We start from the raw sequence: 288,358 nt of genomic DNA, 5'->3' as shown, positions 1-288,358 counted from the left end.
TTTTTTAACTGACTTCCAAAAAGGAGGAGGTTTTATGTTCAGCTGTGGATATTTTTTTAACTACATTGGGAAACATCTCTGGGGCGCAGTGGGAACTTATCGGGAGCAATTCGAAAAATAAGTATCTGTCTGGTATGGCCATTCTTGCGCCCCCCAGAGTCTTCGCCCTGTGCCTGGGCACCGGTGGCACCGCCCTATTTACGGCACTGGTTAGAGTGAGCCGTGAGGCCACACTGCTCCGCTGCAACGCGGTATGCTACGTTGTCCTTGGAATAACGCATTGTCTTTGTTTCGGCGATGCATGTCAACATTTATTATTATTGTTTGTTGAAAAGATGTGCAAGTTGAAGACAGTGCAAATAGAAAAAAAATAATTAAAACAGTTGAAATATTTACAAAATTTCATAAAAATACTTTAATTATTGTTGTTATCAAAAAAAAAAAGATTAATTATTCTACATTATTGTTGCGTAACATTAAGTTAGAAAAAAGTCAAAAGCAAATTTGTAAAAAACGAAAAATGCCAATAATTATGTTCAAAAAAGTTTTTCTACAATTCCCCTCGAGACCACATAAGGCTTAGTGAAATTTGGCTGGACCCTCTCCTCTCTAAATACCTCACGTAATTTGTAACACTAACCGAACACATTTGACGTGGGAGAGCTATGCTCCAGCACGAATGGGCCGGCTCGACCGAAGAAATACTACGGGCTCACAGAAAACCGGCGTGAAACAGCGCGTGCCGGTGTATTTCGCCGAGTGAGTGAGTTTACCGGAGGCCCGATCCCCGACCCTTTTCCCTTCCCTACCTTCCCGTATTACCCTATTCTCTCTTAAAAGGCCGGCAATGCACCTGCAGCTCTTCTGATGCTGTAAGTGTCCATGGGCGACGGAAGTTGCTTTCCATCAGTGATCCGTTTGCTCGTTTGCCCCCTTATTTCATATAAAAAACACATGAGTCACTAAATCACTATTTCGAACAGTTTGGAATACTAGCTTCCGCTAAGTTTTATTTTATTAGTTTACAGTTACTTCACGCCGCGCGGGCTCGCCTCGATCTCATGATTTAGGTTTTGTTTATTTTTAGTTAAGCTAATGATTTAGTGTTCTTATTTCTAGTGGGCCACGCACAGCACGACTTCGGTAGCGAAACAGTTAGCCGACCACAGATAATCGAAATCTAATATAGAAAATAACTCTCCGTAAATCATTTTATTTTGCATAACAATGTCTGCGACCGTTAAACTGTATGTTTATTTAGTTCATAGGTCATGCGAGTCACATCTTTAATATCTCGAGAGCTATTTTCCTGGACATTAACACGGATTTAATTCGCGTTAAAAGTTAATGATATATAATAAACTAGCTGTTGCCCGCGACTTCGTCCGCGTCAGTAAAATGTGATAACAAAGATCCTAAAAAAGAGAAAAATTGTCCCCTTTTTAATGTTCCTTACCTAAATAGCAGAAATGGGAACTCATAACAAAGACTTTGTAGCCTGTCTGTCTGTCCGTCTCCAGGCTGTATCTTAAGAACTGCGCTAGCTAGATAGTTGGAACAAATAACGTTTTCTATCGCCGCTATAGCAATAAATACTAAAAACAAAATAAAGAAAGTATTTGGAGGAGGCTCCCATACAACAATTGCCTTAATTTGGCCTTTTGCCGTCAATGTAACCACAAAATACTCAATTGTATTTAAAGGGGTATGAAGATTTTTGTATGGAACCTGGCCGACCTACTGTCCGCTAAATGTGTTTTGAAAAATGGATAGCTAAGGCAATCATCAATACAAACAAAAAATAATCTTGGAGAAAACCGCGTAAAGTGTCACATTTTGAAGATTTGAGCTGCCAAAGTTGCAATATCTTAAATTGGTAAAACTTTAGCAGCTCATATCTTCGAAATGTGACTCTTTACGTGGTTTTATCTAAAATTATTTTTTGTTTATACTGATGTTAGGTATCCATTTTTGAAAAAAATATTCGTGAACGCGAAAAAACACATTTAGCGAAAGTAGGTCGGCCAAAATCTTCATACCCCTTTTATTAATCACTATTCACTACATGTTATAAAACAAAGTCCTTAGTTCTGTCTGTCTGTAAGTCTGATCGTGGTAAAATCAAAAACCACTGTACGGATTTTCATGCGCTTTTCAATCGAAATAATGATTTTCGGGAGGTTTAGGTCTATTTAATTTGTTTATTTTCGCGTCTATGTGTGTCCCAAAAAAATCCAGAAGTTTCCTCTAAGTATATCTCATTAGCATATCACCATAATTGTAAGCATTGTACCAAATTTAGGTTATTGCACCTCTACAGTGTATTTAAAACACTATACAGCTACAAAACAGTTTACAAAAATCAGTCAATAAACGGTGGAACAATAATATAAGTAATCAAAGGGAAGAGTTTTGATAATAATATGATGATACATGGCCTAATTATAGTGATGATGATGATCAGTATTTAAATTGACACATTGACATTTAAATATGCTTTTAGTTATTGAAATAACGCCAAAATTGCCGAACACGTATGCCGTATCTATAAGGATTCAAGAGTTCTATACAGCACCTTTGGAACCAGGGTATTACTTAGGCGCAAATTCTTATTTTTTGGTAGTTGAAATCCTTCAGAAAAACGTAAAATAACTATGTGTTTTAATATAAATTTCAAGAGGTCCATCGATTTCTCATGGATTGCATCATCAGATCACCACTTTTATGATCATATTACTAAATTCGGGCTACATCTCATTCAACAACAAAAGGATTTTGGAAATCGGCCCACAAATGGCGGAGTTGTCCGCGAACCATTATAAAAAAGTGAAATACATCCTCCTCCTTTTCGGAAGTCGGTTAAAAAGTAGCCTAAGTTATTCCTCACTACATCAGCTATCTGCCAAAAAAACTCCCGTCAAAATCGCTCAAGCCATTTCAGAGATTAGCCGGAACAAACAGACCGACAGACAGACAGACATACAGACAAAAATTAAAAAAATGTTGTTTTGGTGTATGTAGCATATATACATTCATATGCATGTAGTAAAAAACAGTTCTTTCAATATTACAAACAGACACTCCAATTTTATTTATATGTATGTATGTATAGATTTAGCTTATATCCTTTGTTAAGTCTACTCTGTATGTGTGCTCAATAATATGAAAATGGAGCTATAGTAGTTTCGGAGCTTCTAGGACGTAAAAAACTTCTCTCTATTATATTATTATAGTAGAGTATAGACTACATAAATTATATAGGTCAGACTCAATAATTATTCTATGTAATTTAGTGAGAAAAGTGTTACCACAAATTACGTAAACATCTCAGTCCGAACTTCAAGTAGAAACTGCTGAGAAAATATTCTAAAAAGTATGTACTACATGCACGTATAATGCACAAGCTATTCGATAAGCATGCAGTTTAACTAATTAAAAACTTTAACTCATATCAGCATAAATTTTTCACATTTCGAATTAACTGTTTGAGTTTTAATTACCGAGCTATCATTGGAAGCTTTATGGTCGAGAGAGGCAGGACTACATTCAAGTGGGCTTTTAATTATTCACTTCATACATTGTTCGCGCTTCATTAATTAATGGACTCCTCATAAATCCTGGCTGACAGTTACCTTTGAGCTATAATGGACTTAAGCGCGCCTATTAATTATGGAATTAATTAAAATATACGTTTATAAGATGGATGGCACCACGACTTTAGATGACTAAATTATAATATAATTTAGCCTAGTTTAAGAATATTTTAAATCTGGCGTGTGTCGCGCAAAATTATCTTTGTAATTTTATAAATTCCTGTATGTATACAGTGTGTAACAAAAATAAGTGATAACTTTAGGGTGTGTACGTGTTCCTTGTAGAGAGTTCACTATGAAAGTAGCAGCTCTGAAAGACGACTAAAGTATTATCACTTATTTTTGCTACACCCTGTATTGATAGGGTTAGTAAAATAATGCTTATTCAAATTAATATTAGACGTATGAAATTATAAAAGGTTATTTATGATTGAACTAAAAACGATTAGCGGAATTGCGTCTTATAATTAGTAGAATCTTAATATTCAGAATCATATTAATATTATACCTACGTTAAATAAAAACAACGGTCCTTCCAGAAATTGTGGAAATTTTTTGCATTAATAATTGATTATTATTAAAAGGAAACTGATTTTATATTAAGTTAAAACGTACGCAATAGCAAATTTTTGGGATATTTCATTTAATGACAGGGAGTATCACCAAAGGAACATTAAATCATATTTTACATAACTCTTCTAAGTTATTGTACCTATTGTAAGATTGTTTATATAAAATCAGGATGTTTATATTGCTAATGTGTGTTAATATTTACTGAATATATCTAAATCAATGCTGCCGTCTTCTAAGGAGTTCACGGTCAGACAAAATATACATCACAATTTTGTTAATTGATTTTACCTCTATGTTATAATATTATGTTTGTATGAGCTGTAGTGGCCAGCCATTCATGCCTTAGTCATGCATTGCGTTGCATTAAATAATATATTTTAATAATATCATAATTCATATTTTCATTCAACTTAAAAGAGCAATTAATAATTTAATAAAGAAATAATCTTTAGTATTTTTTATCAATTACACTGCTAAGTGGCTATATTCTTATATATAATATATAGGTGCTTTATATTTATGTCCTTTAGTCAAGTCTAAATAAAACTTAATGTTAAAGTAATAAAGTTGTGTGTATCGACTGTCGACACTCATTTTTCAGATCATACCAAATGACGCACATGTAATTAACAACCTGCAGTCTTGTTTTTGAGAAATTAGATACATAACATGTTTGTGTGACAGAGTAATTAGTATCAAACAACGTAAAGCGTCGCATCGGGCTTTTCTACGAAGCATCAACAGGAAAGTTCGTCAGAAATGCGCATGTAGCATGTTTTATTTGTTTAGGCTGTGCGTCAATCTGTCCAGATGTGAAACTGTTAAAACCATGTTAAGGTTATAAATATGTCACATGTCAATACTTCCCTTTTTGACCGACTTCCAAAAAGGAGGAGGTATGAAGAATAAGAATAATTTCATACTTTTTAGATCATTTATTTAAGAATATTGTTTTTATTTTGGAAGTCAGCTTAAATATTTTGTTAAAAATAATAATATTATAAACCATTTTTAAAGCAACCTTTATAAATATTGTGTTTTTGTGATTTGTCCAATGACTGGTACTCTCCAATCACTAGTCCTTACCTTAATATGTCTTTTTTGTGTTTCTTGTATAATTGATGACATGGTTTGCTTAAAAAAAATGATACGGGTAAATGCACCGTATATGTGGAATTTTAATTTTGCGTACGAAGTCGCGGGGAAGAACTAGAATTATTATAAAAGCGGTAAGAAAGAATATTATAAGGTAACTGCATATTCTGACCTCCTAATTTACATAGAGTTCGAGTGTTCAAAAATGACGCAGCATTCGATACTGCGTGTTAGCTTCGAGAAGTTAATTTAATTATTCGATTTTATAACAGTTAATTAATCATGATTCGGAAACGTTTCTATTATTATGATATTGTTGATTATATCTTGCTAATATTGCTCGATACTTGTTTTACTATAAAAATGACAGCATATAATATTAAATAATAGATAAAGCGAAGCCTGAAAATCTTTAATATATAGTAACATAAAATCTGTTGGTATTATAAAATACTACATGAAATGGGTAAGGAATTTCATCGGCAACAGAAATAATCACAAAAGTGTGGTCAAAATTTTCCATTACGATTAATTTCAGAAAGAACTATAATAATAATATGCACAAATATAAATGATTGGAAATAAATATGCGTGAAATTTAGTGCGCATACAGATGTAAGTACTTAAACTTGTCGTAATTTCACGGCCACTCCGTTAAAAAGACATACAGAAGCACTCTTGACCTTTCCCGAATAAAAACATTCTGACCAACTCTGAGTGGTATCATTATTATAAATAACACGTGACCAAAAATTCACCCGGTTTGGGATAAGTGGTGAAAATTTAATAATAATATTGTTATGATTTGGCTCCAATACTAAGATATTATTGAGTAGTTATTAACCAAAGGGTAGTATTTTTTTTTTTTATGAAATAAGGGGGCAAACGAGCAAACGGGTCACCTGATGGAAAGCAACTTCCGTCGCCCATGGACACTCGCAGCATCAGAAGATCTGCAGGTGCGTTGCCGGCCTTTTAAGAGGGAATAGGGTAATAGGGGAGGGTAGGGATGGGAAGGGAATTGGGGAGGGTAGGGAAGGGAATAGGGTAGGGGATTGGGCCTCCGGTAAACTCACTCACTCGGCGAAACACAGCGCTAGCGCTGTTTCGCGCCGGTTTTCTGTGAGAACGTGGTATTTCTCCGGTCGAGCCGACCTATTCGTGCCGAAGCATGGCTCTCCCACGTATTAAACGAGTGACTGTAAATTACAGTTTTAAGTGTCAAAATTAATTAATTTGGGTTATAGAATATTTTACTAAGTGAGCGACTGACTGTGAGCGACGAGAAATTAACAGAACAGCAACTTACAAACATTAATTTAAGCTTTGTTTTAGCTCCGTGAATTTTAGTTACTAATACAAAATGAGCAGCTTCATAATATTTGAGCGATCTAATATCAATTCTGTTTGAGTGTCAACGTTACGTCCTGCATTTTTTTTCAATATTTAGCAAATGTATTTTTTATACTGATCGGCATTTTATCTTAAATGAAGTGTTTCGAATACAAAAACCACTTTGAAAAATACATTAATGAGCTTTATACTATACAATAGCTTCAATATAATTATATAATATAAATATAATTAAGTTAAGTTTCGATATAGCTTATAACTATATAGATTTTTTAAAATTAAGTAATATAAAATAACTATTTATAGAAAACTTAAAAAAAATAATAATATAGAATAACTATTTGAAAAAAAACACTATTCTATTAGCTAAGAAATTTTAGTATTGAAATTTAAGGATACTTAAATAAAACAATATACCTACTCTTTAAAAATAAAGTAGGTACTTAATATGCATTTACCTAAATCAAATGTTAATATCATAAAATCAAAATCATAATATCAAATGTAAACAAAAACTACCTTTATTTACATGTAAACATTTTGATGTTTGTGCTGTGTGTGTTTTTAGCATTTTCCTTTTCGTTATCTTGATCAGCACTAATATAATTAAGGTTTACTACCCTCTATAAACTGTAAAAGTACCAAATGTAAAATGTCAAAATATACGGCTCTGATCATCTAATTATGAGTGTTATTTATAATGTTATACTTAATTCGTTTTAAAAATCATAATTTCTATTTAGTCTAGAACATTAAATCGTTATAAGCACCGTTACATACAATAAATTTGTATAAATTGAGGGGTTTTGCCTAATTTACTAGGTCTTTCACCGAAATGATTTTAGCTACAACAACTTTTTTGGGTTCCGTAAAATATATTACTAACATAACATTATAATATCTGTAACATAATAATTAACAGAATTAAGAAAGTCAGTTTTGACTTCAATGCACCAACATTGGAAAGCCAATGCAAAAAAAAAAAAAAGTTACTCTTTCAGCGCTGCTCTTTCTCAGTGAACTGTAAATAAGGGACACATGCACACCCTGAAGTTTTATAAATTCTTTATGTTACACCCTGCATACCACAACTAGCAGGTTCCTTTACGAATAAAGACGAGACCGTACAAAAAGCGAAACGACACGATGCGACACTTCACGTTCCATAGAACTGCTTTAGATATAACTATGGAAAGTGAAGTGTTGCGTCGTGTCGTGTCGCGTAGTGCGGTCTTGCCTTCAAGTTTGTTTCCATAAAGTCAGAAACCCTTTATTGAGCGTCGTTTAGCTTACACTTGACCGATTCTATGTTTAAATTATTTATGTGAACCACAGAGCTTTTTGCATATATCATCGTAATAAAATGTCACATAAATTGTGTTATTCGGCCATTTAATCGGGCTTCGTTTTGTACAAAACTATCGGTGTGAAGAACTATACTCAACTCTAATACGATATCTATACATATAAATAAAATTGGAGTGTCTGTTTGTAATATTGAAAGAACCGTTTTCAACTAAATGCTGAATGTATATAGGGTACAGACACCAAAATAACATTTTTTACAATTTTTGTCTGTATGTCTGTCTGTCTGTCTGTCTGTCTGTCTGTCTGTTTGTTCCGGCTAATCTCTGAAATGGCTGGAGCTATTTTTACGGGACTTTTTAGGCACATAGCTGATGTAGTAAGGAATAACTTAGGCTACTTTTTAACCGACATCCGACAAGCGTTTGTGGGCTCCATCAAAAAAGTACTTTATCGTGAAAAAATAGACATGATCGAGGATAAAAACACCCTTTCTCGGATCAAGGCTTCATCACAAACAAATCGGCAGGCTTTAGCAATAGAGGCTTTTTTGAGGGAACCATCTACACAAACACCGGCAAATAAAAACAAAAGATATAGGGCCGATCTCGGGCAAGTACTACCGCCAAAACTCAGACTGGCCCAGAACCCCGAAGATCATATGATAAATGCCTTCCTCGAGTTCCAGGCGATAATACACACACACACAGGAGCCCTATGGATGTGGCATACGCCTTAAGCATGGTCTATAATAACATCTATTCATCGAAGGAAATTGTGCGGTCCCTAAAGCTAATGAAGTATACAGGAGCGAGAATACCTAAAACCGATCTAAATACCCTGTATCTTGTCCACACACAAGAGGAGAAAGCAGCCCTCACTAATACAGGCTATGGATCGGGAACGGACTCTCGCGTCCTCACAATCCATGAAGCTCAGGGATTAACGAGTCCTTCGGTGATCATCATACAGACCAAGTCCCGAAAGCTGGCAATCCATGATAGCGTTCCTCATGCAGTTGTAGCTATATCCCGGCACACTAACACCTGTGTCTATTACACTGACACTGATGGAGACGCTGTAGCAAGCTTCATAAAAAGAGCCACGGAGGTGTCAACCGAACGCCTAAAAGACTACAACATAAAAATGGCTATAAAAGACAGGAACGATAAAGTCCTAAGCCACATAGCGGGTAGATTCGACACAGAACGATATCTTTTTAACACCCTAGAAACTCCACCCAGCTTGAGTGACCCCTCTCCACCAAGCCAATGTCACAACATCTAAAGGCAAAGGGTGGAGCAGCATAAAATCTAAGGAAATCGGAAAATGTCGGATCTACTGGCCGCCACAGTGACCACACCGTTCAAAACATTAAATATTATTAGTAATTTATAAAACAATAAATATTTATTTATTATATGTATAAATTATAGTCTATCCTATTAAGTAATAAGTATATATATATATATATATATATATATATATATATATATATATATATATATATATATATATATATATATATATATATACACATACATATATATATTATATAAAAAAAAATGTCCATGGCGTGATGGAGTACAATTAATTAAAATTTATAATATTAATTCAATTATCCTTGGTGCGAAAAATGTAAATAATAAAATAACAAAAAAAGGATATGGACGAACATCAACATCCATAGACGGCCCCAATTTTATAAAAAAAAAAAACCGACATCCGAAAAGGAGGAGGATATATTATTTCACTTTTTTTTATAAATGAACCATAAAAAGGGTTTTTTTTTCTCTTTTTTATTATCTTTGTTATCAGTTATCACATTTTGCTGACGCGGACGAAGTCGCGGGCAACAGCTAGTTTTTAATAAAGATATTTCATAAATTAAATAAATTTCACTCGACCGAGGTACTCATTTGGAAATTGGAATCGTTTTAAAGAATAAAATATCAGATTTCATTAGACGACTTGGAAATTGAGCTTTTTGTATCTAAACAGGTTACAGACTACTTTTTATATTATGAACCTATTGTACTATCAGAGAAGTTGATTCCTATGCAAATCGGGGACCTAAGTAGTTTGGTTGCGTTACGTCCGACAGATCACAATTAACATTCAATTGACATATTCGACCAAATAACGTTGGTCTGTCAATTGCACAGGAATCAACTTCCTCGATGGTACATGGCTAATGTAAATGAAGGTGCGAATATCTTATCAAATTCTCGTGTCACAATGTTAGGCCGCGTACTCCTCCGAAACGGCTTCACTGATTTTAACCAAATTTTATATTCAATATGCATATTCAGTGGGTCTGAGAATCGGCTACTGGCTACTTTTTTTATTGATAAGTGCATTTGTTGAATAAATAATAGTAAATTATTACAACTAGACTGACGGCGACCATTGTTTGCGTTGCGCGACGGGATAGCGGTGGACGTTGCCATGGTGACATACTTATTTGGTCACTTCAATAAAATAATACGGCCGAAATAGTTTATATGGCAAAGAAACGTTTGCCGGGACATCTAGTCTTCTTTTATATGAAATTCTCGTAGCACAATGTTAGTTACCGTACTCCTCCGAAATGGCTTTACTAATTTTTACCAAATTTTATATGCATAAGTGTACAGTAGGTCTGAGAATCGGCTACTTGGTACTTTTTAAATTGATAAGTGCATTTGTTGTATAAATAATAGTAAATTATTACAAGGTCAGTTCAGTACGAAACGAAACGATATGCGACGATACATTATGAATTATTTTGAATCGGCTACTTGACCAATATTAAATTTCATTGAACAAATGCATATTTCTAGTAGAACCTGGCCAATTATATTTCACCCTTATCATCAAACATATAAATAAAATTGGAGTGTCTGTTTGTAATATTAAAAGAACCGTTTTTTACTACATGCATATTAAAATTAAAAGAACCGTTTTTTTACTACATGTATATGCGCTACATACACCAAAACAACATTTTTTACTATTTTTGTCTGTATGTCTGTCTGTCGGTCTGTCTGTCTGTCTGTCTGTTTGTTCCGGCTAATCTCCGAAATGGCTGGAGCGATTTTGACGGGACTTTTTTGGCAGATAGCTGATGTAGTAAGGAATAACTTAGGCTACTTTTTAACCGACTTCCGAAAAGGAGGATAAAACATTTTACTTTTTTGTAAAGTCGCGGTGCTTTAGAGTCGCGGGCAACAGCTAGTCAAATAAAAGCTTATGATTGATAAATAAATTCGATTTGAAAATATGATTTTATGAAAATATGATTTGTACTGACGAAAACGCTTTTGCGGTACTTCCGATTTGGATGTGACGTCATCAGACTCGTAATTTAATATCTTTTATTTATCGCGCTCGTTATAATATGTAAGTTTATTTGTACATAAAAAATAAGAATAAGCCTATAACATATATTTCCTTGAATAATTAAAATAAAACATCAGTTTTATATATTTTGTCCATTTATTGTAGACGGGAAATGAAATGGCCAAAACTTTTCTTCAAAAGTTTTCAACATTAGAAATGACTTCTAATTTCTTATTTAATTATTTTATAATTTTTGGCCACGTTTAGACTTGTACATTTAGCACATAAAATTTTTTTCAATACCTACATAAAGTACAAAATTCAAAAAATATGACGTCACACTATGGCGGACAGTGTTGTGGACAGTGTTTTCGGCCAGTTAAAAGGCATATTTTTCAGTCAAGATTTTTGTGGGTTTCTACTGTTTAAAATATCAAAATATTAGTTTTTTTGTTGAAAATTAATGATTAAGAAGCGATTAGCATGAAGAAAAAAAAAACAGGTCAAGTAGCCTATTGCGACGGGAGTTCATAAACAAACGAATTGACAAGAATGTCAATTCGGTTGTTATGTTTATGAACCGACCCTATACAGCATACTGTTTGCTTTTGGAAATGCACGTCGTAAAATATGTAAACAGAGGACAGGGCAATACACTCTGGACTGGTTTGTAAAATACACTGGGAGCTGCAGCTTTTTTAAACTTTTTAGTCAAGTCAAACATTTGTCACGGACACTAGAAGCTCAGGTCATAAAGCTCAGGTTTCTCATGAATAAGATTAACATAAAGATCACCAGCCTTTGGTGCTAAAGGGCTATTAAGCCCACGCCGAGTCAGTTAAGCCCTACGCAAATAGATATATTATACGACCTACTATTTCGATACAGTCGGATACTTTCTGGTTTTATAATTTTTTTATATGCGGGTTGGCATGCAAATCTGGAAAGATTAAAAAATGGTGAACGAAGTTTCATGATTTTAATAAAAACTAAATTGCATCAGCGTTTTTTAGGGTTCCGTACCCAAAGGGTAAAAATGGGACTCCATTACTGAGACTTCGATGTCTGTCCATCTATCTGTCCGTCTGTCTAGCCGTCTGTCTGTCTGTCTCCAGGCTGTATCTCAAGAACCGCTAAAGCTAAACTTCTGAAATTTTCACAGATTGTGTACATGTGTTGCCGCAAAAACAAAACAAAGTTAATATTTTAGGGGGGCTCCCATACAACAAACGTGATTTTTTTTACCTTTTTGACTCGCAATTGATAATGATAACATGTTGACATTTGAAATGTTTAAAAACCCCCAATTATGTGTGTACTTTAATATTTAATAATAAAATAAAAATAAAATAAATAATTAATAGGGCTCCCATACAATAAACATATTTTTTCCAGTACTTTTGCTCTATATTAATATCTAATGGTACGGAACCATTCGTGCGCGAGTCCAACTCGCACTTGGCAGATTTTATTTCTGTATATCTTTTATTTTAAAATGCGCACTATCTACTTAATATTATGAGGTGTAAATATTTAGTATCATTATCATGGTAAAATTAAGTAAGGAAATTAAAGAAAAAGTAAGAAAATTAAACTAGGCTTACATGTATTTCTCTTATTTTCGTAACGGAGTGTTACGAAAAAAAGAAAAAAGCTGGTAAGCAGGCATGCACAATAATAATTGTAGGGCTAATATAGTTCATGGTTATAGAGCAATAGAGACTGATGTTGATAACAATAGATAGACCGCCAGACAGTTTTTGCAGCATGCTTTCAGTCTGGGTACAAAACCCTTAAAACATTTTTTTCGTAATTAATAAATTTTGTAAAAATATTGTGTGCTTCATTTGCATTGGTCACTTGGTCACACTCTACAGTCTACACTATTATGCTTTAAGCCCGTTCCTAATAACATTTAAAAAATATTTATCTTAAAATTAACATTTAACAGTATTTTCGCAATTTATAGTTATTGTAAGTGCTAGATTTATAGAATACAATAAAATTAGTTTAATGATCTCCAATCATTTCTCTATTTTTGATATTTATGACATTAGCATTGTGTTGAGAAAATCATAAATTAGTTTGGTTTAATAGTATAGTAAGTTGAGGCTTAGCGCTCATAAACGACAAAACAGAGGTTACTTTTCAATACGAAGAGCTTTATAAAGCTCTGCTCACTCGAAAAAATCCTTTGGGACGAGTTGTATAGCTTCTACTTCATAGCGTAACAATACTATACTGTACTTGGCAAAACATGGCGGTAGCGGTCATTGACTCTCTGCAAAAACTTGTCATTTTCTATACAAAGCCGCGATTAACAATATCTGACACTTCATTGTCAATCACGGTTTATATAGAAAATGAGAAGTTTTTGACAAAGCCGCGATTGACAACATCTGACACTTCATTATCAATCACGGTTTATACAGTGTGTAACAAAAATAAGTGATAATACTTTAGGGTGTGTATGTGTTCCTTGTAGAGAGTTCACTGTGAAAGTAGCAGATCTGAAAGACGAATTTTTTTTTTCACTTTTGTATGGGCAAGGCCCCGAGCGTCACGAGTTTCCCCATACAAAAGTGAAAAAAAATTTTGGTCTTTCAGCGCTGCTACTTTCACAGTGAACTCTCTATAAGGAACACGTACACACCCTAAAGTATTATCACTTATTTTTGTTACACCCTGTATAGAAAACTAGCTGTTACCCGCGACTTCGTCCGCGTCAACAAAATGTAAAATACATAGGTAAAAAATAAAAAAGTAAAAAAATGTCCTCCTCCTTCTTGGAAGTCAGTTAAAAAGTAGCCTAAGTTACTCCTTATTACATCAACTATCTGGCAATAAAAGTCCCGTCAAAGCCAGCCATTTCGGAGATTAGCCGGAACAAACAGACAGACATACAGACAGACAAAAATTCTAAAAATTGTTATTTTGGTGTAAGTACCGTCTAAATATTCATATGCATGTAGTAAAAAACGGTTATTTTAATATTACAAACAGACACTCCAATTTTATTTATATGTATGTATGTGTGTATAGATGAGAAGTTTTTGACAGGAAGTCAATGACCGCTAACGCCATGTTTAAATAAGATTTTATACGTGGGAGAGCCATGCTTCGGCACGAATGGGCCGGCTCGACCGGAGGAATACCACGTTCTCACAGAAAACCGGCGTGAAACAGCGCTTGCGCTGTGTTTCGCCGAGTGAGTGAGTTTTACCGGAGGTCTAATCCCCTACCCTATTCCCTTTCCTACCCTCCCCTATTCCCCTCCCTTCCCTACCTTCCCTATTACCCTATACCCTCCTAAAAGGCCGGCAACGCACCTGCAGCTCTTCTGATGCTGCGAGTGTCCATGGGCGACGGAAGTTGCTTTCCATCAGGTGACCCGTTTGCTCGTTTGCCCCCTTATTTTCATAAAAAAAAAAAAAAACATTTATTTTGTACATCACTCAACACAATATTTGCAAACAGACGTAAGAACAAAGACAAAGTATAATTAATTTAACATTATATTGTGTGATGCCAAAAATGGACCCCAGCTCAGCATTAGCAGCAAGTCTGCTGCACTGTTTCGCCGAGTACAGTATAGATTCAGCATTAATTACTACGCAAGGACAAGACAGTTCCAGGACAGTTTTAGACAGCTGTTATGACTGATAATTTGTCAAGTTATAACTGATAGTCAAGACTAACTAAATACTGTCGTGTCTTAGGTGAGCAGAAAGCCTTATTTAAAATCATTTTCATATTTTACTGTGTTTTTAGGGTTCCGTACCCAAAGGGTAAAAACGGGACCCTATTACTAAGACTTCGATGTCTGTCCGTCTGTCTGTCTGTCTCCAGGCTGTAACTCAAGAACGGTAATAGCTAGAGAGTTGAAATTTTCACAGATTATGTATATCTTTTGCCGCTATAGCAACAAACACTAAAAACAAAATAAAATCAATATTTGAGGGGGGGCTCCCATACAACAAACATGATTTTTTTGGCCTTTTTTGCTCTATATCAATAATGGCAACAGGTAGGTACTCGATTTTTTCTCAAAGTCCTTAGTTATAATATGTTACTTTAATATTTAATAATAATATTAAAATAAAATAAAACTAATCGGGGCTCCCATACAAAAAATACAATTTTTGGCCTAATTTTGCTCTATAATGGTACGAAACCCTTCGTGCGCGAGTCCGACTCGCACTTCGCCGATTTTTTTATCTTTCGCTTAATTGCGATGACCTAAGTTGTGTTTAACGACTTTTAAAATCAAAGTCTGATTGGATTATCTCTTGAATTTTTATGTAATAGTACCTACTTGTGTTTAACTCATGCCCATAAAATTATTTTACCTACATAATAATAATAGTCATGGTCAGAAATAGCTTACAAATTACATTTCATTTATTCTTATGGACCTTTCAAGTTAAATCATATTTTTTTTGCTTCTTCTAAGATAATTGTTTATTTTTTCTAAGCTAACCTAAATCGACTGTTTTATCAATGTGTGGTTGGCTGGATTGACCGTTGATAAAGAGTATGCAAGTTCAGTGTATGCATACTTAGGCCATATCATCCACTCAGGGCAACTTACGCAGTGCGTTAGTGGCAATTATTTCTAACCTTTCAAAATATTTCCCGTCAAATAATTTTTTCCTTCACAAAATTTGTAAAGATAAATTTAATAATATTTAACCCACGATTACTTAACCCGGATTGGCGCAAGTGGGCCTCAAATATTACTCAAATATTATAACTTTAATCTCGCGCGCGACACACGCCCAAGCCGGTTCCGACAGAGGACATCTGCCTTTGTTTCTAGAAACAATCTAACAAGTTAAATTATTACTTACAAGTACTTAAAAAAGTATTTTTGTTTTCGAATTTTATTTTACTTTATACCCTTTATGTACTAACAATGTCTGCATTATATAATATAAAAGAAAGTGGTGTTAGTTACACTACTTATAACTCAAGAACGGATGAACCGATTTGTCAAAAAATTGGCAGGGAGGTAGCTTAAAACCAGGAGATGGACATAGGATACTTTTATCCTGTTCGACCGCGTTTCTGTGAAGTCAATATAGGTAAGTCAAGGTCAGTAGGGGTCAATTCAGATCGCAACGCGACGAGGCGCGGCGAAGCGCGGCGCGGCATAAATTTGTATGGATTTGACAGATTTCGTGAGCGTGAGACGTCTTGCGAATCTGTCAAATCCATATAAACTTAGAATTAATGCATCTACGTATCGCGTTGCGGTCTGAATCAACTATTTAACGTGGTATAATAAAAACGCATCTGACATGGAAATAATAAAACAAAAAATGACAGCTAAACGTAATTTTGTCTATGTTGTCTATGGTTTATTATTGTTTAAAAAGATTGACATGAAGCTAAACGTAATTAATATGGGCGAAATACAGGACAGCTAGTAATATAATGTAAATTTAATAGATCAAAAAACAAAAATAAAATCAAAAATATATATTTCCAAATAGGTTAACGTAGTTAACACTTTTAGAACGTCGTGTCTACATGAGGCCTACCACCGGTTCGGGAACTATCCCGCCGAGAAGAACCGGCGTAAGAAACTCGCACGGGGCCACCTTTTACCAAAAAAGTGGAAAATAACAATGACAGTTTAAACTTATTTACGCTAAGTATGTAAGTAATGTAAATAAAATATGCCTTATACTTATACTCAAGAAAAAGGTTTTTGGTATTTATTCAAATCTCTACTACAATAATAATTTATCTTTAGACATAGAAAATATATGACAACATTCTTATTAGTATTTCCAACTTTTGCCGAGTTATTGCAATAAATATTCACTTATCACAGATTATTTTTACTCGCGTGCGACGTGCATTTCTTTATTAATTAGAGCTAGGTACTTGAAATTACACTGAGCGTTTATTATGATTAAGCTAATAAAAGCAAGTTTAGATGTGGCAAAATATTGCCATAGATCTGATATAGCAACTAGTAAAAATTTATTAAGATGCAATTACTAGAGTGCAAACGGTAGGGTAGGGCAAAGCATCTTAAGTTATGATGATGATGATGAAATCACTCGATTGATGATCGTTTAAGCCAATCACGTATAGATGAAATGACATTTTATAATGGCGTCACTGGGTTACAGCTATAAGTTTAACGCACTCTACAATACTGGTATAGGCAAACGAATAAATTTTAGAGATTAAGTTAATGGATAAATGAAGAGAAGAAGTTTTTGGATATAGCTGGAATATTCTGGTTTATTTCTATTCTACTTTTTTATTCCGCCTACAGACGGGTTAAAAAATATTTAATTTTTTGCATATTTTTAAGGGGATGCCTTAAAAGCGTGTACCTGAGCCCACCCAAATTCTTAAAATAATTTATTTAGGTATATAATTAATTATTATTTATTTTAGATATAAGTGGAGCGAAAAACTTGACTGCGTTATGATTATAATATGATCGAATCGTCCGATTCTCAAACTCAGACGGCCGTTGGCGTCTCTGAGTCTTCGGACGGTTCGAACTTTTACTTTCATGTTTGCCTTACTTATAATATTCGTATATAAAGATTGTTGACCTCTCGACGAATGTGTGTAATAAATGAATAGTACCTAGGCTACTGAGGTGTCTTAAAAAACTCTTGTGTCACGCTTTTAGTTGCCAAACCCCTAGGAAACGGCCGGACCGACTGTGTTTGTGATTGTTGAAATTATGTGTGTACTTGTCCTTTTTCTTAATTTTTTTTATTTGCAAAAACACGGTATTGACAATAAGATGATACAATGTGAAATAGCGCTCATGTTTTGTCGAATATTTCAATAAAACTGAAATTTAATTTTGTTCGTTCTCTACATACAAATTTTTGTCTGAGAATCGGCCACCATGTATTTTTAATTTTCGAAAAAACGTTACAGCATGACTAAACGGCACACAGTCTTGAATTGTGCCAATCACGGTATCCAAAATCGGCGTGACATAAAAATCTTGTCTGAACAATGTCTGAAATGATAACAGTGAGCTGAAGTATAATATCACTGGCAAAACAACGTTGCCGGCTCAGCTAGTAATAAAATAAAAGCCTTTAATATAGTGTCTGTATATTATCTAGAGCTCGTGGTTTATAATGGTCAGGTGTTCGGAGTGTATCTTCTTTTTCTACGTCATTGATAATTTACGATTCATTTTATTCTTGTAGGTATGTATGGGTTGGTCACGTTGCGTTCTCGTGTATGCTAATTTGAATACCGAGTGTCCAGACAGAGTGGCATCGTCCTGAGGTCTGAGGTGCTTTGATTTTTAAATTTTATTTTAAAGGACACCATTTACATAATTATTATATGCATGTGTCATTATAATTAATTGTTTACTGGTAAGGCAAGTATTGCCACATTAAATTCAGAAGATTCCACTATCATTTTAGAGATAATACTTAAAAAGATTTTTTGAGCCATATAGTAATTAACACAAAAATATTTTGACAAAGTCAAATCAACTATTTCTACTTTAATATATTAGAGCCTTACTAAACTTTTCTTGTTCGATTAATTGGCTCATCACATTTTTGAAGAAAGAACATAGGAACACTCCTTTAATGGAAATAAAATTCAATATTTTATTAAAACTCTAGAAGTCTAGAACATCATTAACTGTTTTTTAATGACATGCAAACAACGTTTGCCGGCCCACCTCATACTACATAATACTATACACTTCAAAAATAACCTTTTAAATATTGTACTTTACTAGTTTTTTAATCAACAAATGACATTAGCTTTCAAGGCAATATATAAATAAGATACACTTTATCTTCGGCTGGGAATAAAAACAAACCAAAATATCATAGACATTTATTAGCACCGTTGACAGACGGGGCCAATAAATTGACCTCCTAATAAGAGCCTTAAGCTACAAGCTTATGCTACTTCCGGTGAATCGTATGTTAATAATATTTATTTGGACGATGTTGAGCATATTATTTTGTGCATTAAGTCCTACGAATAATAAAAACTAAGGAAAAGTAACTCTGTCAAAAAACATGCTCCACAATACTTGTCAAAAAAGTGTACCTAGGTACACATTTCAATACATTTGCAATATTTAGGTGACCTTGGGCGGTATAAAGGCTGACATTACATGACAGTTCGAAAGGTACCAAATTTAAAACGCTAATAATATGGGAGTTACGTTTCCTTAGTTTTTATTATTCGTAGATTAAGTCACAAAAAATTACATATTGAGTTATGAATGCAGTTATTTTCTTTAGATCATTTAGAGTAAGACTGCATTCATAATAATTATTCAACAAAAAACATTGTGGGTTAGGACACAAATGTTTAAGCGTGATTGCACACGGCGCCGCAGCGGCAGCGTTTTACGCCGCCGCGGCGGCACCGTGTGACAAGTGTACAAGGATGATTATGCAGTGGCGCCACCGCGGTTATTTAATAAGATAAGGGGGCAAACGAGCAAACAGGTCACCTGATGGATAGCAACTACGTCGCCCATGGATACTGGCCTTTTTAGGTTAGAGTTAAACAAAGTTAATAAGGGCATTTTCCAATAAATCAGAACAACATAGTATATTACACAGGTAGTTTATGTTAAAACTTAAGTTACAATGTAATTCATTATACAAACTAACGATCTACACTATTAATATATTAAAATAATTTGGATAGGCATTATAGGCCTTTAGATGGAAATAAATTTGATTGCTTTCGAAAACTTTACGGATACTCATTAAAATTTACAAATGCAAAACCTACAAAAATTTAAAAGAGCGTATTCCCTCTTAAAAGGCCGGCAACGCACCTGCAGCTCTTTTGATGTTGCGAGTGTCCTAAACGACGGTAGTTACTTTCCATCAGGCGACCCGTTTGCTCGTTTGCCCCCTTATTTCATAAAATTTTTTTAAGGTGGTAATCATATTGGATAGGTCAGAAAAATAATAGAATTACTACTTAATTATTATCACAGTCTAATCTAATATACTCGTAGTGCTATAAATTGTTAAACACGCGATCTCGTTTAAGTCTAATGTATGGAACTGTCAAAGCCCTCGCTAACTTTATAACTCGTAGCGGCGTGTAAAATATTATGCTACGGATGTAAAGTTATTAAATAATATAAGTCAATAGTGGTTTATATCAATGATTTTATACTTTATATCGTATAAAAATACTACATTTTTTTTTCATTTCTAACCTCTGAGAAAAAATTACTTTGTATTACAATATGATTAAGGGTACGTTTAACTCCAAAATTTGTATGTGTTCTAAATAAACTTATTTGACTGCTAGTTTTCATTTGTAGAATTTCGTCCAAGTAGGATAAATACGATCTTATGATTCCGTCTTCTTCCGTCTGTCTGTTCAGAGTTAACTCCTACACAACAAAAACGTTTTTGCAGCAACAAACTTCTTGGCGCGTAAATCTGTCTCGAACTTGGCCGGTTTTTTTCCTTTTTATTACCAGACGATACAAACTTTTTCGAAGACACTTGTTAACAAGGTGGATTGTGCTATAACAGCTGTCAGTATTGTAATTCAAATTCATTTCAACTTTTAAGGATTCACTCGACCCACATACGAGTCACGGCTTTAAATCTTGAGGTGGACGATTGATTTGATGTAAAGTGTATACCTGATGTGTCACTTATATCTTCATACTAGATGTCCCGCGCGGCTTCGCCCGCGTAAATTAGGAATTTTACAGAAACCGTACATTTTCTCCTAAAAAATATTTCCCCCGTTTTTCCCACATTTTCCTGAGTTTCTTCGGTCGTATTAGTCTTAGCGTGATAATATAATATAGCCTATAGTCTTACTCGATAAATGATCTGTCTAACACTGACATAAGTTTTTAAATCGGACCTGTAGTTCCTGAGATTGACGCGTTCAAGCAAACATACTCTTCAGGTTTATATTATTAGGTAGGTATAGATTTTTTAATTATCGCTTGACACACTCGAGTCTCGATCTAAAAGACTATGAAATGGTATAATATGGTCATGATAATGATGATGATGAATTTAATTTGCATAGCAGCATATGCTTTCTGTTCTTAAAACAACGCCGAAACTCCCAAAGTCGTATCTTTAAAGAATCAGGAGTTCTCTCAGCACCTTCCGAACCACGGTATACCAGGTATATCTCGGTGCAAAATCTTACTTGTTGGTAGCATATGCTTAGAATACTTCTCACGAAACCGAAGTCACCACATGTTTCCCTATAAGTTTTGAGGAGTTCCCTCGATTACTTATGGAGTCTTCATCAGATCACCACTTTTGTGAATATAATACCAAAAGAAAAATTTTGAAAATCGATTAACAAACGGCGGAGTAATCGTTGAATATAAGAAAACGAACATAACACCTCTCCCGTTTTGAAAATCGGTTAAAATTGTAGTCTATGTGTTATTCTGATGTATGAGCTATATTATTGTAAAGTTTCATTAAAATCCTTTCAGTAGTTTTTGCGTGAAAGAGTAACAAACATCCATACATCCATACATCCAAACAAACTTTCGCCTTTATAATATTAGTAGGATATCAAGTGACTCACAAAGTATTAAATTTTTACACATTGGTAAAAGGCGCGGCTATCGTGGCTAATTTTAGTGGCTCATAATCTGTTATTCACATCTAAACAACTAATATTCAAAACCCGGGAAAAAACTAATCTATTTAATGACAGCAAAATGTACGGTTTCTGAATTTCTGCGCAACGAATTTGCGGGCGACGTCTACTCGGACATATTTATCAATACTGCATTGATTGTAGGAAACGGGGCATATTATATCTTATAACTTATAATAAAGCGTAATACGACATTTACGGGTATATTACCAGGCAAATTATTATCGGTCTTACAATGTAATTCTTGTTGAGCTGATGTCGTCACTCGTTTCTGATGATGTCTTCAGATATTTACTGTTTTGGTGCATGTAATGTAACGTTACAGAGTCGAGCATTACATCTTTTTTTTTTATATAATTCTGGTTCCTGCTGCTATAAAATTGCAGCACCATTTTTACTTTATATTATATAAGAGCATTACATCAGTGAGGGAGGAGAGCCGAGCATTACAATGTGCATCTTGTAATGATACAAAACTGAGCAATACAATGCGCACCTTATAATGATACTATGTGTAATATCTTGATACAACTTGTAACATCTATCTGACATTATCGAATCAACTAGCTATGGAATGCTCAAAGTCGAATGTTACATTACACGTGAATGCTCGTCAGAATTGTAATGTAATGCTTAAAGTCGAATCTTTAATGTTACATTACAAGCGAATGCTCGTCGGTATTGTAATTACCTTTCAAAGTTGAATCTTTATGTTACATTACAGTACTTGAATGCTTCCGGTGAGGGGAGCACCTTTAAATAATCATGTTTTACTTTAGTTATAATAGTAATGATACAAACATTTAAATTTATCACTTTTGTATAACACATTGCTCATTTCATCTTTTCAGTGTGAATAACTAAGTAATTTTTATACTAAGAACCAAAGAAGATAAATAGTGTTTTATTGTTTTATCTGAGTTGAAATAGCAATCCACTTTCTAATCAAGGAACTCTTCAAGTATTTTGAGTTTTTTTTTTGAAATAAGGGGCAAACCAGCAAACGGGTCACCTGATGGAAAGCAACTTCCGTCGCCCATGGACACTCGCAGCATCGGAAGAGCTGCAGGTGCGTTGCTGGCCTTTTAAGAGGGAATAGGGTAATAGGAGAGGGTAGGGAAGGGAATAGGGTAGGATCGGGCCTCCGGTAAACGAGTTTGCTAGAGCATCCCTCTGAGATATCGATCGTCAATTTTTATGGCTTTTCGTATTAAGGTTTACTTTAGCACCTTGTTAACCTTCACTGGTACACGACCAACGCTACCTACCGCAGGACTCGCCACTTTTCCATTTAAATAATAAATTTTAAAAATATAGCATGTCTCAACCTCCGCAACTTTTCATAAAGTAATCAATCAATATTTAATAACGCCTCGTTATATTCAAAGTTATGTTTTAATTGCGATTCCCATGAATTATTTAAAAGGGCTTCATGTTAATTATTTTCAGGTATCACGTAAAGAAACGTAATAGGAGTGCACTAAAATCTGAATCGTAATAATATATAACTTTAAAAAAAATCTTGTAACTCTTAAAACACTAGTGTTAATAGTTACAAGATTTTTTAAAACGGACCTGCCGGCCTGCAACAAAATAAACATCAAATTATCATAATTTAATAATATTTAATAATAATATAAATTATTCACCACTGCAATATTTCGTCTTATATCAGACCAAAGATTATAATTATTATTACGTTTCGCCCGTGAGTACTTTCATAAAAGCTCTAACGGTCGCATTTAGAGAGATTTAATGATAATTTTACTGAAGATTATGACAACTTCATACATTTACGCTAAAAGTCTTTGTTAAATTAAACTTAAGTAATGATTAATTGTCTCTAAATAAGTCCGTATTAACTGATCATGCAAATTACCTTTCAGTGTCATTACATAAAATAAACCCTTGACCTATCAATCCCCAAGTGGCACCCAGATGTCGCATAACAATTAAAAATATATTGTGTCTGCAATTCCCACAATCGAGGTATTAATATACTAAATAATAAATAAGTATACTTAATCTGAAATTCAATCTTGTTTTTATCAAAATACAGAATTGATGTATCAACCCGATGGTTGTATCAACCTGTTCTTCTGTTGTTGATGGTTGATACATGTCTTGGCTGTGTTGATACATGTGATGGTTGATACATGTGTTAGCTGTGTTGATACATGTGATGGTTGATACATGTGTTGGCTGTGTTGATACATGTGATGGTTGCTACATGTGTTGGCTGTGTTCGATATCGATATATCAAAGCTACGTTAGTAGAGTTCATAGCGATCAGCTTGAATTAGGTTAAATTATTGTGGGACAGGACGATCAGCGAAGGTCAAAACTTTTAAATATCAAAAACAGCAATGCAAGCAAAGTTACAAGGAGAAGTAATTTTTGTTGCGACATACCTCTTCCATTTTAAATCTTATGTTATGTTAATATATTATTTAAGATTATAAAACAAGAGAATGAAACCTAATGAGCACAATTGAGTCTCTAATATTTTGTCGTTTATTTATTTGCCGTCCAATAAATTTGTCACCTTCCTGATGTTTCTAATTTTGCACGTCTCTATTATAAGTGACTCATTTTAATCTGAGTCATTTTACTATATTTTAATAAATTATCGACGACAAGAGGCTTATATATACGTTTATCGCGTGTAATCTGCCGGAGAGATCATAAAATGGAAACTTATTCAAATCATAAATGTACAAAACATCATTAAATTGATGTAAATGTCATCATAACATTATTACATAATACATTGTCATAACTCTTTGGTTATTGCTCATCGTCGTACAATTTTGAATGAATCCATGAGGACTCAGGAGACACGAGGGCAAGTCGATAAAATGGTGACAACACCATTGTGTCACCATTTTGTACCGTTTTTACGTTTTTACCGGGGTATTGTACTTTACGTTTAAAGTATAGTGACGTGAAGCGTTACAATTACCCCGGTGAAAACGTAAAAAATACGGTAATTATCGGTAAAATACGTTTTACCGAAACTATAAGCAAAACATTATATTGAATTCCTACCTACTGTTAAAATTTATACTTCGAGCGTTTTCAGTAAAATTATGTAATTTTGCAACTCTAGCTGTTATAATTCAAAAAATCAGCTCGTGTTAAGGTTGATCCAGACCGCAACGCGACGCGTAGATGCATTTCTAAATTTATATGGATTTGACAGATTCGTAAGAAGTCTGACGCAATTGAAATCTGTCAAATCCATACAAATTTCGCCTCGCCTCATCGCGTTGCGGTCTGAATTGACCCTTAAAGACGTGCTACTACTGCTGTGATTTTTGTAGTAAAAATTCTTTGATGAAAAAAAAGTTTAATGTCATTTTTTCTACATAGAAACAAATTGAAAATCATGCAACATATTTTATTATCTTTTTTTAATACCTTATACCAGTTCTTTTGTTTAAGTAAGGTGATATATTTTCATTGTAACCTGATATTAGAATAACATAATTAATTTGCAAAAATGTTGTAACTAATATGACTTTATTATTATAGACATAAAATATTTTATGTTGGAGGCATTATTTAATAATAAATATGCATGATTCAGTAGATTTTTTTTATTTTAAAAGGCTTGTAAAACAGTCAAGAGAATAATTCCCTGAACTAACTTTATCAACTTATCAAAGTTTATATAAATTATTGTTCAAAATAATAGTTAAAATGAGGTTTAATATCCTATGTGTCCTATGACTAATTATTAAATGAAATAAACCAATTATAAGGATAAAATTTGGTCATTCGAAAGTAAATTATTTTATTATTTCATTTACTTATAAAGAGGTTTTTCGCACGACTTCGTCCATTTGAAGCATCCTGACATGCAAATTATTGCTTACGATTCTAACTAAAATTAAAATTATGCATTTTATTGTTATATAATATTTTCCTACTTGACACGGGAACCCTAGAAGCCAAAAAAATTGTATTAAAGATAGTGTTTCCACTTAAATAATGATATCCATCAAAAGTGTTTTTGACGTAAGTATGACGTCATAGTAATTAATTTTTTTTAGAAAAAATATCTCATGCAAATAAATAAAAAATGATACCATTATTATACAGGTAAAGCGTAAAATGTAATAAAATTTGACGCAGCGTCAACCACAACACTAGATATAAATAGCAGTTGTAACTAAAGGAAAATGTATAGCTAAATATAGATTTGTTTATTATGGAAATTCATAATAATTTCCATAATAATTTATTGTTATGGCAATTATTATAATTATATAATATATACTTGAAAAATTGGACAAATAATATTACAATATTCTACGATATTATTATGACATGTTTAAAACGGTTAACACTGGAAATAACGACATTACACAGTTTTTATTCAGAATATATTGTGTAGAAACTAAAAGGATTTGTATTTTTTTTTCAAAATGATGTTTTTTTTTAAATAGTAACATCAACAATGTTACATTACATTAAAATGACTATAGAAGCTAGATATTACTTATAATAGATTTGCTTACGACTAGCGCTGCGCCTTAACGTTTGTTATGTCCAGGTCAATAGTTCAAGAAACATTTATGAAGGTTCTTAAATAAAATAGTAATAAAAAATGATGTCACATGTATGACTCATCTTTTAAAAAACTTGTCGCATCTACGCTATTTTTTAAAAGCATCTCGGAAAAGACCCACAAACGTCGGTACAGCAGTTTTAATATTTTGTAAATATGATATTATATCATACATATTTACCATACATACATAATATATATTATATACATAATATATGTATGATAAATAACATTAAAGTAGAGGTGGAAACCTATAAGTTGCTAAATGTATAAATCGAAAAGTCACTGCATCCAATTATAATAATTATAATAATCATAGTAATGACAGCCTAAAATGAAAAACTTCAATCGCTGTAGGTAAGTATTATTCCACTCAATTAAATTTGAATGATATTTAATGGCAAACAGCCTTCAGGTTTAAGGAAATAAAGTTTGAATAGATAACAAGTGTTTTTGCAAAAAATTATATTGATTGATCGTATAAAAATGTACATTACGAGCTTTTTTGTTTTGGTGCAAAACATTTCGCACAAAGCACGTATTCCGTCAAAACACGAGCTTGTCGGAAGCCTGTGAGGCTTTTAGTAAATAATAAGTGTCAGTTATGTAGCTGTTTTCAAAATGGTACAGATAACGGTTTTTAAGTTGATTACTTATTGTCTTTTAAGATTTCCTATGTGTAAAGTACTTACGTTTTCTTTTTTTTATGAAATAAGGGGGCAAACGAGCAAACGGGTCACCTGATGGAAAGCAACTTCCGTCGCCCATGGACACTCGCAGCATCAGAAGAGCTGCAGGTGCGTTGCCGGCCTTTTAAGAGGGAATAGGATAATAGGGGAGGGTAGGGATGGGAAGGGAAGGGAAAAGGGGAGGATAGGGAAGGGAATTGGGCCTCCGGTAAACTCACTCACTCGGCGAAATACAGCGCAAGCGCTGTTTCACGCCGGTACTCTGTGAGAACGTGGTATTTCTCCGGTCGAGCCGACCCATTCGTGCCGAAGCATGGCTCTCCCACGTATAAGTCATTTCAGAATGGGAAATAATAAAACGAACGAATAAAAAAATACTTTGCGACTGATGATGAACATACTGTTTTAATAACATGAGCGGTATTTATTTGACTAAGCGAAAAATAAACTAAACTAACGACTAATATTGATTTATAATAAAATCCAGAAAGAGCTTACAAAATGTAGATTGCAATTAATCTATTCCAGATATTAAAGTTCTATCCGAGCGACTGTATTACTAAGTGAGCGACTGGAAATACATAGCGGGCAACTTCAATATTAAATATAGATTCAATTTTTCTAAGTGAGGTTATTTATTACGAGCTACTAAAAAGTTCATTTTGAGAAAACTTTTGTGAGCTGCTTTATTAATGATAATCGGTTACTGATATTCTATTTGAGGCTTTATATTTTATATTTTGATGCGTGTTTTAATGAAAACTACATATTGTTAAATGCGTGCGAATTCGAATGGGGGCGGGGCGACAAATCGTTGCAGTCAGGTGAGTTGGGCTGCGGATCAATACGACTTTTTTGGGTTAGGTTAGCCTTAGCCATCGTGGTTATTTTTTTGTAAACCACCCAGAAGTAGGAGCCCCGCGTAGCGGGGCTCCGTCGAATTATAATTGAAGCCAGTTGTTTTTTTTTTGTATAGGTCGCCATTAAAATTTTACCCATTTCTTTGACGTTCCGTTAAGGATTATAATTTGTGTAATTTATTAATGATTTTATATATAAACTGGGTTTACCCCCTCCCCCCTCCCCCCTCCTCCTATGCCCCTCTAAATCGTTGGGTATGATTCTAAACTTTTACCGTTATATAATTTAAGTTACTACAAATAGAACAATATATGTTTTGGGATCATCAAATCAAAGTATGAAATCCCTTCTATCTCTGTTAGCTACCACTTTTTTTCACATATAAAATTGTTGTTCCTCTTATCCAAATGAAGCTACTCACAAAAAATTTGCTTGATGGTAATAAAAAAAAAATTGTTCTGTCCCTGTCCGTAGTAGTCCCTGAATAAAAGTGTTTCATCAAATAGTTATTTCATATTCATTTTTTTGTTTTAATGTGTGCTCATTATACTCTGCTCATTGGTGTATTTTTCAAAGTGGTTCTTGGTATTCGAAACACTTCATTTAAGATAAAATGCCGCTCAGTATAAAAATTACATTTGCCAAATATTGAAAAAAATGCAGGACGTAACGTTGACACTCAAACAGATATTAGGTCGCTCAAAAATTATAAAGCTGCTCATTTTGTATTTTAAGTAATTCAAATAAATAATTTCTAAGTAGCTGTTTTGTTAATTTCTCGTCACTCACTCTTAGTCGCTCAAATAGTAATTCTGTAACCCAAATTTAGTAATTTTGACACCTAAAACTGCAATTTACAGTCACTCGATTAAATACTACCCTTTCAGAATTAGGGGATGCGGTAGATTTGTAAGTAGATACTGATGTAGATTAGGTGCTATTTATCATAATTGGGAGTACTTTAACGTTTGTTACCTTGTCTTAAGTTTTAGATAAAATTAAACTGATTAATTATTATAATTAAATCAAACGCCATAGCTTGCATGTAAAATGTTAACACATACACCCCTTAAAGCCAAAAGCTTCAAATGTTTTGATAACAGTTGATCATAATATTTTTAGTAGGTAAAATTTCTAAAATTTGATTGAATGTAATATTTAATTTTATTAGATGTACCCATAAACACAATATATCCCACTCGACGATGACTTTTATTTGAGCTAATAAATATTATGTTAGATATAAATCACGCGTAACCTTTGTATACGCCGTACTCTATAACTCCACAGATTGCCGTATTATATTTCACACATGAGCTAGTTGTAATAATTATTATCATGCTGTTCATGCATGTGAATTAAGTCCACGCTTAAAGGTTGAGGCGAAATTATGTCACGAATGGTGTCGAGATCTCGCCACCGTCGACATGCAAATTACCGCGACTTTGTCTCCGTAATTGTCAATTTTATTTGCTCCAGTTAGATGGTGATATTTAGTTAACGTAAATGATTGCAATTTAATCTTGACTAGTTGACGCCAAAATTCGTTTATCGCGTGGAAACCGTTTTGGAGATAAAAACTATCTTTTGTTCTTTCGTGAGAATCAAGGTATCTCCATAATGAATTTCATTATAATGGGTTCAGCGATTTAAGCCTGAAAAGGTAACAGATAGATAGACACATTTTGGCGTTCATAATATTAGTATAGATTTATCGTGAAATAAGCCTTGTTGTGTTAGGTAGTTTAATTTATCTTAAGCTGGACCTAACTTTTTTTTTTTAATGGCCCCTTATATGGGACCTCTCGTTCCCCCTTCAATAAGAAGGGAAAATTGCTTGCATTTATTTACTTTTTACATTCGTATTAATTTTTAGCTGGACCTTACTTTATATCCTTAGCAAATAGTATCGAAAACTATAAAACTATCTGATAAAGAAATAGACGTACTACCAAGTGCTACGTATTTACTCGGGTCAATTGACTACTACTATTATTTATTACAATGTACTACTATTATTATGTATTACAATGTACTACTATTACGTATTAACTAGTACTTATTACGTAAGTGTGGTAAGTGATCGAATCCTCAAGAACAAGAAACTACACGATCTTTGTAAACTCATAGAATCTACGCTTTTAAAAAAATTAAGGTCTACGGCGTAGACTTTTTAATAGCTGTTACTAGCAAATTAACAGTGCACATTTCATGTAATTATGTCATTGTTATACTTTTTATAATGTATTTTATATTTATATGTTTATAAAAACATACGCACATCACAACTTTAATTGTATGTCAAGATTGAAGAGGTCGCGCTTATTATAAAACTAAAATAAAATTATTATGAGAGTGTCAAATGCCAACAGGGTTATTAAATATTAATAATTTAAGAATAATTAATTATATATCATAATATTATATTAGGCATACCTCCATAGGTAGGTTTCTCTGGGTCTAGTTACTATAAGAACTAATTGACAAGTCTTTAAGTCCATCTTTTCCATTTATTTTACACGTAAGATAAAGTAGTAAGTAGATCAACAAAGTACGTCATATTGGCAATAAACTTGCCTGTATGTCAGGTTTATGCTTTCGGCGTGACACAACCGTCTGTGACGTCACTGGGTTCAAAGTGAAACATCAAAACAAGCCGCGCCGCGCCGCCGCGTCGTGCCGTGCAAAATACTTTAATTTATAGTGTTTGTTTTAAAGGCCTAATCTTCCTTGTTAATTAATTATTTCATCCAGTAGGTATTCAGTATTCTGCGTTTTCGCCGTCGCAAAAATACTAGTGTACCTAGTTTGCTAAAAATGTATGACATTTTATTTTCGATTGACTTAAAGTTTTAATAATCTGAGCCAATTTTCAAGACTTCTTAAGGCTCCTCCCTCGATTGTGAAAAACCAGACACAATAGCAGTATCTATTGTTATCGCGGTCGCATGTGACCGCTTGGGAGTTGAAGCATTGTAATTTATAAGTGAAATTTCATGGTCGCGTTATGAAAAACTGGATCGGAATAATAATATTAATTATAATGCGTCACAAAGGCGTCACAATTTTGGATAGAAGTTCAATTTCTGACACGTGTTCTCTGGACACGCTCTTTTTTTAGGGTTCCGTAGTAAACAGTTACGTCCCTTATAGTTTCGGTCTGTCCGTCCGTCTGACTGTCTGTACGCGGTTTTACTCAAAGACTATAGGACCTACAAAGCTGTAATTCGGCATGAATGTACATATTATTATTGATGCCGACAAAATGGTAGTACTTATATAAAATCTTAAGAATTTTTTATGGTACCTACCTACCTACCTACCTACGGCCTACTTACCTACATATCAAGCGGGGATGATTATTTTTTTCGCGTCCACCCCACTGTGTGGGGTGTCGTTGGATAGGTTTTTTTTTAAATATTATGAGTATTGGAAAATGATCTATGGATCATTTTCCAATTTAGGGATTCAATTGTGAAATATGACGTTTCAAAACGGAAAAAATCGTTATAGTCCAGTGTCCCCCCCTTCTACCAGCTAAACGGTTGCTTCTAGAATTAATGTGAAAAAATTCACGGGAGTAGGAAATTATTAAAAGGAAAATATCACGGCTAAGAAGACTTCATAAGTTATTGAGTAATAGTTGATCAACTAAAAAAAATTTCGGCGAAGTATAAAGGAACTTTTCGTTCAAATTACTTTGAACAATAATGTCGTTAGTAGTGTAAAACACGTTATATGGTCAATGAATGTACATTACATTCATTGACCATACAAAAATTATTAAAAACTAGAGTCTGCCGTCTAGCGGTACTACGGAACGCTTTATTGCGCGTGGCCCGACACGCACTTGGCCGGTTTTTTATTGATATATTATGTTTGATCTTTTAAGTTTCTTTCTGTAACAAAAACGAGAACCTATAATCTAAATCAGGTACATCATCAAATTATCATAATTTAGAATCAATAAATGGATGATATTCACGTGTTCAAGCATGTTTATTATTAAAATAATAATAAAAAAAACAATTGCACATTACACGCGCTGAAAATAAAATATTTTAAAAGCACTATTCGAGCTTAGTGGTATGTATCAATGAGTTTTTACGAGTGACTTGAATGTGTGAGTGAATCTTTGTTTCAAAGTACTTATACTATTACATAATATTACGTTTGTGCTTACTTATTTATATTACTTAACTGTAATTAAATGAAGTTTTCACGAAGGCCCCTTTAAATAATTGTCTGCCAAACTCTTCATTAAAAAAGTTAAATCATTAAATGTCTCTGTGAGTGAGGCCGAAAGTAAGTTCTTGTGTTTATTTTGGTTATATTTTAAAGCTGAAGTGTTTCTTTGTTTGTTTGTTTGAGCGCGCTAATCTCAGGAACCACTGGTCCGATTTGAAAAATTCTTTCAGTGTTAGATATCTTATTTATCGAGGAAGGCTAAAGGTTAATATCATTATCACGCTAAGACTAATAGGAGCGAAGAAACAGAGAATAATGAGGAAAAAAGGGGAAAATTATTTGAAAGGGTTTATCTAACGAGCTTCTGGAGCAATTTTTATGTTATTTGGCACTGATAAAAAATAGAACACGTGAAGGATCATAGGCTACTTTTTTGGGATAATTCATTTGGGAAATCTTAATTTACGCTGGTGTAGCCGCGTCGAACGTCTAGTAGGTAATATTCAAGAAAAGAATATTTGCAAAAGACTTTACCAAATTCTTATAAGAAAACATAACAAAAAAAAAAGACAAAAAATATCATTCCTCTTTTTAATATTAGTATAGATCAATAAGATGACATAAGCTTTTATTTATGTAGGTACCATTAAATTAATGGTTCGTAATAATTTAAGCAATTAGCAGGAATGTGACACTGTTTGATTAATCTGCTAATGGATATTATGTAGCAAGATATAATATTTATTTATAGAAAATTTTAATTTAATACATAGCGCCAAATATATTATATTTAACTAATGCTTTAATGTGTCGGTAGTCATAAGTAGGTAGTGTATAAATATTATTTTAAACTATATTTATAACCGTTTCTTGATATTAACATAATTAATTTGGTTTTGCGATAAAATTGATTAAGCATTTGACAGTTTAAACACGTGTTAACATTCGACATTTGAAAGCTCTATGCTATTTTTGGTTATTTTTCCTCTTTTGTATAATTGGGTAATGGGTATCTTTTACTTCATGTATGCGTCGTGTACACCAGCCTGTCTAGCATACGCCAACGAGATATCTCACTCTACATGTTTTCTCGATGTTTGATGGTTTGTCTCTTCATCTCTACTGACCCTAGCATGACAAACATTTTTTAAATAAACATCCATACTTCAAAAATAATATACTAATATTATAAATGCGAAAGTGTGACTGTCTGTCTGTTACCTCTTCACGCCCAAACCGCCGAACCGATATTGCTAAAATTTGGCATGGAGATACTTTAAGACCCGGGAAAGGACATAGGATACTTTTTGTCCTGGAAAAATGTACGGTTCCGCCGCGTTAAACTAATTTTGGCGCAACGGAGTTGCGGGCGTCATCTAGTATGAAATACTTAACACATTTTATAGAATTTTGTCAAGATAATGTCGAGATTTTGCAGTTTGAGACGAGTAGTTTTTAATTATCTGGAGAGTGAGATATATCGTTGGCGTATGCTAGGCAGGCTGAACACAAAACAGTTTAGGTCAGAATGAGATAAATCATTTAAATTTTACTAAATAATGTGCGTGTGTTTTTATTAATAAAAGTTATTGATTACCCTTTGTAGGTTACAAGGTATGATAAAAGTTATTGATTAGGTACCCTTAGTCTCTAGGTAAGATAAAAAATGAGTTTTCTAACAAAGTGATATTATTAATCTAATTTCATTTCTACGTACGGTAAGGTAAGGTACGCGGTGGTAGCCCGAAGTAGGTACCTACCCATATTATACGTCTCTATAACAACATTCCCGTACTACCCAATACCCATAGGTAGTACAGGTAGCATAAGAATACGTCATAACGTATCTACTAATATTATTTCAATAATCTTTGGTGCGAAAAATCTAAATAATAAAATAACAAAAAAAGGATATGGACGAACAGGCCATAGACGGCCACAATTTTATAATAATAAAAAAAAACGTATCTACACATTTAACCCATATGTAGTATAGGTAGCTTAAGAATACGTCATAACGTATCTATACAATTTAATATTGTATATCTTAACCTGTAGCAGTTAGTAAAAACGTTATGACGATGATTAATGAACTAAATCTTTCGAAGTCTACAAAGGAAAGAAAATTAAACGCGTCAGTATTAACCAGTTCCAAGAATATCTCGATCAAAAAGTACAATATAGAAAAATATTGTAAATGTTGAAATTATGTAATAGTCTAATTTTAGAATTACGTTTACAATAAACAGGTCTTAAGACTAATATTTTTGTTGTTGTGTTAAGTAAAACCGAAGTGAAGTCGTTTGACACAATATAACAACCGTCCAGAATAAAACACTTTTAAAAAACTTCATTGACGTCAGGTAGAAACTAATTTACAATTTCACGCCAACATCTCGGAGCTCAGTATTCGGCACTCCTTCATCTAGCCCAATCACAATAGACCACAAAGGAATACGTTATCGAAACTTAATTGGCGCTATATTTCTACAAAAGTTATACGAGAATCAACAATAATTATTAAGGAAACACTTCTAGAACTTAAAATTTCCTGTCTTTCATTTTTTTTTGCTCCAAATTCTTTTGAACGAGGTGTCGCTACTTGAGTGTCTATACAGGGTATAAAAAAAATAAGTGATAATACTTTAGGGTGTGTACGTGTTCCTTGTAGAGAGTTCACCGTGAAAGTAGCAGCATGGGGAGACTCGTGACGCTAGGACCACTGCCCATACAAAAGTGAAAAAAAAATTCGTCTTTCAGCGCTGCTACTTTCACAGTGAACTCTCTACAAGGAACACGTACACACCCTAAAGCATTATCACTTATTTTTGTTACACACTGTATATTGTATCTCAATTTTCAACACAAAGTCAGTCTATGCTTAGATTAACTTTGTGTTACCAGTAGATGACTCTACCCAAAAGGGGTATCGTTATCTCCTGGTAACACAAAGACAGTCTAAGTAAGTTGCCGTGCATTATACAAACCTTACCTTAATATCCACACCTCCTCCTTTTTTTTGGAAGTCAGCTTAAAATACAGAAATGTACTGTTAAAAGTTACAATTTCACATTTAGTTTCAAGATCATATTATTTAGATTGTTTACAAATACTAGGCCAGGCCAATATTGTAATTAAGAGGGTATTTGAAATGTAATTATTAGAGTTTAAACGAGCTGTACTTTTAAAATATATTTTTAAGAATAACTTATTATATTTAAGTCAAAACACTATAAGAATACTTTTGTGACGATAATGTACATGTTATGATAATAATAATAATAATATGTGATGTATTAATAATTGTTCTAAGGAATAAAGTGCCTGGTTAAAATATTTTATCTTAGGGTCAATTCAGACCGCAACGCGACGTGTAGTCTATGCATTTCTAAATTTATACTAAATTGACAGATTTTGTGAGCGTGAAACGTCTCACGAATCTATCAAATCTATACAAATTAAGGGTCAATTCAGACCGCAACGTGACGCGTAGATAAATTTCTTTTGTACTGAATTGACAGATTTGCAAGACGTCTCACGCAGTTGAAATTTGTCAAATCCATACAAATTTAGAAATGCATCTACCCGTCGCATTGCGGTCTGATTTAACCCTTAGAACTGCATCTTAGATGCATCGCGTTGAGATCTCAATTGACCCTTACAGTATATTTACAAATAATTAAAACAATAGCGTCATTTTTCTTGGAAAAGGCCTTTGCATCCAGACCATGCAAACGAATGAACAGGGTAAATACGTCTGGTACTAACCATGTGCGGGTTTCCCCACGATGTTTTCCTTTACCGCACGAGCTTGAGACTTGTACTTGAGATCTGAAAATGTCTGAGATGCTCTAAGCGACAAAAACAATTAAATAATAATTATATTTGGCATAATGTACTAGAGATCTGAAAATGCCTCATCGGTACACGCAACCACCCGGGATCGAACCAGCATCCTCTCTGGTGCGAACCGAAGGTCTACCTACTAGGCCACGGATGCTTTAAGCCAGGGGCTCCCAAAGTGTGCGCCGCGGCGCCCTGGTGCGGCGTGAAAAGGCAAGGGGGGCGCCGCGCCGTGGGTCGATCCTCCATCATTATCCGAAGCCACAAATATTATAAAATAAAATTATTATAATTATGTAAGGCAGTAGATGATTAAATATTTGTTTGTCACTAATTACCAATTAACTGCTTTATCGTGCTTAACCTAACTATTATTATTTATTTTATATAATCATGTGTTTATATTTTATGTTTCTTTTTCTAATAGCTGGGTAGAGTATGGCGCCATGACAAAATATTATTGTCACGTATAACTGCACCGCAGGCTAAAAAGATTAGGAACCCTTGCTCTAAGCGACAAAAACAATTAAATAATAATTAATTTGACATTTAAAACATGATACCTACTTATGGAGCTCCTAGGCGAAGCACAGCAGTAGATTTATAGATTTATGTCATTACCGTGTTTGTATTATTGTACATTATTATATTATTATGCAAATATTTGAATGTTCCTAAATCTAGTAATTAAAAACCTGTCCGAACTTATTGTGTTTTTTATTTATTTTAATTTTCTAGAAAGAGTGACTTACATGTCGTCCTAATAATATCAAATGACGAGTGTTAAACCAAGCAGGATTCAGTTAAAATGTTTATAGTTTCTAACGACAGTAATTTGTAACGGATGTGAAGTCAGTCAGCATTTCCTGCCGCCATAATTGCCATTTCCTCCACCCCCCAAGCCAGCAATCAGCCACCGCCGGTGGGGATGGAGCTATATAAGTGCCAGCCATGCCAGAATTGATTCATTCTTGTACATTGAGTGTTTAAGTGGAAACTCTGTCCAATTTTGATTTCATTGTTAAATGTTGTAAAAATAAATACTGTGTGAAAACTCTGCATAACTTTTATTTGAGCTGTTTCAAATTATTGTTATAGTTTCACACCCTTGATACAGTACCCATCTATTGTTATATTTATTTATTTATTTAAACACTTCATGCAAGTATTTACATAGGCGGGCGGCCTAGTGGCATTCTCTACCAGCCAACCTTAGGGTGATGATGAGAATGGAGAATAGGCGCATTCAAAAACAATATTACTTATTTAAAATATGATGTTATATTACACGTTAGTTTATTAGAAGCTTGGAAATAACTTATTGTATTTCATTTTATGGTAGTTAATAAAGTGTTTTATTGTTTGCCTAGTGCATTCATTTAATATAATATTTTCTATCCATCCTAATATTATAATTAATGCGAAAGTGTGCCTATCTGTTGACTCTTCACGCTTGAAGCGATTTTAATGAAATTTAGTATGGATATACTAAAAGTCCCGCGAGAGGACAAAATTGTTACTTTTATCCCGGTTTAACGTTGTTAGTTGTGAGTGTTGATGATGATTGATGTCCAGAAGGATGCGTGTTCTTGTCGGTGGTCACCAATTTAACGTTGTTCGTGGCGGCCGAAAAGGAAGATCTTCCGACCGAGCGAGATAGCATATTCGGTCAGGCCGAAGCCCACTGACGTCATTTCAGACGTTGTATATATCTTGCCGTTCTCCGAAACTTCGATAGCGCGATGCAGGAATGTTAGGCGAATTGTGGGTACCGCCACACCGGAAAATTTTAAGGTTCCCGCGCGACAAAATGGTGCAATGAAATTGCGGGCGTCATCTAGTTATATATTATAACGAGGTTTTGCCCGCGGCTTCACTCGCGTTAAGAAGTATTATTATATACAAACTTTCATCCCCTATTTGAACCCCTTGGGGTTGGAATTTATCAAAATCCTTTCTTAGCGGATGCCTACGTTATAACATCTACCTGCATGCCAAATTTCAGCCCGATCCATCCAGTGGTTTTGGCTGTGCATTGATAGATCACTATGTCAATCAGTCAGTCACCTTTGAGTTTTATATATATAGATAAATAGTTATATATTGTAATAATAGAGATGTGTCGCCGACTAGTCGTTAAAGCATAGTCGGCAAAAAGCGCCGACTATCTAGCTTTTTGTTATTTTACTATTATTGATATAACATTTGAGAAAAACCTTGATTATTTTGATATTAACTAGTTTCGGTCTCCGCGCTCAAAGCCTGCGATAAAAGCTATGCAATAGCTTAAAATCTATTCTTATTTAAATAAAATACTCTGATTTTGTATTAAAACATTAGGTGAATATGTTATATATCATACTTACACTAAAAAAAATATCCTAAAAACCATCAACTGTCAATAACCAAAACACGATCCGATATGTTCGCAGACGGCGTATAATATGACTTACTCGCGAATCAGGGGTAAACGAAGCGTAACGGAAACATCCGAAACCATGATTGCCTTGGTTAACTAGTCGGCCGATTAGTCGGCTTCCTTGTAACCGACTAATCGGCTAGTCGGCTAGTCGGCCAGAGTCATGATTGGAATTCGGAACATCTCTAATAAATAGTAAAACCTTTTGTGCTATTTAACAGGTGTTAGGGTCAAATCAGACCACAACGCGTTGCGACGCGCAGATGCATTTCTAAATTTGTATTGAATTGACAGATTTCAGTTGCCGTGTGTGTGTGGACTGGCTGTTACTGTTTGTACAGGTATGTTGCGCTTGCGACCCTTCTTCACGTTGGCATATTTTCGTTGGCATAGGTTCGTTATCGCTTGAATACGAGCGAGCGAAGCATGTACGTTCTCTTATGATTGCCCAATGTGTGATAGTATTAATTGGCGATAGTGGTTAAAATGAACCAGCGTGGATAAGGACCTTTACGAAGCATCAATGATCAATTCATTTAAAGACAATACGTAATAATTATAATGATAAAATCTTTACGATTTACAATGCGTAATTTCCTATTAATCTGATCAACTTGCACTTGTACAGTCAGCCGGTGTTTGTGAAAGGTCATGGTAGCTCCGACCGTACAGTAATTAAAGGTTATTTCTGGCGATAACAATCAGTAAAACAGTTACCTACACGGTTGATGCAAAAAGCCGATGGTTCGCTCGTCGGACCTTGGTGTGAAGGACCATACGCAAAAAGTCAACCGATACTGTACATCACCGCACAATGTTACCCGGCAAATTTACTTCCCCCTTTTCCAATGTCCTATACAATATTTACGTTACGTCTTTTAATAATATTATACACATTACACCTACTACTCCTACTAGCACTAACTTCATATCATTATAATACACCTACTAGCACGACTACAAGCACTTACTTCAAATTATTTAGACCCCTTGGAATTACGCCACGATGTAGCTTCACTCCATCATCCTCTATCGGTTGTATCACGGGGAGTGCTCTGAGGAATTGTTCGGAATCATACCACCTGCAACTTTTCGTTATCGTCCCACGCGAAAAACATACCATCCTCATCACCTTGATGAGTGGCAGTCTTCCACAGTGCGTTTTTCGCGTAACTTTCTGCCGCGCACTGTAAAACTCTGGAACGAACTGCCACCAGCAGTATTTCCGGACCAATACGACCTGCAAACCTTCAAGAAAAGAGCGTATTCCCTCTTATAAGGCCGGCAACGCACCTGCAGCTCTTCTGATGTTGCGAGTGTCCATGGGCGACGGTAGTTGCTTAACATCATGTGACCCGTTTGATTGTTTGTCCCCTTATTTAATTAAAAAAAAACACGCTTACGTACATAATCGTAACTGAAAATAGCTTTTCAGTACAGTGTTATTAACTTGTTCTATAAAATTCTGTAACGATCGCAATGCCATGCCACTGTTGATATTCGTAGATTACACATTAGTCATTACAGATACCTACCATAATTTATAGGGAAGTAAAACGTGTATCGTATTTGCTTATTTCGAATATTACTGTTTGTGATGTGCTCAAGATCAAAAGCAAATAAGGCGCACAAACTGTGACGAGACTATGTAAGTTACAATGAAAATAAATATGAAGATGAACTTATAAACTAAGCTAATGCTCATAAAACATACAGCTACATACTTACTCATAAAATATACAAACACTGCGTTATCGACATCTTTTGTTTTAAAGTTTTTCCTTTGAAACTCAGCAATAATAATAATTGGAAAGTATTGGCATAAAAGTCGCTAGCATCCCCTCAACAAATGAGTTTTTATTATTATATTAAAAATACGATTAGATATAGTCCATTGTGTCTACGCATTCCTTTGTAAATTAATATTAAACACAATTTTAATGACCTTATTTAGCCGATATGCGTCTGTCTACCTTTAGTAAAATTATTACTTGTGGAAGTTATAAATCATTTAATTAAAAATAAATTAACTATTTCTAGTTCAGCTTTAAAAAATATAAACATCTGTTGATAAACTCGTTGTGCAAATAATATTAATAAAAGGAGTCGGACTACTTTTTTGTTGCCGTACAATTTATTGCGGGGTTCGCAAATATAAATGCCATTAATTAACAGTTTTATTATGTTCCCCGCAGACATTATAATATCGAGTCCTTATCTATGCATTCATCTTCGATTACAAATCACACGAAAATAAAATGTTAGCTTATCCTCTTAATGACACAATAATTTGGTTGCAATATAAAATGAAATGCGAATGCGAATAAATTAATTACTAATTAGGTGTAAGTTTTGAAAACATTCTTACAGATATCTTTGTAAGTTCTCCCAGGACGGTGATTAGTTTGCTGATGTCCTTATGAGGAGATATAACTTTAATGTTATGACTGTATGTCCTACTATGAAGTTAATTTTTGACCCCCTGACGTCATTATAATGATATAAATTAAGGGCAAATTTAAAAAAATCTGTAAAAAATCGTTTTCTATTACCACCTAATATCATTTCGCTACTGATCTCGTCAATAAATGTTTTATAATTAATACTCCTAGATAAATAATTATTTAAATTTTCTATCAAATGGCCCTAATTTTACTTTAATGGTAATCTTGACAACCAGTTTAACCAGTATTAAAAATTATCTTGACATAATTTACAGATCCAGTAACATACAGATTTGGTAATGGAAATGGTGCGGTCGAGTTTTCCCTGGAGACAGTAGGTACAAGGTAACTATTAACTATAGGTACGAGGTTCGCGCTAACTTCAAAAAGAAAAAAAAGTCGCGGCAAGGTTTTTTTTGTAGTGATTAATATAGTCAGATGTTGATTTAATCTTTTTGTATTATACTTTTTTGTTACGACCTTTTTTTCCTAAAAAATGTACTGACATTTAAAAAATTAATTACTTATTTAATGCGAAATATCTACATTATTAACATTTAATATCTACACATCCTTAATTAATTAGCTTTTAAGTGATTATGAGTCATAATATCTTAAAAATATATAATCAACATTTTATTTTGTGCACAAGGTATTTAGTATTTATGCATATAAAACAAAATAGCTGAAACACTTGTACTTATTGTTAAAACAGAGTAAAACTCTGCCTCCAAATATAAGATTTATGTGGTGATACCAAAAATTGCCGTATCATTCGGACTTCGGAGCTCCGAGAAAATAAACTTTGCATGTGCGAAGGTAATAAATACGTGAGCTGTCAAAACTGTCCCGTTTGCTGCTAGCTTTAAAATACACCGGTCGGGGCAAATTAAAAGAACCGAATTAAATTGTGATTTACGAGGTAACTCGAACAATGTAAGTACTCGCTCGGATTCTATATTACTATCTTCATCGGAGAACTACCAAAGTGACAGCAGTTGAGTAGTTTTCTACTTATACAGTTGACTGACAAGTCAATTACGGTTCAAATCATTAGCTAGCCTCAAAATAACACAGATTTTGATACTTGATAAGAAGCTTGTGACGTGCCTCGTGGCCTGAATTGTAATAAATAATAATAGCGGGTTTACTTTATTCCAATCCAGCGTTGGTAATTACTTCTAGCATAATGTAAAGGGGCATGAAATTCATTCATTCCCTGCAATGCACTGGAATGAAATTCATTCATTCCTTGGAATGCACTGGAATGAAATTCATTCATTCCCTGGAATGCACTTTTAAATGAAATTCATTCATTCCAGTGCGAAGTGTCCGTTCACATTACCTATCCCAAGTAGCAATCATTAAAATCCCACTAAGTGCCAGCATGTAGCAAATTCGAATGTGGCAGTAATTTTAATTTTCGTGTGAACTTTAACAATATTTATATCTTTCTCGAGTGGATATGTAAGAGTGGCTATAAAACGTACACGGATTACATCATCTTTTAATATTATTCGGTTCTCATAAATATTTATTTGAATTCAAACATGTGACACGACCAGACGATCTGGCGTCGACTGCTTCGATCGGATTTTTAGATCATTTGCTTAATCTTTTTAAATATCGTCTCTTGGAATTATTACTAATTCGGTACGTTATTTAATTAACACACAAAATGATAAGAATTGATTTTAGCTATTAGTTAAAGTATTCATTGAATAAAATTTCATGTAGATTTGACAATAATATTAGTCAAGACTCAAGCCATATCCGGGCAAATTTTTTTAAACTTATAAAAACTGTTTGACATAAGCGAACAGAAAATAATTTTTCAAAAGTAGACCATAAAAAGTATAAGAATATCTTCAAAAATAATCCGAAACAGAAACCTACGCCAACGCCGTAAAATAACTCCGAATCCGTCCCTAATATAATAATAATAATATTATGTTTTCCGTTATTAAACTAGGCAAACTGCTGAACAACAATAACTGACCTACTGGTACCAGCCATCAGGCCAAAGGCCAAGTGAATTAAAAACAAATCCAGGCAAGGCTCATAAATAATATCAACGAAAATGATTGCGACCTAGATGTGTCAAGATGACAAAGCAGAGCCTCGAATTCACCGGTGATGTTATTGACATAAGTACCTTGTATATAAAAGCTCTTTTACACGTTGAGCCATGGCTCAACGTGTAAAAGAGCTTAAATTATATACAAGGTACTCATCATGATGATTAACCATGATTGTCATATTATCATCGTGATTCGTGAAGCTGCAGTTGAAAACAACGAAGCAAAAGATACGTTAAATAATCCTTTCCAAAAGTGAATCAGGTTTTGTTTACGGGAAAAACTCCTGGGGATCCACGTCAGCAGAAGGATAATTAATATTATGATCTATAAAATAATGTATAAAATAAATGTTTTGTTGCAGGTGATCGATATTGTTCATAAATATTGTCTTTCAGCCCCTGGAGTTTTGCAACCAAAGGGAAAAAATAGGACCCTACAAAGACTTTTGCCTTATTTATGTCCAGTCTTCTGTCACGAAAGGGTTTTACGTTAGTAGCAATAAAAATTGAGAATAAGAATATCAACTTTACAATCTCCCGGCAAGGATGAAAAGGAATAGCGCAGGATTAAATTTAATTGGTTTCTTTTAAAGAGCATAGTTCAGTCAGTTCATTGAAGCAGGTCTTAGCCGGCCCCTGGACGAGCAATTTTATTGTCAATATCACGTATTGCGTGTTATTACCTATTGATCATCTAGTGTTGATATTGAACATATTGCGCCTTCAATCTAAATATCAATTAAAATGTTCAATAAAATTGAAGCGTGATATTGACAGTAAAGTAGCTCGCCTAGGGGCTGGCTTCTAGGTACGATTATGATAGATCAGAGATCAGGCTGGTCGATGTTCGTATCGTAAAGTTGTGTGCGGGTCTTTTTAAAGTTAGTTGACACAATAAAATACAAAATGTATTGATGTCATGATTCTGTGAATTCGTAATACGCTAGAACAAATTCGTGGAAAATAGAATTAAAATTTGGCTTATAGCGTGTTTTGGAAAACCCTGTATCGAATTTCTGTCTATGATCAAATTACCTTCTAGGTGGTGCCTATAGATTCGTTACCGCGTAGACATTAATTGGGAACCTGACATACTTTTAGTGCTTAAAAACTTGAGAGGTGTCAAGGGACACTCGAATGGAACGAAGTTACTTCAGATTATGTTCAAAAAACCTGTATACATAAAAAAATGCCATCTATTGACGCCCAGGAATACTAACAACGCGTCTATGTTTATTCTCAAAAACGCCATCTAGTTGACGCATAGGAATACTATTAACGCCCTATGCCGGTACTATGCAGGTACTAATAAAAAAGTGTCGAGGTCAAATATCGTTCTATCTAGCCTCCTTGAGCAATGCCGAACTCGCCATAAAGAACTTCGTTCCAAAACTATCCTTTAAATCTCAGGACTCCACGTATCTCCGTTTCCCATACAAACATTTTAATAACAATCAAAAGACACACAAAACTAGATAAATTACACTAGTCAACACTATTTTTGTCACACGATTTTGTGTTTTTTTTTTTGTATATTATATTGGAGTGTCCTCACAACAATTTATGATGATTTTGTTTCAGTTGGCCCCAGTTTTTTTTTGTGACAGCTAGGACTCATTTTTGACTCCATAGAACTGCTTGTTTTTGGTAGTTTTTTGTTTAGACGACTGTTTAACTATTGCATTAAACCAACATTATAACATAAACATATTTTGTTACATACAATTCGGTGTACTAGGACTACCAAACAAATTTAAATAAATAAATATTAACTCGTCAGCTTACGGCATAAAGGCGGTAGCTGTCACAAAAAAACTGGGGCTGACTGAAGCAAAATAATTATCATAAATTGTTGATGAAGATACTCCAACTTAAACAAAAATCATCACAAATTTCGTGTGGCAAAAAAGTTATAATTTTGTTGACCAGTGTTATTATTTAACTGTCGTCATAACAATAAAATGTAATACAGTGAAATACATTTTTTATAAAGAAGATGTCCTTTTTTAAGAAAAAAGTACTCCTAGATAGATATTTTCCTCTCATTTGTATGATTTGTATTATTCGTACCCACTTGATTTTAATAAATTGGCATATCTATCAGTAACTTACTGATATATTAAAATCATAAAAGTACATAATTTTATTATTCGTTCTCGTTCATTATGCTTTTTATTATGTTAAGTAAAGCATGACTCACATGATACTGCAATAAATTAAATCTTGAGGTTAGCATAATATTTCACCAGTGGATTTAAAGTAACGTTCTGTTGACCTAAATATAAGGAAGTAGGTTAAATATTTAATCTTTATTTTGAATTACACGTTTTTTTTTCAGTATCCTGATGTCTGTAGGCAAAATAGTTTTAAGCCTACCTACGTTTTAATTATGTTTTAAGAAAAATTACAGTACGAACATAGTATGAACATTTTGCTCCAATTTTTAGTTACTTGTATTAATATCATGTAAATCGTAGAGCTCATCGAAAATAAAAAATAAAAACAGTTTATAAATAATATCTACAGATATTCATAAATCTTTAGCCGACTTAGTCCATCGTAAAGCGTCTTATATCTGTGATTCTTACGCCATCTAGCAGATACTTAGATAAACGTAAGAATTTATTTAGAAGGCTGTCTTAGCTTAGTATAATAAAATTGAATCTACAGTCATTAGGTTACCATAAATGATTGAAGTAAAATGTCATGTAAAACATAACATTAAAATGTTAAATAAAATTTGAAAGGAAAATGAATAAGTATGGCGAAAAATTAGATTTTTGTATAATAAGACAATTATCCTTATATGTCTTTATTAAAAAGATAATATTATAATTTATATCATTTTCATGCACATACTTTAATAATGTATTCTTATTGTTAACTCTTAAATCAGTTAAATGTTTATATTATTTTTAAACAGAGTTTATCCTATCTAATAATTATGGTCAAACATACCTACTTGAATTTATATAGAAAAAAAAAGGTACTTATGGCTTTATATTGAGTGTGTTTTGTCCTAGCCTACTTGTTAGAAATTGCTCGATAGACAGACCCAAAACCACTTTATCACATAATATTATCTCTAAACACATTATAACTACTATTTATTTATATTATACTACGCATTTATTATTATTAATATAATTAATACAGGTATAATTTTATTGACAAACAGACAGGTAACTACGGTTTGTTTCCTCTGTCCTTACGTAGGTCCTCACACAATATTCAAACCTTTCGTTTGTAATAAAATGTCTATAGATGGAGTTAAACACAGGGAGGTCACTGGGCACCCAAATATTTTTAGAAAGCCGGGTAGATGGCATTGCTGTCTAGATGTGAGGAACTTTAACAAGTTGCTTCACTCAATATTTTTCATATCTTTAGTCTTTCATCATATTATATTATCTATCTACAGTTACATGTAATACCACTGTTCTATAAGAAAATTATAATAGTTATAACTGCTGAAGTTGTAACTTTTATAATTTTCTTTAAGATTATAATCTCTCTTTTAGATTATATCTCTAAGGGTCAAATAAGACCACAACGCCACGCGTAGATTAATTTCTAAAATTGTATAGATTTGACAGATTAGCAAGACGTCTCACGAAATCTGTCAATTCAGTACTTTAGAAATGCATCTACTTACTCGTCGCGTTGCGGTCTGAATTGATCCTACATAGTGAAAAATGCTACGAATATGCTACGATTGTATAATATTTAGGTATTTAAACATAAAAAGGGCAAATTAAAAACTTAAATCAACCTTAATCTTGATCTTCTTATTTATTATTTTTATAAACACTCCAAAAATAATGGATAACAGTTTTCTTTCACTTCATTTACTGGTTTAGCGATTGGTAGGTGAGTATTTCTCAGTTTAACACTGGTCTTATCGTTGAGAGTTATTTCGGAGAAGTCGTCCAATATGACATTGTTGTATGGATACGGCCTTAAATTATCTGAAACCGTCAATTGTTTGCTGTGCCCACTCACAAAGCCCAACTCGCGGCAAATATTTTCAAGTTCTGATTTAGTATGATTTTGGGTCTGGTAACATTTTGAGTGCCAAATTCCATGCGATCTTACGACTACTTCTCCAGCCCCGTTCCTAAAAAAGTTTGATAAGATATTATTATTGCTTTTCAATTTTCCACTAACTCTATAATATTATCTATTTGAAAATAACGGTAATAGGAATAATTTGTAATAATCACGAGAACAACAACTATGTATAATATTGTTTTAATTTCAAGCGCCTGTCAAAATTATAACGCAATCACATTTAAAAATATGAGTGAATCAAGGCGGTAACTAAACATTTGAAATTTAAAAAAAAGGCCAAAGGTATTTTGATTTTTTTGGCCTTTTTTGCTCTATATCAATAATGACAACAGGTAGGTACTTGAATTTTTGTCAAAGTTCTTAATTATATGTGTACTTTAATATTTAATAAAATTAAAATAAAATAAAAAATTAAGGGGGGCTCCCACACAAAAAACACAATTTTTGGCCTAATTTTGCTTTATAATGGTACGGAACCCTATGTGCGCGAGTCCGACTCGCACTTGGCCGATTATTTGCATAAATGTAGGCTTTAGGATCGGGAAAATGATTTGAAATAAAAAATGTGGGTTCTATATATATACCTACCTATAGGTACAGCCAAATATATTAACTAGATGATGAAGTAGAGCTCCAAATTATTATAAGATGTTAGTTTCCGGCTTTATCCACTAATGTCTTTTTTTTTTTTAACTTTATATTATGATTTAATTAAAATTCAAAATAAATTAAAGTACATTTAGTTTATAACCAACAATGATCAAAACAATATTCTGAGGAAAAGACAGAAAATACGTACGGATTTCCTTTTGGAGCATGAAGTGCTAAACATTTGCTTTCATCTTCGCCATTTGGACAGTCGCGGACTCCATCACAAACCATGTCCATGGCCACACAATAGTTTTCATTGTTATTACCTCCACGACAGCTGCAATAATAACATTGTTTATATTTAATTGTTTAAATTTAATTGTATTGACTTTGTTTAAAATCTCTTGCATACTATGAATTTTACACTTACTCAAAACTTTGTTTCGCGAAACACTTGCAGAATGACGGATCTTCGTCACTTCTATCTTTGCAATTTAAGATTCCATCACACAGTCTCGCTGGTATAACTCTACTTAGGTAGTCTGAACATCTGAAATTTCCTGGCTCGTCCGTGCCATCTCCGCAGTCATCGTGGCCATTTTTGAACAATTCCTTATCTATGCATCGACCGTTACGGCATTTAAGTTCATTAGACAGACACTCTGTGAAAAGGCGTTAAAATTAATTACTGCTGAAATAAAACAGAATAAATTAAGATTTACGAGTATATAACTTTAGCAGAACATTGCTTACCGCAACCTCTTTGGAAAGGACTATCTGCGCAAGAAGTTTTCTTCAATTGACAGGCATCTTTGGATTCATCGCTTTGGTCTTCACAATTGGGAACACCATCACATACTTTGTTTAGTTCAATACATCGTCCACGTGGACATCTTATTCCTAAACAGTTGTCAAAATCCTTTAGCTCCTGCAAATGTGACATCGCAATATCTGTAACGAGAGAATTCATAAAATTATTCAGCTGTTGCAATATTTTGTGTGCTATATGTATCCTTTTGTCGTCCTTCTTACCTTTGATATGTTTAATTTCATACTTGAGGTGTTCGATCTCGTATGCGACGATTCTTTTAGAGTCGCATGCAAGTTTGTTGATGTATGAAGCAGCCGGATACCAACCATTATTTGAATGGCAAATCACTACTGAACCACTTTCTTCAAAAAAGTTTTGCTGAAATTTGAGTGAAAAAAAAAACGATTATGTATCCAAGAAATTATTTTTTTTCAATAAAAAGCATTTTTTTATACCTCACATATTATATTCTCAGTAGACTCAAAACTAAAACAACGCTGACTAAAATTACAGTCACTGTAATCTTCTCTTAAGCGTAAGGTAAATAGATCGTTACGTTGATTTTGCTCTACCACTATACAAGTAGAGTTGTTATTTTCAGTATATCTGAAAAATGATAAAATTAATACTTAGAACCGCAGATATTAATATTTAGAGTCAATAGGAAAAACTGACACTTACGGTGTTGAAATAACCATTGGTTTTACCATGGTGGAGTATTTTGCAGCTTCTTTCAAATGTAACAAGGTGACCTTGCTACGGTAAAATTCTTTCTTGGCATCAACTTTGTAAGTTTGTTCGTACGGCCCGACAATACTTTCCATTGTCTTTTGAGATCCGAGCACGACGGATATGTAATTATGTGATGTGCTAAAAATAAATAAAATTTGATTATTTTTTTATTAATAAAATAACGTTAATGAAAAAAATCACTACAAAATAAGGAAAATATTACCTATAAGAGTATACTAATTAGTAAAATTATAACAGACCTTTACAACATTAATGTCAATCATAAAGTACTGCATGCTCTTTCATTAAGCTTTATTGAATTTGGTTATAAATATTTAAACTTACACTGTTTTTTGTAGACATGAGTTGCTAATTAAAACCCAAGACAAATCAATCAATACCCCAATACATTTATAATTTCCATCCACGTATAACTTTGCGACCCACGGCCAAAATTTTTCTTTCGGGATTTTAGCAGGAAGCTCTGCGCTTTTAGCTAACGTCACTGACATAATATTATCAGAAACTTCAAAATGTGTGAACAGTGTATGATCACAGACGACATACATAGTCATGCAAGTTTTTGTGATATTTGGTACACAATGCTCTTTGATTACTTCTGGTTCTCTAATGATAACATTGCGAGGTAAATTATCTCCTTGGTCTGTATCTTTATACACAACAAACACAGGACGAGATCCATTTACATTTCTTCTGTTGCGTCTATTAATTTCCGTCTCAAGTAAATCACTTTCTCTGATATTTATGTGTTTTAAAGAATAACTATTTGCTGAACTGAAAATTTAAAAAATATGTTATCTAAATCTTTGACACTAAAAGATTATAATTATAGTTTAAGTTCTGAGCAAGAACTTTCTGAAAACCAACCTAAATCCCATGTATCTACAAACATAGTTAGCCGCTTCTTCTTGTAAATCAATTGACATCATTTCTTTACATAAGATATGCCAACTGTTACCCCGCTTCCTTGTTATATATCCTTGCAAATTAACTACTGCCTTGCCATTAAACTCGTTAACTTCTTTTCCATTCGATAATGTAACTAAAACATTCATAAATGTATTGTCAAACAAATAAATAATAATATAATGTAAAAATGAAAATTATATGACCAGATACAGTTCTAAATAAAAAATTTCTTTACCGCCTTAAAACTTTATACTTACGGCAGTCTATTTCGTCTTCTCCTGATGGACACTGCCGTTCTCCATCACAAACGAAATCAAGAGGAATGCACAAACTGTCTTGCTTGCATAAATATTGGTTATTGTCACATTCAACTAAAAATAAAAGTGGGCATGTATTTTTAAATATTCAATTAAAAAAACACCTTCATTTATTTAGATTTGACCATAAACTTAAATATACTTATTATTATTACATACAGCAATCTATTTCATCTTGCCCATCTGAGCAATCTATATTGCCGTCACATATAAGATTGCTTTCAAATGTTGCTAAATAATCAGTGCATGTACAGCCAGTTTCATCAGTTCCATCTTCGCAGTCAGCTTTTTGATTGCATCTTAGTTGATACGGAATAGACTGTTGGATTCTGTAAAAGTGATTCTTGATTAGAATACTTCCAAATAGAAAACCGGCCAAGTGCGAGTTGGACTCGCCCATGGAGGGTTCCGCAGCAGCAATAAGGTATATTTTTATGAAATTAAAAGGTTTTTGATTTATTTTCATATTTCAGTTGATTTAATGAAAGTTAAATTAAGGTTTACCATTTATGACGTATAAAAAAACTACTGGCTAAATCTCGTTTGAACTAATTTTCGTTGGTTATAGACTTATCATGATCATACTTTAGAAGTTAAAATAAATAAAATAAAAATAAAAATTGTTTTATTTCTGAATAAATTTGAATCAAATATTTTCAGAATGTTGAACTACATGTTGCCTACCACCGGTTCGGGAACTAACCCGGCGAGAAGAACCGGCGTAAGAAACTCGCACGGGGCCACTTTTTAGTAAAAAAGTGGAAAATTTGTCTTTTAAAAAAATAAAATTTACAATGTAAATAACTTAATCTCTACAATATGAATACACAATTGTAAGTCACATATAATAAATGTAGAAGCAGCCTTGCAGGCTTAAAGGGGGGACACACACATTTTACCACTTTGGAAGAGTCTCTCTCGCAAACTATTCAGGTTAGAAAAAAATGATATTAGGAACCTTAATATGATTTTTGAAGACCTATATAATATATACCCCACATGCATAGGTAAGATGATTTTTTTTTGTTTCAGTTGTATCTATGGGGACCCCTAAAATTTTTAAATATTTTTCCATTTTGTATCAAAATATTAAAGCGGTTCACAGACTACATCTACCTACAACCCTAAAAAACAGTAGCTTTTTTAGGAAATAGAAGACCGAATAATATTTAATTGTATAATATTTATTTACTTTTTTAACACTAGGCGTGTAGAAACTTTGTGTAGATATATTGTGCCAATCGGCAAGAAAATATACATTACCTTGCACATTCAAACTCAGAGGGGAATATAAACGTCCTCTTAGGTTTGGCAGGTTCTATCTTTGGCATACTTTCACTCTCATTTAAATTTGTGAAAATTTTTTCGTCTTCCAAAGGCTTTCCTCCTTTATTTGTAATTGTGTCTCCTCTTAAAGATTCATTATTTGTTGCATTAGTAAGATTTTCCAAATGAGTTACTTTAGTTTTATTGCAATTATCGATCTGGCATGTATCATTGAAACTACGAAAATCTTTGGATCGCAATTTATTTTCATTGCTTAAGTTATTAGAAAAAGTTGTAGTTTCTAATGGTTGTTCATTATCAAAAATTATGGTTTCGGTCGTTTGTAACTGCAAGTTATTTTCAGAAGTACTGATTTCATTAGTGTCATTGTTTACATTATCTTCGATAAAACTTATTTTTTCTGTAGTAGTCATAGTTGTTTCCTTAAAAAATTGTTCATTTGACAGTGACTCGTGAAGGTTAGTGTCTTGTGTGAAACTAATCGTATTTGACTGGGTTGTGAATTGTTCTACAGCTTCTTTAGATATTACTAGATCTGGATCATTTGTTACATTTTCGGATGACATTTCAGCAGACTCAGATGACTTATTTTCAGAAAATCCAGCCGGTTTTGACGAATTTTGTAACTCAGCCTCGTTACTATTTATGTTTATTTTATGAACATTATTTTTCAATTCATGTTCATTTAAATTGTTTTCATCTTCACTTTTATCTTCAGAAGATCTTTGAGTAATATTTTGTGTCAGGTCCATAGATGTCAAATCAGAATTATGAGTTTTATGATCGTCAATGTGCAATATTTTAGAATCCTCATCCCTTAATGTTTCTGTACTTTTATAATCACAATTTATTTCATCTTCACCGTCTAGGCAATCGATAATCTCGTCACACATCCTTTTTTTTGGTAAACATTTTGCAATGCCAGAGTCACATCTAAAGCCTGGACATTCTTGTTTTGGTTGAATTGACGGCAATGTTTTTGAAGCTGAAAATACCATTTTGTTTAACAAAAACATAACCGAATGAACTGAACAAATTTCAATATAACTTTCAATATATCTGTTATAAATTCATCTTATATTTTACAAAAATATATTTTTAACAGTTTTGCCAAAACGGCTAGGTGTATTCAAATAAGCTCACAAATTTGGTCTCTGATCCACGACACAAACAGACTGACTCTGGTGTAGACTCCTGGCTCATCTTTTCGACCGCAGCCATCGCCATGGCTCACAATACCAGCAATATACCACTGTTGAGCGTTCGTGGGATTCTTGCACAAAAGTGGTCCGCCGCTGTCGCCCTGTTATGAATTTACTTTTTTGCAAAAAAATATTCTGAACAATTTTTTAAATGTAAAATTTGCCACTGTTAAAAAGTTTTCAATTCAATTGAATAGCAAAATAGCTACACTAAATAATAGATGCAGAGTTTCTGTAGCATGTTAAGTAAGAAGGTGTACCTACTTAGAACTTTTTAGTTTGTATAAGATAACTTTATAAAATTAATCATTCGTACCTGACAAGCATCTTTGCCACCATCGACGAAACCAGCACATATTTCGTTACCAGCCAAATCCTCTCGATGGTTACATTGGGTAATAGGAACTTCAACCTCACGAAGGTGGTCGGCTAAATTGTAAAAAGGTACTTATGACTATTTTCGAAGAATATCAAACTTTATTATTAGAAAATTGGTTACATAAAAAATAAGTCAAAAACGAGTCAGACAAGCGCACGAAGGATTTCCGTACAATTTACTGACATCGAGCAAAATCGGCAATAAATGAAGTTTATGTATGTGAATTCCCCTTAAATATTTTATTTCAACTGTCTAGTTCTTGTGGTTCGATACAGACATCGAAGTTTAAATAATAGAGTCCTTTTTTACTCTTCAGGTACACTAAAATAGAATTGTATCTTACGGTCCGGTCCTCGTTCGGCGGTGGCTCCCCAACCCACAGCGGTACACATCGTCCCAGGCTGCGGTCCAACATCCCAGTCGAGCCCGGCCACGTCGGGGCTCGGCAGGCAGATCGGCCGCACCCATCGGCTGAACATTATACCGGGCTTCACGTGCAACAGGGATATGTCGTTCTTCATATCCTCCTGACTGTACTTCTGATTCACAATCACGTGGGACACCCGATGATTCTGCTCTTGCGGCGAAAACGATAGCCTACGAAGAGTCCCAACTCGAATCTCGTAGTAGTGCTGCCAAAATCTGTAATTATTTAAACGTTAAATACAAGACTTAAAAATTAACAAAGTTACCAACACAGTTTTGTGGCAGATTGGCAACTCTTATAAATTCATCAATCGCACTTGAAATGCAAAAAAACCTTATTTAAACATTTTCACTTATAATTACCCAAATTGTTTAAATTATTTTATATTCAATCACTAACAATTAAGATAAATCTTTCTGTTAACAAACAATAAAATAATATACGAAATTATTTCATTGTTTTTTCTTCTTTGTTTTATCACATTATTTGTTACTTACTTTTCAAGTTTTCACATAATAATAAAACCAGTAATTAGATTTGCCACAACAATAGCAGCTTTTATAAAAATGACTTACTTGTGAACGCAATGAGCGGCGGACATAATCCAATTTTGATTAACAATGACACCTCCGCAGTGGAACACGCCGTCCCGGTAGAGCGCGACCGCCCAGGGCCAGGCGGCGGGCTGGCTCGGTCTACCGCCGACCACTCTAGTCTCGGTCCTTTTGCCCCTCACATTCCCTTCAGAATTATTCATCACATTATCCCCTTTCCTCCTATGCTCGATTTCGCTCTCGTCGAGAAATAAGTTTGAATACGCGCGCCCGGGCCAAAGGAACCTTTTGTTGCGACCAAAACTGTTATTTTCTATTACCATATTCTGGAAAATAAATTGGAAAATATTGTGATTTGAAGATGGCAGCCAAATGTCTTCGCTCGTTACAGGTTCAATATCAGAATATTTTCAGACACAACGTTATAACGTACCTTCCGTAATATAAGCGAGTTCGTTTGCATTCTGGTGCCGCACAGTAAATCGGGACAGGTCACGTAGACTGCTGATGAATTGAAGCAGGAGTCGGTAGTTTCCATCACACCACCCGGTAGTATGTTGATGTACGAGATTTGTAGAGTCGGGTCAATTTTGACCATATGAATTATTGGAGGCCTGAAATAGATACATAATAATATTATAAAATAATAATAATAATATCTATGGACACTTCACACCACGTCAGTCTGGCCCCGTGCTAAGTACCTGAAGGACTTGTGTTACAGGTAGGTACCAGACAACGGAAATATGTTTAATATTTTTATACCATACAATACACTTATTATATATTTAAGGTTTTTATTATTTGATACACATATTTAATACACATCCATGACCCAGGAACTTTTGAATACTTTTTGTTCCGTCGGCGGGATTCGAACCCTCGACCCTCGGCTTGAGCTACCAACACGCCCAACAACTGAGCCACAGAGGTCGTCGCTACTAAAATGTTCGCTATTTTTTATATTTAGCAAAATACAAATTAGACCGTTTACCTTATTATGAGACCAGTTTCTCTGCGACAGGCGTCATGTGCCCACATGTAAGAGTTGCTGCAGACGGAATACCACATACCTTGAAAATTCCGTTTCAAAAAACCTTCTGTGTGCGAAATCGCAAACAACTGAAAAAAGAATTACTTAGGGACAAGTTTATATTATAAATTCTATATAATGTTTTCAGTTCAAAGTATGAGAATGATTGTAATTGGTAGATCTCTTACAGGTTTTACATGCAGTTTCGGAGACAGCATCATGCAATCCATTTCATCTTTAAAATTTAAACAATCTGCATGGTTGTTACACCTTTGTTCCTGAGAAAAACACGTTCCAGAGACCTCCTCATCCGAGCAACTGAATTCGTTTTCATTACACCCTGGAAAAAAAAATTATAAAAATACCAAATGTCAACGTGTATTCATAAAATAATAGAGAGAAAATTAAAAACATAAAAGCGTAACACCATACCAAAGCATCCCATTTCGTCTTCTCCTAAAGGACAATCGAAGTAGCCGTCACAAATTCTAGCTGCGTCGACTCTGTCTTTACAACTACACCGGAGTTCATCACTGACGTCGCTACAGTGGACGATCCCGTCGCACCACTGTTTGCTGTCGATGCAGGCTTCACCATTGTCACAAGGCAACTCATCCTTCTGACACCGATTTTCTCTAATAGTTATATTGAACACTTCGTCAGATGTGTCGTCGCGTCTGCAAAATCGTGTGACTCAAAATTAGTATTAAACAAGATAGAGTAGGTATCTAAAGAGGTGGTTTGTGGTTTTATCCAGCTAAATTTATTTATTTGTACCTAATGCTATGTTTTATACGTCTGTATAATTTCTTTATAATGCAATATTTAAAATAATGTCTATTATTTTTTAAATTTTGATACTTATTTTATTTTATCATAAACTAGCTGTCCCGGTGAACTTCGTGTCACTTAAAAACCTTCCCTGGACTTCTACGAATATTTTATGACTTAAATTAACACATTCAGCGACTCATTTTTATATTATAGATATAATTGAAACTTAGATGTATTTTTTAAAGTAAATAATAATATGTTTCCAGTCCTAAAATTTCACAACAAAACTTATCGAAAATTCAAAACTTACTTGAAATTAATTAGTTTTTCAATTTCAACATCTTGGGGATGTGGTAAGTTTTCATTACTTGTCGCATCATGAAAATGTGAAATAAAATTTGGCATAGGTTGTCTGTAATCAATTAAAATAACAAAACATATTTTATTGCCTTAAGCACTACTTAAACACTTAAACATAACAATTCAATGTAAATAAAATAATTGTTTTAAAATTATACCTCGAATATGTCTGTGGATAGAGACTTTCAAATTTTGGCTTATCGTAAACACCTGTAAAATGAAAGTTTTCATATAAAGCATGCTAAAAACATTTGTTTTAGAAGTGATAAAATTAGAAACCCCTGTTTCCTTATATGTGCCTCGCATATTATTTTCGAACTTGTATAGAATATCAACGGCATTTCTATATTTAATCAAATAAGCCAATAGTTCTCGTCTGAACAAGTTAATACCGTATTATCCCTGGTATTAATTACATATTATATTAATATAATCCATTTAGTGAAGCTTACCGTGCAAATGTGGAAAACTTTGTTTCATTAACTTCGCTAACAAGCAGGTATCCGTTAATTGTTGAGCCGATCTATCATTATGATACTGTTCGTGGTAGGCGGGAATTATGCTCATTGGGCCGTGAGGGTAGTACTTCTTATGACTATTAATCGGTTTGATCGACGGTTTTAAATGTCTCTTCTTTGAAATGGATTTGGATTCGTAGCTCACATCTGAACGATGATTCGAATAAGCCTTTCTTCCTGAATTATCTGATTTCTTCTTTCTCTCTATTATGTGACTATTGTTATTTGTTACAAATCTTAGTTTCTCCATTAGTTCCTTACATTTTACCCTGTGAGATTTTTCATTGCACAACATTTTGTGTTCGGCGATGATTTTTTTAACTTTTTCATTTTGATTATATTTTCGTCTGTTGATCCTTGAAAGTTGTTCATGAACTTGTCTTTTTTTCCTTTGAACGAAATGTCCTTTTGTATTGTTCCTCAATCGTAGAACTATTTCGAAATCTTCTGGTGCAAATGTGGCATTAGACGACTTATGAAATTTTGTAAGAACAATTATGTTTTCATTTTGGAGATTACTAACTGAAATTATTAAATTTTGCTTATGTAACGACTAACGACAATTATAATTCCTAAGGAATAATGTAACATAAAAACTTACTATCACTGGTGAGCCACCAAAGCACAAAGAAGTACACTCCAAAGAATAGAAATATGCATAACATAATTGTTATTATTTTCAGCAGTAAAGTAGTCAGCCTTTTACTTAAATTAGTATCTGCAACAAAAGTTTGTGATAATATAATATTTAATATTAGGAGGTGGTCTTAAACAAGACAAATATAAAACTTTTATATGTTTTGTTTTAAAATATGCTCTGCTCTGTGGCACTTTAGCTCAAATAATAACATAACCAAGAGCGTACAATATAATTGACGTCAAAATACATTTTAGCCTTTTATTGGCATCAATTTAAAAATATGCTGCAAAGAATATTTTAAAAGAGGCATGAACATCTTACCATTTTCTTTACTTTCCGCCAGATCCATTGGCAAGCGACCGACGACTTTTTTCTCTAGTGTATATTTGCTATCTCCTTTCATCGTGAACTTTAACTGAAATTAAAATTATATTATTAAAGAACTTCTTAGGGTGGGTTGCACCAACTTACTTTAACTATACTTGTAACTTTAACTATAACTACAATGCAAAATGTCAAATAATGTCAAATCTTTGGTGAAAGTTAAAAATGGACGCCATTAAGACGCCATATTTAACCATAGCCATAGAGCCCGACAAGGCTTTAAATGTACGTGGCGAAAAAAGGAACTAACGCTGTCATCATCCAAAAACGCCATTTTTGACAGTTCTCCCTTACCAGCAGCGCCTCCGCCCACGTTCTTATAAAGCCTTGTCGGACCAGCAACGTCATCTGTCAAATTCTATGCTCAAAGTTAAGGTAAGTAAAAGTTAAATTAGCCTTAACTATAACCATAACATTGACCATAACTTTAACTTTAACCACGCCTCTGGTGCAACCCAACCTTATTAGCTGGGTGCTGACGCTAGTAGTTTTTGTTCATGCAAGGTTGCATTGTTCAATGATCATCCATACTAATATTATAAATGCGAAAGTGTGTCTGTCTGTCTGTTACATCTTCACGCTCAAACCGCTGAACCGATTTTGCTGAAATTTGGCACGGAGATACTTTGAGTCCCAAGAAAGGACATCGGATAGTTTTTACCCCGGAAAAATGTGCGGTTCCCCCGCGATAAACGAATTTTGGCGCAACGGAGTTGCGGGCGTTATCTAGTGTAGTATAAAGTATTTCAAATATTTTTATAAGTAGATGTTTCACGCTACTTCATTTAACCGTACATTTTACTGCAAAAAAGCTATTCAATAATTGTCAGGGCTCAAATTATCCTAATATAAAAATTTAATTTTAACAACATAGGACTTTCATAAAGTCTTCCAACCTACAATTTACACTGTCAATAATTTACGTATACAGTCGCCACAGTTATACCTAAAGAAGTATTTTAAATTTCAACAAACCTCTTTTTAAAGTCGTCTTCCAGCCTACAATTTACACAAGTCTTCCGACCTACAATTTACACTGTCAATAATTTATCTATACACCTCCGCAGTACCTACTCGTAAAGAAGTATTTTAAATTTCAAGTTTGTAAGCCAAAAAATTAAACTTAAAATATACACCAAACCTCTTTTTACATTGAAAATATCGTGAAATTCGTTTGTAACGAATGTCTACGTTCTATGATGAATCGACTTGTCAAATTTCAAGTTTGTATGTGTAATAAATTCATCTTAGGGTGGGTTGCACCAACTTACTTTAACTATAACTGTAACTTTAACTATAACTTTAACTACAACGCAAAATGTCAAATCTTTGGTTAAAGTTAACAATGGACGCCATCAAAGCGCCATGTTTTTAACCATAACCATAGAGCTCGACAAGGTTTTAAATGCACGTGGCGAAAATAGGAACTAACGCTGTCATCATACAACCTTAATTAATAAAAAATTATCATCTACGTGGGAGAGCCATGCTTCGGCACGAATGGGCCGGCTCGACCGGAGAAATACCAGGTTCTCACAGAAAACCGGCGTGAAACAGCGCTTGCGCTGTGTTTCTCCGAGTGAGTGAGTTTACCGGAGTCCCAATCCTCTACCCTAATTCCTTCCCTACCCTCCCCTAGTCCCTTCCCTTCCCATCCCTACCCTTCCCTATTACCCTATTCCCTCTTAAAGGCCGGCAACGCACCTGCAGCATTTCTGACGCTGCGAGTGTCCATGGGCGACGGAAGTTGCTTTCCATCAGGTGACCCGTTTGCTCGTTTGCCCCCTTATTTCATTAAAAAAAAATGGCCTTATAATAAATAGCTATCAATTAATAAAGCCTGTAATTATTTCTGAGATTGTCTCTCGGCTCTCGTTAGTGATATGAAATAAGTTAGCAATATTATAGTTGACAGTTGTTATATCAATAGACGAAGATAATAAGGGATACCGTCCGTGTCAATGGAGGCAATTACCCCGTCGGTGTCGAATTACCGCCTCGATTCAATTCTCTCTTATAATATGATTATAGTGGTTTATAAATAATGTTATATGACATTAAGTAGAATAATATTTTTTAATTCAGAATTTGGATAATCTGGTATCCGAAGTAATTAGACTTTTATTTAAATACTTACTTTTTGAAAAATACACCTCAATATACACGAAATGAAAATATATATTTGTAAGTAGTCTAATATGTACCATGTACTAATTCTCCATGGAAACCTTATGTCGGTGTTAAATTACATTAAATCCTGTTCAGCTATTTCAAAGCCTATCCTACTAATATTATAAAGGCGAAAGTTTGTTTGGATGTATGGATGTATGGATGTGTGGATGTATGGATGTTTGTTACTCTTTCACGCAAAAACTACTGGACGGATTTTAATGAAACTTTACAATAATATAGCTTATACATCAGAATAACACATAGGCTACAATTTTAACCGACTTTCAAAATGGGGGAGGTGTTATGTTCGTTTTCTTATATTCAATGATTACTCCGCCGTTTGTTAACCGATTTTCAAAATGTTTCTTTTGGTTTATAGGGTATCATCCCAATTTGGTATTATATTCACAAAAGCGGTGATCTGATGAAGGATCCATAAGTAATCGAGGGAACTCCTCAAAACTTATAGGGAAACATGTGGTGACTTCGGTTTCGTGAGAAGTATTCTAAGCATATGCTACCAACAAGTAAGATTTTGCACCGAGATATACCTGGTATACCGTGGTTCGGAAGGTGCTGAGAGAACTCCTGATTCTTTATAGATACAAGTTTGGGAGATTCGGCGTTGTTTTAAGAACAGAAAGCATATGCTACTATACAAATTACATTCATCATCATCATTATCATCATCATCACTACCATATTATACCATTTCATAGTCTTTTAGATCGAGATTCGAGTTTGTCAAGCGATAATTAAAAAAAATCTATCCCTACCCAATATTATAAACCTGAAGAGTATGTTTGCTTGAACGCGTCAATCTCAGGAACTACAGGTCCGATTTAAAAACTTATCTCAGTGTTATATAGATCATTTATCGAGTAAGACTATAGGCTATATTATATTATCACGCTAAGACTAATACGACCGAAGAAACTCAGGAAAATGTGGGAAAAACGGGGGAAATATTTTTAATGGGAAAATGTACGGTTTCTGTGAAATTCCTAATTTACGCGGGCGAAGCCGCGCGGGACATCTAGTAGTCAATAAATCAAACAAACGAGATTTTTAATTCCAAAAGTCTAAGTAACATAATAATAATAATTAGTACCAAACTACCAACAAAGTAATAATTTCCTTCCCATCAACTTCCAAACGGCACCCGGGTGCCGCGTAACAATTGACAATCTATTGTGTCTGTGATTCCCATAATCGAGGTAATATATTTTAACCAAAAGTGATTCGAATGTATGTATTTTAATATTTAATGTAAATTAAGCTTTAATTCGTCGCAAAATTCTAAACTCTATCAGACTCATGCGCTCTAACTTCTAACTAAAGTTTGTACTTACAAGTAAATTAAAACGGAATATTTGAATCACTGGCACGACACCTCATGTTAGTGGCCCGACACCCCGACAGTAAAGAACTGTACCTCATTTGCTGACTCTATACTAAATCAATTTTGTTTAATCAGTGTCTTGCAAAACTGCTTACCTGGATTTCCAATTGTTTATGATTAATAATTATTTTGATTATACAATTAATTTTCTGATGTATTGTCGTATATTTGTGATGTATTTACGCCACTGGCTTAAAAATAACAGTGCTTTCTTGAGAAATTAAAATTGGCGTAAATCATAATTCTGGAAATTTGAAAATACTAGGTGCCGCCCGCGATTCCATTGCGTCATAATTCGTCTGTCGCGCGGGAACCTACGGAACCTACGTTTTTCGGGGATAGAAAGATACTGTGTCCCTTTTCGGGACTCAAAGTATTTCCATACCAAATTTCAGCATAATCGATTCAGCAGTTTGGGCGTGAACAGACAAAACAGACACACTTTCGCATTTATAATAATATTTATTTATTTAAAACACCAAATAATTAATAAATAAATCAATAAATAAATATTATAAATGCGAAAGTGTGTATATTAGTATGTAATGGATGCATAGATTTTTTAAACATTTTTTTTAATGAAATAAGGGGGCAAACGAGCAAACGGGTCACCTGATGGAAAGCAAATTCCGTCGCCCATGGACACTCGCAGCATCAGAAGAGCTGCAAGTGCGTTTCCGGCCTTTTAAGAGGGAATTTAGGGTAATAGGGGAGGGTAGGGAAGGGAAGGGAAGGGAAAAGGGCCGGGTTTCACGCCGGCTTTCTGTGAGAACGTGGTATTTCTCCGATCGAGTCGGCCCATTCGTGCCGAAGCACGGCTCTCCCACGTATAACATATAAGAAGTAAGAGAAAAAATTCCGGGTTCTACTCCTTGAGTGCTGGCACGTGAAAACGAAACAGCACGAGCAGACATACACACCTTTGTCATGAGATGGAAAGAGAAGTACATATTACTTTCTGTTCTACGCCGTGATCAACTCACTCTCCATCTTTCTTTCGATTGCGCCACTTTTCCTGACGCAAGTTTATTTTTGCCAAAAACAGTCAACGCTACTAAAGAAGTTTGCTATTCAAAAAACATTTCAAGCAAGAAATAATATGAAAAATGATTAATGAGAATCGCAAGGTACGAATTTCTTATCGTAATAAAACTCTATTTCCATCACATTGGGATGCCGAATTTCCGGCTGAGTCTGAACGGAAAATCCTTTTATTTATAGATCTTCTGAGTCAAAATGCTCTGATATTAAGTTAGATATCATGAATTTAATACTGATTTAAGGGCCTTGCACCTTCTCTTACACGGTAATATTATGTGTTAAGTTTTCTTATTATATTTTTAATTATATCAATCACTAATAAATGAAAAACTTGACCTAACTTTTACCATCTAGGTACTTATAGAACCGATAATAAAGAAATTGTAATATAAGAAATTAGGAAGCTAAAAGTTTATATCATTATCATAATATTGTAATGCATTTTCATTTGCTTCTAAAATACTTACACGTGGGAGAGCCATGCTTCGGCACGAATGGGCCGGCTCGACCGGAGAAATACCACGTTCTCACAGAAAACCGGCGTAACAGTGCTTGCGCTGTGTTTCGCCGAGTGAGTAAGTTTATCGGAGGCTCAATCCCCTACCCTACACCCTTCCCTACCCTCCCCTATTCCCTCCTAAAAGGCCGGCAACGCACCTGCAGCTCTTATGTTGCTGCGAGTGTCCATAGGCGACGGAAATTGCTTTCCATCAGGTGACTCGTTTGCTCGTTTGCCCCCTTATTTCATTAAAAAAAACTATTTTTTACTTCCTGAAATACTGACCACGACACACACATTAGCTACAGAGCTGTGGTTTTAAAACTATTGTTGAGCACTCAGTCCCTACTTTAGGTATAAACGTAAACACACGATTTGCATTTGCAAAATACTATAATACGTATACTTAGTTCTTTTTGGTTTATTTGACTCTAATGAGAACAAAAGTAATTGTTATTTTTAAGGGATTTAGGCACTGTATAACATAAATAAATTAATTAAAAAAAAAAAAATGTTTGGAGCCGTCATACAAGCGCATCAACACTGATGCTTGAAAAAGTACAGAAAACTTTTCTCAGATTCCTGTACAAAAGAGTTAATGGATATTATCCTTATGTTAGTTTTTAATTACTATCAATGTGTATTATTATTGTGTAAGTTTTAGGTTAATTAATGTAATTGGGGTCACCCGTTTTAATTAACTGTAAATAAATAAATAAATAAATAAAAAATAAATAAACTGTTATGTCCCTAAATCCTTATAAGTTCTTTTCCTCCCTAAATCCTTGTAAGTTCTTTTCCTTCCTAAATTCTTATAAGTTCTTTTCCTCCCTAAATCCTTATAAGTTCTTTTCCTCCCTAAATCCTTATAAGTTCTTTTCCTCCCTAAATCCTTATAAGTTCTTTCCCTCCCTAAATCCTTATAAGTTCTTTTCCTTCCTAAATCCTTATAAGTTCTTTTCCTCCCTAAATCCTTATAAGTTCTTTTCCTTCCTAAATCCTTATAAGTTCTTTTCCTTCCTAAATCCTTATAAGTTCTTTTCCTTCCTAAATCCTTATAAGTTCTTTTCCTTCCTAAATCCTTATAAGTTCTTTTCCTCCCTAAATCCTTATAAGTTCTTTTCCTTCCTAAATCCTTATAAGTTCTTTTCCTTCCTAAATCCTTATAAGTTCTTTTCCTTCCTAAATCCTTATAAGTTCTTTTCCTTCCTAAATCCTTATAAGTCCTTTTCCTCCCTAAATCCTTATAAGTTCTTTTCCTCCCTAAATCCTTATAAGTTCTTTTCCTTCCTAAATCCTTATAAGTTCTTTTCTTTCCTAAATCCTTATAAGTTCTTTTCCTTCCTAAATCCTTATTTATAAGTTCTTTTCCTTCCTAAATTCTTATAAGTTCTTTTCCTCCCTAAATCCTTATAAGTTCTTTTCCTCCCTAAATCCTTATAAGTTCTTTTCCTCCCTAAATCCTTATAAGTTCTTTCCCTCCCTAAATCCTTATAAGTTCTTTTCCTTCCTAAATCCTTATAAGTTCTTTTCCTTCCTAAATCCTTATAAGTTCTTTTCCTCCCTAAATCCTTATAAGTTCTTTTCCTTCCTAAATCCTTGTAAGTTCTTTTCCTTCCTAAATCCTTATAAGTTATTTTCCTTCCTAAATCCTTATAAGTTCTTTTCCTTCCTAAATCCTTATAAGTTCTTTTCCTCCCTAAATCCTTATAAGTTCTTTTCCTTCCTAAATCCTTATAAGTTCTTTTCCTTCCTAAATCCTTATAAGTTCTTTTCCTCCCTAAATCCTTATAAGTTCTTTTCCTTCCTAAATCCTTATAAGTTCTTTTCCTTCCTAAATCCTTATAAGTTCTTTTCCTTCCTAAATCCTTATAAGTTCTATTCCTCCCTAAATCCTTATAAGTTCTTTTCCTTCCTAAATCCTTATAAGTCCTTTTCCTTCCTAAATCCTTATAAGTTCTTTTCCTTCCTAAATCATTTTAGAAAAAAATGCTTAGTGTCTAATAAAATGATCTTGTTAATTTATCATATTATATTCAATTCAATTTGTATTCCAGGATTCACTAGTATGCTTAAATTACCATCCTGACCTTAAATATTATCTACATGTTATTCATATTGCTTATGAATAACATGTAGATAATATTTAAGGTTCAATAGAATTCTAGAACTATTCAAACACTAAGTATATCATTAGGTCTACATAGGCTAGCTCTGTGGTCATATATTAACATGATTTGGTCAGTGGCCATGTGGAAAATTGCTCGCTTTCTGACCGCCACTTAGTTTATATAGTATGGGGACCATGACATGCCTTACTCGTATCGTGACATTGGCGAACACCGATCATAGAAGTATTAAAAGTGACTACTCGGTTGGTATGTTAACTTTTTTCTATATTTCTATAACTTTTGAATATAAAATATAATGATACAAATAGTTTTTATTATTCGTAGGACACAAATAAATAATTTTTATTTGTGTCATTATTTTGCTGAATATACAAGGTGCTACAAAAGTAAGTGATGATGATATGATGATGAAGTAGGGTGTGTATGTTTTTTTTTTTTTATGCAATAAGGTGGCAAACGAGCAAACGGGTCACCTGATGGAAAGCAACTTCCGTCGCCCATGGACACTCGCAGCATCAGAAGAGGTGCAGGTGCGTTGCCGGCCTATTAAGAGGGAATAGGGTAATAGGGGAAGGTAGGGATGAAAAAGGAACGGAATAAGGGAGGGAAGGGAAGGGAATAGGGTAGGGGATTGGGCCTCCGGTAAACTCACTCACTCGGCGAAACACAGCGCAAGCGCTGTTTCACGCCGGTTTTCTGTGAGGACGTGGTATTTCTCCGGTCGAGCCGGCCCATTCGTGCCGAAGCATGGCTCTCCCACGTATAAATTAATATTTAAGGGGGGCTCCCATATGGGAGCCCAAAAGGCCAAAAAAATCACGTTTGTTATATAACAAACGTGATTTTTTTGGCCTTTTTTGGTCTATATCAATAATAGCAACAAGTAGATATGTCTCTCCCACGTCCAAATGTGTTCCTTATTAGTTATTAATTATTATATAGAATTATTTTTTGTGACTTGCATGGGCAAATTCATGACTCTTGCCCACACAAATCACAAAAAAAAATTGCTCTTTCAGCACTGCTATACTTATATTATAACTATCACAGTAAATTCTATATATGGAACACATACACCCTAAAGTACTTAGTTTTGTTACATTCTGTATAGGAGTCGTCCATTCAAAGCATTGTTTTTTTTTCTATTCACAAAATAAACTTTTTACTATTTTAGACTACGAAGCCATTTGGAATGACAGACGACTAATTGTGTATGTCCAGTTTAGGTCATAGGTGACTAATTACATCCTAACGTTGAAGAATAATAATCCAAAAGTATTAACTATTAATAGTAATTATTTAATTAACCTTAGCTTGGTATATTCCTTCTACTACATCATTTGGAACAGGAAGCATTGCAAGTTTCTATTATTATTAAATCATGCCTCAATATTATATATTTAACCCGTCGATCGTGGAAAACCGAGACACAATAGAATTTCTATTGTCTCGGTCACCGGTGACCGTATGACCGTAAACTAATGGTTAAACGTTAATTTGCCATTTAACTAGTTGGCTAAGCATCGTCTAGCTGTAGTGTTGAGCGTTGCAGTCACCAAGTCGGCTAAACGACGTATAGTGGTGTGATCGAATGTCGTTGTTCAGTCAAAGGGCTAGTTGTATGATTGAACGGCTATTTTAACCAGTTGGCTGTGACATTTATATTTCATTGAACATTTGAACATCGTCTTAGGCTTTACAAAAATAATAATAATATCATTAAACTAGTATAATTTATGTACTTTACATAATTATTGTAATAATTATGATATTAAGATTAAAAAATAATCCTGTTTATTAGACTAATATAAGGCCCAGTACTCCTTTGGGTCATATTCGCGGAATTAGGAATAAATCGAACATTTTCAAATAAAATCGCTGAGAATCATAAAAATCTCATTTTCCAGATGTATGAAATGGCACATACGACGAAATGAAAAACGTGATTCTGCATTTTGAAGTTATGAAAGTTTCTTTCATAACGATAGTCGTGCTGATATCTTGCTGCAATGGGGAGAATACTACGGACCAGTACCTCAGCACCCTCATGGCTGACCTGTGGCTGGAGGGGGCCGACGTCGTCAGGATCATCTGGAGAGACTGCTCCAAAAAGGTTTGAGTTTGATTGATGGGTGATTTTATCTAATCTTAAAAGTTTCATTTACTACGATTCCAAAAACGCAAAAGAAAAGTCGCCGAAATCCCGAGCGCTTTATATCCGCGGTAGAATCAGTGCCGTAAATAGCCTTTCTTGCGCCCTGTGCGAGCTTATAATATATCTGCACCTTTGTTTTTTAACCGACTTCCAAAAAGGAGAAGGTTGTATGTTCGGCTGAGCAATTCAAAAAAATAAGAGTTGCCTGGTATGGCCATTCTTGCGCCCCCCAGAGTCTCCGCCCTATGCCTGGGCACCGGTGGCACCGCCCTATTTACGGCACTGGGTAGAATATAATTTTTTTTTAGAATATCTTTTGTCGACAAAAAACAGATGCATAGTACAGGTCTAAAGTCGCTGTTGGAGTAGGTTATGTTTCTTACCGATGTCGAAATAAACTTATACAGTATACACTATACACTATACACTATATGATATAGGAGTATCTTCAATATTCGCGTTATATTATGTCAGGTGATTCCTAACGATGTGAGAACTATCCGTTTTTTCACAACTCGAAAAGATTACATTTTAATCACGTCTTTATCATTATACTGAAACCATTTTAATACCCTTGGGCTCTCGCTTAAGCTCTAGAAACAATCTTTATACCAAAGCTTACGAACATCAAAGGAAAATATTATTTGCAATTTGCAAATGAATCTACGCTATATTTACGTTTTAAGTGTATTTATACTCATTCTATTATTATCATCAAACATTCTATCAGCGGCCTGTCCACGTCTCCACGTCACGACGTCGTCAACGTGGAACGGTGCGGTAACGTGGCACGGTATGTTGACGTGACGTGCAAATTTACGTCAACGTAACGTAAAAATGGACGTCAACGTTTAACGTCTTTTTTTCTGAAATCTCTCTCTCCGTCTTCTTAACAATAGTAGACGCAGAATACTTATTGTGCGGTCCATATCTAGATAAGTAGTAATAAAGTAGCAGTTTTACAAGGCATGGTGACGTACAATGTTCCTACATCGTGACGTGCATTTTTATGTTACGTTGACGTAAAATTTCACGTCACGACAACGTACCGTGCCACGTTATCTCACCGTTCCACGTTGACGACGTTGTAACGTGGACATGTGGACAGGCCCTGATAGGTACTAAAATATAATAGTAAATTCGTTGCGCCTTTATTGTTATTTGTGCAAAAATGATAATTATTTGTACCTTCATAATATCTCTTTGCCAAGTTTCATTCAGTTTTATTCGCAAAAGCGTGAAGGCAGAAATACACTTTTAGGCGCCTTATGGTATTTTTGTAACTAGACATAGAATACATATTTTTTTGCAAAATTTGAGAAGTAAACTAGCATCAAAAGTGTTTTTGTACGTCATTATACAAAAAAACTTGAAATAATAAAAAATACCCTCCGATTTCTACGAATAAAACACTCGAGGATCATCGCAAATTCACGGGTGATTGAGTTCTTTGCTTCAGATTTAGAAAGGGCATTATTATTGACCGATTCAAAGATTTTTCTTTGTTATAATAACATCCACTTTAGTGGAATAAAAGTGGAGTATAGTTAGTATTCTTTGATGTTATTATTATATTTGTATTATACTTTTGTACATAGTAAATATTACTTAAACAGGAAATAACGTACTTGTAAGTATAAAATATTTAAATAATTCTTATTTTTCGTCAATTCTATATTCGCTCTTCTAATGTTTTTCTTCTCGAGGGCAGGTCGTTGCAGCCCTGACGTCAGTGGGACCCTTAAGGATCTATTGTGACTCAATCTCTACAAATCTAGTAATGTTACAATATTATATTATTTCTTAGTAAATTATGTAGCTCAGTTTGTACATCATTATGACTAAAGTGTGTGCGGGGTTGAATACAACCCTGCCATGGCCTTGTTTTTTGATGCGAAGGGGAAACCCATCATGGGTGCCCCGGGTTGGGGATGTGCCTCAGTTAGATGAAGCACCCCGGGGGTACGTGGGACTCTTACCCACTAAAACCACCTGTGGTTTGCCTTCAGCCGTATACAGAGGGATATCCTGGATCTGTCTAATACAGGACTCCCTCCACGACCGGCCGGTCTACCTCAAAGCGACCGGACTTCCACCAACGTTAGGGAACGCTTAGGCAAACTAAAGCCTTCCCCTTGGCGCCGGGACTAGATAAGCCGGGCAGGTTCCCATCCTTGCCCGGAGCCCCGTATTAGACGGAAGTTTGGAGGATCGCGTAACGACGCCTCCGCACTCCCGTCCTACGCCGGCGTAGTGGAATGGAGGATGGGTTATCATCTCTGTTCCGCTCCGCAGCCTCTCTGTGCGAAAGGACGATTTCGCAGTAGGAGACCGCCGCCTGCCAGGCCACATCGCTCTCGAGCATGCAGCGAACCATGCTCAAGAACGAGAGGTCCCGCCCAAGCACCACCATGAGATCATGGCACTGCACGGCCCAACGGTCGCACACCTCGAGGGTGTCCACACTCATACCAGGCTGGCGTAGGCTCCCTCCTGGTGACCTTACACAAGTACGCACCGAAGCATCCATGTCCGATGAGTACCTGTGTAAGGCGGAAGATGAGAGGTTTTCTCTTGCGGCGCATCCACGCAGCAAAAACTGGACGCAGAGCCTGAGCAGTACATTGACCGTACTGGGCCTGCGCCAGGTCCTCACCCCACCTCCTCAATAGCCACTGCTCTCCTAGACCCTGCCATGCCCTACTTCAATAATATAATCTATGGAAAGTCTTATGAGATTGACCAGAATAGTTAGCTAATATCCTTGTCAATATTACAAATGTTTTTTTTAGTGATATAAGGGGGCAAACGAGCAAACGGGTTACCTGACGGAAAGCAACTTCCGTCGCCCATGGACACTCGCAGCACCAGAAGCGCTGCAGGTGCGTTGCCGGCCTTTTAAGAGGGAATAGGGTGATAGGGGAGGGTAGGGAAGGGGATAGGGGAGGGTAGGGAAGGGTAAGGGTAGGGGATTGGGCCTCCGGTAAACTCACTCACTCGGCGACTCGGTTTTCTGTGAGCCCGTGGTATTTATCCGGTCGAGCCGGCCCATTCGTGCCGAAGCAAGGCTCTCCCACGTCAGAAATGTGAAATTGTGTCTGTCTGTAAGTAATAGACTTTACACTTAATCTCTCGAAAATTACTCATATAATATTATCATAGTTCTTATTACTAAAAAAAATATATTATATTGTTTCCATGCGATTAATTAAATAAGAATTGCGCAACAATGCTACGGGCAACATCTAGTAAAATATATTACCGCCGTGAAAATGTCATAAACGATGTAAGACATGCTTAATTGATCTAAATAGTCTATTAATAATTATCGAAATGAACATTTTTTCCTCGCGTAACTCCGAAAATAAAACATGATCATTCTCATAGATATACCCAATACCCATGTCTGTGGTGCGACGCGGGGGACCACAATATATTCGAATGCTAAGTATCTAGTGTGAAATCTGCTTCTAGAGAAATGTTTCCACCTTGTTAATATTAAAATATTTGCCGGCCCAGGCGAGCCGAGGTCCAAACCTCGCTTACAACAAGTGACACATGTCGGCAGTAGCTTAACGCAGGTCACTGTATGTAAAACAAAATTTTAGTTTATTATCGACCTTAAATTATGTTTCTAGGCCGCAATAAATGCCGCACTCAGAGACGTTTGAATTTTAATTATGACTAACCTTCATTTAATATAGAGTTTGACAGATAATGTATAAGGCTTATGTATTTTTTTTAATTAATTACATTTAAGTAATTAATGTTCCACTCTGAGTACGGCAGTATGAGAGATTAAATTATTTGAATTAAATTAAATGGAGATTATGACATTAACTCCACTGTCAAACTCTTCGTTAAATTAAATTTAAGTGATCATTACAATATTATGTCTCTGAGTGTAGCCGTAAGACAATTTTACTTTGTCATTAAATTAAGATTCGTTTAATTTTAAAAAAGTTCCTGGGTCACGGATGTGTATCAAATATGTGTATCATATAAGAAAAATCTTAAATATATGTATAGTATGAAAAAGTATTAAATATATTTCTGTCGTCTGGTACCTGTAACACAAGTCCTTCAGGTACTTTACCATGGGGCCAGACTGACGTGGTGTGAAGCGTCCATAGATATTATTATTATAATTATAATTATGACTACATAAATGAAACTACTAGACGTTCCGCGCGGCTTCGCCCGCGTAAATTAGATATTTCACAGACACATTAGTCCACAAAAATAGCCTATGATCCTTCACGTGGTCTACTTCTTATCTATCCAAATAACAGAAAAATTGTTCCAGTAGTTCGTGAGATAAGCCCTTTCAAATAATTTCCCCCGTTTTTTCCACATTTTCCTCTATTTATTCGCTCCTATTAGTCTTAGCGTGATAAAATATGGTTTATAGCCCTTCGCAATAAATGGGCTAACACTGAAAGAATTTTTCAAATCAGACCAGTAGTTATTGAGATAAGCGCGTTCAAATAATAATAATAATAATAATAATATCTATGGACGCTTCACACCACGTCAGTCTGGCCCCGTGGTAAGTACCTGAAGGACTTGTGTTACAGGTACCAGACAACGGATATATATTTAATACTTTTTATACTATACATATATTTAAGATTTTTATTATATGATACACATATTTAATACACATCCATGACCCAGGAACTTTTGAAAAACTTTTTGTTCCGTCGGCGGGATTCGAACCCGCGACCCCCGGCTTGAGCTACCAACGCGCTCACCACTGAGCTACAGAGGTCGTCATAATATAAGCCCTTTCAAATAATTTCCCCCCGTTTTTTTCCACATTTTCCCCTATTTCTTCGCTCCTATTAGTCTTATCGTGATAAAATATAGCTTATAGCCTTCCTCGATAAATGGGCTATCAAACACTGAAATAACTTTTCAAATCGGACCAGTAGTTCCTGAGATTAGCGCGTTCAAACAAACAAACAAACTCTTCCGCTTTATAATATTAGTATAGAATATAGATAATATAGCATAGAAGTATACAAGAGCTCCTTCGAAAGCACACACTTTGTAGCATTATTTCACTTTATTTTACATCTTTCAGCTAGTTGATGTGAAAGATGTGATCGACCACAAGGAATATTTTCCGAAGTTCGTGCGTTGCATGAAGAGGAAGACGCTTCGGGCGCTGGACCGCGCGCTCAGTCCGGACGTCGTGCCGATCTCTGACGGTGTTAACCTCGTCCGATACGAACTGGTGGACAACACAGGGAATATTATGCCTGAAAACGAAACCAGGTAGAGTAATGTTAATGTACCATCGAGGAAATTGATTCCTAGGCAGTTGACAGACTAACGTCATTTGGTCGGATCATGTCATTTCAATTGTGATCTATCGGCTGGGTCTGAACTTTGACTTAACTACACAGCTCTGACACCAATCAGCTAAACATCAATTTAAGTAATTTTTGACTTTCACGGAAAAATATTTTGCAACGACTACAAGGTGTAACAAAACTAAGTGATAATAATTTAGGGTGTGTATGTGTTCCTTGTAGAGAGTTCACTCAAAACAACAAAAACAAAAAAAAAACACTTTTGTATGGGGAAACTCACGATGCTGGGCGCTTGCCCAGGATACAAAAGTAAAAAAATAGTCTTTCAGCGCTACTACTTTCACAGTGAACTCCTTACAAGGAACACGTACACACCCTAAAGTGTTATCACTTAGTTTTGTTACATCCTGTATATTCTATTATAATTAATGTCATTGTTCTTGTACATATTTGCTAGAATTTCCCACTTGTAATTTTTTTGTGTTACTTTCTTTCACTTTAAATTTTGCTTATAGTATGCGATGTCTTCATCCAAATTGAATCGAAGGGTTAATGCACGCAGAACAATTTGTCATCGTAACAAAGTGGGTCTCCAATGAAATTGCGTAACTCGCCCCACGTTCTGCAATATAGCAATTGTACAAACAAACACTAAACGCCATGTCACACAGTCCGTGTCATGCGGTTATTCGTGCCAACTTTGTACTAATATATTACAGGGTTTTCTGATCACCCGATCTGATATCGTTATCGGACGCTGATAGCCAATATCTGATGGCTAAGGGTCAGTAAAATTAACAGTGTTTTACACTATCCGATCCGATACCAATTTTTAATTATTTTACTTTGTGTCGTACCGGTATCTGATATTATCGGATCGGCTAATGTGGAAACACTTTTAATGTTTGACGTATATTCGACCTGACGTATATTGGCCGTGTTCGTCGGCGTATTTTTGGACAAACCTTTTATTGCGCATGTCCAAAAGATGTCATGGCAACGCCATAACAAGTTGCTGGTCAAGTCGTAAACAACGTCTTAATTTTCTACATGATTAAAATAATAAAAGCTAAACATAAATACATAAGCCTAAATTGTCTAACAGTCGCACAAATAATTTATTTAACACTATGATAGTGTTTGATTATTTTATTTTGGAAAATATGGATATTAAGGATCACTTGGAAAAATGTAAAAATTTAATTGTTTTTTTTTTTATGAAATAAAAGGGCAAACGAGCAAACAGGTCACCTGATGGGAAGCAACTTCCGTCACCCATGGACACTCGTAGCATCAGAAGAGATGCAGGTGCGTTGCCGGCCTTTTAAGAGGGAATAGGGTAACAGGGGAGGGTAGGGATGGGAAGGGAAGGGAATAGGGGAAGGTAGGGAAGGGAATAGGGTAAGGGATTGGGCCTCCGGTAAACTCACTCACTCGGTGAAACACAGCGCAAGCGCTGTTTCACGCAGGTTTTCTGTGAGAGCGTGGTATTTCTCCGGTCGAGCCCGCCCATTCGTGCCGAAGCATGGCTCTCCCACTGGTTTGTTCATTGCAACGCCACCAACAAATTGCAATTGGGTTAAATGTCAAGTCGTAAACAGTTGTCGTTGCCATGGCATGACATGATTTGGACATGCGCAATAACTAGGTTTTGCAGCAAATGCGCTAAAAATTACGCCGACGAACACCATTGTATTTGATGTTGTACTTTGAGAAGGAAATTGTATGTTTGATAAGGTTAAACTTGACTTACTGTTGGCTATTGTAATAATGGATCCCATGTACTTTTTAGGTATCCTATGTACTAAACCAGCCTTTCCTAAAGTGGGCGATAGCGCCCCCTTGTGGGCCCTGAAAGTCTAAAAGGGGACGGTGTGGGACCCGGGAAAAAATGGGGACATTGTGTAGAGGCTTAGGGGGTAATTTGCAATTTAATTTCATCTGGATTCATTTTAAATTGAAACAATGCGCTGAAACATAATTTGTTCACAAAGTGGGCAGTAGACAAAATATAGGATACATAAGATATTTTGTCAAAGTAGGTACTATCTGAGAAGTTGATTCCTAGGCATTGGCGGACCTAAGTAATTTGGTCGCGTTACGTCAAACCCATCCGACTGATCACAGCCACAGCTAACATTTAATTGAGCCGACCACATGACGAAGGTCTGTCAACTGCCTAGGAATCAATTTCCTCGATGGTACAATGATCTGCCCTGACTCCTGAGTCCTGAGGCATAATTAAAATAACGAGGTACAGAATTTTATACCTATTTTTAATTCTTATATGAAATTTTGTGCTTTGATTCGAAGTTTAAAACATATTTTCTTGCCTGCATAGTGATCAGTTTGGTTACCTTGTAAACTTTTATATAAACTTAAGATTCTCGTGCATCCTTGTATCGGAATATCTCGACGCAATATAAATTATTAAAGCCATGGCTTGCGAGCTCTATCCTCATAAATAACAAATCAGTTTTGTTAACTCAGTTTTTAATGGTACTATGTTTATAGTATCGTAATAAGATAGATTTCTTTAAATAATAGATTTCTTAAAAAGTATTTGAAATTTTGTTTGAAAAGGTTTTTATTTGAAATTTTAATATAATATAAAATCTACGTTTACAATACCAGGCTCTTATTATCACATAACAACTTTTGAAATCATGTTGCTTTATTAAATAAAACGAAGAAGTTACATGTAACGAAGACGGCGCGGAGAAAATAATTATGATAAATTGTGAATTTGGGTCGAAGGAGCAAGTTGTAATCCTTTAGCCGACTCTAACCTCTAATTACTTTTACTTTAAGCATCATCAGCAATGATATTCGAACTGTATTTAACGCCATATATTTAAATAGATAAACAAGAAGCTAAAAAAATAACAAAAAATATATTTAAACTACAGTACAGTACCAGAAAATTTTCAAAACTAGGAAAAGGAGAATCAGGAAAACATATTATTCTGCTTAGCCTTCATAGTTCCTTCAACCAAAACAATACAATATCCTAAGATAAAAATACGAAAGCGTGGCGCACGTACCTATATTTTTTTAGGGTTCCGTACCCAAAGGGTAAAAACGGGACCCTATTACTAAGACTTCGATGTCTGTCCGTCTGTCTGTCTGTATGTCTCCAGGCTGTAACTCAAGAACGGTGATAGCTAAAGAGTTGAAATTTTCACAGATTGTGTATATCTGTTACCGCTATAACAACAAATACTAAAAACAAAATTAAATTAATATTTAAGGGGGGTTCCCATACAACAGACGTGATTTTTTTGGCCTTTTTTGCCCTTATCAATAATAGCAATAGGTAGGTATATATTATACTAGCTGTTGCCCGCGACTTCGTCCGCGTCAGCAAAATGTGATAAAAGAAGAAAATGAAAAAGAGAGAAATTTTCTCCTACCTTACCCAAATAGTAAAAATGGGATTTTGACGATCTTGTTAAGTAGTTGATCTGGTCACTTTTCATGAACCTAAAGTTGTAGATAAAAACGCCAATACTGTATAGAAAATCTTAATGATAACGAATAAAAGTAAAATTATTATTTAAAAAAAAAAAAAATATATAAAAAAAAAATTTTTAAAAAAAAGCTTTTATTTAAATAGTCTAAAAAAAAACTCCTTAAAATTTTTAACTATTATGTTATAATCCTCAATATATTATACAAGCCCTTTCATTTAATATCAATATTGTAGGACTGCATAGTAAATAATTAGTTCGCCAGCTTGGATGGTCAGCCATATTGGATTTTGAGTGATGTCACATACCATGTCGTGCATGGTCATCCAAACTAAACGCGTATACAACATTTCAGCTCAATCGGTTAAATATATCTAGCTTAAAATTGAGTTCCAAAATTCCACCGTAACATACATACTTACATACATACAGAGCAAGTTAAATAAAAGCTTTTAACTTTTAAAATTGAAACCGACATCCAAGGTAAAGACAATAGTAATTTTCTTAAATGAACTAAAAAATATTAATTAATAATTCATATTCTGTACTTAGTATTTCTGTTCTCAATCTTCATAATTTGAAGTCGGCACCAGTCATGTAAGTTGCAGTTATATTTTGTCATTATAGAAGTGGCGATTAGGTTAGCTGGTAGTTGGTACCGACTTTAAAATAATGAAGACTGAGAACAGAAATACTGAGTACAGAATATGAATTATTTAATACTTTTTAGTTCATTTAATATAGATTTACAAAAAAGCGATAAATTGCACATAGAAATTGCGCTAAAGTTAGCTGCTACGGAGTAAAAAATTATTATGAAGATTGAATACAGAAATAGTTGAACTCCTGGATATTTTTTGGGACACACATAGACGCGCTATGTGTGTCCCAAAAAATATCCAGGAGTTCCCTTTATATCTCACGAATTTCAGTACCAAATCACCACTTTCGTAAGCATTATACCAATTTCGGGTTATTGTACCTCCATACTCGTAAACACTAAGTAGCAAGAAAAGAGTTTTGAAGATCAGTCAACAAACGGTGGAACAATAATATAATCAAAGGCAAGATTTTTGAAAATAATGTGATGATTCAGGGCATAATTATAGTGATGATGATAATGATTAATATTATTGACACATTGACATAATAATATGCTTTTAGTTGAGTTTGAAACAACGCCAAAATTTATCTATAAGGATTCAAGAGTTCTGTACAGCACCTTCGGAACCAGGGTGTACTTCGGCGCAAATTCTTATTTTTTGGTAGTTTAAGCTTAAAATCTTTAAGAAAAACGTAAAATCACTATATGTTTCCATATAAATTTTAAGGAGTCCTGTCGATTTCTCATGGATTGCATCATCAGATCACCTCTTTTGTGATCATGTTACGAAATTCGGGCTACATCACATACAACAACAAAGGAATTTTGGAAATCGGTCTACAAATGACGGAGTTGTCCGCGAACCAATATAAAAAAGGTGAAATATATCCTCCTCCTTTTCGGAAGTCGGTTAAAAAGTAGCCTAAGTTATGCGTTACTACATCGGCTATGTGCCAAAAAAAGTCTCGTCAAAATCGCTCCAGCCATTTCAGAGATTAGCCGGAACAAACAGACAGACAGACAGACAGACATACAGACAAAAATTGTAAAAAATGTTGTTTTGGTGTCTGTACCCCATAAACATTCATATGCATGTAGTAAAAAACGGTTCTTTCAATATTACAAACAGACACTCCAATTTTATTTATATGTATATGTATATGTATGTATATGTATGTATGTATGTATGTATGTATGTATAGATTGAATTTTTCACACAATCCTTAGTTTTATTTGTACTTTAATATTTAATAATGATATTAATGTTAAATAAAAAAATAAGAGGGTCTCCCATGCAAAAAAACACAAATTTTGGCCTAATTTTGGTCTATAATGTTACGGAACCCTTCGTGCGCGAGTCTGCCTCGCACTTGGCCGATTTTTTTTGTTTTTACAACACTATTAGTATGCAAAGATCATCCGTATTCTTTACCGAGTGAAAACTTGAATTAGCTCAGCGTGTTCTTCCAAATTTCGCGATTAGCATTTGGCATTTGAATTAAGATTGTTTACTTGAAAATGTTTGTAAAGAATAAATTATTATTCTAGTCCGTGGTCCGAAAAGGAATTGGAGGAGGGGGACTGGCGCACGCTGGCCCTGCAGAGAATGGCCAAGATTCTACGCACTCACGTAATTAAATTCGACTTCGGCAACGAGAGGACTGTCGATAAAGGTAAATAAATAATATAAAATTGTAAGAAGATATATATAAACAATAAGTAAGGTCGATAGAGAAGGCAGTAATTATGGAAATTTTCTAAACAGCTGATACAGGATACTTAGTGTCTAAACACACCATGCCGAAGTTCCGCGGCGGAAATTCCGCATGATTATGTCAGCAATGTCAAACGCATATAATATAACGCGACGGAATTTCGGCATGGCGTGTCATCGGTAATTTAAAATACATTGCAGGCGGAATCAAGCCGAACTTCCGCCGCGGAAATTCAGCATATTATTGTGTTTAGACACTCATTATCTATTAATTATGTCATTAATCTATGAATATTTAAAAAATCCATATTCTTAGATTGGTAAAGATTTTCGATCTCATATTGAGATGATAGAGTATTGTAGAACAACTTAGTTACCAAACAAATAACTTTATAGATAACTAAGTACCCCTGAATTATGAAATAAACTAGTTAATCAATTATTATAATTTTATATTTTAGGTAAACATGTAATAAATTCTTTTGAAGTCATTAGAATAACTAATAATAAGAAATATAAATTGCTGGTTGTTAATATTTCTGCGTAAAGCGAATATATTTTATACGAGCTTTTGCCCGCGGCTTCGCTCTCGTTAAGAAGTATTATTATATGCAAACTTTCATGGGTATTTGAACCCCTTGGGGGTTGGAATTTATCAAAATCCTTGCTTAGCGGATGTCTACGTCATAACATCTACCTGCATGCCAAATTTCAGCCCGATCCGTCCAGTGGTTTGGGCTGTGCGTTGATAGATCACTATGTCAATCAGTCAGTCACCTTTGAGTTTTATATATATAGATAAGTACATTACTGACCCGGCTATCCATATTCTGATTCGATTCGAAATTTCGTCCTGGATATTATTTTATTGAAGTGACTAAATAAGTAATATTATGTTACCATGGCAACATCCATCGCTATCCCGTCGCACAAACAATGGTCGCTGCAGTCTCGAGTTGTAATAATTTAACTAACATTGTGACACGAGAATTTTATAATAAGAAAGATAGTACGGGAGCCCTAGAACAATTTTTTTTGATTACGGATAAGGACCGTCAAGTCAAAGTATGAAATCCTTTCTATTTCTGTTAGCTACCACTTTCAAGATTTTTCGCAAATAAAAAATATGTTGTTCGTCTTATCAAAATGAAGCTACTTACAAAAAATTAGCTTGATAGTAATAAAAAAATGTTCTAGGGCTCCCGTACTATAATTAGCACTTTGCTTTCAGGAAAAAATATTAAATATCCCTAAATGACCAATAACATTTTATTAGCATGTTCTATTTTTAATATTTTCTTAGATTTAAAAAATATTAATATGATGTTCTATTTTATTACTTTTGTAAATTAGATACATTTTTTGTTTAAGATTTCATTATTTAAAAGAATAAATGTTTCAGCTGAATACCGAGGTCGGCGCCGTCACCAGATGCTGACGATGATGATGTTCGGTGTGGTGTCCATCGGGATGGTGCTGGTACCAATGGGTTTCCAGTTCCTCGCAGTTCTCGGAGGAAAAGCGCTCCTCCTAGCCAAAATGGCGCTCATACTCGCTTCTATACAAGGCCTTAAAAAAGTAAATATCTTTTTGTCTGCAATTATTATCTTACTCAAAAATATCTACTAATAACTAATATGCAAACTAATTACTGTACATCGTAAATACATAATAATTTGAGCTTATTAATTTTGTAAAATGATTGGAATTTTCGTTAAGGGATTTGATCTTGCGTGGGCTTAACAAAAATCGACGTCCAATTAAATCGGTCCGGATCTGCTAATAATATTAACCAAAATTGTCAGTTGAACGATTATGAAAATTACTAACCTCCCTAATTTTTATTATCACATAGGTTGACAGTTACGATGGGTTTCATGACAGAGGGAAGGTATGAATTTCTATAAGATGCGTTGCTTAATAACTACCTTTTTCCGTAACTAATTGTACCTTAACAATAGGGTAAAGCGCAAAGTAAATTAAGTTTAAGCATCTTTAAACAACTATACGTAGTAAATATTACGGTGTTTTTCAACCTTTTTTATAATATGATGTGGTATCAAAAAGGGAGAAAAATGGATTGAAAAACATAAAAAAATTGAAATAAATGCGTTTTACCCTATAAAATATCACGTTTCAGCTAATGCACTTTACTAATTTCGTTTGGTGATAACCGGTTAACAGATGTTCTGTTCCAGATCGCTACTAGTCCGCTGAACTACGGCTTCTACCACTCCTTCCCCCCATACGACCACTTCGAGAGGAGGAGTCGAGACGGCTGGGCCAACTCCGGAGTCGCTGCTAGCTCGCCACCTACGTACGGGCCCTGGTCTGATGCGAGCGGTATCAAAGTAGATAGAGTACACATAGCGGAGGATGATGTAAAAATTATGAAGAGGGACACAAGTGCACAAGAAGCTAGAGAATTTCCTATCTACCCAGTACCGTTGGGTCTCCAGAGTTCCTACCCAGTCTACTCCGCGATAGATACACCGCTGGCTGACTTCGTGACTAGGCCAGTGGAGGTCCAGGGTTCTTTATACCCAGCCTCCTCGGCTATAGATACACCTCTCGTTGACCTCACTACGAGGCCAGGAGAGGTCCAGGCCGACTACTCTCTGGACTTGCCGTACCATGGGTTTCGCTTTCAAAGTCCCTCTTCTGTCGTTCCACCTTGATGTGTTTGTGAAACTGTTTCAGGCCTTATTTAATGTAGTGACTAACATTTACTCCTATTTATCACAAGTATTGTATCCCAATAGAGAAGTATTTTTTCAAACGTATTAAACGTAGATACGTACATATTATAACATTTTGTATCAGTATAGCCTATAGGGTATAGACATTTGGTCATAAGTCTAGGGAATATAAATTATATTAACTTTAATTTAGACAAAAGCAACTTGAAATAAATATTACTCCAAAAAAAGTATTATTTTTTGTGTAGTTATTCAGGCTGCTCTACTTATTCTATGTACCACTAAACATTACTCCGTTTATTGATATATTTTGTACAGGTTAAGATATTATAATTTCGTAGAATATTGAGAAGTGCAATGCAAAATTCTGAATATTATAATTATTAAAATGTTACATAAATGAAAATTATAAAATATGTTTCTCCATGTTTATTTATTACGCAGAAAATATAATATTCAAATTACGATGCATCGGCAAAATAGATCTTAATGCACTAACTTAATTATAATTTATAGTGAAAAAAATTTGAATGTTTATCGTAACCTCAATATAATAAATGCGATAAGTTTGAAGGTATTGAAATAAAATTCTTTTAAATCTGTGTTTGTTTTAAAGTATGCTTCTTGACATTAGGTATTTTTGATAATCTTGGTCCCAACGTAAATAATATAATGTAAGAAATATCTATTTTAGTATCACAACTGTTTTACCTGGTTAGAATAAAATAAAATATACATGTTTCAATAATCCTTATTACTCTACCACTTTCAGTATTAAGTATTAACTATTTGAAATAATCCATATCGCAGCATTCAACAGCAAGTGACCAGTGAGTAAAGACTTTCGTTTTTGCCACTCACGTCAAAATTTTATGGCCGTAATAACTTCTAATGGACACATAAAGTGAACATATTTACTTTCCTGGCAATCAATTATGTGTAAACAACATATAAGTATGCCATTACCTCCCGTCAACGCCTTCTCATTTTTACGACTGCCTCTTAGACGATGTCTTGATCAGTTTACTTTAGAGAATTCAAATAATCTAGTAGGTAAATTTCTTAAATAGCAGTTATTAAAAACTTCTTTACAGAGAAGAAACAATTTATATTGAACCGAATATTATGTTGTACGCGTACTTCGTTGTTGGCACTCATTTTCTCATTACGGTACTGATTTTGTAAATTAATTAAATAATACATAACACGTTACACACGACATTTTACGCCAATTAATTATTATCGATTTCTAATTGCGATAAACTCAACTCAAAATAGAATGTATAGACGTAACAATGATCTCAAGATTAATAAAATTATTATTTTATTGGTACTGTTTAATTAAAAATCAGCAATCATAGATATTATATATGTATATTAATTACTCGATATTGCCAACACAGCAACTACTACTTTCCTAATAAAAACTGGAACTTAAAGTTCCCCGCTAATCTTATATCTTTAAACGAGCAATTCTTGTATATATATATATATATACCTAATTGGAATCTCGGAATCGGTTCCAACGATTTTCATGAAATTTAGTTTAAAGGGGGTTTCGGGGGCGATAAATCGATCTTGCTAGGAATCATTTTTAGAAAATTTCATTTTATTCGTGTTTTATCGAATACCGAGCAAAGCTCGGTCAAATATTATTAGCTAGTTTTAATCTAAATGCCAAAACACAATTTCGTAATTTATGATAGTATGGATATTACATTACTCGTCTTTTATTACCTCTGTATTGTAGAAATATTAATGCACTTTCTTCACATTTTCCCACCGCATTTGTCGAAAACGACGTCATCATGAACTCTACTTTCTCGATCAGATTTAATCTCGAAACTAAATATAGCGCATTGTTGATTTTTCATTTCATATTTCTTGCTATTATATTATGAGCATTATTAGAACTACGCTTACTCTACAACCGCTGAACAAATTTTAATGTTATTTTTATTTTAACGAGCCTTTTAAATATAATAGTATTCGTGGTTCAAGAGAGTACTCATTTTTGCGAGACTCGGTAAATTCTATACAGGGTGTAACAAAAATAAATGATAATACTTTAAGGTGTGTACGTGTTCCTTGTAGAGAGTTCACTGTGAAAGCGCTGAAAGACCAAATTTTTTTTTCTCTTTTGTATGGGGAAACTCATGACGCTCGGACCCTTGCCCATACAAAAGTGAAAAAAAATTTTGGTCTTTCAGCGCTGCTACTATCACAGTGAACTCTCTACAAGGAACACGTACACATCTTAAAGTATTATTACTTATTTTTGTTACATACTGTATAGAAGTATAATTTAACAAGTTTTTTAAGCTATTGCATAGCTTTGAGCGCGGCGACCGAATCAAGAAATTTCGTAACGAAAAATCCTAACACGCCTGACTCGGCCGGTGGTGCCGATCGGTTGCCAGACCTCGATACGGTGTTTGTGTGCATGCGACTAGGCGAATGCGAATTACAATCGCATAAGTTGATAAAAATTCTATGCAATATCTTTACCACGGCAGTCCCCGAGTGCTACACCTATTTTTTTATGAAAAATAGTAAAATATAAGTGAAAATCCAATTACTTTCTCCCTTACCCCCCACCACGTCCCAAATTGAATTCCCGTGTCTTTCTCCGGCGAAGTAAATCTTCTATCTCAAAATTAATAGACTCAGGCTGGGTCATTTCAGCGGTTATAAATTTTAATAGAATACATAATTGACTGGTTATTATACTGAATGACTTTATAATAATTTAGCCTTTGGATACAAGAGAAGTTACTCAAATATTGCTCAGTGATAGCAAAATTAGTCGAAGTAAATTTAGGTAGGTTGATTTTCAATATTCCGTAATAATTAACAGACTGTGTGGCCTGTTTGTTTGAAAAAACAAAATATACTAATGAGTTATGTAGGTTATATTGTATGTATGTGTCATAAGGCATAACCCATACTAAGAGTACCGACGCATCTTCTGTCGACCTTTGAAGCGGAGGAATTCTGGCCGACTGATGTGGTCTACCGAAGGTTCCGGGGGAGACTCCGGAATGAAGCGCGCGTCACGTCGCCGATAACTCGTGATAAAGTATAGTTATTAAGTGTATATAATTTATATGTATGTTAGTCATTAAGGTATATATTGTTTGGGCCTATGAACTCGTAGCCTGCTATAAATAAATAAAAAAAAATAAAAAAAATATATTATAAATATGAAATTGTGTCTGTCTGTCTGTTACCTCTTCACGACCAAACCGCTGAAGCGATTTTGCTGAAATTTGGTATAGAGACCAAGGGACAGGGACAGGGATACTTTTTATCCCGGAAAAATGTATGGTTCCAGGGCGATATACGAATTTTGGCACAAAGAGTTGCGGGAATCATCTAGTCTTCTATATATAATAATATAATATATAAAACTCAAAGGTGACTGACTGACTGATTGACATAGTGATCTATCAACGCACAGCCCAAACCACTGGACGGATCAAAATCCTTTCTTAGCATCCGCTAAGAAAGGATTTTGATAAATTCCAACCCCAAGGGGATTGGAATCAAATAGGGGATGAAAGTTTGTATATAACAATACTTCTTAACGCGGTGAAGCCGCGGGCAAAAGATCGTATTTTCATATTTTACACATTAGGTTATGAAGAAAGGGCAGCTGTTCTATATTTCCTTTCCCAAATCGTATCCGATTTCAGATTTAGGGTCAGTTCAAACTCGAAGCGTGTCAGCGAGACAGAACGAGACGCGACTCGGTGTTGCAGACTTATAAGCTATAAAAAATTATAAGGCGTTTACGGGATTTAATATTTCAATTTCACTCGCTTTGTCTCGTATATAATTGTAAATACATTGTCTTGTATTCAATAGAACTGAAATAGGAACAAATAATAATTTATCGCGCGGATAAATAGGGGCAAGTTATTCATATTAATCAGTTATCACGTTTAGATCCTTTGTGTTAGTGGAATATCGAACAGGCTGAGCGTTTGCAGTTACAGTCGAATAAGTACGATGTATTTGCACCTAATTGCACAGACGATTTAATAGAGACGCATAAAATAAGCACTCCAGCTTACTAAATATCATGTATTTTATATTATGGCTACTTATTCAAATTGTCTGGATGATTTTATTATAATATATGTATTTAAAATCACTAAATACGTCATGAAGAATATAATTGGTGAGGTAATTGATATAATATTTTGTAAAATATTATGCGAGGGTTGTAGTGACTCATTATTATCATACTATCAGTCTTCTTACTTCGAGCATGAATTTCAAGTAGTAATGCTTGTATAATTTTGAATTAAGAAATAGTCCACACTGTGCACTTTCATCTTCAATTTTCGTCATCAACTTTCATATTGGCGTATTCAATAATTGAATGCGTCAAGAAATGGAACGCCAATATTGTCATTAAGGAATGGAACGCCAATATTGTCATTTTTGAAGTTTTGGATACGGTCAGAGGGTATGCGTCGCGAGCATGCCTCATGTTCGCTGTTGACTGCGCTACCTTGACGAACAGAAAAAGGCACAGTGTGGACAAAGCTATTAATATTCAAAATTTAAGTTTCTTTTAAAATTCTCTACATCACTGTGTGTCGTTGTGTCTTAAGGTACGTTACCATCAATTCAAATGAAATGCCACTTTATGACATACGAGTAGGCTATAGGTTTCCGAATATTACACTGATATTGGTTTTGCCCATTTCACCCAGTTCGTTATGCTGGATTTACACGGGTGACTAAAGCCGCACGATTTACGAAGCACGGCGAAAATCGACCGTCTAAATGGCAATTCGACTACGCCGCATGCGGCTAAAGCCGCAAGCCCCAAAGTCGTGCGGCCAATGGCCGCATGCGGCTGGTGACTAAAATCGACCGTGCAAACGCTCAGTCGCAACTCGCAAGCGATCGCTATCTGCAAAATGCAAATACATAAGTTTGTCGGCACTGTAGCGAACGCAGACCTCGGGCGGCACAGGCGATTTTTGTAGAATGTGTAAATGGGGTGGCGATTCGGCTTGGACAGGCGATTCGATTGGTGACTTGCCACTTGATTGACTAAAATCGACCCGTTAGTCACCCGTGTAAATCGAGCATTACTTTGTAGTGGTGTAGAGCAAAATTAATCCTAAGTTAGTTTATTAACCCTAAGACAGTTAGTGAACTGTCATTTCATTAGGGTTCCGTACCCAAAGGGTAAAACCGGGAACCTATTACTGAGACTTCGATGTCTGTCCGTTTGTCTGTACGTCTGTCTGTCCGTCGGTCTGTCTGTCTCCAGGCTGTAAATCAACAAATTTTCACAGATTGTGTATTTTTGGTTGTCGCTATAACAAAAAATACTAAAAACAAATTGAAGTTAAGATTTAAGGGGGGCTCTCATACAATAAACGTGTTTTTTTGCCCTTTTTGGCTCGTAATTCATAATGGCTACATGTAGACACTTTAAATTTTTACGAAATCCTCAATTAAACATCCCATACAAAAAACTCAATTTTTTTCCTACTTTCTTCCCTACTTTCTCTCTATAACGGTAAGGAACCCTTTGTGCGCGAGTCCGTATCTCATTTGGCCGATTATTTGAAGTTTTGTTAGTCGCGGTTGCTTGCTGCAGCAAACATCGGAAAGCCACCTTTGCCCTTTCCATATTTTCTTTTGTAGCGTACGACGCGAACGTCAGTCCTATTTACTCAAATGACCTTAAACATTGAAATATCAGACCGACAGAAATTTCTAACATTGCTTTGAGTTATCTTTCATAATATCACTCTCTAGTTTCTAAAAGTAAATTGAGCGATTATAAATCAACAAAATAATATGTAATATTGTCTATACTGTAGTATTATGTCGGTACTAGGCGTTTGCAACGCCTAATATTTACATAAACATAAAACTAGTCAGTTTGATAAATTGCTATCAGTTTCATACAACAAACGTCACTTTATGTTATTATAATATATCCTTTATTCAATATATATATTTTTTTATCTTATAAAGAAAGCACGGTATAATTTATTGTTATTTTAGGTTTTTTGACCACCATGACAGCCAACTATAAGACAACGGTTACACGCTCAGTCTGGCATAGGGCCTAGACAAGCGGCAAGCGACTATCGTAAACGCCAACGCCAACGCCACAAAATGTCATGGGATTTGACATTAGTATTCGCTAGCGAAGCGATGTCTTCATTTAATATGTCAAATCGCATACATTTTGTTAGCGTTTACGCGATAATCGCTTGCCACTTGTCTACTAGGGCTGTTCAGTCAATCAATTTGAAGACCTTTATTCTAGGCACACAGGCACAAAGCAAAATAATATAGGTATTATGTATTCACAATAATTAGTATCTTTATCTACCACTTCAATGGTTGCGAAAATCTCTTTACAGACATACTTTGAGGCACTGCAAAACATTACGAAAGTTTAGAATACGAATATGCACCATATTAATTTATGATTGCCCACGATCGACGTCGATTCTACATATTATTATGCCGTATTATTTTCGCAATCATGGTGTCAGTTCCATAATTTTTTCCTTACGTTCGAGATGTACTATTCCGAATTAGTCGTGTAAATGCTACGAATATTAAAAACTATAAGGGAGAATAACTGTGTCAAAAAATTTGTTCCGATTCTACAAAATGTGGCCCGAATACATGCATACTTTATGTAAAAAGAGACCCGAATACATCAAGAATTTTGTGTAAAATTATAGAAGTGACAATCAATGATTGTCAACGGCTTTATTTTGTCAATTTGAATGTAGTGTTTCGACGTAGCTATTGCCATATTATTATTTTAATAGTGTGCGAAAAGAACCTTGAGAACCAAATTCAAAACGATTGAAGTATGGGAGTTATGTTTCCTTAGTTTTTAGGGTTCCGTACCCAAAGGGTAACAACGGGACCCTATTACTGAGACTTCGATGTCTGTCCGTCTGTCTGTCTGTCTATAGGCTGTATCTCAAGAACCGCTATAGTTAATCTAGATGAGGGTACCTTAGATCACATCTTCTTTTCTTGTCCCATAAACCAATCGTCCTTATATGACTATCTTCCCAATTCCATTCCTCGCCCTATAAATTTTAAATCGGTTTTATCTTATGTAGATACCCCATTTATTAAAATTTTGTGTACTTACATATATTCGTGTTAACAATATTAAATTGTGATGTTTCTACTAACATTTGTGTTTGTGTTTGTTTTAGGTCAATCAACTCCTGTAAATAGGTAATTTTGACTGACTGACTAACCGTCCACTTGTTACTTCACCAGACCTTCATTTCATAGAGCAAAGTCTTTCAAACCACTCTGACATTGGCAACTCACTGAGTCGGCCATTTGTAAAGAAGAAGTAGCTAGACTTCTGAAATTTTCACAGATTGTGTATTTCTGTTCCTGCTACAATAACAAATAGGTACTAAAACAAAATAAAATTAATTCTTATTTAAGGGGGGCTCTCATACAACAAACGTGAATTTTTTGGCTTTTTTTGCTCGATGTCAATAATGACAACAGGCAGGGACATGAAATTTTCACAAAATCCTTAATTATATACGTAAGTACTTTAATAATTAACAATAATATTAAAATAAAATTTAAAGGGGGACTCCCATACAAAAAACACAATTTTGGCCTAATTTTGCTCTATAACGGCACGGATAACGGAATCCTTCGTGCGCGAGTTCGGCTCGCACCTGGCCGATTATTGTTATTCTTAGTGTAAGTAAATGTATGCAACATTCAACGATATCAAAATACGTTCTAATTCTATGGCAACATTATGTGCACCACCCGTTATAATAAGGCAGTATTTTTTAAAACGCTTTTTATTAGCTTGGGCTGTATGTATGTAAAGGAATCTTTGAGCACGAATTGTAGTCTAATTAATTCGAAACTTTGCATACGTATTAAGAGCCAATGACAATGCAGTAATTTGTTAAAATTTTTGAAAAATTAAATTAAAAAAATAAGGTACCTACTTAAGTATAATTTTTTTATGGACACAATTTTAGTGCAGACTAAAGTTGTGGGAACAAACAAAGTTCGTTTTATCTTAATAAAATAGAACTTAATATGATAAATCATTCTTAAACCTTTATCATAATAACAGAAAAAAAGTATAGTACAGAAGATACAAAATGCTTTTGTTGTGCTAAAATAAACACTCTGAACTTCTATTTCAAAATAGAAATATGAAAATTGGAAAGGTTAAACTAGAGAAGCCAGTTAGGCACAAACATATTATATTTTCAATTTGTAGCATGGTGCAACAAACATCATTTTAATTTATATTTTATTTACTATCTATTAAACATTTGTCTACCAATTCTATAAAATATATCGTAACCAGAAGTTGCCTGTCATATTATATGCGAGGAAAGTAACAGGCAACTTCTGGTTACGATATATTTTATAGAATTAAGTAAGAATCGTATTTTTTTCCGTGATAAAGATATACCATGCAATATTTTTTATTTGAGTCCTAGGAAAGGTCCCAGATTTCATCAAGAACAATTTAGTGGCGTAAGTGTGTATTTATGTAAAAGTAGCAGATGCACACACTTCTGTAGTTGTTATTATAGTATCCAAGCACATTTAACCTAACTTTTTCCAAGGCTCCGCTAATGCTCCGCTATGTATAAATGTGAGATACATAAGACATTGGAATTTTGATATAGGATCAGCATGTATATTTCGTGTTTAATTAACACGTGAGTGTAGACCTATCATTATAATTATCTTAATTAGCCCTTTATAACGAGCACACTTACGTTCATAACATTTACTTAGACAAATACTACTGATAAAATTCGCTCGTGCTACAAACAATACGTTCTCGAAATCGTCCAGAAACTATCGTGCAACTATACAGGTGTCTAGTACATTAAGGTGTTAGTGTTTTCGTGTAAAGGGTAGTAAAAGCGCATCGGGGGGTGCGCAGAACATAGCGTTACACTTATAAAGGGAGAGGAAACTCGCCCCATTCACAAGTCGGCCGCCAGCGGTAGCGCCCTCGAACGCAACCTGATCCAAGTGATAGTGTTTTTACAGGCTTTTATTAAATAATAATCAATCAATATGAGACGCATCATGCTCCTGGTGGCCGTATACCTGATGGTGGAAGCGACACAAGCCCTAGTTTTGCCGGTGAGTTACTAGTTTCAAACTTTTCCGCAACTTTGTTTTTCACAAGTTTTGTGTTTAAACTCGAAACTTGTAGTTTATTGTTTATTATTAAACATGTTTTTGTAAGTTTGTTTTTTGTAATTGCTTGAATTCTTACATGAAATTTGAGTTATATTAACTCATTAAATGTCAAATTTTGTCTGTCCATTACCTCTTCACGCTTAAAGAGCTAAACCGATTTAGATTGAATTTAATAGGAATATTCTGATTGGTGATCAATTGATTAATTAATGTGCTCTAAAATATTAGTAGGTGAAACGGAACATAATATTATTATATATTTTGATGTTCGCAATAATTATGTGCGTCAAGCAAGTTAATCTGGGTTGGGTTAATCCATGGCATTCATGAAAAAGTTCACCAAATTTTGGTATATAAAGGGGGGTAGGGTAGGTCGGGTCAACGTTTTTTTATTTGAAAAGGGGGAAAAAAGGAAAGCTTAAACCTAAGCTTAACACTTGATTGTGATTGTGATAGTGAAAACAAAACGGTGTAATTATCTGAAAATTTAAATGGATTCTCAGACATTTGCGTAGGTTTACAATGTAAGCTACTGTCAGATATTGTTACATTATGATTGGCTTTTGTTTAAAAACTGCATTTAAGGAAACAATTGATCTGGTCACACTCATTAATTCAAAAATTTTTAACTATGAAAATAGTATTCTCTCCGTGTTTAACGATACGAGAACGATATCATAATTTTGTTTGTATAGACTATAATTAGGTTTAACTTACTATGTAATAAGAGCTTCATAAAGACCAAACGGCGAATCACAAAACTTTGTATAACATTTTGTACCCAGACTGGTTATTTTGATTAAAATCTAATACTGTCATACTTAACAAATTAACGATCATAAGCAAGTTGTTTATCAATTACCATTTAACTGTGTACATTTAAATTTCGGCCACACTCTGTTTTCATTTAATTACCTGTTACAAAATTCATTTGCCTATTGTTTATTCAGTACTATTAATATAAATTAGAAGGCTTTATAGTTTATACACTGCTGATTAAAATTTATTGAACATTACAGGTATTTTAAATACATCCCTTTAAGTGATTCAAGGAGTGACCTACTGTTGGGTATTATGATTTCGATAAAAATTCATTTCATTTTTATTTTTTTTATGAAATAAGGGGGCAAACGAGCAAACGGGTCACCTGATGGAAAGCAACTTCAGTCGCCCATGGACACTCGAAGCATCAGAAGAGCTGCAAGTGCGTTGCCGGCCTTTTAAGAGGGAATAGGGTAATAGAGGAGGGTAGGGAAGGGAAGGGAATAGTTGAGGGTAGGGAAGGGAATAGGGTAGGGGTTAGGGGATTGGGCCGCCGGTAAGCTCACTCACTCGGCGAAACACAGCGCAAGCGCTGTTTCACGCCGGTTTTTTGTGAGAACGTGGTATTTATCCGGTCTTGGCTCTCCCACGTATATCATCATTTAATTTCAACTTTATTAATTTTAGTCACGTCCATCAACACTATCGGGCGAGAGAGCTAACTTATAACATAATAAATATTGTCTTCTGACTGGAATATTATATGACAGCCATAGATTAATATATTGTTTGATGCTAGTTTAGTTTATAATCGCATTTAATATTATTATTTGGTTTGAACGAAATTCATGTAAGTACTATATGAATACACAGTACACAACAATACATAGTTGGCTACCCAATTTAACAAGATGGCTGCAATTCATCTTTTCCATTATAATATCTGATTTTACACAAGAGACAACGCTGTCTACATTGCAAATCAGAAAATCAGAATATTCGAATGTTAATTCAATTTGAAAGTGATAAACATCTAAGCTACCTACGAGCTACGTGAAATAAATTATTGAATTTAATTTCTGTACAACAACATCTGACGATCGCTGTACGAATTTCAATATATCAAATTCTGGAGAGCTAGCTTATAATAATATGTTCGTTTTAAATTAGGTTACAGATATCCTAAGATTAGGCGACTCTAGTGTAAATTTGAAACCAATCAATTTGATGATAGCTTCCACTTCTCAGCGATCCTAGTTTCCAAACTTTTTTGGCAATTTTCACGTTAAAACTGTTGAATTGTTGAAGAGTAGAATAAGTTTTGGAGAAACAATTTGAATCTCGCGAAATGATATAGGATGTTTTTATAAAAGAGCCCCGCGATATAAACAATAATAATATGTGTGCAATTAAGTTGCGGGTACAGTAATAATTATTAGTAGCACTTAGAAGCTATTAAAATAAATACAATTTTTATTTATCTTTACGTACTTATACAAAATTTTAATTACTTTTAGATATATAAAACTCAGCTTGTTGGCAGTAAAAATGACACTAATTCAAATAGAATCGCGCTGTAAAAAAAAATTGTGTCTGTACTTAATGGTCGAAAAAGAAAATTTATTATTTTAAAATTTAAATACATATATTTTCAATCTGAAAAAAATTACCAGAGTACGGAGAAATTTTTCCTCTCATTCATTTGGATCTTTTTTGTACCTTACTCCTGATTGGCCGCCTAAGTTTAATAAAGTTCAAATAATGAATTAACCCACTTGTCATTATCAGCTTGGCACAGCACCTTATCCACACTGCGAACTTAAACAATACAATTTTCATTAAACAACACAAAGCAAAATCACCTCCAACGTCGAAGCAATTCAAGTCTTGTAAAGTTTAAAGCCAGATTAAAATAGTCTTTGAAGAGCATTAAAGAAAATTCAATTTCAAAATACATGACATAGACGGTATAAAAGCTCCTATCATGAAGAATTGGTACAGCTTCCCCAGCATATTATTATGTTCAAGTTATGGGTTTACCAATATCAACTACAATTTCAATATTATTTATAAAATTTCAATTTCAATATTATTTCAATTATCCTTGGTGCGAAAAATCTAAATAATAAAATAACAAAAAAAGGATATGGGCGAACAGTCCATAGACGGCCCCAATTTTATGACACTAATTAATATAGCAAGCAACACTAATTAATAAGTATAATAAAAGAAAAAAAAAAAACTAAATAAAACTACAAAAATTTGCTTGCAGAATAACACTTTTAAGTAGATACTGTTGCAGAAGACAATTATTTTCATCGTTATCCACCTTTGTTTAATAATAATGTAACATTATTTAATCAGATACGTATATATAACGACTCATAAATCCGTCGTGCAAGACACATAATATTTATTTTATAGCTTTTATGATTACGCGTAAAAATAAATAGCCATGCATTGCGCATCTGTCCTGGCAAATGATTATACGTATATAGCACAACATTATTTTTACTATCATTTGAGTAAAATACCTATGTAATAAGTTTCCTAATAAAAACAGAAAAAGGTAAGGTAAGGAAACAGCAAAAAAAAACACCAGTTTTCCACGTGATAAGTGCCTTCACCAAGCCCGGGAGTATAAGTTGTTAAGGATCTGTTCACATTGCAACGTTACGTAGCCAATCGATTAATTTTTACTTCGCTACGGTGAAGCCAAAACACAGGCTAATTTCTATTCTACCAATTCATGAAGGTTCTATTCTACCAATTATTGCGTTGTCAATATATTAGTAATAATACCGCTGGTGACATAGCCTTTTTTTAAATAACAATTTGTATTTTTTCAAAGTCACTAGTTAGGGTTACATGGACTATTTGAATAGCCAAATTGACATTGGAATACGCAACACCCGCGGACGTCTATCAATTCTTTGTGTGTCTTCATCTGGCTTATAAAAAAATCGCCTTACATCACCGCGTCACGTTGCAATATGAACTAGCCTTTAGTTATCATTCAATTAAGTGATCACCGTGTATGGGAGGCTATAAACATAATATTTTGTTGCGCCGCGGGGCCCCGACCCACGTCCTGAGGGTGGAGCACTTTCAGCGTGAAATGCTGAAACACATGGGAGAGTCATGCTTCGGCACGAATAGGCCGGCTCGACCGAAGAAATACAACGTTCTCACAGAAAACCGGCGTGAAACAGCGCTTGCACTGTGTTTCGCCGAGTGAGTGAGTTTACCGGAGGCCCAATCCCCTATCCTATTCCCTTCCCTACCCCCACCTATTCCCTTCCCTACCCTAACCTATTCCCTTCCCTACCCATTCCTTTCCTCCCCCATTACCTCTTAGAAGGTTGGCAACGCACCTGCAGCTCTTCTGATGCTGCGAGTGTCCATGGGCGACGGAAGTTGCTTTCCATCAGGTGACCCGTTCGCTCGTTTGCCCCCTTATTTCATTAGAAAAAACACGGAGGCGTTAATGTAGCACCCATTTTCAGCATTAGCGGTTAGATCTAAAAATAGCTTTTATCTTTATCTTATCTAAAGGATCTTTTTGCAAGTTTAGGATTTTTTATCCGCTTCTCATCTCGCCGCGACCGCGGTACCGTTCGAGTACTCGTAAGTGCTGGGGTACAGCCCACCTGCCTTTCGAGAGGTTTTCGAAGCGATGGCCATTGGCCAACTAATTATATTTATTTATAAAATAAGAAAAATCGGCCAAGTGCTAGTTGAACTCGCCCACGAAGGGTTCCGTACCGTTTAAAGGTCACAGCACACATATCAACTCGGAAAGGGATCGGCACCGTATCGCCTCGAGCCGTTCAATATTATTTGTATGAAACTCCCTACTGCAACGCACACTAAGCGGAACCGTAACGTAATCGCCTCGCCTCGGAAGGGGACAGCGGTCGACGAGCCGTAAGCGAGGCGTCGCCTAGCCGTAGCCCGTAGCCGAGTTGACGTACAGGCGCAGCTTATCAGTAATAAGCTTTGTTAATACGTGCATACGTTAGGTTGACGTTACTTCTAAAATCTATGGGTTGACGCCTGGTTGACGGCGAGGCGAAGGCGATACGGTGCCGATCCCTTTCCGAGTTGATATGTGTGCTGTGACCTTATTGGAGCGAAAGTAGGAAAAAATGTTTTTTGTATCGGAGCCGTTCTTATTATTATTTTTTTAATGATTAAAGTAGAAATACCTATAATTAAGGATGTTGTGAAAATTTCCTAGTTAAAAGTGCCTAGCTGTAGCCATTATTGATATCGAGCAAAAAAGGCTAAAAAAATACCGCTTGTTGTATGGGATTTTATTTCGTTTTTATTATTTGTTCTTATAGCGTCAACAGAAATACACAATCTGTGAAAATTTCAAAAGTCTAGATATAGAGGTTCTTGAGAACATATACAGCCTCGAGAGAGACAGACAGACGGACAGACAGACGGACAGACATTGAAGTCTCAGTAGTATGGTCCCGTTTTGACCCTTTGGGTACGGAACCCTAAAAAGTAAACACGTAAGACTATTAACTTTTTTTTTTTTTGGGTGAAACCGCATGTAAAAGCTAGTGGGTAAAGAAAACAAAACAGCAAGCCTTGTTTGAAGGTTGCGCTTTGGTCGTAAAACTATTTAAATTTTCCTAGGCAAAGTAAACAATTAGAACAAGGAAATAGTGTATAAGTCTCAGCGATGGAATTTTCTGCCCGCAAGTAATAGCGTAGCTCGATAGTTATTACATTACGAGTGTTATGAAATAAGATAAAAATTAAGCCCGGTAAAACCGTCAACCACAAAAACAATCTTTATGTAAACAATTTTGTATCTACTCTAGACATCCAGTAAACATATTTTTATGCCTCTGAAATTTAAATATTCAACGAGAAAGATGGACGTGACAGACATTGTAAAATGCATTAATATTATGTAAATATATTGTATTTTCGTCTCGTATTCGATTACTTTTATTGCTTGTTGTTTTACTTTATGGTTGGTAAACTTACAAAATATGTACCTTTGACTATAATGTAGAATAATTATTGTACGTAGTTAGAAACTTAAATTGAGTTCTGTTAAATTAGAATTTTCTATAAAGTCTTTATTGAAATTTCAAGCACTATATATTGTAGCTATTAAAAAATGGGCCAAGTGCATGTCGTGCCACGCGCAATATAGGGTTCCGTAGTTCCGCTAGTTTTATTTTTTTATTTTTGTATGGTCAATGAATGTATATTTATAACGCGTTTTACACTACTGACAACATCATCTCAGTTACTTTCAAAGGAATTTGAATGAAAATTTCCTTTATACTTCGCCGAATACATATTTTTTAGTTGACCGACTATTACTCAATAACTTATGAAGTCTTCTTAGCCGTGATAGTTTTCCTTTTTTAAGGATATTTCCTACATTCGTGAATTTATTCAAGTAAGATTCCTGAGTCGAATGTCGAATAACAGAATCTGCGTTTTTGTGTCTTCCAAAGACATTGCCGACGAATTAGTAGACAAACATCAGTGCATTACAATAAATAACAAGAAATTACCTATTCGGCCTCTAATTACTAGGAACAAACGTATACTCTTCTCCAACGTCTGTCCAATTATTCCACACACCATACTGGAGAACAAATTGGCAGAACTGGATATTAATTTAGTTTCTCCAGTAACTTTTATTAAGGTATAAGTGATCCCGGCTTTAGTCATATTTTAAGTTTCCGACGTCAAACGTAACATACCTCCAGAGGACCTGAAAAAATTACCTGATCGTATGCAAATAGACTTCCACGGCAGCACATACTGAATATACACCTCTTCGGGGACTCTATGACCTGCTTTATTTGTAAAAAAGAGGGACATGTAGCCAGTAAATGTCCTGAAAATATAAACACCGCAAATAATACTTTACCTACTGAAATAAGTGACACAGCAAACATACTTAATTCAGATTTTCAAACGTTGGACTCCTTCAAAAGACCTCACCCACCCACAACTGAGTCGTCCCACACTACTGATCACCCAAAAACCCAATTTACTGAAACTTTAGATTCGGAACAAATTTCAATGAGTGATACAGAGTCAGAGAATATGTCTGAGGATACTACCTACTTAAGTGACACACTGTCATCAAAAGATTTGGCTAAGAATTTGCGTAAAAAGAAGAAAACATCCTCATCTACTAGTGACCTGGTGGTAGCTGATTGGGAAAAGATAAATTCAATTATCACTTCGTCGCCTCACAAGTTTTACCTCACACTTTCTAGAAAACTCTTGAATTGCAATTGACCCGATGGATCAATTGCAATTCAAGAGTTTTCTAGAAAACACCCACGGAGTTCAAGACATAAGAGTTATTTGTGATCAGTATTCTAAAGACCCTTCCACTATAGTTAAAATGTTGACGGATCTATATCCTCATATCCTCATTTCATTAATAGGAGTATTAAAAGTCGTATAACTCGTTTACAACGAAAACTTAAATTATTATATAAAAATAAAAAATGTCTAGGTTAGATATACTTCAATGGAATGTGAACGGCTTTTATCGACGTAAACAAAGACTAAAAATTTTATTATCTGAATGGAACCCTAGTTGTATTTGTCTATAAGAATCTAATTTTAAAAACAATTATTGTCATCAAATTGCAGGATATAATGCTATATATAAAAATTGAAATAATGCTTCCCATGCAAGTGGTGGTGTAGTGTCTTAACTACCGAAGCCTTTTCTTTTGATCGGTGATTTTAATAGCCATAGTTTATCATGGGGGAGTTATAAAATTGACTCGCGTGGTAAAATTGTCCTAAATATTTTAGATACACACAATGACATAACTTTATTAAATGTCGCCAATGCTACAACTAGTGCGATTGATTTAGCGTTATCATCTTGTACGATTGCTCTATTGTTTCAGTGGAATGTGCTAGATAACCCCATGATAGTGACCACTATCCGATTATATTAAGTCATTCATCTTGTTCGGAAGAAAATTGTTCTGATGTTCCCAAATGGGTTTTTCAAAAAGCAAATTAGGATTTTTATAAATCACTTATAGATAAAGGAATTAGAGAATTGTATGATATTAATTTAATTAATGAAACTACAATTGACTTGTGTTTATCGAAGTTTAATAATTTAATAATTGAATCCGCAAATCAAGCCATTCCTATGTCGCGTGGTAATAAAAATAATCGAAAGAATTGCCTTGGCTTACTAATGATTGTATAATTGCGATAAAAGATTACAAAAGGGCTCATAGACAATATTTAAAATTTAAGTCGATTGAATATTTGATTTATTATAAAAAAACAAGATCATTTGCTAGAAGACTCTTAAAAGAAACTGAGCTAAAATCCTGGCATGATTACACTTCTTCAATTACTCCTCAAACTTCGTCTTCAGAAATCTGGAATAAAATAAATAGGTTAAGAAATCGTAATATAAACACACCTTCCCCCTTTTTACTTGATGATGATTTAAATAAAATTACAAACAATGTTGATGAATGTAATGTTTTAGCAAAAAACTTTGCAAAAAAACTCGTCAAACTCCAATTATAGTAATGAATTCATCTTACATTCTTCAAATATTCACGTAGATTTTTCCAGTAATATAGCTAATAGTACGAATTTAGAAAAGGAAAACACAATAAACAGTTTACTTACCACTGAGGAGCTTCATTTTGTATTAATGAACTGTAAAAATTCTTCTCCTGGCCCTGATGGAATTCCTTATTGCCTTATTAAGAATCTCCCAAAAAGTGGCATTTCATATCTTTTAATGTTATACAATAAAATTTGGCTAAATAATTTATTTCCTGAGATATGGCATACATCGATAATAATTCCTATTCCAAAACCAGGCAAGGATCATACCCTTCCTAAAAATTACAGGCCCATTGCTTTGACTTGTAATCTTTGCAAAATCTTAGAAAAAATGATTGCAAACCGCATTCGGTGGAAATTAGAACATGAAAAACTTATATCACCTTTTCAAATTGGCTTCCGTAAATTTCGTTCAACTAATGACCATTTAGTATTACTAGATTCAGCTATTTGTGATGCTTTAGCTCTAAAAGGTCACCTAATAGCAGTTTCAATGGATATTGAGAAGGCTTACGAAATGGTTTCAAAGAAGGTTGTGCTCCATGCCTTAAAACGTCTTAATTTTACTGATAATGTCATTATGTTCATAAATAATTTTCTGTCCAATAGAAAAATTAAAGTTAAAATTGATAATAAATATTCTATTCCTATTGAACTCGATAATGGTCTTCCACAAGGTTCTGTAATCAGTGTCATTCTATTTATTTTAACGATTAATGATGTCCTTTCTGTCATAATGTCTCCAGTCAAGGGTTTGCTTTTCGCTGATGATTTGACCTTGTATTGCGTTGGTAAAAATATTCACACATCTATACAAATGGTTCAAAATGCCCTCAGTTCAATTCAGAAATGGTCTCAGGAAAATGGCTTTAAGTTTTCTAAATCTAAAACTGAGTTTATTATATTTTCTAGACAAAACGATACTTTCGATAATGTGGCACTACATCTTGATGGCCATCCGCTTACTAGAACTTACTTTATTAAAATACTTGGTATGTTATTTGATAGTAAACCTACATGGAAAGCCCACATTAAGAAGTTAAAAGCCGACTGTTTGAAAAATTTAAATGTTATTAAAGTTTTATCGTCTATTTCATGGGGTTCTAACAAAGATTGTTTAATAAATGTTTATCGGGCTATAATAAGATCTAAGCTTGATTATGGATCAATAATTTATGATTCATCCAATAAAAATTCATTAAACATTCTAAATTCAATTCAAAATACCGCCTTAAGGTTATGTTTAGGGGCATTCAGAACTAGTCCCTCTCATAGTTTAATTGTAGAATCAGGTGAACTTCCTTTGTGGCTTAGAAGAATGAAACTCTGTCTTTCTTATGCGTATAATGTTACTTCTACTCCGTTAAATCCTGTCAATGACATTATATCGGTTGAACATCTACAGAATATATTCCAGACAGAAGTAAGATTGCCGGTTCCACTAAGATTACGTGTTAAAAATACCTAGAAACTTTAAATATTCCCTTTCCTAAATTATTTGCTCGACATGTTCATCCTATTCCCCCATGGATGAAAAACAATGTTAAAGTGGATGTTTCCCTCTGCAATTTCATTAAGGAATCTACTGATGCTTTAGTTTACCGCAAACTTTATTTAGAACTACTAGAAAATTACCGTGACTATAAAATAATGTACACAGACGGATCTGTAACTGAAAACGGAACCGGCTGCTCCATTATTCACGAATCTGGGCCCGTACCACGAAACGGTTTTGAGACTCAAACAATCGTACGAGAATGTTGCGTCCTACTCTAACAGACGTGAAATGACGTTGTTAGAGCAGGACGCGCCATTCTCGTCCGATTGTTTGAGTATCAAAACGGTTTCGTAGTAGGCCTACAGATTCCACCGCAATTAGTTTACCTAAACAGTTTTCTATTTTTCTCTGTGAAACCTATGCAATTTACTGTGCTGTGAAAAAGATTTTAACAAACCCTGTAAGCCTAAAATACGCCATTTTCACTGACTCTAAGTCTTCTCTTTTAGCTATTCAGAATTCTTTTTCTGAAAACCCAGTAATACAATTGATACACTCTGTCGTTTTTCAATTGAAAGAACTATCAGTTATATGGTTACCCTCTCACCAGGGAATAGATGGTAACGAGAAAGCCGAGAAACCGACCGAGAGAAGCTAGTTTGATGTCCTACAATAGCAATGAAATACCCATCATTCTTCTCGACGCCAAACGAGAACTTTACAACTCGTTAAATCTTACGTGGAACCAAAATTGGACTACCGAAACTTCTAAATTACATTATTTTAGATGGGTGTTTTAAAAGGTGAAACCAAATATACAATAAAATTTAATAGAAAAGACCAATGTGTATTAACGCGTCTGAGAATAGGCCATACCAACGCATCTCATGTACATTATATCACGAAAAGCACTCCTAAGACTTGTCTTAGATGTAGCTCACGATTTTCAGTCAAACATGTTTTATTTGAATGTACAAATTATATTTCTGAAAGAAAAATGTTTAACCTTAATAGTGACAGATATCTTGTATTAAGTGATCCTGATATGTGTTGTAATGTTCTGCGATTCCTAAAGTTTTGTAATACTTATACTTTGATTTAAATTGATGTAATTGTTCTTGTGGTCGCTGATAACCTTGTTGTTCTAAGCGACCTTAAATAAATGAAAAAAAAAATGTTTATTTTATCGTACGAGTATTAACTGCACTTAATAATCATTAAAGGTTCAAGATTCTTACTCCAGTAATTACCACAGTATTATGTTTTTCGTGACTGCAAAATAGAATCACGCTGAAACTCTATATGCATCCCCAAGACAATAATACATAATATAGTCATCTCGACAGAGAGCTCTGACTATTTATTAATTGTAAAATCTTATAATTTGTCCAAAAGTTTTAAGTTTAAGTAGTTCTCTTGGCTCTGCTAAGCCTATTTAATAAAACGCAAATCTAATAGAGACAGTAGATAGAGTCACTATAGACTCAGTAAGAATTTAATTTATTATCCTGTACTTATGTTTAAAACAAGTAATATAATTACTAAAGTGAACCAACCATGACACATTTATATTTCTTTTGAAATAATAAACAATAGGTAAGTGTTGTAACGAAAATGTATTTCGTCGCGGAGCTCGCCCTCATAAAAACGTCAATTTTCGGAAGTTGGAGATATTAAATTTATTATTCCTCTAAAGATAAATATTTGCCATAGTTTCGGATATTTTTAGCAATAATATTATAGAGAATGTGAGCTGAAAGTAATATTATAAAGAATCAACATTACATACAGCTATATTATTAACAACTCCCTTACAAGATTATTAAAATGTTTATGACCAGTTTCTGAAGGATTTTTGACAGGGGTTTATGTTTTCAATAGCAGTGTTGATTGGCCATCGTATTTGATAATAGCCAATGCAAAGTGCTGTTGAATAGACGACTCCTGCTAGGATTTCTAGCAGAAATCTGCCAATAATTATTCATTATTTTTATAAGCATAATAATAATAATAATTTTAAAAAACACCGATTGAAACCAGGCCAGGTACGCAGGGGTAATTTTAAAGTATATTCATAACCCAGTGGGACGGACGACCGACACGACTGGCGAGAGATCAGGCGCAGGACCGACTTTTTACATGCCCATCCGACGCATGGATCATCTTACTAGTCAGACAATCAGGTGATCAGCCTGCATTGTCCTAACCAAACTTGGAAGTAACATGTTTCCAACGCGGGAATCGAACCCACGACCCCCAAGTCGAGAGCCACGCTCTTAACCACTAGACCACGGAGGCGTTAGCAAGCATATTATAACAATATATTATGGCGTGTATCAATCTTCCATTTGTAATAATGGCAGGCCAGAACTGCTGCTTAAGCTAATATCAGCCTGACGTAAGCTAGGCTATTAAGCCCTGAATAATGTTCTCAGTCGTACAGCGGCTAATGGGGCCTGGTGACGTGTGAGCCTGTCTTCGCATAAATTAATACGCTCTGCACTTGTCAATAGCAGCGATGAGCCAGCCCAACCGTGTGAGGTCGCCTCACATGAAAATGCCGCTAAATATGTACATTACGTTATAAAATTTAAATCGAATTATTGTGATTATTGGATCACCTGTGAAATGAACTTTGTATGATTTGGGTCACATATAAAATGGTTAAAAGAGCATTGCAATAAGCCGCTTCGCTCATTTCAATTGGCAATGCTCTTTTAACCGCTAAAAATATTTCAGATAGCTTTATATGAAATATTTTTAGTCATGTTATGCTGATCATTTTAGGGTTTTGTACCCAAAGGGTAAAAACGAGACCCTATTACTGAGACTTCGATGTCTGTCCGTCTGTCCGTCCGTCCGTCTGTCCGTCCGTCCGTCTGTCTGTCTCCAGGCTATATCTCAAGAACCGCGCTTTAGCAAGACTTCTGAAATTTTCACAGATTGTGTATTTCTGTGGTTGCTAAAACACCAAATACTAAAAAAGAAAATATAATAAATATTTAAGGGAAACCCCCATACAACAAACGTGATTTTCTCAGCCTTTTTTGCTCTATATCAATAATGGAAACAGGTAGGCAATTAAATTTTTCACAAAGTCATATTTTATAATATGTGTAGTTATTTAATTATAATATGAAAAGTGAAATATTAAAACACAATTTTTGGCCTATTTTTGCTCTATAACAGTACGGAACCCTTCGTGCGCGAGTCCGACTCGCACTTGGCTGATTATTTTTTATTTATCTTTAAACACTTTAGTGTTAATATAATCATCCATCTTAGCTTCTTTGAAATTAATTTTTACCTTCCTAAAGCCCGCGTAGGCCGCGAACCACTAGGGTTTCGCGAGCCGCGAAGCACGAACGCGAACATCATCCTTCGTCGTCGTCTTTTCTTTTGGGTGTGCAAATAAAGAATTTATTATTATTATTATCATCTACACTCGCTTTTACTCACAGTCGCACACAATGTCAGAGCAGCAGCAACAGTGACTTCAACGTCCATTTTACTCAAATGCGCAAACGTGAATGCGAAGATTGCGACTGCACAGGGCCGATTTGTTCGCGTCGTGTTCATGGCGCGTAACACCCGAATCGCAGCCGCAATTTGCGCCGCGAGTGTGGAGAGGGCTTTATGAATAGATATCCGTGCAATGTAATGCGGACTCCATTGTCGCGGCGCGAAAGCCCGCGAAGACCGCGAGTGTGGAGGATTTCGCGGCTTTGCGTTCGCGCTTTGCGGCTTTCCCCGTCCGGTGTCGGTTTTTTGGCCCACGACAAAGTGCTCGCGAAGTGCGAACGCGAACATAATCCACACTCGCTTTTATTCGCTGTCGCACACAATGTCAAAGCATCAGCAACAATGACTTCAACGTCCATTTTATTCAAATACGCGAATGTAAATGCGATGATTGCGAGTGTAGAGGGCCGTATTTGTTCACGACGTGTTCACGGCGCGTAGTATCCGTGAATCGCGGCCGCAATTCGCGCCGCGAGTGTGGAGCCCGCATAAAAAGAGGGACCTAACCTCCATAACATATTTTTTAACAACCATTATGTTATAAAAAGATTCCTGCCATATTTAAAGAGATTGGCTAAGTAAAACATAAGGTAATTTTAGATGAATGAGTTATCTTTCATCTCAAATGAAAATCAAACAAAGATTATGGCCCGACAATTATGTCTCTGTTGCTTGGTCAAATATTAGTTTTACCCTTGTAACCTTCGTGAAAATTAAGGGCTTACCACATTTCAGGTAGGAAAGGAGTAAAATAATATTCTGCGAAGCAATACCGGTGTATAAAAATACAATTTGGCATTAAAAATTTCAGCTAGAAATTTTTAAAGATAATCAGCTAATTGGTTTAGAAAAAGACTCAACTTAATGAACACTAGGGAGTAGGGTCGTCTATCAAAGTGGGCAATTAGGGTGGGAGGAAAAAGTGTGACGTGTTCGTGCAAGCATCTGTATGTTATATACGAGTTTGTTTTTAAACAAAGTTGCATAATATAACATTTTACGCTGGACTTCTGAAATGTTCACAGATTGTGTATATCTGTTGCCACTTCTACAAGTACTAAAAACAAAATAAAATTAATATTTAAAGGGAAGCCCCCCATACAACAAATGTGATTATTTTGTCCTTTTTTGGTCGATATCAATAATGACACTTGATATGCCTCCCTGTGGCTATTATTAAAACGCATTACGCAACATATTCTATGCGAATGAAAGAGACGTTCAGTGATATATAAAATTATTAGACATCATCGTTCATTCTTCACGATCATACTTTCTTGTTTTTGCAGCTATATACCTACAGTATATTATAATATAATATAGTCACTAGCTATTAATGGTCACTTGGCAACAGGGACCGAAACATAATATTGTACTGATTAATAATAATAATAAATAAAAGAATGTAGAGCACATAATTTACAAATAAATTTTGGTTGTCACCAGGGCTGGAGAGGCAGCGAACGGGATAGCCCTGCTGCATCATGGTTCTCGAGAGTTCGACGTCTGCCCCTCACCACGCATCGTGTCATAGATCCTAATGAAGGTAATACGATTTTCTGTGTTCAAAACATAGAATTAGATGATTTTACAACGTGACGAGGCTATACGATGGATTTAGACGAGCCATTCATAATTGGAATAGGCCTAACACCACGGGTGGTAGGTAACCCATTGTGTATTTTGATGAAGAAAAATTTTGAATAGCTCATTTGAAAATAATTAGCATGGCATCGCTTTGTAACGTTACAATGTATATTGACCCTTAAAACCTTAACGTGACAAACAGTTTTGCGGCGGCGACCGCGCAAAAGTTTCAGTTTTGTGAAACTGAAACATTTTGTTGACTTACATTTTGTATGAAATAGTAAAATATTATGCTTTAAAATTTGAGTTATAAAGAGTAGGTAACGTATAAAATTTTAATTTATTTATTAGCCTCGTCATAATATAAAACATTAAACAAGGTAATGCTTGCTATTTTCCCAGCATTTTATGAGGTAAGCGTGAGTTTTCGGATATTGTGTTAATCATTACATTAAGAAGACCTCATTTTGATAGAAATATGATTTCTTTCACTTCTCTGTGTTCTGTAACTTATTAGTTTTTATTGTACCGGCTACCTCATACGAGGATTACATTACACGTTCCATTATAGAGCCTGTGGACAATAATAGGAGCTATTAGGACTTAACTAGAAGTAATAATAAATTAGGAATCAATAGGATATTTTAGGTTAACCTAACTTAACCTTATTATGTGATAATTAATCGCAATATCTCGGCTGGATTTAATAATATCGATATTTTAGGCACATGGTACAAAAAATTGATGGTAAAAGATTCCATCTATCAACCCGAATGTGGAGTAATAAATAACCGTAGTTGTCATGTGCGTTTTCCGCACGTATACGCGCCCATGTGTACGCTCGCACGCACTATCGTACGCACGAACATTTTCTAGACCAGTGGTTCATAACCTTTTAGTCATGACGGACCATTTTACCAAATGTTTGTCTTGCCGGGGATGACCCTGCTGGTTTACCTAAATTAAGGGTGGTTTGATAAAGAAAACAAGCACTAAATTATAAAATTACCACTTATTTTTCATTTGGCAAAAATCTAAAAGTTAAATTTTAATTTAATGTGATTTTTGACTGCATATTCTTTACTAACGTTTAAATTCTCACGTATTATTAGGATGGTTTCGCGGACCACTTGGAATAACTTCAGGGACTTCAGTGGTCTGCGGAGCACCGGTTAGGAACCGCTGTTCTAGACTTCTATCTCTGTAACCTAAAAAACTACTACAAATTGTTGTCTACAGTTCGTGCGTAAAGTAAATAAAATAAATAATATTTAAATACTTAAAAATGTTTGTTGTTTACTCTTGTGGAAAGTTGATAAGTTTTTACCATAAGTTCTACTTTTTCACTAGCCATTAAGCGATTTTAGAATATAAGTCTTTCTAGCAGTATCAACTCAGTCCTTATTTAAGAAGCTAAGGTATACCCACCACCAATAATAACTTATCCAACTCTATTACTTTATTGCAGTACATGCATTGTCGTTGACGAATGATACACTCTATTTTCTATTCATGCCCGCTCCTTACTGAATATTTAACCAACAATCACGCTAATGATGTATGTATGAATAACTCGCTTTATCTCAGCGCATTCTGTTTGCTAACTTTACTGTATCTTGTTAACTAGAGGATAAACCTCAATTCAGTTATATAACATCTATGTGTTGTAGGTATTGTATAAGCTTATTATGATATCGTGTCTATAAGGGTAGCCATACACGGGACAATTATCGTAACGATTTATCCCCTCGATGTTAAAATCGAACGACAAATTGTACGTGTGTAGCAGTATCGCAAACGATTTTACGTTCAAATGATCGATTGGACGATTTTCTTGACCATCGATCGAAACGACAAATTGTGTATGGGCACCTTAATAAGGAGCGCAGATCAATCGCAAATCCAGAAGCCTGTAAAGGTTTATAATATTGAAATTTTTGAAACACACGCATAAGCACATTATGTTTTAAGGTACTGCGGGCGTGGAAGTCATAAAAATAAAGTTCGATCTTAATTAAACAATTTTTTAAAACTCAACAAATTCAAAAAATAGTATATATTTAAAGGTGGATGTTTCAAACGCTTTCAATTCTGTAGACAGGGTCGCCATGTTAACACAGATAAAAACCAAAGCCCCCATCATTTTACCCTTCATGTTACAGTGCTACCGAGATCCCACTAAACTCATTTACCAGAACCACTTAATCCAGTCTGAAGTTGGCTGTCAACAGGGCGACCCTCTAGGTCCGGCAATTTTCAGTCTAGCTATTCACCCGGTCATCGAACTCCTAAATTCTAAATTCAACGTGTGGTATCTAGATGACGGGACCCTTGCCAGCGACGCATCTACAGTTCTTTCGGATTTTCAGACTCTGATTCGCGAATTCAAAATTATAGGCCTAGATTTGAACCTGGGGAAGTGTGAACTTTTTGTCCCTGATGATTGTGGGGATAGAGATGAGATAATATCCAGTTTCAAGGCCGTCGCCCCAGAATTATCAGTGATTGAGAAGAGTGCACTTTTTCTCTTGGGTTCACCTGTTCTAGCCGATTCTTTTCCGGACTATATAAATGAAAAAACACGGAATTTTAGTGAAAGTTTAGATCGTCTTCTCCAAATTAACAGTCACATGGCATTTACTCTGATTCGATATTGTTTATTTGTTCCAAAATTTACGTATGCTTTGCGGTGTTGTCAGCTCTGGAAGTTCCCAGAACTTCTCCATAGCTTAGATGACACCCTAAAGCATACGCTTTCCACAATTTTAAACATAAAATTTGATGAACGTTCCTGGACCCAAGCTACACTACCAGTAAGGTTCGGTGGCCTGGGAATACGAAAAACATCGGACACAGCTTTACCGGCGTTCTTGTCCTCGGTCCACGCAAATCGCGCAGTAATAGCCAAAATCTTAGAGCCCTCATCTTGCCCATTCGTCATTCCCTTTGCGGACGAGGCCAAGGATGCCTGGGACATTGCTAGTGCCGGCAGCGAGGTTCCCAAGAACACATCTTCCCAAAGGCTCTGGGACGAGCCCATCTGCGAACTGGTGCGTAATAAACTGTTTAACACGTCTACCAGCGCCGTAGAACGGGCTCGACTTTTGGCCGTGGAGAGGTGGGAGTCGGGAGCTTGGCTGCAGGCACTGCCATCTAAAAACACAGGAACATTGCTGGACCGTAATACATTCCGTCTTGCCACTGCCCTGCGTCTTGGTGTCCCCCATGTCGTCCCCCATCAGTGTGTTTGCGGCGCGCGCGTTGACAGCTATGGTCACCACGGGTTGTGCTGCTCGCGAAGTGCCGGACGCTTTTCACGGCATCACAACCTGAATGACCTCATTCGTCGGGCTCTTGTCACTGCCGGCGTGCCAGCGATACTGGAGCCCTCCGGTTTGGCGCGCGACGATGGCAAGAGACCCGATGGAATGACCCTGGTGCCCTGGAATGTGGGTCGGGCCCTTGTGTGGGACGCTACTTGTGTCGACACACTCGCCTCGTCCCATATTCAGAGCACCTCGAGCTGTGCGGGCGCAGCCGCAAACCAAGCAGAGAACCTCAAGCGGCGCAAATATGAGAACCTCAGCGGAGATCTTATATTTGAACCGTTTGGGGTGGAAACTCTAGGCGCATGGGGTCCGGGGGCACATAAGCTTTTTAGAGGAATATCTAAGAAGCTTGTTGAAGCGACCCGAGACCCCAGAGCTGGGAGCTACCTGGCACAGCGGATAGCAATTGCCATCCAACGTGGCAATGCTGTCAGCTTACTGGGCACTCTGCCAGATGGGGACGACTTGGGCAAGTTTTTCTTTTTATAGTTTTATATTTAAAGTTTGTATATATAATATATCTGTATATTTTAGATAGTATTTTAGTGTTTACATTTCTATCATATATGGACAATAATATTATGTTAATTGATCTTAAATAAAACCCCTAGTACCGTTTTAAAACTCAACTGACATTCATACTTTTCCGATTTTTTTCTGGTATAGAAAGCGAGCTGTTTTTTTTTTTTTAGTTTTTGTACGATTTCAAACTCAACAGATTATTATTTTTGATGAAGTCGGAGGTACCTTTATTTCTGACGTGGAAATTATGATCGGCATTAAACAATTATTGTTTTACGCTCAGCTGACTTTTAAACCCAACAGATTGTTTTTGGTGACGTCGGAGGAAGACGAGCTGTTCCTTAATCTTCGATACGTTCTTAATGAAAAAATTCTGCTGAACTGAATATCGTTTTTTGATGACGTAGAAATTTCAATATGCATACAATTTTTCGAACTCAACATACTCAAGCTCAACTGCCTTTCTAACTCCACAGATTGTTTTTTGGTGACGTCGGAGGAGGGTGAGCTATTCTTCAAGTCGCCGTCGGACGAGCCGACGGTGTGCGGTATCTACATGATAGCGGATCCCGATAAGCGAATCCAGGTCATCTTCAACTACATAGACGTACCGTGCAGCAATGGCGGGCTTGTCGCCGTGAGTACATAAATATTTACTTTTTAAGCGTTACGAAATTCACTTTAAACCTTCTGTGTATACAGGCTGTGTGCCTAGAATATGGAATGCTTGCAAGAAAACAATAACATGTTCTGAGAGAGATATAATAAAAAAATACTTTACTAAAATTCAATTGTTCAAAGAATTGTTTAAAAGCTCTACATAGAGGTTTTTCTATATTCCTACATTCGAATCGTACTTTACAGCCCACTGATTAAACTTTTTACCGACTTTCAAAAAGGAGGAGGTTATACGTTCGGCTGTATGTATCTTTTTTTTTTTTTGTATGTTCAACGATAACTCAGCCATTTGTGATCTGATTTTCAAAATTCTTTTTGTGTTGTATAGGGTTTAACTCAAATTTGGTACCATGTTCTCAAAAGTGGTTATCTGATGATGGGATCGGATGGGTACCGACTTCAAATAATGAAGACTGTAGTATGTACAGAAATAGTTGAGATTTAGACGTATTCTGAAAAAGGCACTATTATAGAGTAAGAATTATTTAATACTTTTTAGTACATATTATTATTGTTATTACCTTGGAAGTCGGTTTTCATTTTTTGTTAAAAATAATAATTAATCAGAACTTTTTACTTAAGGCCAAATTCAATTACTAATTGGAATACTTTTTTCGGCATTCAAAAAAGATACTTTTATCGAAACTAAGTTTCCTTCCTAACTTAATAATAGAAGTTGTTTAAGTATCTCTCTCTAACGCGATTAAATTATGCTCATTGCTCACCTTAACAAGTTTTTGGAATTCGTAATTCTAAATCAATACAAAGTTGGCTTTGGCAATCAACATAAAATTTGGTTGCCTACCTACTCTGTAGTGCCCCGAGCCATTCTCGAGTGATTCTGATATCGATACAAGTTTGTAATAAAAGTTTGAACCAACAACCAAAAAGTTATTCATACAATAAGCGGGATGACTTACACTCGCTTTCGGAGGTTTTCTACAGGAGTTTAGAAAAAGTGTGTGAGTTTATTTTTAGTGTACCTAAATTATTCATTTTATCTTTTGATCGTGGGCTTAGCCACGCGAAAAAGCGGTTTGGTCGCTACGCCACGGGATCACAAGCAATTGTTTGTAACGATTTATTTAAATAGCGGCGTGCCGCTATATTTACATTATTTTATGATTTTCGCTCTAACGCGAGGGCCACCACCAAGCAGGCTACCAACACCAAGCAATCAGTGCTTTTGAATAATTAAACTCCTGTGTTTTTGGACAGAAAGTAATTCATACCTTAGAAACTTGGTGTTTCCTTTCCTGTCCCAAACTGCACACTATAAACTCTTTAAGAAGAGTGCGTATTTCCTCTTAAAAAGCCGGCAACGGACCTGCGAGCCTTCTGATATTGCGAGTAGGCGACGGTAGTTATTTGATTTTCACCTGGCGCTTTCCATCAATCACTTGATGGAAAGCGCCAGGTGAAAATCAATCGTTTGCTCGTTTGCCCCCTTATTATAAAAAAAATCCTATAACATGCACTCCAAACAGTTTTGGGACGAACATAACATGTTTCAGTGGGTGGACGGCTGGGAGCTGAACGGGCAGGTGTGGCCGGCGGACGCGTGGGACGACGACCGTGTCGTGGAGTCCTGCGACCGGCGACCGCGACGCAAGCTGGTGTCGCGACAGAACGCCGCGCTAGTCCAGTATCGCGTGCCCGCGCGCGGAAAAGGCTTCTCTCTCACTATACGACACCTACGCAACGCGCGACGTGAGTAATTAATCTAAAAGCTTTATAAATTGATTGCTTTCTGGGGACGGCAGGAAGTTAATACTTCATTATCTGGTTATACTTTGCCGACATATCTTTATTAATAAGTGAGAGAAAAACTTTGTAACCCTTTTTACGAAAAATGGGGAAACGCAGGTGCATGAAATTTCGCACATGTATAGTTTTAAATATGGTGAAGGAGTGCATCGAGCTAATATTATTTTAAAATTATGCTTTTATCATATATATTTTTAACAAATAAAACGTTACACACACTGCGACACTACTACCTTAGAAAAATTACAGATTTTTGAGTGACAAGCCTATACATACGAATTATACTTTTTTATTTATGGTTGAAGTCTGTTAACAACAAGTTGACAAATGGAAAATGGATTATTGTTTTTTTTAATTTAATTTAGATTAGTGACCGACCGAACTTTCGGTTTCGGCCAGTTTCGGCCAAAAAATCTAGTTTCGGCCTTAGTTTCGGTTTCGGCCAAAATATAGCTGAAACCGAAACCGAAACTCATGCATCGTTCGGTAAACTTCGCAATTAACTCGAGCTTGCTTGCCAGCGAGGTCCTGGCTCAGTTCGCCACCATCTATTTAATCATGTTTTGAGATTATGTATTCCAGATTAGTCCCAAATCAAAAATTAGCACTGCGTTTTATTTTCATTAATACTTCGATCGCAGATTGAATTTTATTTCTACGATAAAAGCAGGCTTATTTAATATATATTAACTGTTGGCAAATTACGTGCTATTTTAACAATGTTTCCGAAACAAACGATTTAGTAAATGCTATGATAAATTGATTATATTGTGTGTGAACTTTATTTACTTAAGAATTTTGTTTGACTGTGAGATTATAAGATATCTTAGGATATATCTTGTGAGATTTATCTAGTAAATCATCTCGCCTCACTCTTTTTTTTTGGACACGCAATCTCTTAGGACTTAGACCGTCCCTACCCTGCTACAATCTTATCTAGCCCACTTCCCCGTAAGCTTCACTCTTGCGGCCCTCAGTATATTTTTCAGGTTTAGTGGCAAAACGCCTTCTGGAGAAAAAAAAATGTGACGTCAACTGCAAGTTTGCTTAGTCATTTCGTTTTGAACTTCGACCGCGGTCGTGTCCATGTCTCCCATAAAAATAATATACTACAATTATTGATTTTTACCGACTTCCAAAAAGGAGGAGGTTATACGTTTGGCTGTATGTATCTTTTTTTTTGTATGTTCAACGATAGCTCAGCCGTTTCTGATCCGATTTTCAAAATTCTATTTGCGTTGTATAGGGTTTAACTCGAATTTGGTACCATGTTCACAAAAGTGGTGATCTGATGATGAGATCCTGGAGGAATCGAGGGGACTCCTTGAAATTGGTATGGAAACATATAGTGATTTAAATTTTTTCTGAAGCTTTTGAGGTAAATGCTACCAAAAAGTAAGATTTCGCGCCAGGTTATACCCTGGATCCGAAGGTACCCAACAGAACTTTTGAATCCTTATAGATACAGTTTCGGGGATTTCGGCGTTGTTTAAAGAACTGAAAGCATAAGCCAACATATAAATTTATTTAATTGTCATCATCAAAATCATAATTATGCCATGGGTCATCACATTATGACCCAATTATTGATGCTTTTTGTGATATTTTGCATCGAAGCAGATGTTTTTGATGATTATTTCGCTGTTTGTGGACCTATTTTCAAAATTCTTGTGTTGTTGTATAGGGTTTAATCTTGATTTTGTATAATAATTACGAAAGTGGTGAGCTGGTGATAGGATCTATGAGCAATCGAGGGAAATCCTTGAAATTTATTAAAAGACTCATAGTGGTTAAAATGTTGTTTCTTGTAACTTAAACATATGTTACGAATAAGAAAAAGTTCATACAAAGGTGTCTCTTGATCTAAAGGCACTGAACAGAACTCCTGAACCTTTAGTGATAAAAGTTTTAAATTGCAGCATCGCTTAGATAACTGCAAGCATTTACCACAATTTCGCTTACAGTAACATAATGTGAATAGTTAACATTCGTAACTTGGTTATTTACGCATAGAGCCTTATCTTGTAAATACCTAAAAAGAGTGAAATTATTATTTTTAACAAAAAATTAAAACCGACTTCCAAGGTAAAAACAATAATAATATGAACTAAAAAATATTAAATAACTCTTACTCTATAATAGTGCCTTAATGTGTGCCAGTAATTTCTGTACATACTACAGTCTTCATTACTTTGAAGTCGGTACCAGTCCCAAAAGCTTCAGATATTCTGACATTGACTGAACTCACGATAAAATTAGCTGGTACCGACTTCAAATAATGAATGAATGAATGAATGAAATGAATGACTGTAGTATGTACAGAAATAGTTGAGATTTAGACGAATTCTGAAAAAGGCTCTATTATAGAGTAAGAGTTATTTAATATTTTTTAGTTCATATTATTATTGTTTTTACCTTGGAAGTCGGTTTTAATTTTTTGTTGAAAATAATAATGTTTTCAGTAGTACGTCGTTCAGTAGTATGTCTAAGGGATTATTTCACCAATCGCACAACTTCGTTTTATAAAACTTAGTTCTCATGAAACGCGTTCCTACGGGGATCAATAAAAAAGCAAGAAACGATATATAAACTACCCAAACGCATAATTATTATTATAATTTTTTTCGTCTATGATTTTCGATTCGCCATGACTTTAACGGCTTTAATGAAGTTTAACCGTGCAACATTGGACGTTCTGAAGATAAAACTCGGATTTGTTGTGAAATTTATGTTGCTATAAACGCGTTTATACGTGTAGAACCAATTTAGTGTACACTAAACGCGTTCTATTTCTTAGGTGAATCGCACCAAAATAAAATGACTTCAAATAACTTCTGCTCTTGTTTCTTATTATAATACATTTAGGGGAATTTCACCAATCACACTTAAACGTTTTATTAAACTAAGTTCTCATTAAACAATGAACGCGTTTATATGGCGACGTGAATCTCGTTTTTTTAAAATAGATTTTACATTCTTCATTTAATCGCGATTAATGAATCTAAGTTTACGTTATAAGTTTGATTGATGTTTTTTATAAATGTATATCTGATTTTTATATAAAAATGTTTTATTTAAAAATGTTTATATAAAAATGTTTTATATGATTGATGTTTTATAAAAAAATGTTTATCATCTTTGAGCCTTATCACGTTGTTTTAGTAACAAATAGCAAGAAACGATAAATAAGCTAACCAAACGCATATCTGTGAAAACTGTCAACTTAACAATTTTTTCGCCTATGTTTTTCGATCTGTCACTACACCGAAATGAAATGTGTTTTATGAAGTTAAAACTCGAATATTGGGCGTTCAGAAGATAAAAATCGGATTTGCTGTGAATGAGACAAAACGCGTGTACTTGGAATCGTATAAAAAACGGAATATAGTACAAAAAGTTATTCGAGTCTAAGAATAATAATATTTATGGTAAGAAATGTCGCAAAAAGTAAAAAATTCAATGTGGTACTTTTTCTTTAATTTAAAAAAATGTAATTTATGTTAAAAATCAATAAATTTCAGTAAATAGTCGTAATTTTGAATGTTTTACCAAGTTTCGGTTTCAGTTTCGGTTTCGGCCGAAACTAAGAGTAAGGCCGAAAGTTCGGTTTCGGTTTCGGCTGAAAAATCAGTTTCGGTCGGACACTAATTTAGATACTATTAGACAATACTTAAACGGCCAGTCTGAGATCAGCCGAGTAACAAGAATTGAAAAAAAACTATGATGAAGTCAATATTTTTTACAAAATATAGGTTGCAGTCCTAATGTCGTTGCAAGTAAGGTCGAATTTCGACCATCGGGCGATCTCTAGTATGAATTAATAGTAACGTCGCGTAAGTTAACTCGTCTGTCAATGCTCAGAGACGTTTACTGACACTAGAAAGTTGACACTTGGCGTGTGCAACTCTTCAAGTGCGTTACATTGAGTTACGACATCCTAAAAATTTTATCACTTATACTATACAGTCAGGACAATTTATGGTGGCACCAGCAGTTATTGAATATTAAAAATACTCGCACTGCATTCTGTTAACTTTAGAATAAAATTCAATTCTTTTAAAGAAACAGACTATTATAGTTTCATCGGAAAACGTCTTGGTTACCTCTTCGTATGATAATATCCAACTATTTATGAGTTATTCATACTGTGTCTCGTCGTGTATGCAAAAACCGATATCACCTTTAGGGTCAATTCAGACCGCAACGTGACGCGTAGGTGCATTTCTAAAATAGATTTGATAGATTCGCAAGACGTCTCACGCAATTGAAATCTGTCAAATTTTGCTATAAATCCTAAAAAAAATTTGAAAATCGGTTCATAAACGGCGGAGTAATCGTTGAACATACATAAAAAATATTATATCCACAGCCGAATATCCACACTCCTCCTGTTTGGAAGTCGGTTAAAAATAATTGTAATAAAAATATTATGATATTTTATGATATGTATCTAATCGTGAAAACCTGTCATTGGCTTTCTTTTTCTATAATGTCGTTTCTATTTTATTGTAAGTTAAAGCAGTTGGTTTTCCAAAATAAATAAATAAATTTAAGAATAAAATATAATATACTATGTGTGTTGTTTACTTTCAACGTTTACTTTCAATGTAAGGGCTGATTTACCAGATAGATTTTACCTGAGTAATAAATAAGTAACTTTATAATGTGTTATGTGTATATTATTTACCCCTATAAGAACCTCATGTCATAACATATCCGACGATTGAAAAATCATTCCAAAAGAAAACGTGTATCTACTTTTCAATCGTCACCTTTTTTTGGCAATTAAAATTTATGATACCTAATTTGAAATACAAATCTGTCAAAGTTGTATATTATTCATTTCTTATAGAAACTCAGGTAAAATAACTCGAACGGACTATACTATCGATAGCAAAATACTATACTATCGATAGTAAAATATACATCACTAGCACACGCACACATTGACAGATCGAAAATGGTCACGCATTTTCGGGTTGTCAGGTGGTCTATACGACAGTATATATTAAGTCTATGGTGCATCTGCAGTCACTTCATTGTCAATCGCGGTTAGTATAGAAAATTACAAGTTTTTTTTATAGGGAGTCAATGACAGAATTCCACGATTTAAGAATAATTAACACGTCTTATTTATAATAGCAAAGAACTAAATAGAAATTGTCACGTTAAAACACTTTATTCAAACATAACAATTAAGTTTGAACCATTCCCAAAATCGTATAATATGTTTCGGCCATTAGTTATTTCGCCAGAGAGATAATCGCGAGAGATAAAAACAAAATCTAACTTTAAGTAGGTCCCCAGCGAAATCGACTTAATTTCGAGATTAAAGGAAGATTAAGATAAAACGGCCGCAAATATCAGTGTTGCCTCTCACTATAAATACGTAAGTGATTAGTATGAATATCTATTTTTACTCGTGTAGAAAATAGAAATCTAAAAATTGATAGATTTGTTTACTAGGAAATATGATTTTAATTAACTGAAAACATAAACGTGTTTCCGAGTCCTTTGAGCAAGCAAAGCAAAGTAAAATCCCAAATTGAATGAGGTTCTTTTCAAAGGTTCGTCTTTCAAAACAACGTACACGGTACAACGCTAAAATTTAGGATTTATAGCTACAGCAAAACCACTGTACGTCATATCGAATAATAATAATAATAATTGGTCTTACAGGAATTATTAGAAAGTTTGTGATAATTTCACAGCATGCAACCTAATGCTGTTCGGTTCTGAGGGTGTGTACACACTGCGCAACCACGGCGAGCGCGGTAACTGCTCCGTGGTGGCGGTCGCGCCCGCCGCCGTTCGTGTGCTCGACCTAAATGTGGGTCAAACTGTGAAGACCAGCCTGCTGCAACTCGAGACTGGAACCATACATCATGTAAGTTTCAAACTTGTTTCAACTTTCACGACATTTACAACGCGCAACTGTTGCTTTCAATTTTCAGGGAAAAATTCAAACTTTGATTAAATTTTTTACTATGTTCCCAATTTTATTTTTAGACAAAAAACGTGCTTTCAGCTTTAGCAGCTTAGTAACCGAGTTTGGCATGGAAAAACTACACAACTTCAGAGCGGAAAAAAGTTGATTAAGTAATAAATAATAATGTTATAATGACTAAGTAGTAATTTTATAAATACGCTATTCATTGTAGCATGACATTATCAATTAGACACCTTATTAAAAGTTTCACGTCATCAAAAATTATTCATTCAAATCAACAATATTTAGCCTTTGGCTAACAGCAAAGTTATCCAGAAATGTTATTTCGTCATTTCCGTTCGGTGGTCGATACCGAGTTAATGTTTCAGACATCTGCATCTGTCATATGGCGGCTCTCGACATAGGCGAACGCGTTGGCCAACGCGTCTGCAGACGCGTTGGCCCAATGTGTAGAACGGGCGTTCGCGCGTTGGCCGTAGGTATTTAGACGTTGGCCAACGCGCGAACGCCCGTTCTACACATTGGGCCAACGCGTCTGCAGACGCGTTGGCCAACGCGTTCGCCTATGTCGAGAGCCGCCATAAGAAAGCCCTAAGCGGTACGTTTATAGTCTTCCATTATTCGGCTCAGTTGAAGATGAGTTTGGTGAATATTACCGCAACTATTAACTTCATACAACTTGGTAATTTGTAATCAGTCATACTTAAGCCGGTCCAATATTGAGTTTGTGAGGACATAAGAACTTAAGTGCTGGGATGTAAGGATAATGTCTAATGCCCACTGACTAGTGTATTTAGGGATAAAAGGACAGATTAGTTGGTCCTACTCAAACATTTGCGTTTAATACACTTTGATTTCCGTTACGTTATAAAATAGCTAGTACAACATTTTTTTTATTATAATGTTCGATGTAACAGTTCTTTTACGAATCGATGAGTATTGCCGTCAGGTCACAGCCTAATTTACCGTATTCCTGATATTATCTAATCTCCCAAGCCTCGCACATCTCAGAATAAATGAAATCAAGTTTATTTGAAATAGATTTTAACCTCTCAAGTCGATAAATAACTTCAAATGAAATGAGCATTTCCCAGTACACGTTACCAAACCTTTCAAAATACACGTTACTATAATATTGGCGAAATCGTACAACTGAAAGACGTCTAGTGAATATTTTTATATTACGTTTTTCAATGAAAAATTTCTCGTCATCCTACTGTTTGTAGAAAATATAAAAAGCTTAGGCGTAAAATTATATCGCTCTATTATGTGGGGCTCATAATTTCTCGGAAAGTCCCTTTCAAAGACAGGTCGAACATGTAAAGCTACTTATTCTGGCCATCCTCATGATTTTATCTTGATAAGCATTGGCGCAATTCACCCATTTTTTTTGCAGGGGATTTTATGATACTACTATATTATGTAAATGTTTTTTTATATGTCTCATAGTAATAGATAGTTTAATAGTAAGTAAAACAAAGAAATGTATATCTTTGCTTCATTTTCCACTTGTCACATTGATTAACATATTATTTTTCTATACATATTAATATTCAATACGTATACAAATATAAAATGCTAATTATAAAGAAATTATAATAATAAGGCTTCTGAGTTTTGTGACTCTCAAATTAACATTTCAATAGAAAAAGTCAAGCAGTGTTTGTGATTTATTGAAGAAAAAGATAAAGGACTACTTAGGCCTAAGATATCATTTTATGTCTCAATATAATAGTCATAAATATTTATTAGCCGAGGGAAATCTAGCAGGCTTTTTGCAATGTCTTTTATGATTCATAACATATGCTTTTACCGCCTTATGTCTTTGTATATTACTTATGGAAATATTACACTTCGTATAAATTACATGGTTTGTTCATAGTTATTTTACCTTTGAAAGGACCTCTCCGCCAACGATATAAGGCTCTTTCAATCCTGGAAAATATGGAGATAGTCATCTTTGCGTCCATACCCCTCAAATAACAAACAAACGTTTAAAACGTTGATTTGTTAATACATTAGAGAGAATCATAATTTAAAAGGTCTATGTCAGGTTTCCGTGGTGTTTTGACAAAAGGTGATCCATTTTACACCCTTATTTATTAGTAAATTATTCTTCTATTCTAAAGCGCTAGTTAACAAAATATAAACTTATGTTACAAATAACCGTAGAGCATAAATTAACTCATTTGACTGAACCATATAAGAAACGAAACTGAATTAATATTCTATGAAATAATAGAATCAGGGTACTGGATAGTACTATAAACGTACGATTTCCGTTATGCCAAAAGTCGTTTATCTCGCGGGAACCATACGTTTTTCCGGGATGAAAAGTATTCTATGTCCTTTCTTGGGACTCAAACTATCTCCATACCAAATTTCAGAAAAGTTGGTTCAGTGATTTGGGCGTGAAGAGGTAACAGACAGACAGAGAGATACACTTTCGGAGTCGCAGCTATAATATTAGTATGGATAGAGCCTCAGAGACTTATTGAGCCTAGCTCACTGACGTGTTGTTTGCACAGTGCACAAAGCGCGGGCTGGGCGACTACGTGGACGTGGGCGGCGCGGCCGGCCTGGACCACACCAAAATGGAGGTCTACGACAGCCTGTGCGGACTTGACTCTAATGAAGGTGAGAATTACGGAATAAATGGCTTTACTTATTAAACAACAAACTAATTTGTTAGTATATTTAAACAAGGAATAAGCAAAAAAATAAACATAAAATAGGTACACATCCCTCTTATAAACTTAAAGGAACAAACTAGTTTGAAACATAATTTTATAATTATTTTACCTGATGTTGAAAGAAACTTTGTTGCGCCGTAATTCGTAGGAACTTTAAATTTTACCGTGACATAAATTTTAGTATTGTAGGAAAGGAAATTTCCTATCCTATCTCCTTTACTTGGACTCAAGGTGTAAATATACTTTATACCTTTCATTGAAATTGGTTAAGCGCCGCGTGAATAAGCCATAAAACGGACAGACATATTTTACATAGTTTATACGTGGGAGAGCCATGCTTCGGCACGAATGGGCCGGCTCGACCGGAGAAATACCACGTTCTCACAGAAAACCGGCGTGAAACAGCGCTTGCGCTGTGTTTCGCCGAGTGAGTGAGTTTACCGGAGGCCCAATCCCCTACCCTATTCCCTTTCCCGTCCTCCCCTATTCCCTTCCCTTCCCTCTGGCTCTCCTATTACCCTATTCCCTCTTAAAAGGCCGGCAACGCACCTGCAGCTCTTCTGATGCTGCGAGTGTCCATGGGCGACGGAAGTTGCTTTCCATCAGGTGACCCGTTTGCTCGTTTGCCCCCTTATTTCATAAACAAAAAGACATGAAACTTTCACATATTTTATAATAGTAATATTAGGAATTTAATAATAACACTCATTACTGCATGTAATGAAAAATAATTATAATATGTAGCTTGAAAGTCTTATATTATACTACATAATATTAACTGTAACTTACAGTGTGCATAATATTATTGTTTCTAAGTAAGCTAGAGCTCGTAACTGTAGAAGATTATATTATACTTGTTAGATAAGTTATAATTATGAAGCTCGTAACATCGGCTCTAATATAAAAGTTTTTAGGACCCTTAAAAATCTAGACACAATTAGTAAGTACCCAGCAACAATAAACCTAAAATTGGGAGTAAAAGTGATTTGATTAATTCTCATCAAAGTAAAAGGTGTTGATGGAGTCATTCAAATTATTATTTATTGATTTCACGAAACCATTGTTTTGGATATTCAATAGAAATGATTCAGATTAATGAGCTTTTGCTTTTGCCCATTTATCAAAGAGGGCTTTTATTTTGTAAAATTTAGAAGTCTGATATTATTATTTTCGAAACACCTTTCCTATAATTTCTGTGTTATGAATTGAAAGTAAGTAAATTAAAGTTTGAAAAATGAAATATTTATATTACGGAAGCCCTAGACCAATTTTTTTTTATTACTATTAAGCTAATTTTTTGTGAGTAGCTTCATTTTGATAAAACGAACACCATCTTTATTTATGAAAAATCTCGAAAGTGGTAGCTAAGAGAGATAGAAAGGATTTCATACTTTGAATTGGTGGTCCTAAAATATCGATATTTGTAGTATGTGTGTATATTTGTAGGACAATATTAATCTTAAATTATATGACTATTAACCTACCAATTTACAAAAAAACAGATGGTTAGGGTACCGTAGTCAACCAAGTTTTGTTTGATCCTTTCTATCTCTGTCAGCTACCACTTTCAAGATTTTCCGCAAATAAAAATGTTGTTTGTCTTATCAAAATGAAGCTTCTCACAAAAAATTAACTTTATCGTAATAATAAAAATGTTGTTTTAGGGCTCCCTGACTATTGGCCTTCTCACTGTTGCCAAAAATAACTCTTGCTTGAAAAAGGAAGTAATTTGCAGCATTTCTAAATTACTCATGGGTGGTGTCTGAGGGTTTTTTTAACAGGAGTTTATATTTTCACTAACGTTGTTGATTGGTTAATTTTTTGACGTTAGCCAATCAAAAGCAATAGTAAAAAGATAAACACCGGTTAGAAAAAATTCAGAAGTTGGGCATTACACATATTTTAGCAATGACAAAATTAGAATAATAATATGTTCTTTGTTTGAATTTTTAAAAAAAGGACACAACATAAGGATTTGTAGATCCAGCCTTAAGAAATCTAAGTTTTGGCATTTAACTAGGACTGAGATATAGCGACGAAACTTTGGTAGTGAAATTACTATCTTCTCAAGAAACGGCTGAATAATTTTACGCGTGATACTAATTGAAATGCTTTGTACTCAGAATCACTCCAAACTCCGCGGGCGCCGCGAATACGGAATATTATGTTTAGAAATAGATAAGGTTTATTTATTTAAGACGGACCGCCTTAAATAAATAAACAGCAAAAAATAGGATTATATTATTTGGTATAATGATGACACCGCGGACGCCCATACATATACGCGCGGACCCCCAGGGGTCCACACTCCACGAACTAAGGGTTGGGAAACACTGCTTTAGAGGAGCAAACTTCGCGCGTTTCAGGATCGTGCCCTTTCAGTATAGTAGAAGCTAGTTGGTGCATGAATTTAATTTGAATATCGTTTGAAGCGCGTATACGTGTCGAGTCATTTCCATATCGTGTGCGCTATTAAAATACGATGTGCGCTCACGGCCCAACGTTGTTAGTTATATGGGAGGTGAAAGTTTGACTTTTGGTATTTATTCGGTAACGTTTTGGTTGCATAGAATTCATGCTCACAATATGCTTACCAAATTAACAGCATAGCTATCGTCCCAACGAATGCAAATATATGGGTACTAGCAAAAAAATACGTGTGGCACTCGTGACTGCTGCGACAGCTGCGGTAACATACTATTGCATAGCAATAGTCTGCACGCATAAGTCTAGTCGCGCGCACACAAACACTGTGCCGAAGTCTGCCAAACTGAAACGAGGTTTGGTGATGTGTTAGGTTAATTATTGTCGTAATGGAATTTCTTGATTCGGTCAACGCGCTCATAGCCCGCGATGGCAATAGCTTACATTTTTCGAAAAGGTCACGATTACGTTGACTACAGAAATCCTCTTTCATCTCAGCACCTTCACATGTATTTTGCAGGTCGTCACGCGGTGTTTGTGGCGTGCGAGGACACGGTGGTGCGGTTGGTGTCCAGCGGCCGCTACCAGAACTCCGTGACCGTGGCCTTCGCCCCCCTCCCACTTGAACACATCGAGCACGCAGACCTCGTCTGCGGCCTCAACGACATGTAAGCGACTTCGGCGACACACTGAACCCGTAGGCTAAATGTCCCGTCAATAGATTCCATGGAATAAGCATTTTAAAACACGGGCGCTGCCTGCCAGTTCTATGTGCTGAGATTTGACTGGCCACGCTCTCGCGTGTTACTTTGAAAATATATGATAATTCTGTGCCAACTTGTATGCCCATTTTAAACCACCTATATTATTAATTTAAGCTCCAACGTGCTTAGCATAAAATATCTTGTTAGTTTAAGATAATGTTATGTTGTCTATGAAATATACTATGTCCTCTGTTAAAAGATATAAAATTAAGGATCATCTGTAACTTAGCTTGTACGGATAAGATTTTGTTGATCACTTGTAGATAATATTTATTGTACCTCCTTGTCCCCGATCGGTACAAATAGTCGTACCTCTGTATAGTAGACATCGAGGTACACGTACCTCGATGTCCCAGTAGGGAGAAACCTGTACCTAACCTGTTACAATATCTAGTCAATGTGTCATGTTACGGCTAAGAGTTTCATTATTGTATTCTATAAATAAACGATTGTATTGGTATTAAATAAAGTACATCACTACAACCTCTGGCTCTTGTTATTTACTGTTGTCAAGTACTTAAGTTCAAATAAAAAATAATAAATTTAGCGATAACTACCTAAACACAAAAATCAGGAAAATGCGAGTCGGACTCGCGCACGAAGGGTTCCGTACCGTTATAGAGCAAAAATAGGCCAAATGTTTTTATAAATTATTAAATTACACATATATTTAAGGCCTTTTTGAAAATTTCAAGTGCCTACCTTTTGCTATTATTGATATCGACCAAAAAAGGCCAAAAAATCACGTTTATTGTATGGGAGCCCCCCTTAAATATTAATATTATTTTGTTTTTATTATTTCTTGTTATAGCGGCAACAGAATTGATATACACAATCTGTGAAAATTTCAGAAGTCTAGCTACAGCGGCTCTTGAGATACAGACTGGCGACAGACAGACAGACGGACGGACAGACGGACAGACAACGAAGTCTTAGTAATAGGGTCCCGTTTTTACCCTTTGGGTACGGAAACCTAGAAACGGCCCAGGCTTGCTTGAATGAAAGGCAAGAATTATGTTTATTTATTTTCTACCGTAGCCCAGTTTTTTTAAAGGTATAGGCTATTTTCCTTAGTCTATGGTATAGGTAACATGTTTATCGTTTGTATAGATTATAGTCTAAATTCTCGATACTAATAAATAATAATTAATCAGCGGCTGAAAGATCTGGTAGAAATAAAACTTAAAAAGTTACTTAAATTTTATTTACGTTATAGTCACAGAATAAAGATTGTACGGTAATGTATGTTAAAAGCAAATGTATTAACATATACCATTAACTAACAATTTTTCAGATAATAATATTATATAATAATATTACAAGCTAAATTACTACTGCAAAATAAGTCATTATTGCTATGCTGATAAGTGAATATTAATATTTTTATGGAATTCCATAACTATCAAAAATATATATTATGTTAAAGAAAATATGAACAAATTATATTAATTGTAGTTTTATATATAACATTATTAAATTTAAATATATACAGTATTTTTTTCTCCTTACTGATTTAACATAAATTTTGATTCGTTAACACAAAAATTTCCTTGAAGTGAAACGATTTCCAAAGCAATTGGCTATGCAAGATGTAATGCAGTTTAAAAATATTGATTATTATTAAAATAATTATTTTTATTCAATTATTATTGGTACAGAGGTACCTAAATAAATGTTATTTTGTTCTCCGTATCGACGTGTCACTGAAAGAGAAAGAGATAATCAGTGGTAGGTATTTGCAGCTATAAATTATAACGTCACATGTGTATTAGTAGAACTGAAATCCACTTACTGACCCCCAAAATCGTCACAGTACAGCTAAAACTTGCTAAGTTGACTGCTATTTCCACTAATGTGCTTGTTGGGCTCTTTCTCTCGCATAACATGCAAATTGCATATTTTATTTCCACGTATAGCGTAAACAGGTATAGATGCAAATTATTCGGCGACAGGACTTTATTTACTGATTCTCAGACAAATCTACTATGGAAATCGTTCCATTTTACATAAAAATGTATATCTTGAAGTCTTGTAACATCTGTTCAGAAAGTGCACACTGCACCCCTAAGGAGATCTACTAAGCGCCTAATTTAATAACGAAATAGATATTGTCAACGTCATTTGCATGTAGTTCCATTAAATAGTATTGAATGATAAGTGCACACAGATATGTATACGTCATAGCACCTAATTTAAAGCGATAACCTCTATGAAAGACATACTATAGCAGTGTAACATGGTTAAAGAATATGGCATATAAGTTTTTCATATACCTAAGTTATGCCATGTTTCTGAAGGACTAAGAACCCGCAAGGGCCAGACCTTCCTTTATTTCGTAAAACTGAAGGTTTACCTGTTTGTGACCTTTACAGAGCTGAGGTAAGAACGACCAGCAACTATGGAGTTTCGGTCGCGGTTACTTTAGGAGGTATCCAGTTCTGAAGGTGTACCTGATCTTCGAGGAGTAAAGCTCAATTTCATAGCTTATATTCTTCGCGGTAAGTGGAGGAATCTCGTCTTCCATAATTGCAGGACATTTTTGAAAATTACTTCTCACCCTTAAACTTTCTTAAATTATTAGACTTTGAGGGTGTTTAGCAGTGGGAAGCAACTGTCAAAAATGTCCGGCACCACAAGACGAGATTCCTCCACTTACCACGAAGAATATATAAGCTATGAAATTGAGCTTCATTCTTTCTCGAAGGTCAGGTAGACCTTCAGAATGGATACCTCCTAAAGTAACCGCAACTGGAACTCCATAGTTGCTGGATGACGACCTCTGCAAAGATCACAAATCGGTAAAACTTTTAGCTTTACGAAATGATCAAAGGTCTGACCCTCGCGGGCTCTTGCTTGATATACTTAGAAGGGTTCATCTATTTACTAGCGCTTTTGATTAGGCAACGTCAAAACGTTAACTAATCAACTGTTTACCAGATAAACTCTTGCTAAAAATCGTCAGACATCTGGCCTGAAACGGTCCACGGTTTCACAGGCGTAAGCTATAGTTGATAGAAAAGGTAAAGACTCTACACCAATTTTTGCTTGCTTACCTTTTATCAAATGGTCGCTGTTAAGCATTTTTGTATTGACCCAGAATCATTTTTTTTCTTGACTTGTGAATGCAGTCTTGTTTTAAATGATTTAAAGAACATTACTGCATTGATAACTAAATACGTTATGTTTTGTGGGATGATACACAAAATATCATTAACTATTAATAAAGTAGAAGTTCGATATATAGTTGAACTTGTTAATTTAATATTATGTGTTCAATTATTATTATTAAATATTTATGAATGATTTTACTGCATCAGAAATGAAAAAGAATACCTACCTCAATAGTACGAATAGATGCGCACTATAAAAGACATTTGGGATTTTTACCTATGGAACTAATTACATAATATTTTGAGTGTTAATGTTTGAAGATATAAAATATATAAATATATAATATATAACTCCCGCGTTTCGGCACATTGACAAGTAAAATACTTAAATCATAACACACATATTTTGTACAATAAGCAAATTTTGATTTATTTTTTACATTTAAACACAGTTACAATCGTAGCCTGTATTTGTAATAAGTTCAGCATTAAATAATTATGTACTAAGCAGTATATATTTATAAAGTAAAGAAGTGTTTTACTGTATAATTTTTATTCCGCCTGAGGAAAAATATGGAATCTATAATAATAATAGATAAAATAGTTAATTACGTTATAAAGATAATGTAAGTAATTATGTATGTAGTTGTAGGTACTTTACAACACCATAGTAGGTACTTTATAGTGATTATATATAAACCTCATTTTTCATATCATTTTGAAATTCATATAGGTATTTCTTACAAATAATATGCCAACATTCTAATCTGTCTAAAAGTTTCTGGTCTAGTAGATACTATATCATTATTTTATGCTTTAAATTCCTCAGACTGAATAAAAAAAGTCCCCGTTTTGAAGGTTTCTTACATGAGCACCGCGCCAACGCGACAATATTATGTACCTAAGTAGTTTTTTTTATTGTACGCCTTCCTCAATAACATGGATATTATATTATGTTAGAATCAGCCTACAAATCAATATTTTTTTCTAGTTCTTCAGAATTAAGCTTTATACGAGTAACATCAAACATTTATTTTCTAACAGACAATATAACTACTTAAACAAACTATAATAAGTATTACAATTAACATCTCTTAATTAACATTAAATATATTTTAAGATTTCTATTTTGAAGCTGAGAAAAATAATTGTTTTCTATTGAAAAGTAATGTTGAGCATACACTTTTTAGAATTGTTTTTTTAAATAATATTTTATACAATCGATTCTTTATCGTAATAAATTAAATAAATTATATTAAACAGTCTCCTTACAAACTAATATAATAGAATAATCATTTATAACAGCATTTTATAGTAAGGTATAATATTTTATGGACAGAAATAACATTTAGGTTACATGATCAAAGAATCAGCAGATTAATGACATATATTATTTAACCAGAAAATTTATTTACAATTTGTCGATAAAATCGTAGTTTTAAGAGAGACAGAACGCACATAATCTAAACACATAACTATATTTTGACTTAACACGAAGATGTTAGGCCCCTTGTTAAAAACAAAAAAACTATAATTATATTGGTGAAATTAAACAAAAAATAATTATTCTAAATAATAAGAGAATAATTTTTTTTTCATCCCTCTATTCCTAGTATTCAACAAAACAATTTTTTAGTTTTAATCCACACGGTAGTTTATAATTAAATATTGCACATGTACATGTAGTTGAGATATTATTCAATGCAAAATTTTCCTAGTATTTTAGGACGTGGTTGAGTAAGAGACAAATTAATCAGTTATCGAAACATAAACAAAAAATACAAATTTTCCACAAAATCTTGAGTAAGTAATCTTTAAAAAGCTTCAGTTTGATACAGCTATAATTGTCATGAAATAGAATTGTTATGCGAAGTATATTTTTTATTATTATTTTTTTGTTTTTGTTACCTCATAGATACAATTCATTTATTTAGTTATATTTAAGGCGAAATCTTTAGTAGGAATGGTCCATGTGATGTGAGTTTGTTGTTGTTAGTTTTGGCTCTAAACGATGGAGTTAATAAAACATCCATCTGGCACTTGTAACCTAGCGGGGCTTTTGTATTCTATTGTATGAAATGAAAATTAACCTTGAACTTCCATTTTAGCGTGTAGCCTCAGCTCGGAGCATGAGATGCAACTGATTCCACACCTAAGTTATTATCTAAAATATTCCACAAATTTTAATATCTAATTAAAGCTATCCCATACTTTTGTTTGTTGTGCTCAATTCAACGAGAAAGCGTGCGTGCAAATAATCTACGATACAATATTTTGCGTAAACGAAACGTTAAAAAGTCACCGCGGTGTTGTAGTTGCTTTCTCTAGGTGCATACGAATACGTCGTTCGGAGCGACGACTTTAAAATAATTATCAGTGAGCCATATTTTTCTAATAATACTTAGATTATGAGTAGTACCATAATAAAAGGAGGGGCAGTAAGTTATGTTCATACAAAGGCACCGCGCGCGGCTTGTACGTGTGCACCATAGTATCAATGCGTCACCACGTACGGCACACAACAAAATCTCGGCCAGTTTTATAAGGCTGGTACCGCCGACAAGCCACAAGCGTACAAGCCGCGCGCGGTGCCTTTGTATGAAGATAACTTACTTCCCCTCCTTTTACTTTGGTAGTACCGTAGGTAGTAAATATCATGGAAGAGGTATTAAATTTCATATACAGCTCAATCTCGCCCAAGATTAATTGACAATCGCATAGAAACGTTTCTAACGCTAATTTCATATCTCTTTATTACAAATATTTTATAAGATTTACTAAATTCATAAGACGATTTCCACTTAAAGCATCGCTATGCTATACATTACGTTAAACGGAAAAGTTTACAATCACTACTCTCGTACGTATAGGTATAAACGATCACTAAGTCTACCTACATCACTTGTATAGTGTTACACCAGTTTACGTCTAGAATACAGTGTAGCGACTGCGTGGCAGTAGTCATGTCGGATTGTAAATACTATATAAATACATGTACAGGATATAGGTACCTATTACGTCGGGATACGCGCTATAATCGTAAGAAGGTATATTTACAATAAATACTATTATTTGTTCAAAGTCATAAGAATTTGAAATTCATAAGATCCTTATGTTACCGATTTATTTCCTTATAGTTACAAATATTTTGTTTAAAAATTCGTCTCACAACGTGCACTCGACCGAATGTCGATATAAAATTCTAAAAATTTACTACAAATGAGATATGTATCATTTGCTATATAAGCAGAGGCACACATTGATATGTATAGTGATAAGTTGGTGCGCACAGTATTGTATTACGACACGGCCTGCTCTAGCTGCAGGTACAATGCCCTTTCATAATAATTGTAATTTAAAAATTATAACCGGACAAGTCACCGGCAAGAAGTTTGAAAATAGTAAATAAATTATAAATATTACAAAGATAATAAATATTTCCGCAAAATATAAGTATAACCATCTTATATAATGTGTTCATCTACTCCCAAAAATGAATCCCCTTTTTTCAGAGCTCGGTGTCCAATACAATATTGCAGCCCCGTGAGAGTGAAAGCATCACTTTAACAATTAAAGCCAACATTCATAACACACAAACGAATGACTCACATAAATCAATACAACCAACTCTATTCTACAAGGTAGAGGAACATTGTATAAACTGAATTACAAAGCCTACTAGTATCGTAACTCTATATATTACGAGTAAGTATAAACTATAAAATATGATTTAAATTTCATTTTAGTTCCTGGCCGCTAAAAGCCGCGAAGAAAATCGATCGTAAAATATTTCATCTACCGTTGAAAGTTAAACATTATAACATACACGTCGAACATCAGTTTTTCCACAATTTCCACTGATCAAAGTTCCATCCGACGAAACGTTCGCGAACCGTCCACCCGAACAACGCTCGAAAATATTTCCTATTAAAATGATATGTATAACACGTGATTATAATATTGATCGTAGATCTACAGGGCTAGTGTTGTGGCCATGGTGGTGAGCAGCACGATGGGCAGAGTGGTGCCGGCCACGCTGCTGTACGGGCCCGTCACGGCACCATCGCACGGGGCCTGCTCCAACTCTGAAACATAAAAAAATACAGTGTAGTTAGAGTGTTAAGTAATCTATTAGATTATGATGAAGGGTCACTATGTCTCTTGGAACATTTTATATATTCTTTGTACAGAAAGGAGAGTCAGTGAAGTCATTAAGGTAGAGTTTATGAGCTAATTTTCATAAGGACCCAACAAGACGAATTTACACACGCTTAAGATAAAGCTAACCTAACCTTACTTTGACATTAAGCGAAGGTTTTTCTTATCCTACCAACTAACTATATTGGTATTGGCTTAATGTTTGCTCACACACGTAAAATAATTGAAGGTTTTATTTGTGCCCATAAGTCCTTACGAACAGGTATAACAGGTGCGGTAGCGGTAAAATATTTGGATACATTCATCTAAAATCTAAATTATGACTTCACAAAAACCGTACTCTCTTGTTCTCAGTATTATTTAAATCAGCTCAGCGCAGCAGCTTAAAATATGTACACTACACAGGTCGGATCTTGACTCTTCATCCCATTTAATAATTATTATGTAATAATACTTATCATAGTTTTAAGTTATACTCAGAAATTTTGTTGTTAATTATGTAATAATGTAGGTAGGTACTTTGCTTGAAAATTATTGTTGGTTATCAATCACACAATATATAATTCATTTAAGTAATTGTTCTTCAGTTTAGTAGTTAATAATTTCATATTGTATTTTGTGGAGTTTTGATTATAAATGCCGTGTCACCTGCTAAGGTGCATGCATTAGAAAAATTTATAATAATTAATATGCTTATTTTAATGATATTTCGATGTATGTGCTGTTTGGTGTCCTGATTAAATAAATAAATAAATTTAAGCTCACGCGATGATGTAGTACTGTAAACAAGATGTAACAAAAGAAAGTAATAATACTTTAGGGCGTGTACGTATCCTCTAAATAATATAGTTCACTGTAAAATTAGCAGCGCTGAAAAAGCAACCTTTTTTTGTGATTTGTATGGGCTAGCGCCCCGGCGTCTTGAATTTTTCCATCAAAAAGTTACTCTTTCAGCGCTGCAACTTTCACAGTGAACTCTATGGAAGGGACACATACACAATTACATACCCTAAAGTATTATATTGTGTTCTGTGTCATAGTATGTGTTCTGTGTACGAACTGGACAGTTAGTAGGTATGTATCTAAGCCTTAGATTCCTAGATTTACCGCTGAGCTTGTTGAGGAAGTCATTCCAGAAGGCGCAGGCGGAGGCGCGCGGGCCGCGCGGGCCGGCCGGGCCGGGCGCGCCGTCCGCCGTGTAGGTGTAGTAGTGGGGCGACGACCGCGAGTACAGCGGCCACTTCTCGTCCGGCTTGTGAGGCTTCCTGGAATCGTGTACATGAGGTTTAATCTCCCATTGATTTGCCATAAAGGACTAGAAAGCCGGTTTCTAAAGTGATAATATGAACATCTGACTCACTGCCATAATATACGAGTAGGACAACATAGGACCTTGTCCTTAGGGTCAATTCAGACCGCAGCGCGAGGCGTAGATGCATTTATAAATTTGTATAGATTTGACAGTTTTGCAAGAGGTAACAGACAGACAGACGGACACGGAGATTCAGGATCAATTCAGTCCGCAACGCGACGCGTAGATGCATTTATAAAGTTGCGGTCTGAATTGACTCTTAATATCAAAAGTCGTGCGGTCATCGATGAGACATCGATTTGCCTCTGAACTAACCCTGGAAGTAGGATCAATAAACAACATTCTATCTATTAAAATATAATATTATATTGAATTTCATACTTAGGACATCACGTAGATATATGTTCTATTATGACATTGAAACACTCTAGGACTTTAGTAATTTCATCGAAAAAAAACTAATATTAAGTCTCAGTCTCAGATACGATGTGTAAGTTTTTGCGAGCCCCATAGCGGTCAGGATCTCGACAACCGGTTTCAAAGCTAACTGCTTATCGCAAATTCAACAGGCATGATGTAGAGACATGTGAATTGTGAGTAGTACCAATCCATACTTACTTACAATATAATAAATGCGAAAGTGTGTCTCTCTGTCTGTTACCTCTTCACGCCCAAACCGCTATACCGATTTTGCTGAAATTGGGTATGGATATACTTTAAGTCCCGGGCAAGGACATAGAATTCTTTTTTGCGGGCATCATCTAGTGATAATATAATCCATCATCCAATAGGGATAGAACGTACGGAACACGTCACTGATACAGATTCCATTACTTTATATTCACAGCAGAATCATATTGTATAATAATATTTACGTTACGTACCATCCTAATTCAATTAAGTACTGAAAAACTTACCAATTCGTATGCAGCTTGCATTTTCAAACATGTATTCGTAGCTCTCAAATAGATTGAGAAAATGTGAATTATTTGCTCCGCATTCAACGTGGAGCTACAATGTTATACGTTCTATATCCTAAATAATTTATTTTTAATTGAACTAAAAACTTGTAGGTATTTTCTAGAAACGTTTATAAATATTTCGTGCCTACTGTTCAGCAATAGAAAATAAGCAAGAACGAACGGAAAAATAAATGAGTTTGAGCTCCAATTTGTACCAAACATTTTCGATTGTCTCTGATTAGTTTAAGAATGCCCTTCTCCACCCTATAAGGTGATAGAGACTCGCTGACTTGTCGGTAAAATCGATTGACAAAACGAAACTTTTTTGGTTGCCAACTTTTAATTGAATATTGAGTTCAATTATATACCATTATTAAGTACTGTTCCAATTGACTAGTTGTCTATATAAAACAGTCATATTTGTATGTAGAATATAGGTTTGAGTGGTGTATATTGTAGCCAAGTTGAGGCAGCTAGTCAAACATGAGGATGTATCATTATATTGTATGATGGCAGCTTATACACAAAGCAACCATTTTATTTTATAATAATAATTATTATTATGGGTAGATCAGTATTAATAATTACCACTGCCCCCACAAACTGTAGCGACTTTCTGTAGTATAACTTTTCTTAGTATACTGCATATTCGTATATGATATAACCAGAGACCAGATATTTATTACTCTATGGTATAACCAAAACTCTAACAGAGCTGCCTAGCATGATCAACTATGAAACTTGTATAGGTATATATTATGTATGTATGAAACTTGTATATTTTTGTATTTATTGTATGAAACTTGTATATATAGGTTTAGGCTTAAAACAAAAAAAGCTTTTTTTTTATGAAATAAGGGGGCAAACGAGCAAACGGGTCACCTGATGGAAAGCAACTTCCGTTGCCCATGGACACTCGCAGCATCAGAAGAGCTGCAGGTGCGTTGCCGGCCTTTTAAGGGGTAACAGGGGAGGGTAGGGAAGGGAATTACAGGGAAGGAAATAGGGGGGTAGGGAAGGGAAAAGGGTAGGGGATTGGGCCTCCGGTAAACTCACTCACTCGGCGAAACACAGGGCAAGCGCTGTTTCACGCCGGTTTTCTGTGAGGACGTGGTATTTCTCCGGTCGAGCCGGCCCATTCGTGCCGAAGCATGGCTCTCCCACGTCAAATCCCACGTCAAGCTTGGAATACTTAATCAAATTACATTCTTTAATTGCGTTAGCAAAGTCAGAAATCAATAATATAGTATATTTTGACGCAAAGTTTTGCATGTAATGCCAAATCTCATTTATTTTCACTCCAGTTTTGCTGTCGAATTCATCGATTGCAAGTTACGCAAGTTATAAAACTTACCCAGTCAGCGCGAATCTGGTGAAGGACTGCATGATGTGTGCTGCCAGGTCGCGCTCGCGCGTGTGGTACTGCAGGGACATGTTGAGGGGGTGTCCGAACACATACTCCATCTCGTCCCCGTGCATCACCCCCATCCACTCACCCCATAGACTGGTGCTAGTGCGCTGGAAATGTTTAAGATACGTTTTAATTTCATGATAGGTAGAGTTAAATTCTGTGACTATTCAAATAAGTAGCAACGTCGTTTATATCCATGAGAATATTTTAAATGCGAATTATTTCTGTCTTTCTGTTTGCCTGTTACTGCCACTGAACTGATTTTTGTGATATTATATTTATTAGGGAGATAGTTTGGGTCTCAGATAAGACATATAAATAGAACTTAGGAGCTTATAGTCCAGAATATCCGTAAATTCTGGGAATCCGAAACCGTTTGCAGCGCGATAAATAATTTCGAAAAAAAATTGCTTAGATATTCTAGTTTCTACATAAATACGAGACAAGTATCATAATAATTATTATTATTTAAATCTCAAGGTTGATTCAGACCGCAACGTGACGCGCAGATGCATTTCTAAATTTATATGGATTTGACAGATTCGCAAGACGTCTAACGCAATTGAAATCTGTCAAATCCATACAAATTCTACATGCGGTCTGAATTGAACCTTAGAGGCCTGTTGTTTGACAGGCTTCGCCTGTTTTTGATTTTGATTTTGTTCGGATTGAGCTACATAAAAAAAAAAATTTAAAATATTATATTGATGGAAAATAGATCTTACATTCAATATTTTATTCAAATAGATCTTACATCAACAAGACGAGATTGAGAACTCTTAATGCCTCGGACAACAAATTGTGACCCTTTAATTATAATGGAGTGACTATTTTATTACTGTACCCTAATATCATACTGATCCCACACTATAAATAACAGATCTGAGAGCTACTCACGTTATTATTTTCAAAGCTTGTGTAATTTACATAACTCCCACTTACAGTGCTCGAAGTTATAATATAATTCAAATAAACTTCAGGTGGTTTATCAAACAGTAATATAACTTTTGTGTCTCCGCATGGCACCTTCGTTTTTCATCATCTTCAATTTACGTCGTATCATTTATTAAGTCCAACGTTTTACATACTTATATAATATTCATTGAAATATAAACTGTACTACCATTTATTTAACCTATAATTATAGTACTACGGTTATCTTTTTTATCGGCGCCAAAGTTAGGTAAGCGTATAGTCTAGTGGTTTGGAGGTTGGTGGACATAATAATATGTTCGATTTTTACGGAACAACAAGAAAAAAACACGTCTCATTGTGACTGATTCAATCTGACAAGAAAGCTTAGATGGTGCACATGTTATGCTAAGTACTCACATACGGTTTTGCTTGATCGAGCAATAAAGTCGAGCAAAACCCGCGGCACGGGCTTTCGTCCACACATTCAGCATTGCTTTATTCTAAATCGAAATATTTAATTCCATCAAGCCGGCTCGATGCGAGCCTTCGAGCTGTCAGCTTGCGGTCCACACAGTAATTATTACTCGATTTGGAGTAAAACTATCGAGCAAAACCGCATGTGAGTACTTAGCAAGACGAACATAATATTATTATGTTTTATCTATCCCACCGGGTTACGAGTATAAAGAATAGAATGTCCCTCGTGTATGACGCACTTGGGCACTATGAAATTAACTCCTATCAGTGGCTTGGTTTCAATAAAACTAACCATTTACACAACTGAGATCGGTGTGGAAGCTTAGAGCTATTAAAATATAATTTCACTGCCAAATTGTTTTTTTAGTCGTTGGCCAAATTGTATGAATTGATAACACTCATTATTATCCTTACTGGATTGTATAGCATACTAAAATGCAGTAATGATAATGAATGTGTTCTGAAATACGGTAGTATATGAGCCCCTAAATTGTCTTATCAAATATGTAGCAGCTATTTTAATAAGAGCCAATTACTGCTCCATTTGTATAAAATGGAACAGCGACAGGTCAGATCCCGAAATAACAGCCTAATCCATGACCTTTGGCTTCCCGCGCTTATTAAATTAATGAAGTGAAACCAACATAATACGTCATGTTCTATGATTATGCAAATATGCTCAAGAGTCATTTAAGTAGCATGAATATTGATTAGGTACGTAGCTATTAAATGACTTTGACAGAAAATGTATGAACTATGACAAACATGATAAAATACCTATGAATACCTTCACTGATGCCTGTTTTTGGGGTTTTCGTTGCGTCAAAGAATTAATTCAACAATTCTATTGAAAATATAAACTCCTCTCAAAAGACATCCAAAACTGGACAAAAGAGATTGTCATCTATAAAGCTATGACTATTAAACGTGCCTTCAATGAGCTCAAATGCTCGCATACATAAGCTGAGTGTGAGGAAGGAAGAAAAGAAATATGAAATGCGTAATGTAAGATGACTAAAATGGAATTCGCAAAAAGGGCACTGATGATACACGTGAGATGTATATTAAGAGTATTCACTAAGCCCTCGCTATAATACGTACTAAGTATTATTTAGTTTTTGGATACGTACAAAATGACATCATGTATGGACAAAAATATGACATAATGCCCTTAATTCAAAATCGGGGGGTTTTAGATACGTTTCCGCGATTGTATTACGGGACAGCAGTCATATTAACAATCTTGCCAGACTTTAAGCGCCATTCTCACAGTTGCGTCGCAGTAAGCAGATCAAACGTTTTTCTCGCCTTCAAAATTTTATTTAACAGATATTTTTCTCCTGTTTTCTGGCGAGGTTTTTGCTGTCATTTGTATTTAAATCGATGAACTACCTAGTAGCCAGTGATTTAGCAATAATTTTGATATTTGATGGAATTTTGATATTTATTTGTTTTTGGTTACATTTGGACAAAATGACTGTAAACAAATAAAATGGACAAAATGACATACCATGTTTCTGATAGTTAACATTTATTATTTTGTTAAGGGTGTATGCCGCGAAACTACGAAAGAACAAGTAATCGGCAGTCTTGGAGCCAAAATTCCATGAGTATGGCCATAGTATGGCTATTGAAGCATGGAAGGAAAAAAATGGGATGGGAATTGGCAGCAAAAACATTTGGTTTCAATACATAGCTCAGGTTTAGTCTTAGATTGTCATCATAATACGGTAGTATTCTTATATTTTATACTAGAACGACAAATGATATAAAAACGTCTGTGATCTTAAATCTAGTATGAGTGCCTCTAGACTAAAGAGCAGAAATGAAAGATTTCAAGGCAAATATAGTGAAGTTGACGATAATGGAAGTGGCAAAAGTCATGAGTCAGGCGCCTGAGGCGGCCGCCCACGTTCGTCTTGATTTATCGCCCACAATTTGTCTCAGTTTTTCATACTTAAGCCAATAATTAGGACAATTTGTTTCGATCGGGCCTTTTACGAGCTTCGATTTAACTTTTAAGGCTTTTTGGTTTGTTTACAGTTTCATGTATACCTTCAAATCCTAAAACTATTTTTGTATAAATTGTTTGCCGACACTAAATTGTATATTGTGAATACTTTTATTATGTTATGTGCTTAATTATGATCAATGATCTTACTGACAATTACATTTGTTATTTTATCATTTTTATTAGGGTTCCGTAGTCAACTAGGAACCCTTATAGTTTCGGTCTGTCACTCCGTCGATCCGTCTGTCTGTCTGTCTGTCTGTTTGTCTGTCTGTTTGTCTGTCTGTCTGTCTGTCCGTCTGTCCGTCTGTCCGTCTGTCCGTCTGTCCGTCTGTCCGTCTGTCCGTCTGTCCGTCTGTCCGTCTGTCCGTCTGTCCGTCTGTCCGTCTGTCTGTCCGCGGTTTAGTTCAGAGACTATTATAGGAACTACAAAGTTGTAATTTGACATTAATACACATATTAATGATGTGATGATTCTAAAGTAGAAAAAGTTCGGTCACGAACGCGCATACTGAGCCTCACATTTGCTTAAAAATGTAGACTGTACACTGTACAACAATTTGCCTTTATCTCGTATGTAAACGGCACACATTTGTTTTAAAATGTAACAATTGAAGTGCTAATTTATATTTAAAAAACTTGCTACAAAATATGTAGTAGGTATTTTTTTTTATACATTTTGTCTCTTTTAGGTTTGGTTCGATATGTATAATTCATAATATCTGAATAAGAAGACGGCATCAAGCCAGCTTTCACGTTTTGCTAGCTCCTCGCTGGATTTTCTACTCAATCCGTAATGAACTGCATTTTATACCGAAGCGAATTCCCGTGAGACTTCGATTCCCAAGCCGTTGACTTTGCGAGACTATTTAAATTGATGCACAAAAGAAGTAAGTATACCCCAGAGACGGTGATATTAACTTACAATAGAGAACGACGCATTGCATTTGAATAGCATAAAATATCTGTGGCTTTATTTTATTGAGGTGCACCAATCCGACCAATAAAATAAACCTGTGCTGGGCGATGACCGATAATAATCAGATTTCATCGAGATGGCATTCTGATGCACAACAGTAAACTGACAAAAATATTTTACGTCCGTCTGAACACTTCACTTGAAACATAAAATACATATTTTATATAAAATGTGTTTTCATATTTCCCCACTGAATGTAAAAAAGCAAACGTCGACAAGCTCCACGAGGGCCCTCGCTCTCGGTTCGTTAGCCAAATTAACGCGTTAGAGCATTTGCATGCCAAGATTCTTCCACGTGAAAATTCTAAGGAGAACGTACTACTTGACTCGTATTTTATATGTGTATGTGATCTTAGACTACAACTACATATTTTTGTTTGTAATTAAAGCGGCAAGCTATCCATTGTTTGTAGTGAACTAGTGAACATTAATTAAGCCTGCATTTGTTTTAATTAAAATTTAAGTTCATCAAATTCTAATTCCTTTATGTGAGATACACAAGACGTTGGACTTGCAATAACATAATATTTTACGAATGTAAACTGAACACACAGATAATACTTACTAAAGTGTTTTGCGAGTTAACATTTAACATAACAGTATGTGTTTAGACTGCGAGATGATATTTTTCAATAGCTTTTTATTATTCTCTTTGCTCTCCGAAAAAGTAACAACTGAAGCAGTAAAGTAACTCATTAATTTTAAACACCTTTTCCTTGAGAGTTTATAAAGGCACAATGGGGAGACAGATTAAAAAATAAAGGCATACACTCACATCTCTAGTGAAAAGAAAAAATTAAGGCAAGTACTCTTTTTTATAAAATAACGTTCAAACGGGATGATGAAGAGCAACTACCGTCGCCCATGGACACTCGCAACATTAGAAGAGCCGCAGGTGCGTTGCCGGCCTTTTAAGAGGGAATATGCTCTCTTCTTGAAGGTTTGCACACTCACATTAAAAAAAATAGTATTTCTGTCAAAAAACAAAAGCTTTTACTCACGTGTGTGAAATAGTAGTAGTAGACGTCGACGCCGGAGTCGGCCAGTACTTCAGCGAAGTAGTTGGTGGGGCACACGAAGAAGTAGTCGCCCACCACGTCCGCGATCATCTTCTGGTTGAGGTACCCGTCCGTTATCTCCTCCCAGTCGGTATACTATAAACACAGTAAGGGAACCTTTAATTTCTTACATACTTAGTTTTGGTTGTAGTAACAATGATCTACTACAAGACTTATCGGACAAGTGCGAGTCGGTTTCGCCCACGAAGGGTTCCGTACCGTTATAGAGCCATACCATAAATTTATATTTTATTTTAATAACCATACTAATAGATAGCGGTTCTTGAGATACAGCCTAGAGACAGACAGACGGACGGACAGAAGGACGGACGGACAGACGGACAGATGGAGAGACGGACTGACGGACAGACTGTGAAGTCTCAATAATAGGGTCCCGTTTTTACCCTTTGGGTACGGAACCCTAAATATGAGATATTATCTTGGCAGAATGCACATTGCACTCACAGTGCCTAAAAACCGCGGTGTTTTTGATTTGTATTGTATTTGGAATACAAATAACGATTGATGAATTTGCGGGTAGTTGAACAACTTCAAAGAGTTTGACGTCTACGTCAGTCTGTCCACCCGTGACCACGGCCGCTTAAAAGCAGCCGAAACGTTGCGTCGGAAACAAAAAAAAGTACTCCGTGACGAATCCTCAAGTGATTAAATTTAATAACAATTATTCTACAAGAAATATATTAATTAGAAGTTCAAACGAGATATCGAGTCACAAAATTTTATAATTGTGTTATGTGAAAAGTATGAAATTCTGTGCCTCATTATTTTTATTATAGTCAAGAAGCAAAAAGAAAAGTTTTAGCAAATATAGAGGTATTTCTAGTACCTACAGTCGATCAGAGTTTGTTTTTAATATTACGAGACACGAGTATAAAACTAATAAATAAATAATCCCTCACACGTACTGCGTACAGTTAAACACATCATCCGCCCATTTGTCTACGTCCACTGACAGATGATTAACAACTTCATTGGAAAGCAGACAAGCAGCAGGATGCGACAGTAATTTATTTTTGGAACAATTTTTTTTCGCTTAATTATTTTTCTTTAAATACAAGTAGTAAGTATTTAAAGAAAAATAATTAATTTATTTAAATACTACTTTCTTTTCTTGTAAAAAAGTATTAATTTATGTAAAATATGTTTGTGTTTAGTGACTTATCCCTTACATTTTAAATCTACTTTATTCATAACATTCTCTTACTTAGATAATAGCTGTTACAAGTTACAACACAATTGTTGTGGCAGAAGCCACATCAGCTATTATACCCCATAAGCAATATTTTATACAGAATATCAAAACTATACTGATTCAAAATGCACTGTGTGTAGAATGAGAAATATTTCTTCGTTGTATAAGGTAATTCCAGTTAGGATATCCTCATTATTGCGGAATTGACATCTTCCAAGAAATACAGGGAACTGGTTCTTAACAGAGAATGAGGCATTCCGATGCGGTTTATGATGTGTTTCAAAACTTCCTCTGCTTATTTATTAGCTTAGATGTTATAGTATCCAAGATGAATATTGCTAAGACCATTTTTAATAACTTGCTACTTATTTTTTTCATACTTTCGGAATGATTATTAAAAAAAAAATCATTATACTATAGTTAGCTGGATATGGTCCAACTTTTGGTATTTTTGACAGTGCCCGGTATTTAAATGCCGCTATTATATAAATACATATGTTAAGAGAAAGGCAAGAGAAATGGACCCGTATAATAACAGAGTGGAATCCAAGAGACGGTAAAGAAGCAAAGGTGGACAAACGAAACGATGGGAAGACGATCTGAAAATGGTGGCTGGTACAGAATGGATCAGAGTTGCAAAGGACAGAGAAAAATGGAAATCTTTGGAGGAGACCTATGTCGAAAGACAAGCTGTTGCAAAAAAAATCACCCGAACGCCGTTAAACTTAGAATAATTTAAGTATAATAAATGTTTAGTTAAAATTAGATTAAGTTATAGTAAAATAATGTTTTATAAGTTTACAGCAGTAAAGGCTTATTTTATTTTATTTTTATATTTTATTTTATATTAAATAAAAAGTAGCACAAAGTCAAAGTAGTTGACACATACTCATAACATAGTACCCTCTCAGTGGCTTTCAAACGCGCTGGGGTTTCTGCTGTGTAAGTATTCTTTTGTGCTTTGAATGCCAAACGAGTAATACGGGAGCTCTCATACAAATTATTGTATATCTTTATGCTATGATCTTTTCTTGTGATTAAATAATTTTTAAGTATTCCCCTTTCCATGACTCTTTAAGTCGATTGTCCATTGAAAAATGTGATGAGGGGACGGTAGGTACTCAAATATTATATATGGAATTAAATTCGTCGTCTGTCCGTCTGTCCCGCTATGTGCCTGTCTGTCTGTCTGTCTGTATGTCTGTCTGTCTCCAGGCTGTAACTGAAGAACCGCTATAGCTAGACTTCTGAAATTTTCACAGATTGTGTATATCTGTTGCCGCTATAACAACAGAATATACTAAAAAAAATGTAAAAATTTGAGATAATTTCCCATATACAAAACGTATTTTTTGGCCTTTTTTGCTCGTAATTCATAATGACAACAGATAGGCACTTGTAATTTTCACAAAATCCTTAATTATTATGTATAATTTAATAATTAATAACAATAAAATAAAATAAATATTTAAGGGGGGCGGGCTCCCATACAAAACACACAATTTTTTGCCTATTTTTGCACTATAACGGTACGGGGAACCCTTCGTGCGCCAGTTTTACTCGCACTTGGCCGATTTTTACTCTAAACACCCTCAGTTAACAATTACACTGAAATGAAATAACATGTGCATTGTCAAGTCTAGCTAATGTTATTGTTTAATTATGTGTAGCAGATGAGTGTTTTGTTTTTATAAGGACTGAAATAATACAAGAGACAATTATTCCACTTCTACAGAGAAAGTACGCAAATTATGAAAACACCTTCTGATAGTACATCTTCATATCGCAATCTGATTTCTTAGATACTTCTTCAAAATTTAAAATATTTTTTATTTATAAAATATTTTCGAAGACTAATGTCAAGTCCCACATTTTGATGACGAAGTTCGTCATCGTTTTTAACGAAGTAGACTTTGGCTACGGCCTATTATTTTCAGTGTTCTAAATCTTCTAGAAATTCCATGACGTATATCCCAAGCCTTATAATCCCCGGGCAGTAGTTCTAAGCTCTACAGCAAGCAAAAGCTAAAGTGAACAGGGTTTCTTTCGCGACCACTGTACTATATCGGGTAAAAAGTAGTAGAATTACCTATCAGCCTAATATTCTACAATACCAAAGATGACCAAAATCCGTTTAAGCATTTTGGCGTGATGAACACGCAAATTTTTTGCCTTTTATCATTAGTAAGCATCAATAATGTGATGTGGCAAGTTTCTTATATTACATCTTTGGTACAACTGATAATTCAAATAAAAGGATTGAAATTTAAAGGCAAACCTGATTAAATTCCGATACATTTTATTGTTAGGGTCCAGTATTATCAAACATTCCGAACACCTTAACTGGTCGTAGACGAGATTAAATGGGAATTTTACTTTAACAGTTCTGTTCATTAAAATTTTACAAATACATAGATGGCAATGATAAAAATCAAAACATCTAAATTCCAATGCGTGATCTGTATCAATAATGTAAAGTACAGAACTACGTCTAGAATCATATTTAGAACAATTAGGGCCTGTTTCACCACTTCCTGATAAGGCTATCCATCACTTAACTTGACAGATGAAGTATGGAGAATCTGTCATAAAAGCTGTGAATAACCTATTCGGCACTTTATCAGAAAGTGGTGAAACAGGCCCTTAAAATAATAATTATATAAAGTTGATAAACACGGTCCGAACAAATGACGTCGCATTGGTCCGTAATTATCAGCCTTTGAATTTTTTAATGGTGGTACATAATATAGCTTTATAATTAGAACTGAAAGTCATTAAGAAAGTCTTTGAAGATAATATAATAATCATGTAACTGTATAATATTATAAGCCACTTAGGGTTTATGATCACTCAAGCAATTATAGCATTATGCTTAATCGATAGCTGATCGGCTCACCCTAGAGCACTCAGCCATAGATCGGCAGATAGTGTTGGATGTTCGAGGGGAACATTCATTTTTAATGAGCCACTGAAACGCCCTCGGTTCCGTTAGTGACGATATTTATATTACAAAATAGTCGATATTCAAAACAGTTAAACTTATGCCTTTAAAGTTTGGTTCTATCATGTTCCGAGTTCAAGTTCCTATACAAAGTGTGACAAAACATCATGTTTGTTATATTCTGTATGTAACACTATACAATTCTCGTGTCGCAGTGTTGTTGGCTAGGTCCTGGAATCTGCCAATGTTTAATTTTATCCGGAAATTAGGTTTATGACAAAACTGTATTGACCGGGTAAACTAGTATAAAACTATAGCTTAAATTAAAATTTAGTTTGTTATTATTTTTAGCAATATTCCGCTAAATAAAAATCAACCTTTAAGCAAATGAATGAGTGTACGCATAGGCATGCGTACAGCACCCCCTCTTCTCCCACACTACCTATGCGTACACTCGCATGCAAGAACCTGCAAACACCACTACCACACAAGCAATAATGTTGGCAAATCCGTGCAAGGTTGCCGCCACCACCACCATGCAGGTTGAAAACCTCGACGAGCGTTTCGCCCCAACACCGGAGCATCTTCAGAATGTGGACTCTACGAACAACGTCCGTCAAGTGCCGCCACCGTGCACCGGCCAAATCACCGCCTTTTATACCCTATCGAACCCCGCTACTACTACTATCCCCACTACCCCCACTACCGTCACCAGTACCCCAGAACATAATATTAATAAGCGGTGACGTAGTCAAGCAAGTTGGTTAGGTTGAGGTTTATTTTGCGGAATATTGCTAAAAATAATAATAAACTAAATTTTAAGCTATGGATTTTCGCAAAGTAACGCCTGATTCTATTAACTATAGCTTAAAGCAAACCAAATGAAATATGTTGTTAACTGTTACTCACTTGAAAGACGATTGCTTCTCGCTTGATTTTAGAAAAGTCCTTGAAGATTGTGTCGACTATTTCTAAAAATTTATCTCGTTGAAGGAAGCTGGGAGCGTCCTTCTCGAAGTAATCGAGAAAATCGTACAGCAGGAAATACGTCCCTGAAATCAAAAATAAAAATTTTAGGAAAGTTATAAAAAAATCACACTACGTGTAAGTTTCTTAGGGTTCCGTACCCAAAGGGTAAAAACGGAACCCTATTACTGAGACTTCGATGTCTGTCCGTCTGTATTTCTCCAGGCTGTAACTCAAGAACGTTAGTAGCTAGAGAGTTGAAATTTTCAAAGATTGTGTATATCTGTTGCTGCTATAACAACAAATAGTAAAAACAAAATAAATTAAATATTAAATCCCATACAACAAACGTGACTTTTCAAAGATTTTTTGCTCGGTATCAATGATAACAGGTAGGCACTTGAAATTTTCACAAAAGCCTGAATTATATGTGTACCTTAATAAATAATAATAAAATTAAAAAAAAATAAGGGGGGCTCCCATACAAAAACACCTTTATTGGCCTATTTGTGAAATTTTATTAACAAGCAATGAAAAAACAGATCTTTTTATTAGTTACGTGTAAATTAGATGTATAGTTAGTAATATTATAAACGTATCTATTAATTCGCAGTGAAAAATATGCTGCTGGCCAGTGCGTGCAAAAGGAAATTTGGCGGTAAACGTTTCCCTTAGCAATGAAAACTAGCCCGCATCTATATTAGCAAGGCTAATATTCGTACCATTAGACCCAGTTTCATCAAGCAATGTTAAATAAATAATGGCTTGTTAAATCAGTTAACGGCCTGTTAGAGCTATCCAGCGTTCCAACATACGCTAATGTCATGTCAAATCGCCTAACACGGTGTTAAATTTTAATTCCTGCTGGGGAGGCCCGTTAAATATATAACAGGCCGTTATAATAGTCAAAACAAAAACTGTCAATGACAATATCCAATATAAATAAAAGAATCTCTTTTGACTTTTGAGTGTTTCCGCCATGCTTCGCCACATCCTTACATATTGTTTATTATTTTTCATGTTGTGCATAATTATTTATTTTCATTTTGTCAAAAATTCAGCCCTCGGATTTTCCTTGACATTGCAAATACACTGACTTGTATCAAAATTACCAAACCGAAATAAGTAAATAAAAATTTGTATCATGATTCATATGTTCAGCTTTGACAGATCATAATTATTAACCTGATAAATTAAAAAGAACTATTGTAGTGTAACAAATGTATGCGATTAGAGATATTTTAATTTGGTCGCATTATCTACCAGATGATCTATGATACGAATAAGGTGAAAATGACACATTGCAGCCAACATGTCGTATTAAACTTGTACATTGCAATTTCGTCGCCTTATAACAAGAACGAACGAATTGAATGTTATTCACTCGTTGTTCACTTAACATTGCATTTACTAATCCGCTGTTAAATTTTTACTGTGGGACATAAGTATTTTAACAGTCTGTTTAATTTTCCAAGGTCCGTTAAGTAATGCCTTGTTAGGATTTAACAAACATTGTTGGTGAAATTGGGTCTTAACCTTTCATCGAGATAAATCACGTTGTTTTGGAGCCTATTTAATGTAAGTATACTTATGCGTTTGCAAAAAAATAGGATCGAATCTACCCCCTTTATAATAAAGGTGGCGAATCGGACAGCATCTACTTTTTATATTGATAAGTGCATTTGTTGAATAAATAATAACTAGCTATTTGACCGAGCTTCGCTCGGTATTCGATAAAGCACGAGTAAAATGACATTTTCTAAAAATGATTCCTAGCTAGATGGATTTATCGCCCCCGAAACCCCCTTTAAACAAAATTTCATGAAAATCGTTGGAGCCGATTCCGAGATCGTTGCCATGGTGCCATACTTACTTAGTCACTTATTATAAATACTTTATATTATGGCAAAACAATGTTTGCCGGGACAGCTAGTTTTTTTTTAAATAAAATGCTCCAAGAAACGAGCAGACAGATAACCTTGTGGACACTCGCAATACGAGGGGAATTACACGTGTAATTCCCACCCCCTTAGGCCTCAAGTTACCTCACTCAATTGGAGAAACATAAGAATAATAATATTATCATCTTGAGTTTCGCGCCAGTTTCCTGAACCTCAAGATTAAAACATGTCTCTTAGGGCGCCTTCCCATATAGGCGAACGCGTTGGCCAACGCGTTGGTAGACGCGTTGGCAGTGCGCTTGCAACGGCGTTTGTGAATAATCCACACATAGGAATGTCGCTCAGTATGCTTTGGATCGATGTTGAGTCGCTAACAGCTGCAGCTGTATATTTATTCACAGCTTATAATTACTTTGTAAATGTGGACAAGAAAAAGTTTTTAAAGGGTATTCTCGAAATAAATAAATAAAAGGCGAGAAAACGTAACAAACAAAGAAATAAACTCACATTTACATAATATTTTATAATATTAAAATAATATAAGTAATTATTTTATTACCTACTTATTATTTATTAAATTATTACATATTATTATAATTATCATAACTATAACTCCGGGCGAACCGATCACGCGGCCTATGTGTGGATGGAGCACGAAGCTTGCGACAAATGTCCTTTGATCTTTGCCGACATTTCCGACCCGCGCGGCAAGCTCGCAGACGTGTCGGCCAACGTCTAAATACCTACGGCCAACGCGCGAGCGCCCGTTCTACACATTGGGCCAACGCGTCTGCCAACGCGTCTGCCAACGCGTCTGCCAACGCGTCGGCCAACGCGTTCGCCTATATCGAGTGCCGGCATAACACATTTAAATTTACGAATTCGTCATTGTCATAACAATTTGTCCAGTGGGATCATATTATTATATCCACTCCTAAACGAATTACGACACAAAAGTAATAATATTATAATGTTATTAGATGACTAGTGAATCGCCAACAACCGCAAAGTTATAAAATATTCAGCGCAACTGCTCAATATTCTTTGCGTGAAGATATTTTCAAATCAAAATGAAACGTGAGAAAAGTATGAAATATAAAGGCTTATAATTTATTTTAGGCAAATGAGGCAGCTAAGCAATAACCATAATCATAATATGGCTTAACCGTCTACAGAAGATTTATTGTCCAGAACTTCCTTGATGACCTAGACCAGATAAGAAATTAGGCTTATTAAATAGGAGGACTTAATATTTTTATAACATCAGTTTTCGTTTTAGTTCCTGAAGGATTTTTAGTACATGTAATGTTGAGTATATGTTCATCAATCAACCCATCGATCCCCAAGCGGCACCCGGCCGCGATTTTTCTCAAAGTCTGCGATTCCCACGATCGAGGTATTAATTATTATTATTGTTAAAAGCAGATCTATGGAAATCTAGACGATAGAATACGTGGGAGAGCCATGCTTCGGCACAAATGGGCCGGCTCGACCGGAGAAATACCACGTTCTCACAGAAAACCGGCGTGAAACGTCAGCGCTTGCGCTGTGTTTCGCCGAGTGAGTGAGTTAACCGGAGGCCCAACCCCTACCCTATTCCCTTCCCTGTCCTCCCCTATTCCCTTCCATTCCCATCCCTACCCTCTCCTATTACCCTATTCCCTCTTAAAAGGCCGGCAACGCACTTGCAGCTCTTCTGATGCTGCGAATGTCCATGGGCGACGGAAGTTGCTTTCCATCAGGTGACCCGTTTGCTCGTTTGCCCCCTTATTTCATTTTAAAAAATCTAGACGATTTACTATGTCAAATAGCAACAAAAACATGCAAAGCTAAGCTAAACCGTATGTGAATACGGTTTTGCTCGATCGAGCCATAACGTCGATCGAGCAAAACCCGCGGCTCGGGCTGTCGTCCACACATTCAGCATGCTCTATAGTTATTCTAAATCGATATATTTCATTCCATCAAGCCGGCTCGATGCGAGCCTTCGAGCTGTCAGTTTTGCGGTCCACGTAGTAATTATTACTCTATTGGGAGTAAAACTATCGAGCAAAACCGCATGTCAGTACCTACTTAGCATAACATAAACTAATTCCAACCTGCGTGAGGCAAAGGTAATGCTACCCTACAGGGATTAAATCAAATTATCATAATAATATTATTAAATTATACAATACATACAAACTCGTTAACATTATTTAACAAGTTTGTTACAATTTAAATTTAATAATTCAAAACCTCACCTTTCCTTGAATCTGTTTTTCGTTTAATTTGGTATGTTTGTTTCTTGGAATCGTTTATCAATAAAGTTTTGTATGGCATTGTATGATTTTCTCATTTTGAGGGGTTCCGTACCCAAAGGGTTAAAACGGGACCCTATTACTGAGACTTCGATGTCTGTCCGTCTGTCTGTCTGTCTCCAGGCTGTAACTCAACAACCGCTATAGGTAGAATTTTGAAATTTTCACATATTGTGTATATTTGTAATTGCCGCTATACTTACTAACAAATACTAAAAACAAAATAAAATTAATGTTTTAGGGGGCTCCCATACAACGAACGAGATTTTTTTGGCCTTTTTTGCTCTATATCAATAATGGCAACAGCTTACCTGTTGCCATTATTGATTATACACGACCGTACATTTTTCCTAAAAAAAAAAAGCCCTTAATGTGGTCTATTCTTCATGTTTGCCAAATAACATAAAAATTGCTCCAGTAGTTCTTAAGAATCTTAAGATAATAAGCAATTTCATATAATTTCCCCCGTTTTTTCCACATTTTCCTCTATTTCTTCGCTCCTATTAGTCGTAGAATAATAAAATATAGCTTATGGCCTTCCTCGATAAATAGACTATCTAACACTGAAATAATTTTTCAAATCGGACCAGTAGTTCCTGAGATTAGCGCGTTCAAATAAGCCCTTTCAAATAATTTCCCCCCGTTTCTTCCACACTTTCCTCTATTTCTTCGTTCCTTTTAGTCTTAGCGTGATAAAATATAGCCTATAGCCTTCCTCGATAAATGGACTATCTAACACTGAAAGAATTTTTCAAATCGGACCAGTAGTTCTGAGATTAGCGCGTTCAAACAAACAAACAAACAAACTAACTCTGCAGAATTATAATATTAGTATAGATTTGTTGTTATAGACGGACAGACATCGAAGTCTCAGTAATAGGGTCCCGTTTTTACCCTTTGAGTACGGAGTCCTAAAAATCGAATCAGCCTCGGGGATGAAATGTTCATTGATAAAACAAAATATGTCCATTGAGTACGGTACAATCTACACTAATATTATAAAGAGGAAAACTTTGTTTGTTTAATTGTAATGAATAGGTTCAACAACTACTAGACCGATTTTTAAAATTCTTTCACCATTCGAAAGCTACATTATTCACGAGTAACATAGGCTAAATTTTATTTAGGAAAACATAGGTTTCCGTAAAATATTTGGGTTTTTCGGAGACAAGGTGTAAAAAGTCGACCAGAAAAGTTACCTATTTTGCGTACGCTGCCTAAACTAAAGATAGAAGCATAAAATGTTCTAATTAATTGTAGATCTTATAAATATCTACAAAAAAGTCTATGACACACTATACCTATCTATGTCGAGTGAGGCACAACAACAATTTTTTTATTTAAAAAATCTTGAATTTTTTTGGACTACATTTAAACGCGTTTATTTTACTCATGCTATTAATCCTTATCAAAATAAATTATTTAATCACTAATTACAGTTTATAATATTTTGTCTTTAAATGACTAAAACTGGACGTTTGGTTTTGAAGTTATGGCGAAATTAAAATATGTATTACGATTTCTACTGCACGGCCCGTTGCAAAGTGGGCGTCATCAAGAGGAGTTTAGATCTATTAGTTCTTTTCAGAGCTAGAATATTACTCGCTATTAACATTTTCTTAAATATTTGAAAATGCCTAAGAGAGCTAGGTCGGACGACCATGGCGCCATACTTATATATTAGTCACTTCAATAAAATAATATCTCTTTTTGTAAGACCCAAAGACCCGAAGACCTGACCCGAGACCTGAGGAGTCGTGTTCTCTTGTGTTTCCATGAGTGACAGCGATCGTTTTCCATCAGGTCATCCGTTTGTTCGTATAAGTAGAGTTAGACTGTTATGTAGTGGGCCAAAGTAAACACTTTACACGTGAGCAACTCGTGAACACCATAATTATTGTGACTGCAGAGTCGACGTCGAATGTTTGAGGCGCGACATACCCGATGCCTCGTATATAGTATTCGTATAAAACAGTAGTCCATATTTCATAATAGAGTACACGCATCTTATAAGTACTGATTTATGATAAATTGAAGAAGCAACTCAATACATTAACAAGACGCTCGGTGGTTAAAATTATTCGTGTTAAGCGATTGCAATTTCAAGAATACAGTTGAGTTACTCTATGGTATTTATACTATGTCCTCGATAGAGGTGACAGGGTCGCCCTCGTCAGAGTAGACAGAATGATAGAGTATGCCGACTTAGAACTGATGTTGAAATTTTTAAATTTGACGTATTTTGACGAAAATCGTTGCTAGGGTTGTTAACTTGTTACATACGAATTTAAAACTATGACATATTCGATGGACGTGTTCCTCTTTGGTCGTATTGTTGTTTGTGTTTTGGCACATGCGATTAAAATTGTCAGAATCCAATTTTGAAAACTTTATTTTTAATATTTAAAAATAAATTATATCAGCCAGCGCGAGGCACATTCCGTTCATAATCCTAGTGAAACCCGACGAATTTGACAGATATTGAAACCTGTCCGTCTCTTTGCAGTCGAACTACTGGTCGTTATGTCTGTTGTGCCCTCGTCGTGTTTTTTCGTTCGTGTCAACAAAAAACATTGCGAACTTGCGATAGTTGGATAGCTTTTGTATATATTACGGCCATTAAAGGAGATAATGAAATAAAAGAAACATTGTTGAGAAATAATGTACTAGTTGATATTACGTTTTCTAGAATTCCCTCTTATCGTAGTGGGGAGCGGGGAGGCGGGTGCGTAGCAACGAGCGGGGAGGATGGGGGCGCGTGGGCGAGTCTGTAGTACTGGGTAGTACGGCGTGTTGTGTCTACAGCGCTGTGCGCAGGCGCGCGGTTCGTCCTCGAACTCCCGACGAATATTTTGTGATATTAAATATTACCTTTGATACTAATTACCGGTTGACGTTCCGATACCAAAGGTTTGGAACTGTCGTTGTGATCCCACGAAGGCGATTCGTACAACTAATGAGTAATGACGGTCGCTACGTGTTTGCCGCGCTATTACCACTGTGTTTATTTTGCTAATATTTATACTAATTGATTTAGTAAGCCGGTTATCATTAATTCAAATAATAAAAGTAATCATTTAGTTAAAAGAGGTTAAAGAAGACATAGTATAAGAGAAGAAATCATTCAAATACTAGAGAATGGAGGAATTCTATAATGTGTTACATGATTTCAGTAAAAGCAATACGTTCAAATAATGCTTAATGTTGCACGCAACTCCGAAAACAGTTTCTGTGTAAGGACTAAGGTCGCCAGGAGTGAGCCAACACCAGCCTGCCATGAATGTGGCGCTGCGGAAGACACGGCATACCCTCGAGGTGTGCGATCGTTGGGCCGTACAGCGCCACGATCTCGTGGCAGTGCTAGGCGGGGACCTCTCGCTCCCGAGCATGGTGCGCTACATGCTCGAGAGCGATGAGGCCTGGCAGGCGGCGGTCTCTTTCTGCGAAATTGTGATGTCACAGAAAGAGGCTGCAGAGCGGGACAGACAGGACGATCTTCTAATTCTCGTCTAACGGGGCTCCGGGAGAGGATGGGAACCTCCCCGGCTTAGCCAGTCCGGCGCCAATTTGCTGAAGCGTCCCTTAACATTGGTGGAAGTCCGGTCCCACTTGAGGTAGACCGGCCGGTTGTGGAGGAAGTCCTGTGTTTGTAAGATCCAGGACGTCCCTCCGTATATGGCTGAAGGCAAACCGCAGGTGGTTTTAGTGGATAAGCTCGGCAGTCCAACATACTACCGGGGTGCTTCAGCTTAAAAAATACCGAAAACAGTTTGCACGTGAGGACCGTACATTTATCAAAAGCCTATGTTTGTCTATTGTTTTCAAAATCGGTTTATCGATTTTAGCATGAAAATGAGACTAACGGTCACCGCAGACTTACAATTTAAAGTTGGCCGACTATCGTAGAAACCACAGAAATAGATCAAGATAGAAGCGCCATGTCGCTCCAATTTTTATGAACACGAGCGTATGGCGCTTCTATCTTGATCTATTTCTGTGGTTTCTACGATAGTCGGCCAACTTTAAATTGTAAGTCTGCGGGGACCCGGGTCACCGCAGATATACAATTTCAATTTTTCAAATTTGGCCGACTATCGTACAACTAAATTGCGAATTCTCATACGATTGGTGTGGAAATATTTAGTTGTACAATTTAGTTGGATGCAATGTGCGAGCTCTCATAAGTCGCTATAGCTATTGGTATACAATGCGATTTAGTTGGCCAACTTGAAATTGTAAGTCTGCGGTCGCTCTAACAGTTACACTGTATATTAGTTTGATAACAACAACAATAGTGTTGGAAAACTTTCAGATATATCGCATGATTATTATTTATTATATTACTCGATGAAAACAAGGGGAAAGTATTGTTGTGGGCAGGTAATCGCGGACGCTACATCTATTGTGGAATCATTTCCTGTTTAATAAACGCTTACACAACCTGAGTTTGAAAAATTTTATATCAAAGTTAGAAATCCATATTACTAATGGTAAAAATCTGAGTGTGTGTGACTATGTGTGTCAGTCTATCTGTTACCTCTTCTCGTTCAAACCGCTGAACCGATTTTCCTGAAATTTGGTATGGAGATACCTTGAATTCCAGGAAAGGACAATGGATACTTTTTATCCCGGTAAAATGTATGGTTTCCGTGCGATAAACGAATTTTGGCGCAAAGTAGTTGCGGGCGTCTAGTAAAAAATATGAGACTTTTGTGATGTGTAACACAATAATGAACGCTTGGTGACTATCCTCAAACCCCATAATTTTCTTCTTTCTAATATTGGCGTCGAAATTATCGAATATGAGTCTAATGATGGCCATACACGGGGCAATTATCGTAACGATTTATCTCCTCGATGTTAAAATCGAACGATAAATTGTACGTGTGTAGCAATATCGCAAACGATTTTACGTTCAAAAGATCGATTGGACGATTTTCTTGACGATCTATCGAAACGACAAATTGTCCCGTGTATGGGCACCTTAACTACGTCTTGAGTCGTAGAATCTAAGTAAGTCTTGAGCAAAATTATCGTTTGCGGACTCGTGGAGAAAACAAAGGGTAGATCCAGTTTACTTTCCACTAGAGAAGACCTTTAGCACTTGACCTTGTTGGCGAGCGCGGCCGGCTTTTTGGTAAGCAGTTATGTAACGTAAAAAATAAATTTGAGGTAAAAATCTAGTTAACATTTTAACCTTTTAATTTAAGAGCAGGTTAAAAGATAACTTTGTACGAGATAAAATGACAAATATCGTATCTTTTATGAGAGACGATAATTCTTGCATATTCACTTTTTAGCAACGACTGCCCATCTACTATTATATTATTATAATAGTACAATCACATTTTAATGTAGTTAATAGAATCAGGCGTTACTTTGCGGAAATCCATAGATTAAAATTTAGTTTGTTATTATTTTTTTACCAATAATCCGCGAAATAAACCTCAAACTCAAACCTTTTGACGTGGGAGAGCCATGTTTCGGCACGAATGGGCCGGCTCGACCGGAGAGATACCACGTCCTCACAGAAAACCGGCGTGAAACAGCGCTTCTGCTGTGTTTCGCCGAGTAAGTGAGTTTACCGGAGGCCCAATCCCCTACCCTTTTCCTTTCTCTACCCTCCCCTATTTCCTCCGTACCCTACCCTATTCCCTTCCCTACCCTCCCCTATTACCCCTTAGAAGGCCGGCAACGCACCTGCAGCTCTTCTGATGCTGCGAGTGTCCATGGGCGACGGAAGTTGCTTTCCATCAGGTGACCCGTTTGCTCGTTTGCCCCTTTATTTCTTAAAAAAAAAAATAACCTTAAAGTAGATGAGTGAGTGGACACTGTACGCATCTAGGCACGCATAGGCATGCGTACACTCACTCACTCACTTTAAAATTGAGATTTATTGTGCGGATTATTGATAAAAAAATAATAACAAACTACATTTTAATGTTCATTGGATGCTCGGTACCCAATACGGTAAAAGAATTATTCAAGTTAAATATTATATGGAAGTTATAATATTTATTGACTCGTTCAAATCGTTTTCCCGGCAATTCTTTAGAAAAGAATAAGTACCGTGGAGCACTGCTACTAGAAAAATTCATTTGATAAAGTTTTACTCCGGCACGCCGCACGACAATGGGCTTGTCCTCGTTTCTACTTCACAATACATTATGTACGTGAATATGAAACAATTGAAATATAGCTAAATAAATTACAGTACAAGGAAAAAGAATTCCAAAGAAAACCGATAGGGAGCAAAAAATGTACCTTTTTTTCTTTGATACGTTTTCCTTCAAATTTTAAATTTTTCAATAGCATTTAACTTCTTATTTTGTATAAAATTTTTTGGTCTAGTTCAGGGCTTCCCAAACTGTGCGTCACGACACTGTCCCAGGGGTGTCACATGTCAACACAACCAAATCGAGTGAGCGCCGCGCGCATTATGTCAATCATACAATATCTCGGGAATCCGGGCAGTCTAAGTCCCTGGTTTCAGAAGCTATGCTCAGAAAAACAAGCGCAGCCTTCATATTAGCCATCCTTGCTGGCTTTAATATCGTTGATATATATTTCTTTTAATTTTTATGCTTATGTTTTGTTTTGGTCATTATATTTTCCTAACAAAAATGTAAATATCCAAATAGTGTTTAGAATATGATAACCTATGTAGGCTGGTTCTAAAATTAAACTAAATTTAAAAAAAGTATTTTTGGGGAATGGGTTGAGGGACATCGTAAAGAAATGGCTAAGTCCCAAGGGCGTCACAGTACAAATAATTTTGGGAAGCCCTGGTCTAGTTTACAATCGTAACAAACCTCAAAAATTTTGTACATTTCCAGAAATAGTAAAATATGCTAAGCACAAACAGAATACAATTTATATTTATGAGAACATAAAACAAAAATATGCATAGGGCATCTTTTTCCTACACGAAATATTTGTATGCAGGGTTTGAGAAATATTTCAATTATTGTCAAGCCAAACTACTATTCTATTATGATTACCGTTCCGTGACTTTTGGGCTATAAACAAAACTATAAGTGAAGCTTTGTTGTCTGTCCGTCTTCTACCAGACCGTATAGTTGTATATGAATTTTCATGTTTTAAGCAGGTACAGTGCTCCAAAAGTGATAATGCGCATGGACATTTTAGTGATTTTTTGGTAACGGTCGTATTTCCCGAGCGACAATAGGTCGTAACACAGTCATTATTAACGGTCATTCATGCGCATAATTAATTTTGGAGCTATACTGTACCTAGTTTTGCTGCCGCTATAACAACAAATACAGAAAACAGATAATAAACAAAATGTTTAATGGAGCTCTACTCCTACTTAAACATGTTTTAAGGTGGTTTTATGCAAGTTGTACCGGTTTTGTGCGTGAGAATGATTCGCACTTAGCCGATTTTAGATCAATGATGCATAGTAAATGATTTATTGTGTACCTACTTGTTACAATGAAAGTAAAAACAATGATATACGCTAGCTTGAAATCTTAGCATTGACTCGGAATATCACGAAAAGTCTGCAAGTACTTACTTAGCGAGTGTCAATAAAACTCATGCTAAATTGTATTGCGCAATGGCGGGCAGGAAAATTATAGGGGTGGGACTTAAAAACTGTGATGGATTATGATGTATCAAGACGACTACGAGACTTTTTAAAGTCTCGTAGTATATTATTAAAAGTTTTTTTTTTTTTGTGAAATAAGGGGGCAAACGAGCAAACGGGTCACCTGATGGTAAGCAACTTCCGTCGCCCATGGACACGCGCAGCATCAGAAGAGCTGCAAGTGCGTTGCCGGCTTTTTAAAAGGGAATAGGGTAATAGGGGAGGGTAGGGAAGGGAAGGGAATAGGGGAGGGTAGGGAAGGGAATAGGGTAGGGGATTGGGCCTCCGGTAAACTCACTCACTCGGCGAAACACAGCGCAAGCGCTGTTTCACGCCGGTTTTCTGTGAGCCCGTGGTATTTCACCGGTCGAGCCGGCCCATTCGTGCCGAAGCATGGCTCTACCATGTAAATTTATTACGTTTAATAATTTGTTCGGATAGTAACATTTTTAAGTGTTTATTTGTTTATATCTTAAAAGCTCTTAGCAGCTTTATTCATGAACACCGTAACTTTAAATACAAAACACGAGTTCTTCTCAAAAATGTACAATAAAAAAAAAAAAAATACGACACTTCACATTAAACTGAAAGAAATAAACGACTACGTAAAATTCTAACAGATGTAAAATGTATAAATAATTGTAAATTTAGAGCCACTTTCTGAATGTATCCAGCTTCGGCTACTTTTATAATGTACACAAAACGTGATTCTCCGCAGGGAGTCGGCGCAGCTCGCAAGGGAGTTTTCCCGGACCAAGTGACCGTATACTCGACCTCCATTGTGTACTATTCGTTTACTGGCTAGTAAGATTTTCTAAACACCAATATTTACTTTACGAGAGTGCTATTTTGGCCTCATTTTGGAGAATTGTAAACATAAAAAGCTTTATTTTAATTAAGATTGAAACAATTACAATCAGTGTTTTTCGCAAATGTTTTCTTTTACATAAAGTGTGGAATTGAGTCTAGTTATGTTTTATGTAACTCCAAAATTAATGACGTAAATATTCTTTCCACTTATCACGAATATGCCCCGAATATGTGAGCGATAACACAGAAGCTAGTTCCAATTGCGGCAGTGCCGGTGCGACGTGGTAATTCCCTATCGCGAGATCTTGATCAATATGGAAAATTAACATACGAGCCGTATTAACTATTAATCATTAGCTGGCGCGAAACGTGCTACGGAAGTTATTTATAGGCTACAGGGAACAGATTTAACGTTACATGTCGTAGATATGAGCATTATATTACACTCGGTAGACCTATTATAAAGTTAGAGGTTCTTACCTTCATCCTGATTACTGCCGAGCAAAACTTCTGCATTGTGGAACTTCCCTTCCTTCATCATAGTATCTGGGTCTTTCGGGAGAAACACCCCGTCGACAGTCGGCGCCGAAGGGAAACCCAGGATGCCGGTGTACGAGTTCCACTGCTGAACGGATATAGTTTTAGCGTCGACGCCGCGCATACAGTCCATGACCAAGCTCGGGTCCGCGGCGAGCAGACTGCTGTTACAATTGCAATCGTCGATCAGGATCTTCCCTATGTCCTGAGCCCTCTCCCCGGTCATCCAGCTCCAGGGTGCGTTCAATGTTCCCGACTGCAAAATACCTCTCTTGAACAGGCCCTTCATTTCCGGCGACAGCATGTGAAGACTCACGCTCCCTCCGCCGGCCGACTCCCCAAACAACGTGATCAACTCGGGATCGCCACCGAAAGCGCGCGCGTTATCCTTGATCCAACGTATAGCTAGCTGTTGATCCCAGAGTCCCATGTTACCAGGCGCCTCCTCGCTTCCGGGTGAAAAAAACTTATTCAAATACAAAAACCCGAACGCCCCGACTCTGTACTGCATCGATGCCACGATGACGTCGCTCGAAGAAGCCATTATGTCAGCCTTATACAGGTCGAGAGTGGCCGTGCCGCTCATGTAGCCGCCCCCGTAGATCCACACTAAAATAGGTACCTTCGGCCGTTCGGCGAGAGGCTTATCCTGGTGATGCCGCACACGTAAATGCTGAGGCACCCAAATATTTAAATAGAGACAGTCTTCTGAAATATTGGTATTCGGGTTCCACATCTCCTCCCCCTCGAATCCCGGAAAGTACTCGTATCTCTCCTGGTAGCAGCTGTTGGGCATGGCGGTCGCCTCGAGAACCCCGTGCCAGGGGTCGATGGGCACGGGCTTCCTGAATCTCAGTGGACCCAGTGGGGGTTTGGCGAACGGGATGCCGGTGAATATGTGGACCTCCCGGCCCATGACCGTCTTGGCGTAGCCCTTGACGAGGCCGCTCTTGGTTTCGACGACTAGCGGATCATTGTGGAAGTTCTTGGGTGCCGAGCTGGTGGTGGGCGTGGTCTGGGTGGTGGACGTGGTGGTATCGTGGTGGTTCGCCCACGACCGGCCCCACGCGCTCGAGACCCACAGGCACAGCAGCAGCTTCGTGAACACGATTTTGTTGTGGGCGATCATTTTCGATGACTCTCTTCCTCGAGTTTAACGAGTAGTATGTAATCGAAAGTAGTCGGCTAATTTGATCAAATATTTATTGAAACACATTTCTGTTCTCGAGCAGGCTTGTAATGTTGTCCGCAGAGTCACGTTCCTGGAACAAGAGAATAAAAAAATATTTTCATATTGTCAAGACTTTACAAATTACAATGTAGACGGAGAAATACAACAGAACATACAACAGATCATGGCGCGTTGAGAATAAAATGAGACTTAAAATCATAATCCTTATAAACTGATTTCTTGGCGTACAATTACAGTATGATATACTCCGGAAAATGGCAGCTTTACTTGTGATAAGCCTTTGCAATCCATTAGCTGTAGAGTGAGTTTTACGGCTACTGAAATGGGAAATCAATCCCGACTATGTACACCGCAGTTGAGCTTCCTCAATTTATTACTTGAGCGATGGTGCACTGCGAATAAAATCCTATTCCGTTCGCTACTAACTGTTCTATATTTAGTATTTTTAGTATGAAAACACAACACACTTAAAGTCTACTAGTATGATAATATTGCTTTAAGTTTATAATAAAAGAAATTCCTATTTCGTGAAAACTGAGAACCAGAGAGTGACAATTTATGTACTTTTTCGAGTTGAGTCTTAGTATGTTGATGTGCTTACTTAATTTCATCACTATCAATCAACACAGCCATTTATGCGTGAAGTTTTTTTAAATAGGCAGGCAAATTAAATATATAACTTTAAATTATAATATATTTTATGACGCTAAACAAGGGCGTCGCCAGGGGGGGGGGGGGCAAGGAGGGGCAGCTGCCCCCCTCTAGAGATTCTAACACTCGATTTACACTCGCGCGCGAGCCACGAGGCGAGCCGCGAGACGCGCCGCGAGGCCTGAGTGTAAACTCGAGCTCGCGGCTCGCAGGGCTCGCGTCGGGAGCGATTTCCAAAGGAGCTCAAGGGGGACGCGAACTTTGTGTTTACACTCGCGCTTCGACGCCAGCTGCGCCACGAGACGCGAGTATAAATCTCGTATTAAAAAGTTGCCAAATATAATGCAAACAACGACCACTATAATATTAAAATCTGGCTTATTCAAATTCAAACTCCTTTTTATTCTATTTTTCTAATAAATAATTTTTTCTAATAAAAAACTTGTAAATAAGTTATTATAACTTATTTACAAGTTTTTTATTGCATAGTCAAGAGCTCGTGCTCGTGTAGCTTTACCACGAAGCTAAAACAAAGCTTTCACATCTCTCTCTCTCGACTCTGTACTGTCACAGAATATATTATAATTTATGTATATAGTACTAAGATACTGTTGTTATTACAATCACTGTAGATCATAGATGTAAGGCTCGTAGTACAAGTGAAAAGCTTCATGTGCTGTCGACTTTACCTACAATTCATATCTACTTTTTAACTGACTTCCAAAAAAGAGGAGGTTATATGTTCGGCTGTGGAGATTTTTTTTTGTATGTTCAACGATTACTCCGCCGTTTGTGAACCGATTTTCGAAATTTTTGTTTTGTTGTATTAGGTTTCACTCCAATTTGGTACCATGTTCATAAAAGTGGTGATCTGATGATGGGATCCATGAGTAATCGAGGGAACTCCTCGAAATTTATAATCATTATTGGTGGTTGTAAACCCTCCATGGGCGAGTTCGACTCGCACTTGGCCGATATTATTATATTTTACCGCCTCATTGTTTAAAGAACTGCTTAGAATGAGATTTCTTACTGACAAATTCCGATTCGTTACTGCCCACACGTAACCGCTCATTCATTCATTTTTACCGCTCATTTAATTATTTTACTGTTCAATAATGTTTTCAATGATCCATTTCATTATTTTTTACAACTCATTTTTGTTTACTTTACTGCTTAGTTTTAACTGCTAAACTAGTTATTAAACGTGCCATTTATAATTTTTAACTTACCAAAACTGCAATTTACAACTGCCCCTTTAAATAAGTGCCTTATAATAACTTTACATTGAAAATATCCTTTGTTTTAATTCTTTTTATTAAGTATCTTTAATTTAATGTGTTATTGCTTTTTGTAGTTTTGTATCTAGTCTTACTGTCACATATTTTTTATCCATATATACGCTGCGCTTTCCGTTTTTAATATGCGAACAATGGTGTGGGTTATGTGTTTACCATTTCTAAACCATAGGTAATTGTAATAATTAAGTTTTAACATGTAACTGTTTATTGTTCCTAATAAAGAAAATAATAAAAAATAATATTAATATTTAATATAATAAATAAGTACATCTTCTTATCTTTCTCGTGTCACAATGTTAGTTACCTTACTCCTCCGAAACGGTTTTACTGATTAATGATTATACTCCTATTAATCCTTCGATCGTGGATTCTTGGAAACCTATTGTTATTCTATTGTGTCTCGCTCACCGGTGAGCTTGTAATAAGATACGTAGAATAATATACAGGTGTATTTTTCTACGTATAGTACGCGATAGTTTACTAGGTAACTAAAAAGAGTGAAATTATTATTTTTAACAAAAAATTAAAACCGACTTCCAAGGTAAAAACAATAATATCATACTCGTACTTATAATATGAACTAAAAAGTATTAAATAATTTTTCCTATCTAATAGTGCCTTTTTCCGTATTCGGCTAAAACTCAACTATTTCTGTACTCAATCTTTATACTTTTAAAGTCGGTGTCAGTTACAAAAGTTTCAAATATTCTGGCAAACTGAAGATTCAGCTATCTGGTACCGACTTCAAAATGATGAAGATTGAGTACAGAAATAGTTGAGTTTTAGCCGAATACGGAAAAAGGCACTATTAGATAGGAAAAATTATTTAATACTTTTTAGTTCATATTATAAGGATGTTATTATTGTTTTTACCTTGAAAGTAGGTTTTAATTTTTTGTTATCTCATTTATAGAGAATGAGAAAAGTATGAATTGTAGTAGGTAAAGTCAACTTCCCCCCCTGCGCCATCGGCTGGCGACGCCCTTGACGCTAAACAAATAATTCTATGGTTAATCTAACATTCAAGTAAATATATTAATATTATTTATTGTTATTACGCTAAAAAAATCCAATACGGCCATGAGAACAGTTATCTGAAATTTCGTCCACGTTCACTTCTCTGAAGATTAATTACACTTTGTGAATGTTATACGAAATGATCCTTAGTATATTTAGGTCATACTATACTAGAAAAACGTACTACTGTGTCTGCTTCTAATTTACGTATTAATAATATTATATTACTAGCTAAAAGCCGAGCTTTGAGAAGGCTCGCGTCGTTTTTCTGCGTGGTAATAATCTATGCTTTAAAGCAGTTTTTTTATTTTATTTTAATAGTTTAATAAAAACTCCCACACCGGTTTCGGTGACGGTGGCCGGTGTCATTGAAACCAGGCCAGTTACGCAGGAGTAATTTTATAGCGCCTATACAGGGTGTAACAAAAATAAGTGATAATACTTTAGGGTGTGTACGTGTTCCTTGTAGAGAGTTCACTGTGAAAGTAGAAGCGCCGAAAGAACTAAATTTTTTTTCACTTTTGTATGGGGAAACTCGTGACGCTCGGGCCCTTGCCCATACAAAAGTGAAAAAAAATTTTCGTCTTTCAGCGCTGTTACTTTCACAGTGAACTCTCTACAAGGAACACGTGCACCCTAAAGTATTATCACTTATTTTTGTTACACACTGTATAATATAGCCTACAAATAACATGTTTCCAACGCGGGAATCGAACCCACGACCTCCAAGTCTAGAGCCACGCTCTTAACCACTCGACCACGGAGGCGTTTTAATAGTAACCAAGCCTTGACTGATCGATGATAACAAAACAACATATAAATAAAATTTATTATAATATATTATGTTAAAGCCCAAATCAATAGGCGTGATAGTTTTTCCGTAAAGTGTACCACAAAAGTGCACAGGTTGTAGGATATACTAGGGCTCACTTCGCTCGCCCGGAGCTGAAGAATTCAATATTGTGTCTTAAAAATGCTTTCATCTTTAAGATAAAATATTGAATTCGTCACTGCTAGTACCTAATAAACATAAAAAAATACCGATAATAACTGAAACAGAAGAAAAGCACGATAACAGGTTTTCAGATTCACCTACCGCGCGATTAATTATATTTAAAACTTACTAGAGACCATAGAAAATATTAAATGTTACATGAAGTTTTCTGATTCTTAAAAAAATAAATTAATCGATTAAGTCATAAATATTGTATATAATAAAAGAATAAAACTTAGTGAGTCGTTAGTTCCCGACACAATCACAGACCAACGACGCGCCTGGGACACATCGCTCTAAGCGCCCCAAATAATAAAGTACAAACAAACAAATGGCACTTGTATTTCAGAAATCCTTTTCGTGTTCGCCAATTGTTTTGCCCGACAGCTAAAAAAGATATGAGCCATATAGAAGAATAATATTATGTGCGTATTTGTTTATATTCTTCAATTGAAAAGAGTATAAAAAGTAACCGCAACATATCATCAATAAAGGAAAACTCACTAAACAAATAATACTATTTTATTTATAACTGCTAAATATAATGACATAAAGTAAGTATGTCCACAATTGTACGCGTCTGAGCTTTGTTTGTTTTCTATAACATAAAAAAACCAATACGGATCAAAATTATAAAAATAATACTTAAGATAGCAAAAAAATTCAGTTATTTCGTAAAATTTTCAGACACACGTCGTGCTCGTTAAATGCAGTTGCAATACAACTTCCAATTAGCCAAGTTTGTTTCGATAGCTTATGGTTGACATTTTTTCAATAAAATAATAACATTATTTTATCGAAAAAATGCCAACCACATTGCATTTTAATAATAATATTTACTTGGGAGAAACAATTGAAGGTTCAATTCTAAATCACATAATTATGTAGTTTGTTCAACTATTATAAAAAAATACTATTTTCCATCAAAGCATGTGTCTTCGACAAACAGCTAATCTATGGAACAGTATTCTTAAACAATAAAAAATCTATTTCTTTTGGTTATATAATGCTTGTTAGGTCAAATCTTCTTAAAAAATCTGTGGTTTAATATTCGGGAGAGTTCGAGCACAAAGAAAACGAAATATTAGTCCCCTTCCATTATTAAAGTCACTTTTCCAAAAGACCATAAAGATTATATTACAAGGTTCGAACACTTAAGGATTTTGTCGCGGAGCACTTTTATTAATCCCGACGTTTCGGCTACTTTACAGTTTCAGGATTAATAAAAGTGCTCTGCGACAAAATCCGTAAGTGTTTAAACCTTGTAATATAATGAGTGATACTCGCGTAAACCTAAGAAATCATTATGTAGACCCTACGAATAATAAAAACTAAGGAAAAGTAACTCCGTCAAAAAACATGCTCCACAATACTTGTAAAAAAAGTGTACCTTAGGTACACATTTCAATACGTTTGCAATATTTAGGTGACCTTGAGCGGTACTAGGCTGACGTTACATGACAAATCAAAAGGAATCAAATTTAAAACGGTATTACCGTATCCAGAGAGTTACGATTCCTTAGTTTTTATTATTCGTAGTGTAGACCATAAAGGTTTTCAAAACATTAACTCAACATAAAACTATCCTAGTTTAACGAAACTATGTCACACGTAGTAGCAGTGTGATGAATAAATTCTTGAAGAGATCGCGATCCCTAGGCGGCAGTACCGACTACCGCGCAAATGAACTTACGGTTACTATGTATTCACGGCGCGTCTTATGCAGCCCCGCGCCCCGGCAAGACAGCCTGTGACCAGTAGCGGCGTTAGGTGACGTTTGGCGACCGCCCAGGGCGCCGGATAAAAAGGGGCGTTGAAGGCAAACAAAAGGGGTACCAATTTTTTCGGCACTACCAGCACCCTGGGCGCCGAAGAATTCTCGCCCAGGACGCTGGTAGTGCTAAAGCCGGCACCTCACGGTGACCTCAGCCCCCAGTGCCCCGAGTGCCCCAGCCGGGGTAGCGAGCTAATTATTATTAATGCCCCCATAAACGTGAATATCAAGATTTCACTCTAGAAAGTTCCAAGTAACTAATATAATATATTATATAGTTAGATCACCACTGTGGTACAATAAAAGTGATTATAGTTTTAAGTTTTCGTACTTTTTCGTCGAATCACTTTTACGTTTCAAACAAGGACCAATCCTTGTTTAATTGAGCGTGAGCGCGTGCGCGTTGGTGTTTTTAACAATTTAAGTGTACCGTAGTGAATCTACAATAGATATGATATTTAATCCCGTAAAAGAAATATTCATAATACTTTAAAAGTCTTCATCTGGGTGAGTACGAGACGAGCCAAGCGAAGCGCAAGGGCACTACCTACCTTTTCTCGAACATATTTTGTCTTTTTTTTAACCCTCATAGAGTTGGTTTCCAATGTACCAGATAGTTCATATTATCAGGATATTATGATGATAGATTCAGAAGCTTGGCTCTATATGAGATCTCATATTATGGTTTTCACAGGGTAAATCTTATGTGGTCGTCTCGGCAACATTTTACAAGAAATGTTTTTGTGGGATACGGGTATTTCAAGTTAAATGACTCACATTTTTTCGTATTAATTGATATTATAATTTCCTGTTTTGATATTCGGTTTATACCCAGTGAAGTCATTATCATTTAAATAATAATCTCTCGGGTCAATTGAATTACTTATAGATCAAATGATTTAATAAACAGTTCTAGATGTGAATTACTCTATAATTGCTCAAATAAATGTTAGACCTATACATTAAGACAATATATAAACAATACATAGACATAATTTAATTTTTAGGGGCATGTAATAAAAGAGATGAAAATCCAGTTTCTTTTTAATGTTATTTTATAATATTATACAAGGTGTAAGAAAACTAAGTGATAATACTTTAGGGTGTGTATGTGTTCCTTGTAGAGAGTTCACTGTGAAAGTAGCAGCGCTGAAAGACCAATTTTTTTTCACTTTTGTAATGGGCAAGCGCCCCAGCCCCAGCGTCACGAGTTTCCCCATACAAAAGTTTAAAAAATGGTATTTCAGCGCTGCTACTTTCACAGTGAACTTCTACAAGGAAAACATACACACCCTGAAGTATTATCACTTAGTTTTGTTACAGCCTGTATAGAGTAGACTACTGGAAACGACACATCCTTTTTAACATGGGAAATTGTATATTTTGCGAAGCTATATTTTATGCTGCCTAACGAAGTCGTAAATCATCTAGTTTCTAGTTATTATATATAGAAAAAAGACGATTTCCACCTTTCTTAAGAACATAACTATGGCAAAAAAAATTGTAAGACAAATAAAGGACTGCCACTATAGGGCCACTTACACCAATTGGATTTAAAGTTAACAGAGGTAGTATAGAATGTAATTTAAAATTATAGAATATTTTTACTAACGACAACCCAGACCTGCGCAATTAGGCCATAATTACCTATTAAAATTACTACTTAGCAATTTAACTACATCGTAAAGCCTTTGAAAATCGATCCGAACTAAGAAAGGTTAGAGAAAAACCTGCAGATAGATTGTGACGGGGGTGCGGGGGGCGGCGGGGGTGGAACAGGGAGGGGAGAAATGGGCGAGGGGGGTCGGCGCGCGCCGCTCGATAAATCGATGCCCGCGATACAATGGCATGCGGCGCCGGCCTTGGGCTGCAGGCTGCAAGACACACCTCCACAAGTTCATTGCCAACGCGCCATGTCTTCCCAATTACTTATGTAATATGTCGCTTGTTTACTAGTCTACATGGACGATAATGTGTTAATGATTACGTCTTGTTTCGAGACTATTTTGTTTATTCCATACTTTTCAATGCTGATGACAAAGATGGTAAAGTGATGCAACTATGGCAAAACCAGGAGGATAGTTAAATAATTTCATATTATGACTAGCTATCCCGGCTTTGCCATATAAAGTATTTCGCCAGTATTATTTTATTGAAATGACTAAATAACTATGTCACCACGGCAACGTCCACGGTTCAGTGACAACGTCCATCGCTATCCCGTCGCACAAACAATGGTCGCCGTCAGTCTCGAGTTGTAATAATTTACTATTATTTATTCAACAAATGCACTTATCAATATAATAAAAACCCAGTAGCCGATAATCAGACACACTGAATATGCATATAAAATTTGGTTAAAATCAGTAAAGCCGTTTCGGAGGAGTACGCGGCCTAACATTGTGACACGAGAATTTAATAAATGTAAGATATATAAATTATGAAGTTTTATGACTTTCTGCCTTGGAGTTGGAGCATACATTGTTATATTATGATAGATAAGCTATTTTTAAATAGGTGTTACACACGGTACAGGTACACAAGGATCTTGTAGCACTTGGATGATATTGTCATGGGCCGAGGATGCCAAACAGTTGGCAGCTATAATACCACCACGATAATTTATATTTCGACCAAATTAAGACCGATCCTTGGATGACTTTAGCTGTTTCATACCTACGCAATTATGTCAATAAGGCCATAGATATGAAACAGCTGTCTCTCCTCACAATATGTCAGTGTTCGTTCTAGTTTATAACTAGTACTATAGGATCCTTATAAGACTCTAGTATACTCTTAGGCAAGGGCTCTTTCACGATCCACAGGTTAAGTTTCACCTAAACATAGTTTACTTATTTTTAAATTATAGTTTTGGACTAAACTTCTACCGGAATAAGGGCATAATATCAGACATCCCTCCGCCTGAGGGTCGAACGTCTGCAGTCTCGCCACAAGGTCAACTTCAGTTCCTTTGTGGTGAGAGTACCGACGCATCTCCTGTCGACCATTGAAGCGGAGGAATTCTGGCAGACTGATGTGGTTTACCGAAGGTTCCGGGGGAGACTCCGGAATGAAGCGAGCGTCACGTCGCCGTTAATTCGTGATAAAGTGTAGTTATTAAGATTATAATTAATATGTATGTTAGACATTAAGGTATATATTGTATGGGCCTACGTAGCCTGATTTAAATAAATAAATAAAATAAAAAAGAATATGTGCAATAACATAGTCCAATGATACGCGTATAGTCATTAATTCTTCAAGCCCCATAAGAGCACCGGTGATCGCGACAACAATAGAATACAATAGCATTTCCTGGAAACTGTGATCGAAGTATTAATCTGCAAATTCACAACTGAATGGTTGTATCACGCGTAACTGAGCACAGCTGTATCGGCTGTGTCGTGGGAACGGGGCTAAGCTGGTAATACCCTTAAGAGTATGTAATCCATGTATGCCTACAGGTGTCGTAGGAATATAACACTTATTGTCCATAGGGGTGGACGTTTGTAGAGCCGATTTAGTAGAGCATCTTGTTGAAAGGAATATGTTACCTTATTAATTACCATCAGAGGAATTGATTCATAGGCAGATGGCAGACCTACTTTATTCGATCGGGTCATGTAAGTTCAGCGTCACTTATGATTTGAGAAAACCTGACCAAATTCCTTAGAGGCACCATAACATGCTTGTAAATCAATTTTCACGTTTACCATCTTTGATATTTAGCCCTCGATGTAAACAAAAGGGTGCCATCAGTGCCATGTTTTTAAGGTGAGGCCGCGTTAAAGTAAAAAACCGTGTTGGATATATTTTAGATTGCTTGTTTTCTATAAGGTGCCGGCCCGGCCGGCCGGCTATGGGCAAGTTAAAGTGTATGCTTGAACCAATCTATGTACAAATTTTAGAAGCTTAAATCACTCTCCTCCACTGGCAAAATAGGAATCCCTTTTTTTACAGAGGTCTTTTTGATTTATTATTCTGTGTTTTAAATTTAACCAATCGTGTTATGCTATGGGTAATTCAAAGACAAAGACATGATATATACTGTCAATGAACTTAAATTTCTTAGCTTTAGTCATTGCTGAGAAAAATCTATATCGCTACAGCCAAATTATCAAGGCGTCGTCTTAACAGATAAACGAGTTAAGCGGATTATGGTTTGTTTTTAGGGTTTCGTACCCAGAGGGTAAAATCGGGACCCTATTACTAAGACTTCGTTGTCTGTCCGTCTGTCCATCCATCTGTCTGTCTCCAGGCTGTAACTCAAGAACCGCTATAGCTAGACTTCTGAAATTTTCACAGATTGTGTATATCTGTTTCCACTTTAATAACAATTACTGAAAATAAAATAAAGTTATTATTTAAGGGGGGCTCCCATAGAAGAAACTTGATTTTTTTGGCCTTTATTGCTCGTAATCAATAATGGTAACAGTTAAGCACTTTACATTTTCGCAAAATCCTTAATTATATTTGTGCTTAATTAATTATTAATAAAATTAAAATAAAGAAAATATTTATTTCCCATACAAAAAAATACATTTTTTTGTCTATTTTCGCTATATACCGGTACGGAACTGTTATATCGGAAGTCACATGTCAACGTATGTGTAGTAAAAACGCTTAGGTTTTCAGTTGCATTTCCATGAATTGCAATTGCAAACTTTTGCTGTTTCTGTTATTCCATTTTTCGTATTTTTGATCAGATCGAATTGGACCTTCGTCGGGTGCAGGTTCTCTCTTAAGATAATTATTAAGTTTTTTAAATAAATATTCTAGTTTTAATAAAAGTGATTTTTTTTAAAAAGTCTCTCAGGACCCACCAAGTAACAGTGGTGTCAGAAGTGGGATACCAGCACTAAATCCGTCGTTTCGCTGGTATTCCTTAACGGTTCGCGAAAACTGAACTGAAAAGTGAAAAAAAGAACTGAGTGAATAGAAAAACTATGAACCAATTCGTCTCCGGAGTGTGATTGTGTCCTTGTCCACTTCGTAAAACTCAAGTGCACTGTGTCTCGACAATAAGCCTTTCGTCGTAAGCCTGCAGACCAGTCCTGCACTCCTGCACCCCGACATCTCGCGCGCGAATCGCGATAAATCCGTAACGCCGCCGTTCCTGCCATCGTTCCTGTCATTGTTCCTGCTGCTGTTCTGCCGCCGTCCCGGTCGTCGTGCTGCCCTTCTGCTGTCGCTCTCGTTGTTCCTGACGTGGTTGCGTTGGAAACGCGCCGCCGCTGCCTGCTGTCGCTCGCCGTGCTGCTATGCCGCTCAAGTTCCTAGTGTTCCTGTCCCTGTGAGTAAAGCATATTATTATTTGTTATTGCTACATTTCAGCTATATTTTTAATCAGTGTCATTCAATATACTTACCAAATTCCTTACCAATCTCTTATCCTTAAAGTAACAATATTATACCTAATTATTAATAAATTAATCTAGAATAAATAAATAAATAATTCTTTAAATTAATTTAAAAATGTCGGTCGATAAAAAAGCAGAAGTGTCAGTAAGCGAACAATTCCCTATTAATGTATTATGTAATTTTATTAGCCCCTATAAGGGAGATCGTGAAACTCTAACTGCTTTTCTAACTAATTGTCAAAACGCCTTAGATTTAGCATCGCAGTCTCAAAAGAATTTATTAAATAAATATATATTATCGCGTCTAGAAGGCAAGGCTCAAATTGCCTGTTCACATAAAGTTTTTGAAGATTTTAATCAATTAAAAAGTTTCCTCAAACAAAATTTCGGCGAAAGAAAACACTATAACCATTTATTACTAGATCTACAGTCATGTAAGCAGCAATTAAATGAATCTGTTGCACAATTTGCTCTGCGTATTGAAAGTTGTCTTACTGATTTACAGTCCGAAATCTATAATTCTGATTCTCTTAAAAAAGATATCTCTGGTCGCATCGCTATGACAGAGGATTTAGCATTGTTTTCATTTTCATTAGGGTTACATTCGCGCTTAAGTAATAATGTTAGATGTAGAAGTCCTAAAAATCTAAATGACGCTATTAATATTGCTTTAGAAGAAGAAAAAATTCAAAATCTTTTATATAAAACTAATATTACTAAATCTAGGTGTAAAACCTGTGGAAGGACAGGGCATACGGAATCTGAATGTAATTATAAAGATAAACGTTCTTATCCGCCACGTGATTTTTCAAAATTTCAAGGTCAAAGATCATTTAATATAAATAATAATAATCAATCCAGTTCTCAATCTTTTTGTAAATATTGCAAAAAAGACGGTCATGATATTAAAGATTGTTATAGAAGGAAATATAATAATGAAAATCGTAATTCTTATAAATACAATCATGAAAATCGCAATTCATATAATAATCATTCTAATAATTACAATAAGTCCGCGAACGCGCATCATATTACATACGAGCCGCCGTCGCCACCGTCACCGACACCTTATGAAATTTCTTGTGAAAATGTCGGCGACAATTCTTTAAACTAAATGATCGGATTACGAAAAAGTGCCGCCGTTTTCCGACTAATTTAGGCACATTGCAAATTCCTTCTAAATCTAAAAATAAATTAACTTATTTTAATACAAAATCAATGGACCAAGACACGGGTAACCAGCCCCAAAGTAGTGTCCAAAATCAATTTTCAATGGACCAAGACACGGGTAACCAGCCCCAAAGTAGTGTCCAAAATCATATTTTAATGGACAGAGCCACGGGTAACCAGTCCCAAATATGTGTCCAAAATCAAAAATCGATGGACAGAGCCACGGGTAACCAGTCCCAAATATGTGTCCAAAATCAAAAATCGATGGACAGAGCCACGGGTAACCAGTCCCAAATATGTGTCCAAAATCTAAAATCAACGGGCAGAGCCGCGGGTAACCAGTCCCAAATATGTGCCCAATCTCAAAACAAAAATCAAGTTCAATCTGAAACTCCAATTTACGAAATAAAATCATTTATAACTAAAATATCATTGCCTCATATCGAATTAAAAACTGAATTTTCTGTCCGTAATTTACGTTTTCTTATTGATACAGGCGCAAGTATAAGTCTAATTAAAAAATCTAGTTTAAATAATAAATACACTTTGTCTCGCGAAATCATTAAAATAAAAGGAATAAATAATATCGAGCAATGCTCTGAGTCTCTAGGTACATCTCAAATTAATTTCTACATATCTAATAATGTTTATAATTATAAATTTCATATATTTAATGATGATGTAAGTTTAGAATATGACGGTATAATCGGTAGTGATTTTCTTGGTCATTTTAAAGCCAATATTAATTACGATTCTAAAACAATTAATATCTGCGGACAAACCCTGGATATGAACTATGTCCAACCAACTTATATAATTCCAGCTCGTTCCGAAGCCGTCATCGAGTGCGCGGTATCTAATTACACACCTGAGCGTTATCCGAATAATCAAGGTTTATTATTAGACCATACTTTAAAAGATGGTATTTATTTTGCTAATAGTATTGTCACTATAAAATCAAATAAAAGATTTAATGTTTCAATTTTAAATACTACCGACTCAGCTATCGAAATTAAAGATTATTCCGTAGAGTTAAGCCCTTTCGAACAAGAAAATTCTTCGTGTAATATTCCGTCTCAATCCGTAAATTCTATTTCTTATTCTAGTTCTGATAGAGTCCAAAAAGTCCTCGATCTTATTCGCTGCTCACATTTAAATCAAGAAGAAAAAGAAAGTCTTTTGGAATGTTGCTCACACTACACAGATATTTTTCATATGGAAGGTGAACCCCTAACATTTACAAGCGCGATCGAACATAACATAGATTCAGGAGACGCGCCTCCTATTTACGTAAAATCATATCGTTTCCCAGAATGTCATAAGGAAGAGGTAGATTCACAGATTCGTAAAATGCTTGACCAAAATATCATACGCCCTTCTGTTTCACCTTGGAGTGCTCCTGTATGGGTCGTTCCTAAGAAAATGGACGCTTCAGGTAAAAAGAAGTGGCGAATAGTAATAGATTATCGTAAGTTAAATGACGTCACTGTATCAGAAAGTTATCCGCTACCTCTCATCACAGATATTTTAGATCAATTAGGACATTGTAAATATTTCAGCACTCTCGACTTGTCTAGTGGGTTCCACCAGGTTAAAATGAGTTCGAAAGACGCCCCGAAAACAGGATTTACTATAAATACAAATTCGAGTGTCTCTGGACACTACGAATTCACTAGAATGCCTTTTGGGCTAAAAAACGCCCCGGCTACATTTCAGAGACTGATGAATACGGTTCTCTCGGGTCTTCAGGGGTTGCATGCATATATATATTTAGATGATACTATTATTTATAGTCACGACCTTCAGAGTCATATTTCAAAACTTAAATTAGTCTTTGATCGTTTAAGAAAATTTAACTTAAAATTACAACCAGATAAGTGTGAGTTTCTCAGGCGCGAAGTTGCTTATTTAGGTCACATAATCACAGACAAAGGTGTCTGTCCAAATCCAGATAAAATCAAGGCCGTAACTCAATTTCCAACTCCTAAAAATCCAAAGGATATAAAATCCTTCCTAGGCTTAGTCGGATACTATCGACGTTTTATAAATAACTTTTCACAACTCACAAAACCTTTGACATCTCTATTGAAAAAGGATGCAATATTTAATTGGTCTCATCAGCAAGAATTAGCTTTTAATAACCTTAAAGATAAATTAACTTCAGCACCTTTACTTCAATATCCAGACTTCAATCAACCTTTCTTATTAACTACCGACGCTTCTAATTACGCGGTAGGTGCTGTATTATCGCAAGGAGACATAGGCAAAGATAAACCTATCTCGTATGCGTCACGAACCCTAAATAATGCCGAAGGCAATTATTCTACCATAGAGAAAGAACTCTTGGCGATTTTATTCGGTGTAAAAACATTCCGTCCCTATCTATATGGCCGTAAGTTTAAAATAATAACAGACCACAAACCATTAGTGTGGCTGTTTAGTGTCAAAGATCCCGGATCCAGACTCATTAGATGGCGCCTTAAATTAGAAGAGTATGATTATGAAATTGTATATAAAAAAGGAAAATTAAACGCTAACGCTGACACATTATCTCGTTATCCAGTACATGTCTTAGATGAAAATACAACTGATAATTCAATGTTATGTAATCCTACACTGTCACCCGGAAGTGACATCGACTCTCATAACCTTCCGTCAATATCTGAAACTTACGAACAATTTCTTCAAATCTCAAAACAATCCGGTGTTACTTTTGACACCGTAATTCAAGAACATAACGAAAGCCTATTAAAAACTAAAATAAAATTAATCGCGTATCCTACATCAGTCGATTTAGACGATTCTATTCCTTATTGCAGCGAAATTGTAGATGCATCTACTAGTGAGCCTAATATCCGAAATATTGAACGCGAACTTCATTCATATTATTCAACATCTAACGATAATCATGTATTTACTCATTTGTTTATTAAATTAAATCATTTTGATGAAATGACTTACAAAGATATATTTAATGTCCTTCGTGAATATAGAGACATGATAAAATACTGGTATGCCGAAGAGAAAGAGATAGCAATATCAGATTTCACAGATCCCTTCTCTAAACTTTCGTTCACAAAAATATATAATATTATTTCGTTTCTTTTTCATAACACTAATATTAAAATTCATATCTATCATAATTGTATAAAATATCCTACACCTAGTGAAATTAAGCAAATTTTAAAAGATAATCATGACTCACCTGTAGCCGGACATCCCGGTATCTCGCGTATGCTGGAAAGAATAAAATCTCAATTTTGGTGGAAAAATATGAGACAAGATATCGAAGATTATGTTAAAAATTGTCGCTCCTGTCAAATTAATAAGCCCTTACGTCAAACCAATCGGGCTCCAATGATAATCACTTCCACAGCATCGCGGCCTAATGAAAAAATATATTTAGACCTTGTCGGTCCATTGCCTGAAACATATGAATATAAATATAAATTTTTACTTACCGTTCAGGATGATCTCACAAAATTTTCACAGGCTTATCCTATGCAATCATGTTCAGCTGAAGACACAGCCAGAACACTAGTTAATTATATTGCTCACATGGGAATACCTAAAATGATAATTTCAGACCAAGGCACAAACTTTTGTTCAGATCTCTTTAAACAATTAGCTAAATTATTCAGTATTAAGCATATTTTCGCTTCACCATACCATCCTCAAACTTGTGGAGCTCTCGAAAGGAGCCACTCCACCCTTAAAGAATATTTAAGATCTTATATAGGCGAAAACCAAAATACTTGGGACCTTTACATCCCAAGCGCTATGATAGCTTATAATTCAAATGTGCATAGTACAACGGGTTATTCCCCTCTAGAACTTTTATTCGGTTTTAAGCCTTACATACCATCTAGCATAGATGTTCTCGATAATAATACATATACAGACTATATTCGAGCATTAAATCATCGTCTTTATTATAGCCGTCAAAAGGCTCTACAAAATATTCAAGCGTCTAAAGAAAAATCAAAAAATTATTATGATATACGAACAAAGCCTATCATTTATAATGCTGGCGATATGGTGTATGTCCGTTGCCACCATAAGCAAAATAAAGCCTTGTCCCCAGTGTGGAAAGGCCCTTATAAAATAATAAAGCTCAACGGCAATCATACGGCTACGTTATTAATTAATCGTAAGCACGTACGTCATCATTTCGATGAAATAAAGCCAGCAAGTGACGATACGTCATAGTGTCCTAGGTCAGTAAGTTAGTAGTAACAATAACTATAACATAATCGTAACATAAGTCCTTTCGTTCTATTTCAGATGCGCGCTGTCGCCGCTAGCTATATCAGATTACGTATCGCCCATCATTAGTAGTCCGGGCCTCTATTTCGATAAGCTTTTAGATGTTAAGTTTACTAATAACGATTGGAAAGTCTTAGCATATTTAGATATAAGTCATGTTCAACCGAATCTAGATAAGGTAGAATTTTTATTAGAAAAATTAAGCGTATTTTGTAATTCTCTTACGTCGTCGAAAATACAGTCGGATTGCATAAATTCTCTTACGGCGCTGAAAAATCAGCATCTTATTAATGTTAATAAGTTTTCTTCGGTTTCATATTTGCTTCAAAATGATAACGCAAAACAGCGTTTTAAAAGAGGTCTTATTGACTTAGGAGGTTCTATCTTGAAAACTATCTTCGGTACATCAGATGCTGAAGATGCTGTCAAATATTCGGAGGCTATAAATAGTGTCCAGACAGACGAGAAACATCTCGCTCATCTTATGAAAGATAATATCCATGTCATACAATCCACTATTTCATCGTTTAATAATTCTATGTCAAAGTTAATTTAAATGAAAAACATCTTTTGGAAAATATGGAAACAATACATAAAATACTAGATTCAGTTTCAAATACTAATGATAAGCTTACTTTAAAAACTCAAATTAACTCTTTATCCAACTCTTTGGAAGCTATAATCTTAACGTCGTCATTCGATATCGACGACATAAATAATGCTATTTTATTTGCAAAACTTAACATTTTACACCCGACTGTACTCAGTCCCTATCAGTTATATAACGAATTAGATAAACATAGAAATAAACTCCCTAGCCATTATGATTTGCCTATACCATTAACGCTACAAAATATTCAGGAATTAACCGATATTTCTAAATTAGTTTGCTATTATCATCAAAATAAAATAATATTCGTCCTTCACATTCCTTTAGTCCTACCTCAAACCTATAATCTCTATAATATAATACCATTACCCGTCCCATACGATATATTGAAACCAGACACCTATATTCTAATAGAGCCGACTAGCTCATATGTAGCAGTAACAGGTGATCGCATGTTCTATTCACTATTAAGGGACATTGACAAGTGCAAATTAATAAGTGAAAAGTGTTATGTGTGTGTGCTCGCCGACTTGTTCTCAGTCGTTGCCAATCCTACGTTTGAAACAACGTTATTAACTGAAGTGGTTACTAAACTCCCAGACTCTTGTGTAGCTAAAATTGTTCATGGTTCTATAGATGTATTTCATAAGCTTAGTTTTAACCGTTGGATCTTTGTACAATCAGAACCAGGGAAATCTCATATTACCTGCGAAAAGTCTGACGTAAATTTAGATGTAATTTTATTTGGTACTGGCATCCTGACCTTACCTAAACATTGTAAAGCATTTTATAAGACTTTGCAGTTCACCGCAGTTGATGAAACATCACTCGGCAACGTAACAAATGTAATTTCCAATTTCAACATTTTATTAGACGATTGTTGTGAACAAACTAAAATTAATAAAACTTTTTCTAAACTTCCACATTCTAATTTAAAGAACATTGGTAATCTTGATTCTTTACTTCATGCCAGCATCCATCTTCGTTCGATGGAAGATGAGTTGTATAATTTAGAAAATCCATCTCACTTTGATACATATGGAAATTATTACATGTCTTTAAGTTTATTTAGTAGCATATTATTCATATTTTATCTCTTATATAAATGTCGCAAAAATATTACTTCTCAGAAAAATCCTTGTTGTATTCAAATCTTTAATCAGTGTCATAATTCAAAGACTCGCACTGATCATCCAACATCTCTTGTAGTATTTAAAGATAATAATAGTGTAAAGAATGATTCTATGTTGGAAGAAACAAATTTTGTGAGCACACCGACTCCTTTGAAAAGAAATGTTGTTATAACTAATGTTGTAAAGGATCATGAAATGTAACAATTTTATAACTGTATGATTTTATTTGAATATTGAATAAATAATGATAAACATTATTTTCTATAATAATTACATATTATAATAATCTCTTATTAAAATTTTTGTGTCTTTTTATAATTTTGTGTTTTTATTGTGTGTTAGTTAAGTTTTAATTTTTAAATAAATGTCATTAATTAAATAGTTTATAATTTAGCTACTTCCTTGTATACTCCAAACGAAAGTCCAATTTCCCGCGTTTTTCAAATTACTTTCAAATTACTTTATTTCAATCTCTCATCACTTTGACATGTGATGATCGATCTTAACGGGGGGGCTGTTATATCGGAAGTCACATGTCAACGTATGTGTAGTAAAAACGCTTAGGTTTTCAGTTGCATTTCCATGAATTGCAATTGCAAACTTTTGCTGTTTCTGTTATTCCATTTTTCGTATTTTTGATCAGATCGAATTGGACCTTCGTCGGGTGCAGGTTCTCTCTTAAGATAATTATTAAGTTTTTTAAATAAATATTCTAGTTTTAATAAAAGTGATTTTTTTTAAAAAGTCTCTCAGGACCCACCAAGTAACAGAACCCTTCGTGCGCATATCCGACACTCACTTGGCCGATTTTTTTCTTTTAAAAGTTGATTATTAGCATCACTACATGCTTTGTAAAAAATCTGCTACCTATCGACAACGTAAAAAAAGGTGTAACAAATTCCTAATAAAAAATCAGACACAGGTTAGTATGTATTCAAAATAAGCTATATAAAATAATAATCATTTTCTTTCTATTCTTAGGTACTCTATATAATATAAAAACGAATACTTTTGGCTATGAAAATGTATTAATTCGACAGCATAGTACACGGAAATTCAGGTTAGGCCCAGGCGTGCCATAAATGATAATACAATTCACAAAACAATCTTCATGACACGCTCGCATGCGACCGCCACATCAATCTCGACTGTACAAATTGAAATGTTTTGATTATTATTTATGTTGCTCAACAGCTGTTTTAGGCGAACAACTGGTTAGGTTATTCTCCACACAATAAACTTTTTTTTTTTTTTTTATGAAATAAGGGGGCAAACGAGCAAACGGGTCACCTGATGGAAAGCAACTTCCGTCGCCCATGGACACTCGCAGCATCAGAAGAGCTGCATGTGCGTTGCCGGCCTTTTAAGAGGGAATAGGGTAATAGGGGAGGGTAGGGAAGGGAAGGGAATAGGGGAGGGTAGGAAAGGGAATAGGGTAGGAGATTGGGCCTCCGGTAAACTCACTCACTCGGCGAAACACAGCGCAAGCGCTGTTTCACGACGGTTTTCTGTGAGAACGTGGTATTTATCCGGTCGAGCCGGCCCATTCGTGCCGAAGCATGGCTCTCCCACGTATAAACTTGTAGCTGGGATTTCTATTAGCTATTACTATTTTTAGGGTTCCGTGCCCAAAGGGTAAAAACGGGACCCTATTACTAAGACTTCGATGTCTGTCCGTCTGTATGTCTGTGTGTCTCCAGGCTGTAACTCAAGAACCGCTATAGCTAGACTTCTGAAATTTTCACATAATATGTATATCTGTTTCCGCTATAATAACAAATACTAAAAACAAAGTAAATAAAATATTAAGGGGGGCTCCCATACAACAAACGTGATTTTTTTGCTATTTTTTGCTCGATATCAATAACGGCATTACATAGGCACTTGAAATATTCACAAAATACTCAATCGTATTTGTAATTTAATAATTAATAATAAAATTTAAATAAATTAAATAATTAATTGAGGCTTCCATACAAAAAACACAATTTTCAGCCTATTTTTACTCTATTGTGGTACGAACCCTTCGTGCGCGAGTCCAACTGGCACTTGGCCGATTTTTTATTTGAAGTTATTTGAAGTTGGATTTTTTATAGGCTTTATACCCTTTACCCTTTTTTTGTTTCTGATAGTTTTTGTACCAAGGATTATTAATTTATACTTATCTAATTGCAGTGTCATATTACTTTACAAAATAACAATTTTAATTAAGACTAAAGTAGCTAGATTCAACAGCAACTATAAGCTCCTTGATTATCAAAGGGTGGCACAGAAATAGAAAATTAAATCTACCTAATAAATTGCGATGTGGTTCAGCGCCTACGCTGAATCATGAGACATCACAGAAATAAACCTGTACGTAATAAAAACAATAATCTTGTGAAATAATATTATGTTGTGACATCGTACAAATATAGTCTCTTTGAGGATACATGGAATCCATACTAATATTGTAAAAGCGAAAGTGTGTTTCTCTGTCTTTTACCTCTTGACACCTAAACCGCTGAACCGATTTAGCTGAGGTATGAAGATACTTTGAGTCCTGGGAAAGAACAATACTTTTTATACCGGAATTTACGGTATTTTAGCGCAACGAAATTGCGGGCTATTATAAACCTGAACTACAAGCTGATTGGACAAAAATAGCTGAGCAATGGGGATTGTCCATTTTTTTTTAATTTTGCTCATTACAAAAACATTTCGAGGAATAAGGTCAGTGATCGTTTTTCTGTATATAAACGAAAAAAATACCCATTAGTTACTTATATTTTTGAACAAATATGTTTAACCTTTGTTTGACCTTCAATGGCGTTAAATTAGCAATAAATTCGACCATCATTACGTTTCGAACTTTTTGGTAAGTTTCTCGTATCAGCTTTCACATAGTGAGAACTTGCGTTTGACGAACCAGCCAGTATAAATAAGATTAAAAGGAAATTTAAAACATACTGCAGAGGTCAATCGGCGGCCGATGATGGCGTCAGAGCGAAACTTTAAAAATTTATTGAGAAAAATCTGGCCAATGAATTTCAAAATTATTTAATTTATATTCTTAAAATACCCTATTTTAACGAAAAAAAAAAATATAAAAAGTACATGTAATTTTTTTTGGACAATGCCCATTCGATGTGCGAAGCTTACTTAACATTAAAAGTGTGCATGTTTCCACTTAAGTTCCCGAGGGTCACAAAGGTACAGAAATATCGTTTTGTATATAGATCGGGTATTTAAAGCGGGCGTCCTTTTATGCCGGCCAGCTTATGAAAATAGAAACGGGGCCGCAGTGTGGGCCGTGACATATAGGAGCCGAAACCCGCGAGGGACATGCAACTGCAGGGTGTACCTGACAACACACAGGGTTTATTATTACTATTAGCAAAGGACTCGTTTCCAGCTCCCAATAAATTAAAAAAAAATTATATTACTATTATTATAATTTGGGGGCGTCTATGGACTATCCGCCCATATCCTTTTTTTTGTTATGTTATGTTGTTTGTCGCACCAAGGATAATTGATACAATATTATGGTTTACAACAGCTATTTTATTACCAGATAGCATCCGCAACTCTCCGTGCCAAATTTTGGTTACCGCGCGGAAACCGTACATTTTTCCGGGATATAAAGTATCCTATGTCCTGTCCCAGGTCTCAAAGTAAATCTATACCAAATTTCAGCAAAATCGGTCCAGCAGTTTGGGCGTGAAGAGGTAACAGATAGATACTTTCGCATTTTTAATATTCTAAGTACGGAGGTAAGCTGTATGGATACTAAGATAATTATAATGTCGATATGATGAATCGATGGATTGTTTTGATACATCATATCGATCATATTGACGTGTTTGTATATGTGTAATGTAAAATATGTGTAAATATAATATTTATTATAATTAAGTAGTTAAGTCTTAGGTTTAAGTTAGCATTCAGTTTTTATTAATATATTATTATTTATAATAAAGCTAACAATTTGTGTTGTAGGTAAGTAGTCTACAATTGTCAGGGTTGTAACATAATTCAGCCCAGGTTCTTAGCTCTGTCAGAGCTTAGAAAGGCTGAAAGAAAAAAAAATACAGGGCATTAGCGCATAGCATTTAAGAACTGTATGACAAGATGACCTTACAGGGCAAAACCTGTAAAATCTAACAGTATACAGCAATTTCAATTATAACGTATTCATAATGCAGTGTGAAATCCGTGGAAAACAAAACTCTACAAATATTATAAATGCGAAAGTGTGTCTTTCTGTCTGTCTTCACGCATAAACGATGAACCGATTTCGTTGAAATTTGGTATGGAGATACTTGGAGTCCCGGGAAAGAACATAGGATACTTTTTGTCTCGCAAAAATGTACGGTTCCCATGCAATAAACGAATTTTGGCGCAACGGAATTGCGGGCGCCATATACTAGTAGGTTATAAGTCTATAACTACTCAAGTAGATTCCTGAAACTAAATTTAAATTAACAAATGTTTAGATTTAATTATTTAAGACAAATATTGTATCAGTAGCATGCAATTAAACTAAACAAACACCCAAAACTAAATAAAGACAATTTTTTATGCAATCTAACTAAGCTGCTGGTTCCTCTCTCTCAGCGGGTTGATTCGCAACCCGATGAAAGGCAACAAACAAACAATTGTAATGGTGTAAGTGTCTTAACGGAACAAAATATTGAAGGAAAGTTGAAATACTAATCCATAATAATTTGAAAACCGGCGTGAAACAGCGCTTGCGCTGTGTTTCGCCGAGTGAGTGAGCTTACCGGAGGCCCAATGCCCTACCCTATTCCCTTCCCTGCCCTCCCCTATTCTCTTCCCTTCCCATTTCTACCGTCTCCTATTATCTTATTCCCTCTTAAAAGGCCGGCAACGCACCTGCAGCTCTTCTGATGCTGCGAGTGTCCATGGGCGATGGAAGTTGCTTCCATCAGGTGACCCGTTTGCTTACTTCATTAAAAAAAAATGAAAAATATAGCAATCAGTACAACCATTTTCACTGTGTAATCATTAGTTAATTTACTAACGATTACGTTATTTGCATAGGGCACTCATTAAAGTACGATTTGGTGGAATTAAAAGAAATATTCGACAACTGCCGCGATCTCGATTACTCCTTCGTGTTGTTAATGACCTTCTTTAAAAAAAGTGCACCTCGGATCGTCACGCTAAGGGCAGTATAACGGAACTATTTCAAGTATGTTTACATGTCTAACCTTGTGTGTATAATTGGCATGACCTAGTAAACTAACATAAAATTTAATCAACTATTAATTTTAATTGTAACATTATAAAACGATTTATTTTTTATTATTTTTATTATACGATATTTGAATGCAGAACAATTTCAAATACTTAATATTCTTATTATATTCAAGTATCTCTTTAATATTAACAATAAACTAGGTAAAATTATCATTGTATAAAATATGGCTTAAACTGAATAAACTCTTGTAAAAATTAATTGACTTAAGTTTTAATGACTCCCATAAGTTAATTTACTACAAATTAAAGCGTAATAATATTAAAACGGTGCCTGAATAAAACAGAATAATTACTTTTATTCAGGTTAATTTCGTTTGAAGACCGCTGAGAGCTACGAAAAGTCTACGAGGTGCTACGCCACGCTACGCCGTAGGCGGGCGTAGGCGTACTGTTTAGGCGTCACCCATATTTTCAATACGAAATCCGAGTGATTGTTACTTTACTTCTGAAGTTCTGAAAACAATATTGATTCTCTATAAAGGGGTTATTCTGTGTCAAAGATTAATTTTCAGATGCGTTATTTCGTCATCTACAAGGTGTAACAAAACATATTGATAATGTATAATACTTTAGAATGTATAATTAGTCCCCTGTATAAACACTGTAAAAGTAACAGCGCAGAAAGAGGAACTTTTTTAAACTTTTGTATTGGCAAACTCATAATAATAATAACTCCCACACCGGTTTCGGTGACGGTGGCCGGTTTCATTGATACAAGGCCAGTATAGACGTGGGAGAGCCATGCTTCGGCATGAATGGGCCGGCTCGACCGGAGAAATACCACGTCATCACAGAAAACCGGCGTGAAACAGCGCTTGCGCTGTGTTTCGCCGAGTGAGTGAGTTTACCGGAGGCCCAATCCCCTACCCTATTCCCTTCCCTACCCTCCCTTATTCTGTTCCCTTTCCATTCCTACCTTCCCCTATTACCCTATTCCCTCCTTAAAGGCCGGCAACGCACCTGCAGCTCTTCTGATGCTGCGAGTGTCCATGGGCGACGGAAGTTGCTTTCCATCAGGTGACCCGTTTGCTCGTTTGCCCCCTTATGTCATAAAAAAAAAAAAAAAGTTACGCAGGAGTAATTTTACAATGCCCAAGTGTGTGCGCAATATACAAGAGCGCTCTCTATTCCTTTATTCTCACAACCTAGTGGAACGGAAGACCGACATGACCGGCGAGAGATCAGGCGCTCCTGCGCCTGATCTCTCGCCGGTCATTTTACATGCCCATCCGACACATGGATCATCTTTCTAGTCAGAAAAAAACTTTTTCAGTGCTGCTACTTTCACAGTGAATTCTGTATGAGGGACACATACACACCCTAAAGTATTATCACTTTTTTTGTTTCATTCTGTATAAAGGGGATTATACTATTGAAAAAAGTAGATATTTATTTAAATAATCTTATTTGCTCAGAGAGTTTTCATCTATTAAATTATAAATGCTAATGTACTTATGACCTTATAATCTAATGTTAAGACGGCTTATACTAAAAGCAAATAATATTATCCTTCAATGCATTAGTTTGTTGGTACATATTATATTTATGATACATTGTTATTTTATTTAAATATGAGATTAAACTGCTATTAAAACTCAAAACAAGACTTACTAAGGGCTTGTATTCACTTTGATTAGTGCGATTTCGGGTGATTAGTGATTAGGAGAAAATTAGGAACTTGCACTAATTAGTCGCTGTCCACACTTGCTTTCTTCTGATTACTAATCACCTGCACTATAGTCACAGTTATCACTAATCAAAGTGAACATAGGCCTTAAGTGTCAAAACACACCATGCCGAATTTCCGCGGTGGAAGTGCGACATGATTCCGCCTGCAATGTATTTTAAATTATCGATGACACACAATGCCGAAATTACGTCCGTGTATGCGTTTTGACACTGCTGACGTAATCATGCCAAACTTCCGCTGCGGAACTTCGGCATGTGTCAATATGACGTTGACTGAAAGTATAAACACTTTCTTAACCCATCAACTCCCAAGCGGAACCCGGGTGCCGCATAGCAATTGAATATCTATTGTGTCTGTGATTCCCACGATCAAGGTATAAACTGTTGATATAAACGTTTTGTTGAGATGAAAGTATTTTTATTTATTTACCAGATGATGCCCGCAACTCTGTTGCGCTAAAATTCGTTTATCGCGCGGGGACCGTCCATTTTTCCGGGACAAAAAGTCTCCTACGTCCTTTCCCGGGACTCAGAGTATCTCCATGCCAAATTTCAGCAAAATCAGTTCAGCGGTTTGAGCGTGAAGAGTTAACAGACAGACATACAGACACACTTTCGCATTTATAATATTAGTAGGGATTGTATTACCATTGAAACTTACAACAAGACTTACTAAGTGTCAGTGTGAGGCTGACGAGAGCACTAATTGTTCCGCCGTCAGCACTCTGCGTAATTGTTGTCAACATAAACACTGTCTTACGGCCGTTCCCAATATTTGATCTATCTCTGGTTTTGCCCTACTAGAGATAGGAATAGCTCAAATTGACATAAAATATATGTCTCTAATGTCTAATGTGAGTTATTCCTATCTCTAGTAGGGCCAAACCAGAGATAGATCAAATATTGGGAACCACCGTTAAACTGTTGCTACGATGGCTGCCTTTTAAGTTTTGTCGTTTGGAATAAATATAGGCAATCTAATAGATTATCACCATTTATTGTTTTTTTAAGAATTCTTCGCGATATTTAAAATGTTTTTGCATGCGTTCAAACCAGTTTTTAAAACATTTATTCCAGTCCGAAGTTGGGTAGTCAAAATGGCCGATTTTTACGCGTAAACAGCTTCTTCAGGTGAGCTTAAATGTTGGCCACAAAGACTTTGCTTAATTTTGTAGAACTTATTAAAATCCTTAGGGCTCAAGCCAGGGCTGTAATGCGGATGATCTAAAATTTCAACATTTTGGGTTCACAAAAAACATCTTGGTTTTGCCGGCGACTTGCGAACATGCGTTGTCATGGCCAGGAACATACTACGTCTTGAATCGTTTTTTTTCGAAATTCGGTAATGACTTGTGGCAAACAAGCTGTGGTATACTAGTCAGCGGTAACCGTTTTGAAATCTTTGGGTACAATAGTGGCGATGTGACCACTCTTTGTCACAATGGAGGCAAACATTTTTTTTAAAGTGCTCTGTGAGTCCATGACTTTGGTCGATTTTGGCTCATTCTAGAAGACCCAGACAGTAGACTGCTGCTTATAATTTGGATCATAAGCATATATCCAAAACTCGTCACCATTGCCAAAATTATAAACGTGCTTTGACTCTCCTCGGTTGAATCACTGCAGAGTTTTGCGACAAATACTAACACAGGCTGTTTTTGGTCGACGCTAAGCAAACAAGATATCTAACGAGAAATCACCACTTTTACTCCAAGTTTTTCGTGCAAGATTTTTTGGACAGTGGTCCCTGAAATGCCCATGGACGCCTCTATTTTGCGATATATCACATGACGGTCTTCGAGGATTAGCTGCTGCACGCCTTCAATATTCTCTTGCGTTACGACGGTTTTTGGACGACCATCACGTGGCTGGTCACTGAGGCTAGGGTGTCCACTTTAAACTTCTAAATACCTGCGTTCTATAATCCTAAGACATGGTCCTGCATCACTAAGTACAGAAGCGATCTCCTCAAAACGCCGAAGTCGCGATAATCAACTTCGTTAGTTGTAAAAAATTATCGCACAGAAATTTTCCTTTAACATTTCCATTTTTACAACCGACTTCTCACCTTTGAATAGACGATACAATTAGACTATTCGACCAATCTGAATAATTTCTTTTGTTTTTGAAATGCAAATACAAGGAGATTAAAATCCCATATGGCTTTTTTTTTCAATGATTGCGGGAAGTTTACAAACGACAGAACTTAAAAGGCAGCCCTCGTATGAACGTTTTGTTGAAATGAAAATGTATATGTTTTAACTTTTAAGCTCCCAGTTTTTATTTTTGTATAGTTTATGTTAGTGTTATCCATACTTTCATACTAATATTATAAATGAGAAAGTGCTTCTATCTATATGTCTGTCTGTATGTTACCTCTTCACGCCAAAAAGTCGGGTCTGTGCCTGATCTCTCGCCAGTCCTGTCGGTTGCCCGTCCCACTGGCTTATGAGATTAACCCTCGGTTGGTCGCGCTTTTAAAATAACGCCGTTGGTCATCTGGGGTCTTTGAAAGCCCGAAAATTAATTGACATAAAAATGGCATACATTTTTATATTTCTTAACTTTTTTCTGCAAATTATTGTTATTTATTTTAATTTTAATCAGAGTAAATCAAAAAAATAATTATATTTTGAATACCTATAACCTCACAATATAAAAATAGAAATCAAAAAGTTTCAAGTGGAAACCGTAAGATATGAAAATTAAAACAAAATCAAAATTTAAATTAAAAAAAAACTAAAGTGACAGTTAAATTTCCTATAACTTAGATTGAAATTTAAAAAGCTAAGTCCAAATAACATATAAACTATTGAATGTTAAACATTGACCAATTTTCAGCACGCAAACTTTGTATATTTTATAAATTTTCCTATTCTATATATACTTTAAACGTATGGTAAATATACCGTACCGACAATTAGTTTCTAATCATCACCAAAAAATAATCATCATCATTTTGGTCTACACAGCAAAATATGCATTTCTGGAAAAGTGCGTCCACAACTTCTTGTAAGCGATATAAAACAATAAGAACCAGCACACGTACATTTTAATTAATATATTATTAAAATACAAGGAAAATCACAAAAGAAATCCATTTCAGTGTGAAAACTGTATGAAAATATCAAATTAAATTTAGTTACGCGGTTGGTCACCCCAGCGTGAATAAACACATCTGTAACACACAATACATGCACGCGAGCTTAGATGAGTGGCAATTATATCGAAATATAATTCCTTTTAGGAAGCTACCTAAAGAGCGGAGTTGCTACGATTAATTTAAATATAGTTTTTTTTCGTTTTCGCAAACTCCGGGCTTTTAAAGACCCCACGCGACCAACCGAAGGTTAAAGAATAGTGCTCTTATGTACTGCGCACATACTTGAGCACTATGAAATAACTCGTGTAATGGCCTGGTTTCATGAAACTGGAATCTCCGTATTCGAAATTGGTGAGAGGAGTAATATTCAAATTTGTATTATCTCTTATAACATATTTTTACTGATGAGTCTTCTAGCACTGGTGGGAAAAATTATTCTGAACACAGTTAATATTAATGTGGTATGTGAGTGTGGCCATCATTTTCGGTCGCGTGCGGCGCCACCATCACTTACGGCGTTTTCAATTTGGCGTCATGCCGACACGCCAGAGGCCCGCATACCCTAAATATCTCTTTAATAATATATGTTAAGTATATGAAAACTAACTGTTGCCCGCGACTTCATCCGCGTGGACTTCAGTTTATAGCGCGCGATGTCAACAAAATTGGTGTCAAAAGCTTTTATAAAAAAACCCTGGTACCCCTTAAATCAAAACAGCTATGCAGTGTGCACTTAATATTTCATTTTTTTAAATTAAACTTTCTATTTTATGCCAAATTTTAAAGCTTATTTAGCCCCGCAATAACCAATTACACAACTTTACCCATAAACTATTTATCATTGATAGGTTTAAGGTTACGGCACTGCATATAAAGTACAGAGTTATTTAATAATTTAATAACGTGGAACAAAAATAACAATCGAAAAAAATAAAATTTGTAAGTAAGATGATATATATTATAGAAAGACTTTTGAGCAAGCGTCAGCGCGATGTAAAAGACGCACGGCGCCATCTATTATGAATTTTTGGAACTAACTTAATTTGAACAAATTTACGCATTTTCACCCCCATACAACCCTTTTTTCCAGTAAAAAAGTAGCCTATGTCCTTTCTCAGGCTTTAGATTATCTGTATACAAAATTTCATCACAATCGGTTCGGTAGTTTTGGCGTGAAAGCGAGACAGACAGACAGACAGATACTTTCGCATTTATAATATTAGTATAGATATTAGTATAGATTTCATTATAAAACTATAATATGATAATATGACAGTTATATCATAGACTTTTATTTATTACTAGCTGTTGCCCGCGACTTCGTCCGCGTGAACTTTAGTTAAATTTTGAAAATTGGTCCACAAATGGCGTAGTTGTCCGAGAACAAATACAAAAAAGTAAAATATATCCTCCTCCTTTTCGGAAGTCGGTTAAAAGTAGCCTAAGTTATTCCTTACTACACAGCTATCTGCTAAAAAAAGTCCCGTGAAAATCGCTCCAGCCATTTCAGAGATTAGCCGGAACAAACAGACAGACAGAAAATTGTAAAAAAGGTTGTTTTGGTGTCTGTACCCTATATACATTCATATGCATCTAGTAAAAAACGGTTCTTTCAATATTACAAACAGACACTCCAATTTTATTTATATGTATCGATGTATAGATATAGATGTATAGATGTATAGATTCCCTAATATTCATCGAAGCTTGCGCTCCATGATTATGTGGTGGTGATAAAAACTAAAATAGTGATTATTGCATATTTATATGGTGATTAAAATGTGAATAAAACTAACAATAAATTTAAGTTCAATTGAAGGTACAAAATAGTCATTAGCACTTTCCGAAATGAATTCCATTTTTTTCTCCAAGATAAAGAGACTTAGATAACTGAAATTTTCTGTAGGAAGGCAATTAAAAATAATTTAGTTATGAGTTTAACAACTTTTAACTAGATCGTTATCGTGATGAATGATATCATATTATTATATTTTAAAGGTGAGCATGGCCAAAATAAGGCTACAATATAACTTTTTACATTTAATATTAGTTAATAAGCTAAAACTATTATTTAAATCATGAATCATGCTTTAAATATGGAACAGTCCCGCTTTCAGGCTGTCTGTCCCGGTGTCCCCCGTGTGGCCGAAACTGTCCCACTTTTAATTAAAACAAAAATATTTAATTAAAATAAAAATTTAAGAGGGGCTCCCATACAAAAAACACAATTTTCGTCCTATTTTTGATCTATAACGGCACGGAACCCTTCGTGCGCAAGTCCGACTCGCACTTGGCCGATTTTATTAGTATGTATAAACGTAGGTTCAAAACACAAAAACTGTGTAAGACATGCCACCCGCTGATAATACAAATCCTATAATCCGATATTTTAAGCTGCGTTCCATGCGGCTGGTGAATATCGCGCCGCGACTGACAGCGCCGTAAATCATCTAATTCTCCGTCGTACTCGCCCCTTTTCGTGAGCGGAATCTTATTTTCTCCCCAAACAATTTTTCTCCATCATATTATACCGTAGGTACCCGAAGTAGCTACCGTGTAGAGTATCTTTCGAATGTAATGATTTTAAATTTTCTATGCTTTATGCTTTATAGGATCTTGTGTTTTATATTTTACGAGCTTTTGCCCGCGGCTTCGCTCGCGTTAAAAAGTATTATTATATACAAAATTTCATCCCCTATTTTAACCCCTTGATGTTGGAATTTATCAAAATCCATTCTTAGCGGATGCCTACGTCATAACATCTACCTGTATGCCGAATTTCAGCCCGATCCGTCCAGTGGTTTGGGCTGTGCGTTGATAGATCACCATGTCAATCAGTCACCTTTAAGTTTTATATATATACGAGCTTTTGCCCGCGGCTTCGCTCGCGTTAAGAAGTATTATTATATAAAAACTTTCATCCCCTATTTTAACCCCTTGATGTTGGAATTTATCAAAATCCTTTCTTAGCGGATGCCTACGTCATAACATCTACCTGCATGCCGAATTTCAGCCCGATCCGTCCAGTAGTTTGGGCTGTGCGTTGATAGATCACTATGTCAATCAGTCAGTCACCTTTTAGTTTGATATATATATAGACTAGCTGTCCCGGCAAACGTTGTTTTGCTATATATATTTTTTTGCTATGAAAAATAGATGGCCGATTCTCAGACCTACTTAATATTTCATGAGAATCGGTCAAGCCGTTTCGGAGGAGTATGGCAACGAAAACTGTGACACGAGAATTTTATATATTTATAAATAAATAAATAAAAATATATATATATATATATATATATATATATATATATATATATCGCTGGTCCGGATGAACAGGGTATTAACTCAAAAAAGCCTATTTTTCAGGAGAGCGATTTGAAGTTTTCAAATCAATATATTTCCATTTCCGTTGATAATTGGTTAACCTCTCTTATATATTTTGTAAACTTACTTTATTGATAAAGTTTTTGTTCACTGCACAAGTTTGTTAATTTTGCTATTTCTGAGAAAAAAATTAAAATCTGCAGGCAGGACCATAATAATACCTTTTTTCACAAAAAATACTTCTAAACCAAAGTAGTAACTACAAAATTTTATTTTCATAAAAATGTAATTTTGAGGGTCTACGATCGGCTTTTCGATTATTTTTTGAGACATTATTTAAACATCATGCTTAGTTTGCTATGCCATCCTATTTTTTCATGATTTGTTAATTCATTCAGTTATGTTTAAGGAGCATTCATAATACTACCATGTTCCACAAATATTAGGAATAAATTTTCAAAATAATACAAAATGAAAACAAACATTTCACTATTAAACGTTTATTTATTTTTAAAAAAATCACATAAAAATAGTTTAAACATCAGTCTTAGTATTTAAATAAACAAATTTAAATCACTAGCTACACTTTTGAGCACACTAAAGACCGTTGGGGTCTTTGGCTCTGTAGTAGGTAACTTAGTAGTATCAGTATTTTTATGGTTTACTTATTACTATATAACTTTATTCTTAATTAAGCGATGGCAGCGTTACAACAATTTCACAGTCTTTGTTAAATTTAGTCTTAGTTTAATTCGACTAGGATTAGAGGAAGTCTCGCATAAATCTTTTTTTGGTGAGTAGAATCCAATATTAAATTCATTGTTAAAAATACTATAATAAGCTAAATAGTTTCCAAAAGGCTTATTAAAGATTTTGCAATCATTTACATAGTTGCGATGATATTCAGCCAACGATCTCCCGCCGTCTATTTAACTTTTTGTTGTATTACTACGACAATAGTGACTTTCTATAGTAGGTATTAGATCTAATATGATTACGTATTTCTAATTTTATTGTTTCTGGAATTTTCAGGTGATTTCCGTGCTTACCCCTCAAATCTTCTGTTATCACACTACTCATATTCTGATCTTTCTTTGTCAGTGCAGTTTTAATAACTTTATCGTTAATGCATAATGTAGCCTTAAAAAATAATTTGCAAACTCGAATTCTGCTTTCGTCAACGTTGAAATGGTATGAATAATTATTTTGGCGAGGATTCGCCGCGTTTGTATAGCGGTATTTTGGATGAACTACATCAATACTATTAACAATAAATTGACGTTGCCGATTTACATCACATAGCTTGTATTAGTTTTGGAAAATCGTCGTTCTCACCTCTTCAGATATTTTCAATGAGCGTTTTTGGCGACATTTTTCTGTGCATGGTGGTCCCATTTTCTTATCTGGTTTGATTTTTTTTGTTCTAGTGATGTGAGATTTCCCAGAATTTCTTAATATTTTCGCATTATTACGTAACCACTTATGTTCGTTTCTTTGTCTTTTTCTAGTAAGGTTTCTTCTATTGTCGCTGCTTGAGCCTGTATTTGTTATATCAGTTAGTAAATTTGTACCTTGCACCTCATTAGCTGACAGACTTGAAGGTAACTCTTCCGAAGCCGTTGTTGTTGGCATACTTGACGATTCGAAATCACTAGACGAAGAATCGGAATCGCTGGAAGTGGAAGATGAGTAGTTCGGATCTTTAACACTATCATCCGAGTTGACTCCGGGAAAACATGGTTCTGGAAGAAATATATATTAAGCATTTAACTGTTTAGTAAACATTGTTTCTAGAATTATCAGATTTTGTGTACTTTCAAGAACTTTACAATAATTTTCGACTTGATGGACCGAGGACAATGATGACGAATCAGAGTCAATCTCCTCTAATTGATTGGCTTCTGGAAGAATAATCAGTAATTAACAAAAAACATAAATTATGAATTTCATAAGCCTACACAATTAACCTACATAATTAAAACTTTTTGGAGACATTGCCTACAATTTTACCTGTTGTGTTGTTAGATGTGTCATTGAAAGTAGAAGATGAAGCTATTGGTTCTTCAGGACTATCATCGGGCACCGAGGCTGGTTCTTTTAAAAGCGTTTCTTGTCGCTACAAATAATAATGGAAATAGATTCAAATTAAACCACTATTTATAACAAGCAAATATAGTGTTGATAATCTATAAACGAAATACTTATAGATACTTATAATATAGATATATTTACACTTTACAAGTAATACCTTGAGTAGACATAATATTCACGGTCTCATCATAAGAAACTAATGCGGATTCTGCCTCTCTTGGATCATCTTTAACAGCGTTTCTGATTAAGGTAAGTCTTTGCGAAATCATTCTGTAAAAAAAAAAAAATTAGGTAGTTATAGAAAAGAGTTCTTTTCATAATTAATTCAAACAAATACACGACAAATTATGTTGAATATAAAACTTTTTTGTTTTAATACTATTATTTTTTAAGTTTTTCTAAACAATAAAGAGTCATAACCAAAACAAACCCTAAAAATCCACGTTATTTTAAATTTACATAATATTATTTACGATAAATACTTTTTCATCGAGACAAAATTGCACTAAACAAAAAAAACTTTTGTGAACATGGAAGTATCTCAAATTAGTTATTTAAACTAGAAACACCTGATACAAACCAGATGCAACAATTTATTGTAAATAAGGTATTAACTTGAAATTACTACTCTATTTCACAAAACAGTAATATTCAAACAGAACTTACCTTTTAATGAACACTGCGTTTTTCAAGGTTAAAACTGTATATCACAAACGAACGACGTCCTTTCATCACAACTCCGCGAGTAAGACTGAATACGACAGTGTTGTTCGAACCAACACGTGCAAAAGCGCGAAAGAGACGAAGATACTACCCCGCACCCCCGCCAATTTGACGTCATATCGTTATGCAACCACGTTCGTTAGAAAGATCGCGTGATTTTAAGTAGGACTGTATTTTTAGGTGAAAAATCGTAAATTTTGAGTTAATACCCTGTTCATCCAAACCGACGATATATATATATATATATCGCACGCTGAGAACGAAAGTGACTCAACTCGAAATTAGCAATTTTTGGGAAAAGACGAAAATGTGTCTGTGAGACTAAGCATTTTCTGTTCATTTTACGATTACACTAAAACATGATTACGAAAGTTATAAATTTCTTTTGCATTATATTGTTTGACTTAATAGCTTTAGATATACAAAATATTTTTTGCCAAATAATATTATTTTCCTATATAAAATAGCGCTTGAAAAAAAACTCGAAAAAATAGGTCACTTTAGTATTAGAAGTTTCTTTATGTGTACTGACCTTTTTAGGTAAAGGTCTGTTCATTTATAATATTGCTTAAGAAAAAAAGGTTATTTCTAAAAATCAGTCAGTTTCCCTCTTATGATTTTGTATATTTTCTCAAAAGAGCCGAATAAGACAGTGAAGTAGAGTTAAATGGCATTTATTAAATCACTTCTTAGACAAAATAGGAACCTGTAATCATCACACTAAACAAAATAATATCAAAATCGTATCAAAAATTGGTAGAAAACAAGGCTAAACAAATGACAACATTAACCAAACCTGAAACCATGCTTTCACTGGTTTCGATAGTAATTCCTAAATATAACATAGGTAACATCTATCACGATAATATTTCTGTAACAACAATAAAGTATTTATCGAATTCAACAATATGCCGTTATTAGCACTAACTTATCAGTCTAACATAGTACTTAGTACAGTTTTGTAATTACAATTCGGTTGTATTACCAAATCAAATAATTTTAATTAAACTCTGCTTAATACACTAACTCAGATAAACAAAACAATGAGTACCTACCTACTGTTTTCACTGGTTTAGATAAGTAATTCTTAAATTAATTGTATTATTAGCACTAACTTATCAGTTTAAACAGTCTTGTAGTCGTAGTCATCAAATCATTTTAATTAAACTCTGCTTAATACACTAATTCAGACTTTGCTTTTTGAGTATGACATAGTAATACCACTTTAAATTTTATATTTTAATATTACTCCTAATAATAAGCACTTAATACTCGTATGTATCCATGTTATTTATTATTATTTTTAAGTTTAGTTACTCACAAAGTATTATCAAAACTGGCGTAAATAGTAGGTATTAAATTTTTTCTGACTAAATCTTTGAGATCTTTTCTTTTATTTTCTTTTAACTCAAGTGCATGCTCATATAGCTGTTCAAGTACAATTTCTTTGAAACCCATCATTTTTTTTACGTTTATTCCTCATGTCAATTTGAGAAAAAATCTCATCGGAGTATGATGTTTTGTAATAAAAGTGAAACATCTCCGCCTTATCAAATTTAAGTAGGTACTTTAAGATCATTCCACAAAACTGTTTCTTTATGGAGGTTTTCCTTAAAGTTGTATCCCCACTGCTCCTGAAGTAGTTTGAGATTTAAGAAGAATTCATAATTAACTTCTTTGACTATGAAAGGTTGTCCAGACTTCCGAGCGCTTTTGATCAAGGTAGCAAATTGAACTGGTATGTATATAGGCCCTGCTTTTTCGTTCTTCTTAATTTCTTTTTCAATCAAACTATGCACATTATCTGCTTCATTTTGGGTGTGCCCTTTTATTAGATACTTATGGGTTATACTTTCGATGTAAAGTTACATGTAACTTTTTATCTGCGTTTTTTGCGCTAAGAGTTCGTAAGTAATCAAAAATACATGAGCCTATTTCATTGGCTCCCCTTTGTCCCTGGGTCACGTCCCAAAAATAACAGTAAACGTCTCCGTAAGACTTTTTATCCTCTTCCCCATTTTTTAATTCTGTTATTGTGAAATCAAGACAGTTTATTTTTGAAGAATAGTAAAAATAACTTGGACTGGGACATAACATGACGGACTGTAAATCATAAATTGCGCAAATGTGGGTCTCGTCAATGTTTCGTCGTCTGTCCGTTTTTCTTGGCGACAAAGCTCTTTTTCTTGGAGGTGTTTATCATAGTTCGGCTTGAGCAGTGTTTTGTTACTTTCGGGAGCAAGTTCGTACGCAACACACGTTTCACACCTGTCTTTTTTCGGCTGAAAAAAACTTATATTGAAGTCTTTGTTAAAAGTGTTCAAGTATAACCAATAGTCGCACTGTGGCAGACTTTTTTCTTTTTGATCATTGTTAAAATCAGTCCAGAGGTCCCTTATAGTTTTGCTGTCAGATATGTACTCTCTACTTGAAGTAGCTCTAAAATAGTGAGATTCTACCCTCGGTATGGACTCTATGTGTTTCCTGATGCTTTGGAGCAATTTAAGGTCTACCCTCTTTTTGTTGTCATGCTTTCCTCTACCCTCAGGCTCTACGATACCATGGCTATTGGTTTTACTCTTAACGGTTCTCAACTGTCTGTCCGTTATGTCCAAAGTGTTTATGAAAAACAATTTGCAAAAACACGGATCTTTTTGCCATTTACTGTAAAATAAAAGGCGTTGTTTGGAAGGCGGGGGTTTTGAGCATTTGAATACCTGTACCTAGGTTGCACTTCTATCATGCAAGATCTAATAAAAGCACGCTGTAGTTCCAAATTTGACAATCCCCAATAGGCTTTAAACAGATTAGACCTCTCATCCTCTTTTATGTTATCAAAACATTTAAGTCTACACTTGCTCGTACATGTTCCTTTCACATGCTTAGCTGGAATGATTTTTTTTGATTTGGACAAAGACCTGTAACTTTTGCCGGAGTTTCGTGATATTTTTGTCTGATTCTGTTTCCAGTTACCAGGGTTCCTTTTACGCTTCCTACTTTTTGAGGGTTGCGGTTGACCCGAAGAATCAGAAGATGAAGAGCTAGTACTGGAAACACGTCTACTTCTTTGATTAGAATTTACAGCACGGTATGTTGGATCAGAGTCACTTAGATCCATCACTTCCATTTGGGTGTATTGGTGATTGAGCGTATAAACGTGGGTTACCTGTTTGAGGTCTTAAATTGCTGGTACTAGGACCAGGAATAGTTGTATTTTGAAATTCACTTGTAACTGAAGTACTTGAAGATGATGAAGTACTGCTACTACTTGAGGATGAAGAACTGCTCGTACTGGAACTTCTTGAACGTGGTCGGACAGCATCTGTAGTTTCCGAAGTTTTGTCAGTAATGTCTGGTTCTGTATTTATTTCTTGACAAGCTCTTTCAGGCTCCTGAAACATGAATAATTTAACATTTTATCATAAGATAGAAAATTTGATGTTAATGACCCATGTCTTACATTGAAATTAATAACTTACATTTAAAGGATTTGATTTTTTGCTTGGGTTTTGTATTATCTGATGTTCTTGGCCCAGACGTGGAGATGTATTTTCGATGATTGAAGGACTAGATGGTATGTTTTCTTTGTCGATTTCCAAAGCCTCTTTAAGATTCTGCAAGCAAGTATAATATTAAATTCTTTTACTAACAATAAACATTACTACTGACAAAAAACGAAGCATAAATAAATAGTATCCCAAATTACCTCATTTTGCTGTCTATCCTCCACCATTTGAAGAATTAAAGCGCTTCTTTTCATTTTTAGCTTTTGGGATAGCTGACTCAGTAGAAAACATTAAACACTGAAAAAAGTAATGAATTGCACTATTACTGGATGTGCCTATTGAAAAACAAACTTGAAAATATTAAACAGACTTTCTTTTGAATAGCACAAAATATTTAAGAGTATACTTATAACTAAACAGACCTGTTTCAAAATGGGACCATTACTTAGACTAATTTCTTAATAAATAGGTGACCAAATCTGACATATGCCACTGGAATTGCTAATACACAAAACATAAAAGGGACCTAAATCTAAATCGGTCAGTTTATGAATATAAATTGTAACGTAACTTACCTCCAATATTGACAAATAAACAGACTCAAGGCGTAATCGGTCACTGCGGTACTAAACTTGTAACGTCCTGCTACGACAACTCACGGTGCAACACTGATTTCGTCACTTTGATTCGGGCGCGGGGGGCGAGAATGCTTGAGTGACAAAGAGACCGAAATATAGCTCTATCCTTTTCTTACCATAATTAGCCAGTTTTCTATTATAAGTATGATAGATTGTACTTTTTTAAGTCATTCTGTATATTTAACTCATTTAACCAAAATTTTGATATCGGTCACTTTCGTTCTCAGCGTGCGATATATATATAAATCTATAGATTTTTTTTTCTCTAGACTTGGCTGGGGTACCGCTGTGCACCCAGATTAAAGACTTATCTGTTATATTTGATGAAAAAAATCAACTTTAAGTATTTGGGGACCCCAAAAGTTAAATTTTGTTATCTAGTTTTGCGTGGAAATATTAGAGCGGCTAAACCTTATTCGTGATCCGAAAAGTAAGAAAAAATGTTTCGCGACCCCTCACTTTTTGCTTTTTTATCAAGCATTTATGTTTAAATATATTATAACAATTTTGCTTTAGCAAAATAGGTGAATTTTAATTCACCTATTTTTGATCTTTACCTATTGTTTTTTATTAATATACTTCTCCCGACCTTAAGCGACCAACAGAAGCTTGAAAAACACTGGTATAGGTCCTATTGTTTCGGAAAAAAGTGGCTGTGATATACGAATGAAACTTTTTGCCTTTTGGATGCGTAACTTTAACAGTAGCTCGGTAAAAAGGCAATAATATGGTATGGTAGAGTTTATATTTAATTATCCCTCAATCATGGTTTGTCAAAATGACAACTCATATTAAATTCCAAGCTTTAATTGACATACGAGAAAAATGACGAAAACACCGATTTTAATAAACACTCAAATACGATAACGAGGTCTGACAGGGGTGAACGCGCGGCCACATATCTTTATGTAACTCCAATTAAACGAACCTACAAATCAATTTGGAGGAGAGCCAAACAATTTTTGCGAGAGGCTCGTAAAATACTCCACATATTTCGTACCTGTAAACGTATTATAATTACTTTTTGGTTCAAAATGATCAATAAGATGTCGAAAATAAAAATTTTAAATATTCGCAGCTTCTTTCTTTTTAAACGCAGGAATTTACAATAGTATCGCTACATCATCGCAACCTTTACGGAAACTATTTTAAATTGAGCCAAAAATGAAAGGTCAGAAAATTTTTCCCCCACCCCTCTAAGGGGACAAAAGAGGGGGTAAGATTTTGTATCAAACTTTTTTCTTTAACACATTAACTACTAATCCAATTTGAATACGGTTTTCACATATTATATTATAAAATATTTGTCTTCTTCAAACTTAACATCTGTCTGTCCGTCTATCCGTAGACAAATAGCCTAATTGTATTTGCACCAGATAGTATTTTCAATAACGTTGTATAATATAGAGCTCTATATACCGAATAAGGTGTAAGTTTTAACTTATTAATAGCGTTTAGTGTTGCAAATCCTATTTCCTACTATCCATACTTCCATACTAATACTGTAAATGGGAAAGTGTGTTTGTTTGTTTGTTTGTCCTTCCTTCACGCTCAAACGTAGCAACTAATTGACTTGATTTTTGGCATAGACTTAGTTGAAAGGATGGAGAGTAACATAGGCTCTTTTTGGTCTTAGGAAAAGATCATGATCCCAAAGGATTCTAACGCGATTTTCAAATTTCACGCGAGCAAGGCCGTGGGCAAAAGCTAGTCTAAAATAAAAATATTATATCTAATAGCACTAGACATACAATAACGAGAGAAAGTGCAAAAGTTTTAACATTAAAACATTTTGAACAGTAATTAATACTGAAACCTAAATTCGATATTGCTTTAGCGAACACAACTCCGCTATAACCTATCGAAAGCAAATAAAGTTATTAATCCCCGTCGCTATCCTGTCGCCATCTGACAGCTGATTAATTCGTACCTCCAACTATAGTTGGACTTCAGTCTGTTCAGAGTTATCTAAAGGGACCTATTCCAACGTCATAAGGATAACTTTTATACAGGCTCTGTGGTAGAATAACTTTAAATGAATAATATATCTTTGAAAAGTCACGTAACTGGTACAGTGACAGCCTATGAAAAGCCTATTGAAAACTTTGCCGCATCAAAATTTCATCAGCTATACACGAGGACAATACGACAAAGCTAACCTGAAATATGTAGAGCAAAAGAAACCTATTGTGTCTAACTTCTTTAAAATCCAACGGATAAGAGAAAGAGAGAGAGCGAGATAGTACCATTAGAAGCAATAGAGAAAAGAGAGAGATGTAATTAATATTAGTAATTTAATATAATATAATATCTATGGACGCTTCACACAACGCCAGTCTGGCCCCGTTATATTTAATACTTTTATACTGTACATAATATATTTAAGGTTTTTATTATATCATACACATATTTAATATACACCCATGACCCAGGAACTTTGAAAATTTTTTGTTCCGTCGGCGGGATGTGAATCCGCGACCCCCGGCTTGAGCTATCAACGCACTCACCACTGAGCCACAGAGATCGTCAGCATTACGAGAGTAACTTGCGGAAATTAAAAATCGAACCTTTGTCTTGTGAACGGAAACGCTCCGCCTCAGTTCCCCAGAGCCGAATTAAACTGCCCCATATTGATTTTTTATTAGGCCATCGAGAGCGTTGGCGACTCACAAAATATGATATAACATGTTATAAACTTTCATACTTCCATGCTAATATTATAAATGCGAAAGTGTGTATGTCAGACTCTGTCTGTCTGTCTGTCTGTTACCTCTTCACGCTCACACCAATGAACCGATTTTGCTGATATTTGGTATGGAGATACTTTGAGTCCCGGGAAAGGAGATACTAGGATATATTTTTATCCCGAATAAACGTACGAACGAATTTTGGCGCAACGGAGTTGCAGGCGTCCTCTAGTTTTAGTTTAAAAATGTATATGACACTTCTGAAGTTATATTTTTCCGTACTTAATAACTATTTCTTGAACATATTTTTCTTTTTTGTTCTTCTAATAATTTTTTAACTTCATTCTGTAAACCTGTTGAATAGTATTTTGTAATTTGTCCTAAATTCGAATTATCATGTACCTAAATTATTATAATATATTAAGGTAATTAAAAAGTAAGTTCAAGTAAAATAATTAACAATAATTATTTATTATTTTTGCTAACAAATGCAGAAGTTACACAAACTATAGGTATCTATAATAATTCAAGATGTGAGTGGAAGAATAAGGTAAGTAACATGAAAAAACTTTCCGTTTTTTTGCTTAAATGGAGACTTTAGGGCCGGAAAAATTTTTTGAAATAGAAAAACTATGGATTATATGTATACCCAGATATATTAACTAGGTTGTGAAGTTGAGAAGATAAGTTACAAGTTTTATTAAAATAATTAGGGAAAAAATGAGTCATTGTCCGTATGTTACGAAATGTTACTTGTTCGATTCTTCCACTCCCGTCTTCAATTATTAATTAATTACTATTCTTTCCTATTACCAGCGATTCCCGTATCTTTTGTACCAAGGTCAATATCGTTAGATACCAAATTAGTACCTTACCTAACGAATAATTTACTAAAAAGTCAAAACAAATTAACATCTGATTGACTGCATGATGGTCAGTTGTTGTTAATCAATGATTAATTAGACAAATAAGAAAAAAACTAAAAATGAAAAAGAGTTTTTGAGTTAGGTTAGGTTATCATGTCTAGTACTTGTAAATTATAATAATTAATGTGCTGTTTATCAATTATTGTTTTCTATGTTTGTCCTTATAAAGTAGTCGACCTTTCATCGTCATTGAAATTATTACTCCTTATGTAGTTCTACTAATTACGCAGTTTAATTTCTTTTGTATATTCATTATCATGTGGAGATCAATAGATAAATATTTCTACATATTATTAAGTGGATGCATTCTAGTAACCTTCTTGATATGTAATTATTGTGATCTAATCATTATCAATCTTGGAAAAAATGTGGCGTTGTACTATGTTACGTAGAGCAATTCTTGTATATAATTATGTATATTATATATAATTATTAATTGGAATTTCGGAATGGGCTCCAACGATTTTCATGAAATTTAGGGGGTTTAGGGGGTTTCGGGGGCGATAATCGATCTAGCTAGGAATCATTTTTAAATGTCATTCGTGTTTTACAAATAGCTAGTTTATTATTTAAATATACACCATTTATTAATATAGAAGAAAGAAAACGACGGCACTACTAGGCCGAAATAGATTTTAGATTATCGGTGGCTTTCGGCGCACAAAAGGAAATTCTAAAAACTAGGAACTGCAAATAATTTCCAAACGAAAAATAGTTCGTAATCTATGCTACATTATCGCCAAATATTGAAATACACACATTACTTTCAGAGCCTATTTAACTTAATGAAACAGACACTTTTCCCATATTATTTAAGAATATACATAAAAACCAGCTACATTATGCATGTAAAGTATACCAAGTGATGGGATTGTGGGGTAGGACCGCGTCAGTAACACAGTCGTAGTCGAACGTGACCGCTAGTATTGTCATGAATTTCTCAAGGCTTTCTCGGCGAAGCCTTCGCTCCGTAATTTCTTTACCAGACGTAATAATTCAACGTTTGAAAATGTAAAACGTTTCTGACTCGCTGGAAAATAACGTAATCAACCGCGGAACCGAATCTAACAATTTCCATATCTGAATCTCTTTCGAATAAATGGTTATGACAATCTTGGAAAACAAAGTTCGAGCTGCAACGGCGATATCCATTTTACAATTTCAGTTCACCTTTGATACGCACAGACGTCACCGGCAGGTTTCTTTATTCACAAACGAGATACGCTTTGAATACAGGTCGCGCTGCAAAATTTTCCGAAGCTTTCTGTGCTGCATTTCATTTTAATTGGCTCATTGTTATTTAAACTTGCAATAAAATTGGTATCTGTTATTCCAGATTGAACCTTGCTATTATTAGGAATACAAAAGTGTACCTCTATTCCTCTTTAATATTTAGAAAGAACATAGATTTTTATTGCATATAAATGTACGATTTTCGCACAAATATAAGCTGCGCAAGAAAGTTGTGGGCAGCATCTACTATTAACACAAAAAATATTTTTATTCCGTCACACCCTGTTTTTCCAAGGCTTACACGTAGGCAAAATAGGGGCAAAAAGCTTGCTGGTGTCTGCTCCTAGTAAACTTGGAGTCTTTGTTATCCCCGTTATAAATTGTTCATATTGTATACGATACTAGTCTTGATAGTTTATTCAGTTGCTAGGTCGATGCTCCACTCGAAACTTTGTCGGAGTAACCGCTAAGCGCTTCAATTTGTATGCAGCATTACTTTAGACATAACCGCTGAAGTTAAATTGCATGCGAAATCAACACCTCGGATTGTTTACAACGAGGGAGCTGTAGCTCTACCATGAGCTTAAAGCTATAGTCGATATCGATAAGTATCGATACTAGATACCGACTACGTAAATATTTAGTTTGGCGATTTTAGTTCCGCAAGTAACCGCTAGAGGCGCTGTAAAAATTGCCATACTAAAAATTTACGTAGTCGTGTCGAGTATCGATAAATACTACTGTTTTAAACTCATGGTAGAGCTACTGGATAGCAGCTCCTTCTTTAACTATAAAGCATTAGTTGAAACCCGCAAATCGGCTGCGCTAAAACTTTCTTACCGTGAGAACCGTACGTTTTTCCGGGATAAAAATTATTTCATATTTTCTTTCGCGGTACTAAAAATATATCCGTTCAGCGGTTTTATAAAATTAGTGAGTATAAATTTCTGCTGAGTATATCTACCCCAGTTATATATTGTTATTTAAATATAAACTAGGTATTTGACCGAGGCTTTGCTCGGTTTTCGATGAAAATGACATTTTCTACAAATAATTCCTAGCTAGATCGATTTATCGCCCCCGAAACCCCCTATATACTAAATTTCATGAAAATCGTTGGAGCCGATTCCGAGATTCCTTATATATATATACATATATATATATAAGGAATCTCGGATATATATATATATATATATATATATATATATATATATATATATACACAAGAATTGCTCGAAATTACAAAGGATGACAAAAAGTGATACAGCACCAGCACAATTCGCTAATAAATTGTTAGCTTGCAAATTTTCAACAAGAAACCAAAGCTCGATATGCGTGACTATAATGCTATAATTTAAATTATCAAATTGAACGTAAAAAATAAATACGATAGCACGCTACATTAATTTAGGGCACATTTTTATATATTTTATTAAATCAAACTACATTTAACGGAGTCTGGCTCTTGTACTTGACTACATAGGGTAGTTCCCCTTATAATATACTAGATGTCCCGCGCGGCTTCGCCCGCGTAAATTAGGAATTTTACGGAAACCGTACATTTTCCCATAAAAAATAGCTCTTATGTCCCTACTCCCTTCACTTGGTCTACTCTATATCTGTGCTAAATATTGTCATAAAAATTGCTCCAGTAGTTCGTATTTTCTAGTATTTCCCCCGTTTCTCCCACATTTTCCTGAGTTTCTTCGGTCGTATAAGTCTTAGCCTATAGTCTTACTCGATAAATGAGCTATCTAACACTGAAATAAGTTTTTAAATCGGCCCTGTAGATCCTCCGATTCCGTTCAAGCAAACATACTCATCAGGTTTATAACATTAGGTAGGTATAGATTTTTTTTAATTATCGCTTGACAAACTCGAGTCTATATCTAAAAGATTTTGAAAAGTACCAATAACATGGTATAATATGGTAGCGATGATGATGTTGATGATGAATGTAATTTGCAGAGTAGTGTATATGCTTTCCATTCTTAAAACAAAGCCGAAACTCTCAAACTTGTATCTATAAAGAATCAGGAGTTCTCTAAGCACCTTCCGAACCACGGTATACCAGGTATACCTAGGTGCAAAATCTTACTTGTTGGTGCCATATGCTTAGAATACTTCTCACGAAACCAAAGTCACCACATGTTTCCCTATAAATTTTGAGGAGTTCCCTCGATTACTTATGGATCCTTCATCAGATCACCACTTTTGTGAACATAATACCAAATTGGGAAGATACCCTATATACCAAAAGAAAATTTTTGAAAATCGGTTAACAAACGGCGGAGTAATCGTTGAACATAAGAAAACGAACATAACACCTCCCCATTTTGAAAGTTGCTTAAATTTTTAGCCTATGTGTTATTCTGATGTATAAGCTATATTATTGTAAAGTTTCATTAAAATCCGTTCAGTAGTTTTTCGTGAAAGAGTAACAAACATCCATACATCCATACATCCAAACAAACTTTCGCCTTTATAATATTAGTAGGAAGTAGGACAGCTTCCAACCCCGCCACAATTGCCCGCTTTTTTTAATGAAATAAGGGGGCAAACGACCAAACGGGTCACCTGATGGAAAGCAACATCCGTCGCCCATGGACACTCACAGCATCAGAAGAGCTGCAGGTGCGTTACCGGCCTTTTAAGAGGGAATAAGATAATAAGAGAGGGTAGGGATGGGAAGGGAAGGGAATAGGGGAGGGTAGGGAAGGGTAGGGGATGAGGGGGGGCCTCCGGTAAACTCACTCACTCGGCGAAACACAGCGCAAGCGCTGTTTCACGCCGGTTTTCTGTGAGCCCGTGGTATTTCTTCGGTTAAGCCAAACCATTCGTGCCGAAGCATGGCTCTCCCGCTTGCGCCAGTCTGAGTTAAAACTTATAGTTAATTAAATTACAATAAACAACATAATAATTATGTTATTTCTCTCGTCCTTTATTTATCCTAGAGTCAACTTTTAATCCAGACTGACGCAAGCGAGCAACAGTGGCAGGGTTGGAAACAAAACATTTGATATTTTATAAAAACCTTTTTTAACTTTAGACTCGAATTCGTGCAGACCTAAAGCGCTTAAAAGAAACATGGAAAAACGAGGCAGTATATTTCAAGTAGCTATCTGAGCCTCAGCTGATATAAGTGGCGATTACGTAAAGCCTCCAGAAAGTAATTAATTTCAATCAAGAAAGAAGGCATTTTTTGTACGGTGAGGTCGATCGATACAGCTTTAGGAGCGCAATGGTCAAGGTGAGCCCGGCCGAATATATTATTCCTATCTTATCCGATAAATTGAGGTCATTCGTTTACTACAAACCGCACACATCTACAACACTGCATTAAGTCGAAACACTTAAACATTGAGGTTTCTAATTATTTGAATGCACAAAAATATGTCACATATACCACGAAGAACGGCGTGAAAAACTGACCAAGATAAGGCGTGATAAATACATGTCGGTGAATACGCATTGGCATTTTGGCAGAGTTAAAAACAACATTAAAATCTTGAAAAAAATGTTTGTTATAGTACCTCCCATACACATAAAGCGGGGGTGATTTATTTCTTCCTCGTCCACCCCACCGTGTGGGGTGTCGTTAGATAGGTTTTTTAAAAATATTATGAGTATTTTAAGACCATTTTCCGATTAAGGAATCCATTTGTAAAATATGAAGTTTTAAAGTGGAAAAATCCTTAGAGCCCATTTCCCCCCCCCCCCCCCCCCTTCTACCAGCTAAACAGCTGCTTATGGAAATGTGAAAAAAAATCACGGGGGTAGGAAATATCCTGAATTTAAATGGATAACTATTGCGGCTAAGAAGACTTCATAGGTTATTGAGTAATAGTCGGTCAACTAAAAAAATTGTATTCGGAAAAGTATAAAGGAAATTTTCGTTCAAATTCCTTTGAACGTAACTGAGATGATCTTGTTAGTAGTGTAAAACAAGTTATAAATGTGCATTCATTAACTATACAAAAATCACAGGTCAACAAAATCGAAAAAAATTTGTATCCTGTGCAAACTAATAGCAGTTCCTATAAGAGTTTTGTGTGCACGATATATGTTTCTATGAAGCTTTCTTTCTATCAGCTCAAATTTTTAAGATATTTCATTCCATAGTTTCAAAAATCTCGCATTTTAGCCCATTTCAGAATCACATTGCTGTTGAAAGTATTCATTTTTATTAGTTTTGTAATATGTATGCCAGAGGGAGACACTTCTTATTGAGAATGTAACTTGTTTCAATGAGTTATGACTAATTTCCCCAATATTATGACGGTTTTCAAAATGCTTTACCTAGCTCATACTACGTGGAGTAACAATTTTTGTATGAAAAAAGAAAGTTTAGTTTACAACTCTCTTTTAATAAAAAAATATAATATGCAATTTAAATTGAGATCTAAATAATAGATATTGTGTATATTTACTAAATATATTTTATCAAAATTCATGAAAATAAATTATTTCAATAGTTGTAAAGCGATTCTGAAATAGACTAAAATTCTAGATTCTTGAAACTTTGGAATGAAATATCTTAAAAACCTGAGCTGATAGAAAGAAAATTTCTTAGAAACATGTGATCGGGGTACAAAGTTCTTACAGAAACAGCTTTTGGTTTTCAGGCACCAAATTTATTGTTGACCTGTGAAATTATCAAAAACTAGCGGTACTCTAAGTTATAACGAAACCCTATATTGCACGTGGCCCGGCACGCACTTGTCCGGTTTTTAATTTGATGTAAATCCGATGATGATGATGATGATGATGATGATGTAATGATGTAAATCCGACCATAGCATCGCAAAACTGCAGGACCACCTAAATAAGTAAAGCTACTTATCTATTTTTATTTATTTCTAATGTGTTGGCTTGGCTTAATACTCCACTGCTCAACCGAGCATTGGAGGATTAAGCCAAGCGTTCATAAATCTGTGCAAATCACTTTTACACTGCGAAAAGGCGACTGCCCACCGTCACTCTACGAGGAGAACAATTACAGCCAGAAAATAATGTAAAATACGTAAGGATGCATATTGATAAAATACTAACCTGGGCTAAACATATTTAACACAAAGCGACAAGCAGATATGGAATTCAAAAAATTGTACTGGCTTATTGGAGGACAATCACCTCTGACATTAGACAGTAAATTTCTTGTAAAGCCATTATCAAGCTAACATGGACAATGGACATAATATTATGACATCCAACTGTGGGGCACCGCAAGCAAAAGTAATCTGGAAAACAATAGCTAATACACCTTGGTTCAAAACAAACTCTGGGATTAATGAATATTTAAATATTACTACTATAGAACTTAGAGGTATCTAAATACATACAAGAAAATATAAGAAAATCACACCAACCAACTTGCTAGGGACCTGCTAATTTATCACGATTCACGACTTATAAAGACTGAAACGTTTCTGCAGACTGTGACCAAATAGAATGAGTAATTGTTCAAAATTAATGAAACATACACAACACCATAGAAGTGACTGACAATGAAACACACAATATCTGATAATGGCTAGTGAAAGCCGATGGTAGATTAAGTAAAAGAAAAAATATATTATAAATATCTATGTAAAAACAATTTAAATGTTTGAAGTCTGTCTTATTTTTTACAACACCTAAGTGTAAAAGAATGCAAAATTCAAATTTAAATAGAAAATAACTTTTATTTAAAATTCAGTATGAATTTAGAACACAGGTAAGTTGGCGAACTGCCAGTTGTAATGCAACAGTTGTGGAGAAACTTAGCACCGTTCAAATATAAGATAATGGAAATAATAGTTAATAATAATAATATATCTATGGACGCTTCACACCACGTCAGTCTGGCCCCGTGGTAAGTACCTGAAGGACTTGTGTTACAGGTACCAGACAACGGAAATATATTTAATACTTTTATACTTTACATATATTTAAGATTTTTATTATATGATACACATAGCGTAGTATTTAATCGAGTGACTGTAAATCACAGTTTTAGGTGTGAAAATTACTAAATTTGGGTTACAGAATTACTATTTGAGCGACTAAGAGTGAGTGACGAGAAATTAACAGAACAGCAACTTAGAAATTATATATTTGGTTACTTAAAATACCAAATGAGCAGCTTTATAATTTTTGAGCGACTTAACATCTGTTTGAGTGTCAACGTTACGTCCTGCATTTTTTTCAATATTTGGCAAATGTAATTTTTATACTGAGCGGCATTTTATCTTAAATTAAGTGTTTCGAATACCAAAAACCACTTTGAAAAATACACTAATGAGCAGAGTATAATGAGCACACATTAAAACAAAAAAAATGAATATGAAATAACTATTTTTTTTATGATTTGAAACACTTTTTTTTATGATATAAGGGGGCAAACGAGCAAACGGGTCACCTGATGGAAAGCAACTTCCGTCGCCCATGGACACTCGCAGCATCAGAAGAGCTGCAGGTGCGTTACCGGCCTTTTAAGAGGGAATAAGATAATAGGAGAGGGTAGGGATGGGAAGGGAAGGGAATAGGGGAGGGTAGGGAAGGGAATAGGGTAGAGGATTGGGCCTCCGGTAAACTCACTCACTCGGCGAAACACAGCGCAAGCGCTGTTTCACGCCGGTTTTCTGTGAGAACGTGGTATTTCTCCGGTCGAGCCGGCCCATTCGTGCCAAAGCACGGCTCTCCCACGTATCGTATACTTTTAATCAGGGATCCCTAGATTTTTTTTTTTAAATTACTATCAAGCAAATTTTTTGTGAGTAGCTTCATTTGGATAAGAGGAACAACAATTTTATATGTGAAAAAAAGTGGTTTTGATGATCCCAAAATATGTATTGTTCTATTTGTAGGAACTTAAATTAAACGGTAAAAGTTTAGAATCATACCCAACGATTTAGAGGGGCATGGCGACCTATACCAAAAAAAAACTGGCTTCAATTATGATTCGACGGAGCCCCGCTACGCGGGGCTCCAGCCTACTTCTGGGTGGCTTACAAAAAAATAACCACGATGGCTAAGGCGGGAGCGTAGCACAGCGAAGCTAACCTAACCTAACCTATATAAGCTAATCTAACCTAACCCAAAAAAGTCGTATTGGTCCGCAGCCCAACTCACCTGACTGCAACGATTCGTCGCCCCGCCCCCATTCGAATTCGCACGCATTTAACAATATGTAGTTTTCATTAAAACACGTATCAAAATATAAAATATAAAGCCTCAAATAGAATACCAGTAACCAATTATCATTAATCAAGCAGCTCACAAAAAACTGCTCAAAATGAACTTTTTAGTAGCTCGTAATAAATAACCTCACTTAGAAAAATTGAATCTATATTTAATATTGAAGTTGCCCGCTATGTATTTCCAGTCGCTCACTTAGTAATACAGTCGCTCGGATAGAATTTTAATATACGAAATAGATTAATCGCAGTCCACATTTTGTAAGCTCGTTCTCGATTTTATTATAAATCAATATTAGTCGTTAGTTTAGTTTATTTTTCGCTAAGTCAAATTAATACCGCTCATGTTATTAAAACAGTATGCTCATCGTCAGTCGCAAAGTAATGTTTTATTCGATCGTTTTATTATTTCCCATACACATATTTAATACACATCCATGACCCAGGAACTTTTGAAAACTTTTTGTTCCGTCGGCGGGATTCGAACCCGCGACCCCCGGCTTGAGCTACCAACAGCCCACCAACTGAACCACAGAGGTCGTCAAGTCAGTTAGAGTTATACCAGGCCTGTCCCACTCGCGAGAATAGGTATCGAACTGTAAGTACCACTCGCGGGTGGCCAATCAGTAGTGACTCACAAGCGAGCGGTGACGCACGCGCAAGATTTTTCGTCGCGTATCTACTGTTTACTGATCATAGAGGAATTTTATTCATGATACTGATTTAACCGCTGTGACAAAATCGTTATAAATCTTATAAAAATGAACAATTAAGAAAAGCCAATGAAATATGTATTTGAATAAGGTATTTAAATATAAAAAGTAGATAAAAACTATACAAACATAGCAAATAAACCAATTTCATACAAAGAAACGCACAAACTATACAAAAATAAACACAAGTTACTATGTTTAAATTGTAAAAGTTTCCTGCACTATAATCGAATATATTATAAAACTACTATAAAATGTAGGTTGGGTTACTAAAATTTTATATTACTATAAAAAGGTTTGCTATTCATACCAATAGTAATTAAAAAAGAATATTTTGTTTTCTAAAAGGCGAAAACCTTAATTTCGTCAGAAAAGGTACGAGTTATGCGATAGACAGAGAGCGGACATGTAGGTGAATATAATTGTAGGCACCTAGCACTGCGCGGTCGGAATTTGAACTTAATAGTATCGTAACATGAGTCGTTATTTCTTTAAACAGGTTTCGCTAGTGAGACTTCTGTTGGTACTACTAATATATATTCTGTGGTTATACTATAATAATATATATGTTACGCTCAAAGACCGAAAACGCTCAGTGAGCGAAAAAATGGCTCACAACGCGTTGTGGTAATAGTAAAACGGCCATGACGCGAAATTCGCGTCGTGGCCCTAGTGAAAAAGGCCACGACGCGTTCTGGTAATCACAGAAATACCACAAAGCGAAATTCGTGTCGTGGCTGACGTGCTATTCGACCACAACGCGTTGTGGTAATCGAGAAAAGCCATGACGCGTTCTGAGCATTTAAAAACAGCCACGACGCGAATCCGTGTTGTGGCCCTAATGAAAACGGCCACGACGCGTTCTGAAACCAGGTTAGTTACTCAGGAGTAATTTTATAGCGCCCAAGTGTGTGCGCAATACACAAGAGCACTCTGGTTTTAATGAAACCAGGCCAGTTAAGCAGGAGTCATTTTTTATAGTGCCCAAGTGTGTGCGCAATACACAAGAGCGCACACACTTGGGCAATATAAAATTACTCATGCTTAACTGGCCTGGTTTCATTAAAACCAGAGTGCTCTTGTGTATTGCGCACACACTTGGGCACTATAAAATGACTCCTGCTTAACTGGCCTAGTTTCATTGAAACCAGAGTGCTTTTGTTTATTGCGCACACACTTGGGCACTATAAAATGACTCCTGCTTAACTGGCCTGATTTCATTGAAACCAGCCAGAGTGCTCTTGTATATTGCGCACACACTTGGGCACTATAACATAACTCCTGCGTAACAACCAGATTGCTCTTGTGTATTGCGCACACACTTGGGCACTATAAAATAACTCACGCGTACCTGGCCTAGTTTCATTGAAACCAGAGTGCTCTTGTGTATTGTACACACACTTGGGCACTATGAAATGACTTCTGCTCAACTGGACTGGTTTCATTAAAACCAGAGTGCTCTTGTGTATTGCGCACACACTTGGACACTATAAAATTACTTCTGCGTAACTGGCCTAATTTCATTGAAACCAGAGTGCGCTTGTGTATTGCGCACACACTTGGGCGCTATAAAATTACTCCTGAGTAACTAACCTGGTTTCAGAACGCGTCGTGGCCGTTTTTATTAGGGCCACAACACGGATTCGCGTCGTGGCTGTTTTTAAATGCTCAGAACGCGTCATGGCTTTTCTCGATTACCACAACACGTTGTGGTCGAATAGCACGTCAGCCACGACACGAATTTGGCTTTGTGGTATTTCTGTGACTACCAGAACGCGTCGTGGCCGGTTCACTATTACCACAACGCGTTGTGAGCCATTTTTTCGCTCACTGAGCGTTTTCGGTCTTTGAGCGTAACATATATAACTATTTGGTTAAAAACCCGAATGAAATGCAACAAAATATATTATGCTTTAAAATTTCCCTGTAATTCAAATATTAAATCAACAGAAATACTTATCAGATAATGGAAATTATATTTAGTTAAAGAATATTTAATAGTGAGGGAGCCCTAGAACAATTTTTTTTGTGATTAGTAACAAGTTAATATTTTGTGAGTAGCTGCATTTTGATAAGACGAACAACATTTTTATTTTCGAAAAATCTCGAAAGTGGTAGCTAACAGAGATAGAAAGGATTTCATACTTTGACTTGATGGTCCTAAAATATGGATTGTTTTATTTGTAGGACAAGGTTATTCCTAAATTATATTAAAACTATTAACCTACCAATATACAAAAAATCTGCTGGTTCCGTTTTAGGGTACAGTAGTCAACCAAGTTTTGTCGATTACAGTATTTTTGTATATTATTGGTAGGTTAATAGGTATATATAATTTAAGAGTGACCTTGTCCTACAAATAAATCAATCCATATTTAAGGACCATCAAGTCAAAGTATGAAATCCTTCCTACCTCTGTTAGCTACCACCTTCGAGATTTTTCGAAAATAAAAATGTTGTTCATCTTATCAAAAAGTAACTACTCACAAAAAATTAGCTTGATAGTAATATAAAAAATGTGTTCTAGGGTAATATTGTGTTCTTCTTTTATTATGTCACGCATTTAACGTGTTAGCCCGAACATTACTGCCTACCTAATTTTCCTCAGTTTTTGACGTAACAAACAAGTTTGAAAGAGTTCATAATGACACTCGAATACCCCCCTGGGCCTGAGGGAGCAATCGATAAGTTAACAAGTGCTTACCTGAAGCGTGCCTCAAGCCGCTCAAAATTGGGTCACCATTAGAAGAAATAAACGAGGGAAATGATATTTAACGATGACACGCATCACTCTGTCCCCACTCCCACGTGGGTCACAGACCGGTAAACGTAATACTAATGTGTACAGTAGCTTACCTCCGACTGAGTTAATTTGTTTATTTAGTTTTGTTGTAAAATTCCTAACAACACAGCTAATAGTATGCCGATTGACGATTCTGCTATAAATCCAACATGAATACAGCTTCGATCCAGTCCGAGTCCAATAAACTACAAAATGGTAGTCTCTTAAACATTAAACAACAGGATGGTCTACTGTATATTTATACTGTGGCTAAATGCTGTCATGACCTTGCTAAAACTAGCGAAATATGGGTCAGAATTAGCACGTCAGCGTTTTGCAAGTGCCGACCCCTGCTGACCTTTAGCAACCTATTTAGCGATGAGCCCGGCGCAATTGAATGAGCGGTGACGGTCAGTCGACGCTCCTGACACAATACAAATACAGTAGTCGAGCGTTTTTGCTGTGAAGACCCATAAAAATCAAGTAGTACACCATACCAAGGACCCCTTTGAAATGGTGCTACTTGATTTTAATAAATAAATAATTATTTTTGGTGCTCGCTCGCCGTGCTAAGCATAATGATTTCGTGACTTGCTTTTATTTAAGTATCAAAATGTTTTAAAAAAATAGGAGTATGCTTATGAAGGTCTACTTCGCGAATTCGCAGATTAAAGTTTGAGAAACACTTGAGTAGCGTATCTCAACTATATTTCAGTATTCTTGAAATGAAATGAAATTATTTAAAATCACGCTCAAACCTTATGCGCTAGATTCGTGCGGTAAAGTAAGAAGTCGCGGTTTACTGTATATTATTTACACTATGCCCCTGCGGTTCACAATGTTTAACAGCTATCGTTTGCAGTTTATTTGCTAATGTACTGACGATAACCTTTGCCTTTTTAAATACCTACTTTTGGTTTTTCTTTATTCAAATTTTAGGTGCTAGCTTATTTTTAACCGACTTCAAAAAAAGGAGGTTATCGATTCGACGCGTATGTATGTAATATTTCCAGAACTGCCCAATGTTAGTCTATGTTAGCGTCTGAACAAATGTGCCAAATTTCAAAAGTGTATGTATGTAAGTATGTATGTGTAATGTATATGTATGTTTTTATCTTTGTGTTCGTATATCTCTGGAATTACCATTCCGATTTCAGCAATTCTTTTTTTGTTGTATTAGGTATTATTCAACTTAGGGAATAGTGCAAGTTTCATCAATATCCGTTCAGTAGTTTTGGAGATAGGGAGTTTTAATTCTCAATTACGTACGTACAATTTTGAAGTCGGTTTTATCTTTTTAGCCCATTTATTGAGGAAGACTATAGGCTATATTTTATCACGCTAAGACTAATACGAGAATGTGGAAAAAACGGGGGAAATTATTTGAAAGGGCTTATCTCGCGAACTACTGAAGCAATTTTTATGTTATTTGGCACAGATAAGCAGTAGACCACGTGAAGGATCATAGGCTATCCCGCCCCGGCGACGCACGGGTATAAAATATATAGATATTTTATACCCGTGCGTCGCCGGGGCGGGTCGCTAGTTCGAAATAAAGCGAGGATAATTAAAGTGCGGTATCAAGTAGCTGTGTCTTGACATGGTTTCCACCGCAAAACCCAACTCCCAACCGCACTGAGCAGTTTCTGTTGCGCCAATCGATCGAACTTTCAAACTGGGACTCTTATGGCTTTAATCAATTTATGAATTGGGCCTGCTGAAGCACATGTATTATCTAAGCCGAATCTCATGTCACAGAATTTCTGACAAGACATTAATCAGCAAAATCATTAAAATATTATTTTTTCCTTTAAATCCCTAATTATGGAATGCAGAAAAAACCCTAATGAATCGTTACATTAAACATTATATAGGTAAAATTAAAGATAAATAGAATTCTTTTTTTTTTCATATGGTGTGTAAACAATATCATCATCATCATAATATTAATACGTGAAAGAAAAACTTTGTAACCCTTTTTACGAAAAATGGGGAAACGTAGTAGGAAAATCTGATACAGCGGCATTCTCTTTACACTCTTTAGCATAATTATAATAAAATATTTACTTAGCAACGTATTTATTATTTGCACAAAGTATTTCCTTTCCTTTCCTTTTGTTAGAAATTCCGACTCGTTAGAATATAATTTATTATATAAACATTAATTTGTATTTAAGTATGTCTAACAATTTGTATCTCACCATGTATTATTGTGAATACTGAAATATTATCAAACCTTTCAAGTCAAAACCAAAAGCGTTCTGACTGGTCAAAACTCTAATAATAAATAATTGTAATAATAATAAGTTTATTTCTCCCAAAAATTACATATGCAATTTGTGGGAGACATGGAGCCCGAACTAAGCCAAGGCCTGTATATTGGTACCCCAGGCCCCACCTCAAAAACAATGGAGTAACAAAGTAACATGCTGTACTCGGCTAAACATGGCGGTAGCGGTCATTGACTCCCTGTCAAAAACTTGTCATTTTCTATGTAAACCGCGATTGACAATGAAGTCTCAGATGGAGTCAATCGCGGCTTTGTATAGAAAATGACAAGTTTTTGACAGGAAGTCAATGACCGCTATGTTTCGCCGAGTGCAGTATAATATATTCTACAAAAATATTGTTTCATTAAATGTAAGAATATTTTTAAAGCATCTTATATATAAAAATGGATTTTCAAATGTGTTAGTCGGGCTAAAACTCGAAAACGGCTGAACGGATTGGGCTGATTTTAGTCTTCAAATATTCGTAGAAATCCAGGGAAGGTTTTAAAGTGACACGAAGTTCACCGGGACATCTAGTATATTTATGTTATATGTTAGTATGTTTTTAGAATATATTATACTGCACTCGGCGAAACATAGCGGTCATTGACTTCCTGTCAAAAACTTGTCATTTTCTATACAAAGCCGCGATTGACTCCATCTGAGACTTTATTGTCAATCGCGGTTTACATAGAAAATGACAAGTTTTTGACAGGGAGTCAATGACCGCTACCGCCATGTTTAGCCGAGTACAGCATGTTACTTTGTTACTCCATTGTTTTTGAGGTGGGGCCTGGGGTACCAATATACAGGCCTTGGCTTAGTTCGGGCTCCATGTCTCCCACAAATTGCATATGTAATTTTTGGGAGAAATAAACTTATTATTATTACAATTATTTATTATTAGAGTTTTGACCAGTCAGAACGCTTTTGGTTTTGACTTGAAAGGTTTGATAATATTTCAGTATTCACAATAATACATGGTGAGATACAAATTGTTAGACATACTTAAATACAAATTAATGTTTATATAATAAATTATATTCTAACGAGTCGGAATTTCTAACAAAAGGAAAGGAAAGGAAATACTTTGTGCTAAATAATAAATACGTTGCTAAGTAAATATTTTATTATAATTATGCTAAAGAGTGTAAAGAGAATGCCGCTGTATCAGATAAATAACATCATAATTAATTAACTGTAGAGTAGCCGCTGAAACAACGGGCGATGGCAAAATAAACATTTTCAACGTAAGTCCGTCGTTGAAGTTAACTATTAATTAAGTTTGCTAAAGACTCTTGTACTTCAGCGCTCTCGGCCCGGCTGGTGTCTATGATATTGTATTACTTATTTTGTTATTCGACTTAGATTCGACTTTGACAATAAAAAAATATTATTATCTAATATTCCTAGATGACGCCCGCAACTCTGTTGCGCCAAAATTCGTTTATCGCGTGGGAACCGTACATTTCTTCGGGATAAAATGTATCCTTTGTCCTTTCCCGGGACTCAAAGTATCTGCATACCAAACAGCAAAATCGGTTCAGCGGTTTGGGCGTGAAGAGGTTAAAAAGACAGACAGACAGACAGACGCACAGACAGACAGACACACTTTCGCATTTCTAATATTAGTATGGATGCTTTTTTTTTTTTTTTTTTTTTTATTCTATATTAAAGGGCTTTATCGCTAAGCGATTAAGTCGCCCTGGTAGGTAATCACTCAATATATTATGCAATCTTAACTAATAAATATAAATAATAGGCATAAAAGCTTTCCTGTATGGTTACCTATTGATAAGCTGCAATAGCAACCTGATCTCCCCAGAGAGCGGAAAGGCCAGGATACTATTACAGCCACCTACTTGATTTAAAGTTTTATACATTATTTCTCTAATATGCCTGTTCCGGACACATTCCATCAAAATATGATATATATCTTCAACGACGTTACATGTTTCACAGTTTGGTGAAGTAGATTTTTTCATAAGAAAGGAGAAATTATTGCATGGAATGTGCCCGGAACGAAGTCTCATAATATTTACAACATCTATTCTACTCAATTTAGATTCATTAATCCAAGGGGGTTTTGGGGGATGCGGCTGGACAGTGCGATACCATATACCTTTTTCCTTTGACCTTTCACAAAAGTATTCCTTAAACAAGTTATCACAATACAATTTATATGAGAAGGTATGATAACTAAAAGACGGTAGGTAATCTACAAGTAATCCATCTGAAGATGCTTCCTTTGCATATTTATCAACTTTTTCGTTTCCTTCAATACCTATATGGGAAGGTACCCATTGTAAGATTACAGTTTTGTTTAGATGCGCGAATTTCAAGATTAAATCCAGAATTGAGTAGGCTATCGTTGTACCTCGAAAGGTCGAGGTGCAACGAGCCAAATGAAGCAAAGCACTTTTAGAATCGGTAATTATTACTATATTATTTATATCCAAAGAATATGCGTAAGACAATGCCTTAGCAATAACTATAAGTTCTAACTCCATAATAGAAATTCTGGATTGAATCTTGAACTTCGCACATGTTTTAGTATGTAGGTCATAAAATGCAGCGCCATTACAGATATCATTTTTAGACCCATCTGTAAAAATTTTTCTAAATTGTCTATATTTTGTATCAATAAAGTCACAACATATATATTTTAAATACGAAGGGTGATAACATTGCTTGCTTTTGGGAAGATTGTATATATTAACGTTTATATTATTAGATAAATTAATATTACTAACCCATGTATCCAGGGAAAACATCCCTAATATTTTTTGGCGATCAATATTTTTATTTTTAAAATAGTCGTAAGTGAAAGTTAAAAGAGGTTTTCTTTTATTGTTCCAATAACGGCCACGAATTGAATCAGTGAGTTCAGAAATATTCTTGTCAAGAATTTTGTTAACAATTGAATTATTTTTTAACCAAAATTTACCAGCTAAATATTGTCTTCAAAGATACAAAGGAAAAAGGCATAATTCGCTTTCCATCACGTGGATGGGAGTGGTCCTAATAAAGCCGCCAATAGTACGCATTGCCTGATTTTGAATTTTGTCTAATTTATTTAAAAACGATTGAGGACTATTATCATATAAAAAACTACCATAGTCAATGCGACTCCGAATAAAAGAAATATATAACTTACGCAAATGTTTAGGGTGTACTCCCCATCCTGGCCCCGCTAAAACTTTGAAGATGTTAAGGAATTTTTGGACTTTGATTACAATTTCATTAATATGTTTTCCCCACCTAAGCGATCTGTCCAGCCACATACCCAAATATTTTACACAATCAACTACATCGAGCGGCCGATTGTTTACTTAAAAATGAAAATTCATGAAACGATTTTGTGGTCGTTTGGAAAAAATACAAATTTTGCTTTTAGACGCTGAAATATCTAAATTTAAATCAAAACACAACTTACTTAACGTGTCAAGTGCCAACTGCAATTTTGTTCTGGCATCATTTAAATTATTTGAACTGCAGTACAAAGTAAGGTCATATGCGTACTGTGAGAAGCAAATATATATAAGAGCTTTACAAATTCGAATTGTCCCAATATTAAATAGGAGGGGGGACGCGGGGTCCCCTTGAGCTAGACCACGAGCCGTGCTCCTTATTATCAGGAAATCCGGGCCCTCAATACTTAAAAATCTTTCAATAAGAAAATTCCAGAAGTATATACAAATTTTTGCTCCCAAATTAAGCTCATCCATATATTTTAAAATGCTAATAAAATCAATATTGTTATATGCATTTTCTAAATCAATAAAAACTCCCACTGTAAATAGATTTTTTGAAAAACCTAATTGTATGGCTGACGTCACACAAGCTAAGTTATCTAAGGTAGACCTTCCCTTTCTAAAACCCTTGGTCTCTTCCATAAATATGTTATTGTGTTCGAAAAACCATTCAATCCTTTTGATATAAAATATAAATAAAATAAAAAGCCTTATATTTCTTGTAAATTAAAATTACATAATAAGTGGTTATTGTTAGTTTGATATTATCCTAGTACAATGAGTTAGTATACAATATTTTTCAAAAATAAGTTGTGAGGATATTAACTTTGGTATTACATTAATTAATTTACAAAAACCCCCTCTTCAGAGGTGAAGGCCTCCTCCAGACTATTCCATCTGTCTCGATTTTGGGCTACTTTAATGTAATCTGGGCCGGCGATCTTTCTAATTTCGTCGTCCCAGCGTGTAACAGGCCTTCCTATACGTCTCTTGCCTTCAGGTCCTTTCCACGATGTTACTATTGAGGTCCAGCGCTGGTCGTTTAATCTCGCAACATGTCCAGCCCATTTCCACTTTAGTTGTTTTGCGAAGCGGAGGGCATCTATAACTTTGGTTCGGTCTCTTATAGTAGTATGCCTTATTTTTTGTAGTTTTTTTATACCTGCCATGCTGCGCTCCATTCCGCGTTGACAAGTGACAATCATTGCCTTAGCTTTTCTATTGTACTTCCACGTTTGGCACCCATATGTCAAGGATGGCAGTAGGCATGAGTTCATTACTTTAGATTTTATGTTTATAGGCATGTTACTTTTGAATATTTCTTTTAGTTGCCAGTATTTGTTCCAGGTGTTAGTGGCTCGTCTTGCAATTTCCAATTCGTTGTTTTTATTATCGAAACTTATATGTTTGCCGAGGTATATGTATTGTTTAGTGTATTTTAGGCGGGTATTTGTTACCATCGCTGCTCTCTCTACACTGTTTGTCATTACCATTGTCTTGGAGAAATTCATTTCAAGCCCTACTTGGATGCTGGCTCTATGTAGAGATTCTATCATGTGTTGTAATTGCGAACATGTTTCAGATAATAAGACAATGTCGTCTGCAAAGCGCAAATGTGTTAGTCGTTTGCCTATTATGTTGATGCCATGATTTTTCCAGTCGATCTGTCTAATAATTGACTCCAGGATAGCTATAAATAATTTTGGAGACAGAGGATCTCCTTGTCTCAAGCCTCTTCTAATAGGGAAGCTCGGGCCAAGGGATTCGAGTTTCACTCTACCCGTGCAGTTTTTGTAGAGGCTTTTTAAGACCTCTATGTATTGTATTTGTACTCCTTGGCTTTCGAGGGTCCCCCATATGCTCTCCTGCGAAACTGTGTCGAATGCCTTCTGGTAGTCTATAAAGGCTATATAAAGTGGTCTGCGCATTTCTTCATATTTCTCAATAATTAGTTCAAGTGTGTGGATATGGTCTATGGTTGAAAAACCTTTTCTAAATCCTGCTTGTTCCACAGGTTGGTGAAGTTCTAGGGTTGGCCCAATTCTCGAATTAATAATTATTGAGAAAAGTTTGTATATGGCCGGCAAAAGACTTATTGGTCTGTAGTTTGATATCTCTTTGGGGTCTCCTTTCTTGTAGAGCAGGACTATATTTGACTCGGCCCACTGGGAAGGTATTTCTGCAGTTATTAGGATTTGGTTAAACAAGTTTGCTAGAGGTAGAGCAAGAACTTTAAGGCCGGCTTCGTTGGTCACGCTATCCGAACCCGGGCTCTTGTCTTTTTTTAATTTGGCTATTGTTTCAGATATTTCCAGTTCATTTATTTCCTTGATCATCTCTTTCCGGACAGTTTGCGTTGGCTCTATGCTTTCTGGGGTTAGGTTACCGCTGTAAAGGTTTTTGTAGAAACTAGTCGCATGCTCTATAATGTCTCTGCGATTGAGTAAGACTTTCCCTGTTGAGTTCAGTCCTTCTATCCATGTTTTTTTTGTTGTTAAGTCTTTGTAGGCTTTTCTATAGCTTCCTGTAAGCTCTATGTATTTTTTAATTGTATTTTGTCTATAGCTGGCGTAGTCTTTTTTGATATATTTGTTTATTAGTTTATAAAGTGCTGTGAGTTCATTTTTTTCGCATCTAGATTTATTTTTCATTCTGTGCAGTGTTCTTCTTCTGTCCATTAACTGTATTGTGCGTGGTGATAATATATCGTGAGTTTTATCAGTGGAGATTGATGCATTAGTTTCTTTTAGGCTTTGGAGAATTGCGCTGATTATGTTATCATATTGTTTTTGAATACAGTAAGTTTTTTGCTCACTGCGTTGGTTTGTTAAATAATAATTAAGACGCTCTCTATATTTTTGAAATTGCTCATGATCGTTTAATGAAAATAATAATTTTGTTAATAACCGAATGAAATATTTTGCATAAACATGATATTAAGGATATCGGTCTAATTGATGTTATTGACGAAGGGTCTCGTCCGGGTTTAGGTATAGGTGTGATGCGCACCTGGCGCCACTGATAAGGAACAAAACCGGTCGTTAAAATTTCATTATATAATTTCAAAAGAATGTCAAGCCCATTATCTGGAAGATTTTTGATCATAGAAAACGAAATGTCGTCACAACCTGGGGCGGTATCTTTAGATTTTATACATTTCAGAAGCTCATATTTAGATATTTGACTTTCTAGCAACGAATTTTGAGACTGAAACTGAGGGCGTGGTGTAGAACAGTAATCAGGACATAATTCGCTCAGAAGATTTTGTGCTACATCCTTTGCAATAGTAAATTTATGACTTCTGAAACCTTTTAGCCATCTCATACGACTCCACATATTATTAATATTAGTAGATTCATCAATAGAGGAACAAAATTTCTGCCACGATTCAGTTTTCGCTTTTCGTATTAATTTTTGAGCAGTTTTAATTTTATCCTGCAAAATATTCAAATTATGAGGAGTTGGATTTTGCCTAAAAAGGGATAAGGCTCGCCTGCGCTCCGCTACTGCTTTTGATAAATTTATATTCCAATATGGTTTTGGTTTGAAATTGTTAATGGGACACGTAGGTAATTTAAAGAAAGGAATGTTACTATTAGCGGCCGTATTCAAAATGCCAACAAAACGGTCATAGTAAAGTTGTAAGTTATCGATATTTTCAAATAAATAATTATTTTGAAAAATAAGATTTTCTACACAAGTCGCGTAAGAAGACCAATTGGCCTGTCGAAAATTGCGTTTTTTAATGAAAAAGCTACAAAAATTGTCCGGATGAGATAGTTTTATCATAAGGTGGTCACTCCCTAGATTTTCATTTGTAACAGACCAATAAAATTTATGAAAAATATCTGAAGACACCAAGGACAAATCAGGTGACGACCGTTGTAAAACCCCGTCCGCCAGTTTCAATCGTGTAGGAGTACCATTATTTAAAGTTATTAAATTATTATCAATTAGAGCATCAAAAATCTGCATACCTCGAGAATCCGTTTTAGTTGACCAATTAGAATGATGACCATTGAAGTCTCCAAGAATCACGGCTCGCGAGGACACTTGCGAAAACACACTATCCCAATCATTTTGAGTAGTCTGGATATTCGGTGGACAATACACACAAATCACGTCACGAATATAATTACAATTCAAAATTTTAATAGCTATTAATTCAATGCCAGAACAGCTATTTTGCACTTGCCACAATCGACATTTTAACGACTTATGTGAAAATATAGCAACAAATATGGATGCTTTAGGCTCTAACACATTATTGTGTGTTAGGAGGGGGGGGGATTGGGTTGACGAAGACATGGTGTGACAACGAGAGGGGAGGGAAATATTGAGGTAAGTAGTTTTAATTCCTAGCCATATAAAATTGCAAATTTGTGACGTGACACTAGTGAGTGGGGGGGCTTCACAAATGTGAGGGGCGTCAAAAAATCATGTGACGTACTTTATGGATAGTCCCTCTCCAAACTCTCGCGTAAATCGCCTTTGTAATAAAGCCTTTAGTTACCACATCATTAACCTTATAAAAGTACGTAAATCCAGCGTAAATTGATAATCGATAAAATTTTACATTAGTTATCGCTCGAATCTTGGTATGGTAAAATTATATTCAGGTAGGTACATTGTTTAGCAAAAAAAAACTTGATAAAATGAAAACCACCCGATTAATTTAGTAGAAAACTGAGCCAGTGTTGTAACATTATTATTTATCGATGTTTTAGTGAATATAGTAGGGAAGAACTTAAAAACCCAATCGAGCATCCAACCCTCGTTCTCTAATCTAATTTTGGCTGTGAAAATGTCACGATAATATAATCAATACAAGAACCGGAGCACTTATTTTAGAGACTTTGGCCACTAAAATACTACTTAGCCTCACCTTTAGAAAATAAAGTTGAAACATAGAGTAGCGCGCCTGCAATCAAAAGAGATATGATGATGTTCTGTCATCTGTGATCTGTCTAAGCGTAGGGCGGGGGCGTTCAACTTATCGATATTTGATTCTAGATTTTTTTTTTTTATGAAAGAAGGGGGCAAACGAGCAAACGGGTCACCTGATGGAAAGTAACTTCCGTCGCCCATGGACACTCGCAGCATCAGAAGAGCTGCAGGTGCGTTGCCGGCCTTTAAGAGGGAATAGGGTAATAGGGGAGGGTAGCGATGGGAAGGGAAAGGAATAGGGGAGGATAGGAAAGGGAATTGGGCCTCCGGTAAACTCACTCACTCAGCGAAACACAGCGCAAGCGCTGTTTCACGCCGGTTTTCTGTGAGAACGTGGTATTTCTCCGGTCGAGCCGGCCCATTCGTGCCGAAGCATGGCTCTCCCACGTATGTAGATGATGGAGATTTTGACATTACCTTTTGAATTAAACTAAATGAGTGGATTTCAACTTGAAAAAAAAGATAGCTTTCACCCTTGTGCCAAAAGCGGTTTGTGAAATCCAGTCAAATATTAAACAAAAATAATTCTAACTTGCCTTATCCAAAACTAAAGGTGGCATTTTTTTTAATAAACAACGCTACACGTATAATTTACAAAATCACAACTCAGAATATTATGTAATATGGGTTATAAGAAGTCAAAACTGTGTGAAAAAATATTTTAATGTAATTTTTACTGCAGAGTTTGATCTAATATATAAAATTCTCCTGTCACTGGGTGCGTGGTTGAATTCTTCTGAAACAGCTCGACCGATTTTCGCGAATCTTGGCGAGCATATCAGCTTGGGTTGAGAATCGGATAACATCTACTTTTTATATTGATAAGTGCATTTGTTGAATAAATAATAGCAAGCGGGGGTCTAAAAATCATGAAAATCGTGTGACGTACTTTATGGATGGTCCCTAAGTACTTATATCGAATAAGAGCTGGCGACCAAATCGGTCACGTGCCTTCAGCTTTATTAAAACTCCGTTAGCTACTTCTCTGAACAACCTTATCTAAAAATCTGCATGCTGGCAGGCCGTGGGCGGTGGGTGTGGATATAGTGGGGTGGGGCAAAAAATGTTAAAAAAATGTAGGCTTAGCGACTATATTTTTTTCCAAACAGCTGCTCTACGAGTATACATCCTGAGCACCCAAAAAAAATTTAAATCGATCGGGTGGTGGGAAGGGTTGCCAGCGTTAATTGAAAGTAGGAAAATAATAATTAACTATTTTCATGTGAGCTCAGCTGTGTTGGCCTTTTTTTCAAGAGCTAATCAATCGTGTTTTTGTAATTACTACTTTTACATCCGATATTTCAAGAGCAAAGTAATAATTTTCTTTTCGATAACCGACGGGCACATCTCTAGCTGCAGCTGCGGGAGCGGGAGTGGCGGGCTGCCCTCAGCTCGGCGCGAGGTTTAATTGAATTATGTGAATGAATCCGACGCTTCCGCCGTCATGCAGCCGGCACCCGTGCACCACCAGGATATATCAATTGCCGCTCCAAAACAATACTTTGTTTGTTTTGCTTTAAAGTTTCATCTATTAAAATTAATACGGAGGAATCTGTATTCGATCAACGCCGGTATAGAAAATATGTAACAAAAAAAAATAATTCAAAAAGGTATTTTTCTACTGGTAAAATAGCTAAGTTTTAAAATTAATAAGGTAGTGTAAATAAAAACAAGAGTAACTCGAAATTAAAATGCTAAATAATTCAATAAAACAAACAGATTAAAATTGTATACTTACAAATTAAGTCCTGAACCGCATTCGGCCAAAATCCGTTGTAAATAAAGTTTATAACCGGTGGAAATATCGGCACTCGGGGGAAGTTCACTGGCAACATTCGCGGCTGCGGGGGGACAGCGAGCCGGCCGCGCGCACTACCGAGCTGACAGCGTCTGCGAGCACACTGAGCGACTGCCACGAGCCGCGGTGTTGCCACTCTACGATTCCCTTTTCCCCGGCTTAACGGGGCCGGGCGATGTTATAATATTTTATGCATACATGCATTGTGGAAAATAAATACGAAAATAATAGTTTATTACGTGATTATCAGGAAGGATTCGATTTTTAGCAGCTATTTATTTCGTTGTGCTCAAAATGTTGTTTATATTAATTTTCCCGGTTTTATTAAACTATTGTTTATGTTAAATAGGTTCTATTCTTTGATAAATTAAAAGAAAATAATGAACAAACTCTTGGTAGTGATCTTAAACATTGACCTTGGAACATCATGATTATAGTCTAGAGCCGGAAATGTAAGTGTGAAAAAAATACGTCTAATATTTCTTAGTACACGTCTTTCTCTCAGTTATCTATGAAATAGTCAAATAAATTTTGCCATTTTCTGGGGAAAATTCACGAAGGTGGTATCCCGCGCCGTGTATAATCACTCCTCCCAACTGCTATCGTGCCCGGGCGCCCTACGTGATGGCTCTTTACTAATGCATTTATTATATAACGAGGGCTTCACATTGTACGATATCCACTGAATGTTATGTCAGACAACGTTCCAAAACACGTGCTTTTCTCAAAGCAGTCGATACATGTAGAATGTAGATACCTAACCCCTGCCAAGTGCCATGAATATAAACTATCATGGTCTATGGTTTAGGAAATTAGCTGTTTTTGCCATTGAATAAATAAATAAATAATAAAATACATTATTATATGTCTTTAAATGGTACTTTTTTACTTTAAAAACTAAAGCTCTGCGTAAAAATTGTGAAAATAAAATTAAATATTAAACTCTATTAATTGAGTTTGAAAAAATGCAGACTTCTTGTTTATTTTTGAGTGCCCCCAGAATGTATTAGGCTTTTCTAGAAAAGCTACAGAAGCTACAGAAGCTTCGCGACCCCCCGGGGGGTCGGGAGCCACAGTTTGAAAAACACTGTTGTAAAGTATTTCTCTGCTAGTTTTCATCAAACGGATAATAACAGCTTTATGCTGTATCGTAATATCGTTATAAGTTTCGTAATGTAGGAATTAGATGACGCCAAAATCCGTTTATCGCGCGCACATTTTTCCGGGGTGAAAAGTATCCTATGTTCTTTCCCAGGACTCAAAGTATCTCCACACGAAATTTCAGCAAAATCGGTGTGGCGGTTTAGGCTTGAAGGATAGACAGGCACACTTTTGGATTTATAATATTGGTATAATATGTATAATATACTAATATTATAAATTCAAAATGGTCAATGGTCATATTATATCCTCGTTTTGAGGGCACATCTTTAACCATCTCCCCTAGCATTGAAATACTTGGCGTTAATATATCAAGCGAAGTCCAATTTCGATACTATCTAGAGGGTAAGGCCAAGTTAACCTCGAAGAAGCTTGGTGTTCCTGTTGACAATAGGCATGATGACTATTTTTTTCTTATCGGTAATTGAAAGACACTTAAAAATATAAACATCGTTGAAAGAATGACTCTGATAGCTTAAAAATTCACCAAGATATGACAATTCAAATATCTCATAAAAAAGGCCTGCCCGAAACGCTCCATACAAAGTGCTACGAAAGTATGACGTCAGTCTTTCGTAGTTTGTACGCAACGGGAGACAACTTTGTTCGACAGGTATATTAAATATTGCGTTTATGAAAGTGGTTTCATAACAAAAGTTGTTTTTAGTTGCATAAGTTATCGAATTGTATACAAATATTAAGAAATTTAATTGAAAAAAAAATCCACTTGAATATCCAACTTTAAAGGCGCATAACAAAAAAAATACAAATGCTATCAAGATGAAATTTTTGAAACACTTATTTTTTACCGTGATTTCTTTATTTTATTAACAAAATTCGCTAATCTTTGACCTTGTCATCATCCCTATTCTTCAGTCCGCACCAGCGCCTACAACTCTACAAGGCGCAGGTCACATATGGAATATTATATTCCATATGTGACCTGCGCCTTATATGTGACCTACCTACCCAGACCTACCCAGAGATGAGAACAATAATTGTTCTCATCTCTGGGTAGGGGCGCCAAAATACCAACTGCTCCCTCTGGATCGTATCCAACGAAGAGCCGCTCGAATTGTTGACTGCCATAGTGTTTCAAACAGCTTGGACCCCTTGGAATTACGCCGAGATGTAGCTTCACTCTGCATCCTCCATCAGTTGTATCACGGGGAGTGCTCTGAGGAATTGTTCGGAATCATACCACCTGCAACTTTTCGCCGTCGACCCACGCGAAAAATATACCATCCTCATCACCTTGATGAGTGGCAGTCTTCCACCGTGCGTTTCTCGCGTAACATTCTGCCGCGCACTGTAAAACTCTGGAACAAACTGTCACCGGCAGTATTTCTGGACCTATATGACCTGCAAACCTTCAAGAAAAGAGCGTATTCCCTCTTAAAACGCCGGCAACGCACCTGCAGCTCTTCTGATATTGCGAGTGTCCATGGGCGATGGTAGTTGCTTTCCATCAGGCGACCCGTTTGCTCGTTTGCCCCCTTATTTCATAAAAAAAATATAATTAATAGGCGTAGTAAGTGCAGCAACCTACATCCAATACACAATAATATGTTATAAAGAGCATTTTTTGCATTGAACTTCTTGAGCAGAAATAATTAGAAAAGTTGGTGAAATTACCGGAATTTAATCAAATATTATAAATACTTATATTATGTAATTATAAGATACTAGATGACGCCCGCAACCGCGTTACGCCAAAATTAGTTTATCTCTCGGGAACCGTACATTTTTCCGGTATAAAAAGTATCCTATGTCCTCTCCCGGGGCACAAAGTATGTATCTCCATAACAAGTTTCAGCAAAATCGCATTTATTACTAATAATAGTATGGATTTGCATTAAGAATACTCACAAGCAATACCTTATTCTTGAAACGCACGATAATGACAATATTATAATGTAACCCAAATTATATTATGAGGATGGGTTTACTAGTGTTTTTTTTTTATTTAATTTGAAAATGTTTAAATATGTCGTTTTTTTTAAGTAGGTAGGTATGTAGCGTGCTTCGTATTTTTTTAATCAACAGCACCAGTAGGTATAACGCTCTAAACAAAAATCCCAGTAATAAATTATATTCCATTATGGTTTACTAAAAGGCTCGGATTGCCTTGTATTCAACCCTAGGTAGGTACTTAGCGAAATACTGCCAATAAAATTTTGACAATAATGTACAATTGTACAATGGTGAAAAAAATTTAAAAACGAGCTAACGCATCGCCTAATGCAAAACTGTCGCCTACCCTAAACAGCGATAATGGTAGAGTTGCGACTTGCGACTGCGTTGTCGACTCTATGTAAAATATGAGTATGAACCATAAAGTTAATATACCTTAGGTGTATTAACTTTATGGTATGAACCTAATAATAAAAGTATTAATAAAGAAAAACTTTAAAACTTCACAGATTGATATTCTAACAGAAATAATATAAATAAAATCTTGGATTCGGTTACGAAATTCAATTTCAGTGTTTAAGGGTTGACTTTTAACCTTTAACCTTTTGCTGGGTGGTTCTTACTTGTCCGTGAACTATATACGATCTAGCAGTAACATCATGTGATATTAATTAAAATTAAATAATAATTTCGGCACAATTTGATTTGGTAGTCTGCAATGATATTATGTGTACCAAAGGTTTCAATTTAGGAAACAATTTTTTAAGATTCTTTATCTTAGTAGGTACCTAATAAGTTATTTTAGGTACCTACTCTGCCAGTCCAATTATTATTAGTAAATACTAAAATATTTCGTTTCTTCCTTTTAAATTTGTGTATATCTCGTATGTATAGATACTATATTAATATTAAATTTTTATTTTTTATTTAATAGGTATACCTATTCGTTAACTTCAAATTTTTTTTCTAAATCTAATTTATTCTTGTTTATTCAACAAACCATTTCGGGCATTTCTGTTGCCTCGCATGCATAAGTACAATGTATCCCGACAACAACTGGTGTCGGGCTTTTAATTGGCATATTTTATCGACAAATGGGTTCCTAAATTTTTTCTTTCTCTCGGTTGTAAAATGGCAGGTCTATTTTAGTTTTTCTCGGGCTCTACTAATCTGAACGATACATCTCATGTAAATATTATAGCTAAACTTGTAGACTACGTTTATACAGACAATACGTTATTAATTTCGTGGAATAGAACCAAAGTTTAAGGAAAAAATGTGTATTTTTAAATTAATGGTTTTTTGTAAAAAATTAACCAAGTGCATTAAACTGTTCCTATTTTTATTTAAAAAAGATAGAGGAGGTTTTTATCTAAAATAAGTGATACTGGACTTCAATGCTGTCAGATAGTTAAAGTTATATCTAACGATTTGCTTAGGTCAGATTAGTATAGGTATAGTCTGTCAAAAAGGTGAAGAAATTAAAAAGTGGCAACATCATAGTGTCATCCCTTTCAAATCAATCTAAGAAAAATGGGAATATAAGAGTCCGAGAAAAAAAATTACAAAACTTAGAGAAAAAAAAATTTAGAGCCAATTTGTCGATAAAATATGCCATACATCTTAACATAAAAGGATCGGAAACTGGTGCCGAGACACATTGTAATATTATATATTCGCATATACCTATAATATTCGCGAAAACATTATTTAATAGAAATTGTTAAGTTTTTTAGAATTAAGACTCGACCATCGTACGAAAGTGGTTGGTCCCATTCCCTTTACCCCCGTAGTTCCAAAAGCCAACAACATAAATAATTCAACCCGAGAACTCTTTCGGCCTCCACCAGATAAAGGATGAACAGATTTGTGTTTTCCTTTTCAACTTACAATTGATTTCTTACTGTTTGTTCCTAAGAAATAATATGTAGTTTTCTTTAACATTGCGATGTTATGATAATATTATAAGCACAACTAGCTAAAATATCAAACAAACAAACATCGTCCTTCTCTCTTCACAGTTACGCGTCTTTCATATGCCAGGTGAAAAAGAACGACGCGGAATCAGCGAGAAGTAAGTTTTTTCTTAATAGCTCGATAAATAATATACATTTTGAATATCAGCTTGTACAGTACCTCGGTAGTTGAATTGTATATTATTTATTAAAATGACAGTCGTGGTTATTCATCATGGCCCAGCGCGAAGAGGGGCCTTAACAAAAATGTCCGCAGCGACAGGTCGGCCATCTATTTACATGTAAAGGTTGAGCGAGGAGCTAAATGCACATTGCAACTTGACTCAATTTCCGCGTAACCCGGTCAAGGCTGGAGCTTACCTGCCGCTTAAATATAGAACATTTTCACCACTTACTACACCAATATTTTACTAACCGTCAGAGTGAACTGGGTGGTTGGCCAGCGCTACTTACATAAGCATTTTAATACAATCATGATTAGTTCAAAGGTGGATTTTATAATCTTACCTATAATAATAATCGACCAAGTGCGAGTCGGACTCGCGCACGAAAGGTTCCGTTCCGGTATAGAGCGAAAGTAGACAAAAATTGTGTTTTTTGTATGAGTGCCCCCCTTAAATATTTACTTTTATTTAATTTTATTCTTAATTATTAAAGTAAGTAACAATATAATTAAGTTTTTTGTAAAAATGTCAAGTGCCTAGCTGTTACCATTATTGATTACGAGCTAAAAAGGCCAAAAAATCACTTTTCTTGTATGGGAGCCATAAATATTAACTTTATTTTATTTTTAATATTTGTTGTTATAGCGGCAACAGATATACATACCTAGTCTGTGAAATTTTCAGAAGTCTAGCTATAGCCGTTCTTGAGTTACAGCCTGGACAGACAGACAGACGGAAAGACAACGAAGTCTTAGTAATACGATCCCGTTTTTACCCTTTTGGTACGGAACCCTAAAAATTATATCAAACAAGTTAACAAAATATTTTCGTATGCGAACAAAATTATTATTCCAACCATATTTTTACAAATAAACTTTATTATTCTTATTCTTTGCTCCCTTCGATGTATTATAAAGTTTTTTTTTATCTTATAAATCAAAAGAAAGCACGAAAACTATGGGTTCATAATTATATCTAAGTACTATAAACTCATTTTTAGTAGGCATAGTTAACCAAAACCTTTAATATAGGGAATTGTCACAATTTAGTAGATACTATATTATTATACATAAGTAATTTTGATGATAAGAAAATGTTACACATGTAATATTATGTTAATATTAAGTTTATGAATTTTTAGTTACCAAAAGTTTGCAGCGGGCAAGTCTACGCCGCTGCTACGCCGTAGCGCCACGTAGCGCCACGTAACGCCTCATTGTCAAGGGGCAGGTTATCAAATAAAAAACCAAAATTAATGAAACAAATATATTTCATCACGAAATTAATTACCCAACAAATCCATTATCAACACGTTTCAAACCTTTTTCATCAATTATAATAGGAAATGTGCCTTTTTTTAAAGTGCCAAATATTCTTTTAGTGTGCCGCGGGGTGTCGTTACCTTGAGATCATCTAAGGAGGTTGTAATAATGTTTGAAATGAACAGTATCGCCACGTGCCCATTCAGTAACCACACCCCGGGGCACTTACGCCTAATGGTAACACTACAACACACACATTTATTGCACATTTAGAAATTTCGTAAAGTGTTTTTTGTCTTTTTATATTTTTTTATAATTTTGGAGATCCGAGACATTTACTATAATTTTGCACATCGATATTAAATGAAATAATGTACACAATAGCTTTATTTTAAAATGTGGCGCAATACACACCCAAAATATCGAACTATACCTAAGTTAATTTTGGACAATGGACACGAGATTAGAAATGAATGGACCTTTATACAGATACATCGTGAATTAAAAAACTTGAAACTCGTATATAAAAGTTAAAAAGTTCATCGTGGTAAAACTATAAACAGGACTCTCTGTTCAACAGCAATAGTTATCTGAAATATATTAGTTAAAAAAAATATATTATATGATATAACAGTATGTATTAAAACTAGTGTTTGCGCCTTATTGTAATCGTCGTGTCGGCTCGTGCGGCCTACGGGTTCGAGTCACATTATTGCTCTTTTATTTCGAGCGTGCATTAAGGTCACTAAAATGGCCGCTTGCGATCTTTTCCCTGCCAAAATCGTCACGAAACGAACGGAAGTCGGATCGATACGAGCGAACACGTCGACGGACAATCAAACGCAAACATTTTTCAACAAAAACCTTTCTTATTCTAAATATAGAAAATGAGACTAAGATAAAAGACGCAGGTCTTTCACGGATTTATAAATAACAGCGTAAGAAATTGTACATTTATATTACCTATAAGTAATGTCATATTCTACACCAATATAACTCCATCGATAAGGCCATAAAACAAGTTAACACATAATTAAATTATAAGTGACTCTAAGCGTCAAAAGAACTCCGCCTACCTACTCGCTACCGAGTGCCGGACGCGGCCGGCGCACGGCGACGCAATACCAAGCGATAAATTAAGGTCGAACAATTAATACCGAACGTGTAATTTCTTATTTTAGCCAAACTTTACATTAATTTTGAGTAAAACGAAGACTACCGAAACTCTAACACTCCTAAATAATCGTCACTTTGGTTTCCAGACATAAAGACCAACGATCAATTTCGGGCGAAACGAATCGAAACACTTAAACCGAGTTATTGCTGATGTTGCTATATCGTATTAACATTATTTATCTATGGAAGCTTCGGTAAATAAAACGTCTCTGTAGAACAGTTTCTATCACATATCATTACACTTGTAGCACCACGCGGTTAATAGACCCATCTACGACAACTACACTTACCTCTATTCGTCGTTTGTATATGGACATGTATAAAAATGAATACATCTGAAAAATAATTTAAGATCGGTATATAAAAACATTCTGTACAAGTCGTGCTTTAAAAATTAAATAAACTCTTTTATTATCTCACTACTAATCTATTGAGACTGCGTTTGGTTGTAAAATCAATACCTAGTCGTTAACATTAATTATTGACTGCAAAACGTCTGGCCTACGTTACTTCTACCCAAAAATCAGTCTACATTCGATCGTTGGCTAGGCTGTGGAGAGATGTCGTTCGTCGCTCTGTATCAACTTATAGTAATATCACAATACACAGCGCGCGGCTCGGCAGCGGAGCGGCCGCCCGCGGGCTCGCATCCCAAAAATCAGTACAACTACACCTTAAGCAGGCTTGTCTATCGTTGTCATTCGATGCAGAGTTTCACAATGTTTCGTTACACGTATATTCAGTAAATTACATTAAAATAATAGAGTCTCGAATGACACCGGAAAAACGAGTGTTGCATTATCCTGGAAATAAAATTTGTCAAGTTGAACGCGGAAACGAAAGTTTTCTTTGGACGGAGATTAATTATTTATAAAACTTTACAAAACGGCTGTTGTAACGTGTATTGTGCGTGAACGTTACGTCCTCGTAAAACTAAGTCAATAAATTCAAGATCCTCTCACACCTATGTCAAAACTATAAAATAACTAAACGTAGAGATAAATAATGCCCACAAGTTCACAGTCTAATGGAAATTACTGAGACGTCTGCTTCGAGCAGCCCCCCTCGTGTATTACGTTTTTTTCGAAGAAAAGTGTCCAACTTCAAAACAGAAATGACTTAAGTGCTAATTACTAGTATATCACATTCGACCTGGTAGTCGGCGCCGCGGGCGACGCGACTCTTGTGCTCGAAGTATTTTAGAATTTGAATTTTGAAAATTACAAATTACGATACCTATCGTAGGTGAAAGTATATTATAGAAAGACCACACCGAGTTACACTATAATAATTAAAATATAACGTGAAAACGACCACTCAAAGAAGCTGCCCGAATTAATTGACGTTTAAAAATCTTTCCTAGTAAATCTAAAACGCAGTCTTCACATTGGTGAACTAACGCTATAAATTTTCCGATAGATTTTGAAATTTCCAAAGTTTATAAACAAAATTGGTTTCTCTTCCTTTTCTACAAAGTATTAAGTAATGAAATAATTATTATTGTTTCGCGTGGCAAAGTCGCGGCTCCTTTGAGTGGTTTTAAGCCTACGTCATAGAACACTAATTTACACCACAACATCGAATCACTACCGCGGATATAATTATAAAACAGTCAACATCAATTTTGAATAATTAGTTTATATAAAGACACTGCCAAATATCTACATAATATACACGGAGACGAGTCGTGACTCGTGAGCCTCGACAACACGTCAATTTACGAGATAAATATTTACGAAATTATGATTTTAAATAAAGGAGAATGGCAGATGCACAGCGTACGTTTGTTAGACTAGCACCCTTTGCGCGGGACTCGCTCCATATTACATGAGAGCAGCGGGCAGTTGACGTATCCCATGTCCACACTGCGCAAGCAACATTCCTTAACTCAGTGGCCAGGACTTGCCGGTGTCCTTTGACTATTTTTCGACGGTTCGCGTCGTTTTTTGGATACATTGAGCAAATTAGAACACGCCACCGAAGACTCTTCTGCCGCTCTCCTTTACTTCTACAAAATATAAACATTTAATGTTTGTCCGAATATGTTTTCACGTTATAGGTATTGCGAATAGAGTATTTAGGTAGTAAAAATAATAATTCAAGAGTATTGCTTCTCGTTTATACTAAACGTTTTCTACTACCTAATTTTGACTTACAATTTATATCCCTCTGGCTTTTTTGTAACTTATTTTAAAATATCTACTTCCCCTACGAACGTAGAATTAAATCGAGCGAGTGACTTTCAAATGTAGTACCAGCTAGGAGGTGGTATATTTTGCTACCGTACAAATAAAACTTGAAGTTTGTTCGTTGTACTCAGTTTAGTAAATATAAAAACAAAAGCGACTTCAAGTAAAACACGACTCGAGTCTATTTAACAATATAGGTACCTAATGCCGCTGTCTGTAAAACGATAAACATGATCCTCTTATTTATATTGTATGTTAAAATATTATAGTTACGTAAAAAAAATACCCGCCCGCCTATCCAAGCGAGTTCTCCTCCTATCGGTTACGTTTCATTAGGTAATTGACAGTTACTTAAATATCTAAATATTCTGGATTATAAATATTCTGCTATTGAATATACAAAAATATGACTATAAAGATTTATAATAGTTGTATGGTCTCACGAAAATATAGTCGGTAATAGGTATAGCAAAGGCGAATCCCATGAAAAGGTGATTTCAAATTTTTGGATCGAAACACACAACCGCTTCAGAATAATGCGCCATCTAGCGTCATATTTTTATCATGGAGTTGATTTCATGTTGTTATTGAAAAGATTTTATATAAAATTCCGCGACAACGCCGTTATGTGTTTCGGATCTAAATTTGTTATTCCATATTTTGAACGGAAGCTACATTTATAGATGAATAATTACAGACATAAGTTAGTCAAGTCTCACAGTTATTGTAACAGTTTTATCGGCCTATTGTCTATTGTAATAGTTATTTTAAATGGCATTATTATAGATTTTTACTGGGCGAGCTACATTTATACGAGCTAGAAAGTAGGCTTTAATAGGCCTATACATATCACCGACAAGTTAACAAAATAAGTTTAAAATAGAGTAGACTCTCAAGACGGAATAAAGGACCTCAAGAAACCTATATAAAATCCTTTCATAATTTAATAAGTATAAGAAAATTTAAGTTCAACTGTAAACAAGGTTAATTTTTTAAATAGGCATGGTAGGCGAATGTCGAAACTATAAAAGGTAGCAGAAAGTTAAAAAAAATATTTCCTTAAGGAAACTTGAGAAAATGAGGAAAAAAAACTTATAGATTTTTCAATTTATGACACTATCTAATGATGTGGATTATTCCCAAAGTTGGATCAGTTATTGATTTAGCAAAAACCGTGATGCAATTTTAGTTTTGTGTCAAATTCGACTTGCAAATTCCTCCTACAATTTTGCTATCTCTTAAAGTTTTTAATTTAGCCTACCACCCACTTTTTTATAAATTCAACCTTGTAAATTATGCTTATTTAAGTTGTCCAGTATGTTAACTTTAACAATATTTAAGTAGATATACTGTTAAGTCACAATAGTAGGTAAAATATGTACTCTATAGTCTATGGCGTATATTTAAAATGTATTCGATTCGGTTTGTATATTGCATGTATAAATAATATCACATTGACGGCAGTTTATATTAAATTGTAGTTAATAATATTTTATATTGGCGTTCCGGGTACCTACATAGGATCGGGCAAGTATTTTTAGGCGATTCTATATATCTGTAGAATATATTATCTGCTTATTCAACGACTATGTATATAAACAAAAAGTGTAAAAACAATCTATCATTCACTTTATCTACAACAGGGTTTACTTTATGAGGTACATATTTTGGCACAGAGAGATTTCTTAAACTACAATTAACATATCTATCGTTAAAATTATTTTTAATTACATAAAACATTTATTTTCGATGTTCTAAAACTTGTTGACTGGTCTTAATCATTAATATGAATCACAGCTTTTTGCATTCTCCTACTTACTTACCGTCACCGCTACTCTTCTCCTAATTTTCGATAATTAATGGAATGATTTTAATCTTAAATCGAAATTAATAATAATTCAACCGATCCTTTGAAATTATACGACATTTAAAATATATAAGCCTTGAGATGTAAACCTCTTTCCGCTCTTCAGAAAGATAATAATTTAATTGGAGATCATTTTTATTTGGATCCAGGGAGTTCTAAATTTATCGTTCACCCCCCTCCGTAGCGTTGTGACGCGTCTTCCGTTTACTCGATCCTATATAATATTATCAGCGGCGATTCTACTCGCTTTGTTACGAATTCGAAGCAATATAGAAAATAATAACTTTCATTGAACTATATAAATAGACCACTCCGAAATCAAACTTCTCAATATTTATCTTAGACCTGCTTAGCTAATATTCGTCCATAATAAAATTGTAAAGTTAAAAAACTTTTAAAAAATATTCCTTTGCCGTTACAATATAAGCCGGCTCCGAGCTAGGGGCGGGGGCTAGGGGCGGGGTGAGCGGGCGGGGCGCACGGGCGAGCGGGCGGGGCGTGCGCGCGCGGCGGCGCGGGCGGATCAGCGCGCGTTGTGCACGTGCGTGGTGAGGTGCTTGGACAGGTAGTCGGCGCGCGCGAAGCACTTGCCGCACGCCTCGCAGTGGTAGGGCCGCTCGCCCGTGTGAATGCGCAGGTGCCGCGTCAGGTCGCTCTTGCCGCCGAACGCCCGCCCGCAGAACAGGCACACGAACGGCCGCTCGCCCGTGTGCTTCCTCACGTGCAGCTTCAGGTTCTCCTTCGACCGGACGCACTTGCCGCAGAACGGGCACGCGAACCTCCTCTCCCTCTCCCTCTGCCGATCGTCGTTCTGGAGGAATCCCAGAATGCCGGAGTGCGAGCTCGGGCTCTCGAGTTTCCTGTCGCGCTCGCTCTCCGAGCTGTCGGCAATGGAGCTGACACTGGCGAAGGACACGGGAACGCGCCGCCTCTCGGAGCCCGCCGGAAGGTCGTCTCGCTTCGTGTCGCCCTCGGGGCCGGAGCTGCGGAGCTCGGGAGAGTCGTCGACGGTGACGACAGACTCCGCGGGCCCGTTGGAGTCGACGGTGCTGTCCTGTTCGGCGTCACCGACCACCTCGACAGGCGAGGAGCGCGCGGCCGACCTCTTTTTCATAGATAGGTCCATCTCGCCGCACCGGCCGATCTGCACCTCGTTCGTGCTGGACACCTGGTCGATGCCCTCCGGCGGCTCCGCGGTCTTCGTGTGCAGCCTCTCGAGAGTGTGGTTCAGGCGGTGCTTCTTGAATGACTTGAGGTATCTAAACTGCATGCCGCATACGTCGCAGGTGAAAAGCTTGTCGGCGGGGAGGCGCGCGCGGTGGTTCTGCTCCCTGTGCTTGACGTACGCGGACCTGTACCGGTAACTCTGACCGCACTGCTCGCACACGAAGGGCTTGTCCTCGCCGGGCACCTGGGAGGAGTGCTGCAGGGCAGCGTGGCGCTCCAGGAGCCAGGCGGAGGGGAAGGAGGCGAGGCAGACGCCGCAGCGCCGACGCTCCGCGGGCAGCAGGTGGCGACTCTGGTAGGCCATGCAGTCGTCGCTGAGATACCTGCGCAGTCGGCACGCCTGCAGCGCCAGCAGCGGCGACCACATCGGCAGCGCAGGCGGGCTGCGTGGCGCGAGCCCCGCCCCCAGACCGGGGGACCCGCACGACATGTCCAGGCACAACTGAAATTGAACAATGAATAAGAATTAGTTATTTTATTATTGAAACCTTAGTTTTATTATTATTGAAAAAAATGTTTGTAACTTCCAAATTCCAATCGATAGATTTTTTTATAATGCTATAAGTTGACCGTATTTTTGTAAGTACTTTATCAGTCTTTGCTCCAGCGAAGGCTACTTACTAAAAAAAAGTAGACAGTTTACGCACCTGTGTATAAAAGTAGTGGCATGGTCCAATTGAAAGAACAGTTATGTAATGATTGTAGAGCTTTTATTTGTCAAAATTGTATTTTTACAGCTATGATATGCTTATATTTGTTTCAAAAGTTACAATGACCAACAGCGATGGATCTGTGTACTGTTGCGATTACAATTGACGTGACGCCGGCACCACCCTCCGCCGGACCGATATACTGTAACTATATTTCAACAAATTCGTACTGCTCTCCGTCACAACGTTATGAACTATAAATAATGTTAAGGCAAAACAGATTTTCACTAGTCTAAGTCGTCAACAATAAATGTTAAATAAACAGCTCGAGGGAAAGGGATCGACACCTCTACGAGGGTAACGACGATAAGCTATATAAATAAAGTGGACCTACGTTATTTGAACTTGTGCTGAATTAACCATTTACAGCATAATACACCCGGCGTCGCTGTCGGGACGCACGCGAGCGGCGCGCCCGCAGCTGCGCACGCAAGCCCGCGACGCCAGTTAACAAAATCAACTTAAACGTTAACGATATCGTACTAAAAGAACTTACGCTAAATAAATTATAATTAACGAATTACAATTAACAAAACAAATTGTACCAATTTACAATAATAATTAATACACCTACAGGAACTTAGAAAAATTGCAATATAAGTTCTATATTTAGGTATGCCACTTAAACAATAATCACAACTTCGGGCCTTCGCTTCCGGGTCAACTTAACGTTACTATCTAAGGCTATCGAATAAAATATCTATTGTCCTTTTATTGGTCGTAAAATAATTTTGCACTGGCTTGTTTGTTTGTCGTACAATATAGAGATTGGAATGCGCTATCTAAGGAGATGTTAACTGATGAAAATCATAAAAGGCATGCGGTAAGTTCTTGCAATTCACGATAACGAATAAAACTATCCAATTCTCGCCGCTGAATTGCAAGATATTTTCAGAAACAGAATTAGTCGCGCAAGTCACATATCATAACGCAACTTACAATTTTCACCATAAAATTACATATTTTTCACTAAAATTCATTTCCTACATAAACTATGTATATTCCGTGATTTGCAGCCTTTATATAAGTCTTGTATAGGCAAGAGGCACTCTAAATATAAAACTGTGGTCACAATTTATGATATAAAAATGAATCTAAGCTGTTTCTATTTGTGCCTGCAAACACTACACATAAAAACTTTTTATTGTACCGAAAAACAAAATTAAGTTTATTTATTGCAGTAAATGTATTTGTTGCAAAGCTTTTCCAAAACTATATTGAACTTTTAAAGCAAAAAAATGTTTGTAACTAAAAAATCAAGGCATTTAAATCATACAATATTACTAGCTACCTTTTACAGGTCAAAGAAAATGTTATATTTTATGTATAGTGTGTACTAGGCCTTAAATAATTAACAATTCGTGCTAGTCTCCTCTTACGATACTTGTACGTATTGGAAACAATAATCTACATAAATTTGCCATAAATATAGTATAATATAACTTTGTGCTAACGGCGTGTGAACTCTGTGGCGTGGCTACAACTGTTAAAATTTGAATAACTGCACTGTGACCGCGACCGCCGCGGCTGCGCACCGCAGCCGCTACCCGCTGTCCTCTACCGCCTATGTACAGTGTACACCTCGATACGTATAAATATAATTATAACAGTATCATTTCATTAATAAATAGTGCCTCTGGAGAAAATAAAATATTTCAATCCTGCATTCTGTACTATTATAAAACTATCATGATAAAACGACATACAAATTTGTTATTACGCATTTACTATTTATTGCTATCACTCGTGTATATTGTAAATATTGCTTCTTTCTTACAACAAGAAGAGGAACATTAGTAAGGTTTCAATATTGCTATACGTTCGGTAACATTCCCTCTCTAGAAACGAAAGTAGTGCAGCTTTTCAAATGGCAACATTATTGTGTCACTAATAAACTTTTTAATTTTATTTTTTATACAAATCTTCGATACTACGGCTCCAGAAAGTAGCGCATCTACCAATCTATACTCTAAATATGCGTTACATGAGACTTACGACGAAAATTAATGCTTCAACTTTATAGTAAATTCTCTAAAACTTTACATTGAAGTATAAAAACTCCTCTATTAAAATAACAGATAAAACGATGGGTGTCAAAATTCGCCCGCCGTGTCGTGAAAAATAACGCGAAAGGGCCCCGAGCGGGCGAGACGAATTCCGTCACCCATCCGCCGGAATGTTCGTAATATAAAATCATTAGGTACTCAACTCTTTGCACTAAGTGACTGATACATTGTAAAATAATTTAGTACACAAATACTGCGTATTCTATACCTAATTAACATTACCATGTGCATCGGAAGAGCTCCTACGACACTACGAGAGCGATTCTTTTCACAGACCGTCCAAAATATATTTCCAAAAGATTTCACATGCCACGGTACTAGCGACACCTACTCTGGGAATCCTCAGCTTATGAACGGCGATATCATAGGTTTAGTACTTTAGCCAGGCTTTGCCGTTTGTCTGTTAGCAAGTACTAGGGGGCAGATAGAAATCGTTCAGTTTTCGAACTATAAGTTATAACAATTGTTTTTGTTAAAACATTATGTATATTAAACAATATATTGTTTAATAGATATCGGACTTGTAATATGATACAACTATGATACGCTATTCATATCCTAATATGATCAACTTAATGTATTTCTAAATATCCAAAAACTTATCAAAAATGAGATCCATTTAAATCATATTTTAAGCCAAAGTTAGATATGCTACTAGGATTGTTACATTTTACTTAAAAAAAAAACTTTAAAATAATACAGCATATCGATATAAACAGCCCGTTAATTTTGGAATCAATCTGAGATGTAACCTTAGTTGTAAATATCACAGACCATTTCTAAATTACCATAATACTTTCGAAGAGGATATCCCATATAATTTATAATTATTTTCTAATTTAAAAGGGGTACCTACGTTTAGAACGAAATAATTTAAAATCTAAATGCACTCCAATGGTTTTAGCGATTGTTTTAAATGATATGTATACGGTCAAGATTTGACTACACTATCGACTAGGATCAAAATATTTACGTATATTTTCATAATTAACCGGTAAATACATTCGCTATAGTACCGTAGCATGGCATAAATAAATGTATACAATCTTAATTATTTCCAAACAATCGCAGCGATTATGAGCGCGAGTTTTATCATGTTATAAAAAAATAATTTGCATTTGTTTTGATGTCATTAACGAATATATAAAATGGTTATCACTATGATTTTTGCGAAACAACTAATACTTATGTCAGTAAAAAAAGGAGAAAAAAAGGAAGAATTAGTTATTTAACATAAACATAAAGACATAGGTAGGCTAGTTTAAATTATATAAATCATGGCACATTAATGTTACAATTCATCAAGTTGATATGTACTAACTTTTTTATATTTATTACCAAAATGATGGGCAAAATAAAAAAAAATGATTTTAACTACATTTAACAATTTAACAGCCTACTTGATTTTTTGTCAAAGGTAAGTATTCTCCCAAAGTCAGTAAACAATTTTTTCTAACGCCAAAACATATTATAAGAAAACAAGTGACAAGTGACAATCGCACACAATTGAAAATGACATCACAACAAAACATGTTTTGCTAGTAACTCAATAATTATTTGATGATAGTTCGCGCTCACAACGATCGCTCCATAGGCAATCAATCAGTAACAAATCAAAGCTTTAGTATATTTCACCATGTGATGTAGAAAATGTGGAGTAGAGATCGACCGGTAACAGAAGCATATTAACAGGCATCGTGTAGTTGATCTTGCTCGTAGAAAATTAACAGAGCCCTCACAACTACTCAACTCGATTGACTGTTAAGTCTAACAACAATTGGACTTAACAGTCAATCGAGTATAATCGTAAATAATTAAAATGTAAGCTGAGTGCTTAGTCGAATCGCATTTGCCAGTAACGTTAGGAAAGTGTCAAAAATGTATGGGATTTGACATTCAACTTCGCGAGCGCCACTTCGCGATGCGTTGTGTCAATTTGACATCTAACTTCACTATCGAAACTAGCGAAATATGCATTTGGACTAACCACTCAGCTCATCTGAGAACCATAAAGTTAATATACCTAGCGGAATAGAGCAACAATCTCGAGCTGTCAAACGAAACCGATATTGGTTTTCATCTGTGTGAAAAATACACTTACACAAGCATGATTGAACATGAATTCTATGAGATTAAATTGTCAACGTGCGGCACGTGCCGACTGGACGTCAAAAAAAGAGTGCTTCTGTCATGTATCACACGTCTCATTTTACCATGCAGTATTACTGATAGTGACATCTCTCTTGCTCAGGCCTTCTGTTTCTCTATTCCGCGAGGTATATTAACTTTACGGTAAGAACTGAGCCAATGGGTAACAAAATTATAAGTAAGTACTGGATTATAAATAAATATGAATATCTTTCATATAATACTATGGGTATTGGGTATGCAATAAACTAGTGAGCATCTAGTTTTATGTTTAGGGCTTCATTATCGGAACAATCTCCACCTTGTCGGTAAAACAAACGTTCTGTCTACTACAACAACGGTTCAAAACAATATCATATAATATGGTAATATCTATTGAAATCAAATTATAATTCATAAAATATCCCTGTATTTGACTCTGTTTATTATATTGAACACAGCTGTTATAAGTTTCAAACGACCCGAGATAAAACACGCCCATCGCTGGCACCGGTTAGGTTGAGTGAGTGAATTATTGACAACTCAGATTTTACCGATACAACCAGCGACTGAATCAATGCCAGCAATGTAGCGCTTACCCTACACGTATTAAAGCAGTAATGTCGCACATTTTGTGAGGTCATTTGAAACATACTACAAAAATAATATTGAGATGTGGTTATTCCAGTATGAAAATAGATAAAAGTTTATAAACAGTATATGTATATTGTGGCCCTCGGGCTCCGGAAGCGGGGCCCTGCGTCACACGCGAGCCGCGCCGCGCTGCACGAGGGCCACACTTTGAACTGAAACGAAACGAAGTGCTTAAAGCTTTGATTCCCATGATCACATCCGTGACCCTCCCCATCCGATCGGCTACTGAAGCGTACGTCCTAATAAATTTCCTAAAAATCCGATATCGCGTATCAAACTATATATATTTACATTTATATGTCGTAATATTGCTTTCGAATTACCTCAGGGGGGCGTGCGTTGTTAACCGTCGATATACATAAAATTAGTAAACACCTCAAATCCCTAATTGTATAAATACACCGAGTGCGATTCGACTCTATAAATCTTAGAAGCACTCCTCTTTAATCTTTAATATGTATTATAAAATCAATCTGGAGAGAACTACATATTTTATATGCGCGTCCCTAATGATTATGCCAGCTCTAAAGTAATATATTATCGTATTCTATATGTACATCGTCGAAGTGGCAACGGAAAGACTCCTCGGGAGCTTTGACGGAGCGAAAGCGAACAAGTGAAATTTAAACGTTTACTTTATTCTGAGAAGCATTAGATCTCTATCTAACTTTGGCTATGCCACCTAAAGGACAGTCGAGAAATAAATTAATAAGGCGTAAAAAAAGCACCTAAGTTTTGAAACGTCTCGAAGCGAAAGAAATCATAGCGCTCATTCAACGGATGTGAGTTAATTATCTAAGTGAAATATCAAATATTCATATCATTCAGATCACAGTTGCGGCGTTTAATCACATTCTTATCTAATTCAACGTATTGTCCACCATTTGTTCAACGTTTCCCGTCAACTATTTCCAGTGATACGTGGTGTCGGCCGGGCCGTTCGGAGGCCGGCCTCACTGGTGCGGGCTCTCCTCTTCGTCCGAAGGCCGCTCCCATTGCTGCGGTTCCTCTCTAGACTGGAGGCCGCGTTCACTGGTGCGGACTCTCCTCCTCGCCGTCGACGGGGCTGGGCGACAGGAACTTGCGCGCGTACTTCGGATAGTGGGTCTTCTCGTGCGCCTTCAGTATCGTCGACCGCGAAAACGTCTTGCCGCACAACACACACCGGAACGGTCGCTCACCTGAAAAGTTCGTTCGATACCATTAGATGAAGGCAACAATTTATAGACTACTGTATTTTTACATTAACTGCTCCGAATCGACTCACCGGTATGAACTCTACAGTGATCCTTCATATGGTGCCTGAGTTTGAACGCCTTGCCGCAGAATTCACATTTGAAGGGTCTGTCCCCCGTGTGTACCGGTAGATGGGCGATCAAGGAGGACACGTCCGGAAAACTCTTGCCGCAAAACTTGCAGAGCACGACGTTCCCGGGTTCGACGGGGCCTATATCCAAGTCTAGGGGGGACTCCTCCGTGGGCATACTCATGTATGTCGGTTCGCTGTACTGACCGATCAGGGGCAGCCCCATGGTCCGGCCCATGAGGGCGTCGCGGTACTTGAGGGTGTCGAGTGTGTGGGTAGTCAGTATGTGCCTGGTCAGTTTGCTCTGGTGCGGGAACGCTGCGCCGCAATGTATACACGGGTACCCCCTCTCCCCCTCGTCAATTCTCCCCCTACCGGACCCTTCGTACTCCTGCAACGACAAAAAGAACATCAACTTCTTTTTCTCTTGTTCGGTCTGTCGAACCGAGTGGGTGCAATATTCTACCACTACTGTCTAAATTGAGATGCGGTCTCGGAAAGTTTCGTTTTCACTATCTAAGTAAGAAGTTGACGCTCATTTTTGCCCAAAAAATTTGCAGGAGTGAACCCGGGAGCCGGCTACGCGTAGCGCGTTCGCCTGAACGACGCGCGCGTCAAACTATATGATACGCATACGTGTATATGGCCAAAATTCAAATACAAAAATTGCCCAAAATATATATCAAACAAAATGAATGTATATAAAAATGATGGCCAACAAAATGAAGGTCAACTTCTTGACAGCAAGGCACAGTATCGATAATCAAAGTAGCACATTATTACATGCAAGTAACTAACGGTCCACGAGAGTATGCTATAATAGTTAATTGCCGACTCGACTATTAATGGCCATAGGTTAAGTGCAGTTCTATTCACTACTTACAATATGATTAATTTCAAAAGACGACTTATAAAGTTATAAAGGAAACAATAGGATAACAAGCGATTTATTAGATACAGGTTAAGCAGCTACATGTGAGGATATAATATACAATTTTACGAGAATCATTTTTTAAATATTATTTACATAATATTTCAGTTTTACCAAATTATGTAAAATAATAGAAGACTTTGTAAAGTACTATTCCAGTCAAAAGTTAGATGTACAATTTGATTAAGCAGATCCCAAAAAACCATTAATATTACTATTACTTTTATCTATCCAACAGTAATTAAAGGTTGACTATAGAGCACAAGCAAGAAAAGCATTTTAAAACCAAAACAAGTGAAAGCATAACAAAAAACTATTTCACTTTCACATGTAAAGCTTAAAAAGTTATTTTGAAAAAGAGGTTTTTATAGGTACAGTAATAGTGTTGACTTTACTAGTATTATCACGACTTCAAAATTATCTGAGATGTCCTAACAGGACAAAAACTTTTGTGCTTGAGTTATACACCTATTGATGTTTCGTGTGATAATATATTTTAGTAGACTCTAGGCCTATTTAAAGTCCTAGTTCATGAAATTTAATAAGTATTTCAATCAGGCTTGATTTAAAATATAGTTATCGGGATTTAACTTGAACATGAAAAATAAAATTCTACTATTAAATTTTTGGCAATATGAAAGTACTAGGAATTAGGATCTCTCTTATATATCTTAATAAAAGACTTTATGGGTGACAAAAGCATTATTTACTTACAGACTCATGTTGTAATCTGTATTCTGCCTCCGCACTCTTCTCATCGTTACTTCTTTCCCAATCTGCCTCCTTTTTTAGTGACTGAAAAATTTGTAAAAACACTTTGATTAAGTAGCTATTTTACTTTTAATAAATATTAATTTAAACAATACAATATAATTATTACACTAGACCTGCATGACATAATCTGCTTAGTGCTTAGTAATTTTTAAAACAATATTTCCTATAAGTATTGTCAATTATTACTACTAGTAGAAGTAAGATAAGGATGTTTTGACTTCTATGCTAATTATTTAACCATGTGGCTAAAATAATTTGATATCATTTGACTTGATAAATAATCTTACAAGTGGTACTTGCTGAACTGGCGGTAGACCAGACGGGCCAGCAATTGGTTCATTTCTTGGGCTTGATATTGAGCTGTGAGGATGTGGAAGGCCTGGATGTGATAAAGAACTCAAAACACTCAGCCTTTGTTCTACTGGAGAGTAACGGGATCCTAGTGCACTTCCATGACTGTTTATTGTCATATTGATACCTGAAAATATAAAAAATAAACCTGAATAATTAGACCGTACATACTTTTTCCCCAAATACAAAAAGTAGATGACTGTGGGGAAATATTTTCTGAAAGTTGAATTGTACTCGTAAGACTATTTTTATATGTAAAGACTAAGTATAGCCTTATATCCTGTCTTATCATTTGGCCTTACCTAATCAAAATAATAATATTGTTCCAAGAAAAATATATTAACATATCCGACCACAAAACAGTCTTCTTTAGTATAGACATTTTGTTGTGGTTGTAGCGATAAACTTGACCCACTAAATACGTGAAACAATAATGTAGCGGTTTGCAAACTTTAGCTTTATATAAATCTTATTCATTCAATAAATTTTTTAACAATTTACACAAAAACAACAACATAGAAATCACACAGAAGCTCTCATGTCAAATGTCAAAACAAAGATCTGTCAGCTGTCATTATTTGACATTATTTTTTTTATTACTTACACAGCAAAGCAAAAACTGCATGATCTACAATGGATCTACATTCTTAGAGTACGCTGCACATCATGGCCAAGTGAATTTATTATTTTTTTCATTTATTCAATGTTTAGAGTTCCGTACCCAAAGGGTAAATACGGGACCCTTTATACGTGGGAGAGCCATGCTTCGGCACGAATGGGCTGGCTCGACCGGATAAATACCACGTTCTCACAGAAAACCGGCGTGAAACAGCGCTTGCGCCGTGTTTCGCCGAGTGAGTGAGTTTACCGGAGGCCCAATCCCCTACCCCTACCCTATTCCCTTCCCTACCCTCAACTATTCCCTTCCCTTCCCTACCCTCCCCTATTACCCTATTCCCTCTTAAAAGGTCGGCAACGCACTTGCAGCTCTTCTGATGCTGCGAGTGTCCATGGGCGACGGAAGTTGCTTTCCATCAGGTGACCCATTTGCTCGTTTGCCCCCTTATTTCATAAAAAACAAAACCCTATTACTAAGACTTCCATGTCTGTCTGTCTCCAGGCTGTAACTCAAAAACGGTAATAGCTAGAGAATTGAAATTTTACAGATTATGTATATCTGTTGCCGCTATAACATTAAACTTAAGTTAACTTATTAAACTTAATATTTAGGGGGGCTCCCATACAACAACTTGATTTTTTTGGTCTTTTTTGCTCTATATCAATAATGGCTACAGGTAGGTACTTGAATTTTTCTCAAAGTTCTTAATTATATGTGTACTTTAATATTTAATAATAATATTCAAATAAAATAAAAAATTAAGGGGTGCTCCCATATAAAAGAACACAATTTTTGGCCTAATTTTGCTCTATAATGGTACGGAACCCTTCGTGAGCGAGTCCGACTCACACTAGTCCGATTATTTTAATTGCATTCTAGTGCATTTCACGACCGTTTACATTATTCCAATAATTGTAATCTAGCTCTGGATAGTGGGATGGATCATTGGATTGAAATGTAATTCTTTGAAATTGTACTTTTTTAAAATTAATGTCAATATTTAATTGGATAACTGTATTCGCGCTCATTAGCATTCCGTAAATTATATTTAAAGTAAGGAAACATGGTACAAAATAATATTGAGATTGGGGTTTTAGTACAATCTAGTTAGTATATACCTACGTGGTACCAATTAAAATATATAATTTCCTACATAAATTGTTGAAAATAAAAGAATAACATGCGTACCTATATTATCATTTGCACCGTTTGATCTAATGGAAACTGTGTCTTCTTCCGGCGACGACGGTCGCATTGGCTCGTCAGGTGGTTCATCTTTGGGTATTGGAGGATGCGTAAGCGTCGGTGCTTCAATCGATGTTTCAGGCCTAAATCGTCGAACGGAAAGTAAAGGTGACATTCGAGGAGGAGAAGCGTCTGTCGCTTCTCTGTCACGAGGATCCCTCACATCCCGTAGGTCTCGAGATTCTCTATTTTCTCTACTTTCTCTATGTTCACGTAAATCCCGTGTGTCTCGAGAATCTCTAGTCTCTCTAGATTCCCTCGTGTCTCTTATTATGTCACGGTCTCTAATTTCACGTTCACGTTCCCGCTCCCGCTCTCTTTCTCGTGGTTCCCGCTCCCTTATCTCTTTGATCTCTCTATCACGTAAGTCTTTTGGTTCGCGCCTGTCCTCTTTCTCTCGATTGTCCCGATCTTCTAACCTCTCTTGCGAGTCTATGCCCTCTTTGCTTTCCTGCGGTTGACACTCCTCCATCGGCTCTGGAACGTTCCTTGTGGTGATGCCAGCTGCGCTTAAAGTCGTCATTTCAGCTAGTCCTTTGACCTAAAAGGGTAGAAAATATTTCACTTTATTGAGAAAAAATGTTTCACTTTTTAATAATTATAAGAGATTTGCCGACTAGTCGGTAAAGCCGACTATCCGGCCACTTTTGTAGTCGGCGACTAGTCGGCGACTAGTCGGCGAATAGTCCGCAAAAAGCGCCGACTATCCGGCTTTTTATTATGATCGGCACATCTCTAATAATTATAAGACATGTTCCAGAAGGAAAAAAGTACCTACCTAAGTCAGTAATAATTGTTACTGAATATAGTGGAAAAAGTGCACGTAAATTGTGTTTTATTAGTGTTCAATAATATGAATTTCCACCAAGAAATAACAGTACTTATAATGAATTACATAATATAATAAATAATCAGTAGCGGCGTTAGGGGAGGACACTGGGCGACCAGGGCACCGGATAAAAAGGGGCGCTGAAGGCAATCAAAAGAGGCGCCAAATTTTTCAGCACTACCAGTACCCTGGGCGGCGAAGTATTCTCGCCCAGGGCGCTAGTAGTGAAAAACTGGCACTGTAAATAATACTTTAACCTTTTTGGGCCTACACTATATTTACCTGAAGACTCTCAGCGGTTTTGAGTAGCGCTGGCAGTTGGCAGTACTGGACGTTGACCTCGCCCTTGTACATGAAGTCGACGAGCGTGCGGAGCTCCTCCAAGCCCACGTCCTTCAGGATCACGATGGGGTGGCGTGATGGATGATCCACGAACAGGGAACGGAAGTAGGATGAACACGCGGACAACACTACCTGCAAAACCAAATAAGGGGCCTTATAATCTGTGGTTGGAACAGTGATGGAAAATATCTATTTCTATTTCCAAAACACGTGTAAGTATAGTACAAGTTTGATGAACGTGGCAAAATGGCACAAACGGCGACACGTTAATGACAAAGCGCTTAGAGGTCACGACATCATCCACGTTTAAAGCCTTGCCGAGCTATAAATTATAATGTTACCGGACGCAATTTCATAAGAATCAGATATCGACAGTCTGAAAAAACCGAAATTCGAGATACGAAAATGAGATTGAAGTTAATAAGGAAGGCAAGTACCTGCATTATTTATCGATCGACAACAAATAGACAATATGCAAGCTTATTATTCAATACGAGGAGTGAAGGCTGCTCAGTGATCACTGTAAATTGTAATAATAATAAGCCTTCACTCCGACAGGCCTTTTCCTCTTAGGTATATTCGGGATAAAAGTTGCAGCAAAAAATTGAAAAACAATTCCAATTTCATGAATAATTAGCGAACAGATTTAGTTCACTTTCAGGTTTCAGTACTTTTTCGTGAAATAGGATTTTCGTATTACCGAGTCTGTCTGTCCGTCTGTCTGTCCGCGGTTTTAGTTCAGTCTCAGAGACTATAAGGCCTACAAAGCTGTAATTCGGCATGAACGTACATCTTAATCAAACCGACAAAATGGTAAGTATATAAAACCTTTAATTTTTTTGTGGTACCTTCGATACACATTAAGCGGGGATGATTTATTTTTTTATTAAAAATCATTTTCCGATTTCGAGGTCCATTTGTGAAATATGAAGTTCTAAAGTGGAAAAATTCGTTAGAGTCCAGTGCCCCGCCCCCCCATTCTACTGTGGATGTGTCTAATGGAAATGTGAAAATTCACGGGAGTAGCAAAGATGCTGAATTTAAAAGGAAAACACCCCCGGCTAAGAAGACTTAACAAGTTATTTAGTAACAGTCGATGACATAAACAAAATATATGAAAAGTATAAAGGAATTTTTCGTTAAAATTCCTTTTTAAAATGTTACTGAGATGGTGAAAAATTATCAAAAGCTAGCGTTACTACAGAACCCTATTTTGCGCGTGGCCCGATACGCACTTGGCTGGTTTTTTTTTTTTTGTTATCTAGATGTCTATTACGCATATTGTACGCTGTCAGTGGTGGATAATTTTATCTAAGTGTATATAACTACCACAAAAGTTAAGTGTACCTGGGTGTATTTAAAAAAAATACACATTATTTTGATGTGATTGATTTATGACCATGAGAAGTACCAATAATAGGGTCATAACTGACGGTGCGTGCAGCGTGGCATAATAACTTTATGGTGATGATGATGAGTGATGACAATTGATGAAATTGACATATTGGCATATTATTATGCTTAAATTAGTTGTTTAAATGCTGAAATCCCTGAACATCTATGAGGATTGAAAAATTCTGTACAGGACCATCGGAATCAAGGTATCTATACATTTTTGCAGAATGTTACTTTTTGGTAGTACATAATATGTTTGAAATCCTTCAGAAAAAGTCAAAATCACTACAGCAATACCCCTGTACATGTTTCCTTACAAATTTTAAGGAGTTGCCTCGATTCATCGTGGACTTTTGTGAACGTGGTACCAAATTTCAACTATGTCCTATACAACAACAGAAGTATCTTAAAAATCGGTCTACAAAATATAGTGGAGTTATCCGCGAACAAACATAACTAAATAAAGAACATACTATCGAATTGAGAACCGTCCTCTTTTTTTAGAAGTCGGTTCAAAATAAAAAGACGATTCTCTTCACTAATTCGTTTATTTTATAATCAACTTTTGCTACGGAATCAGCAAAATATTTGGTATGAGTTTATTATAAAATTAATATCAGAACTTACCACATCGGTAAGTTCTTATATTCAAAACAGAAAAATCAAATTAGCTTGAAAATAATAATTTTAATAGATACCAAATGTCGTATCGCACAAAACAGTAGCAAGGAAATAGGCGAGAGCGCGCACGCTAGTTGCCTAAGCGACAGTGGAACTACGACTGATCGAAAAAACCGTTACTATCCACCATATTAGGTATGATTTACAGCGGGGACAAGCGACAACGCGTCAAGTGTTTGTTTGGGCTAACCACAATTAAAATTAAATAATTATTTCAGCAATTGGTATCCAAGTAACAAAATTTATAGATAAAACGGCAGGTAAAAGGTTACCAAGCGCCACATATTATCTTAGTTTCGGCGAGTAAAATTTACTATATCGAATTTTTGATATGATTACGGTTTGTTAAAAAATACTTAACGACAGAAAAAATATCCTAGGCCAATCCTAGTCCTACGCCACTGTTAGACAGTGCGTAACACTGTTAGACAGTGCAAAGCCAGCGTTTCCAGCAAATGGAAAGGAAGCTCGTAACGTGTTGAATCGTGGGTGAATCAAATTGCGACGACGTTTTTGTATATCTAGACTGGATACAAAAATAAGTGTCGAATATTCTGTACAAGCACAGAAAACTAATTATAGTTTCAACGTAAGTAAAAGTCAATTAATTTTTTTTCTGATTTTTATTTTGCAGGGGAAACGCTTAAATGCCTTCTCTGGGTTGGGGATGTGCCTCAATGATGCTAAAGCACCCGGGGGTATGTGGGACTGGCCAGCGAGAAGCGCCAGCCGGTCCACTAAATCCACCTGTAGTTTTCCATCAGCCATTGAACGGAGAGTGTCCTGGATCCGTCTAACACAGAACGCCCCCATGACCAGCCGGTCTACCTCATAAGAGAACAGAATTTGACTCGACACAGCCCAACTAAAAAAGTATTTATGTCCGTCAATTTCCCTGACGTGAAATTACTGATGAGCACAGGCACCTGCAGCAGAGTAGACAGAGTAGTTATGGCTATTGTGCCTGCAGACTCTCTTGAATATTTTCATAAGAAACTGCATAATGCATTATATTCTATACTAGCTGTTACCAGCGACTTCGTCCGCGTAGAGTGTAGACTTTAGATTATAGTTGTTCCCGTATATCGATTGAATAGTTTACGTGAAAATCATAAAAGTTTATTGTGCGGGAACCGTACATTTTCCGGGAAAAAATTATCCCTTGTCCTTTCCCGAGACTCGAAGTATATCTCCATACCAAATTTCATAAAATAGATTGAATAGTTTAGGCGAAAATTATAAAGTTTATTGTGTAGGAACCGTACATTTCCGGGACAAAAAGTATCCCTTGTCCTTTCCCGAGACTCAAAGTATCTCCATACCAAAATAACGCCTCCGTGGTCCAGTGGTTCAGAGCTCGGCTCTTGACTCGGAGGTCGTGGGTTCGATTCACGCGTTGGAAACATGTTATTTCCAAGTTTGCTTAGGATAATGCAGGCTGATCACCTGCAGTGCTATTCTCTAAGGACAAACGATTTAACAGCCTACGAAACAGCCGCTGTAACAGCGGTTAGGGCCGAATCGGTATTCCGCAAGTTTCGCCCCTACGCTGTTCGACACTAGCGCTTCATGGCTGTTGGCGGCATGATTTGAAATTAAATTTTTGACATTTCTTATATGAAATTGGTATTCTCTAAGCAAAACAGCCTTCAGCTTCGACTGCAGCCTCGGCGTACGCTTACAACTTTTTATGTCAAACAAAAAGCTTTAATTTCGTGGCTGTAGCACGGCTTTAGTCAAGAATTTCAAGTGGTTAATTCGTAAATTGTGGCCCTTCCACTTAAGATTACCATTATGTTAGTTTGTGTTAGTGATTTTGAAGTTGGATTACTCCACCGGATTACTCTGAATATAAAATGTAAGTATTTCGTTTACATTAAGAAATTATGTACTTTCGCCGATATTATAATATGTGAAGCAGGTGCATCTTTAAGTTTGAAATTGTTTTATTAATTTAACAGGGCCGCCAGAGTCTTGTGTATATTATACCTTCTCGAAGAGGCTAAGAGACGCGATGAGTTGGAAAAAAGACGCCAAAGTCGCAGAATACGAAACCTTCGGCAAATATCATCCCACCGCGACTACGTCCTAAATTTCCGACTCACCAGGGACCTCATATCTGCATTGGAAGGAGATCTTGTACCATTACTGCCTCCACGAGTACGACGTGGTGGTCTCAGTCATCATATTAAGGTAAGCCGTAGGTACTTATTTTTGTATTGCACAAAGTATAAGACAATGGAGTGCAATACAACTACATGATAATATTATCATACTCATTTGGACACTAGTCTGTTACACAGTTAATTATAATTATACCTAGTATGCACTGGGTTCTAGTAGGAGCTTTAATATAGTAGAATGTGTATCATTATAAAATGTCAGTGTTATTCAACTGCAGAAAAGTTATTTCTTAGTATTGAGTTTACTTACATAAAAACATTACTTATTTTATAATATTTTGGCAAAGTTTTTCTATTGCTTTTTAATCCACTATTTTCAAAGCACAACATGGAACAACCCTATTTTTATTTTTTCAGATTCTATGCACTCTATCATTTTTGGCCACCGGAAGTTACCAAAACATAGTTGGAAAGTCACTTTTCAACTATGTTTCACAGCCATCTGCTAGCCGGGCTATTCGTTTAATAGTCAATGCCCTTAATCACCCCAACATTGTAAAGAAATACATAAGATTTCCACAAAATCTAAATGAAAGAGAAATAAAAAAACAAGGGTATGTACAATAATGATGTAATTCCCTGGTCTCAACGCTACTTTGGCTCATTGATTTCTAATTTCTATATTATATTACAGATTTTACAATAAGTTTAAAATGCCCGGTGTAATTGGCTGTGTTGATGGGACTTTGGTGGCCATGGTTCGACCTAAAACAAACGAAGACCGATACTACTGTAGAAAAGGTTACCATGCTAGAAATGTTTTAATTGTAAGTTTTAATATGTGATTATAAAATTACCAATAATTGTTGATTCAATAAAACTTTTAAAATAATATAAATCAATTGTAATTAAATTGAATTACTGCACAAACAAAGTTGTGATGGACATCTGATTATTATAATAATTGATAATTATTTATATTAAGAAAATGTTTAATATTTGTTTTTCTTTAATTGAATATGTAATTATTTTATTTAATAAAATAAAGATTAAAATTAACATTTTTGTTGCAGATAAATGACTGTGATCTCAATATACTGCATGTGGACGCTACATTTGGAGGAGCTACACATGACAGTTTTATATTTAATAACACCGTTATCCAGCACCACCTAGAACAGATAAATAATGCAGGAGAGACAGCATATTTGTTAGGTATGTACAATAATATACTCTTGGTCTTGGCAATGGATATTCATTAATTATAGTAGATAATCAGTTGGTAATGTAAATTGTAAATACTTATAATATATTGTTCGCAGGTGATTCTGCATACGGACAGAGGTCCTACCTGATGACCCCATGTGCCAACCCCGAGCCTGGTTCTCCAGAAGAATACTACAATACTGTGCATAGCACAGCAAGAAATAGCGTAGAGAGAACCATAGGAATTTTAAAAGGCAGATTTAGATGCCTTCTGGTTCATAGAGTGTTACACTATGATCCAGAAATGGTTTCTAAAATTGTTATAGCTTGCTGTGTTTTGCATAATATTTGTAACAGAGCTGGATTACCAGCCTTCGAGTTACCATATAATTTGCAACATGAAGAAATTCGGTTGCAAAGTGAGAGTCATCACGTAGAGCCTGCTGCATCTGTAGGCGCTTTGGAGCATGGTCGCGCTTGTCGCCGGCAACTTATAAATATATTATGGCGTGGAAGGCGATAAATATTTATTTTTTTGCATGTCTTAGTTAAGGTAGTTAAGAAATAGTATTTATTGAAATGTTCATTTTATTTTATCATTAAACTATAATAATAATACGTCGGTAAACCAACAATGTCAATATTGGATAATATAAGTTTATGATTAATATATAAAATTATAATTCTATGTGGTAAACTATTAAAACAGAGATAAAATGTTAAAGATTTTATAATAATTTATAAGTACATTTTTATTTTACATTTAGGTTTTAATATTAAGTTAATTTTAGTTGTAAGTAAGTAAATATTTTTTTATTAAAGTAAATTTGAGATTACTTATTTACTAATGTTTTCTATATTTAAACAAGAAATATAATCGCAAATTAAAAATATGCTAAATAAAAGCCATATGAAATAAAATAATTTTTTAATACGTTTTTTATCATTATAAAAATTAATATTAATTACAACAAGAAAAAATATAATACAATATATCTAGGAACTTAAACCATTTAAGACTAACCAAAAGTTTATTTTATTTATTTATTTAGTTGATTGGGACATCGAAACATTATTAAATAAGCGCATTAATTATAAATTATTCTGATGCATGTACCTTAGCAAGTGACACGGCATTTATAATAAAAGCTCCAAAAAAAAAAACAATTTAAAATTATTACTAAACTATAAGAACAATTACATATTGTATAAATTGAGTGTTTGTAACAGTAAATGAAATTTCAAGCAAAGTAAATTAATACATTAATAACAAATTTCTGAACAAAACTTAAAACTATAATATTACATTAACTTAAAAATTATTTAATTAATTTATTACAAATTCTATATACTGACAAGTAAATTTTATTGTTAGGATATTAGTGTTTAAAATTATAAATTAAATTATATTAAGATGTCTAAAAAAATAAAGTTCTACATAACAGAGCTAATAATTATTATGTAGAGGTATTCTGAGGTCTGTTACATAGAACTCTTTCCACACATTGACTGACAGCATTAGTGAAGCGGTCTAATGCTTCTGCCAGTATTTTTGGACCCTGTGCATTGGCCTCCATTGCCCGAGCCCAAGCGAGCTCCGCCTCGGTTCGCCGCTCTTCAATGGCAATAAACCTTTCGGTAAGGCTGGCCATCTCAGATCGTCGCTGCGACGGGGGAGACCGTTGCAGCGGACGTCGGCGTACCGGATGGGCCCCAGCCCGCGGTGATGCGAGTGCGGTGCGGCGGCGATGCTGCGCGGCGGTGCTGGGTCCCTGCGCCGCCGCCGGTGTGGATGAGCCTCTACGCCGACTCGGGGAATCAAAGCAAATGCGCCTTCGCGCTCTGACACCATCGCTTACTCCAGTTGTTGGTATTCCCTCTGTCACTGCAACATTTCTAACAGCGTCAGGGGGGGATGCCTGAGAATAGAAATATAATATATTACTTCTTTTGTTCATTAAGCTTCTTGATTGAAGCAAAAATAAATTCGAAAAGGAATATCTGAGTGTGATCTATTTTCACTTACTATTTCAACTTCTTGTAATGTGTAAACGTCTTCTATGATAATATTATGTGGAGTATCTATGGATGGTGTCAGGTTTTCAGCTACTGTGTCTCCAGCAATAGCAGCTGCAGTTCCTTCCTAAAAAGTAATACAGTTATTATCATCATGATATTTTATATATTAATACGCGAGCGAAAAACTTTGGATCCTTTTTGATGAAAAATGCGGAAACATAGGTGAATGAAATTTTGCACAGTTATAGTTTATATGGTGTAGGAGTGCATCTAGCTTATATTATTTTGAAATTATGCTTCTATCATACATTTTTTTTTAACAAATAAAACATTACACACAATACACACACTTCAATGTAGCTCATATTAAGTGGATATTTAAAAATTATATCTTTTTTGTTTAGCCTGTTCCTAAAATAATAATTCATAGGCCATAGCTCCATGACAACTATTTCAGGAGGTCTGTGTTTGTTATAATGTAGAAAGTACTGGAATAAGTTTTTACCCATTGCATATTTTGAGCATCCAGAATTGTCACATTGTCAGTGTTGCTTGATTGCTCAGGAACATCCTGAAAAACATAATTGAAAACTTAGTGATATACATTATTATTGAATTTTATATTATGACATCTATTATCTATTATAAAAATTGGTCTTACATTATTCAGATGTCGCAATATGCTTTCCGAGTCACCAGTCTCAGAGCATAGAGGCCGTAGAACTGGACATTCATGTTCCTACAAATAGACAATAAAAAATACAATTACATTTAGATCACTAATTATTATTATAACTATATTGTATGGCTGTTGCAATTTTAAATAATGTCATGACTCATGCTTTAGAACTAAGATACATACAGGAAATGGATTAATTGATAAATTTGTATCGCCAGTAGCAAAACTAAGACCACCAGAAATGGTCAAAATCTTTTGCTCCAGTTCTGTTAGATCCACCACCTCTGCATCAACCCCACCACCAGTTCTCCGCCTAGCAGTCTCTGCATTATTTGCTTTCCTTTTTGTTGCAGCTTTTTTATCTTTCCAATACTGTACACAAAAACAATTATAAAATAGAGAGAAATAAAGATATGTCTATTTTAACCCTGAATTATGTATCAAAAACTTATTATAAGCATTATACCATGCATACTTCTAATTTCTATCTAATGAGATCTACAAATTATTCTAACCTTAGCCCACTGCTTCCAGTCCTTTATACACCCATCACCAACACTGTTTAAAACTGTGGCGATTTCCATCCAGCCACTTCGCATGCGAGTTCTTGCATTGGCTGTACGGGCATGTCCAGTGGCAAGGTCTGTTCTCACCTCCATAAACCCAATCAATTTTTCCAACTGGAGTGAAGAGGGACCAGCATTACGAGTCACTGCAAGAGTTAAAGTACATTAGCAACTTATTTTAACATTTGTAATTAAAATACTAATGAGCCATAATATTATGACACAATGGTCATGGGAACAATAATATGATACTTACTTGTTTAATTTAGATTAATGTTCACTATGGGTTATAGAACAAGTCACGTTCACGATTCTGTTGCAACTAAGTTACCGATTGTATAAAATAACACATTATTTACACGGTCCCAAGTTTCACAAAATATTTTAAGTGGTTTTCGTGGGTCGCCCCAATCGACCGATGCCCAATTTTAAGCATACAAGTGTAGCACACGTGTAGCACTTGATTTCTTAACATAATCGATTGGATTTTTTTCATATTTTCTTAGAAGTTTGTTTTCTGTCTGTCAAATCATACGCATTGTTGGTAAACAAAATCCTAAATCTTGGTAGATTTAGGATTTTGTTTACCAACAATGCGTATGATTTGACAGTTGACTTTTTTTAAAATTAAACAAAGACCAAATTTTTTCAAACATTTCAACTTTCATGTCATATTTTGCAATTATTTTTAATGAAACGCATACTAATGATTTGTTAATGTCATTTTGTATATAAAAGTATTAATTTAATAATTGTTATCACAACGAAATCGCTGATATTTACGAAACAAAAACATATCGATAATTTAAATACGACTGCGCCCATCCCTCAAAAACAGCCTTGCGAACAGCCGTGCGCTCACGCAGCCGAGACATCGTCGACGAGCTAATAGAGCTTACAGAATACGAATTCTACAGCCGTGGTAACAGCGAACGATGTCACGGCTGCGACATCCGTGATAACAGCGGAGAGCACAGCCTTAACGTGTTCCTTAGAGAATAGCCTAGCTGATTGTCTGATAAGTAAGATGATCCATGCGTCGGATGGGCATGTAAAAAGTCGGTCCTGCGCCTGATCTCTCGCCAGTCGTGTCGGTCTGCCGTCCCACTGGGTTATGAGAGTAAAGGAATAGAGAGTGCTCTTGTGTACTGCGCACACACTTGGGCACTATAAAATTACTCCTGCGTAGCTGGCCTGGTTTCAATGAAACCGGCCACCGTCACCGAAACCGGTGTGGGAGCTATTATTATTATATATAAGTACCAAAATTCATCAAAATCGATTGAATAGTTTACGCGCAAATCATAAAAATATATTGTTTGTGCAGTAACCTAGATTTTTCCGAGACAAAATGTATCCTATGTTCTTTTCCGAGACTCAAAGTATCTCTATACCAAATTTCAGCAAAATCTCTCCAGCAGTTTATGCGTGATGTCGTGACCAAGGGATATAATAAATTTATGGATTAATTTTTATTTATATAGATTTAGAAATTTTAAAAAAGTGGTATTTACCTTATGAGCCCTTATGGAGGCGCCCTCTGAGCAGGCGAGCGTGACGTCGACCAAGCTCTCGTCGTGCAGCAACTGGCTGAATACGCCCAGCAGGTTGCTCTGATGATTGTTCCACCTCAGGCAATAGTGCTCACTTCCCATGTCTGAGCTAGCTCCCGCCGCTGGAAATGGAATATAGAAGTTATGATTTGGAACAATAAAAAAAATCGCCTATGAACACTCGCAACATTAGAAGAGCTGCAGCTGTGCATTGCCGGCCTACCTAAACCTAAGCCAAAGATGAATTTAGTGGATTATGGAGCAAAATATGGTGTTAAAAATCACCCCTCTTTTAGGGTTATAATATGTGTTTAACACCGACGTTTAAACAAACACTGAAGTTAATACCTCAAGGTTATAGTCAAGGTGTTTCAATTAATTTAACGTAAGTAAATAAATAAATAAGTAATGTTTTTTTTTGAAAATTATCTAAATGAATATTGAATAAGTAAGAAGGGCCCTGTGGTTTCTAGTTTCAACCATTTAGTGATAGTAGATAAGTAGTTGTGTGAGTACTAAGTAGATTCTTTTTATTCCTTTATTAGAATTCAACGACAGTGAAGCTAAGATAAATAAAAGTTAATTATTATTATTAAAAAAAGTTTATAAATAAAGATTGTTAATTAACTTAAAACTACGAAGGTAATTGTGTCTTTATGTATTTTAAACGAACCGGCAATATTTTGTAATAAATAAAATCGGCCAAGTGCGCGTCGGACACGAAGGGTTCCGTACCATTATAGAGCTAAATTAGAGCAAAACTTGCGTTTTTTTTTGTATGGGAGCTGCCCCTTAATTTTGTGATGTGAAAATATCCTTCCTGTTGTCATTATTGATATCGAGCAAAAAAAGGCCAAAAAAAATGCGTTTGTTGTATGGGACCCTTAAGTATTAATTTTATTTTGCTTTTAGTATTTTTTGTTATAGCGCTATAACGGTACCTAACATAATTATATACACAATCTGTAAAATTTCAGAAGTCTAGCTATAGCGGTTCTTGAGATACAGCCTGGAGACAGACAGATGGACGGACGGACGGATGGACAGACGGTCGGACGGACAGACACCGATGTCTCAGTAATAGGGTCCCGTTTTTACCCTTTGAGTACGGAACCCTAAAAAAGAGCAAAATCTAGAAATAAAAAAAGAGCAAAATCTAGAATGACGTTTTTTTTATGAAATAAGGGGGCAAACGAGCAAACGGGTCACTTGATGGAAAGCAACTTCCGTCGCCCATGGACACTCGTAACGGGAACGGTTAAAAGGGAATAGGGGAGGGCTAGGAAGGGAATACGGAAGGGTAGGGAAGGGAATAGGGTAGGGAATTGGGCCTCCGGACTCCGTTAAACTCACTCACTCGGCGAAACACAGCGCAAGCGCTGTTTCACGCCGGTCTTCTGTGAGCCCGTAGTATTTCTCCGGTCAAGCCGGTCCTTTTGTGCCGAAGCATGGCTCTACCACGTGACAAAGTTAGACATTTAAAAATTATTTCTTAAGTTCACTAAACTAAATTCCACACAAGTTTTTTTGTCAAAAGTTTTGACTAATTAAAAATATGTATAGTTTGTGCGTTTTATGATGATATGCGTGACACATTATAATTGACAATAGTAGGGAAGTTACATAACAAAAATTAATCGATAATTTAAAAATATCGAATCACTTCGTAAAGGAATTGCAATCGAAATTATCGATTTCGTACTGACATTTCAGTGGCGCCGGCGATTTAAGATGGCCGCCCTTTTTATCGATTTGATTTCGATTCAACAGAGTCAATCTCTATTGACAAAAGTTCCGTTTCATGCATCTGATATTTTTCAAATGTTTTCGTAACAATAACTTTATACTCCTATTTCACAGTTAATATATATAATTTTATATTAATAAGTTAGCATTTAGCAACTTTTCATTTTTATTCATTTACAATTATAGGAAACATTTGTTTTTGTAGATAGAATATAATTTATTACATTCTGTTTTTTTTTGTTTTCTTGTACAAAAACCCGTAACAAGGAATATGAAAACTGTCACCCATATCATCTTAAAACGCACAAACTATAGTTTGAAGTATTTTACATGCCGCATTTTAATATGCCGAATGAATCTAGCTGTTTCACCGAGCTTTGCTCGGTATTCGATAAAACACGAATAAAATGACATTTTCTAAAAAAGATTCCTAGCTAGATCGATTTATCGCCCCCGAAAACCCCTATATACTAAATTTCATGAAAATCGTTGGAGCCGAGATTCCAATTATACAGGGTGTAACAAAAATAAGTGATAATACTTTAGGGTGTGTACGTGTTCCTTGTAGTGAGTTCACTGTGAAAATAGCAGCGCTGAAAGACCAAAATTTTTTTTCACTTTTGTATGGGAAAACTCGTGACGCTCGGGCCCTTGCCCATACAAAAGTGAAAAAAAAATTTGGTCTTTCAGCGCTGCTACTTTCACAGTGAACTCTCTACAAGGAACATGTACACGCCCTTAAGTATTATCACTTATTTTTGTTACACACTGTATATATATATATATATTCTTTGCTCCATTTTCTTATCTTATATCTTTAAACGAGCAATATATATATATATATATATATATATATATATATATATATATATATATATATATATATATATATATACATACAAGAATTGCTCGTTTAAAGATATAAGATAAGAAAATGGAGCAAAGAATTTTACACACGAATTCTTAACTCTTTTATAATAATAAATATTATAGTTGTACATGAATTAATTTTAAGAAAATATTAGAAATAGTGAATAATAATAACTTTTTATACATAATAACTTTTAGGCCCGAATTAAACAAAGGGCTGTTTGACATAAAAAAAATATCCACAGCCAAATATATAACCTCCTCGTTTTTTGGAAGTCGGTTAAAAAGGCGTATTTCTTAAAGTTAAGTTTAAAAACAATGCTTTGCAGCGACGTCTTTCGACGCTCGGGAAATACGACTGTTGCCAAAAAATTACGAAAATTTCTATGCGCAATATCACTTTGGGAGCACTGTACTTTTCTAGTTTTTACGTTATATAATCACAAACAGATTGACTTATGAGCTTCTAGCAGAGGTTTGTTAGACGTACTACCTTCGGGTCGAAGTGCCTCCTACACAAAATTACACTGATGTTCTGAAAAGCAGGTTAGGTTAGGAAGTGCCTTGATTGCTAACTGGGCTGCCGCAGATATCGCCCTTGTAGGCGAGTCCGGTGGCCCAAATGCGTAGCGGAGGAATGAGGCACACCTGGCCCCTGGGGAGTCCCACATATCCCGGCGACCTTTCAACGGGTTGCCGGGAATTCGTAATGCATTTCCCACCGTTAAAAAAATTAGGAAGTGCCTCCTACACATAATTACACAGCTGTTCTGAAAAACAGCTAGGTACATAGGTACATACAACCAAACTAGAATTATTCGTCATAGTAATTCATATGGAAGTGTCTACTTATGATATTATTATTATGGGTTGGATTTTGAAATACCACTTACAAAATTCTAAGAGCATACTGTGCATACATAGTGATAACTTAATATATTATGCGTATTTTTGCCTTGGTATCTAGACACCTAGATACCTAGTACAAGGAGCTATGAGGCAAGTATTTAATTCAAATAATTTCGGTTAATTTTGTTTTTGCAAACAAAAATTTGCATACATTTGCATTGCCTGTTAGGTGCTATTCAGCAATAACTGTACCGAATTACTACACGAGGTATAGTATGCCAAAAAAGTGAAGAAATTAAAAAGTGGCATCGTAGTGTCATCCCTTTTTTCTTAGATTGATTTGAAAGGGATGACACTACGATGTTGCCACTTTTTAATTTCTTCACTTTTTTGACAGACTATAAGTAAGGTATACAATACCTACCGCAATAGACATAACGAACCAGTAGAGTGTAGACCGACTTAGAATCGTTCTTAAAGTGACGTTTGAAGCAGTTCTTATAATATCATAATAATTATTATCAGCCAGCGCCCGCCCTGTGCATTGCTAAGCCGTTCATATTATAATATGCTTCCAGCGGTACCACGCCGATTCGTCAGCTTGTTTGAAGTCGGCCTACTGGTTCGTTTTGTCTATTGTATTCCTACTGTCTACGTTTCCCGCGTTTTTGAACTTAGATACGAGAGAAAAACTCACAAATTAGTAAGTATTAAGTCAGATCAAGCATGGGCTACAGCTACAGCTTTTGTAGGGATTTAAGAAGTCAGAAACCTGAAATTGAGTTCGCTGGTTTTGATAGCAAAGTAAGATATCAAAAAACAAAAATATTGTACTATGAGATTTGACATATTAACGTATCGTGAGCGCCATGATACTTAGCAATGGTAATGTCAAATTCCATACATTTTTGCTAGCTGTTTTCTAAATTCGCTATCAAAACTAGCGAATGCAATATAACTGAGCATTCAGTCTCGCACATTATTCATTTCCTATATAAAATCGTAATAGGCGTATAGTATTATCGAAAATTGGGATGACGTCAAATATAGGAATCCGTAGCGGCTACGAAAAATGTGAGCACCTTGAAAATATAGGTACCTAATCCTAAAATGATTTCAATGACGCACAGACCACGGTACATCGAATTGATTCAGCCTAGTATTTTCGCATGTCCATAGTGTAACGACACGCGCTCGTTAAAATGCAGGCGCGGCTCCAACCTCAAAAACGGACAAGTGCTTGTTATGACGTGCTGTACTTGGGGGTTCCGTAGTTACCGCAGTACTAGGGGGCTGGAGCTGTCCTATAAGTCGATGTGTTATAAAATTAATTGGAATCTATGTCACGAGTCACGACTTAACATATTTTTATCGCAGAGACCAGTTTAGATTAAAAACAGAAAATATGAAGATTGGTTATTCTTATTGGTTAACTTATTCGATTTCACAAAAAATAATTGCTTAGTAGCAGCAGCGGCATAAATTTTTTTGACTGCCTAAAGAAACACCCATATACACACGCGTGAAGATTCTGTAATTTGAAAAATGAATACAGGACAATCTGTAGAAAACACATTTTTAAACCTTGGTTTATCATTAGTTACCAGCGTATGCGCACTTAATAATATATCCGCATGCTGCGATCATTTCGCACCTCCATGCGAGAGGATAAATATAGTCTCGATTATAGTGTTTATATGTGGTGCGCACACGCGTGCGGCGCGGCGGCCGCGAGCGACGCATTCAAGATCAAGGGCACGCGATTGCGCAAGAGTTGGCTGTCGCCGCACTGCAACTGATGTGATGTCATCGTCTGCCCCCCGCCACTCCCGCCACCCGCGCCTCAGCCGTTTCTGAAAGGCCGCGAACGCGGAACGTTCTATTTTTAAATTTTGAACGTGCAAAATTCTGTGGCCTTAGATAATTATCTACTAACGTCTAGACTTTAGAATATTAATGCCTTATACGCGAACAAAAAAAGAAACACCTAGAACCTGGTGGCAAATTTATTGAAATGTTACCTCAGCAGTATGATACGGACTTCAAATTTTTCGCTGCATACAGTGGAGGACTAATTTATTTTATAATTAGTAGTGAAATAATAAGGAAAATTGCATAGGTTTTAGGCAACCTCCTAATCATTAAGGCAGCGAGCATGTAATCCTAAATCCTTACAGGAAAAAAACTATGCTTAGCTCACGTATTTTGAGAATGTTACTAACTAAATGTAAGCAAGGATCCCAATCAATTTTCCGGCTGTAAAACACGTTGCTGTACTCTAAATGACTGGCCAAGGACTGCGTGGAGTTTACATCCTCAGGATGCCTGTTGACTTGCATTTAGGGCAAACTAGCTCCAACATTTTTTTGCGATAAATAATAAAGTCTTGGCAGCTAAAAACTCTACATTTTCATTAATATAAAGTACGGAACTGTCAAAATTACAATATTTTTAGACCTATTGTATACATTTACCACGAAATACTGTATCGGAATAAACAGGTGCAGCCACGTTGCATAATAAACACACGCACGATCTTAAAACTAAATCGGAAGTATAGGTACTGTTGCATGAAAAAGCGATTATCTCGGAGTAATATGCGCGGATGACGGCTGGTTATTACGGCTATGACCTTCGCCGCACAATACTGTACTGGCGTGCACAACGTATTTAAAGATGACTCTACATTACCGAGCATAGTAAAAAAATCTGCTGGAACTCACTGATATCAAAAACATACCTTGTGTTTTGGTTTTAAAGACATTTTTGTATGGAGATTATGCTATTTTCGGGATAGGATATATTATAAGAACATTGGATAGTTTTTACTTTTTATCTTGGAAAAAGTTGGCTATCGCGCAATAAATAAATTTTTGAACATCAAAGCAGCAATGAACAAAGGTGAGTATTTAATCGCGTATTTAGAAATTGGTGTCATTGCAAGAATTCAAATTAATATTATACGTAGTAAAAGTTAAATAGTAGTAATAATAGAGCAATAATAGAAATTCATATTTAGTCAGAGAAAGTAATTTCTATAATGATTTTTAGCAATTAAATTATAATTTATAGGCCACTCAATCGTAATAATATTATGAGGAATTTCAAACTTACTAGGTAGTAAGTAGTAATTACACAGTATTTAAACTTTAAAAAGTTTAGAACACCAAAATGTAGAGACGCTATGCTTTTGACATGTTAACATGTTTCCGTTTTTGAATCATTTTGAAATTCCTGCAAATACGGTTCTGCTCAGGTTCTTAAAAGCAGGTCGGCTTAAAAGCATTATCAAAATAAAATATTTTTGTGATTATTTGCAATTGATACTACAAAATTTATTCTCTTAAATTCCATTTTAATGCGAGGAAAAACATTAAAATTGCATTAAATTTGCATTTTTTTTTCTTAAAAATTCTTGTAATTAAAACAAAAATAACCTTTTAACTTATATCCGTGTATCGCACTGAACCTACTCAGTTTTAAAAGGCTTTACCATAAAAGTCACTTTAAATGTGTCTTAATTAATAAACACCCACTACTTTGGAATTTGATAAAACTATTAAATGTTCAAGAAAAGGACGATCCGATGTTTTGTATGACTTACTTTGGACAACTTTTAAATCGCTACATGATATTACTATGATTTTACCTCTATAATAATCTTTGTTTGAGAGAGATCCTCGTATCGTTTTAATTAGAATAATATTAGGTAGAGTCACAAAGACGTTAAAAATTGTTCAAACTAATAGCACATCTAAATTTTACCGCATGTAGTCCTACTTTATAACTCACGCACTAATGGCTGGTTTACACGTATCAAATTGATAAGTAGTTAACTAAATTTTAACTTAATTTTAAGTTGTTAATTGCATGTAAACACAAAATTTAGTAGCAAGTAGCAAGTTAAAATTTAGTAAGTAACTAGACAATTAGAATTTAGTTACTAAAGTCTGTCAAGAAAGTGAAGAAATTAAAAGTGGCAACATCGTAGTGTCATCCCTTTTTTCTTAGACTTATTTGAAAGGGATGACATGACGATGTTGCCACTTTTTAATTTCTTCACATTTTTGACAGACTGTACTTCTCTACTTATAACTTAATACATGTAAAGCGTCTCCCAGACAGACGCGGCCTGCGGTGGCGGTGGCGGTGGCGGTCAGTTGGATGACTTGGCCGCGTGTGTCTGTGTCGTTCCTAAAACTCTCAAGTCATCCAACTGACCGCCACCGCCACCGCCACTGCCGGCCGCGGCTGTCTGAGAGACGCTTAAACCGGCTATTAGAGACATTTAATTATGATTAAACTTCAATTTACGAAGAGTTGGACAGACTAGAGCAGACTGGACTGCCCCCCTAGATAAGTGGCAAAGCGCTACAAAATGTATGCGATTTGACATAAGTCATCGCTTCGCTAGCGAATACTAATGTCAAATCCATACATTTTGTAGCGATAGCGTTAGCGTTAGCGTTTTGCCACTTGTCTGGAGAGTTTGGAGCTTATGTCAAAATCTTAATTTAATTGCAGTTAACTAATTAATTTTTGTCTCTGAGTGCGGCAGTTAGAGCTTTTTCACTTTTTTGTCATTATCAAATGTGACAACTGACAATATATGTGATAACCTCCTCCTTTTTGGAAGTCGGTTAAAAAGTACTCAAGTATTCAAAAAGCGTTTCAGAGTGACTTAGGGGGGAGGGGTTAAAGTATGTATGTGTATGGATGACCGCGTGCGCCCTTCAAATCTAGTATGAAGATGGACTGTATATTGTAGCGTGTGCAAACAGCCTTACCTACACGCGCGGCGCTGCGAACATTGCGTGGGGATCAAGGCCGCAACGCACACCGCCAATATCTCCGAACTTACCGATAGCCCGTCGGCTGGACATCCGGTCCCACTAGCTCTTATCAAATCCAGACTGAAAATATTGAAATTCTGCAGTTTCCTGTTAACATCATCGAAGTAAACGAGCAACGGCCACACTCAAAGACCTATTTTTATGATTATTAATGAAGAGTTTGACAAAAAGCGTATGTGAGTAATGTTTAAATCTTCATTAAATCAAAGTTAAGTAATCATCAAATATATTATCTACGTGCAGCCGGTAATGTCAGCTAGGACTAGCTATCAGCTAATTAGTCACTGAGCAATACGACTACTAAGTACTAACAATACATAGCTGTATGTCATTATAAATTGTTGCGCTTTTGTTGTGTTGAAGTTAAAAGAGTTTTGAAGGAAAACTTAGAACTTGTCTAGTAGAGTTATAAAGGATCTCTAAAAAATATTGTAAGATACTATTATAATGTTATCAAATTCATAAAAATGCCGATAAAGTTAATACTTATTAAATATACAGATGCAAAAAAGTCGCAAGTGTTACTTACACCTACTTTCTGCGATTGTAGATAGTCCGTGATTGTATGTACTTGATCGACTTCTTACTTGTAAGTTTGTAGGCTGCTTACTTTAAAAGGCTTTATTTAAATTTAAAGATAATACTATATTATTAAATGAATACTGCAGGTACTTACAAAACATTTAAAAATAAACATAAAACATGGTATCTTTTTTTCCCGGCCTTTATTACTTTGTTTTGGATGAATATTTTTTGGGCTACAAATGTATGTAATTTTAAAAATTACTTGCAATAAAAAATAATACTTAATAAAATACATTGTATATACAATATATTTTAATTTAAATGTTCCTTACATTTTTTTTTATGTTTCACACATGAGCAATGTGCATGCTCGTAAAATTGTGAAACGGAATCGGCTAGCAACAGAATCTTGGCAAAAATAATATTATAACCGTTAAGCATAGTCCTGAATTTAAATTTAAGATCTGAATATTCTCAATCATGAAACTATACTTATTTTTAAGTATAATTTAAAAGAAGAAAAAAAGAAAGGGAAACCTTTTTTTGGTAACACAATAGATGTACCATCGAGGAAATTGATTCCTATTCAGTCGATGGACCTGTGTCATTTGGTCGGCTTATGTGATATTAATATTATGTCAATTCAATATTAGCTGTGATCGGTCGGATAGGTTTGACTTAACCCGACCAAATTACTTGGGTCCGCCATCTGCCTAGGAATCACTTCTCTTATAGTACATTAAAATTATCGAGAACATAAAATTCTGATGTCCATGTAATTAAAGAGTTAGTTTCCATTTCTGCTGCATTGTGCATACGGCAGATTGATGATTCTTGTATGACATTGACAGAAGATGGCGTGTAGCTGCCTCTCAGGTGACATTTTTTTTAATATAGTTTCGACTTTAGACACCTGCTAAAAGTCAAAAGATTATTGGAGGCCCGTTTAAATTTTTAAATAAGTATATCTCATCTATCATTACTCCATTAACAATCAACTTTTATCACGTACAACCACTATTAACGACCTTGGGATCCAGATTGATAGTAAGCTTACTTTCGAATCACATATTGACTATATTGTTAACAAGTCGACCAAAGCCTTGGGATTTATCATCCGTAACACCAGTAACTTTAATAGCATGAAAAGCATCAAAACTGTGCCTATGTCCGAAGTGGAGTATTGCAGCCAAGTTTGGAATCCTTTTTTGATGTCTACTCAAAAAGAATTGAGAATATCCAAAAAAAGTTCACGAGGTACCTCAATTGAATTGAATTCAAGATTCCTTATACCAGCTATGACGAACGATGCAGTCGGTTCCACCTCTTACCACTCTCAACCAGACGTAATATAGCCGATATTCGCTTTCTGATGAAATTAGCGCAAAATAAAATAAACTGTCCAGAACTTTTATGTAAGCTTAAATTAAATGTTCCACCTCGTCACTCACGTATGAGGAATATTTTACACGTTTTACATGCCCACACCAGATATCGAAAAAAAATCATTTCTACTCCGATCATCTAAGATGTTTAATCAGCTCACTAAATCTGACCCTAGCATTGATCTCTTTACTAGCAGCCTTCCTGAAAAAACATAATCAGTGACATTTATTGCGGATGTATGTTGTCGTAAGTCGTAACTTTGCAATTTCTTTTATTATATTAGATATTATTACTATTATTACTATTATTACTATTAGTTATAACTCGCTATTCAGTACTTGCTGCAGTTATCTTTGTATCCTATTAATATTGTATTGATTTGGAGATATAGCGTCAGTTAGCGCCTTCTATAAATTATTTAGCATAATATTATTACTAAACTCAACCATAATTAATACCACATATTAGAATTTTAGTACTTAATAACATTGATTTTCTTTTACTTAATTTACATTAACAAGCTACCTGTGGAGGCTTGTAATTGGCTTTTCGTTTTCTTTAATTTAGTGTAAATTTAATATAGTTAGCTGTAAGCCCCCAAACATGAAAAATAAAATAAATAAATAAACGACATGACATGTGCTAAAACACTAAAATTTATTGTTGTAAAGTATACTTTTCTTCATGCCTGTGCCTGTATTTACTTTGATTAGTGATAAGTGCAGGTGATTACTGATTACTAATCAGGATAAAGCAAGTATGAACAGCGACTGATTAGTGCAAGTCCTTTATTTTCTCCTAATCACTAATCACCTGAACTCCCACTAATCAAAGTGAATACAGGCCCTTATGTAACAAAACTATAGGGCCTATAGTTTTGTTACATAAGGTATAGGCTATAGCGAACATCGGTTTTGCCATATTCGTCCAGCGCCATTGTTTACAAGTCAATTATTTTTTGTACACGCAATATATTAACATAATATGCAGCTGCTTATACTACGTGTTGAAGTTATTAATTGTACTTAAAATGGGTTAGAAAAACTCAAGAAAAATGATAAACTACGTAAGTTTTGAATCGATTAACTATGGGTTTTACTTAATACATAATTCAGTTTATAATGCAGGACGAGGCGCCATGTTGTAATATTATTATTTTTATATGAAGACTGTTTAATAAAATTATATGCGTATTCATAAACTGATTCATTAGGTTTGGCGTATTTAAAAATGTTTTTATTTTGTTATCCTTGTCAACTTTACTGAACTGAGAAAATTCATGTCGTAAAAAAAATAATTGGAATAAGTACTTTAATATTATAGTAAATAGTACTTAAACATAAATTACCTACCTACCAGCGTTGCCAGATTTTTTTGTGCCAAGTCGGGACTATGGGACTTTTTGAGTGAAAAAGCGGGATTCTTCAGTGAAAAGCGGGACAAAGTAAAAAAAGGTATAAAATCAAAAGTTTTTTGAAGTTTCATCTTTTTATTTGCGTTAAAATAACGTTTACGTGACAATAGATAGCTAAAGTAGCCAAAGAAAATCCACCCCTCTACCTCCCACACTCTTATCTTCATCACGCACCTTTCTTTGCACGCTGCACGTACGTTCGGGCTTTCCCCGAAAAGCGGGACTGAGCCTGCTAAATGTCCCGCGCGGGACATTTAATTTTGATGAAAAAATCGGGACGTCCCGCCAAAATCGGGACGTCTGGCAACGCTGCAACGCTTTGTTCATTTATTTTCTAATGTTCGATTACAAAAAAATCGGCGCAGAGGTGCTACGAGAGTATCACGCAAACAATATTAATATATTTAATTAATTCTAAATCTGGTGAAGTTTGTTTATTTCGTTTTTAATTTATAAAAATATTATAAAGTAATTTATTTTTATAACACATAATAAAGTAACAAATTTTTTATTATTAAAAAACTAGAAGACCCACAAAATATCGATTATCGCACAGGAACCGTACATTTTTCCGAGAAAGAAAGGAGATAGAAAGGACATAGGATGCTTTATCCTATGTCCTTTCCTGGTACCTACTCAAAGTTTTTCCATACCGAATTCAGCTGTTTAGGTATGATGAGGACAGACAGACACACTTTCACATTTATAATATTAGTATGGATAAGGATAAAATTGTTTGAACTTATAGCTTTATGTAGTATAATAATAATTAAAAATTTCATATAGTAAAAATTGTTATATTATGCCCACTGAAGCCTATTACGACGATTTTGTTTTTCGTATGAGCCAGATAGCGATACAAATGAGCTTAAACATGACTCTTCACGTTAACTGCATTTCGCAATTTAATTAAGACCTATTAATACTCCTAAATCTATGAAGTTTTATACGTGGGAGAGCCATGCTTCGGCATGAATGGGCCGCCTTGACCGGAGAAATACTACATTCTCACAGAAAACCGGCGTGAAACAGTGCTTGCGCTGCGCGCTGTGTTTCACCGAGTGAGTGAGTTTACCAGAGGCCCAATCCCCTTCCCTATTCCCTTCCCTACCCTCCCCTATTCCCTTCCCTTCCCATCCCTACCCTCCTCTATTACCCTATTCCCTATTAAAAGGCCGGCAACGCACCTGATGCTGCGAGTGTCCATGGGCGACGGAAGTTGCTTTCCATCAGGTGACCCGTTTGCTCGTTTGCCCCCTTATTTCATAAAAAAAAAGAAGTAAGAAGTTAGTACTGGCTACCGACTGTTTTAGTTAGGTAGAATTCTATTCCACATATTAAAATGTGTGCAATTAAATTTTTTATCAACAGTAATAACTCTTTGAGTTTCAACACCTACCTTAATTTAATTTGCCAATTGAAAACTTCATACAGAGATATTCTTTCTTCTTAGAAATACTTCTATCTTGTATCTTCAAATGACGAATCATTTGTTGGATAGAAATTATAGAGCAACGAATGGGTATTTCCAGATTTACCGACACAAAAAGTACTTCCAAATAAGAGGTCGACGTACGCTAGACTAAATTGCTCACTTAATGCCCATTTGACTATTATTCATACGTGGGAGAGCCATGCTTCGGCACGAATGGGCCGGCTCGACCGGATAAATACCACGTTCTCACAGAAAACCGGCGTGAAACAGCGCTTGCGCTGTGTTTCGCCGAGTGAGTGAGTTTACCGGAGGCCCAATCCCCTACCCCCCCTAGAAATGCCGCAGTTGAAAAACAATTTGTTACCCCAGGAGGGTACCAACTGCGTTGGAGAATCCCTCTCTGGACGTCCATGCTCAGGAACCCCTGGAACTGAACGTGGACGTCCAGGCTGCCCCTCGTATTCTGGGGAGGGCAAAACTGCGCTCCAATCTGCTCGGGGCAAGAGCAAACACACAAAGGCACCCCCCTCGATATTAAACATGGACTTTTGTAATATCAGGGGATTACACTCCAACCTTAATGCCGTCCATTACCACCTTGAGACGGCAAGGCCGGCTTTGCTCTTTTTAACCGAGACGCAGATATCATCTCCGAGTGACACATCATACCTTTCCCACCCAGGGTATTACCTCGAGCACTCCTTTCTACCCAAAGCTGGAGTGTGTGTGTATATCAGAGATGATATCAGCTCTCGCCGCCTCAGCAATCTTGAGGTCATGGACCTATCAAACTTATGGCTCCGCATAGATTGCGACGACCACCCTCGCGTCTATGCGTGCCTATATAGGTCCCATAGTGGTGACCCCGAGACGGACCGACTCTTGGAGCACCTACAAGCTGCTTCAGATTTTGTGCAGCGGCAGATCCCATCCGCAGAGATCATAATACTTGGCGACTTTAATGCCCACCACGCCGACTGGCTCAATTCCAGTAAAACTGATCACGCGGGGAGATCTGTCTGCAACTTTGCCCTTGCGAACGACTTGACACAACTGGTTACTACGCCTACGCGAATCCCAGATGTGGATGGTCAGAATCCTTCCTTGTTGGACCTCCTGCTGACTTCAAATCCTGACGGCTACCAAATATCCGTAACCGCACCACTTGGTTCATCGGATCATTGCCTTGTTAGGAGTTCTGTGCCACTTACGACGGTGTTAAGACAGCGCGCTGTTAAATACCGTCGTGTGTGGCACTACAAGTCAGCAGACTGGGATGGGATGCGGTCGTTTTTTGCATCCTATCCTTGGGGGCACGTGTGCTTCTCGCCGGATGATCTCGACAACACTGCCAACTCTGTTGCCGATGTGGTGATGCAGGGGATGGAACTTTTCATTCCGACCTCTGTAGTGCCAACTGGCGGCAGATTTCGTCCCTGGTTTGGTTCATCCCCCAAAAAAGCTTCTCGCCGGAAGCAGGAGGCTTACCAATCCTGGGCCAACGCAGTGTCTGCTCGAGATTTAAATACCAGCACATATAAAAAGGAGTACAACCTTGCCTCTAGGTCCCTCAAGAAAGAGATTACTCGGGCAAAGCAACAGCACGTCAATAGAATTGGCAAGAGACTTGAGCGCCTCCCCTCGGGAACCCGTGCATTCTGGTCTCTGGCCAAAGCTATTGAAGGAAATTTCTGCAAGCCAACCCTACCATCCCTACACGTAGGAAATGGATCGTTGGCCCAGGACGCAAAAGACAAAGCCGATCTTCTGGGCAAGCTCTTTGCGTCAAACTCGACCCTGGGTGACGGGGGGCAGAAACCGCCGACCATACCGCGATGCACGAGCATCATGTCGGATATACGGTTTCATCAGCGCTCAGTGCGAAAAGCCCTCTGTTCCCTTGATATCCAAAAGTCGAGTGGGCCTGACGGAATCCCGCCTATTGTGTTGAAAAAGTGTGCTCCAGAGTTGGCTCCGGTCTTGACGCGTCTTTTTCGGCTCTCCTATTCCACTGGCATCGTCCCGGCTTCCTGGAAGACAGCCTTGGTGCACCCGATCCCCAAAAAAGGTGATCGCTCAAATCCTTCCAACTACAGACCAATCGCTATAACCTCTCTCTTCTCGAAGATAATGGAATCCATTATCAATAGCCAGCTTCTTCGATACTTGGACGGCCAGGGATTGCTAAGCGACAAACAATACGGGTTCCGTAAGGGTCGCTCGGCTGGTGATCTCTTGGCATACCTGACTCATCGTTGGGCTCAGGCAATTGAGTCGAAGGGAGAGGCATTGGCTGTTAGTTTGGACATTGCGAAGGCCTTCGATCGGGTTTGGCATAAAGCGCTGCTATCAAAGCTTCCATCATACGGGCTACCCGAGAAATTATGTAAGTGGGTCACTAGTTTCTTAGCAGACAGAAGCATAAAGGTCGTAGTTGACGGCGAATGCTCGGAAACTCAGTCTGTTAATGCTGGTGTCCCTCAGGGCTGTGTGCTATCGCCTACTCTATTCATACTGCATATCAATGACATGTTACAAACCAAAGGCATTCATTGCTATGCGGATGATAGTACAGGTGATGCTGTATATACCGGCTCCCCTAATATTTCTCGGCAAAATGTCACTGAGAGTCGAAACGAACTTGTGTCTAAGGTGGAGAATTCATTGGAGAAGGTCTCTGAATGGGGTAGACGTAACTTAGTCCAATTCAACCCCGCCAAGACACAAGTCTGCGCGTTCACCACTAAAAAGTCACCAATGGTCGTTTATCCTCGTTTCGAGGGCACATCTTTAACCATCTCCCCTAGCATTGAGATACTTGGCGTCAACATATCGAGCGAAGTCCAGTTCCGATATCATCTTGAGGGTAAGGCCAAATTAGCCTCAAAGAAGCTTGGCGTTCTTAACAGAGCGAGACAGTACTTCAGTCCGGACCAACGCCTACAACTCTACAAGGCGCAGGTTCGGCCTCATATGGAATATTGTTCTCATCTCTGGGCAGGGGCGCCAAAATACCAACTGCTCCCTCTGGATCGTATCCAACGAAGGGCTGCTCGAATTGTTGACTGCCATAGTGTTTCAAACAGCTTGGACCCCCTGGAATTACGCCGAGATGTTGCTTCACTCTGCATCCTCTATCGGTTGTATCACGGGGAGTGCTCTGAGGAATTGTTCGGAATCATACCACCTGCAACTTTTCGCTATCGTCCCACGCGAAAAACATACCATCCTCATCACCTTGATGAGTGGCAGTCTTCCACAGTGCGTTTTTCGCGTAACTTTCTGCCGCGCACTGTAAAACTCTGGAATGGGCTGTCACCAGCAGTATTTCCGGACCGATACGACCTGCAAACCTTCAAGAAAAGAGCGTATACCCTCTTAAAAGGCCGGCAACGCACCTGCAGCTCTTCTGATGTTGCGAGTGTCCATGGGCGACGGTAGTTGCTTACCATCAGGTGACCCGTTTGCTCGTTTGCCCCCTTATTTAATAAAAAAAAAAAAAAAAAAAAAAAAAAATATTCTATAGAAACCTCGAGTACCTCGTGATACATGAAAAAATACATCTTCAGTCCTATATAGCTAAATGTACGTCAGACTTGCCTAGGACTGTATATTTCAGTGTGTATTAGTACTGCATAAAATAATATTATATGCCAGTATTGTCTCGTCAGTTCGTTTTCGTTCTATAAAATATTTTTACTGCTGTAGTTAGTTAAAAAAACTGCAACCGTTTTATACGCTATAATGATCCTACTATCCATGAAGCAACACTTAATTATTATTTTTTAGGGTAAATACGAGCAAAAAGGTCACCTGATGGAAAGCAACTTCCATCGCCCATGGACACTCGCAGCATCAGAAGAGCTGCAGGTGTGTTGCCGGCCTTTTAAGAGGGAATAGGGTAATTGGGGAGGGGAGGGATGGGAAGGGAAGGAAATAGGGGAGGGTAGGAAAGGGAATAGGGTAGGGGATTGGGCCTCCGGTAAACTCACTCACTCGGCGAAACACAGCGCAAGAGCTGTTTCACGCCAGTTTTCTGTGAGAACATGGTATTTATCCGGTCGAGCCGGCCCATTCGTGCTGAAGTATGGCTCTCCCACGTATAAGTAAATAATAATAAATTATATTATTAGCTCGTATAGTAATTTTGATGCATCGAATTTTACAATTATTATTGCTCAATTGTACAATTATAATTTTACAAAAATATTAGTAAAATAATAATTGTACAATTTAGCTGAGTCTAAAATGTAGAGGCAGCGAGGTAAACAGTTTCAAAACGACTTACTCTAAATCTGTTATTTTAATTTCCGATTGATAGAAATGGAACCTGTTTTTTTGTATAGGTACTATGGAACAGAGTTTTCAGAAGAAAATATTAGATCTTATAATATTTAGTATTTATAATTATAATATTGTACATCTATTTAAAATGATGTGTACTACCGCAGCGGTAGAATATTTTTCAATAATATTATTAAATTCCGTCATTTGTTACGTGAGTTTCTAGCTTTTTAGGGTTTCGTACCCAAAGGGTGAAAACGGGACTCTATTACCAAGACTTCGATATCTGCCCGTCTTTCTGTGTGTCTCCAGGTTGTAACTCCAGAACCGCTATAGCTACACTTCTGAAATGTTTACAGATTGTGTACTTATATCTGTTGCAGCTATAACAACAAATACTAAAAACAAAATAAATTAAATATTGAAGGGGGCCTCCCATACAACAAGCGTGATTTTTTTGCTATTTTTCGCTCGGTACTATATTGTAAAAATCACGTTTATCAAAGTAATACAGTACTACTACTACTTACTGATCTGACTTATGACAAAGAAGGAAATTCGTAATTATCGACACCTATTTCAATTGTATTTAAATGACGATTAAAAAAATATATTTTCAAAGTAAACGAACTCCTACAGGATGTTTTTTCAGTTTTCCAGCTTTCCAAAGTGACTGTACTTTTGAACATATTAAGTAACTTCTACACTACTCTCTTGTTTGCAAACAATATGTTTCCTACAATGTATAATATAGAAAATAGATTTATTGTGTCTAATATCAAATACTTACATACAATAAGGAATAGCGCAATATGTCGGCAAGGTGAATTGCATTTTGCATAAAACGTGAAAATTGTTTCGAAGTGCTAAAATTCGTGGCATTCGTGTTTTTTATACGATAATTTATCTAGTGGATACTAGAATGCATGCGTTCAAGGGTAAAATCTGCGTCCGGACATGCCCGTGCGACTATTGTGTGCGTGTGTGCGCAGAACCTAGGTATCTATTGTAGATGTGTGTGCGAAACGGCGCGCCGTCGGCTACGCACCCAGACGAAATTCGCGGCGGCGGCTGACTTTTTTTATTGCAGTTGCTATGCCCGAAATATTCGAAAGAATGAATTGACATGTTACGAGCTCGATATTATTTACGTAGACATTTGCATACCTCATTACTAAACAGTTACTGCGTATTCATACATTTTCTAGGCCGATACATTTTTATTAGATATAAACTAATTAACTTTCCTATTGGCGTTACTAATAATACAGATAAAGGTAAGTAAATGTTTCTAGTGTAGGTAAGTAAATTATTTAACTCATCATGAAGTATTTCAAAATGGTACTTATCATGATTAATCACAATTTTTTTAATTAAAAATGTTATTAAATTAATTGTATACTGACCTACAAGATGTGCTATTATTTTTCTTAACATTTTTGTTATTGCACCTCTAACACCAAAAATGATTACTTTTACGCATAGACCGGGTGTTTAGAAACACGCTGTATAGAGACAGACATTGGCCGTCGCGCAGCAAATTTGTTTGAGTTCGCACCCTTCCTGTCTCACACGGCGGCGGCGCCCGCGTATTCTACACGCTTGTGTACGTTGTTTTAGTGTATAAAAAACACATGACAGCATGTTTTTTTTAATCTACAACTCAAATGTACCTATATATAGTCCTTTGAAATGTTACAATTTAAGAACCGAAAATTGCATTTATTAGAGGACGCAATTTTATTTTTGGGATATATTGGGGGGATCAATTATAGAAGCTTAGCCTCAAGTTTGTGGGGTTGCCAGTCGAAACCCTTGTCCCCCAGCCGCCATCTTGAAAAAAGGGATGACAACACAATTTTCGCGATATTTCGGAAACTAAACTTTGCCTACAAATATTGTTTATATAACTTTTTACCCCAAATTAAAAATTTAAAAAGTTATAAGTAAGCAAAAAAGTAAGATATTGTTTTAGATTTTTTTTTGCTCTTTTTAGCTTTGTTCTATTCATTTAGCTTCTATTGACCCTCTCCACATCTCCCAAAAATAAAATTGCGTACTCTTATATTTTACGCATTTAGGCCTAAAGGCTAACAATATTTTATAATATTGCTACAACATAATAGCTGGCTTAATTTTACAAACCTAATGTCTTATATTATCATAATTCATAAACTATTAAGAGGCGCTTGAGGAAACCGGCAGGTATTCTTTTCCTGTCAATTTCATTAAGATGTTGATTTTCCTTATATTTTTTTCTTGGTGGCCCTAAATTTAGAACCATATTCAATAACAAAAATATAATATGATGTAGGTACCGTGTTATAATATGACGCCCGCAACTCCTTTGCTCCAAAATTCGTTTATCGCGCTGGAGTTGTACTTTTTTTTATGAAATAAGGGGGCAAACGAGCAAACGGGTCACCTGATGGAAAGCAACTTCCGTCGCTCATGGACGCTCGCAGCATCAGAAGAGCTGCAGGTGCGTTGCCGGCCTTTTAAGGGGTAATAAGGGAGGGTAGATAAGGGAATAGGGGAGGGTACGCAAGTGAATAGGGGAGGGTACGGAAAGAAATAGGGGAGGGTAGGGAAAGGAAAAGGGTAGGGGATTGGGCCTCCGGTAAAATCACTCACTCGGCGAAACACAGCGGAAGCGCTGTTTCACGCCGGTTTTCTGTGAGGACGTGGTATTTCTCCGGTCGAGCCGGCCCGGAGTTCGTGCCGAAGCATGGCTCTCCCACGTCAAATCTTTTTTTAGGGATAAAAAGTAACCTATGTCCTTTCCCGGGACTCAAAGTATCTCCATACTAAATTTCAGCGAAATTGGTTCAGCGGTTTAGGCGTGAAGAGGTAACAGACAGATAGACACACTTTCTCATTTATAATATTAGTATGGATATAAAATGTAAATATACCTATTCAATGTCAATTGAAAGAGAAAAAAACTTGGAGCAACTGTTAAGAATTGCAATGCACTTGTTATACGTTGAGCGTTATCTGATAGGCTATTTATTACACCTGATAACCTTGACAACGAGTAACAAATGATTATCTTTAATTTGTTATCTTTGCGCTAAAAAAACTTTAAAATCGCGTTTTTGCTACACATTGACTTTAACCAATCAACTCCTAAGCGACGTGGTTAAGGTGCCATATAACAATTGAAAATCTATTGTGTCTGGGATTCCCACGATCGAGGTATTACTAAAACCCCTCAACGACTCACTTACCTACCCATTATTAGTTTATTTGACGTTCATTTTAATAATTAAGCACATAATTATTCATTGACCTATACTATATTCGGCAATAATATATTTTAATTCGCATAGGTTACCTAGTTGATACAATAGATTAAGGAGCTTTTAGGAATCGTTTTTCATTTTTGAAAAACGAACGTTTTCAAAAATTACATCCGATTGACATTACTGGAAAATAAACATCAATTATGTAATATTGCAAGTTTAGATTATAATTATAAACTAGGTGACCCGGCAAACACTGTTTTGCCATGTAAATAATTACTAGTATCAATATAAATAAAAACCTATTCTCGGGCCTCACGAATGTACATTTCTTTTTTTATGAAATAAGGGGGCAAACGAGCAAACGGGTCACCTGATGGAAAGCAACTTCCGTCGCCCATGGACACTCGCAGCATCAGAAGAGCTGCAGGTGCGTTGCCGGCCTTTTAAGAGGGAATAGGGTAATATTTGAGGGTAGGGAAGGGAATAGGGTAGGGTAGGGAAAGAAATATGGGAGATCCGGTAAACTCACTCACTCGGCGAAACACAGCTCGCAAGAGCTGTTTCACGCCGGTTTTCTGTGAGCCCGTGCTATTTCTCTGGTCGAGCCGGCTCATTCGTGCCGAAGTATGGCTCTCGCACGTCAGAACAGAGTACATACAAAATTGCATTAAAATCGGTTGAACCGTTTTGGCTTTGGCTTTTGGTTCGCGCACAAGATCCAGACATCTCTACCTATACGACTGAAGGCGGACCACAAGTATTTCGCGCACAAACACTGTGACACGAGAAAAACCAAATTGAAAATAATTATTTTGGATATAGTTACTTTTAGGGTTCCGTACCCAAAGGGTAAAAACGGGACCCTACTACTAAGACTTTATTGTCTGTCCGTCTTTCTGTGTCCTGGCTGTATCTCAAAAACCGAAGAAGGTTGATAGTAAAATTAAAATAAATTTATTATTATTTTTGCTCTATGACGGTTCGGAACCCTTCGTGCTCTCTCCGACCGCTTGCCGTGCCGACTCGCGCTTGGCCGATTTTTATAAAACATTACTGTATAAGACATTAGTATTGTCACAATAATATGTGATATTATGTAAAAAAATAGAGCAGAAAATCTTAGATGCACTAAAATAGAGCTTGGCACGCACTACAAAAGAAAGAAAATGATCTTTTAAAATGGAGAGTATCAAAACTTAAATTTGGAATGATTATTTAAAAAAAACTTTTTTTATATAATTATAGAATTTTGTGTTTTGACCCACAGAGTGACTTCCATGGTGACCTTATGATTTTGTTACAAAAATTTTAAAACCTTCTCGTGACCTGGTTAACCATTATCACATTGTTCACGCATAATTTGTGCATTCTTATCACCGAAACTTATCAGTGCGGCTGTTATCAATCGATGTATTTGCAATGCCCATATTGCTTTTATGTGTAGATGATTTTTGCATATTATGGCTATTTATCTACATCCAACTTTACTTTGCAGTGGAAATATTTATAATCTACTGATGATAACAAAGCGATATCATTGCCTTTGTGCTGCCAACTAAAAATGCATCAATGTGGAGTTATGTAATTGATAAAATTATAACACCTTGATATATAATTACTTACTTATAATTTTGATATTAAAAATATCTATTAATTTTTATAATCTTTGAAGTTAACTCAAAAGAAATAGAATAATTAAAATATGATAAATTTAAATAATATCTGCAAATGAGAAACAACAACCTCCAATATATTACATTTTGTCTCCGTGGCACGTACAAGAAATTCTAATGCTTAAGTTTAAAAGCATAATATCATTTTTAATTAAAGAGTAATATTTACGTAGTCGTGTAGCGGAGGTGCGTATCCGTGTTGGCCGGTTGATTGTGGTGTGAGGTAGGTCAGGCCCGCTGTTATCACACAGATATTATGAACTTCATTTTTACTTATGACCATCTCTCTTGTTTATTGCTATTTTTGGGGTGAAAGGGTAAAATTAGCTATGCGTCTGATTGTCTGTCAATCTGTTTGTTTTTAATCATATCTTACCAGAAACAGCAGTTAGACCGTTTAAATCTTCACAGATGTTAATATTCTTTTATGCTGCTGTAATGAAAAATATGAAAAAGAGAATTCCAGAAGAAATATTTTAGCCGTTATATAGGTAGTACGGATTTTTTTAAGCTCTACAAGTCGAACTTGCCCTTTGGCGGTTTTTTATTGTTTTTAAATTATATTGTGAGCCCAAATCTGATAAAACTGGGACATTTTCAAGACGTTTATTAAAAATAGTACTTATTATACCTATTCATATTAGGAAAAAGAAATGTAGATAATTCTATTCAGTTAATTTAATTTTCTATTCCTGTTAAGGTTTTTAATAATTTACCTAAGTAATTAATACGTTCATGACGTGATCATCCACATCAAATTGTGTAAGCATGATTAGGAAAATAAAAGGATGATAATAATAAAAAAAAAGTCAACATCACGAAAAAATTTATAATTCCAGTTTCAGGAATAATACTTACTACAAATTCACTAGGAAGCAACACAACAATGAATTAAACAACGAGGCAATAAATTAATTATATTGTGAACTGTCTGCCTTACAACAATAATTATTAAAAAAATGCCACTGATATCATCTTTTCTGTTACATAAAATTGCTACTCATTATTTTATCAATAAAATTATTCAATATTCAGGTTTGATTTCAGCAAATCCGCATTTCCTTATGATATCTTTATCAATGTTTTTGAAAATATGAACATTATTTAAATAACTTTTGTATCATGAATGACCTTTGCATGTCTAGATATAAAAAACAATATTACCTACATCAATTTGGCGTTAATATGCTATTTTTATTCACGAACACGGAAAAAACTTGCAGAAAACTGTAAACTTCTGGTAGAACTGTACTAAATGGATGAATTTGATGTACAACATTTTAATATAATATAATTTAATATTATATTAAAATATAATTTCATATTATATTTTAATATAATCACCTCAAACAAGTATTCTTTTTTGATGACAATTTACAGGTTGGTACGGCCGGATGCACTAGCAAAGGTATTAGTATAGAGAGTTAGTATAGAGAGCTCAAGAAATTTTAAAGAGATCTCTACATTTGCAAATAAGTAGGGAAAATGCAATAATCTACGCATCCTAAGGTAGAAGGTGGGATATTGTAAGTTATTCTGAAATATAATAATATATAACTAGAGATCGCCCAATGGTCGAAATTCGACCTTTAATTACTAATACGCTTAATTTGTAAAAATATATTGACTTTATCATATTTTTTCAACTCTCGTCTCTGAGACTCAGCTGATCTTAGACTGGCGGTGTAAGCATTGTCTAATAGTATCTAAGATTCAATAAAAAAAAACTATAATCCATTTTCTATTTGTCAACTTGCTGTCAACAGACTTCAACCATAAATAAAAGAGTATAAGTAAATCGTAGTTGTAGGTTTGTCACTCAAAAGTCTATCATCTTGTTGAGTGTGCGTACCTATTGTAGTGTGTGTAATGTTTTATTTGTTAAAAATATGTGTGATAAAAGCATAATTTCTAAATCATATTGGCTCGTTGCACTCCTTCACCATTTAAACTATTACTGTGTAAAATTTAATTCACCTACGTTTCCGCATTTTTCGTCAAACATACAAAGTTTTTCGCTTGCGTATTAATATATAGATAATATATTATAATGAATGTCTGTTATAAATTACAGTTTGTTGATAGATACGCCATATTATAGCACTTTTAGTGGCAACTGCCAAACTAAACCTTATCCAAAAGTGGTAGGTAAACTATGTACCTACTACCTATGTACACCGAATATGCTAACTACGTTACAAATCCTACTTCAAATGAGCTGACTAGACCACAGAAATAAATCAAAATTAAATAATAATGAAAATAAGATTTAATAAATCAAGAAATAAATCATTGATTTATTTCTGTGGACTAGACAGTAGACAGTATGGACAAAAATTCACAAATTCCGCCAAAGTTTTTTGGTCACGTCAGCTTTCAACTACAAAATCGCATGGAAATTGGTCTAGTAGTAGTTTATTTGGTTGGATTGGTTCGTCTAGTAGTAGTTTATAATGCCGTTAAAAGTTAAACTTATAAAATTTTGTTTAGTGAAGACACTAAGCGCTATGGTATTTGATTTTTAGGGTTCCGTACCCATAGGGTAAAAATGGGAGCCTTTTACTGAGACTTCGATGTCTGTCCGTCTGTCTGTCTGTCTCTGGAGAGTTACATCCTGGGCTGTAACTCAAGAACCGCTATAGCTAGACTTCTGAAATTTTCACAGATTGTGTATACTTATATCTGTTGCCGCTACAACAACAAATAAGTATTTACTAAAAACAAAATAAATTAAATATTTAACATTACCATACAACAAACGTATTTTTTTGGCTTTTTTGTTCGTAATCCATAATGGCAACAGATAGGCAGTTAAAATATTCACAAAATATTTGAATGCATTTGTAATTTAATAATACAATTAAAATAAAATAAATAATTAAGGGGGGCTCCCATACAAAAAACAAATTTTTTTGCTCTATAACGGTAAGGAACTTTTCGTGCGCGAGTCCGACTCGCACTTGGCCGATTATTTTAATAAGTTTCCTGTTTGTTTGATATCAGAATGTTTATAAGTTAACTTTTGTTGTACTTATTTTATTGTAAGATAAGTAAGTTTTGTGGACTGAATGTTGCGCGGTTTCTAAGGTTTTTGCTACACGAATTTTATTGTTAGCGATATAAAACGGCCAATAGTCATTAGCAACAACAAAATAGTTAAAAAAGTTGAAAACCTAACATAATATAGACATTAGACCTACGAATAATAAAAACTAATTATTCGTAGCATTAGACAGACACGTGTATGTTCAGATTTTAAAACAAAACAGAGGCTCGTTCTCTACATTTCATGGTGGGTCACTTACAGCGCTATAATTATAGCTCTGTAACTTCTAATATTTATTTTCATAATATTATAACTACTCCTAATTTTAGTTTATAATCCAGCTTATAAAAATAATATTTGTATAAATTGCAAATACAATAATATTATATTATGTAAGTGTAATATAATCGATCTCAGTTTCTTTTGCAAAAAAAGTTATAAAGAGCGTTTACGTAGGCTTGAAAAAGCGTAAAATAAAAATATTATAAACATATTATATGTACATAATATCTATGTATGTCTATAATATTTTTATATTAATTGAATACATTCAGACGTAAATGATTATAATTCCTCTTTGTAACCAACTTCCAAAAAGGAGGAGGTTCCTGGTCAGGCACTCGGCATTATATTATATATATTTTTTAAACATAAGAAGCAGCATTCAGCATTTAAGAATCTTAATATTATGCAAGTGTACTGATACCGACTAATCGTTTATATAAACAATAATATATAAATAGTTATAACTATTTTAATCCCCAATATTGATATTATTACAGGCATAATAAGATAATGGAAGTAATACGTTTAGTACACACGCCCACATATAATGCGTTTATCTGAAAGATGTTTCTATAGCGTCTATAGAGTATAAATATAGGCTCTATTTACATGCTTTGATTGATCTCCTATTGAACATCAGTATGAATTGAGTAAATAACAAAAACATGACAGTGAAATAGACATAAATGAATGCTAGTACAGCAGTTTAAAATGTTATCGTCTGAAAGTCTCAAGCCGCGGAATATAAAAATCCAACATTTTGTAACATTTCACAGGAAGTCAGGAAGGTCATTTATATAAATTTTACATTATAGTTTACATTACAAAAACATGTAATTACTTTTCAATTTATATTACATTTTATTCTAACACTACTTTATTTACACTACTAATTTAATAAGTATAAAAAATACACGCACTATTATAGAACGCTGCAACGCAACGGTTCGTAACTCACCGCGTAGAGGGCGGTTTATGCAATTTTCAGAGGCGACTCGCCTGAAATGTGACAAATGCGTTGGAAACGAGGAAGTCGCAACGAGTGGCAACAGATTCTTATCTCGATCTATCGCCGACGTGCAGCGAGTAGGGACACTCATGAGTGCCGCGATTTTCCAAGTGACTCACTGCCACTTCCCTCGTCGTCTCTACCTACCTATCGTGGAACGTGTCGAGTGCGCACACGGCTGAAGCGCAGCGGGTGCGTCGGGCGCTCGGCGTCGGCGGCGGGCGGCGCACTAGCACTCACATTCAAATATTCGTCTAACCTTAATGCGAATCGGCGCACTCCGGGTTCCATCCGACGACTGTCGTCGAAAATGACCGGACGAGGGTTTCGCTTCGGGTGTAACGGCAAAAGCGACACTGGCGTCCGGGGTTCGCGAGGTATTTCGGCGCGGGCGTCGGGCCGGACGGCAGGCGCATCGGCGCGCCGCCACCGGCGGAGTGGTCGCGGGGCTGCGGCGCGGCGGCCGCGCTACATGTCACGGTGCGGCGAGCGCGCTCTTCGCGCCGTGGTCACCGACTCACAGTGGCGTCGCCGTCCTACTGTCTGCCCGACGGCCGGGACGGCGGCGCGCGTTGCACCGCCCCGCTGCACCGCCTGCCCCCCTCCCGCCGAGCCCCCCCGGCCTCCTCTCGCCGCACTACGCCCGCCCCGCCCCGAAGAATTTTCCGCATCGGGCGGGAAAAATCGATTGTGCAGCGAGCCCCGAATAATTTCGGCAAGACGCACGGCGCCCTTGCGTCCTCGGCGTCGCCGTCGCCGCAGCGGCCGTCACCGCCGCGGTCAAGCGCGCCGCACTGCACAGCGCTGCCTCGCTAGCTCTTGCGCGCCCTAAACA

The 288,358-nt window shown here is 35.6% G+C and overlaps 8 protein-coding genes and 1 long non-coding RNA gene across 14 annotated transcripts; 3 read left to right on the top strand and 6 right to left on the bottom strand.

Annotated features, from left to right (window-relative positions):
- Nucleotides 1-46,755: 46,755 nt before the first annotated feature.
- On the bottom strand, nucleotides 46,756-61,586 carry LOC121726920 (serine protease nudel). 2 transcript variants are annotated; one of them, XM_042114566.1, is made up of 26 exons: nucleotides 61,513-61,586; nucleotides 57,926-58,019; nucleotides 57,566-57,682; nucleotides 56,899-57,486; nucleotides 56,605-56,656; nucleotides 56,397-56,498; nucleotides 55,745-55,989; nucleotides 55,501-55,652; nucleotides 55,274-55,401; nucleotides 54,713-54,893; nucleotides 54,301-54,605; nucleotides 53,642-53,940; nucleotides 53,236-53,348; nucleotides 52,861-53,020; nucleotides 51,694-52,702; nucleotides 50,590-50,759; nucleotides 50,371-50,484; nucleotides 50,072-50,246; nucleotides 49,529-49,978; nucleotides 49,133-49,321; nucleotides 48,907-49,057; nucleotides 48,673-48,829; nucleotides 48,394-48,591; nucleotides 48,071-48,302; nucleotides 47,849-47,977; nucleotides 46,756-47,095 (listed from the first exon to the last, which is right to left on the bottom strand). In XM_042114566.1, exons 2-26 carry the CDS (start codon nucleotides 58,005-58,007, stop codon nucleotides 46,780-46,782), a joined length of 5,814 nt encoding a protein of 1,937 aa, XP_041970500.1. In that variant the 5' UTR covers nucleotides 58,008-58,019; nucleotides 61,513-61,586; the 3' UTR covers nucleotides 46,756-46,779. The 2 variants fall into 2 exon arrangements, with proteins under 2 accessions (XP_041970500.1, XP_041970501.1); XM_042114567.1 differs by having other exon boundaries at nucleotides 57,926-58,013.
- Nucleotides 61,587-65,435: 3,849 nt separating this feature from the next.
- LOC121727417 lies at nucleotides 65,436-81,255 on the top strand. The gene is made up of 7 exons (XM_042115260.1): nucleotides 65,436-65,480; nucleotides 67,142-67,347; nucleotides 72,476-72,669; nucleotides 78,330-78,454; nucleotides 79,898-80,073; nucleotides 80,351-80,386; nucleotides 80,694-81,255. The coding sequence occupies exons 2-7, from the start codon at nucleotides 67,168-67,170 to the stop codon at nucleotides 81,171-81,173; spliced, it is 1,191 nt and encodes a 396-aa protein (XP_041971194.1). The 5' UTR covers nucleotides 65,436-65,480; nucleotides 67,142-67,167; the 3' UTR covers nucleotides 81,174-81,255.
- Nucleotides 81,256-90,068: 8,813 nt separating this feature from the next.
- On the top strand, nucleotides 90,069-130,782 carry LOC121727418 (corticotropin-releasing factor-binding protein). 2 transcript variants are annotated; one of them, XR_006035667.1, is made up of 8 exons: nucleotides 90,069-90,362; nucleotides 105,259-105,358; nucleotides 109,727-109,887; nucleotides 111,443-111,638; nucleotides 117,407-117,582; nucleotides 120,174-120,282; nucleotides 123,283-123,533; nucleotides 130,772-130,782. XR_006035667.1 is itself a non-coding variant. In XM_042115261.1 (7 exons), exons 1-7 carry the CDS (start codon nucleotides 90,294-90,296, stop codon nucleotides 123,432-123,434), a joined length of 963 nt encoding a protein of 320 aa, XP_041971195.1. In that variant the 5' UTR covers nucleotides 90,069-90,293; the 3' UTR covers nucleotides 123,435-123,836. The 2 variants fall into 2 exon arrangements, 1 of the variants encoding a protein (XP_041971195.1); XM_042115261.1 differs by lacking the exon at nucleotides 130,772-130,782 and having other exon boundaries at nucleotides 123,283-123,836.
- Nucleotides 129,225-225,884, bottom strand: LOC121727416 (acetylcholinesterase-like). Its single transcript, XM_042115259.1, has 7 exons — nucleotides 225,729-225,884; nucleotides 158,140-159,458; nucleotides 144,983-145,125; nucleotides 139,863-140,015; nucleotides 134,423-134,586; nucleotides 131,902-132,059; nucleotides 129,225-130,721 (listed from the first exon to the last, which is right to left on the bottom strand). Exons 2-7 carry the CDS (start codon nucleotides 159,323-159,325, stop codon nucleotides 130,609-130,611), a joined length of 1,917 nt encoding a protein of 638 aa, XP_041971193.1. The 5' UTR covers nucleotides 159,326-159,458; nucleotides 225,729-225,884; the 3' UTR covers nucleotides 129,225-130,608.
- On the bottom strand, nucleotides 170,257-193,402 carry LOC121727117 (vitellogenin-1-like). The gene is made up of 5 exons (XM_042114796.1): nucleotides 193,313-193,402; nucleotides 193,053-193,158; nucleotides 192,378-192,784; nucleotides 174,861-174,892; nucleotides 170,257-170,416 (listed from the first exon to the last, which is right to left on the bottom strand). Exons 1-5 carry the CDS (start codon nucleotides 193,400-193,402, stop codon nucleotides 170,257-170,259), a joined length of 795 nt encoding a protein of 264 aa, XP_041970730.1.
- LOC121727115 (cell wall integrity and stress response component 1-like) lies at nucleotides 196,961-197,758 on the bottom strand. The gene is made up of 3 exons (XM_042114795.1): nucleotides 197,563-197,758; nucleotides 197,336-197,470; nucleotides 196,961-197,248 (listed from the first exon to the last, which is right to left on the bottom strand). Exons 1-3 carry the CDS (start codon nucleotides 197,614-197,616, stop codon nucleotides 196,961-196,963), a joined length of 477 nt encoding a protein of 158 aa, XP_041970729.1. The 5' UTR covers nucleotides 197,617-197,758.
- An 11,494-nt stretch (nucleotides 225,885-237,378) lies between the features above and the next one.
- LOC121727291 (protein tramtrack, beta isoform-like) lies at nucleotides 237,379-288,120 on the bottom strand. 2 transcript variants are annotated; one of them, XM_042115026.1, is made up of 7 exons: nucleotides 287,783-288,120; nucleotides 260,862-261,022; nucleotides 250,619-250,810; nucleotides 249,451-250,048; nucleotides 247,580-247,770; nucleotides 247,233-247,313; nucleotides 237,379-239,166 (listed from the first exon to the last, which is right to left on the bottom strand). In XM_042115026.1, the coding sequence occupies exons 2-7, from the start codon at nucleotides 261,000-261,002 to the stop codon at nucleotides 238,021-238,023; spliced, it is 2,349 nt and encodes a 782-aa protein (XP_041970960.1). In that variant the 5' UTR covers nucleotides 261,003-261,022; nucleotides 287,783-288,120; the 3' UTR covers nucleotides 237,379-238,020. The 2 variants fall into 2 exon arrangements, with proteins under 2 accessions (XP_041970960.1, XP_041970961.1); XM_042115027.1 differs by lacking the exon at nucleotides 287,783-288,120 and adding an exon at nucleotides 287,671-287,776.
- LOC121727293 lies at nucleotides 254,730-256,724 on the top strand. The gene is made up of 5 exons (XR_006035646.1): nucleotides 254,730-254,947; nucleotides 255,295-255,491; nucleotides 255,572-255,678; nucleotides 255,951-256,092; nucleotides 256,200-256,724. It is a non-coding gene; the product is annotated as an uncharacterized LOC121727293 (long non-coding RNA).
- Nucleotides 257,510-259,858, bottom strand: LOC121727292. 3 transcript variants are annotated; one of them, XM_042115028.1, is made up of 6 exons: nucleotides 259,604-259,858; nucleotides 259,297-259,493; nucleotides 258,764-258,841; nucleotides 258,608-258,673; nucleotides 258,110-258,226; nucleotides 257,510-258,002 (listed from the first exon to the last, which is right to left on the bottom strand). In XM_042115028.1, coding segments are annotated over exons 1-6 (921 nt in total). In that variant the 5' UTR covers nucleotides 259,605-259,858; the 3' UTR covers nucleotides 257,510-257,540. The 3 variants fall into 3 exon arrangements, 2 of the variants coding, with proteins under 2 accessions (XP_041970962.1, XP_041970963.1); XM_042115029.1 differs by lacking the exon at nucleotides 258,608-258,673; XR_006035645.1 differs by lacking the exons at nucleotides 257,510-258,002; nucleotides 258,110-258,226; nucleotides 258,608-258,673; nucleotides 258,764-258,841; nucleotides 259,604-259,858 and adding an exon at nucleotides 258,944-259,153 and having other exon boundaries at nucleotides 259,297-259,593.
- Nucleotides 288,121-288,358: the final 238 nt, after the last annotated feature.

Source organism: Aricia agestis, chromosome 5 (assembly GCF_905147365.1).
Source record: "Aricia agestis chromosome 5, ilAriAges1.1, whole genome shotgun sequence".
Classification (NCBI taxonomy): Eukaryota; Metazoa; Arthropoda; class Insecta; order Lepidoptera; family Lycaenidae; genus Aricia; species Aricia agestis.
The sequence above is the reverse complement of the archived record's forward strand: the minus strand, read 5'-3'. Positions and strand labels throughout refer to the sequence as shown.

Bases quoted from the DNA above. Each gene is read 5' to 3' on its own strand.
- LOC121727417 (XM_042115260.1), top strand. From the start codon at position 67,168: ATGAAAAACGTGATTCTGCATTTTGAAGTTATGAAAGTTTCTTTCATA. The intron at 67,348-72,475 runs GTTTGAGTTTGA...TACATCTTTCAG, and splicing joins GGAGAGACTGCTCCAAAAAG to CTAGTTGATGTGAAAGATGT. The intron at 78,455-79,897 runs GTAAATAAATAA...TAAATGTTTCAG, and splicing joins CGAGAGGACTGTCGATAAAG to CTGAATACCGAGGTCGGCGC.
- LOC121726920 (XM_042114566.1), bottom strand. From the start codon at position 58,007: ATGAAAGGAGATAGCAAATATACACTAGAGAAAAAAGTCGTCGGTCGC. The intron at 55,653-55,744 runs GTATGGTGTTAC...TTTTTTTTCCAG, and splicing joins AGACGAAATGGGATGCTTTG to GGTGTAATGAAAACGAATTC. The intron at 55,402-55,500 runs GTAAGAGATCTA...TTCTTTTTTCAG, and splicing joins CGAAACTGCATGTAAAACCT to TTGTTTGCGATTTCGCACAC.
- LOC121727418 (XM_042115261.1), top strand. From the start codon at position 90,294: ATGAGACGCATCATGCTCCTGGTGGCCGTATACCTGATGGTGGAAGCG. The intron at 105,359-109,726 runs GTAATACGATTT...CTAACTCCACAG, and splicing joins TGTCATAGATCCTAATGAAG to ATTGTTTTTTGGTGACGTCG. The intron at 117,583-120,173 runs GTAAGTTTCAAA...TTGTTTGCACAG, and splicing joins AGACTGGAACCATACATCAT to TGCACAAAGCGCGGGCTGGG.
- LOC121727115 (XM_042114795.1), bottom strand. From the start codon at position 197,616: ATGAAAAGAAGCGCTTTAATTCTTCAAATGGTGGAGGATAGACAGCAA. The intron at 197,471-197,562 runs GTAATTTGGGAT...ACTTGCTTGCAG, and splicing joins AGGATAGACAGCAAAATGAG to AATCTTAAAGAGGCTTTGGA. The intron at 197,249-197,335 runs GTAAGTTATTAA...TTCATGTTTCAG, and splicing joins AAAAATCAAATCCTTTAAAT to GAGCCTGAAAGAGCTTGTCA.
- LOC121727416 (XM_042115259.1), bottom strand. From the start codon at position 159,325: ATGATCGCCCACAACAAAATCGTGTTCACGAAGCTGCTGCTGTGCCTG. The intron at 140,016-144,982 runs GTGAGTAACAGT...CTGTGTTTATAG, and splicing joins GAGAAGCAATCGTCTTTCAA to TATACCGACTGGGAGGAGAT. The intron at 134,587-139,862 runs GTGAGTAAAAGC...AAACATTTCCAG, and splicing joins ACTACTACTATTTCACACAC to CGCACTAGCACCAGTCTATG.
- LOC121727117 (XM_042114796.1), bottom strand. From the start codon at position 193,402: ATGATTTCGCAAAGACTTACCTTAATCAGAAACGCTGTTAAAGATGAT. The intron at 193,159-193,312 runs GTGAATATTATG...TATTATTTGTAG, and splicing joins TAGTTTCTTATGATGAGACC to CGACAAGAAACGCTTTTAAA. The intron at 170,417-174,860 runs GTGAGTCATGAT...CTTTACTCACAG, and splicing joins ACCGGGATGTCCGGCTACAG to GGACAGGAACACTAGGAACT.
- LOC121727292 (XM_042115028.1), bottom strand. The intron at 258,674-258,763 runs GTAAGACCAATT...TATGTTTTTCAG, and splicing joins TATTGCGACATCTGAATAAT to GATGTTCCTGAGCAATCAAG. The intron at 258,003-258,109 runs GTAAGTGAAAAT...TTCTATTCTCAG, and splicing joins CATTACAAGAAGTTGAAATA to GCATCCCCCCCTGACGCTGT.
- LOC121727291 (XM_042115026.1), bottom strand. From the start codon at position 261,002: ATGGGAAGTGAGCACTATTGCCTGAGGTGGAACAATCATCAGAGCAAC. The intron at 247,771-249,450 runs GTACGCATGTTA...TTATATTTTCAG, and splicing joins CGGTGCAAATGATAATATAG to GTATCAATATGACAATAAAC. The intron at 247,314-247,579 runs GTAAGATTATTT...CAAATTTTTCAG, and splicing joins CAGTTCAGCAAGTACCACTT to TCACTAAAAAAGGAGGCAGA.